The sequence below is a fragment of the Mustela lutreola genome, chromosome 15, assembly GCF_030435805.1.
Source record: "Mustela lutreola isolate mMusLut2 chromosome 15, mMusLut2.pri, whole genome shotgun sequence".
Classification (NCBI taxonomy): domain Eukaryota; kingdom Metazoa; phylum Chordata; class Mammalia; order Carnivora; family Mustelidae; genus Mustela; species Mustela lutreola.
This window is the reverse complement of record NC_081304.1, coordinates 68,136,729-68,425,086: the sequence shown is the minus strand read 5'-3', so window position 1 is coordinate 68,425,086 and position 288,358 is coordinate 68,136,729. Positions and strand designations below refer to the sequence as shown.

The 288,358-nt window shown below is 45.2% G+C and overlaps 1 pseudogene; it reads left to right on the top strand.

Moving 5' to 3' along the window:
• The first annotated feature begins 125,640 nt into the window (after window positions 1-125,640).
• LOC131817175 (U6 spliceosomal RNA) lies at window positions 125,641-125,757 on the top strand (annotated as a pseudogene).
• The last annotated feature ends 162,601 nt before the right edge of the window (window positions 125,758-288,358 follow it).

Genomic DNA, 288,358 nt, shown 5'->3' with positions numbered 1-288,358 from the left:
CTGTATGGGGGTCACAGGATGGGCACTGCATTGAGTGGAGTGTGAGCCTTGAGCAGCGTGGGGACCGGCGGCTCAGGGAGCTCTGGTGGAGCAGGAAGTTCGGTAAGGAACTCCCAGGCAGTGGTGACCTCACTTCCTTGACGAAGGGCCCAACGGAATTGGAACCCACTTATCCAGGCATCCCATTACAGAGAAACGCTCTCCCCAGCTCTATCTAGGCACATCCTAAAGGAAGCGACATGTTCTTCTGCCGTACTGAAGCCTAGAGGATGCGGGAGAAGAGAGCTCGCCCGCCAGACATGTCCCCTCCCTGGCAGGTCATATCAGGTTTCCCCAATGCCTCAGGCCCTTTGGCTAAAAAAGCAAAAGGTAACACCAGGGGGCTCAGATCAGAGAGTCCCACACCTTCTGATCCACTCTTATAGGCTTAGGTCTCCTCCCCGTCTGTGTGGGGGGTGGGGGTGTGTGTGCCTCTGTGTGTCTGTGTGTCTGTGTGTCTGTGTGTAAAGAGGTCCTGGCCATGCCATCGAGGGTGGAGATGACCCAAGCAGGATCAGGCTGATGAGGGTTTAGATATCTGGTGGGCAAGGCATGTTCACACTCCAGTTTAAGGCTGGTTAAGTGGGATCGGGTGTAGGGTCTACACCCTTCTGCCCAGGGTTTATCCTGAGACCCTGAACGGATGGGTCCATGACCCAGGAGCGGGGCTAACCCTAACAGTAACCACTAACCCTGACCCTGACCCTGACTGACTGTGAGCCTGCCCCAAAACCTAACCCAAGCCCTGACCCTGACCCTGAACCTGACCCTGACTGTGAAACTGACCTGAACCCTAAATCTATACCTAAGCCTGACACTCACCCTGATGTGGACCCTGAACTTAAACTTAAATCTGACATTACCGTAACCATGACTCAAACCTAATCATGACCCTAATCCTAACCCTGACACTGACCTAACCCTGACCCTAACTCTAACCCTGACTGTGACTGGGATCCTGTCCCTAACACTAAACCTAAAGGTAACTCTAACCATGACCCTAACACGGACCCTGAACCTAAACCTAACGCTGACCCTAACACTAACACTATCCCCTACCCTAAACCAAACCCTAACCTTGACCTGACGCTGTCTAACCCTAACCATAACCCTACTTCTAACTCTAACCCAAACCCCAATCCCAAACCCTACCGCCAAATCCTAACTGACACTGAACCTAACATTGACCCTAAACCAAAGCCTGACCCTAAACCTGACCCAGGCCCTGACCTTCACCTGACCGTGACCCTGACCCTAATCCTAACCATGACACTAACACTGACCACTACATAATCCTGTCCCTGACCCAAATGTGGACTTTAAACCAATACCTGAACCTGACAATAAACCTGACACTGGCGCTAAACTTCACCCTGACCCTGACCCAGACCATGACCATAAACCTAACCCTGACCCTAACAGTGACCCTGACCCTGACCTGTACAATAAACCTGACCCTGACTATGAGCCTGACCCTAACTCTAACCCTAAATGTAGACCTGACCCTGACACTAACACGGGCCCTCCCCCAAATACTATCGCTGAACCTAACCCTAACCCCTAAACCTACCACGGACACTGATCTTATCAAGTTCTAACCCTAACCGTCAACCAAATGCTAACCCTAACACAAACCCTAAACTTTAAAAATAACCCTGACCCTATACCTGACTATGATCATAAGCCTAACCCTGAAATTTGCCTATACCAGACCCTGACCCTAAACCTGACCCTGGCCCTGAGCCTAAACCTAACCATGACCCTAAAACTGACCACGATATAACCCTGTCGCTGACCCGAATGTGGAATTTAAACCAATATCTGCTCCTGACCAGAAACTGACACTGGCCCAAGACTTCACCCTGACCCTGATCCTGGCAAAGACCATAAACCTAACACTGACCCTAACAGTGAACCTGACCCTGACCCTAAGTCTAACCTTGATACTGAATGTGAGCCTGACCCTAACTCTAACCCTAAACGTAACCCTGACCCTGACACTAACATGGGCCCTGACCCGAAACCTAACGCTGAACCTAACCCTAAAACTAACAACCTAACATTGTCCCTGACACTAATCCTAACCCGGTCTAACCCTAACCCTCAACTTACCTCTAACACTAACATAACCAGACTTTAACAATAATCCTGACCCTCTCCCCTGACCCTGATCATAACCCTAACTCTGACCCAATCCGTGATCCTGAACAGAATCGTAACCCTAAAACTAAGCCTGATCCAGAACCTACTCATAAAACAAAACCTAAACATAAAGCTGACCATGAACCTGACCCTGACCCTGACCCTAACCCTGACACTAAAACTGTCCGAAACCTATCCCTGACCCTGACATGAACCTTGCCCCCAAACCAAAACTTAAACCTGACCCTAAATCTGACCATGACCCTGCCTGACCCTAAAACTAACCATTACGCAAACACTGACCCTGACCCTGACTCTGACTGTAACGCTAACCGTGACCCTACTGTGAGCCTGACCCTAAACCTAACCAAGAAACTAACCCTAATCCTGACCCCTAACCTAAGCCTTATGCTAACCCTGACCCCAACAAAATCTAACCCTAACCCTGACCCTAAGGCTTTCTAAGCCTAATCTTAACACTAACCTGGTCTAAACCCAGCTCTGTTCCCTCCAGTGGGGACAACAGCTGCACCCAGGCCTCCCCGGGTTGGGGGGAGGCTGTATGGGGGTCACAGGATGGGCACTGCATTGAGTGGAGTGTGAGCCTTGAGCAGCTCGGGGACCGGGGACTCAGGGAGCTCTGGTGGAGCAGGAAGTTCGGTAAGGAGCCCCCAGGCAGTGGTGACCTCACTTCCTTGACGACAGAGCCCAACTGAATGGGAACCCACGTATCCATGCACCCCATTACAGAGAAAACCGCCGTGCCCAGCTCATTTCTAGGCACATCCTAAAGGAAGCGACATGTTCTCTGCTGTACTAAAGCCGAGAGGATGCAGGGAAAAGAGAGCTCGCCCGCCAGACACGTCCCCTCCCTGGCAGGTCATGTCAGGTTTCCCCAATGCCTCAGGCCCTTTAGCTAATAAAATCAAAAGGTGACACCAGGGAGCTCAGAGTCAGAGAGTCCCACACCTTCTGATCCACGGGTGTAGCCCTAGGTCTCCTCCCCATCTGTGTGTGTGTGTGTGTGTGTGTGTGTGTGTGTGTGTGCCTCTGGGTATTTGTGAGTCTGTGTGTAAAGAAGAGCTGGCCATGCCATCGTGGGTGGAGATGCCCCAGGCATGATCAGGCTGATGAGGGGTTAGATGTCTGGTGGGCAAGTCATGTTCATACCCCAGTTTAAGGCTGGTTAAGTGGGATGGGTGGAGGGTTTATCCTGAGACGCTGAAAAGGATGGGTCCATACACAGGAGCGGTTCTAACCCCAAAAGTAACCACGAACCCTCACCCTGACACTGACTGTGATTCTGACCTGAACGCTAAACCTAAACATAAGCCTGACACTGACCCTGATGTGGACCCTGAACTTAAACCTAACGCTCATATTCCTGTAACCAAGACTCATATATTACCATGACCCTGACCCTGACACTAATACTAACCCTGATGCTGACCTAACCCTGACCCTAACCCTAACCCTGACCGTGACTGTGAGCCTGACCTAACCCTAAACCTAAAGGTAACTCTAACCATGACCCTAATACGGAACCTAAACCTAAACCTAACGCTGACCCTGACCCTAACACTAAACCCTACCCTAAACCAAATCCTTACCCTGACATTACGCTGACTACCCTAACCCTAACCTTACTTCTAACTCTAACCCTAACCCCAATCCCAAACCCTACAGCCAAAACCTTACTGTGACACTGAACTGAATATTGACCCTAAATCAAAGCCTGAACCTAAACCTGACCCTGGCACTGACCTTCACCTGAGCCTGACCCTGACCCTATTCCAAACCATGACAGTAACACTGACCACTACATAACCATGTCCCTGACCCGAATGTGGACTTTAAACCAAGACTTGAACCTGACCCTAAACCTGACACTGGCGCTAAACTTCACCCTGACCCTGACCCAGACCATGATGATAAACCTAACCCTGACCCTTACAGTGACTCCGACCCTCACCTGAACACTAAACCTGACTCTGACTGTGAGCCTGATCTTAACTCTAACCCTAAATGTAACCCTGACCCTGACACTAATTCGGGCCCTCCCCTGAATCCTATCGCTGAAACTAACCCTAACACTAACCACTAACCCTACCACGTACCCTGTCCCTAACAAGTTCTAAACATAATCGTCAAACTAATGTTAACCCTAACACTAACCCTAAACTTTAACAATAACCATGACCCTATACCTGACTATGATCATAACCCTAACCCTTAAATGTGCCTATACCAGACCCTGACCCTAAACCTGACCCTGGCCATGACCCTAAACCTAACCATGACCCTAACACTGACCACTACATAACCCTGCCCCACCCGAATGTGGACTTTAAACCAATACCTGATCCTGCCCGTAACTGACACTGGCCCTAGACTTCACCCTGACCCTGACCCAGGCAAAGACCAGAAACCTAACCCTGACCCTAACAGTGACCCTGACCCTGACCCTAAAAATAACCCTGACACTGAATGTGATCCCGACCCTAACTCTAACCCTAAACGTAACCCTGACCCTGACACTAACATGGGCCCGGACCCGAAACCTAACGCTGAACCTAACCCTAAAACTAACCCCTAACATTATCCCTGACACTGACCCTAACCGGGGCTAACCCTAAACCGCAACCTACCTCTAACCCTAACCCTAACCCCACTTTAACAATAATCCTGACCCTCTCCCGGACCCTGATCGTAACCCTAACTCTGAACTTTGCCTATGTCAGAACTTAAGCTTAAACCTAACCCTGTCTTTGACCTTAACACTGACCCTAACCCTGACTGTAAACCTAACTCTGACCAAATCTGTGATTCTGGACAGAATCTTAACCCTAAAGCTAACCCTATTCCTGAACCTACACATAAAACAGAACCTAAACTTAAAGCTGACCTTACCATAACCATGAAACTAACCCTGGCCCTGACCCTAACCCTGACACTAAACCTGTGCCAAACCTATCCCTGACCCTGACATGAACCTTGTCCCCAAAACAAAACTTGAACCTGAACCTAAATCTGACCATGACCCTGCCTGACCCTAAACCTAACCGTTACCCTAACACTGAACCTGAGCCTGACTCTGACCGTAACGCTAACAGTGACCCTACTGTGAGCCTGACCCTAAGCCTAACCATGAACCTAACCCTAACCCTGACCCCTACCCTAAGCCTAACGCTAACACTGACCCCAAAGACGACTAACCCTAACGAACACCCTAAGACTTTCCTAACCCTAACCCTAACACTAACCTGGTCTAAACCCAGCTCTGTTCCCCTGGCGGAGACAACAGCTGCACGCAGGCCTCCCAGGGGTTTGGGGGAGGCTATATGGGGGTCACTGGATGGGCAATGCATTGAGTGGAGTGTGAGCCTTGACCAGCTTGGGGACCGGTGGCTCAGGGAGCTCTGCTGGAGCAGGAAGTTTGGTAAGGAGCCCCCAGGCAGTGGTGACCTCACTTCCCTGACAACAGTGCCCAAAGGAATTGGAACCCACGTATCCAGGCACCCCTTCACAGAGAAAACCCGACTGCCAAGCTCATTTCTAGGCACATCCTAAAGAAAGAGTCATGTTCTTCTGCTGGACTGAAGCCCAGAGGATGCATGGAGAAGAGAGCTCGCCTGCCAGACAGGTCCCTTCCCTGGCAGGTCATATCAGGTTTCCCAACGCCTCAGGCCTTTTGGCTAATAAAATCAAAAGTGACAACACGGGGCTCACAGTCAGAAACTCCCACACCTTCGTTCCATGGGTTTAGCCCTAGGTCTCCCCATCTATGTGTGTGTGTGTGCGTGTGTGCGTGTGTGTGCGTGTGTGTGCCTCTGGGTGTTTGTGAGTCTGAGTTTAAAGAGGAGCTGGCCATGCGATCATGGGTGGAGATGCCCCAAGCAGGATCAGGCTGATGAGGGGTTAGAGGTCTGGTGGGCAAGTCATGTTCACACCCCAGTTTAAGGCTGGTTAAGTGGGACGGGTGGAGGTCTACACCCTTCTGCCCAGGGTTTATCCTGAGACCTTGAAGGGATGGGTCCATACCCAGGAGCAGGGCTAACCCCAACAGTAACCACTAACACTGACCATGACACTGACTGTGAGCCTGCGCCTAGCCCTAACCCAAGCCCTGAACCTGACCCTGACCCTGACTGTGATCCTGACCTGAACCCTAAACCTATACCTAAGCCTGACACTCACCCTGATGTGGACCCTGAACCTAAACCTAATGTTGATATTACTGTAACCAAGACTCATACCTAACCATGACCCTGACCCTGACCCTAATCCTAACCCTGATGCTGACCTAACCCTGACCCTAACTCTAAACCTGTCCGCAACTGTGAGCCTGATGCTAACCCTAAACCTAAAGGTAACTCTAACCATGACCCTAATACGGACCCTGAACCTAAACCTAACGCTGACCATGATCCTAACAATAACCCCTACCCTAAACCAAACCCTAACCCTGACCTTACGCTGTCTAACCCTAACCATAACCATAACCCTACTTCTAACTCTAACCCTAACCCCAATCCCAAACCCTACAACCAAAATCTAACTGTGACACTGAGCCGAACATTGACCTTAAACAAAAGCCTGACCCTAAACCTGACCCTGGCCCTGACTTTCACCTGACCCTGACCCTGACCTTAATCCTAACCATGACACTAACACTGACCACTACATAATCTTGTCCCTAACCCGAATGTGGACTTTAAACCAATACCTGAAGCTGGCCCTAAACCTGACACTGGCGCTAAACTTCACCCTGACCCTGACCCAGACCATGATGATAAACCTAACCTTGACCCTTACAGTGAACCCGATCCTCAGCTGAACACTAAACCTGACCCTGACAGTGAGCCTGATCTTAACTCTAACCCTAAATGTAACCCTGACCCTGACACTATCACGGGCCCTCCCCCAAATCCTATCGCTGAACCTAACCCTAACACTAACCCCTAACCCTACCAAGGACCCTGTCCCTAACAAGTTCTAAACCTAATCGTCAAACTAACGATAACCCTAACACTAACCCTAAACTTTAACAAAAACCATGACCTTATACCTGACTATGATCATAACTCTAACCCTGAAATTTGCCTATACCAGACCCTGACCCTAAACCGGACACTGGCGTGAGCCTAAACCTAACCATGACCCTAACACTGACCACTACATAACCCTGTCGCTCACCCGAATGTGGACTTTAAACCAACCTGATACTGACTGTAAACCTGACACTGGCCCTAGACTTCACCCTGACCCTGACCGAGGCAAAGAACAGAAACCTAACCCTGACCCTAACAGTGACCCTGACCCTAGCCTAACAATTACCCTGACATTGAATGTGATCCCGACCCTAACTCTAACCCTAAACGTAACCCTGACACTGACACTAACACGGGCCCTGACCCGAAACCTAATGCTGAACATAACCCTAAAACTAACCCCTAACATTATCGCTGACACTGACCCTAACCGGGTCTAACCCAAACCAGAAACCTACCTCTAACCCTAACCCTAACCCTAACCCCACTTTAACAATAATCCTGACCCTCTCCCGGACCCTGATCATAACACTAACTCTGAACTTTGCCTATGTCAGACCTTAACCTTACCTGACCCTGGCCTTGACCTTAACACTGACCCTAACCCTGACTGTAAACCTAACTCTGACCCAATATGTGATTCTGGACAGAATCTTAGACCTAAAGCTAACCCTGATCCTGAACCTACGCATAAAACAGAACCTAAACATAAAGCTGACCTTACCATAACCATGAACCTAACCCTGACCCTGACCCTAACCAGGGGGCTCAGACTCAGAGAGTCCCACACCTTCTGATCCACGGGTGTGGCCCTAGGTCTCCTCCCCGTCTGTGTGTGTGTGTGTGTGTGTGTGTGTGCGCGCGTGTGTGTGTGCGTGTGTGCCTCTGGGTGTTTGTGAGTCTGAGTGTAAAGAGGAGCTGGCCATGCCATCGTGGGTGGAGATGCCCCAAGCAGGATCAGGCTGATGAGGTGTTAGAGGTCTGGTGGGCAAGTCATGTTCACACCCAGTTTAAGGCTGGTTAAGTGAGATTGGCTGTAGGGTCTACACCCTTCTGCCCAGGGTTTATCCTGAGACCTTGAAGGGATGGGTCCATACCCAGGAGCAGGGCTAACCCCAACAGTAACCACGAACCCTGAATCTGACACTGACTGAGAGCCTGCACCTAACCCTAAACCAAGCCCTGAACCTGACCCTGACCCTGACAGTGATCCTGACCTGAACCCTAAACCTATACCTAAGCCTGACACTCACCCTGATGTGGACCCTGAACCTAAACCAAATGCTGATATTATTGTAACCAAGACTCATACCTAACCATGACCCTGACCCTGACCCTAATCCTAACCCTGACGCTGACCTAACCCTAACCCTAAACCTGACCGCGACTCTGAGCCTGACGCTAACACTAAACCTAAAGGTAACTCTAACCATGACCCTAATACGGACTCTGAACCTAAACCTAACACTGACCCTGACCCTAACACTAACCCCTACCCTAAACCAAACCCTAACCCTGACCTTACACTGTCTAACCCTAACCCTAACCATAACCCTACTTCTAACTCTAACCCTAACCCCAATCCCAAACCCTACCGCCAAAACCTAACTGTGACACTGAACCGAACATTGACCCTAAACCAAAGCCTGACCCTAAACCTGACCCTGGCCATGACTTTCACCTGACCCTGAGCCTGATCCTAATCCTAACCATGACACTAAAACTGACCACTACATAATCTTGTCCCTGACCCGAATGTGGACTTTAAACCACACCTGAAACTGACCCTAAACCTGACACTGGCGCTAAACTTCACCCTGACCCAGACCATGACCATAAACCTAACCCTGACCCTAACAGTGACCCCGATTCTCACCTGAACACTAAACCTGACCCTGACTGTGAGCCTGACCCTAACTCTAACCCTAAATGTAGACCTGAACCTGACACTAACACGGGTCCTCCCCCAAATCCTATTGCTGAACCCAACCCTACCACTAATCCCTAACCCTACCACGGACCCTAATCCTAATAAGTTCTAACCCAAAACGTCAACCAAACGCTAACCCTAACACTAACCCTAAACTTTAACAATAACCCTGACCTTATACCTGACTATGATCATAACGCTAACCCTGAACTTTGCCTATACCAGACCCTGACCCTATACCTGAACCTGGCCCTGAACCTAAACCTAACCATGACCCTAACACTGACCACGACATGACCCTGTCGCCCACCCGAATGTGGACTTTAAACCAATACCTGATCCTGACAGTAAACCTGACACTGGCCCTAGACTTCACCCTGACCCTGACCCATGCAAAGACCAGAAACGTAACCCTGACCCTAACAGTGACCCTGACCTTGACCCTAACAATAAACCTGACACTCAATGTGAGCCTGACCCTAACTCTAACCCTAAACGTAATGCTGACCCTGACACTAACACGGGCCCTGACCCGAAACCTAATGCTAAACCTAACGCTAAAACTAACCCCTAACATTATCACTGACACTGACCCTAACCTGGTCTAACCCTAACCCTCAACCTACCTAGTCCTAACCCTAACCCCACTTTAGCAATAATCCTGACCCTCTACTTGACCCTGATCATAACCCTATCTCTGAACTTTGCCTATGTCAGAACTTAAACTTAAACCTGACCCTGGCATTGACCTTAACACTGACCCTAAACCTGAATGTACACCTAACTCTGACCCAATCCATGATCCTGAACGAATCGTAACCCTAAAGCTAACCCTGATTCTGAACCTACTCATAAAACAGATCCTAAACATAAAGCTGACCTTACCATAAGCATGAACCTAACCCTGACCCTGACCCTAACCCTGACACTAAACCTGTCCCAAACCTAACCCTGACCCTGACATGAACCTTGCCCCCAAACCAAAACTTGAACCTGACTCTAAATCTGACCATGACGTGAACCTGACCGTCAACCTAACACTGACCCTGACACTGACTCGGACCGTTACGCTAACCGTGACCCTACTGTGAGCCTGACACTAAACCTAACCATGAACCTAACCCTAACCCTGACCCCACCCTAAACCTTACGCTAACCCTGACCCCAAAGACGTCTAACCCTAACCCTGACCCTAAGTCATTCTTAACCCTAACCCTAACACTAACCTGGTCTAAACCCAGCTCTGTTCCCTCCAGCGGGGACAACAGCTGCACCCAGGCCTCCCAGGGCCTGGGGGGAGGCTGTATGGGGGTCACTGGATGGGCTCTGCATTGAGTGGAGCGTGAGCCTGAGCAGCTTGCACACCAGCGGCTCAGGGAGCTCTGGTACAGCAGGAAGTTCGGTAAGGAGCCCCCAGGCAGTGATGACTTCTCTTCCCTGACGACAGAGCCCAACGGATTTGGAACCCACGTATCCAGGCACCCCATTACAGAGAAAACGCGCCTGCCCAGCTCATTTCTAGGCACATCCTAAAGGAAGCGACATGTTCTTCTGCTGTACTGAAGCTGAGAGGATGCAGGGAGAAGAGAGCTCGCCCGCCAGACAGTCGCTCCCTTTAGGTCATATCAGTATTCCCCAATGCCTCAGACCCTTTGGCTAATAAAATCAAAAGGTGACACCAGGGGACTCATAGTCGGAGAGTCCCACACCTTCTGATCGACCGGTGTAGCCCTAGGTCTCTTCCCCGTTCTGTGTGTGTGTGTGTGTGTGTGTGCATCTGGGTGTCTGTGTGTCTGTGTGTAAAGAGGACCTAGCCATGCCATCGTGGGAGGAGATGCCCCAAGAAGGATCAGGCTGATGAGGGTTTAGATGTCTGGTGGGCAAGTTATGTTCACACACCTGTTAAAGGCAGGTTAAGTGGGATCGGGTGGAGGGTCTACACCCTTCTGCACAGGGTTTATCCTGAGACCCTGAACTGATGGGTCCATAACCCAGGAGCGGAGCTAACCCTAACAGTAACAACTAACCCTGACCCGGACACTGATTGTGAGCCTGCCCCAAACCCTAACCCAAAACCTGACACTGACCCTGATACCATTATGCCCCACCAATGCTTAAGGACGAAGAGGGAACAAACATGCATTGTGACCCTCAGCGTGAGTCCTGTCCTCTAGTAAGTCCTCTCAGTGGCTGGACCATTAGACGTCATAATGGGCTTGCCATGCCCCTAGGCCCCAAGTTTTAACCAGCTTTCTGGTTGTCCAGTCGCCCCTCCCCAGGGCTCTGCTCTGGAAACTCTCTTTTGGTGGGACACCTGAGGTAAAAACAAAACAAAACGGACTCCTCCCATCTCAAAGAATAACCCCAAACTCTTGGGATCGGGCCAAATGCCCAGAGATGAAGACTCGTCCATGGCCCATGAGGCCACCCGGACATTCCTCGGCCATCAGTGACACAATATCCAGGGACAAAATCTTGAGCAAGCGTCTCACACTCGCCCCCTTGTGCATATCCTGAAGAGTTCTCCTCACGGTCTGTTGATCAGTCCTGCAATACCTACGACCCGAAACCTAAGCCGAGTTTGTGTTTTCAGACAACTGTCCCCAAGCCCTGGCCCACAAAACCTACAGGCACAGGTTCTTGGAGCCAAACCTGAGGACTGTACCTGGGAATTCTGCCCATTCCATTGGCCACAAACCTAGAAATAGGATGATAAACCTCCAAAGTGCCCGGGGCCATCCCAATAGTGTTGACTGCCCAGGAAAAACAAGGGCGGTCTGACACCAGCTGAGCATCTACCTGCACTTAGACCCGTGGACAGATGTCCCCAGAGGTAAATTGGAATGAGCAGGCCCCTAGATCCTAATCGGATCCATTGCTTTGTTGTCCAGGCATCTCTCCTCAGAGGCCTGGATTCCAATAGCAGCATATGGCTGTTTCTTGAGGCACCCATCAGAACAAATCTCGTCTCCACGTGGGAATCTTGCACGTTGGAGCTGTGTCAAAGCCTCTGGTTAGGAGAACCCTTCAGGGACCCTGTGCCACTGCCTCATTCCAAGTTCTCCATGGACACAAACCCACATTACGACCCATCCACAAGAGAGTCCATTTCAACTCAACCCTCTCAGTTTCTCCCCCAGATCCAGCAGATCTAACCTGTCTTGTCACTAGGACACAAGAGGAATGAGAGTCGGGCTTCCCAGCCAGCCATCCTTAGAACCCTACTCGGAATCGATCCGTATGGGAAGTCCTGGAGCCAAGCAACAGGTCTCAATCGTCCTGCAGAATAATCTTTACGGTTTGGAGCATCTCACAACTCCCATCGTGGGAAAAATTCCATGGCCTCGTGATACACCACCTCTTCATGAAGAGGGCCATAAGGGACAGAAACTCCAACCTGAGCGTTCGTCAGATCCTCACCTGATTTCAGATGCACGAGATCTCGTTTCAGTTCTGCAGAGCGTACCTGCCATGCCCTCGCCCAGAAACCTAAGGTTGCTTGTGTTCTCAGACTTCTGTCCTCATCTCCTGGTCCACAAGCCCTCCAGTTTGGCAATTCCAGAACTACAATGCAGCCCTCTGCCTGCCCTCCAGAAGAAAAAACATTACCCTCTGGGGCTAACCAGAAGCCCCAAAGGGGGATCAACCTTTTTGCCACTTGACTGTACCCCAATTCTACAGGATGGCCTGGGCACTCATGCCCTTTCTGTCACAGCCTGAGCCTGGACCTCCCGACCCACACCCAGCCAGCTGGACTCACACTGAACACATCGGACCTGCCAAAGCCTTAGGTCGTCATCTGTTCTCAACTTCGGTTTTCAGGCTTTCGAACCTAGACGTTTTCTCCAATCACTTCCCAGGGTTGAACATGAGGCAGAAATCAGAAATCCTTCCCCATGGCAAGAAATCTTGTGGTTGGCCCGTTGCCCAACATTCAGTGTAGTTGATAGCAGTGTGGCCCTTTGACGCCGCCATGCTTGAGGGCCGCGTTGGTCACAAATACGCATTGTGACCCTCAGCGTGAGCCCAGTCCCCAAGTAAGGTCTCTCAGTGGCTGGACCAAGAGACGGCATATTGGGCTTGCCATGCCCCTAGGCCCCAATTTTTAACCATAGTTCGTGTTGTCCATTCGCCCCTCCCCAGTGCTCTGCTTTAGAATGAGGTAACCAAACTGAAAGGACTCCTCCCATCCCACAGATTGACCCCCAAATTGGGATCGGGCCAAATCCACAGAGAGGAAGACTCATCCATGGCCCATGAGGCCTCCCCGACATTCCACGCCCATCGTTGACACAAAATCCAGAGACAAAAGCCTGGATAAGCGCCTCACACTCGCTCTTTCTTCAGATCCCAAAGAGTTCCCCTCACGGTCTGTAGATCGGGACTGCCATACCTACGTCCCCAAAACAAGCCGAGTGTGTGTTTTCAGACTTCTATCCCCACATTCCTGGCTTCCACACCCTCCAGCCTGGGGACCCTGGAGCCACACATCAGGTCTGTGCCTCTCAACTCCACGGGAATTCTGCCCCTTCCATTGACCACAATCACACAAACTAGGAGAAACCTCCAAAGTCCCCAAGGCCATCCCCATAGTATAGAACGCCCAGGAAAAACAAGGGCTGCCTGGAACCAGCTGAGCATCCATCTCCACTCATACTGTAGATGGATGTCCCCAGAGAAGGAGATTGAACGGGACAGGGCCCTAGGCCCTAATGGGGTCCATTGTTTTGGTTTCCTGCTATCTCTCATCAGAGGCCTGGTTTCCAATATCAGCATGTGGGGCTTTCCTGAGGCACCAATCAGATCAAATCTAGTCTCCACATGGGAAACTTGTCTTTTGGAGATGACGCAAAACCTCTGGTTAGGAGAAGCATTAGGGTCTGTGTGCCAGCGCCCCGTGCCAAGGTCTCCATGCACACAAACCCACAATAGGACCCATCCGCAGGAGAGTCCATTTCAACTCAGCCCCTTCCGCTGCTCCCCTAGAGCTAGCATATCGAAACTGTCTATTAACTAGGAGACAGTTAGAATCGAGGCAGTCTGCCCAGGGTTCCATCCTTCGATCCCTGCTTTGCTGTCGTTCCGTAGGAAACATCCTGGAGCGATCCAACAGATCTCAATTGTTGATCAGAAAAAATCCTTGTGGCTTGGAGCATATGCCAACTCCCCTGCTGGGTAAACCTCCATGGCCTCGAGATGCTGCCCCCTTCAAGAAAGGGCCATAATGGACAAAAACTCCAACCTGAGCCTAGGTCTGAACCTCTCCCTGACTTCAGATGCACCAAGTCCCAATTCAGATGCGCAGAGAGTGCCTGCCGTGCCCTCGTCCCGAAACCTACGCCTAACTTGTGTTCTTATTCTTCCGTCCTCACACTCCTTGCCCAAAGGGCATCCAGTTTGGGGATTCCAGGGCCACAAAGCAGCACTCTGCCTGCCCTCCTGAACAACAACGTTGCCCTTGGGGCTACCCAGAAACACTAAATGAGGATCAAGCTGCATGGCACTCGACTCTCCCCCAATTATGCAATATACCCTGAAAACTAATGCCTGGTCTGACGCAGCCTAGGCCTGAACCTCCCGACCAACACTCAGCGAGCTGGCTCCACACTGAGCACGTCGGACCTGACATGGACTTAAGTCGTCATCTCTTCCCAAGCTCGGTTTTCAGACTACACAACCTAGACCTTAACTCCAATCACGGCCCAGCGGTGAAAGAGATGAAAAAATCAGAACTACTACTATCCCATGGCAAGAAAACATGTGGTTGGCATGGAGCCCAACGTTCAGTGTAGGAGCAACAGTGTGGACCATGATTGCCGCCCATGCTTGAGCGCCTAGAAGGCATAAACACACATTGTGACCCTCAGCGTGAGTTCTGTCCTCAAGGAAGTCCTCTCAGTGGCTGGAACTAACTGTAGTTTGGTTTGACCATTCGCCCCTCCCCAGGGCTCTGCTTTGAAATCCCTCTTTTGGTGGGACACCTGAGGTAACCAAACTGAAAGGGCTCCTCCCATCCCCAAGATGGACCGAAAACAATTGGGTTTGTGTCTAATCCTCTTGTGTCCTAGTGACAAGACAGGTTAGATCTGCTGGATCTGGGGGAGAAACTGAGAGGGTTGAGTTGAAATGGACTCTCTTGTGGATGGGTCGTAATGTGGGTTTGTGTCCATGGAGAACTTGGAATGAGGCAGTGGCACAGGGTCCCTGAAGGGTTCTCCTAACCAGAGGCTTTGACACAGCTCCAACGTGCAAGATTCCCACGTGGAGACGAGATTTGTTCTGATGGGTGCCTCAAGAAACAGCCATATGCTGCTATTGGAATCCAGGCCTCTGAGGAGAGATGCCTGGACAACATAGCAATAGATCCGATTAGGATCTAGGGGCCTGCTCATTCCAATTTACCTCTGGGGACATCTGTCCACGGGTCTAAGTGCAGGTAGATGCTCAGCTGGTGTCAGACCACCCTTGTTTTTCCTGGGCAGTCAACACTATTGGGATGGCCCCGGGCACTTTGGAGGTTTATCATCCTATTTCTAGGTTTGTGGCCAATGGAATGGGCAGAATTCCCAGGTACAGTCCTCAGGTTTGGCTCCAAGAACCTGTGCCTGTAGGTTTTGTGGGCCAGGGCTGTGGGGACAGTTGTCTGAAAACACAAACTCGGCTTAGGTTTCGGGTCGTAGGTATTGCAGGACTGATCTACAGACCGTGAGGAGAACTCTTCAGGATATGCACAAGGGGGGGGGGGATTGTGAGACGCTTGCTCAAGATTTTGTCTCTGGATATTGTGTCACTGATGGCCGTGGAATGTCCGGGTGGCCTCATGGGCCATGGACGAGTCTTCGTCTCTGGGCATTTGGCCCGATCTCAAGAGTTTTGGGTTATTCTTTGAGATGGGAGGAGTCCGTTTTGTTTTGTTTTTACCTCAGGTGTCCCACCAAAAGAGAGTTTCCAGAGCAGAGCCCTGGGGTTGGGCGACTGGACAAACAGAAAGGTGGTTAAAACTTGGGGCCTAAGGGCATGGCAAGCCCATTATGACGTCTAATGGTCCAGCCACTGAGAGGACTTACTAGAGGACAGGACTCACGCTGAGGGTCACAATGCGTGTTTGTGCCCTCTTCGTACACAAGCATGGGCGGGGCCTCATGGTGAACGCTGGTTTCTCCTACCCTGAACGTGGGACAACATGTCAACCACAAGGTTCATTGCCATAGGGAAGGAGGAGTTCTGATTTCTGCATCACATTCACCCCTTGGCGGGGTGTGGAGTTAAGGTCTATGTTCTGAAGCCTGACAAGCTAGGTTGGGAATAGATGACGAGCTAAGGCCATGGCGGGTCTGTTGTGCTCAGTGTGCGGTCAGCTCTCTGGGTGTTGATCAGGAAGTCCGGGCTCAGGCTACGTCAGACAGTGTATTAGTGCCCAGATTTGTCAATATAATTTGTGTACAGAAGGGTGCCGTGTAGGTCTATCCTCATTTCGGGTGTCTGGGAAGCTCCATAGGGCAACATTTTGTTTTTTATCTGGAGGGCAGGCAGAGTGCTGCCTTGTGCGTCCAGAATTGCCAAACGTGAGGTCTTGGGGGCCAGGAGTGTGAGGACGGACATTGGAGAACAGAAGTTTCACATAGGTTTAAGGGCGAGGGCAAGGCCGGCACACTCTGCAGAGCTGAATCGAGATGTCGTGCATCTGAATTCAGGGCGAGGATCAGACATTGGCTCAGGTTGGAGTTCCTTTCCATGATTTCCCCTTCAGAAAGGGGGTGGGGGCTTCAGAAAGCCATCACGGTTTTCCCACGTTGGGAGTTGTGAGATGCTCCAAAACACAAGGATTCCTTCTGCAGGACATTTGAGACCTTTCCGGATGGGTCCAGGACGTTCCATATGGAGCGACGCCAGAGCAGGGTTCTAAGGGCGGAGCCCTGGGCAACCCGCCTCGCATCTCAATTGTCTCCTAGCGACAAGACAGGTTCTATCTGCTGGCTCTGGCGGAGCAACCGAGAAGCCAGAGTTGAAATGGACTCTCCTGCGGATGGATCCTAATGTGGGTTTGTGTCCATGGAGACCTTGGAAAGGGGTGGTGGCACCGGGTCCTGAAGGATTCTCCTAACCGGAAGTTTTGACACAGTTCCAGCCTGCTATTTTCCCATGTCGAGACAAGATTTGCCTCCGGAAACTCCCGCATGCTGGTATTTGAAAACATGCCTCTGAGGAGAGATGCCTGGAAACCAAAGCAATGGATCCGATTACGGCCTAGGGACCTGTGAGGTTCAATCTACTACCCTGGTGACATCCAGCTACGGTATGAGTGGAGGTAGATGCTCAGCTGTTGTCAGACACCCTTGTTTGTCCCGGGCGGCCTACACAATTGGGATGGCTTCAGGGACTGTGGAGGTTTCTCCTAATTTGGAGGCGTGTGGTCAAGTGAATGGGCAGAATTCCAGTGGAGTGGGCAGGCACAGACCTGATGTGTGTGGCTCCAGGGGCCCCAGCCTGGAGGGTGTGTGGGCCAGGAGTGTGGGGATAGAAGTCTGAACACACTAACTCGGCTTACGTTTGGAGACATAACTATGGCAGGCCCGATCTACAGACCGTGAGGAGAACTCTTCGGGATATGAAGAAAGAGTGAGTGTGAGGCATTTATTCAGGCTTTTGTCTCTGGATTTCATGTCAACAATGGCCGTGGAATGTCAAGGAGGCCTCATGGGCCATGGACAAGTCTTCCTCTCTGTGGATTTGGCACGAACCCAATTGTTTTCGGTCCATCTTGGGGATAGGAGGAGCCCTTTCAGTTTGGTTACCTCAGGTGTCCCACCAAAAGAGGGATTTCAAAGCAGAGCCCTGGGGAGGGGCGAATGGACAAACCGAACTATGGTTAGTTCCAGCCACTGAGAAGCCTTCCTTGAGGACAGAACTTCAAGCTCAGGGTCACAATGTGTGTTTATGCCTTCTAGGCGCTCAAGCATGGGCGGCAATCATGGTCCACACTGTTGCTCCTACACTGAATGTTGGGCTCCATGCCAACCACATGTATTCTTGCCATGGGGAAGTAGTAGTTCTGATTTTTTCATCTCTTTCACCGCTGGGCCGTGATTGGAGTTAAGGTCTAGGTTGTGTAGTCTGAAAACCGAGCTTGGGAAGAGATGACGACTTAAGTCCATGTCAGGTCCGACGTGCTCAGTGTGGAGCCAGCTCGCTGAGTGTTGGTCGGGAGGTTCAGGCCTAGGCTGCGTCAGACCAGGCATTAGTTTTCAGGGTATATTGTATAATGGGGGAGAGTCGAGTGCCGTGCAGCTTGATCCTCATTTAGCGTTTCTGGGTAGCCCCAAGGGCAACGTTTTTGTTCTGGAGGGCAGGCAGAGTGCTGCTTTGTTGCTCCGGAATTCCCAAACTGGATGCCCTTTGGGCAAGGAGTGTGAGGACGGAAGAATAAGAACACAAGTTAGGCGTAGGTTTCGGGACGAGGGCACGGCAGGTATTCTCTGTGCATCTGAATCGGGGCTTCGTGCATCTGAAGTCAGGGAGAGGTTCAGACCTAGGCTCAGGTTAGAGTTTCTGTCCATTATGGCCCTTTCTTGATGGGGGCAGCATCTCGAGGCCATGGAGGTTTACCCAGCAGGGGAGTTGGCATATACTCCAAGCCACAAGGATTTTTTCTGATCAACAATTGAGATCTGTTGGATCGCTCCAGGATGTTTCCTACGGAACGACAGCAAAGCAGGGATCGAAGGATGGAACCCTGGGCAGACTGCCTCGATTCTAACTGTCTCCTAGTTAATAGACATTTTTGAGATGCTAGCTCTAGGGGAGCAACGGAGGGGGCTGAGTTGAAATGGACTCTCCTGCGGATGGGTCCTATTGTGGGTTTGTGTGCATGGAGACCTTGGCAGGGGGCGGTGGCACACGGACCCTGAATGCTTCTCCTAACCAGAGGTTTTGCGTCATCTCCAAAAGACAAGTTTCCCATGTGGAGACTAGATTTGATCTGATTGGTGCCTCAGGAAAGCCCCACATGCTGATATTGGAAACCAGGCCTCTGATGTGAGATAGCAGGAAACCAAAACAATGGACCCCATTTGTGCCTAGGGCCCTGTCCCGTTCAATCTCCTGCTCTGGGGACATCCATCTACAGTATGAGTGGAGATGGATTCTCAGCTGGTTCCAGGCAGCCGTTGTTTTCAAGGGAGGTGATAGACAAGGACAATGCGAAGAATGAGGATGAGTGTGTCAAATTTGAAAATGCCAGGAGGCAGCACAGTGCATTCGGGAAACTACAGCAAGTTCATGACAACCGACAGCTGATCTGGCAGCATCACCTGGGGATGGAGGCTGAGCCCCGGGGTTAACACTGAGGTATGATGGTTTGTATACTATGCCAAGGAGGTGAGGTACTACACTGTGGGGGCACAGGGAGCTACCGGAGGATTTCAAATATCAGAATCGTAACCATAATAGAGTATTTAATTGCATCCTAGCTTTCATCAACGGTAAGATGCACTATAGTTTATGTTCGACTAAGAAAGAGAAATGCTGTCAGTTAAAGTAGGATATGTCATCAAGTGCAAGGTGAGTGCCACCTTAAGAGATATTAAAATGGGGGAGTGGAAAAATCTTAGAACTATAAATTGTGGTACTAGAGTAATTAAGAAAAATATTATAAGAACACTTGGATCAACAAAAAAATTGATTATTGCTTACCATGTGCCCCAAACTATATTAAGTCTCCAAAAATTTTATATCATTAGATAGGTCAGATATATATAAAATTACATTTAAAGTTTTAAAAATATCAGCAAATAATTTCATTTAAATGCAAATTTCAAAGAAAATCTACTTTTCCAAACACAAAATTTTATCCTACTGTTTTTTAATTTTGTCGACAACTGATATAATGTTTAGTGAGACTATAAATGTTTGATTGAAAAAAATGATTAATAGATGTAGGTTCAAATTATTATGTTCCATTAAAAATGATTTAGTGTTTGATGAACATCTGTTTGGTAATATGTTGTATCCAGATATAGTAAATTAATGACATATATAAAATTATAGGAAATGACACCTTCCGTTCCATTATGAGTAGAGCTTTTAAAATGCTATTTGTCACAACCTGTCATCTTGTCATTATGTAGCATTATGTAACATTTAAAAAATGTATACGCTTCACTATGAAGTCTTTTAGAAATCTAAAATATGACTTTCTATGGTTTGTGTTTCCATATTCCTTTAATGCCAGTTTGAACAAATCCACATGCTTTGATTTGAAGGTAATAAATTCTTCTTATTTTGAAAAATGATGTTTATTTTTGTTCTCGCACCCTTAGCAGGTGGTTTCATTTTAGCACACTTCAGAGTTATAATTTCATGCTTATTAAAAACATTTATTATTATCTACATAGATGAATGAAACTTTTATTTTATTAAATTATTTGCCAAAAAATCTGTTATTTTTAAAAATGTATTTCATTTAAGGGTTATTTTAGAGCATTCAGAGAGGATCTAGGAGTGTGGTATTATGCAATTTTTAAGTAGGTATGAAATGGTTATTTATATGATTGTTTCTTTAAGGCTTATGTATATTGTCCATTATATGCTATAAAATATTTTGAAAGTAAATTTAAGGTATGTTTTACATAGTTTATTTTTTGGAAAAAATTATTGAAATGACTTATGAAATTCAGTATACTCTCAACATTAATTTTTTCTGAAATTTACAAATTGTCTACTGAACCTATTATATGGCAGATATTTTCCAAAGTGGTGGTATCATGATATATGCCAACAACAGTTTAGATTTTTTGTTTCTTCTCAATCTAGCTCAGACGAAGTACAATTAGCCTTTATAATTTTAGCCATTCTAATAGATATGTAAGCATCTCTCATTTTGATATTAATTTGTATTTCTTTAATGTCTAAATGTTGAGAAATTTGTCATGTGCTTATAAGCCATCCATATCCTTTTGGTGACATGTCTCTTCAATAATTTTCTTCACATGTAAAATTGGATACTCTGTTTGGTTATTAGTAAGGTTTTTTATTTTTATTCATTTTTTAATAATCAGAGTAGATGTCCATTATCAGATATATAATTTGTAAATCCCTTCTCCATCTTTACGGTTTCTCAATGGAGCTTTGATAGCTGTGTCTTTCAAGAAATATGCTACTTCTTTCCTGGTACACGGAGGTATGACTAGAACATTATCAATGTTGACCTTTGCAAAGAAAATCATGGCTTAAGATATATGTAGTCTGCGGTTGTTGGAAGTGTTGTGTAATATCAAGCATATCTAGTTAGTTGATAATTTTGTTCAAGTCTTACATATGTTACCAATTTTATGACCATTTGTCTATATAATCTTAAAATAAAGGTGTTGAAATTTTTTTCCATTTCTCTTCTAAGGTAGAAGTTATGATTTTTGTTCTTAGTTTTTCCCTATATATCCCCAAATCTGTTATTAAGTATTAAAAGTCAATAATTATTATACTCCCTGAGGAATGCATCCTTTTACTCTTCTGTAATTTTGACTTGATCTTTATGTCTGATAATGAAATTTGCTTTGAAATCACTTTTGATTATCTTGATATAACCACCAAAGTTAAGGTGATTAGTGTTAATATAGCATATATTTTCTTTTACTTTTTAAAGCACTTCTATATAATCCTGACAAAACAAAACAAAACAAAACAAAACAAAACAGCTTTTTAGCTCTGGAAGCATCTTTCTAAATTATCTTTTTTTTAAAATGAAGCAGTAGCAATTTTTGTTAAGGGACCTAAACAGAAAGTAGGTTTAGAAATTTATTTATTTATTTATTTATTTAGGAAAAGATTTTATTTTATTTATTGACAGCAAGAGAGAGAAAGAGAAAGAGAGAGAGAGGAAGCGCACAAGCTGGGGGAGACACGTGCAAAGGTAGAGGAAGAAGCAAGCTCCTTGGGGTGCAAGTAGTCCCATGCAGGGCTGGATCCCTGTACACTGGAATCATGACCTCAGCCAAAGGCAAACATCTGCTTAAACAACTGAGTCATCCACGCACCCCTAGAAAATTAAAAAAAATAAAAGACCTTTCAAAAACATTTTGTTTCTTTCTTTTTTTTAATATTTTATTCATTTGACAGACAGAGAGATAGGAAGAGGAACTATAAGCAGGGCAGAGGGAAAAGGAGAAGCAGGTTTCCCACTGAGCAGAGAGCCTGATGTGGGGCTCCATCCCAAGACCCTGGGATCATGACCTGAAAAGAAGGGACACTTATGGAGGAAGCCACCCAGACACCTCTTTTCTTTGTTTTTAATATATGGCAACTGATGCTTCCCAGCCACGAGGAGCATATTACCCATTGATTAAATCTTTGATAACAACCTATTTAAAAAGGTGTGTAAATATATACTTACTCAGATTTATACACTTTGTGTTTTCTTCATAGTTTGGGGCTGGACCCCATGGTCACAACACTGCTTTCAGCCTTTGCCTTCCCATCTTTGATACCAGGTATTTGGTTAGCAAAGCAAATTAGTATCAGAATTAATAAGCCCTTGGCATCATATCTCTAGAGCAGGGGTTGCTCTTAGCCAAGGCCCAGAGCAGTTGACCTCCCCTCGCTAGTGCTATAGCCCCAAGGACTAGGTCCCTGCCACCAGAACTCAGTCTTACATGTTATGCTAAGCAGACAAAACCAAAACAGGAAGGCTCCCACACCTTTCACTGGTATGCCTCATCTCCCACTCCCTCGACGTCCAGGCAGTACCAGATGACAGGGAGGGGTCTTGGTCCAACATATGGGAGGGAAGGAAGTAGCCACGAGCAAGTACCTGCCTCTCTGTGCCTTTCTTTCATGAGCAGGTTGTAAGGAGGAGGAAGAGGAAGGGGAAGAGAAGTGAACTTCAAGGGGTGAAGGCCTCAGGTAGGCAGCTGGCACCTGTCAGTAGGAAAGGGACAAAGGAGAAGGCAGTGAGTCTTGCAGGGAGGGTGGGGGGCAAGGGTTACAGCTTATGATGGAATCTGGATGGAGTAATAGGGATACTAGTCATTTGAGTCCACCATTGGAAAGCTGGGCTGGGTGTCAGGGCAGATAGGCCTCCCTGGGCAACGGCACATCAGAGAAGGTGGAATTCTTCTCTGAGGAGCAGGTGGAGCTTTGGGTGTTGGGAAAGCATAGACAGTATTGTTCCTGGGCCAAGGACAGGTCCGGGTACTCCTGGTTGGAGGTCAAGGCCACAGTATGATCCAGGTCTTCTACCAGCAGCTTGAAGGAACCACATGCCAGCCACCCCTCATTATTGTGTATAACTCTCTGGTACAATTATTGGCTTATTGATCAAATGACTGCTTCAGCAGCTTGAAAACCACCTCCACAGGCACTCCAGGATATGGGAGGCTTCCAGAGTGAAGATTTTGCACAGGATCACCCCAAAGGACCAGAAGTCACTCTGGTGGATGTAGATCTGGTCAAACATGGCCTTAGGGACCATCCACTTCACAGGCAGTCCACTGTTGGTTGTCTTTTTATAGTAACTGATGTGGTGATATCTCTGGCAAGGCTGAAGTCTGAGATCTTCATCATGTTGTCCTTTGTCACCAGCACTTCCCTGGTGGCCAGGTCTTGGTGTATCCACTTCTTGGAGGCAAGGTACTCCATGCCTCAGGCTACCTGATAGGCACAGGATACCAGTTCCTTGGAGGAGAGTTGCTCTGCTGCATTGTGGCTGATATTGTAACAGTACTCCAGGTCAGGAGGCCTCTGGGCCTGCAGGTACTCCTGTATGTTGTCTTTGGAGGCATATTCCATGAGAGTGTACGAAGAACCGTCCTGTGTGCAGGACCCAGCAGGTTGATGGTATCCTTGTGCTGTCCAATCATCTTCATCATCTCCATTTCTGAGATTAGGTTTGACAGGTCTTTCTCTGTTGCATCTGACTTCAACATCTTCACAGACACTTTAGTCAAATGGTTGGATTTGTTTTTGTCCATCCCAATGGCCTCCTCCAACACCACCTTCCCAAAGTAGGCCTGTCTTAGGGGTCTGCCTAAACTGCCTACAACCAGCCTGTCTCAAGGCAGTTATGAACTCTAGATTATCCTCAAAAACATTAAACCACAAGCTAAAAATTCTATTCATTAGGTCTCTGTCACAGGTCTAATTTTCTTATCTTTCATCATTTATCTTTTTCCTAATTCTTATTTTCAGTATAGTTTATTTTGTTTCCAGGTGGTTCCCCTGGTTTCTGTATGCTGTTTCATAGGGAAGAATTATCCTGTCATAAAATTATTTCTTGAGCATTCATTACATCTCTCAGTTAAAATGGGTTCTTTTATGGTATTGATTCATTTGAATTTTCTCAAAATGGGAAGAATGTTCAAAATGGTGTTTTCCTCAATGTTCAGAGTGTCTTAGCCTCATCTTTAAGCTTTTTGAAATTCACTTTACAAATTCTTGTCCCTCTTTTTATCTTTTTAAAATAAAATGTTTTATTTTTACTATTTTTTTATTTGAGTATAGTGATATTCAGTGTTACATTGGTTTCAGGTTTTCAATATCTCCATACATTATTCTATGATCACTACAAATATAGCCACCATCTGTCACCATATAACACTATTATAATATCATTGATTATATTCTCTACAGTGTCCCAGATCTCTTTTTAAAATCTCTATTTTTTATGTTTTCTGTTATTCCAATTTTCAATCATCATTTTACATGGTTAATTTAATAAAATATGCCTGATTACACACTCTTTGCTGAAAACCATAGCATTTGATTTATAGTAGTCTTCTTCTTTTTTAAATTAACATCTAATGTATTATTAGCCCCAGGGGTACAGGGTGTGAATCGCCAGGTTTACACACTTCACAGCACTCACCGCAGCACATACCCTCCCCAATGTTTATAACCCCACCACCTTCTCCCTACCGTCACCACCCCACGGCAACTCTAGGTTTGTTTTGTGAGATTAAGAGTCTCTTATGGTTTGTCTCCCCCCTGATCCCATCTTGTTTCATTTACTCTTTTCCTGTCCCCCAAACCCCCACATTGCACCTCCATTTCCTCATATCAGGGAGATCATATGATAGTGTCTTTCTCTGGTTGACTTATTTTGCTAAGCATAATACCCTCTAGTTCCACCCATGTCATCGCAAATGGCAAGATTTCATTTCTTTTGATGGCTGCATAGTATTCCATCATATATATATATATATATATATATATATATATATATATATATTTCATTTGTTGATGGATATCTAGGTTCTTTCCATAGTTTGGCTATTGTGGATATTGCTGCTATAAACATTTGGTGCACGTGCCCCTTTGGATCATATACTAGTCTTCTTTACCTCTATCAGAACCCCAGGAAGCTTTATTTATTTATTTACTCACATAAACACATGATCCAACACAACGTTTTTTGTTGTTCAAATGTATTATAATGTCTTACCGCTTAACACTATGCTTACTGCTCTCTTTCACTGTCTGACTAAATCCTCATCATCACTATGCCATTTAATCAGAAAGAACATTTGAACTCAGAGTTCTCTCCATATCAGGGAATGAAGACTCCTCCCTTCTGTTTGTGCAGGTAAAATAAATGTTGATATTGTCTGTCCTGCACATACCCCATCCAGTTCACCGGAATATTCACCATAAAATATATACAAAATAAAAACCATACCTCACCACTTCTATTACCACCCAGCATGCTAAAAACACCATCATATGTTCCTGAATTATTGACTTGATTGATAGCCCCACTTCCACACATACTGCACTCCTTTCTCCTTGCAAATTTATTTTGGTACGGCAACTTAACCTAAAAATCAAGTCAGATGATTTTATTCTCCTGTTGAAAGTCTTTTGGTATCTTCCCCTTTCATATTAAATAAAAACTGAAGTTGTTTCAATGTACTGGAAGGTCATACATCAATACGTTCTTCCTCTCTCCACCACCATGAACTCCTCATTGGCCTCCTTGCTTTTCCACAAAAGTAACAGACCAGCTGTTCACACAAAGTCTATATACTTACTTGCTCTGCCTAGAGCAATCTTTTCCTTTAATATGTGTATAACACCCTCCTTCACTTCCTGGGTCTTTGTGCAAATGACTTCTCATAAATGAGATATAACCACCCAACACAAAATAAAATTAACTTTCATCCCAGCATTCTCCAATGGCTTTTACCTTTCTTGTATTTCTTTGTAACACTTATCACCATCAACCATCAATCATTTTTCTATTTCTTGTTTTATTTCCTTATTTGAGACAGAGAGAGAGAGAATTGGGAGGGGGCACAGAGGAAGAAGAAAACACCCCACTGCCTAGAAAGCCTGCTGGGGAGTTACATCCCAGGACCCTGAGATCATGACCCAAGTCAGAGGCAGTCACTCAATGGACTGAGCCACCGATGTGCCCCTCTATTATTGCTTTATTTCACTATTATATTTCAAAAGAATGTAAGCTCTTTGTGGTCAGGTATTTTATATGTTTTATTAATTGAAGTATTCTCAGAAAGGTAGCTGGCAGATTATAAGGGCTCACTAAACTGTATTTTGTTGTTATTATTGGGCTCCTTTATGGGCTTTACCTCTTACGCTAGAAGTCTATCCTTCAGATGTAAGCAATAAGAATAGAGCCCTGCTGCCAGGTTCAAATGAGTAAAAAGCCTGTATTAAGTGGATATTTTAAAAGCTAAATGAATGGCTTAATAGGTGTATATAGGGGGAAAGGGAACATATTTTCCACTGTTTAGAAGTGGAGTTCTTTTATAGAGTTCTTGTACAAGCCTACACTATTGAACGATAATGGGCAGTTGTACATTGCAATTATACAAACACTTTAGTAATTTATATTCTTTTTTAGTAATTCATGACTGGATCATTTGATTCCTTAGGAGCATTACAGCATTTCAACTTTTCATGTTCAATAAACTTATTTGGGGTTGCTACCTTTTTTATTCAAATGGAGAAATAGTCATGATTTAATCTAAATAAAGTGTTATTGATTGTGTTGTTTTCTAGGAATGAGTCGCACACGCTAGTTTAAAAGTTTTGTTAAATTCCCAAATCTGTCACCGATAAAAGCCTTTTGTAGATTAGTAACTTGATCAAAACAGAAAAGTTATGTAACACTCAATTGTTATACTATGTTTCCATCTTGCATTGTAATAACGCCCATATTAACTCTATTTAAGAAAAGTCATCGCCAGATGGCTTTCTGGCATTGATTGCATGATATGAAATCTAGTAGAACTAAAAGTTTTTGGTTTTAGTAGCATATAAATCAATTTAGAAAAATATATGTATTTGAATATAAGATAAAGTTTTAAATTATTTGGCAATAGCAAACTAAACTTTTTTGTATATTTTTATTTTCTTAAATTTCATTGAGCTCTTTTGCAATAAGAAACAAGTTACAAAAAATTAAGGTTTATTTACCCCAATTCAAAATTATTAGGAATATAATCATAGAGGTTGAAGTATTTAAAATATTGAACCCAAAATATTTTATTAGGTAAATTCATGAATGCTGAGCATTCACTGTTAAAATATACTAATACTATTTATAGACTGGTAGAAGCCTAAAATCAAATATTTATTAAATATTTATATCCATATCTTTTCATGGCTTGGTAATTCATTTCTCTAGCATTAAATAATATTCCATTTTTTGCTTGTACTACACTTTATTTGACCTTTCACCTATGGAAGGATATCTTGGTTGCTTCCAAGCTTTTGTCAGTTATGAATAAAACTACTATAGACATCTTTGTGGGTATAGATTTCATCTTCTTTGGATAAATACCAAGAACTGCTACTGCTGAATCATCTGGCAAGAATATGTTTAGTTTTGTAAGAAACTGCCAAGTTGTTTTCCATTCTTTATTCTCAATAGACATGGAAGAACATTCCTGTTGCTCCACATCCTCACCAACATTTCGTGTTCTGTTGTCAGTGTTCTGGATTCTGGGTATGTACTGGTGTCTCTTTTTTGTTTTAATTTGCATTTTCCTGATGACATATGATGTGAAGCATCTTTTTATATGCTTATTTGCCATCTGTAATATTTTCTTTTGTGAGGTATCGGCTAAGGTCTTTGGCTCATTTTTAATCAGGTTTTTCCCCCATTGTTGAGTTTTAAGGGGTCTTTGTGTATTTTTGATGAACAGTCCTTTGCCAGATGTGTATTTTGCAAATTTTTTCTCATAGTCTGTGCTTTGCCTTTTCATTCTCTTGGCATTGTGTTTCACAGAGTAGACATTTTTAAATTCAGTGCTTGTGCTTTTGTAGCTAAAGTTATTGCCAAAACCAAGGTCATTTATATTTTATTCTATATTACCTTCTACATGTTTCATGTTTAGGTTTATAATCCAATCTGAGTTAATTTTTGTGAAGAGTGTATGATGATATCTGCCTGGATTTATTTTATTTTATTATTTTATTGTATTTTTATTTTATATTTTTACATTTAGTTTCACCATTACTCCAGAACCATTTGTTTAAAAGATTGTATTTTGCTTTCTTGTATTGCTTTTGCTTTTATATTAAATATAAAATATATTTGATAATATATATTCTGTTCCTTTAATCTAGTCTTTCTGTGGTATTATAATATCTTGCTTGCAATTATCATTATGGTAAATTTTTTTTTAAAGATTTTATTTATTTATTTGACAGAGAGGGATTACAAATAGGCAGAGAGACAGACAGAGAGAGAGATGAGGAGAAGCAGGCTCCCTGCTGAGCAGAGAGCCCAATGCGGGACTCGATCCCAGGCCTCTGGGATCATGACCTGAGCCAAAGGTAGAGGCTTAACCTACTGAGCCACCCAGGCACCCCATCGTTATGGTAAACTTTGAAGTCAGTCCTCAGTCTTTGTTCTCCTTCAACACTATGTTGGCTATTGTGAGTCTTTGCCTCTCCATATAAACTTTAAAGTAAGTTTGTTAATATTAAAAAAAAAAGAACTTTCTGGAATGCATTAATTGTATAGATAAACTTGGAAACCAGTGACCTCTTGAGCTTAGCAGGCGATAGACCATGGACATCAGTTGTCACAGTGGTGCCTCTGGCAGAACCTATTGCAAATCCGTAGGCAAAATGAGACCTCAAGGATCTGAGAGATGTCTAAGAAGTACTTAATACATCCCTTGGTATGGTTTATTGAAATGTCCACCTGTCTGAATGCTGGGGAATCTAGATAAGGGAGGGAAAATTAGTTATGATAAAACATATCAACAAACATGAATAAATTTTGTAAAACTAATTTTCATGGCTCATATACAGTATGACCAACAGAGGGACAATCAAAAGGAAAGCATCAGTTATGTTTATTGTGAAATTTTTTTATTCAAAATAAAGCAATGTGAGGGGAGCACACTATGAGGAAATTACCATTTTTTAAATGGTAAACATCTTACCAAATGGAATAGGTTTTATATTCTAAGTAGTATATTGAAAAGTAAAACATTGGGGCACCTGGGTGGCTCAGTTGGTTGGGCTGCTGCCTTTGGCTCGGGTCATGATCTCAGGGTCCTGGAATCAAGCCCCGATTTGGGCTCCCTGCTCCGCAGGAAGCCTGCTTCCCTCTATCTCTCTCTCTGCCTGCCTATCTGCATACTTGTGATCTCTGTCTTTCAAATAAATAAATAAAATCTTTTTAAAAAAAGAAAAGAAAAGAAAACATTAAAAAATAAAATTTTAATTTAAAAAATTATGTAATTTTTAAAAAAGCTTAAAAATAGCAGAACCATTTTTCTTATAACTGGAAAATACATTGCATATATATCTATCAAAAATAACTTGTCATGGGGGTGCCTGGGTGGCTCAGTGCGTTAAAGCCTCTGCCTTCGGCTCAGGTCATGATCCCAGGATCCTTGGATCGAGTCCCACATTGGGCTCGCAGCTCAGCAGGGAGCCTGCTTCATCCTCTCTCTCTGCCTGACTCTGCCTACTTGTGATCTCTGTCAAATAAATAAATAAAATCTTTTATAAAAAAATTTAAAAAAATAACTTGTCATGTCTGGAATCAGGAGCATATGGAAAAAAATAATATCTGAGGACAATACTTCTGCCATGTTTTGTGCCTTGTTAATATTTTTAAACAGTCAGGCAAATTTTAGCTTTATTGAAATACCTGCTAAGATACCAGCAGTGCATATGACTATAAAAATTAATTGCAAATATTCAAAATGTTTACTATGGTGTCACTATTTAGGGCCACCACCAAGTATGTTTCAGAAGTAAGCATAACTGTTACTCTTCCGTAAGGCAAAAGGGCATATTTTCAGGAGTTCCATCTGCTGTACCAGGAGGTGAATCAAGTAATGATTTTTGTCTATAAAATAATTCACTTTTCAATCTAACATTCCTCATTCCACATTATAATAATAAAAACTAGGAGGAGACTAAAACAAACAAACAACTACAACTACAACCACCAGCTTTTCCTTCAGTGGAAAAGTAAATAGAACCTTATGAGTAGCCTGAAATTTATTTTTAAATATTTTTAAGATAAGCGATTTTGTTAGAAAACCATATATTTTATATTACTATGAAATAACAGGCAAATTTTAGTAACTTCTAAAAAGTCTAGTTACTTTTATTTATCTATTAACTCATCTCTTTATGAAGTAGAACATGATCACACCTATTGTATCTACCCAAGTTTGTATGCTTTGGTTATTTTATGTTTGCTATTTCCTTGCTTAATTTTTACAATATTTGATACATAATAGTATCCTTAAGTCCATCTACGGTTTCACAGAATTTGTTTGAACTTCATAAAAATGTACCATACTTTCGCACTGTCCTTGTTTTACTTCTCTATTAACTTTCCAAGATTTATTCACTTTAGAGTGTGTAGCTATCATTTATTTTTATTCCTCCATAATGCTATGCTTACAAATTTGTATTTATCTGTACTTTTAAAAATATCTTAATTATATACCATTTCTCATCTCATGTAACACTCATGTTACTTCTACACTTATCAGATATTATGTAACTGAAAACCACAACTCAGCAACAATATAGCACCATTTTTCAAAATTAAATGGCTTACCATAATTCTTTAATTATATCCTTTATTTGTATTAGATAACCCTTTATTCTGGTATTTGGCATTGTTCATATGGAGGAAAGCTTATAAGTTGATATTCCATAAACAGAAGGATTTATTATGATTGATTAATTATTTTCATTTAGAATGCATAGAATATGGTTGATTTAATATTTCTTTCTTACTCTCTGCCTGGAACATAGTGCTATCTATGTAATAGCCACTAAAATATTAAGTTAATCACCTAGATTTTAAACTGCATATTAATAGGAATAACATACAGGAATCTTCTCAGATTGGGACACCTGGATGGCTCAGTCAGTTAAACGCCTGAGCCTTTAGCTCAGGTCATGATCTTAGGGTCCTGGGACTCAGTTCTGCAACAGATTCCCTGCTTAGCCGGGAGTTTGCTTCTCCCTCACCCTGCTGCTCCCCCTGCTTGTGCTCTCTCTCACTCTCTCTCTTACAAATAAATAAAATTAAAAAAATAAATTCTTCTCAGATAGCTAATATAGAATATCATCTTTGTATTCATCAAAGGGAAAATGCCATATAATAATGAATTCAGACTACTTCAAATTCATTTTTTAACCAGTAAGAAGGTACTGGAAACAAGCCAAAAATGTCTTCAATGAATCAAAGAAATAGATTGATTTTCCATATCTTAATGTTTCTAAAATAAATTGCAAGATTTTTATACTAGATATCAGTATAAATATTCATTATACAAGGATATTCCAAAAATAAACGTGAGAAAACTACTTGACATATATGATGACAAAAACGAGTTTGACAAAAGGGAGTTGGGGTAAAACTTACAACACCTACCACCTGAGACTCTTGTTCTATAATTTAATTATTTTAATTCACAAAAATACAAAAATAATATATCAGAGTAAGTCTATTGATAGCTTTGAAGGTATGCTCTGGTTGTGCACTGTTTACTATTGAAAGGGGGAATCAAATATGTGATGCTTATGGTGTGACTATATTAAAATTCAACAAGTTCAGAAGCATGCGAGGAATAGAATAAAGACAAAAGATGACCCTTACTTATCATAAAGATAGACAATGGTATATATGTGCTAGTTGGGGAGAGAATCCAGTCAGTAGATGGAGGATGTGGTAGTGGGAAAAAATAAGACACAACGTTTTGGTTGAACGTTTAGCACTATATTTAACAAAGTGAAATTGTGTGTTAATAGCCTTGAGTAAAATCCAAAAAATATTTTCAATTCATTGAAGATTATTTAGGAAAAACTTGAAAAATACAACTTGATAAGGATTCCAGTAAAAGATTCATAAGCAATACAAGTTTCAGAATTTTTAGTATATTTTCCCTAAAAAGCCATTTGATTTAAATTAAAAAGAATTCTATTTACCTGCCACTTAAATAAGAGGAAATTATTTGGTTTTGTAATAAGTCAATAAAATAAATTAACATATCTTTAGAAAACAGATATGCGCACTAATTTAAAAATAATAGTGCTTAAGCTGTTCAGCAAACATTTGTAAAATTCCTTGCCATCAGCTAGCTCTGGAGTTCTGCTAGGTGAGTAAGGCCATGTATGTTACTGCTCAGTGTACTGACGCAAAGCAATTGTCCCCTTCACATCCATTTTTTGCTGTTGATATGTCATGCTATGTTGTTTAGAGATACATAGATGGCCCTACATGAAGGCCTTTTTTTGTGTGTATACGGGTGACTGTGATTTAACTTTCAAATAAGATGGCTCCTGATTTACAATGATTCAACTTACGATATATTTGGCAATGATGTGACAGTGAAAGTGATTCAGTAGAAACTGTACTTTGAATTTTGAATTTGGGTCTTTATAAAAAGGGCCAGTGACATGTGGTATGGTGCTGTCTTGTGATGCTGGGCAGGGGCAGTGAGCCACAGCTCCCAGTCAGCTAGAAGATTACAGGGGTGAACACCTGATATTCTTACAACCATTCTATATATAACCATTCTTCTTTTTTTTAGTGTAATATTTAATAAATTGCATGTGATATTTGATACTTTGTTATAAAATAGGCTTTGCTTAAGATGATTTTGCCCAAATGCATGCAAATGTAAGTGTTCTGAGAATGTTTAAATAAGCTTAAGGTAAGCTATGATATTTGATAGTTTAGGGGTATTAAATGCATTTTCAATTTTGTATGTGTTTCTCTGTACATAGACCCCTTGTAAGCTGAGGAACATCTCTATATGTATATGTAGCCTTGGTATGGCTTACATATTATTGGCATGAAACATCTAGAACAGTACGTGTGCCATATAATTGTCTACAACATCAAACAAGTTTCTTGAAAACTTGTGCCAAAGGGGTTATGTCTTTAAGGATTCTTATTTCAGAAGGGTTCTCTCAAACGTAAGATTTTTCAGAAGTTAAGTGAAAATCTGACCAAAATAACATTTTTCCATTTTCCCTAGTGAGCAAAGATAGCTAAAATCTATCTGCCAATTTCAACACTGTACTCAACGACTATAATTCTAATTTAAGAACAGATTATTTATATCAAAACCACATGTTGGCCTAATCTTACACAATATTCATAAATCTCACTCAGAGCCTTGGACACTTTTATTTGTTGAGTCTATATGGTACTACGGACATTCATCATTTTTGACCTCATAGCTTCATGTATGTCTATACTTTTGAAAATACATGCATCATAGTTCCATTGTAAAATGTCTGGGTTATAAAATGAGCGATGCTATCAAAATGGTAATAAGAACATACAAATGACCTGATGTAATGAACTGGACCAGATCGCCAGATATCATATTTCATACCAGAAAGATTCAGTGGTAAGTTTTAAAATGGCCAGCTATACTTCGACTGAATTATAACTCATTTAACTTCTTTCTTTGTGTCCAGTATTATACATTAGTCAGTATTATAGTAAATAAGTACTTTGGACAGATGTAAATATGCTGTAATAAAAAATTTTTTTCTTCTTTCTTTTAGTTCTTTTTACTTGTAAGACTAGCCACAAATACCATGCCCCAAAATAATTTGCAATCCAAATTTATCTGTAAATGAATATATTGCACAGAAAAAAAAAATATATATATATACACTTACAGTAGACATGTTCAAAAATAATTACACAACAGCAGGGCCCTAAATGTAAGCAGTATAGTTGTTTTGTTTTGTTTTGTTTTTTTCTTTAAAAAAAAAAAAGGTTATGTGAAATATTGGAATTTTATTTCAAGGCCTAGTATTTCAAGACAGTTAACCACACTTACGGTGTCAACAGCCTCTTTTTGGCAGTATGATTTTATTGGCTCCATGGAATAACAGCAAGGATTTACTATTGCTTCTTTCTTTTTTGACACACACAGAAAAAAAATGGACACATTTGCTCAAGACCATCCAGAATGATTTTAACTTATCAAAATTGATGGGAGGCCTTCACTTTCAAAGTCACTGCTGGGTTTTCACAATTCATTGCAGACAATCTGCTACTCCCATTATGATAAAGGAGAGAAGAGTCATAATCAGTGAAGAAAGCTAGATTAATACTTGTAATTATCATTGAATTATTTAGCCTGCTATAGGATTATTATTATTAGTGTCATTTGATAATTTTCTCTCATTTTATTAAACACAACTGTGAGTAATTACCCTACCTAATATTTCTCTGTATTGGCTGACTAGCTAGCAAACATTCATGAAAATATCCGGTAGCCACACATATAAAATGTAGCATTATGATGCTGTTGAATCAGAACATACCACTACATGATCCTGTAGCTCTTTGAGGATTTGCAAATCAATTAATTACATGTTTATTGGATTCTTCCCATACAATTAGAAAATTTATAATAGAGTCCATGAACATTATTAGTTTTACCATTTTAAACCAGCAATCACACTTTGATTTTTACAACAAAAGCAGAAATATAAACACACACATTTGGATCAGTTTTCTGTTAGTAAGTCTGGACTTCAAAATCCTATTCCTCAAGATAATGCACACCAAAGTTCTGAATTAAACAAGAAATTAGATGGCACCTGAACACTTGGTTTAATATTCTCCAAAGGACTATGCAACCTATTTCTTACATTATGACATTGTTTTACAAAGATCCACACTTTTATAATGTTAGTATTTTTAATAATCAATAAAGTCAATTAATCATGATTAAAAATCAAACATAAAAATTTCTACTTTTTGTTTTGCCCCCTCCATTTAGAACTTATTTATAACCTGATAATTCAAGGGTCCCTATGTTTATGAAAATCTGGACAGAAATAGCTCTAAGATCCCATTCAGAACTTGATATTAATCTAAGTCTTTTGGCTCCATTTATCCTGAGAGCAAAGAGTAGGACAAAGGATTTGAGTACTGTTAGTTTATCTGGGAGATTATCCAGGTAGAAAAGAATGGGAAAGTGAGACAGTGAAGAAGCAACTTTGTCAAAGAGGTACATTCTTGATATAATTGTTGTGGATAGAAAATGAAGGCTTGCTTTTCCTGAAAGGTCCTGAGAAACTTTTTTAAGTTGTCCTCATGAAGACCTGAAAACTGACAATTTTATCTATGGTTCTTATTTCCACTTCACTGAGAGCTGTCCTCAGAGGACATTAACTCTCCTACACTTTTGGGTTGTGTAGGAGACATTCTAAAATGAGAGAGAGAACATGAGATGCTATCAGTGTTAAGTAACTGCAATTTCCCATGGAACTATCCACCACAGGTTTGGCTATAATCAGGTGTTGGGCCTTGGTATCAGAGGGATTTGAGGCAGTATCATTTTAGGTTAATCATTATATCTGAAATTTCCAAAAACTTCAACTGATGAAACTTTGATTATAAATCTATAAATATAACAATAAATCTACAGTATTCAAATTATTTTCATAGAAATACACAGACAAAGCATCAATTGATTAATATTTAAATGTTACAAAATACTGAACTGAAAGAATTTGGTCATATAACAACGTGTAAGAATTAGAACTTAGGTTTAGGTTAGAACTCAGGATGCATTTGAGACTCAGTTAAGAAATTGAATGGAGGGACGCCTGGGTGGCTCAGCGGGTTAAGCCACTGTCTTTGGCTCAGGTCATGATCCCGGGGTCCTGGGACCGAGCCCCAAATCGGGCACTCTGCTCAGCAAGGAGTCTGCTTCCTCCTCTCTCTCTGTTAGCCTCTCTGCCTGCTTGTCATCTCTCTTTGTCAAATAAATAAATAAAATCTTAAAAAAAGAAATTGAATGGATGTCTGACTATCTTATAGGTTTGCTAAAAATCAGTGACTTTGTGTTCACGTGTGGCTATGTAGGAATTTTTAACTTTCTCTAAGAATTTATTAGATTTGATTATATAATGGCAGTAAAGGATGGGGAAAAGCAAAGTACAAACCCCATAAAGACAAAGACACTGAGTAAGAGAAAATAGTAATAGATAAGAAGAATAAATGCATTTGTGGAAAATGGGAATTGAAATACACAATGATTGTTGATTTTTTTAGATGGAGAAAACAAAACTAGCTTGCAAGAAGGAAATAACAGAAGACATGTTGTGATGTGAGACAGAATCCTGGAAAAGGCAGTAAATAAAGGAGTAGGGAGAGCATATCAGGTAATTTGGATAGGTAGGAGTTAGGAGATAATTGCTTGATAAATTTTATATGGCCCACTTAAATGCACAGATTTCTCTTCTTTAGTTTATATGGAGAACAGGGTGTCCTTTCTCTTCCCTTTCAGAGCACCATTGGTGTTCTCTTTCAGACTGAAAACCTGAAAAGCTCAGGACTCAGTTGCTTAAGCACAGCTGAGAGGACATATTTCAATTAAGATTTACATTTTGCTGTATGTAGTAGACTGTCAAATTGGTTTAACCATATTTTTTCATTTAACAAGAAGACTACAGAGAGTGTTTTCTGGTGTTGGTTCAGAGTGTCCATCCCTCTGAACAGGTTTTTCTTTCAAAGTCCGGGGCAAGAAATCAATTGTTACATATGTATTCACTAAAAAAGCAGCTGGAAGATGCTGAGCACTGTGGCCCATGAGATCAAGGCACCAGCACACACTTGTGAGTGGTGAGCTCCCAAGGCTGGAGGAAAATTCTAGAATAAAGTGCTCATTAGAGAGCCATACCTTTTCTCCTGTTTCCTTACCTCTCTGCACTACCCTCTTGTATCCACAGCATTGGAAATGCTTTTAGCAACACACCACACTGAATCACCACAAATTATGTGATTCTCTTGGTGGAAAACCAAACACTGTGTAAAAACTGTGGTTTTCAGGTTCATGCTTCTGGATGGAAAATAATTCAGAATAAGCTGGTAGGAGTAGCCAAGAGATATTTAATCTTCTGTTTGGAAAAGGGCTTCTATATAAGTGAGTAGAGGAACCTTTAAGAATTATTCATGTTTAGGGGCACCTGGTGGCTCAGCGGGTTAAGCCTCTGCCTTTAGCTCAGGTCATGATCTCAGGGTCCTGGGATCGAGTCCCGCATCGGGCTCTCTGCTTGTCAGGGAGCCTGCTTCCTCCTCTCTCTGCCTTCCTCTCTGCCTACTTCTGATCTGTCTCTGTCAAAGGAATAAATAAAATCTTAAAAAAAAAAGAATTATTCATGTTTAGGGGCACCTGGGTGGCTCAGCAAGTTAAGCCTCTGCCTTTAGCTCAGGTCATGATCTCAGGGTCCTGGGATCGAGCCTCGCATCAGTCTCTCTGCTCAGCCGGGAGCCTGCATCTCTCTCTCTCTTTCTGCCTGCCTCTCTGCCTGCTTGTGATCTCTCTCTGTGTCATATAAATAAATACAATCTTTAAAAAAAAAAAAAGGCAACCAAAAAAACATTTACAGTTTTGGACAGGAGTTTCCCTTAGGTTTGGATAAGGATGCAAATTCAACTTCATAATAAATTACACTGTATCATAAAGATTAAATGCACTCAGGGATTGCAATCTCTCCTCCCTACACCCTATCGTACACACAGCTGCCCGACTAATCTTCCAAAAACACAAATTTTCATGTGCTGCTTTTCAAAACTAGCTTCCTGTCTTCCTGTTGCCTGAAAAAATAGTCTCAAATGCTTTTGTCTGGCTTTCAGGGCTCTCTAGGATGGGCACTCTGGCCAACACATCACTGCTCATTTGTTCCATCACACACAAGTGGATCTCGGGCTAGTTATTCAGAGACCCACCTCCTCACCGACCCAGCAAAGGTCTCGTGCATCTACTAAACTCACGGCTCACTCAGTGATGTTCTCAAAGGCCTTTAGTGGGTGACATGCCACTGCTAGAGTCAGGAGCCAGTGTGAAGTTGCCGCTGCCTAAGTGTATGGACTGAAAGCGGGAGCGTTGATTCTCCAGGAGAAAACTGGGGCATTGTTATGAGAAGGCAGATGGCAAAACCACCCAGGTCCCCTATGACTGCTTTAACACACTCTGGTCTGGACAAAATTTAAGGAGACAAGTGAACGTATTAACTCCCACTTAGGCTGTAGAAGGCAAATGCAATGGAGGGAAGGCATTATCTTCTTCTGGAACAAACCACTTAGCTCCAGCTACTTTTATAAATAGATCAGACCCTGTCCAGGAGCCCACTTAGCTGGGTTCATGTGTATACAATGTCCATACCCTCAGGAATATTAACATTTTATCTCAGATTGCATTAATTTAAATAAAACTTAACAAAAATGGTGTGAAATGAGCAAAAACACCATATTCTGTGATGAATCAAATGAAATACATTTTCAGTTGCTGTTTTCCCCATTTAAAGATAAAATTTCTGATAACTGTCATTACTTGTGAAAAGACACAAGACCAACAGTTTGTGTGTATGTGTGTTTTGGTTTTTGGTTTTTGTTTTTTTGTTTTTTTCCCCTTAAGGCTATAGCCATATTGTCACTAATAAAGATCTCAAATTTGCCTGGAAGCTTTCATGGCAAATTGTCAGTCTGAGGGTAGTCACCATCTAGCCAAATGGCTTTATACATCATCAGTGCCTTTCTTCCACACACATTCTCTTCCTGGTTTAAACATTAGTTACCCTGGTTCTACACTGACACAGTATTTGCATCTCTCTCCTGTCCATAACTCCTAAAAGTTGGGGACCTCTCACTTTTGTTTCCCTAGAGCATGACATTTTATTTGGTGCTTGGGGGGCAATGGGCAGTTCAAGAAGTATGTTAATACTATCACTCAATGTATTGATCCATGCTATGCACCAACAGTGTAGTAAATATCATTCATTTCTTGTAACAAAGGCAGTAGGAATTTCTCCAAGGGACAGAATTCCAAGGACAGAATGAAGGCAGGAAGGGAGCTGGTCTATTTGGACCTACTTTGTGAGAGACACTGGTTTAGGTATTTTTATGTATACATTATACCACTGAACTGTCACAATCCTGAAAATTCTTACATGCTTGGGTTTCTATGTAGCAAGTTTAGCAAGCCACCCAAATTCACAATTACAGGCCCGTGAGTCAAATCCAGCATGCTTGACTCCATGATTGTCAAGTCCACTAGCCCCATATATCATGAATCTGAGATTCATGAGTGTGTAGGTGCTATCAGGAAATGTCAAAAATGCCCATTTCAGGGACACATGGATGGCTCAGTTGGTTAATTGTCTACCTCCAGCTCAGGTCATAATCCCAGCATCCTGGGTTCGAGTCCCCCATCAGGCTTCTTGCTTACCAGGAGCCTGCTTCCCACTCTGCCTGCCTCTCCCTCTACTTGTGCTATCTCTCTGACAAATGAATAAAGAAAATCTTTTGTAAAAATCTTGTTTAAAAGGCCCATTTTAAAGAATGTTTTAAAACATTGTTTGGACAGCAATAGAAGTGAAAGCAGAATGACATAATGTAACGACAGTTTATGTGGGAGCCCTTTGGGTACTCTGGTGGATGAATGATTTTAAATTAGTTCTTCGTGGACATGGGGAGTTAGAGAGGAGAATGGAGGTGGGAGAAATTGGAAGGGGAGCTGAACCATGAGAGACTATGGACGTTGAAAAACAATCTGAGGGTTTTGAAGGGGGGGGTTGGGAGGTTGGGGTACAAGGTGGTGGGTATTATAGAGGGCACTGCTTGCATGGAGCACTGGGTGCGGTGCAAAAAGAATGAATACGGTTATGCTGAAAATCAATAAAAAATAAATTTAAAAAATTAGTTTTTTGTAACTGCCAAAAAAGAAAAGCACTCCCATTTATAGCATACACTTTATGGTTCACAAAGCACGTGCCAACAATAAAAATAATGATGGGTTACTGTTACAATTCATAGAAAAGGAGGTACAGGAAAATTGAATGAAAGGGAATAACAAAGTAGGTTCATTAGTCCATCTTCCTTGTAAAAAAATTAACCTGAAAGTGCGTTTCTGCCACCTCTCTCCTGTTTGATCTGATAAAGAATGACCACGATACATGAATTATAGTTCGGGGTTTTGAAAAGCATAATAGCTTTATACCAAAACTTGAGCTTTTATTTATTTATTTTTTGCTAAAAAGATAGCTCGATTTGATATGCGGTTCCTGACAAACAACCTTAGAAGTAATTCCATCTTCATGAGAAGTCAGAAAGAACCACAAACCAAACCTCTAAATAGATTCAAAGAGAAAATACTCTTAAAAACATTTCCCATCCGGGGCGCCTGGGTGGCTCAGTGGGTTAAAGCCTCTGCTTTCGGCTCAGGTCATGATCCCAGGGTCCTGGGATCGAGCCCCACATTGGGCTCTCTGCTCAGCGGGGAGCCTGCTTCCACTTCTCTCTCTGCCTGCCTCTCTGCCTACTTGTGATCTCTGTCTGTCAAATAAATAAATAAAATATTTTTTAAAAAATTTCCCTTCCTGGGGCACCCGAGTGGCTCAGTGAGTTAAAGCCTCTGCACTTGGCTCAGGTCATGAACCTAGGGTCCTGGGATTGAGCCCCATGTCTGGCTCTCTGCTCAGCGGGGAGCCTGCTTCCACTTCTCTCTCTGCCTGCTCTCTGCCTACTGGTGATCTATGTCTGTCAAATAAATAATTAAAATCTTTAAAAAAAAATTTCCCTTCATATCAGAAGCAGACTAAACCACTAACAAATTCCCCAGAAAGCTTCATCTAAAAGGTTGTACTTTCTTCAGACACCCAGCAGGACCTTCTTCTCTGGGCCTGGTATTTCTTCAATGGCCTATTCCAGAGAATAAGACACTAAACTACTGAGCGCCAAGGGCCTCAGAACAACGAAAGAGATGATGAGGGGCACAAAGCACACCTCTGGTTACCAAGAGGGTATGTAAACGCTTGCTGCTTTTCTGCATTTTTCAAAGCTGAGTTTTTAGCTGGAGGCCACTCCTTTAGGATAAATTGCTGATACCGTATAGTAAAAGCCATTATATGATCTTTTACAAACCATTTCCTATCTTTGCATTCTCATGTACCAAGACAGACACGGATTATTTAAAACCCTGAAGAGAGTGCTATTGCATTTAAATTGCCTGTAACCTTCGTGCAATAGATTTATGATTGATGATAGATTTAGTAAATATAACTATTTTAAATATTTATTCTCAGTAAACGATTTCAACCTATGCTCATTTAAGTAAGTTGGTGCATAATCCCTTTTCTATTAAACCATAGTGCAAGTATCAATGCCGCGCTTCCGAGAGAACCCCAAGCTCTTTTTCTAGAATGGCCATATGCGTATGTCTCAGGCGTCCTCTTTTCACTCCCTTTGTGGAGCACCTACCATGGAGGTCATGTAATAACCAATGATCAAAAAACAGACAAAAACCCTAACATCCCGGTCGAAGTTATTCGCGCCTGCCATCATGCAAAGGCAGACCCTGCCTGGCGACCAGGAGACTGTTCAAATAGCAGGCAGGCATCTCAGCCCAGGCCTGTGCTGGGGAAACTGGTTCCCCGCTTCGGCTGCAATCAGGAAGACAGGGAAGTGTCCGGAGAGAGCAGCCGGGGTTTAGGGCTGATGAAGTTTTCGCAGCCAGGCTGCCCACAGATACCCGCTGGGGGAGCCAGGCTAGGATGCCGCTGAGCGCCGGCGCTGGCCACACTCGCAGGCCCCCATGGCTTCACCCGGTGCCCAGGCCCGGGCCTCCGCCTCAGGAAGGAGGGGGCCGGGGGCGGGGGCTGCCCGGAGAAGGGGCTTTGCTAATTCCTGAAGCAGGAAGTGAGCTCGCGGAGGACCCGGCGGAGAGTCTGAGAGGAGGTGGAGGGGCTGGCGGAGGAGGGGCGTGCAGGCTGGGGCCCAGTCGGGACTGCAGGACCCACAGGACTCGCTGCCCATGCGCTCCTGCGCTCCAGCCCAGCCCCAGAGGCCGCACTGCCCCTCCCAGCCCCATGGCTTCTCCAGACGACCCTCTGCGCACAGGTAAATTGAAACCACGCTGCGCCCTCACCTGGAGCAGAAAGCGCGGGCCGCGAGCACACGGGGGTGTGCGGACCCAGCCTCCCGCGACCCCTGGGTAACCGGGACCACCCCGGACGCCACGCCGCACCGGGGTCCGCCTGGGGTCGGGCTGGGGATGGCTCCGCCCGAGGTGCCCCCCGCCAGCAGGCGCGTTAGCCCCCATCGTTCTGCACCCCCATGCGCGCCTGCTAAAGTCCCCCTTCCCTCGTCTCCCGCCATGGCCCCGCCGCTTTTGTTCTGGACTTGGGATCCCAGGTGGAAACTAGTCCCTCAGACCTCCCTGGCAGCAAGGAGCACAGGGAGGGATTCTCGGTTTTTCCACCCTGGCTCTTCCTCTCTCCACATTCACATGCCTTCTGGCGTCCCTTTCCTCTCCTCATTGTCACTTTTATTAAATGGTTTTGTTCTGCGTGTTGACCCGCAGAGCGATTTCATGAATGAATATACAGGAAACTGAGTCGGAGCCCACCTGTGAGAGCCCACCTGTGGAGGCCTTTCATTAGAATGGTCTCTGGTTCTAGCCTCAGTTCAGAATACTGCGTGTACCTGAGGACCAAGTCCAGATGTTTCTTTCCTCTCTGACTTGAATTTGAAATCCTCCTCAGACTTCAGCTTCCAGGATTGCTCCCATCCTTGCTCTCCCACTGTCTCGGTGGGGATCCGCCATGAGTGTTGAACACAGGAATGAATGAATGATATATACCCCCAGGTCGCTGGGGCTTTTTCTTGTTTTGCTGAGGTTGGAAAGGCTTGGGAGAGACCCCCTGTATGCAGATACAGAGCTGCATGCAATTGCTTAGATAAACGTGTTCCCCACTTAATTGCTTGGGCATTGAACATTTTTCCCTTAACCTGTGGCTTGAGCAGTTAGGAGGAGACAATCTGGAGGTGAATCAGAAGATGGCTGAATCCACATGGTGGTGGGCTGGTTTTGGGAGATTTTCCTGGAGATTCTAAAGAAAGATCTAAATTCTTCCAATGGGGAGTGGTAAACATTTTATCAATGGGAGATGGAAAATAAATTGTCTGGTTAACCTTTCCCTCCCCCTCAAAACCCATTATTTGAAAAAACAAAAAAGGAAGTGAAGGGAGAAATCCTCCCACTCCCATCCCCACTCACCTCCATAGCCACCTCCTCTTCCAAGAACTAACAGACAAGGTGCCAAGAAGTGTTAGGGACCAGCAGTGGTCTCAGAGCTCATTCAAGGATCATGGTGAAAGTCATTCAAAGAGATTGTGGGGGCACAGGGATCCAATTAAGGGGGACAAGTTTAAGGTTTGCCTGGTCCCCTAAAAATTAATGACACTAGAGAAGATGAGCTTTGGGAAGTATAGCTTAATGGATACAACGTGTAAAAAGCTTCAGTGAGTCATGGTGGGAAGAGGCCATGAGGGCAGCAAAGACAGTCTTAGATGATGTTATTAATAGCACTACAGGCTCTAGATTTCCTGTGGTGCTGTTCTTGGCAAGACCAGCCCGGCCAAAGTGGATCCTCACAACCTGCAACAGAGGGTCTTGGAGATCCCAGCATGTGAGGTATGATGAGAAGGTAAAATGATAGGAGGTGTCCTTTGGAAGGTCTGTCTTCTTGACTTTAAAAGGGAGAACCCAAATCTGTAGGTGAAATCTTTTTGGCTACAAAGAAGGCCGAGGCCTCCTAAGGTCAAGGTCTCCTCGTCACTTGCAAAGATGTCGAAGAACATATTCAGACATTTCAAAGATGTCCTCATGTCCATCCGTTCCCACTCTGGAATTCTATCAATAAGGTGAGAGTTCCTCTAGCTGGAAAAAAGATCTAAAAAGACTTCCCTTTCTCATGTAATCTCTGTAACCTCCAGGACACACCCACCTACCCCTTCCAGCGCTGTAATGAAGCTACAGCTGGTGCCAATTTGTGGAACTCATTAAAGGCTATTTTCCCTTATATACCCCCGGACCAAGTTCCCATGCTCCCTCACCTGATTTCCTGCACTCACCTCCCACCTGGTGTGTTCACACCTGCACGTGCCTTTTACCAAACCCTTTGCCAAAAGGCAGCCAGAGTGACCTTTCAAAGACCTATCACTTCCTGGCCTTTGTCTCCATAGAAATCTGCACTGATCTTCTAACAAATTCTCAGTCCTCCAAAGGCATCCATAATCCTCCCATCCTCCTCTTCCTACCCTTCCAACTGACTGATGCCTGTTCTGCCCTGTCTTTCTGCCCTTCAACCACGCTGCCTCCCTCTTCCTGTGGAGACCCCTCATGGTGCCTGCCTCCAAGCACAGGTGATTCCCATTGATGGGAAGACCCTCTTCCTCTCCCCCGTCTCCCCACTCCAGTTACTCCCACTTATTCGTGAGCTCACAAGCCCCATGGTACACACTCTCCATGCAGCCTGCTCTCTCTTTTCTAGCACTGGCCTTCATTTCTAGCTGTGGTTGTGTCACGGATGTCCCTCCCCAGCCTGCCTCCAAGCTCTCCGTCCATTTAGCTCCAACACCTGACACGGTGCCTGGCACATAGTAAGCCCTGGCTAGCTTCTAAGAGCCTCACTGAGGGACTGAAAGTGTTTTAAAAATGTCACCACGTAGGCTCCAAACTGTAGGCAGAAAAAGCTTTGCCTGGATTGACATTTTAGAGATGTATTCGTCAAGTTAGATGTGTTCACTGACTTTACCTTGTAAAATTAAAAAAAAAAAAAAAAAACGACCTCTGTATCGCTTCGCATCTAACGAAGGCACATGTATACTATTAGACCACGTTATGAGCTTAATGGAAGGAGACAAGATTTTTTCGCTAATCAAATGTATAAGACTGTTGAGGTCACGTGGGAGGAAATAGTCCGTTTGTTGGAGCATTGCTATCTTACTCTATCACAGCCACTAATAAAAATCTGACACGGGGTGAGTCAGAATTGTCTGTCGGATATGAGTTAGATCTGGCTCATGTTCGTACAGACATGAAAGCCAGGAACGAAGAAGCAGGCTTTGAAAGCCTGGGTTGAGGAGGCGGTGTGGTTCACTGTGATGAGCTAAGTGCCCAGGGCCACCGGCAGACATGCGGGCCTGTGTCCTTCCTTTGTTCTGGGGTCCGTCTTGCACCATGTGGTGAGGCTAGCAGCTAAGAGCAGCTCAGGACAGGACCCCGTGGCATCTTACCTCTCCCACCCTCCTGTGGGCTCCAGTGGGCTCCAGTGGATCCCAGGGGACAGCATGCCTTCCTTGCAAAGCCCAGTAGCACTGGGAGCAGAAACTGGGACCAAAGAGTGAGCACCCTGTTTGACAAGCTGGACCAGCCACCTCTTGTTCAGATGCAGGGGGAGCCCTGGCGTGCTGACTCCTCCCTTCTTCCTTTCCCCTTTCCTCCCTCCCTCCCTCTTCCCTTCCCCTCTCTCCTTCCCTGGTGGTGCCCTTTCCCGATGCCCACTTCATCCCTTTTCCTTTCTTACATGCCTGTCTTCTAGAGTTTCTTCTCTCCTGCCAATTACTTCCCTTCGTCTGAATCTCCTCTTTGGTCCCTTTGTCCCCGCTCTCTGCTCCTCCTCCCCTTCCCTGGCCCCTGTTCAGCTCCATCCAGACTGCAGGCAGAGCTGGACTAACACGCTCACTCACTAGCTCAGCCACCCTCCAGAGAAGTCACTCTTCGGTGGCCACCTTCCTGACCCCCTGGTCCTTTCTCCACTTATTCAGCTATTGCTCTGAAGTCTGAGGAGGACAGAGCGGGGCTGCCGCAGAATCAGGCCAGAGGAGAAACCAAACCATGTGTCCACACTGTCCCCCAGTACTGCTGCTCTGAGAGCTTTCGGAGTCCTCAACAGGGTTAGGATTTAGGGGCTTCTTCAGAACCGGGAGTGAAAACAGCCATAGGTCAAAAGAAAAGCTATGGCCCCCACACAAAAATAATAATCACAAATGAAAACTAAGATAATTTTGAAGTCCCAAAGTCGAAGAATTGCCTTGAATCTGTCACTAGAAAGCACCCAAGGCCTCACTCTCTGGGTTCTGGGTGCCCTGGGAATGGCAGGAGGCTCTGACCCCCTTACCTCTTCATTCACTCCCAAAGAACGTCCTCTGAGGTGGTCTTCAAACTTCCCCTGAGAAACTGTCTCTGGGAACTGTAGGCCCTTGGCTGCTGGGACGAATGAGGGTGATGTCAGGACCTGATGGGCAGATTTACCAGGAGACTGTGGCTTCTGGATGCAGTCCTCAGGTCCCATGGTCTGGGTGAGATCTGGGTCTTTGAGTGGAGGCGGACAGATGAGATTTCAGATTTTGAGTTGATTCTGGGATGATTAGTGCTTTGGAGGGCATTGGGTGAAGGTATTTTGCACACAGGAAGGACACGAATTTGGGGAGCCAGAGAGTGGACTGTTAAGACCTGACCTGCATTTCCCCCAGAAGCCTTGCTGCTGTCCTTATCTCTGGTACCACAGAACGTGACCTTATTTGGAACTAGAGTCCTTACAGATGCAATCACATTACAGTGAGGTCCTTAGAGTGGGCCCTAATCTCCTGTAACTGACCTCCTTATGTAAAGGGAAAATCTGGACAGAGAGATTCCCCTACTGTCAGTGGTGGGCAGGGCATGAACTTCTAGAACCCTGACAGTAGTGGAAAACAGACTCAGGCTGGGCACTAGGTAAATGGGAGATCTAGTGGAATTTCAGATGAAGATGCTGTGGAACTCGGCTTCCCAGGTCATAGTGACGTTAGGATTTCAAATTCAAGTCAGAGATGAAAGAAACATCTGGATTCGGTCCTCAGGTACATGCAGTATTCTGAACTGAGGCTTGAACCAGAGACCATTCTAATGAAAGTCCTCCACAGGTGGGCTCTCACAGGTGGGCTCCGACTCAGTTTCCTGTATATTCATTCATGAAACCGCTCTGCGGGTAAACATGCAGAACAAAACCATTTAATAAAAGTGACAATGAGGTGAGGAAAGGGACGCCAGAAGGCATGTGAATGTGGAGAGAGGAAGAGCCAGGGTGGAAAAACCGAGAATCCCTCCCTGTGCTCCTTGCTGCCAGGGAGGTCTGAGGGACTAGTTTCCACCTGGGATCCCAAGTCCAGAACAAAAGTGGCGGGGCCACGCCACGGGATGAAGGAAGGGGGTCCTCGGCACCGGCGTGTGGGGGTGCCAAACGATGGGGGCTATTGCGCTTGCTGGCGGGGGGCACCTCGCGTGGCTCCGTCCCCTGCCCCACCCCATGGGTGCCCCGGTGCGGCGCGGCGTCCGGGGTTGTCCCGCTGCCCCGGGGGTCGCGGGAGGCTGAGTCCCGACACCCCCGCGTGCTCGGGGCCCGCTTTTTCTGCACCAGGTGAGGGCGCGGCGCGGTTTCAATTTACCTGTGAGCGGACGGTCGTCTGGAGAAGCCATGGGGCTGGGAGGGGCAGGCGGCCTCTGGGGCTGGGCTGGAACACAGGAGCGCATGGGCAGCGAGTCCTCTGGGTCCTGCAGTCCCGATTGGGCCGCAGCCTGCACGCCCCTCCTCCGCCAGCCCCTCCACCTCCTCTCAGACTCTCCGCCGGGTCCTCCGCGAGCTCACTTCCCGCTTCCGGAATTAGCAAAGCCCCTTATCCGGGTCGCCCCCCCTCCGCCCCCCTCCTTCCTGAGGCAGAGGCCCAGGCCTGGGCACGGGGTGAAGCCCTGGGGGCCTTGGAGTGTGGCCAGCACCTGCGCTCAGCAGCCTCCTAGCCTGGTTCCCCGAGCAGTTGTCTGCACGATGCCTGGCTGCAAAAAGATCATCAGCCCTAAACCCTGGCTGCACTCTCCGATCACTTCGCTGGCTTCCTGATTGTGCCCAAAGCCGGGAACCAACTTCTCCAGCACAGGCCTGGGCTGAGATGCCTGCCCGCGATCTGTTTGAGCAGTCTCCTAGTCTCCAGGCAGGGTCCGCCATTGCATGATGGCATGCGCGAATCACTTCGACCTGGATGTTTGGGTTTTTTGTTTGTTTAATGGTTATTGGTTATTACATGACCTCCATGGTAGGTCCTCCACAAAGGGAGTGAAAAGAGGACGCCTGAGACATACGCATATGGCCATTCTAGAAAAAGAGCTTGGGGTTCTCGCGGAAGTGCGGCATTGGTCCTTGCACTATGGTTTAATAGAAAAGGGATTATGCACCAACTTACTTAAATGAGCATAGGTTGAAATCGTTTACTGAGAATAAATATTTGAAACAGTTATATTTTAACTAAATCTATCATCAATCATAAATCTATTACACGAAGGTTGCAGTCAATTTAAATGCAATAGCACTCTCTTCAGGGTTTTAAATAATCCGTGTGTCTTGGTACATGAGAATGCAAAGATAGGAAATGGTTTGTAAAAGATCATATAATGGCTTTTACTATACAGTATCAGCAATTTATCCTAAAGGAGTGGCCTCCAGCTAAAAACTCAGCTTTGAAAAATGCAGAAAAGCAGCAAACGTTTACATACCTTCTTGGTGACCAGAGGCGTGCTTTGTGCCCCTCATGATCTCTTTCGTGGTTCTGAGGCCCTTGGCGCTCAGTAGTTTAGTGTCTTATTCTCTGGAATAGGCCATTGAAGAAATACCAGGCCCAGAGAAGAAGGTCCTGCTGGGTGTCTGAAAAAAGTACATCCTTTTAGATGAAGCTTTCTGGGGAATTTGTTAGTGGTTTGGTCTGCTTCTGATAGGAAGGGAAATTTTATTTTTAAAGATTTTATTTATTTATTTTATAGAGATCACAAGTAGGAAGAGAGGCAGGCAGAGAGAGAGGAAGAAACAGGCTCCCTGCTGAGGAGTGAGCCTGATGTGGGGCTCGATCCCAGGACCCTGGAATCATGACCTGAGCCGAAGGCAGAGGCTTTAACTCACTCTGCCACCCAGGTGCCCAAGGGAAATATTTTTAAAGGTTTTATTTATTTATTTGACAGACAGAGATCACAAGTAGGCATAGAGCAGGCAGAGAGAGAAGTGGAAGCAGGCTCCCTGCTGAGCAGAGAGCCAGACATGGGGCTCAATCCGAGGACCCTATGATCATGACCTGAGCCAAACGCAAAGGCCCAGTGAGCCAAACTCACTGAGCCACTCGGGTGCCCCAGGAAGGGAAATTTTTTAAAGAGTATTTTCTCTTTGAATCTATTTTGAGGTTTGGTTTGTGGTTCTTTCTGACTTCTCATGAAGATGGAATTACTTCTGAGGTTGGTTGTCAGGAACCGCATATCAAATCGAGCTATCTTGTTAGCAATAAATAAATAAATAAATAAATAAATAAATAAAAGCTCAAGTGTTGGTATAAAGCTATTATGCTTTTCAAAACCCCCAACTATAATTCATGTATCGTGGTCATTTTTTATCAGATCAAACAGGAGAGAGGTGGCAGAAACGCACTTTCAGGTTAATTTTTTTACAAGGAAGATTGACTAATGAACCTACTTTGTTATTCCCTTTCATTCAATTTCCCTGTACCTCCTTTTCTATGCATTGTAACGGTAAACCATCATTATTTTTATTGTTGGCACGTGAGAATTAGAGATCAATGCCCAAAGTGAAAGCAGAAGGCAGGTTTATTAAAGCAACAGCACACTATCTAAGGGAGAGCAGGTGGTATTCCATGAGGTGGAGCTGGCCCTTACTTTGTTTTGGGATTGGATATTTCTTGGTCTTTTTGAAGTGGGAGGACCCTCAACATGCAGTGGATTGATCTCTAATGGAGGCTGCTTCCAATCATTTGGGGGACTCCTACCACATGTTGGGAAAAGGAGTTGTTGTCATTTTTATTTTATTTTTTTTCAGGGTTCCAAAATTCACTGTTTATGCACCACACCCAGTACTCCATGCAATATGTGCCCTCCATAACTCCCATTAACAGGCTTACGCAACCCTCTGCCCCTTACCCTCAAAACTCTCAGTTTGTTTCTCAGAGTCTCTCATTGTTTGTCTCCCCCTCCAATTTACCCTCACTCACTTCTCTTGATCACCCAGTGTCTTCTGTGTTATTCTTTATGCTCCACAATTAAGTGAAACCATATGAAAATTGACAATCTCTGCTTGAATTATTTCACTCAGGATTATCTCCTCCAGTCCCATCCATGTTGATACAAAAGTTGGGTATCCTTCCTTTCAGAAGGAAGCATAATACTCCATTGTAAAAATGGATCATATCTTCTTTATCCATTCATCCATTGAAGGTCATCTTGGTTCTTTCCAAAGTTTAATGACTGTGGCCATTGCTGCTATAAACATTAGGGTACAGATGTCCCTTCTTTTCACTGCATCTGTATCTTAGGGGTAAATACTCAGTAGTGCAATTGCAGGGTCATAGGGTAGCTCTAATTTTAATTTCTTAAGGAGTCTCCACACTGTATCCCAAAGTAGCTGTACCAACTGGCATTCTCACCAATAGTGTAAGAGGGTTCCCCATTCTCCACATCCTCTCCAACACTTGTTGTTTATTGCCTTCTTAACTTTGGCCCTTCTAACTGTGTAAGGTGGTATCCCAATGTGCTTTTGATTTGAATCTCCCTGATGGCTAATGATGATGAACATTTTCTCATGCATCTGTTTGCCATTTGTATGTCTTCTTTGGAGAAGTGTCTGTTCATGTCTTCTGCCCATTTTTTGACATGATTATCTGTTTTGTGTGTGTTGAGTTTGAGGAGTTCTTTATAGATCTTGGATATTAGCCCTTTATCTGTAATGTCCTTTGTGAAAATCTCCCATTCCATGGGTTGTCTCTTCATTTTGTTGACTGTTTCCTTTGCTGTGCAGAAACTTTTGATCTTGATGAAGTCCCAAAAGTTCATTTTTGCTTTTGTTTCCTTTGTCCTTGGGGACATGTCTTGAAAGAATTTGCTGTGGCCAGTGTCCAAGAGGTTACTGCCTATGTTCTCCTCTAGGATTTTGATAGATTCCTGCCTCACGTTAAGGTCTTTTGTCCATTTTGAATTTATCTTTATGTATGGTATAAGAGAATGGTTGAGTGTCATTCTTCCATACATAGCTGTCCAATTTTTCCAGCACCATTGATTGAAGAGGCTGTCTTTTTTCCACTGTATAATTTTCTCTGCTTTGTCAAAGATTTTTTGACCATAGAGTTGATGGTCCATATCTGGACACTCTACTCTGTTCCGCTGGTCTGCATGTCTGTTTTTATGCCAGTGTCATGCTGTCTTGGTGAACACAGCTTTGTAGTAAAGCTTGAAATTGGGCAACATGAAGCCCCCAGTTTTGCTTTTTCTTTTTCAACATTCCCTTAGCATTTCAGGGTCTCTTCTGATTCCATACAAATTGTTTGCAATTGTTTGTTGTTGTTTGTTCCAGCTCTTTGAAAAGTTCCAGTGGAATTTTGATCAGGATAGCACTGAAAGTGTAGATGGCTCTAGGCAGTATAGACATTTTCACAATGTTTATTCTTCCAATCCATGCATGTGGAATGATCTTCATTCTTTTTGTGTCTTCTTCAGTTTCTTTCATGAGTATTCTGTAGTTCCTCAAGTACATTTACCTCTTTGGTTACGTTTATTCCAAGGTATTTTATGGTTCTTGGTGCTATAGGAAATGGAATCAATTCTCTAATTTCCCTTTCTATGGAAATCAACTGATTTCTGTACATTAATTATGTATCCTGCCACATTACTGAATTGCTGTTATGACTTCTAGTAGCTGGGGGGTGGAGTCTTTTGGGTTTTCTATATAAAGTATCATGTCATCTGCAAAGAGAGAGAGTTTGACTTATTTTTTGCCAATTTGAATACCTTTTATTTCTTTGTGTTGTCTGATTGTAGTTTCTAGAACTTTTAGTACTGTGTTGAATAACAGGGTTTAGAGTGGACATCCTTGTCGTGTTCCTGATTTCAGTTGGTAGGCTGTCAGTTTTTCCCGTTTGAGGATGATATTCACTGTGGGTTTTTCATAGATAGATTTTATGAAGTTGAGGAATGTTCCCTGTATCCCTGTACTTTGAAGTGTTTTAATCAGGAGTGGATGCTGTATCTTGCCAAATGCTTTTTCTGCATCAATTGAGAGGACCATGTGGTTATTCTCTCTTCTTTTATTGATTTGTTCTATCAAATTTACTGATTTGTGAATGTTGAACTACCCTTGTATCCCATGGATAAATCCCACCTGGTCATGGTGGATAATCTTTTTAGTGTACTGTTGGATCCTATTAGCTAGGATCTTGTTGAGAATCTTGGCATCCATATTCATCAGGGGTATTGGTCTGAAATTCTCCTTTGGGAGGGTGTCTTTGCCTGGTTTGGCCTTCTGTTTCTATTTTTGGAAGCATCTTCAGAAGAATAGGTGTTATTTCTTCTTTGAAAATTTAGTATAATTCTCCAGGGAATTCACCAGGTCCTGGGCTCTTGTTTTTTGGGAGGTCTTTGATGACTGCTTCGAACTCCTAACTAGATATTGGTCTATTCAGGTTGTCAATTTCTTCCTGATTCAGTTTTGGAAGTTTATAGGTTCCTAGGAATGCATCTATTTTGTCTAGGTTGCCTAACTTATTGTCATATAACTGTTACAACTGTTGATAATAATTTCTGATGATTGTTTCTATTTCCTTGCTGTTAGTCATGATCTTTCCCTTTTCATTCATAATTTTATTAATTTGGGTATTCTCTCTTTTCCTTTGGATTAGTTTGGCCAGTAGTTTATCAATCTTATTGATTCTTTCAAAATTCAGCTTCTAGTTTCATTGATGTGTTCTACTGTATCTCTAGGTTCTATCTCATTGATCTCTGCTTTAATCTTGATTATTTCCCTTCTTGCATGTGTGTTTGGCTTAATTTGTTGTTGATTCTCCTGGTCTTTAAGGTGTAAAGAAAGCTGGTTTATTCTGGAGTTTTCGATTTTTTTGAGGGAGCCTGGTGGGAAGAGTTGTTTTTTACCTTAAAAAGTTTGTTCTGGAACCATCATGCAACTCTTTTCCATGGGGATGGCAATGCAAATGCATTATTATAGATCTAGGGGTTACTCTGGGGTAGAGGTAGAAGAGGAGAGAACATTTTCAGTACCAGTGTCTCCTGGTTTGTTAGGCCCAGGGTCTCAGAAGTCACAAAGTCGGGAGGTTGTGCCCTCAGTCTTCTAATGTGTAACCCATTTTTCACCATCCTTGCCTCCAACTCATCTCTCACTGCCCACACATTCAGATATAGGGGAATATTGATTGACAAAATATTAATTGCCAAATAACAGTAGTTGGAGAATAAGAAAAATGCAGGCACCTGATTATATAATATTACTTAAATAAAATGTGTCTTTATAAGTGCTATTGGAAGTAAATTCCTCAATACTTTAATCACACAGAATGATGGAATCCTAGATTTTTTTTCTTGTATTTACTAAGAAAATGATCATGCCTCAAGTATATTAAAATGGAATAGGGAAAATTAAAAAATTGTTTTAAGTTGATTTGCGTGTGCTGTGAGTATGTGATAGAGAAAGAGAAAGAGAAAAAGAGAAAGGGAAAGACAGAGAGGTGGCTGCAGTGAATTGATGAGTTGCAGGATAGATTTTAAAGTTTTGTCTTTTGCTTTCTACATTTTCTTTTCCTTAGGTTCAAGAGAACAATCAGTAATATCTCAGATGCCTGCTGGTAACATCAGCAGAAAGAGTGAGAGGTTCCCAGACAATTAAAGATGAGATATAGTTTTCCTGACATAAGAAAAGTCATTTTTTGTCCCCAGCTATTTTCAATGATCTATACCCCACCTGTGTACTTGCCCAAGCACACTTCTTCCAAACCTTCCTGGGAGGTTCTTACAAAGAAATGCAAAAACCTCACTAGTTAAGGATTTTGAGGGAACAAGGCAATGGGAAAACTAACAGTCACCACCAGGCCAGGAAATAGCCTAAGCTATTGAGACAATAAATCAGTGGTAAAACTCCTAGTGCTATTTCAAAAGTAATCAAGGCCTTGCATTCCTTGTCCCAGAAAATGAGCCCAAGACCCCATCTAGTTTATATCTGCTCTTGAAGCCTGCAGAGTCCCTTTCCCTTGTCCAACATTTACCTCTGCTTTATTCTAACGTTGAAGTCTCTGCCCTCGGTGGAATACAAGCTTCATTCAGGTGAACATGCAATACATATTGCACAAATACATATGTGGATGTGCATGCATCCACAACCTTATGACCAACCATACACGGGATAATAAAACTCTCCCTTCTGAGTATTCATCTTAAATATTAAATAAAAATCTCTCTCCTGTTCAAACAGTCAAGGCTTTGGAACTTATTCCCTGTGATCTCCTTGTATGTTGTAAACAAAGATTCCTTTGTTTGACAACTCCACCTGTTTCTGTGATTCACCAAAGACTGACCTCAGTTAGTTCAGTTACTCTAATGGCTTTCACTACTCTGATTCTACCTCTGCAAGTCTCCAAATTTAACTATTTTTTTCTCCCAATTCCACATGTTCTTGTCTTTAAACTGCAACTCTGAACAGATGATTTGCTTGTTTAAAAAAAAAAAATCAAGAAAAGGGAGTAGTAGTCAACATTGTTACTTTGAACTTCCTGCCCTAAGGGGCTCTCCTGTTGTTTCTCTTTGACTTCCTGGAGTAAAACGACCGAAATTTGCCAATACATCACTTCCCAATCCAGATTACTGACAGAACAGTTTATACTCTTAGAAAAATATTAGTTTAAAAGATCATATAATTAAATACTTAAGCATGTAGTGTAATATAGTGGTTTACAAGTAATATATTTTGGTCATCTGAATATTTGGTTTTCAACCATGGCTACTGACTCACAGCTCCTAAAACTCTTGGACTTTCCTGTGATAATGGTGAGAGAGGTGTGTTTTGTTATGTTAATGAAGTGACCTTCAGACCTCACTCAAGGCAAAGGCTGTTTGCCTGAAGGACCAACCACTTGGTGAAAGCCTTCATAACTTTTTGCCCAACATGCCTCCCCTTCCCCCCAATTCATCATTATCTGGGGAGGGAAGAGGAGCTGGAGATTAGATCAGCAAATGACAATGATTTAGTCAGTCATGACTATGTCATGAAGCCTCCACAGAAAACCTGAAAGGACTGGGTTCAGAAAGCTTTTAGTTTGTTAAATGTATGAAAAGGCAGGAAGAGTGGCAGTCTTACAGAAGGTAATAGAAGCTCTGTGCCCATTCTCCATACCTTGCCCTGTGCACTTCTTTATCTATCTATTGATTTAAATCTTCCATTATATCTTTTAATAAGCTGGCAAACATAAATTAAGTATTTTTCTGAGTTTTGTGAGTCCCTGTAGCAAATTAAAAGAACGTAAGAAGTAGGCCACTGGGACCTCCAACCTGTAGTTGCTCAGTCACAAGCACAGGTAATAACCTGGGGCCTACAGTGAGACTGGCATCTGAGGTGGGGTTGGAGATAATCTTGGAGGACTGATCCCGTAACTGATGAAATCTTATGCTATGTTCAGGTAGATAGTGTCAGAATTTAGTTGAATTCTTGGAGATCCTGCTGTTGTCTGAAAATTATTTGGCATTGTTGGTATGATGTCCTAAAACCCAAAAAGATATAGCTACCTCAAAATAAGAATAAGGTTGACAGCTTATATATAATAAGTGAGTATATCAGGGATTTAAAATATACCCAATAAATAATATAAGGAAATAAGGAAAGAGTTTGAAATAAAAACAAGAATAAGAACCTAGTGGTACTAATAGATTAAATATATGTAATCTAGTTGAATTAAGAATACAATGGATAGAATACATAATGGATTCAATAGAGATAAGAAGTCACTTAAGGATTTAGTCATCTGGATACCAGCAAAGCATTAAAATTATCAATATAAAAGAGGTGTAAGATGTAGGTGATGTGTGCGGAACAAAATCTAGAGAAAAAATTAGATTTCCTTACTACTCATAGCCTGTTGACAAGTCCTTGATGTTCCTCTGGGGACTCAGCTGCTTCAATGTGGACACGTCCACTCAGGGCAAAAAGCATTCTTAGTCCACCCCCCAGGATACTGAAAATCTACTTTCACATGTAAAAATTACTTTGGAAACTTATTTATCTCTACTTCCCACCCCTGCCCTCAAGATATGCATTGGCAATCATCTCCCAAGCACTGATACACATCAGAAGAGTCTCTTCCCTAAGTTTTTACTAAATAGTAATAAATGACCTTTCCCTAACAATAGCTAGCCCCCTCAAGGTCCTGGAAACCTTGTTTATAAAATACATTGGAGGCTTGTGCTATCCCTAAACTCCTCCCAAATTGAAAGTATACAATCAGCCACTCTTCATGACCCCCATCTCTCTCTCTCTCTCTCTACTCCAAATAAATAAATAAGTATTTTTTAAATAAAATAAGATAAATGACTTTTTTTAAATGAAAGAAGAAAAAAGGAAAGAAATATTTGAATATTAATGTACATCTATTTCTCAAGCATAAAATAGTCAAGACACTGGATTAAAACTTACATACAATAAAAGAAAGAAAATATTCATAACTATAGTTGACTCTATGAATCCCACACTAGGGCATACATACCAAAGACAAAAAAAAATCATAAGTGTTAGAGAGGAAAAAAGAATTCATTAATAAAGAAACAAGAATCAGACTGACAGAAAATTTTTAAATAGCATCAGATATAAAAAAAATGAAGTAATAGCTTTATTATCTTGAAAAAAATAATCACAAATGTAAACTTTTAGATCCTTATAAAATGTCATTGGAATAGGAAGGCATAATAAAAAAATATTTTCAGGAATACAGACCACAGATAATTTGCCTTAATTTGTGTAGGCAGCACTTAAATACTAATATTATTTTAACAATTAAAATGTACTCTATGACCTATGGGGTGGGGGAAAAGAGGATGACCAAGTCATCTTGAAATAATTCAGTTTTATGAAAAAAGTAAAAAGATCGAAAAAAGACTTGAAGAAAAGAGAGATAAAACATATGCATAATAAAAATAAATACATAAATAAACAATGGTGTGCCTGGGTGACTTAGTCGGTTCAAGTGTCTGCCTTCAGCTCAGGTCATAATCCCAGGGTCCTGGTATTGAGCCCTGCATCAGGCTCCCTGCTCAGTGGAAAGTCTGCTTCTCCCTCCCATTGAGAAAAGAAATTTGACTTATTTATTTGAGAGAGATAATCTTTAAATTTTACTTATTTATTTGAGAGAGATTGAGAAAAGAAAAACATGCACACAGCAGGGGGAATAACAGAGGGAGAGGGAGAAGCACCCCACTGAGCAAGGAACCCCCTGTGGGGCTCTATCCCCGGACCCGGGTATTATCACCTGAGTTATAGTTAGACACTTAACTGACTGAGCCACTCAAGTACCCCAATGAATACAATCTTTAAAATAATAATAATAATAATAATAATAATAATAAAGAAATAATATTTCAGATAGTATGATTTTTTTAATGTAAGACTTGGTATAAAAACAGGATGACATACTTGTCTAATTATAGCAAAAGACTTTGATAAGTTTAGATGCAGTAGTACATAAAAATTTAACTTCTTTCATTAACTGATAATTTAATTAGATTAAATTAAGGGACATCAAAATTTAGAGAATCTAATAGTCCTTATCTATTAATAAATGTAGCCATCCTGACCCCAAAACAATAGTCTTCAGTAAGTATATAAGCATAAGTTGAACGTTTACACAAACAGGCCATTATTTAGGCCAGAAGTATATGCCAATAAATTCCTAGAGTTAACTATCAGGCTATATTTTCCAAGAATAAGGCAATAAAATTAGAAAGCAATGACCAAAATATTAAATTCATATAATTGGAAGTTAAGTTCATACCTACAAAGAAATAGTACAGCTAATTCAGAAATTTTTAGAATTACAGTACTTTGGTAATATCAACTCTCAAAATGAGTAACGGACAGGTGGGGCTATGGAGGAAGAGATCCATAGGGAACTTTGTGAACAGGCTCTCAGAAATCCCCAAAATGTGGTGTGGGAAAACCAGAGTAAAGAGATAAATTGGACCACCCTACCCCAGGGAAGACCACCCTGATCTAGGCATGTGGGATGGAGGACCACCCTGCCCTAGGTGTATGGGGTGGGTCATGTGGGGTGGGTGTCTCTATGATAATCACCTGTAACCAAAAAAGAATAATCAGACCCGAAAAAGGAGGTAAGCCACTGAAGGAGTTATTGATAGAGATGTTAAAAGGATTAAAGTTGCCTGGTTACCTTTTTATAAAAAATAAACCCTGGAGGCACTCATTGTTAACTGTGTGGGGACCTCTCTTAGTTGTGAGAGCTTTTTCTATATATTCACTTGATAAACTTCTGTCACTTACTCACTCTCCATTGCCCACGAGATTCCTTCTTTGACTCCAAGAGACAAGAACCTAGCTCTCCCACATCATTCCCTAGAGTTAAGTATCAGGCTATATTTTCCAATGATAAGGCAATAAAACTAGAATATAATGACCAAAATATTAAGTCCATGTAACTGGAAGTTAACTTGATACCTAAAAAGAAATAATACAGCTAATTCAGAAATATTTAGAATTACTGTACTATGGTAATATCATTTGTGAAAATAAGTGACAATAATTAAAGGTATGAAGGAAATCTAAAGGTTTAATTGTATTAATTCAAAAGAAAAACAAAACAATACAACAAAAACACCAAAGCATAAAACAACAAAACAAAACAAAAAGACTATAAAGGCAAAACCTAAGAATGACAGCAGTAATAACAAAATGTTATAGAAACAAACAAATTTTTGGAATAGATTAATAAAAAAGATTTGACCAATGAGTACTGGTCAGGAATACTCAGAGATGATGAAGATAAAATAAAATACTAAATGAAATGTATAAAAACTAAATTATAGACCTAAGAGACTGATTAAAAATGCTTCTAGAAAAAGAGTCTAATTTTAAGACAATAAAATTAATAGCACCATAGAGAAAACTGTATTTGTGACATAGGGGATCAATTAGAGATGATAAAGTATTTCCTTAAATATCAAAGGTAACAATTAGACGCAGTGGCTCAGTCAGCTAAGCCTCTGCCTTCACCTCATATCATGATCCCAAGGCCCTGAGACTGAGCTTGACTCCCTGCTTGGTGGGGAACCTGCTTCTTCTTTTCCCTCTCCCTCTGCAGCTTCCCCTGCTTGCGCTTGTTCTCTCTCTCTCTCTCTCTCTAAATAAAATTTTAAAAGTTAAAAAAATTAAGAAATAAGCATCAAAGATTAATCCATAAGGTAAACATATTTATTAAAGTGATTAATTAATTTATATTAAAATTAAATATTTCCTTGCAATTAAGTACAGTGTGGAGAAAAAGTTAATAGACAACTGACATAGGAATGAACAATACTTAAAATATTTAAAACTGACAAGGAATTATTAGATTTAGGCTCCATGATGATCTCTATGTATGTGCATATAAAACACCTTAAAATACTTTGTAGGAATGTGCTACAGGAAATTAAAGAGACAGGGAGATAAAGGGGGAAAAAATAGCTCAACTTGAAATGACTAGTTGGTTGCCACTGTGTTTTATTTACATTTTCCACCACTTTTTTGGTCAATGAAATTATTTTACATGTATCTATTATTATCTTGTAGGACATGTTATACTAATATCATTATTAATGAATATGAGAATAAGAATATGATGCCTCATTTCATCATAATTGTTAAAAATGATCCCTGAAGCTGGTAAATGCAGGAAGCCAGAAACAGAAATAATAATTACCACCAGTTCAAAAGCTTGTCCACCTGGAACCCGTAAGAAAATCCAACTAGATCCTGAAAATAATGAGTGATTTGAGGAAAATGGACAGGGATATAGATTTCCAGGTGCTTTTTACTTATAATGGCAATAGCAACTTAGACAATGTAATGGAAAAAAAATCTATTAATTGGCAGTAGGAAAATTATTAAAAAAATATAAACCATAAGCCAATGAACTTGGGAAAATTATGAAGAATCTACATCAACATAAAAAGAAACAATATGAATTTGCCAAGGCACATTCACATTTTTAAAAATAAGTTAAAGGGGGAACAATATGCCATAATACATATATCAATGTTTTTCATAGAAGTTTAGTATAAAAAATAAACATTTTAAATAATTTATTTGGAAAATGATATCACATATCTGAAAAACTTGGAAGAAGAAATGGATAACCATGACTAAACAAATGTAGCAGGAAAATGATTTACAATAATAGATAAAAGCTATTCAAAAATGCAGTGAATATTGGCCAAAGCTTAGAAAAATCAATAAAATATAAAATATAAAATGAATTCATAAGTGAAAAATAGAATCCTATTAAATCTAATTTGGAAAGAACTAATAATTTTTTTTTGCCTGAATCTGCTCTGCCTTTCACTAGGTGGGACACTGACCAAGCCCACTCAGCTCCTCTCTCATGCCCAGTAATAGTAAAGTCAGGGACATTAATTACTTCTGGGATGAATTTTAACCACTGTGGATAGGATGCAGAAGCCAGTGGGTTAAACAGATTCTTTCTTGTTTCAGGAAAATAATTCTGAGATGTATTCTGTGCATTAGGATTGATGCTCAGTTGTCTACAATCATAATCCGCTCAGTCTGAACTCATATATGTTTCTCCTGGACCACTTAGCTCTTCTCATTCTCTCCTCTTCCACGTGATCAAATACCAAAATAATTATTTAGGTTGTGTATGCAAGTCCTGATTTTGAAGGGAAACTCAGTTACAGAAAGAGATGAAAATAAAGATACAGGGAAAAAAATGATGCACTTGGGTGACTCAATTAGATAAGCACCTGACTCTTGATTTCAGCTCAGGTTGTTATCTCAGGGCGATGAGACGAAGCCCCTATAGGCTCTGTGCTGGGCAAGGAGGTTGCTTAAGATTCTCTCTTCTTATCCCTTTCCTTCCACCCCTCACCTCCCATGCTGTCTTTCTCTTAAATAATAAGCACTGCTGAACTATCTTAGATTCTGTACCTTCTCTCCAGACATGAACCTATCACTGGCTTTAACTCTTGAAAAATTCATTAGACAAATTAATGTGGTGAAGAAAGCAATATGAGAAAGCCTATTAATCTGATGAGCATGGAACTGAACAAACCCTATAGATACTTTCCCTTTGACTTCTAGCCTATCGATACCTACAGTGAGTCACATACACTCAAGATTATTGTTTTTATTGTATACTTCATATATTCATTAATTTTTGACTCGTTAAAATTTGTTGAAGTGTTAAACTATGGTAATAAACAAACTTTTAATTAACTTTTCCTCCTATGATACAAATATAACTTGCACTTGAACTTTAGCTAATTTTATGTTCTAAAATTGTCAAAACAAAATGATCAAGGTTTCTAGATTATTTACTGTATTTTCTACTATGTAATATTGTTCTATCTCTTCTGTATAAAGAAAATGAATGCTTGGGGCTCTTGGGTGTCTCAGTGCGTTAAAGCCTCTACCTTCTGCTCAGGTCATGATCCCAGAGTCCTGGGATAGAGCCCCACATCAGGCTCTCTGCTCAGCAGGGACCCTGCTTCCCTTCCTTTCTCTCTGCCTGCCTCTCTGTCTACTTGTGATCTCTGTCTGTCAAATAAATAAATAAAATCTTAAAAAAAAAGAAAATGAATGCTTGTTAACTAAATGAATGCTTTACTGAACAAATTAAATATGGCAGTAGCATTTTATTTTATCATGCTTTACATAGTAAACTATAATATTATATCACTGGTCTACAAATATTCTACTCACATAGTGAGTTGGAAGCTTTTAGCAAAAGAATTCTTCCTCCTGATTGTAGTATAAAAGCCACAGAAATATACAGAAGACTCCTAGGATAGAAAGTTAAATCCAGTTATCCGTGATGCCTTGAGTAGGACCTGACCTATGTATGTCCTGGGATGCACTAGTAACTGTTACATGTGATAGGATTATATTTAATATATACAGTTTCATTTACTTCACAAAGGAGATATAAACTTGAGAATAAAATATTTGATGAATCTATAAAGTCTATATCTATTTGTAACCAATGTGGTAGAATTAAGATGTTAATTTGAAAAAAAAAATTCATTGAACACATACACATATTCAATTGTTTTTATATATATAAACAGCATTATTTATTTATGTAAATAAATGCATTGTCAGTAAAATCCATTTACTTATCAATCATAAGGGTAATTTTAAGTACTAAGAATAAGAAATATGTGAAAAGATAAGTGTTCAAGAGTGCAGTTTGTGGTAATTAATACAATATGATAGGCTCATAAATAAAGATATATTACTTGAACTTAAAAGCTTCTATAATTAAGCGATGCCCACTTGAAATTTGTAATTAGTCTTGCTGCAGTTTTTCCTTGCACTTACTGCCCTTCCCCAGAAGTTCATTAAGAATTTCTGTGAATGTCCTTATGTTTAATCACATTCATGGATTCCACTGCTGCTCACAAAACAAAGTCAAAAAGAGAAGTAACTCTATGTGGCACTCCATCCACAAGCAATACATTCATAAATAATTAAAAAGCTCTCTACTTCATTTGTTACCCATTTAGCTGATAATTTAAATGAGTAACTGAGGCCATTTTATCATCATTTTTAATAGAATGCGACTCAGAAACTTCACAGTGTTATTTAAGAAGAAATGTTCCTGTGTTAAGGTTTTTATTTTTTTAAAATCAACAAAATAATTTTCAAGTATTAAAAGCAAATGTCTCCTTTTCCTCCAAGTTTCCTTGCTATGTCCAAGTTATAAATAAATACATTACAATCGTATTTTGAGTAGTAGATAAAAACAAATGGTTTGAAACTGTCTGTGGGTTGAGTGTCTGGGTTAACTTGTATAAATATCTGAACTCAATGTATTTAGACTTTATTAGATGGTTTATTTTAGACTATTTAAAAATACATGCTCAGATAATGACTTAACATTATTTTATTCATTTTAATAAATAATTTTATTTAATTATGTTTAGATATTTATTTATTAAATTAATGATTTAATATTTAATACTCTAAATTTGAAATATTTTAAATTATAAAAAATATTTATTTAATTAAATTGATATATTTAATATAAATATTTAGTAAATTATTTAATCATTATTATAATTATGCAATACATTATGTATTGTGTAATGATTGCATTTTAATAAATAAATAAATGTATTATTTACATTATTTTATTTTATTTTATTTAGTTGACAAAGAGAGGGAGAACACAAGCAAAGGGAGCTGCAGGCAGAGGGAGAGGGAGAAGTAGGCTCCCAGCTGAGCAGAAAGATCACCCTGGGGTTCCATCCCACGACCCTGGGATCACCACCTGAGTCGAAGGCAGATGCTTAACTGACTGAGCCATCCAGATGCCCAAGGCTTTGTATTCCTAGCTTCTAAATATTGATGCTGCTTCATCTCTGGAGTTAGTAAATTGATGTTGAGAATTCATATCAAAGAATTGATAGTAGCTGTTAAACAGAAACATGTAATTTAGGGGAAAAAAAAGAACAGAAGGAAGAGAAAGGCCAAAAGTCAAAAGCACATTAATATAAAATTTAATTAGGTAAATAAAGCTGATATTCCTAAAGGGGCCTAATAAAAGAGCTGCAAAGAGCTGATAGGATTAGGAAAATTGTCCACTCCTGGTCATTTCATAATTTTAAACTATTCCTTATTAATAAATATACTTAGTTCCAGAAACACAACCACATAAGGACATTTCCACCAAGTTTCCTCTAACAGCATTTAAAAATTAGATGTTCAAACAATGTAGTTCATTATATGTTGCATCTGTATCTTAAAGTTTAAACACTTTCTGTGACACATTTTCTAACTATTAAAATTAATATATATATATATATATATATATATATATACACCTTATCACTAAATGGAAATATATATATATATATATATATATACACATTATCCCTAAATGAAACCTTTCTTTGTTTATTAGCTTAAATAGGTAAATTAGCAACAACAACAACAACAAACAGCTAATATTATAGAGATAGGAACAATTTACCTTTTCATTCATTGCTATTTTCTAAAAATTCCTATTTTATTTTTTTCTCAAGTCTGTTATAACAATTTTCTAAATCTCCTACCTTATTCAACTTTTTTCTTTTAGTGGAAATCTCTATTTCATATTTATTTTCTCTTCCTCCACTCTTTGCTCTAATAATTCAATGTATTATTAGATTTTCTGTTTTTCTCTTTATCCAGATATATCTTTTCTTTCTTTCTTTCTTTTTTAAATAATTTGATTTGCTGGCATTTTACATCAGTACATGCTTTCTTATGGATGTTAGAAATGTCTGTGGAACTACTAGAAGAATAAACTTTTTACCTTTAAGAAGTTTATAGTCTAGAGTGCCTGGGTGGCTCAGTTGGTTAAGTGTCTTCCTTCAGCTTAGGTCATGATGCCAGGGTACTAGGATCCAGTCCTGCATCAGCTGCCTGCTCAACGAGGAGTCTGGTTCTTCCTCTCCCTCTGCCCCTTCCCGCCCACTCTCTCTCTCTCTCTAATAAATAAATAAAATCTTTAAAAAAAGACTGAAATCTGAGACTGAATTACTAAATTCAGTCTTAATATAAGACAGCTAAACAAAGCAATGATCACAACTGGAAAATTTAGTCAGATCATGGTTTAACATTTTTGGTTGACACAGGACTTCTTTCAGTAACACCTTTCCCTAAATATCAATTTCTATTTAAGGCAAAATTTTTGACAAGAAATTCAGATCCTTCTCATCATTTTCATATCAATTTAATGTGACATCCTCGGAGTATATAATCAAATATGTAATTATTCTATCTGTTGCCTTGTATATTGCCTGTATCTTTTTCAGACTCAAAGTTCCATTGAGGTAGAGCTTTTTTGTTTTGTTTTTTTTTAAAGCAGAGATTTTTAAAATGTTTGATATATACAAGATGCTTAATAAGTGTTTACAAAACCTATGTATTTCAGAAGCCTTAAACAGGCTTTAAAATAATGTAGGTGATATTAGTAGTCATATCAAACAATTTGTAGGTTTCAGTCATGTAAATAACTACATTTCTCAGAGACAGAGAAACATACAAATGATCTGGGTCCAGTAGGATAATGCTAGCATGTGTTGTAAATTCTCTTATATGACCCTATTCTTGCAAGAATTGGTGATGTGGCAGAAAAAAAGGTATCACTATCTTATACTTTATTATTTAAAGAGATTTATGGAAGTTGTTAATTTCTTACATTACCCCTTTGTTTCAGTGGACCCAATTTCCGTGGTAATGGTGAGAGGAAAGTAGGCACTTTAGGCAGCAGCAAAAATCTCCTACAAGGCACTATAAAATAAGGCTTGTTCTAGATCATGGGTCTGTCCAAAGGGGAATGTTAAGGGGGAGGATGGATAATGGATGCATTGTGGACTTATAACTATAAGATTAATATTGTTATGCCCCAATAATGGGTCTATGATTATAGGAGCGAGACTGATGTAAAGCGAAGGTCAAGCAAAGCTTTATTTCATGCCAAGCATCAAGAATCTAACCGAACATTCAGGGCCACACCTCTTACAAGAGAAAGCAACCCTTCTCTGTTTCACAGTCTAGCTGTTAAGGGCAAAGGCCATGCAGTCAGGCCTGGCCACGCACAGGTGACCAATGAGATTTTAACACACACAGGAAACTCCACAGTGAGGCTAGGTGACCAATTGAGGTTCAATTTACCCTTGTATAGACATTTGACCCAGCCTATTACACCTTGATTAGGATTGGTGCCAAAAAGGTTCCCAAAGGGTGGAGGAGTGGGGCATACTCCTTAGTATCTAGGGAGACAAAATGCAAACACCGCCACCCCCCCCTTCCCCCCACAGATTGATGTCTCCACCTGGCCTGACCCACCCTTGTATATGTGCTTTGTTACCTGGAGCTGATTTCCAGGACTTGTTTTTAAGTGAATCCCCTGGGGGAAGGGGAGCAAGGACAGTTTAAGGGTTAACCTCAATGAAAGCCTCTTGCTAAAATATAAAAATATAAAATAGGTCCTTACATTACAACAACTCAGTAGGGAAAGTCCCAGTGTGGTGATAAAAGAAGTGATGTAACTTGCATTGCACATTTTATTTTTAAAACGTGTAAGTTGTATTTTTCCCTGCCATGACATCATACTTTATCTTCATCTCTGTCTACTAGTTTAAAACTAGTTAAACAAACTCAACAATTTTTTTAAAAAATATTGTATTTATTTATTTGAGAGCAAAAGCCAGAGAGAGAGAGAGAGAGAGAGAGAGAGAGAGAGCATGATCAATATGGGGCTCGATCCCAGGACTCTTGAGATCATGATCTGAGCCAAAGGCAGACACTTAACTGACTGAGCAAATGAGACTCCCACAAACTCAACAATTTTATAAAATTTTTATTTGTTGGGGTGCCTGGCTGGATCAGTCAGTAAAACATGTAACTCTTGATCTTGGGGTTGTACATTTGAAATCCACCTTGGGTGTAGAGGTTTTTAAAAATAAAATCTTTAAAAAATATTTTTTCATTTTTTTATCTAAGCCATTGTATGGCAGTGTTGATCACTATATTGTATACCTGAAACTAATATTAACCTTATTTTAACTAACTGGAATTTAAATAAAAACTTTAAAAATAAAATAAAAATAATAATCATAAAAATAAAAAATAGGAAAAATTATTTGGCAGGCAATTTTCTTAATTGCATTATTATTTATTATTATCATAGTCTGTGTGTGTCGGTGGGAAGTGGCTGGTATTACAGTGAGTTCCATATCTGTGTTACACTGAGGTCCATGTCTGTAGTCAGTCTTTTTTTTTCTTTTAATTTATTCTCAGTGATCCAAAATTCATTGTTTATGCACCACACCCAGTGCTTCATGCAATAAATTCCCTCCTTAATACCCACCACTGGGCTCACCCAACCACCTGCCACCCTCCTCTTCAAAACCCTCAGTTTGTTTCTCAGAGTCCACAGTATCGCATGGTTTGTCTCTCTCTCCGATTTCCCCCAGCACACTTCTCTCCATCTCCCAGTGTCCTCCATGTTATTCCTTATGTATTGAGTCTTATAAAAACTTTTATTTCTTTCCCTATTCTGCTTTTCATATGCTTACCTTAGATGTTAAAATGTTATAAACCTCTCCTGCTGGTCCATTTTCTCTCTCTGCTCTCATGATTTCTCATGCTCTCCCTGCCAACCCCACATGCCTTACAATATCTGGATATGATTAATCTCTTCCTGAGCTACTTTATTCTACTCTGCCATATGGTTGCCCTTCCCCCTTCTGTACCATAACTTCTATCCCCTGCATTTGTGCTTTAACAATACCTAATTCTTTTCACTACATCTGTATCATTGAGGTCAATTCTCGGTAGTGCAATCGCTGGGTCATAGGCTAGCTCTATTTTACTGGAAAGAAGGGCCATATGCACCCCAGTGTTCGTAGCAGCAATGTCCACAATAGCCATTCTGTTGAAAGAGCCAAGATCCCCTTCAACAGACAAACTGATAAAGAAGATGGGATCTATGGATACAATGGAATATCACTCAGCCATCAGAAAGGATGAATACCCAACTTTTGCATCAACATGGATGGGACTGGAGGAGATTATGCAAAGTGAAATAAGTCAAGCAGAGAAAGTCAATCATCATATTGTTTCACTTATTTGTGGAACCTAAGGAATAGCATGGAGGACATTAGGAGAAGGAAAGGAAAAATGAAGTGGGGGAACTGGAGGGGGAAATGAAACATGAAAAACTATGGACTCCAAGAAACAAACTGAGGGTTTTAAAGATGAGAAGGATGTGGGGATGGGTGAGCCTGGTGATGGGTATTAAGGAGGGCACATATTGCATAGGGCACTGGGTGTTTTACACAAACAATGAATCATGGAACACTACTTCAAAAACTAATGATGTATTGTATGGTAACCAACATAACGTAATTTAAAAAAAAAAAAAAGGAGGGGGACAATACCTAACACTCAATCTTTGCTAGTTTCTTGTTTACCTCCTTTTAAGAGTAAGCTCATTAGTGGTTTTTTGTTTGTTTGTTTGTTTTGTCTCAACTAAAAGAAGAAAAATAATACACATTATTTTGAAAACTTTTTGAACAGTGTACAAACCTTAGTCAAGTCCACAATGTCTCATCTCTTATTCCTCCTAACATGGCTAAGTTGAAAAACCCTTTATCTGGGAAAAGATCATTCTCCTGCCACCTTGTGTAAGATTTTGGCTTTAGCTTAGATTATCCTTTCTTTCCTTTTCTGAAAATAAGTTGAAAATATTAATAGCCTCAGTTTCTTCTTCCAAAATATGACTGCTTCTTTACCAAGTGCAAAAGCAACCCATTTTGACCATAGTAAACAGCTTGGACCTACTTTTTTGGCTCACTGTTTTAGTGAGACAAGTGGAGTGAAGATGACACACCATTTCCAAATGTATTAATAATTGGTAGACCATACTTCTAAATTGAAGTTTTGTTGCCATACAACTATGACCAGACTCGCTATAATTACAGAGGTAAATTCTTTATATTTACTATATTTGAAATTATCATATAATACCATAATAAAATTATGATTATGTGAAGAGTCTGTAATATTAAGAAGATGACTTTGAAGTTATTGCTTATCTAAATGAAATTTCCCATTTTATAATCTTGCATAAGCTTCCGTTGTCATTTCCTATTTAAAATCTATTAGAAGGAAATCTTATTCTCCCTTAAGTGGGAAGTCAAATGTGGAACAAATTCATCCCAAAGGAACTGATTCTATATTCCACTGAAGACCAGGTGGCTTCCATGTGGCATTTAGCCTCTTGCATATTGTTCATCGCCTACAACATCGCTCTTTAGTAAACTAATTCAACTCAATTAGAGACATTGTCTTCAAGGAATAACATCATAAAGACTAGAATCAGAATCATACTTTTGGGAAAATTGGGCCCAGGTTTTTTTGTTTTGTTTTGTTTTAAGATTTTATTTATTTATTTATTTGACAGACAGAGACCACAAGTAGGCAGAGAGGCAGAGAGAGAGGGGGAAGCAGGCTCCCTGCTGAACAGAGAGCCTGATGCGGAGCTCGATCCCAGGACCCTGAGATCATGGCCTGAGCCGAAGGCAGAGGCTTATCCCACTGAGCCACCCAGGCGCCCCTGGGCCCAGGTTTTGATGGCTTCTTTCCTCAATCTTATAAAACCTATTTGAACTCTACTGGATGCCAGAACTGCTTAAAAATATTTGGTCCCTTGTAATTTTAACCTTCCAGTATTCAATGCACCCGATCTATGTAATATCCTATAGTATTTTTGTCAAATGAAGATTCTCAAAGTGTGTTTCTTGGGAGACACTTTTCAATTGGTTGCTTACATTTCTGCATTTATTATTTGTTCTAGACTATCCTTTGAAGATGGCTGTATTGAATAGACTTGGAAGACAGAAATAGTATCTTTTTTTAACTTAACCTGTTGTGTTTGCAAATATTACCTGCCTCTGTTTTGATTCTTCTTGTGGGAACTGAGGCTCAGAACTGATATATAACTCCCACCCCTACACACACACACACACACACACACACACACACATAAAACTGTTAATATTCTGACTACCTCTATTGCTGTGAATAATAAACTATATTATTTCTGAACCATGAGTCTGCGTCTTCTATCAACACCCAAGAAACCACGGCAGACTCATACACCAGCTTTCAAATAAGGGAAAATAATCTCAGATGCTTTATATTTTTTGATAGTGTTACCTACTTCTGAACATATGACTGAACACATATAAAGCAGGAGCCAAGATCATTTAGAGCTTCTTCTGTGGAAGAACTATGCATTCACTAGTAAACAAAAGTAGTTTCATCTTTTTTTTTTTTTTTCCTTCCTGGAAACCATTTCCTCTCTCACACTGTTGCTCAAATTGGATGGAGTCTAAGGTCCTTTGAGGAAATTTTTGTTTAATGACTCAAAATAAAATAGGAAGAGTCCAAAGTGCTAAAAATAATTCTAGATAAAAGGTATAAGATCATGCCAGAAAGGATAGTAATTTTATCTAACAACTGCCTGTTCACCCCTTTATTTGTTCATTAACTAATCTCCAAATTCCTGACTAAATACATTTTGTAAGCCAGAATGTGAGCTAAAAATTGGGATTTTATAAAAGATTTCATTTGAAATCCAGTTAGTTAACCTATATGGTTGTATTAGTTTCATGTGTACAATATAACATATAACACTCAGTGCTCATCATGACAAGTGCCCTAATTAATCCCCATCACTTATTTAATCCATCTCTCCTTTCAGATCCTCTCAAGTAACCATCAGTTTGTTCTCCGTAATGAAATGTCTGTTTCTTGCTTTGTTTCTCTTTCTATGTCTCATTATTTTCCCCTTTGCTTGTTTGTTTTGTTTCTTTTATTCCATATATGAGTAAAGGTATTTGTCTTTCTCTGACTGACTTATTTCACTTTTAGCATTATACTGTCTAGTTCCATCCATGTTATTGCAAATGGCAAGATTTCAGTCTTTTTTTATGGCTGAATAATATTCCATTGTATATACATACCACTTATTCTTTATTCATTCATCAATTGATGGATACTTGGGCTCTTTCCATATCTTAGCTTTATAAATAATGCTGCTATAAACATAGGGGTGCTAGCATCCCTTTGAATAAGTTTTCTTATATTCATTGGGTAAATACACACCAACAGGATTGTTGGATCACAAAGGACTTCTATTTTTAAATTTTATGGAAATTCCATACTGTTTTCCAATATGGCTGTATCAGTTTGCATCACCACCAACAGTTCACAATTGTTACTTTTTCTTTCTTTTTCTTTTTTTTTTTTTTTTAAGAATTTATTCATTTGACTGAGAGAGAGATCACAAGTAGAGAGAGAGAGGAGGGAGCAGGCTCCATGCCTGGCAGAGAGCCCGATGTGGGACTTGATCCCAGGACCCTGAGATCATGACCTGAGCTGAAGGCAGAGGCTTAACCCACTGAGCCACCCAGGCACCCCCCACAAGTGTTACTTTTTCACATCCTCTCCAACACCTTTTGTTTCTTGTAGTGTTGATTTTAGCCATTCTGACAGGTGTGAGGTGGTATCTCTTTCTAGTTTTGCTTTGCAATTTCCTGATGATACATGATGATGGACATCTTTTCATGTATCTACTGAACATTTGAATGTGTTCTTTGGGGAAACACTTGTTCATGTCTTCTATCCATGTTTTTATTGGATTATTTGTTTTTGGATGTTGACTAAAAACTGGAAATTAAGTAACACACAAGACAGGTTTCCTTGAGCTTAAATTTTATTTGCATGAGTATCATTAACAGGAAAAAATATGCATATGTGTATGTACAAGTGTGTTTATGTATATATCTATCTATCTATCCTCTATCCCCTGTCTTCTAATTGTGGTAAATCCTGTAAGGTGGGGAATGAGATATTCCGAAGGAATATGCTGCTGGATATGTTGGGTAAGCAAATTTAATTGCACTCAGATTCATTGGATATAAGTGAATCACTCAAATGAGTTATTTAATATTATATAGAAACAAATTAAAATTTTATGTAGTTGAAAATAATAGGTAGTTAAAATAATTTTTGTTGTTTGTTGTTTCTGTGTCTTTTTTTGTTTATATATACTATGGTGTGAATGTTTATGTCTCCCAAAATCATATTATGAAATCTAACTCTGGAAGTGATAGTATTAAAACATAGGGGCCTTTGGGAGGTGATTAGGTCATAAGTGGAATTACAGTCCTTTTAAAGGAGACCCCAGAGAGTTCTCTTGCTTCATTCATCATGTACATTTACAGTGAGAAGATAGCCATCTATGAGGAAGTGGGTTCCCCCTGGATCTGCCCATTCCTTAATTTTGAACTTCTCAGTTCTAGAACTGTGAGAAATAAATTCCTGTTCTTTATAAGCTATTCAGTCTATATCATGTCCGTTATAGCAGCTGCATGCAGAAGGACAATATGACCTAAAACGAGAGCAATAAATATAAAGTTTCAGTAAAGTCAGTTGGTACAATGTTTTTTTTTTACTTAGAGAAGACATGCTACTTCATGTTAAACCTTGATATTGTATGTGTTTCTTGAAGGGCCACTTCTTACTCCTTTGTATGTTTTCCACAAAGTCCAGGATGATGCCTTACATAAAGGTAATATTTTATAAATACTGTTGGAAATATATACCTCTCTAAAATCCTATTTTGCCTACAGATTACTTGGATCCACTTTGCCTTGTGTAGAATACTTGAAATATATTAAGAACAGAATGTCTCTCTATATAACATTTAGAATCATCTTTAGTTTATGACTCCTGACTCATTTGTTTATGAAGTGATACTTACTGCAAGAACACTGAAGTTTGTAATATAATTTTTGAATTAATCACCAAGCTAGTTTATTATAAATTATGAAAAAATAACTTCTCATGTTGGTTTAATTCTGCACTTATATTATGGACATGGCATTTTCATTAAAATAAAGTAGAAAATAGAAATAAATAATAAGTGAAAAATATAAAATAATAAATAAAAATATAAAAGTAAAACTCTTGTGAAATGTTAAACTTTTCTTACTTATTTTGTTTTGTTTTTCCTCTACCATGCTGGCAAAGCTGTATTTTGCAGATAGATACAATTTTCTAGTTGCTAGGTTTGTTACTGTTGCAAAAATTTTCAAAATATAAGAAGTTGAATAGTCATGGATTGTTTACTAAACTCCTTATCTACACATATAAAAATAAAACAATGATTGTGACCTGGGTATTTCTAAAATTGTATTCTGTTTTTCCAAATTATGTTTTACAATGTAATTAATAAAGATTCTGCATATATTAACACCCATCCCCTTCTATCTCATCTGTATGTCCATTACAGAGCATGTATGATTTCTATTCATTGCTATGATGTGGTGAAGAGATTGTCTGAAGTAGTCCTATATTTATGCAGGTAGATCTTAAGCTACAGGGCTCTTGTTTATTTCCTTGTTCGTGATCAGTATGTCTGAAAGATGGTAACTATTGCATCAGGTATGAAGATTAAAAAATATTATTGGTGCCTGATACACTGTGATGAAATATGTAAGTCGATTTATAATTTGTTAATTAAATTAGAAAAGAAATTCCTTTGTATTTGTTCTTTATTAAGAGTTTTTTTTTTTAAACGAATTCCTTGGGATGGTTTTTGTGTAATATATATCACATGCCTCAACCTTTAAATTTGAATGTAGAAAAGAGTTATCAGAATGAGCCTAGAAAATATTGTTATGAAATATTTTTGTTCTGTTATATTATGTTAACTTGGGAAATAATTGTAGTTATTTTTATTAGCATTTCCTACTTTCCACATGCCCTTACAGATGAGATATCATGTTTTTCCTACTCTTTTTATCGTGGTTGTTATATTCTTCACGATCAATAACAATCAGTGAAAATTCATAACATTAATTTTCTTTGGGAAAGTGATATTTTAGCAAGAATCCATGACCAAAAATTTTAGCTGTTTTTCATCCAGTAGGTGAGACTATCAATGTTCCCGAAATTTCAAGAAATAGAACTTATTAATTGTGTTGGTTAATGTTTATTGTCTCTGAACTTAGAGGTGCATAATTCAATTTAAAATTTATTTTGAATTGAAAGCAAGATCTTACTGAAGTTTAGTCATCCCACTTTATATCAGGCCTCTAGTACATTCTAATTTATTTATAGAAAATATCATAAACATGAATGTCACTTTTCCTATTGCATTTATACTGAAACTGCAATGACTCAAAGATGTCAGATCTGAAAAACGCTACCTTTCTATAATTTCTGTTTCCTAGGAGGAATGGATATACCATTTTAGCACAATTATCCAACAGTATTCAAAACCACCATGAATTTTAAAACATAGTTATTACACCCTAAAAATCAAGTATGAAAATGTATAAACAACGAAGTCTCTATCTGTAAGTGAAATACTCCCACACAGACTGGTTTTAAAACTTTCTAACTTATGGAATTTGATAGCACAGACTCAGGGTAGTAGTTTCAGTGCCTACAGTATACTTTCAGGGAGAGAGTAATGTAGGCTCTGAGTCACTTTCTGCCTAGAGATGACCTAATAGTGGTTCTGGCATTGTTTGTTTGTTTGTTTTTGAAAATACTTTTCTGGGCGTCATTCAGAAAATGCAGAGTTTGGCAATCTATATAAATTAAGGATGATCTTTTTGAATGTTTGTCTTTCACTACATCAAATTAACATAATTGGACAGAAATTCCACTAAATTAAGCATTGTTAGGAAACGTGTAAATTGGAGCTGCTCAAATTAGTTGCTCTTTGAACTGTGTGCTGTTGGTTCAGGATTAGATAAGGAGTTTGAAGGAAAACCTAAATCATTGCTTCCTTTTTTGAGAGAGTCTTAGCATATTTTCTTAAAATTAGCTGAAATAAACAATGTGTTTAGTCGCAAAGTGATTTGCATTTTTGCACAAACTCCCTATCTCCTTGAGAATTATAACAAATATTTCATGAAACATCATTGATCTTTACTTTGTTACACTGCTGTAAAGTACATTCAGAGTTGCCAGTTAAAAGTGTTAGTGTTGAGATGAAATGTCATGCATTTTTCTTCACTTCCATGCAAATGAACACAGTTATTTATTAAGACACAATGAAGAAAAAAAAATTGACAATGAGTTCCAGATTTTAAAAATCACTTGCCATTCAATCCAAATTGTGAGTTTGATTGGTTACCGAACACTTTATAATGCACCCCTGGTAATTTTACAGAGATTATTTTTTTCTTACCAATTCTTGATTATTCTGTCTTGCAATGCAGAGAAAGCTAACTAATTTAAAATAAACTTCCATTAATTTTGATTGTTATAAACTTAAAATTGATTAATTTCCATATACAGAGTTTAAAATGTTCACAATTTACATTAAATATATATTCTGTGTATACCTTGGAAAAATTATACTGAAAATTGAAATTAAAATGATGTTGTATATAGCTGCAAGAAGCTGCCTGTCCCATTTGATCTTACTATATAAGTTGTGTCAGGTAATTTATAATATCCCTACTGCATAACAAATCTATTTTTTGTTGGAATGGGTAGTAATGTTTGTTCTTATTTCTAAATAAGAGTTGGTCTATGAGTGCATCTGCAACTGTATTTTTCCTAAGTGGCTTCATGGTCTTGAACTGAGAAAGCTCAGAACATTAAACATCAAAATAATATAATTTGACATAATTAGACATCAAGGAAATGCAATCAAAATGACACTGAAATATCACTACACACTTATCAGAATGGCTAAAATAAAATATAATGACAAGACCAAAAGAAAAAAATATACCATTTGATGATACACAATGGCAAGTTGTACCATAACGTAACCATCTCAGGCTAGTGTAGTGTTAAATTTGTTTTTCTAAGCAATGTTTTGGGTCACTTACCACTTTTCAAGGATTTAAAGTGCTATCATTTTACTTAAAACTGTGAAATTTGGTCAGATTTAAATTTCAATTTATGTTAAAACATTCTGTAAACTGTGTTAAACGTTGACATTTGTTCCCTCTGTTCAGTGAATAACACTATATCATATTTTGAAAAATACACTAATTTTCATTTTGAAAAATATCCCTTTTTCCTCTTATGGTAATTATTAATATGAATTAATAGTAGAATTTGATATGGTTCCATATGACCATGAATACTTTATTGTATATTATCAAATTTAATAATGAATATAATGTAATTCTTTGGACAATTTTTTTTTAATTTTTTATTTTTTATAAACATATATTTTTATCCCCAGGGGTACAGGTCTGTGAATCACCAGGTTTACACACTTCACAGCACTCACCAAATCACATACCCTCCCCAATGTCCATAATCCCACCCCCTTCTCCCAAACCCCCTCTCCCCGGCAACCCTCAGTTTGTTTTGTGAGATTAAGAGTCACTTATGGTTTGTCTCCCTCCCAATCCCATCTTGTTTCATTTATTCTTCTTCTACCCACTTAAGCCTCCATGTTGCATCACCACTTCCTCATATCAGGGAGATCATATGATAGTTGTCTTTCTCTGCTTGACTTATTTCGCTAAGCATGATACGCTCTCTTTGGACAATTTTTAAAGACCAGTCTACTCTTAAAAAAAAAAAAAATGGAGACGCACTTCTTCAGTTCACACAAATTTCATTTTATTATATATAACCTCAGATAAATTTCAACAAATCATAATTTATTAAAATTATGTTTACTTAAAAATCTCATAGAAGAGTAAAACCATCAAAAATAAAAATAAACACAAACAACACACACACATCACCCATGTATTGGCAAATCACAATTGCTGTAACAATACATTAGGCATTCCAAAGTTAAGGGCTATCAAAATTTCCATCAGTGACAAAAAGATTTGTATCCAAATGGACTGAATTTCCAGAATCCAAGAAAAAGTCTCCTAGGGTTTATTTAAAGATAAATATTTGAACAAATACTTCTTAAATTTAGGAAATTCAGAACATACGAATAAAGAATATTTGCAGTGCAGACTATATTCAATCCTTCCTTCAAAATGTGCCTTTGAGTACATAATTCTGTTTTCTCTATCTAAATTGAGCTGTCCTCCAAGGAAGTTTTCTAAAATGTGTGTCTCTGTGTGATAAATGTTCTAAGACCTAACATGCTTCATTGTATTTTTACTGTGCTCTCAAATTTAATCAATAATTTGCCTTGATGTATAATATCTAGTTTCAAATATCTTTTCCTTCTATACAAACACCCAGCTGTCTCCTTTATATGCTATTACTATTGAGAATTCTGCTGTCAGTATTATTCTTGTACATTTTAGGTGATCTGTTCTTCTCTTGGGCATCATTTATGCTCTTCTCTGTTTTTGATATTCTTAAAGCTCACCATAATATATATGAGTGGTTTTTTAAAAAAGATTTTATTTATTTATTTGACAGAGAGAAATCACAAGTAGTTGGAAAGACAGCCAGAGAGAGAGAGAGAGGAGGAAGCAGGCTCCCCGCCAAGCAGAGAGCCCCATGCGGGACACGATCCCAGGACCCTGAGATCATGACCTGAGCCGAATGCAGCGGCTTAACCCACGGAGTCACCCAGGTGCCCTATATGAGTGGTTTTTTGTGAGTGTGGTTTTTGTTTTGTTTTGTTTCTGATTTCTGATGTTTGGCATCATTTTAAGTCTGGTATCTTTTATCTTTCTTTAATTCTCCAAAATTTATCTCAGTACTTATTTAAATATTTTCTTTATTTTTTTTCTCTTCTGCTGCATTTGGGCAGAAGTCATTAATTTGTTTGTTTGTTTGTTTGTTTTTCCCAACTCACTTATTCATTTTACAGCTATATTCATCTTAGTCTCCATTTATTGTATTCTTTATTTCAACAATTTTCACTTAATTTATATTCACAGTATAGTATCTTTCTTTTCTTTGTATATGTATATCATTATTTTATCATATACTTTTAAGCTATTTTAAAAAATATTTTATTTATATATTTAACATTGAGAAATCACAAGTAGGCAGAGAGGCGGGCAGAGAGAGAGGAAGGGAAGCAGGCTACCTGCTGAGCAGAAAGCCTGATGTGGGGCTTGATCCCAGGACCCTGAGATCATGACTTGAACCGAAGGCAGCGGCTTAACCCACTGAGCCACCCAGGTGCCCCTTTTAAGCTATTTTTAAAAAGTACAGTCATTCTTTTTTTTTTTAAGATTTTATTTATTTATTTATTTAACAGAGAGAGATCACAAGTAGACGGAGGGCAGGAGAGAGAGAGAGAGAAGCAGACTCCCTGCTGAGCAGAGAGCCTGATGCAGGATTTGATCCCAGGACCCTGAGATCATGACCTGAGCTGAAGGCAGTGGCTTAACCCACTGAGCCACCTAGGCGCCCCTAAGCTATTTTTTAAATTCCTGTTCCAATAACACTTGGATTGCCATATAAAGTTAACCACATCATCTTTTTTAGGTAAGTAATTGTACTTTTTATGTGCAGAGCTATTTTGGTCCATGAGTTCAGCTCCTCTTAGGATCATCAAATCTCTGTAAAGTCTGGGTATGCTAGGATTTTCTAAGCAACAATAAAATACATTGAAATCTGGTAGCTTAATTATAATAATGTTTTCTTTCTCAATCATTCACAATAGCATTACATTCTGAGTAGCTTCCTTCTATTTTGCAGCTATAGTGTTTGGAAAAACTTGAATTGTGATATCACTGTGATAATGTGAATTAGTCAGGGTTTTTCAGAGAATCAGAAAGAAAAAAAAAAAGGAAGATATTCTCCAGGGCCAACTCTAGAAGTGACTATTAAAACATCTGTCCAAATTCAATTGAACAAAACTCAGAAATGCCATCTCCAGTGAAATACAAAGAAGATTATATATAGTTCTGGGCACACACATCTTATTTGACCCAATGATGTACATGAATGAAAGACTGAAGGCCAATCACCACTCCATGGGAGAATTTAAAAACAAATTTACTAATGAGGCCAAGAATTCAGAATCACAAATACTTCAGAACTAATAATAACTGCCTTCACTTGATGTTATTCTGTAACATAAATCCTACGATCAAGTTTCAATTTTAAATTCTTACAATTTTAAATTCTTAAATCCTTATGAAGAAGCATCATTTGGAGGGAGCAGTTTTCATAATTTATCATCCATCAGCCTTTTTTAAGATTTTATTTATTTATTGGACACAGAGAGAGAGAGAGAGAGAGAGAGAGATTACAAGTAAGCAGAGAGGCAGGCAAGCGGGGAGGGAAGCAGGCTTCCTTTTGAGCAGAGCCCGATGTGGGGCTGGATCCCAGGACCCAGACACCATGACATGAGATGAAGGCAGAGGCTTAACCCACCACCCACGTGATGAGAGAGCCCCTCAGGTGCCCCTCATCCATCAGTCTTAATTGTTTGGAGGAAAATGTATGGATGAATAATTCCTTAGGGAGCTAATCTCTCTAAAGAATTTTCAAGTCTTTACCCCTTCAAGGTTTTTGCACAGTTCTGATAGCCTCTAAACATCCAGCTGATTTCTACAGTGACAGGCATGTTAAAACCTGTCCTCAAACCAGTAATAGAGCATGAAACATACCAGTCAAGAGCAACTTTGAGTCTTTTAAGGAATTTATCATCATTTCTTTGTTTTTGGTTCATATCCGAAATAGTTCTATATTACACTTGCATAATTTCTCCAGAGCTGACTTTGAAGGAGGCATTCAGTTCCAGCTAGTTCCATATTTTGGCAAGAACTATAATTCTATATTAAAAAAAAAAACATATTTTAGGGTGCCTGGGTGGCTCAGTGGGTTAAAATCTCTGCCTTCGGCTCAGGTTATGATTCCAGGTTCCTGGGATTGAATCCCACAGTGGGCTCTCTTCTCAGCAGGGAGCCTGCTTCCATTCCTCTCTCTCTCTGCCTGCCTCTCTGCCTTCCTGTGATCTCTGTCAAGTAAATAAGTAAAATTTTTAAAAAACATATTTTATACCAGTTATTTATGTTTATTAACTAAGATATCACAATACAAATAATACAAACAGTTGCTCTTTATTAATACCTTCAACCAAGATCAAAAAAATAAGTCATATTTTCTCCAAAAATTTTATATCATCTGATAGGTCAGATATATATAAAATTACATTTAAAGTTTTTAAAATATCAGCAAATATTTTCATTTAAATGCAAATTTCAAAGAAAATCTACTTTTCCACACACAACGTTTTATCCTATTTTTTTATAATTTTGTCTACAACTGATAAATTGTTTAGCAAGACTATAAATGTTAGATCGAAAAAATGAATAATAGATGTACGTTCAAATTATTATGTTCCATTAAAAATGATTTAGTCTTTGATGAACATCTGTTTGGTAATATGTTGTATCCAGATATAGTAATTTAATGACATATATAAAATTATAGGGAAATGACACCTTCCGTTCCATTCTGAGTAGAGCTTTTAAAATGCTATTTGTCACAACCTGTCATCTTGTCATTATGTAGCATTATGTAGCATTTAAAAAATATATACTCTTCACTTTGAAGTCCTTTAGAAATCTAAAATATGACATTCTATGGTTTGTGTTTCCTTATTCCTTTATTGCCAGTTTGAATAAATCCACATGCTTTGATTCAAAGGTAATAAATTCCTCTTATTTGGAAAAATGATGTTTATTTTTGTTCTCTCACCCTTAGCAGGTGGTTTCATTTTAGCACACTTCAGAGTTATAATTTCATGCTTATAAAAACATTTATTATGATCTACATAGATGAATGAAACTTTTATTTTATTAAATTATTCGCCAAAAAATCTGTTATTTTTAAAAATGTATTTCCTTGGAAGGGTTATTTTAGAGCATTGAGAGAGGATTTAGGAGTGTGGTATTATGCAATTTTTAAGTAGGTATGAAATGGTTATTTATATGATTGTTTCTTTAAGGCTTATGTATATTGTGCATTATATGCTATAAAATATTTTGAAAGTAAATTTAAGGTATGTTTTACATAGTTTATTTTTTGGAAAAAAATATTGAAATGACTTATGAAATTCAGTATACTCTCAACATTAATTTTTTCTGAAATTTACCAATTGTCTATTGAACCTATTATATGGCATATATTACTTCAGACTACACTGGTAAATGAAATACTTGGCTTTGTAGAACTTTTATTTTAACGGGTTAAGCAATTAAAAGCTATAAACCTTAATAAAAATTGCATAGTGTATTCAAAAATGATGAGTACAATGGGGAAAAAGAAAATTTAGATCAGGGTGAGAAAAATCAAGGTTGATAGGCGGGGATGGGGAGTTAAAAATTTTAATAGGAAGATCAGGGTAGTTACAATGAAGCTGACAATTGAACAAAGGTATGGAAAGCTGATGAATTTGCCCAGAACTATCAGCAATAAGGTCACTCCAGACAAAGGAATTGGCTATCTTGAAGGCCATAAGGTTAGATCGTATCTGGCATATCTGAGGAATAGCAAGGAGGCCACTGTGAGGGACTGAAGAGTAGCAGGGAAAGAGGTCACAGAGGTTAAATGAGTGGCTAGATGATGTAAAAGTTTAGAAGTCATTGTAAAACTCTGGCTTTTATATTTGGAAACTTACTGTGTGATAGAATTTCTGCTAATAACTGAGAGTTCAAATGTCCATAAAATTTCAAGGATTCTTATTCTAGTAAGACAGAATAAAGAAAAAGAGTTCATATTTTCACATGGTGTAACAAATGCTCGGAGATCCAAGTGTAGGAATCTATGGGCAACAGAAGAAGGCACTGAAATCACACCAATATATTTGATGACTGTGACTGTATATAAATTTGAATTTTCTAGATTTTTAATAGTCATGGAATCACACAGTATATACTATTCGTTGCCTGGCTTTTCTTTTCTCAGCATCATTACTTTGAGAATCTCCAATTGTAAATAGTTCATTTTGATGTTGAATAGTAATCTCTTTAATGAATAGATCATAATTTGTCTTTACTCTATTGATGGACATTGATGAACTTTTCCACTGTTTACAATTCTTAGAAATAAAGCTGCTATGAAATTCATATACAAGTCCTTGTATGAACATAGGGTTTGTTTCTCTTGGTTAAATGCCTAGAAGTAAAATGGCTATTTGTGTAATTGCAACATATTTTGCATTTAAAAAAATTTTCAAACTATTTTCCAAAGTGGTGGTATCATAATATATGCCAACAACAGTTTAGATTTTTTGTTGCTTCTCAATCTAGCTCAGACGAAGTACAATTAGCCTTTATAATTTTAGCCATTCTAATAGATATGTAAGCATGTCTCATTATGATTTTAATTTGTATTTCTTTAATGTCTAAATGTTGAGAAATTTGTCATGTGCTTATAAGCCATCCATATCCTTTTGGTGACATGTCTCTTCAATAATTTTCTTCACATGTAAAATTGGATACTCTGTTTGGTTATTAGTAAGGTTTTTTATTTTTATTCATTTTTTAATAATCAGAGTAGATGTCCATTATCAGATATATAATTTGCAAATCCCTTCTCCATCTTTACGGTTTCTCAATGGAGCTTTGATAGCTGTGTCTTTCAAGAAATATGCTACTTCTTTCCTGGTACACGGAGGTATGACTAGAACATTATCAATGTTGACCTTTGCAAAGAAAATCATGGCTTAAGATATATGTAGTCTGCGGTTGTTGGGAGTGTTGTGTAATATCAAGCATATCTAGTTAGTTGATAATTTTGTTCAAGTCTTACATATGTTACCAATTTTATGACCATTTGTCTATATAATCTTAAAGGTGTTGAAATTTTTTTCCATTTCTCATCTAAGGTAGAAGTTATGATTTTTGTTCTTAGTTTTTCCCTATATATCCCCAAATCTGTTATTAAGTATTAAAAGTCAATAATTATTATACTCCCTAAGGAATTCATCCTTTTACTCTTCTGTAATTTTGACTTGATCTTTATGTCTGATAATGAAATTTGCTTTGAAATCACTTTTCATTATCTTGATATAACCACCAAAGTTATAGTGTGATTAGTGTTAATATAGCATATTTTTTCTTTTACTTTTTAAAGCACTTCTATATTTAATCATGACAAGAAACAAAACAGCTTTTTAGTTATGGAAGCATCTTTCTAAATTATCTTTTTTTTTTTTAAATAAAGGAGTAGCAATTTTTGTTAAGGGACCTAAACTGAAAGTAGGTTTTGAAATTTATTTATTTATTAATTTATTTATTTAGGAAAAGATTTTATATTGTTTATGAAAGCAAGAGAGAGAGAGAGAGAGGGAGAGAGGAAGCGCACAAGCGGGGAGAATCATGTGCAAAGGAAGAGGAAGAAGCAAGCTCCTTGGGGTGCAAGTAGTCCCATGCAGGGCTGGATCCCTGTACACTGGAATCATGACCTCAGCCAAAGGCAAACATCTGCTTAAACAACTGCTCATCCACGCACCCCTAGAAAATTAAAAAAAAAAAATAAGACCTTTCAAAAACATTTTGTTTCTTTTTTTCTTTTTTAATATTTTATTTATTTGACAGACAGAGAGACAGGAAGAGGAAATATAAGCAGGGCAGAGGGAAAAGGAGAAGCAGGTTTGCCACTGAGCAGAGAGCCTGATGTGGGGCTCCATCCCAGGACCCTGGGATCATGACCTGAAAAGAAGGGACACTTATGGAGGAAGCCACCCAGACACCTCTTTTCTTTGTTTTTAATATATGGCAAATGATGCTTCCCAGCCATGAGGAGCATATTACCCATTGATTAAATCTTTGATAACAACCTATTTAAAAAGGTGTGTAAATATATACTTACTCAGATTTATACACTTTGTGTTTACTTCATAGATTGGGGCTGGACCCCATGGTCACAACACTGCTTCCAGTCTTTGCCTTCCCATCTTTTGATACCAGGTATTTGGTCAGCAAAGCAAATTAGTATCAAAATTAATAAGCCCTTGGCACCATATCTCTGGAGCAGGGGTTGCTCTTAGCCAAGGCTCAGAGCAGTTGAGTTCCCCTCGCTAGTGCTATAGCCCCAAGGACTAGGTCCCTGCCACCAGAACTCAGTCTTACATGTTATGCTAAGCAGACAAAACCAAAACACCTTTCACTGGCAGGCCTCATCTCCCACTCCCTCGACGTCCAGGCAGTACCAGATGCCAGGGAGGGGTCTTGGTCCAACATATGGGAGGGAAGGAAGTAGCCACGAGCAAGTACCTGCCTCTCTGTGCCTTTCTTTCATGAGCAGGTTGTAAGGAGGAGGAAGAGGAAGGGGAAGAGAGGTGAACTTCAAGGTGTGAAGGCCTCAGGTAGGCAGCTGGCACCTGTCAGTAGGAAAGGGACAAAGGAGAAGGCAGTGAGTCTTGCAGGGAGGGTGGGGGGCAAGGGTTACAGCTTATGATGGAATCTGGATGGAGTAATAGGGATACTAGTCACTTGAGTCCACCATTGGAAAGCTAGGCTGGGTGTCAGGGCAGATAGGCCTCCCTGGGCAACGGCACATGAGAGAAGTTGGAATTCTTCTCTGAGGAGCAGGTGGAGTTTTGGGTGTTGGGAAAGTATAGACAGTATTGTTCCAGGGCCAAGGACAGGTCCGGGTACTCCTGGTTGGAGGTCAAGGCCACAGTATGATCCAGGTCTTCTACCAGCAGCTTGAAGGAACCACATGCCAGCCACCCCTCATTATTGTGTATAACTCCCTGGTGCACCTATTGGCTTATCCATCAAATGACTCCTTCAGCAGCTTGAAAACCACCTCCACAGGCACTCCAGTATATGGGAGGCTTCGAGAGTGAAGATTTTGCACAGGATCAACCCAAAAGAACAGAAGTCACTCTGGTGGATGTAGATCTGGTCAAACATGGCCTTAGGGACCATCCACTTCACAGGCAGTCCACTGTTGGTTGTCTTTTTATAGTAACTGATGTGGTGATATCTCTGGCAAGGCTGAAGTCTGAGATCTTCATCATGTTGTCCTTTGTCACCAGCACTTCCCTGGTGGCCAGGTCTTGGTGTATCCACTTCTTGGAGGCAAGGTACTCCATGCCTCAGGCTACCTGATAGGCACAGGATACCAGGTCCTTGGAGGAGAGTTGCTCTGCTGCACTGTGGCTGATATTGTAACAGTACTCCAGTTCAGGAGGCCTCTGGGCCTGCAGGTACTCCTGTATGTTGTCTTTGGAGGCATATTCCATGAGAGTGTACGAAGAACCGTCCTGTGTGCAGGACCCAGCAGGTTGATGGTGTCCTTGTGCTATCCAATCATCTTCATCATCTCCATTTCTGAGATTAGGTTTGACAGGTCTTTCTCTGTTGCATCTGACTTCAACATCTTCACAGACACTTTAGTCAAATGGTTGGATTTGTTTTTGTCCATCCCAATGGCCTCCTCCAACACCACCTTCCCAAAGTAGGCCTGTCTTAGGGGTCTGCCTAAACTGCCTACAACCAGCCTGTCTCAAGGCAGTTATGAACTCTAGATTATCCTCAAAAACATTAAACCACAAGCTAAAAATTCTCTTCACTAGGTCTCTGTCACAGGTCTAATTTTCTTATCTTTCATCATTTATCTTTTTCCTAATTCTTATTTTCAGTATAGTTTATTTTGTTTCCAGGTGGTTCCCCTGGTTTCTGTATGCTGTTTCATAGGGAAGAATTATCCTGTCATAAAATTATTTCTTGAGCATTCATTACATCTCTCAGTTAAAATGGGTTCTTTTATGGTATTGATTCATTTGAATTTTCTCAAAATGGGAAGAATGTTCAAAATTGTGTTTTCCTCAATGTTCAGAGTATGTCTTAGCCTCATCTTTAAGCTTTTTGAAATTCACTTTACAAATTCTTGTCCCTCTTTTTATCTTTTTAAAATAAAATGTTTTATTTTTACTATTTTTTTATTTGAGTATAGTGATATTCAGTGTTACATTGGTTTCAGGTTTTCAATATCTCCATACATTATTCTATGATCACTACAAATATAGCCACCATCTGTCACCATATAACACTATTATAATATCATTGATTATATTCTCTACAGTGTCCCAGATCTCTTTTTAAAATCTCTATTTTTTATGTTTTCTGTTATTCCAATTTTCAACCATCATTTTACATGGTTAATTTAATAAAATATGCCTGATTACACACTCTTTGCTGAAAACCATAGCATTTGATTTATAGTAGTCTTCTTCTTTTTTAAATTAACATCTAATGTATTATTAGCCCCAGGGGTACAGGGTGTGAATCGCCAGGTTTACACACTTCACAGCACTCACCGCAGCACATACCCTCCCCAATGTTTATAACCCCACCACCTTCTCCCTACCGTCACCACCCCACGGCAACTCTAGGTTTGTTTTGTGAGATTAAGAGTCTCTTATGGTTTGTCTCCCCCCTGATCCCATCTTGTTTCATTTACTCTTTTCCTGTCCCCCAAACCCCCACATTGCACCTCCATTTCCTCATATCAGGGAGATCATATGATAGTGTCTTTCTCTGGTTGACTTATTTTGCTAAGCATAATACCCTCTAGTTCCATCCATGTCATCTCAAATGGCAAGATTTCATTTCTTTTGATGGCTGCATAGTATTCCATCTTATATATATATACCATTCATTTGTTGATGGACATCTAGGTTCTTTCCATAGTTTGGCTATTGTGGATATTGCTGATATAAACATTTGGTGCACGTGCCCCTTTGGATCATATACTAGTCTTCTTTACTTCTATCAGAACCCCAGGAAGCTTTGTTTATTTATTTACTCACATAAACAGATGATCCAACACAACGTTTTTTGATGTTCAAATGTATTCTGTCTTACCGCTTAACACTATGCTGACTGCTCTCTTTCACTGTCTGACTAAATCCTCATCATCACTATGCCATTTAATAATAAAGAACATTTGAATTCAGAGTTCTCTCCAAATCAGGGAATGAAGACTCCACCCTTCTGTTTGTGCAGGTAAAATAAATGTTGATATTGTCTGTCCTGCACATACCCCATCCTGTTCACCAGAATATTCACCATCAAAATATATACAAAATAAAAACAATACCTCACCACTTCTATTACCACCCAGCATGCTAAAAACACCATCATATGTTCCTGGATTATTGACTTGATTGGTAGCCCCACTTCCACAACTACTGCACTCCTTTCTCCCTGCAAATTTATATTGGTACAGCAACTTAACCTAAAAATCAAGTCAGACGATTTTATTCTCCTGTTGAAAGTCTTTTGGTATCTTCCCCTTTCACATTAAATAAAAACTGAAGTTGTTTCAATGTACTGAAGGTCATACATCAATAAGTTCTTCCTCTCTCCACCACTATGAACTCCTCATTGGCCTCCTTGCTTTTCCTCAAAAGTAACAGACCAGCTGTTCACACAAAGTTTATATACTTACTTGCTCTGCCTAGAGCAATCTTTTCCTTTAATATTTGTATAACACCCTCCTTCACTTCCTGGGTCTTTGTGCAAATAACATCTCATAAATGAGATATAACCACGCAACACAAAATAAAATTAACTTTCCATCTTAGCATTCTCCAATGGCTTTTACCTTTCTTGTATTTCTTTGTAACACTTATCACCATCAACAATCAATCATTTTTCTATTACTGGTTTATTTCCTTATTTGAGACAGAGAGAGAGAGAATTGGGAGGGGGCACAGAGGAAGAAGAAAACACCCCACTGCCTAGAAAGCCTGCTGGGGAGTTACATCCCAGGACCTTGAGATAATGACCCAAGCCAGAGGCAGTCACTCAATGGACTGAGCCACTGAGGTGCCCCTCTATTATTGCTTTATTTCACTATTATATTTCAAAAGAATGTAAGCTCTTTGTGGTCAGGTATTTTATATGTTTTATTAATTGAAGTATTCTCAGAAAGGTAGCTGGCAGATTGTAAGGGATCACTAAACTGTATTTTGTTGTTATTATTGGGCTCCTTTATGGGCTTTACCTCTTACTCTAGAAGTCTATCCTTCAGATGTAAGCAAATGAGTAAAAAGCCTGTATTAAGTGGATATTTTAAAAGCTAAATGAATGGCTTAATAGTTGTATATAGGAGGAAAGGGAACATATTTTCCACAGTTTAGAAGTGGAGTTCTTTTATAGAGTTCTTGTACAAGCCTACACTATTGAACGATAATGGGCAGTTGTACATTCCAATTATACAAACACTTTGGTAATTTATATCCTTTTTTTGTAATACATGACTGGATCATTTGATTCCTTAGGAGCATTATAGCATTTCAACTTTTCATGTTCAATAAACTTATTGGGGTTGCTACCTTCTTTATTCAAATGGAGAAATAGTCATGATTTAATCTAAATAAATTGTTATTGATTGTGTTGTTTTCTAGGAATGAGTCGCACACGCTAGTTTAAAAGTTTTGTTAAATTCCCAAATCTGTCACCGATAAAAGCCTTTTGTAGATTAGTAACTTGATCAAAACAGAAAAGTTATGTAACACTCAATTGTTATACTATCTTTGTTTCCATCTTGCATTGTAATAACGCGCATCTTAACTCTATTTAAGGCAAGTCATTGCCAGATGGCTTTCTGGCATTGATTGCATGATATGAAATCTAGTATAACTAAAGGTTTTTGATTTTAGTAGCATATAAATCAATTTAGAAAAATATATGTATTTGAATATAAGGTAAAGTTTAAATTATTTGGCAATAGTAAAGTAAACTGTTCTTGTAAATTTTTATTTTCTAAAATTTCATTGAGCTCTTTTGCAATAAGAAACAAGTTACAAAAATTAAGGTTTATTTACCCCAATTCAAAATTATTAGGAATATAATCATAGAGGTTGAAGTATTTAAAATATTGAACCCAAAATATTTTATTAGGCAAATTCATGAACGCTGAGCATTCACTGTTAAAATATACTAATACTATTGATAGACTGGTAGAAGCCTAAAATCAAATATTTATTAAGTATTTATATCCATATCTTTTCATGGCTTGGTAATTCATTTCTCTAGCATTAAATAATATTCCATTGTTTGCATGTACTACACTTTATTTGACCTTTCACCTATGGAAGGATATCTTGGTTGCTTCTAAGCTTTTGTCAGTTATGAATAAAACTACTATAGACATCTTTGTAGGCATAGATTTCATCTTCTTTGGATAAATACAAAGAACTGCTACTGCTGAATCATCTGGCAAGAATATGTTTAGTTTTGTAAGAAACTGCCAAGTTGTTTTCCATTCTTTATTCTCAATAGACATGGAAGAACATTCCTGTTGCTCCACATCCTCACCAACATTTCGTGTTCTGTTGTCAGTGTTCTGGATTCTGGGTATGTACTGGTGTCTCTTTTTTGTTTTAATTTGCATTTTCCTGATGACATATGTTGTGAAGCATCTTTTTATATGCTTATTTGCCATCTGTAATATTTTCTTTTGTGAGGTATCGGCTAAGGTCTTTGGCTCATTTTTAATCAGGTTTTTCCCCCATTGTTGAGTTTTTTTTTTTTTTAAAGATTTTATTTATTTATTTGACAGAGAGAGATCACAAGCAGGCAGAGAGGCAGGCGGGGGGAGAGAGAGAGAGAGAGAGAGAGAGGAGAAAGCAGGCTCCCCGCCGAGCAGAGAGCCCGATGTGGGGCTCGATCCCAGGACCCTGAGATCATGACCTGAGCCGAAGGCAGCGGCTTAACCCACTGAGCCACCCAGGCGCCCTCCCCCCCATTGTTGAGTTTTAAGGGGTCTTTGTGTATTTTTGATTAACAGTACTTTGCCAGATGTGTATTTTGAAAATTTTTTCTCATAGTCTGTGCTTTGCCTTTTCATTCTCTTGGCATTGTGTTTCACAGAGTAGACATTTTTAAATTCAGTGCTTGTGCTTTTGTAGCTAAAGTTATTGCCAAAACCAAGGTCATTTAAATTTTCTTCTATATTACCTTCTACATGTTTCATGTTTAGGTTTATAATCCAATCTGAGTTAATTTTTGTGAAGAGTGTATGATATCTGCCTGGTTTTATTTTATTTTATTATTTTATTGTATTTTTATTTTATATTTTTACATTTAGCTTCACCATTACTCCAGAACCATTTGTTTAAAAGATTGTATTTTGCTCTCTTGTATTGATTTTGCTTTTATATTACATATAAAATATAATTGATAATATATATTCCGTTCCTTTAATCTAGTCTTTTTGTGGTATTACACTATCTTGCTTACAATTATCGTTATGGTAAACTTTTTTTAAAAGATTTTATTTATTTATTTGACAGAGAGAGAGATCACAAATAGGCAGAGAGACAGACAGAGAGAGAGATGAGGAGAAGCAGGCTCCCTGCTGAGCAGAGAGCCCGATGCGGGACTCGATCCCAGGCCCCTGGGATCATGACCTGAGCTGAAGTTAGAGGCTTAACCCACTGAGCCACCCAGGCGCCCCATCATTTTGGTAAACTTTGAAGTCAGTCCTCAGTCTTTGTTCTCCTTCAACACTATGTTGACTATTGTGAGTCTTTGCCTCTCCATATAAACTTTAAAATAAATTTGTTAATATTAAAAAAAAGAACTTGCTGGAATGCATTAATTGTATAGATAAACTTGGAAACCAGTGACCCCTTGAGCTTAGCAGGAGATAGACCATGGCCATCAGTTGTCACAGTGGTGCCTCTGGCAGAGACTATTGCAAATCCGTAAGCAAAATGAGACCTCAAGGATCTGAGAGAATGTCTAAGAAATACTTGATACATCCCTTGGTATGGTTTATTGAAGTGTCCACCTGTCTGAAAGCTGGGGAATCTAGATAAGGGAGGGAAAATTAGTTATGATAAAACATATCAACAAACATGAATAAATTTTGTAAAACTAATTGTCATGGCTCATATACAGTATGACCAACAGAGGGACCATCAAAAGGAAAGCATCCGTTATGTTTATTGTGAAATTTTTATTCAAAATAAAGCGATGAGAGGGGAAGACACAATGCGAAAATTACCATTTTTTAAATGGTAAACTTCTTACAAAATGGAACAGGTTTTATATTCTAAGTAGTATATTGAAAAGTAAAACATTGGGGCGCCTGGGTGGCTAAGTGGTTTCGGCTGCTGCCTTCGGCTCGGGTCATGATCTCAGGGTCCTGGAATCGAGCCCCACATCGGGCTCTCTGCTCCGCAGGAAGCCTACTTCCCTCTTTCTATCTCTCTCTCTCTCTGCCTGCCTCTCTGCCTACTTGTGATCTCTGTCTGTCAAATAAATAAATAAAATCTTTAAAAAAAATAAAAGAAAAGTATAACATTAAAAAATAAAATTTTAATTTAAAAAAATTATGTAATTTTTTAAAAAGGTTAAAAATAGCAGAACCATTTTTCTTATTACTGGAAAATACATTGTATATATATCTATCAAAAATAACTTGTCAGGCGCCTGGGTGGCTCAGTGGGTTAAGCCACTGCCTTTGGCTCAGGTCATGATCTCTGGGTCCAGGGATCGAGCCCCAAATCGATCTCTCTGCTCAGCGGGGAGACTGCTACCTCCTCTCTATCTCTGCCTGCCACTCTGCCTACTTGTAATCTCTCTCAGTGAAATAAATAAATAAAATCTTAAAAAAAAATAACTTGTCATGGGGGCGCCTGGGTGTCTCAGTGGGTTAAAGCCTCTGCCTTGGTCTCAGGTCATGATCCCAGGATCCTTGGATAGAGTCCCACATTGGGCTCTCAGCTCAGCAGGGAGCCTGCTTCTTACTCTCTCTCTGCCTGACTCTGCCTACTTGTGATCTCTGTCAAATAAATAAATAAAATCTTTTATAAAAAAATTTAAAAAAATAACTTGTCATGTCTGGAATGAGGAGGATATGGAAAAAATAATATCTAAGGACAATACTTCTGCCATGTTTTGTGCCTTGTTAATATTTTTAAACAGTCAGCCACTTTTAGCTTTATTGAAATACCTGCTAAGATACCAGCAGTGCCTTTTGGAGCTCTATGACTATAAAAATTAATTGCAAATATTCAAAATGTTTACTATGGTGTGACTATTTAGGGCCACCACCAAGTATGTTTCAGAAGTAAGCATAACTGTTACTCTTCTGTAAGGCAAAAGGGCATATTTTCAGGAGTTCCATCTGCTGTACCAGGAGGTGAATCAAGTAATGATTTTTGTCTATAAAATAATTCACTTTTCAATCTAACATTCCTCATTCCACATTATAATAATAAAAATTAGGAGGAGACTAAAACAAACAAACAACTACAACTACAACCACCAGCTTTTCCTTCAGTAGAAAAGTAAATAGAACCTTATGAGTAGCCTGAAATTTCTTTTTAAATATTTTTAAGATAAACGTTTTTGTTAGAAAACCATATATTTTATATTACTAAGAAATAACAGGCAAAGTTTTAGTAACTTCTAAAAAGTCTAGTTACTACTATTTATCTATTAACTCATCTCTTTATGAAGTAGAACATGATCACACCTATTGTATCTACCCAAGTTTGTATGCTTTGGTTATTTTATGTTTGCTATTTCCTTGCATAATTTTTACAATATTTGATACATAATAGTATCTTTAAGTCCATCTACGGTTTCACAGAATTTGTTTGAACTTCATAAAAATGTACCATACTTTTTGCACTGTCCTTGTTTTACTTCTTTATTAACTTTCCAAGATTTATTCACTTTAGAGTGTGTAGCTATCATTTATTTTTATTCCTCCATAATGCTATATTTACAAATTTGTATTTATCTGTACTTTTAAAAATATCTTAATTATATACCATTTCTCATCTCACGTAACACTCATGTTACTTCTACACTTATCAGATATTATGTAACTGAAAACCACAACTCAGCAACAATATAGCACCATTTTTCAAAATTAAATGGCTTACCAGAATTCTTTAATTCTATCCTTTATTTGTATTAGATGACCCTTTATTCTGGTATTTGGCATTGTTCATATGGAGGAAAGCTTATAAGTTGATATTCCATAAATAGAAGGATTTATTATGATTGATTAATTATTTTCATTTAGAATGCATAGAGTATGGTTGATTTAATATTTCTTTCTTACTCTCTGCCTGGAACATAGTGCTATCTATGTAATAGCCACTAAAATATTAAGTTAATCACCTAGACTTTAAACAGCATATTAATAGAATAAAATACAGAACTCTTCTCAGATTGGGACACGTGGGTGGCTCAGTCAGTTAAACGCCTGAGCCTTTAGCTCAGGTCATGATCTTAGGGTCCTGGGACTCAGTTCTGCAACAGATTCCCTGTTTCTCCGGGAGTTTGCTTCTCCCTCACCCTGCTGCTCCCCCTGCTTGTGCTCTCTCTCACTCACAAATAAATAAAATTTAAAAAATGAATTCTTCTCAGATAGCTAATATAGAATATCGTCTTTGTATTCATCAAAGGGAAAGTGCCATATAATAATGAAATTCAGACTACTTCAAATTCATTTTTTAACCAGTAAGAAAGTACTGGAAACAAGCCAAAAATGTCTTTAATGAATCAAAGAAATAGATTGAATTTCAATATCTTAATGTTTCTAAAATAAATTGCAAGATTTTTATACTAGATATCAGTGTAAATATTCATTATACAAGGATATTCTAAAAATAAACCTGAGAAAACTACTTGACATATATGATGACAAAAACGAGTTTGACAAAAGTCAGTTTGGGTAAAACTTACAACACCTACCACCTGAAACTCTTTTTCTATAATTTAATTATTTTAATTTACAAAAATACAAAAATAATATATCAGAGTAAGTCTATTGATAGCTTTGAAGGTATGCTCTGGTTCTGCACTGTTTACTATTGAAAGGGGAATCAAATATGTGATGCTTATGGTGTGACTATATAAAAATTCAACAAGTTCAGAAGCATGCGAGGAATAGAATAAAGACAAAAGATGACCCTTACTTATCCTAAAGATAGACAATGGTATATATGTGCTAGTTGGGGAGAGAATCCAGTCAGTAGATGGAGGATGTGGTAGTGGAAAAAAAAGACACAACGTTTTGGTTGAATGTTTAGCATGATATTTAACAAAGTGAAATTGTTTGTTAATAGCCTTGAATAAAATCCAAAAAATATTTTCAATTCATTGAAGATTATTTAGGAAAAACTTGAAAAGTACCACTTGATAAGGATTTCAATAAAAGATTCATAAGCAATACAAGTTTCAGAATTTTTAGTATATTTTCCCTAAAAAGCCATTTGATTTAAATTAAAAATAATTCTATTTACCTGCCACTTAAATAAGAGGAAATTATTTGGTTTTGTAATAAGTCAATAAAATAAATTAACATATCTTTAGAAAACAGATATGCGCACTAATTTAAAAATAATAGTGCTTAAGCTGTTCAGCAAACATTTGTAAAATTCCTTGCCATCAGCTAGCTCTGGAGTTCTGCTAGGTGAGTAAGGCCATGTACGTTACTGCTCAGAGTACTGACGCAAAGCAATTGTCCCCTTCACACCATTTTTTGCTGTTGATATGTCATGCTATGTTGTTTAGAGATACATAGATGGCCCTACATGAAGGCCTTTTTTTGTGTGTATATGGGTGACTGTGATTTAACTTTCAAATCAGATGGCTCCTGATTTACAATGATTCAACTTACGATATATTTGGCAATGATGTGACAGTGAAAGTGATTCAGTAGAAACTGTACTTTGAATTTTGAATTTGGGTCTTTATAAAAAGGGCCAGTGACATGTGGTATGGTGCTGTCTTGTGATGCTGGGCAGGGGCAGTGAGCCACAGCTCCCAGTCAGCTAGAAGATTACAGGGGTGAACACCTGATATTCTTACAACCATTCTATATATAACCATTCTTCTTTTTTTTAGTGTAATATTTAATAAATTGCATGTGATATTTGATACTTTGTTATAAAATAGGCTTTGCTTAAATGATTTTGCCCAAATGCAGGCAAATGTAAGTGTTCTGAGTATGTTTAAATAAGCTTAAGGTAAGCTATGATATTTGATAGTTTAGGGGTATTAAATGCATTTTCAATTTTGTATGTGTTTCTCTGTACATAGCCCCGTTGTAAGCTGAGGAACATCTCTATATGTATATGTAGCCTTGGTATGGCTTACATATTATTGGCATGAAACATCTAGAACAGTACGTGTGCCATATAATTGTCTACAACATCAAACAAGTTTCTTGAAAACTTGTGCCAAAGGGGTTATGTCTTTAAGGATTCTTATTTCAGAAGGGTTCTCTCAAACGTAAGATTTTTCAGAAGTTAAGTGAAAATCTGACCAAACTAAACATTTTTCCATTTTCCCTAGTGAGCAAAGATAGCTAAAATCTATCTGCCATTTTCAACACTGTACTCAACGACTGTAATTCTAATTTAAGAACAGATTATTTATATCAAAACCACATGTTGGTCTAAACTTACACAATATTCATAAATCTCACTCAGAGCCTTGGACACTTTTATTTGATGAGTCTATATGGTACTACGGACATTCATCATTTTTGACCTCATAGCTTCATGTATGTCTATACTTTTGAAAATACATGCATCAAAGTTCCATTGTAAAATGTCTAGGTTATAAAATGAGCTATGCTATCAAAATGGTAATAAGAACATACAAATGGCCTGATGTAATGAACTGGACCAGATTGCCAGATATCACATTTCATACCAGAAAGATTCAGTGGTAAGTTTTAAAATGGCCAGCTATACTTCGACTGAATTATAACTCATTTAACTTCTTTCTTTGTGTCCAGTATTATACAATAATCAGTATTAAAGTAAATAAGTACTTTGGACAGATGTAAATATGCTGTAATAAAAAATGTTTTTCTTCTTTCTTTTAGTCCTTTTTACTTGTAGGACTAGCCACAAATACCATGTCTCCCCCAAAATAATTTGCAATCCAAATTTATCTCTAAATGAATTTATTGCACAAAATATATATATATATATATATATATATATATATATATACACTTACAGTAGACATTTTCAAAAATAGTTACACAACAGCAGGGCCCTAAATATAAGCAGTATAGTTGTTTTGTTTTGTTTTGTTTTTTTCTTTAAAAAAAAAGAGGTTATGTGAAATATTGGAATTTTATTTTGAGGCCTAGTATTTCAAGACAGTTAACCACACTTACGGTGTCCACAGCCTCTTGTTGGCAGTATGATTTTATTGGCTCCATGGAATAAAAGCAAGAATTTACTATTGCTTCTTTCTTTTATGACACACACAGAAAAAAAAATTGACACATTTGCTCAAGACCATCCAGAATCATTTTAACCTATCAAAATTGATGGGAGGCCTTCACTGCCAAAGTCACTGCTGGGTTTTCACAATTCATTGCAGACAATCTGCTACTCCCATCATGATAAAACAGAAGAGTCATAATCAGGGAAGAAAGCTAGATTAATACTTGTAATTATCATTGAATTATTTAGCCTGCTATAGGATTATTATTATTAGTGTCATTTGATAATTTTCTCTCATTTTATTAAACACAACTGTGAGTAATTTCCCTACCTAATATTTCTCTGTATTGGCTGACTAGCTAGCAAACATTCATGAAAATATCCATTAGCCACACATATAAATTGCTGCATTCTGATGCTGTTGAATCAGAACATACCACTACCTGATCCTGTAGCTCTTTGAGGATTTGCAAATCAATTAATTCTATGTTTATTGGATTCTTCCCATACAATTAGAAAATTTATAATAGAGTCCATGAACATTATTAGTTTTACCATTTTAAACCAGCAATCACACTTTGATTTTTACAACAAAAGCAGAAATATAAACACACACATTTGGATCAGTTTTCTGTTAGTCTGTCTGGACTTCAAAATCCTATTCCTCAAGATAATGCACACCAAAGTTCTGGATTAAACAACAAATTAGATGGCACCTGAACACTTGGTTTAATATTCTCCAAAGGACTATGCAACCTATTTCTTACATTATGACATTGTTTTACAAAGATCCACACTTTTATAATGTTAGTATTTTTAATAATCAATAAAGTCAATTAATCATGATTAAATATCAAACATAAAAATTTCTACTTTTTGTTTTGCCCCCTCCATTTAGAACTTATTTATAGCCTGATAATTCAAAGGTCCCTATGTTTATGAAAATCTGGACAGAAATAGCTCTAAGATCCCATTCAGAACTTGATATTAATCTAAGTCTTTTGGCTCCATTTATCCTGAGAGCAAAGAGTAGGACAAAGGATTTGAGTACTGTTAGTTTATCTGGGAGATTATCCAGGTAGAAAAGAATGGGAAAGTGAGACAGTGAAGAAGCAACTTTGTCAAAGAGGTACATTCTTGATATAATTGTTGTGGATAGAAAATGAAGGCTTGCTTTTCCTGAAAGGTCCTGAGAAACTTCTTTAAGTTGTCCTCATGAAGACCTGAAAACTGACAATTTTATCTATGGTTCTTATTTCCACTTCACTGAGAGCTGTCCTCAGAGGACATTAACTCTACTACACTTTTGGGTTGTGTAGGAGACATTCTAAAATGAGAGAGAGAACATGAGATGCTATCAGTGTTGAGTAACTGCAATTTCCCATGGAACTATCCACCACAGGTTTGGCTATAATCAGGTGTTGGGCCTTGATATCAGAGGGATTTGAGGCAGTATCATTTTAGGTTAATCATTTTATCAGAAATTTCCAAAAACTTCAACTGATGAAACTTTGATTATAAATCTATAAATATAACAATAAATCTACAGTATTCAAATTATTTTCATAGAAATACACAGACAAAGCATCAATTGATTTATATTTAAATGTTACAAAATACTGAACTGAAAGAATTTGGTCATATAACAACGTGTAAGAATTAGAACTTAGGTTTAGGTTAGAACTCAGGATGCATTTGAGACTCAGTTAAGAAATTGAATGGAGGGATTCCTGGGTGGCTCAGTGGGATAAGCCACTGTCTTCGGCTCAGTTAATGATCCCAGGGTCCTGCGACCGAGCCCCAAATCAGGCTCTCTGCTCAGCAGGGAGCCTGCTTCCTCCTCTCTCTCTGCCTGCCTCTCTGCCTGCTTGTCATCTCTCTCTGTCAAATAAATAAATAAAATCTTTAAAAAAAGAAATTGAATGGATGTCTGACTATCTTATAGGTTTGCTAAAAATCAGTGACTTTGTTTCACACAAATTCCTCCCTATTCAGGAATTTTTTACTTTCTGTAAGAAGTTATTAGATTTGATTATATAATGGCAGTAAAGGATGGGGAAAAGCAAAGTACAACCCCATAAAGACAAAGACAGTGAGTATAAGAAAAGAGTAATAGAAAAGAAGAATCAATGCATTTGAGGAAAATGGGAATTGAAATACACAATGATTGTTGATTTTTTTAGATGGAGAAAACAAAACTAGCTTGCAAGAAGGAAATAACAGAAGACATGTTGTGATGTGATACAGAATTCTGGAATAGGCAGTAACGTGGAATAAAAGAGTAGGGAGAGCATATCAAGTATTTTGGATAGGAAGGAGTTAGGAGGTAATTGCTTGATAGATTTTATATGGCCCACTTAAATGCACAGATTTCTCTTCTTTAATTTATATGGAGAACAGGGTGTCCTTTCTCTTCCCTTTCAGAGCATCAGCCGTGTACTCTTTCAGACTGAAAACCTGAAAAGCTCAGGACTCAGTTGCTTAAGCACAGCTGAGAGAACATATTTCAATTAAGATTTACATTTTGCTGTATGTAGTAGACTTTCAAAAGTGGTTTAAGCATATTTTTTCATTTAACAAGAAGACTACAGAGAGTGTTTTCTGGTGTTGGTTCAGCGTCTTAAGAAAGTCAAGTGAACTATCTTAGAGGTTCTCATGGCTTTTTATTCACAATTGCAAAAATTGCTGTTGGAGTTCTCACTATTTTTTTTTTTTTTTTTTTTTTTTTTTTTTTAAAGATTTTATTTATTTATCAGAGAGAGAGAGGAGGAGAGAGCGAGCACAGGCAGACAGAATGGCAGGCAGAGGCAGAGGGAGAAGCAGGTTCCCTGCTGAGCAAGGAGTCCGATGTGGGACCCGATCCCAGGACGCTGGGATCATGACCTGAGCCGAAGGCAGCTGCCCAACCAACTGAGCCACCCAGGCGTCCCTGGAGTTCTCACTATTAAGCCCACATTTCTGGCAGAAAGATAGAGGTAAAGAGAATGATATCTTGTACGACTGATACTTTGTCATATGGTTACAATATAACTAGAAAAGAGACAATAAAATATTTGATGTTGTTTTAAGTTTCCTTGTTGTCAATCCCTCAGTGCTTTCTGATATTAAAGGAAAAAGTAAATGGATATTGACCTGGCAACTATCAACACCTGTCAGTCTCTCTTGGATAACCGATATCTCTATAATCTCTTCTTCCCAGTAAATAAATAAAATAAAATATATTCATAACCCACACTGTGCCATCTCAAGTTACTGCTCCGAGATAAAATTACAATGATTTTCAGTTGTTCCAAATGGATACAATACCCTTCCTTATGATATCATGTCTTATAAGATAAGATAGATAATTGGCTTGCTACCAATATACCCAGATGTGACTGTGGAAGAGACAGGTAAAAAATAATAATATTTATTTATTCCTTGGGTTGACTCTGTTTACACAGATGTATTAGTATTAGAAAAGGTTGGTTTGGGACATTGGAATGAATTTACTTAATGTGTCTGTATGTAATTGGGTTGGAGGAAATTTTTAATTTCTACAAAAATTATTAGAATTCTATCTTATTCTCTTTTGTTAATTTTCACATGTTAACAAAGCCAATGTTTTTGTCTAGCAGACAAGATCTTAAATCCTAACAAAACTCAATTTTTTCCTTTTTTTTTTTTTAAGTTCGAGAGCCTCACGTTCTCTCATGCTGCTTTAAATACAACTCAAAAAAAAAAAAAGGAGCTAAATGGGGCAGTAAGACCAGACTTTTTATTTTATTTTATTTATCTTATTTTTAATTAAAAAATTAAATATTGTATTTATTTATTTGAGAGAGAGAGCATGAGTGGGGCAGGGGGAGGTAGCTGCAGAGAGAGACTACATTTGAAGTCCAATATGGAGCTCGATCCCAGGATCCTGACTGATATCATGACCAGAGACGAAGGCAGATACATGTGCAAAATCCCTTTTTTTCTGGGAAACAATACTTTACAAGAGATGTTTGAAAAAGTACTGGGGAATCAACTTTAATCGGAAATACAAAAATTTAATTGACTTTTGTAAAGCTACAGGGATCCAAATGATGGGAATCCCAGCCCGTTTAGGTTGTAGACCACAGAGTATTCTTCTCTGTAATATTTTATTTTCTTCCATGTCTACTAACTCCAGTCCAAGTTCACTGATCTCTTTTTAGATAGTGCAAAACATGTCAAAGAATACCAAACGAGTGCCCAATATTCTACATGTATTACATCATTTCTAACATATAGAAGTGTGTTATCAAGCCTGGTTCTGTGAACGAACATAGTTACACTAAAGTGTGTTTTGTTCTCCAAGAAATTAAATGCATGATTATCACACAATTATAAAATACTTGTGTCAAGAATTTTTATTCAAAAATTAATAAGAAGCAGATATTAAAACTAGTTCACATGGTTATTTGGGATATAAGCAGAGTTGTGCAGCAGAAGTGCTCTGGGCCCATAATTTGGGTTATAGAATTTATGTTTTCTAATGAAATATCACTAACTTGCATTATTGTTAACAAGAATCTTGTGCATTACCATCAGTTTTCTACATTATAACCTCTTGCTCTACAGTTTGTAAATAACTTTGTCAATAGCAAGCTAATAAACGGGGTGACTCCAATGGATTGAGATAATCTCCAGAGTTTCTGCTACATAATGCCCAGGACTCCATTGAAAGGACACCTAAGAATTTATTTTGCCCAAAAATTTGATCATTTTTTTCACTGTCCTTACCTATTTTCCAAACCTAGTCCTTTTGCTTCACCTTTCAGTCTACGGACAACCCTGTATCTGACTGACTTGTTAATTCTGGGAATGTCTTGCAGATTAATTTGCTTGCCAGAGGTGGTTCCTCTAATTGATGTCTAAGAACCTTAATTAGTTAAGAAACCTTTTTTTAACATTTTCATTGCTATTTATTATTATTATTATTGCTAATATCTCTATTATAAATAATTCACAAGGGCATCTTTCTGACAAAAGACAAAGAGCTGGCTACTAATAGAAAAAGTACATTTGACTCTGTCAGTGAAAGTGGTAAAGGGATTTGAGAAAATAAGGCAAAGCACTGGAATTATGTGTTAAAACTTTAAATATTATAGACACATTTACTTAATTTCTAATACTGTTGTTGCTTATAATTAAATAAGATGTTTACCATGAACCACGCATTACAGCAAATATATTGTTTATACAGATTAAATTTTTATCAAAAGGGACGCCTGGGTGGCTCAGTTGGTTAAGCAGCTGCCTTTGGCTCAGGTCATGATCCCAGCGTCCTGGGATCGAGTCCCACATCGGGCTCTTTGCTCGGCCAAGAGCCTGCTTCTCCCTCTGCCTCTGCCTGCCATTCTGTCTGCCTGTGCTTGCTCTCTCGCCCACTCTCTCTGATAAATAAATAAATCTTAAAATAAATAAATAAATTTTCATCAAAAAATTGTAAGTGTATTTTATTTTAGGATCATGATCAGCATTTTGCAGATGAGAAAAGTGAAATTTAGAAAAGTATGTCTCTTCAAATCCCTCATACAATATCTGGCCTAGATAGAAGGATATACTATCACAATTGAGGAAGATAATTGAGATTACTTAAAATGATAAACTTTACTGTATAGGGTTTTTTTAAAAGTTTGCCACAGATTCAGATTCTTTTAAAATATATATCTATTTTGTGTAAAGAGAATGCACTGAGAAGTAATAAGAAAGTGATATATCAGTGCTACCAACTAATGGCTATAATATCATCACCTTATTTATGAACAATGAAACAGTGTGCAATATTTAAATAAATTTAAATAAATTCCTATTTATTTATTTATTTATTTTTAATTTTTTTATTTTTTATAAACATATATTTTTATCCCCAGGGGTACAGGTCTGTGAATCACCAGGTTTACACACTTCACAGCACTCACCAAATCACATGCCCTCCCCAATGTCCATAATCCCACCCCCTTCTCCCAAACCCCCTCCCCCCGGCAACCCTCCGTTTGTTTTGTGAGATTAAGAGTCACTTATGGTTTGTCTCCCTCCCAATCCCATCTTGTTTCATTTATTCTTATTCTACCCATTAAGCCTCCATGTTGCATCACCACTTCCTCATATCAGGGAGATCATATGATAGTTGTCTTTCTCTGCTTGACTTATTTCGCTAAGCATGATACGCTCTAGTTCCATCCATGTTGTTGCAAATGGCAAGATTTCATTTCTTTTGATGGCTGCATAGTATTCCATTGTGTGTATATACCACATCTTCTTGATCCATTCATCTGTTGATGGACATCTAGGTTCTTTCCATAGTTTGGCTATTGTGGACATTGCTGCTATAAACATTCGGGTGCATGTGCCCCTTTGGATCACTACATTTGTATCTTTAGGGTAAATACCCAATAGTGCAATTGCTGGGTCATAGGGCAGTTCTATTTTCAACATTTTGAGGAACCTCCATGCTGTTTTCCAGAGTGGCTGCACCAGCTTGCATTCCCACCAACAGTGTAGGAGGGTTCCCCTTTCTCCGCATCCTCGCCAGCATCTGTCATTTCCTGACTTGTTGATTTTAGCCATTCTGACTGGTGTGAGGTGATATCTCATTGTGGTTTTGATTTGTATTTCCCTGATGCCAAGTGATATGGAGCACTTTTTCATGTGTCTGTTGGCCATCTGGATGTCTTCTTTGCAGAAATGTCTGTTCATGTCCTCTGCCCATTTCTTGATTGGATTATTTGTTCTTTGGGTGTTGAGTTTTCTAAGTTCTTTATAGATTCTGGACACTAGTCCTTTATCTGATATGTCGTTTGCAAATATCTTCTCCCATTCTGTCAGTTGTCTTTTGATTTTGTTAACTGTTTCCTTTGCTGTGCAAAAGCTTTTGATCTTGATGAAATCCCAGTAGTTCATTTTTTCCCTTGCTTCCCTTGCCTTTTGCGTTGTTCCTAGGAAGATGTTGCTGTGGCAGAGGTCGAAGAGGTTGCTGCCCGTGTTCTCCTCAAGGATTTTGATGGATTCCTTTCGTACATTGAGGTCCTTCATCCATTTTGAGTCTATTTTTGTGTGTGGTGTAAGGAAATGGTCCAATTTCATTTTTCTGCATGTGTCTGTCCAATTTTCCCAGCACCATTTATTGAAGAGGCTGTCTTTTTTCCATTGGACATTCTTTCCTGCTTTGTCGAAGATTAGTTGACCATAGAGTTGAGGGTCTATTTCTGGGCTCTCTATTCTGTTCCATTGATCTATGTGTCTGTTTTTGTGCCAGTACCACGCTGTCTTGAGGATGACAGCTTTGTAATAGAGCTTGAAGTCCAAAGTACAACATCCCTTCCTGATCAAAACTCTTCAAAGTGTAGGGATAGAGGGCACATACCTCAATATCATCAAAGCCATCTATGAAAAACCCACCGCAAATATCATTCTCAATGGAGAAAAACTGAAAGCTTTTCCGCTAAGGTCAGGAACACGGCAGGGATGTCCATTATCACCACTGCTATTCAACATCGTACTAGAGGTCCTAGCCTCAGCAATCAGACAACAAAAGGAAATTAAAGGCATCCAAATCGGCAAAGAAGAAGTCAAATTATCACTCTTCACAGATGATATGATACTATATGTGCAAAACCCAAAAGACTCCACTCCCAAACTGCTAGAACTTATACAGGAATTCAGTCAAGTGTCAGGATATAAAATCAATGCACAGAAATCAGTTGCATTTCTCTACACCAACAGCAAGACAGAAGAAAGAGATATTAAGGAGTCAATCCCATTCACAATTGCATCCAAAACCATAAGATACCTAGGAATAAACCTAACCAAAGAGACACAGAATCTATACTCAGAAAACTATAAAGTACTCATGAAAGAAATTGAGGAAGACACAAAGAAATGGAAAAATGTTCCATGCTCCTGGATTGGAAGAATAAATATTGTGAAAATGTCTATGCTACCTAAAGCAATCTACACATTTAATGCAATTCCTATCAAAGTACCATCCATCTTTTTCAAAGAAATGGAACAAATAATGCTAAAATTTATATGGAACCAGAAAAGACCTCGAATAGCCAAAGGGATATTGAAAAAGAAAGCCAACGTTGGTGGCATCACAATTCCGGACTTCAAGCTCAATTCCTATTTATTTGTTATTAAAGAAATTCCTCTAACAAACAGTATGTTTTGAAGGTTGCTAGCAGGAAAGTGTTGTACTTCATGGAAGTAATCAGAAAATATGATCTAAATTTCTGCTTTCAAGGGCGCCTTGGTGGCTCAGTGGGTTAAAATTCTTTCAAGAAGCTATAACAGTAAGTACTGAGCATTAGTTATTATATGCTATGGATGAATAACTGAAATCTACTTTTGAAACTAAAGGTACACTATATGTTAACTAATTGAATTTTTAAAAGTTCATTAAAAAAAACCACTATTTTATAAAACAATATTCCCAACAGGCTCTTTTGCTTTAAAATACTCACTCTGTAATGAGAGTCATTACTTTTGTCTAGCCAATTCTTACATCACTGTTTATCCCTTCCCTGCTTTATCCCTTCCCTTTATCAATAAAGGCTCACTTGGGTTACCTAGAAGCCATGAGAAAGCTTGTAATAGATTTGGCTGGTTTTCACCAACAATTTGACCACCATGTGCACAGGGAAGTCTATTGATAAAGGCTTTATTGCAATAAATTGCAAATACATGGATGATTTTGAATTCTCTTTCTTGAGGTCTTGTTTCATGAGAATAAATTTAGGGTGGCTTATTGGAATGGATGTTATTAACATATTTTCATAGTTCTAAGTACATGGAATTGTAAAATAGATTAATGAGTGTGGCATGACTGACAACCGTCCTCATTTTGAAATCAAATTACAGTGTACTGAGCTGAGGAGGCAAAGCAGATTTGGGATTATGAGTGAAATAATTTTAAAAAGTCTTAGAGGTATGATCAGACTATTGGGTAATTCAGCAGAAAAATATCAACTGATTGAGATTCTGTGTACCCTGATTTCAGAGAGAAGTTAAGATAAATAAGTAACACGAGGAGACTAGGAAGCCAAACATAAGTGATAATTTTGTGCCAGGGTGTGTATACATCTGTTTATCTTCTTGCTTTACCACGAAGGTTGCTCCTAGAGGAGAGTTTAAATATGTGTTGGAGCTAATCTCAGCTGACTCCACATTTTAACACAGTGACAGTCACAGAGGAATGGAGAAATGAGTAGAGTTATCAATATATGTGCTTTTATGAAGTATGACAGGGTAGCAGCTATTTCCAGGAACCAAAACATGGGTCAGCAGCTGTTCAGGAAAAGTGATGGAATAAATGACTCATTTCAGAGGAGTTCTATAACATATTAGTTCTATAATGTATCTTCAGCACCCAATTACCCACTTTGATCTAAAGATAAGGATTTACAGTTAAGATCCCATTTATGATTTGACTGGTAGGGTCTGAATCATGTTTACTATTGTTTTGACTATTACTTGAAACCTATAGTAGTACTTGGGATATGTGTTGTGTATTCTGTGAACATGTGCTATTTTTAGATTAGATAATTCCTGTCTCGAACCCCTGTTAATTTGTTTGTTTTTGTTTATTTGATAGTGGTTTCAGTAAATGGATATATCTGAAAAATTGCAAAGCCACTATTAAAATAAGTTATTATTATATATAGCATGGAATTGCACATTCCTCCTTTGAATCTGACAGAGCTTCACCATATCCTTAACAATTTGGGAAAAACACGCTATTATTTTTCTTCATAAAATTTCTCCTGTTAGGCTGTGATGGTTGTCATCAGCAGTAACTCCTCTGAAGGCTTTGTCAAAAGAGTTGAAAAAATTGGAAAGGTGTGAATGAAGCTGTTTGCTGAATATAAAGAAAAGAGCATTGAAGTACAATTCACACTCTTACTTCTCCTTCTATGCTTTCAGATGTTTGACATTTGAAAATTTTGCTTCTAGAAGAGATGCCCTATATAATTCTTACTTTAAGGAGCAAGTTGCTTTTATAATTTTTTTTTATTATTCTACCATTCAAGTATTTCCATTTAAATTAAATTCAATACCATTTAAAAAAAATAAAAAGTGCAGCCAGTATTCAATTCCTGGGCTAAATAATTTTAGAAAGCTTTGTGCTATTGAACCTACGGGGTTTTTCTGTAGTTTTAACTCTTTCTTTCTGTGATTTTTCCCATTAGTCACGTAAGTGACTGCAATATAACAGACATTGAGGATAAAGGACTGAATAGAACAATCCTTGGCCTCATGAAGTTGAGAATCTAGCAAGGGAGTCAAACAATTCAATCATTCAGAGACAAATTATTGAGTGCCTGGCCTAAGATGAGCACAACAAAACCCCAGCCCAGAGGAATCATTTTAATGGGAGAGATAGATAATAGGTAAGCCAACTTTAAAAAGAAAAAAATTGTACTGGGTTTTCCTTTAATAGTGATGCATATTTGAACTAAATAAGCACATTTTAAAAAGAGCAGTGATTGAGAAGAGGTTTTGTAACTGAGTGGTCTGAAAGGGCCTCCCTGAAAAAGTCTGTTTTGAACAGATTTCTGAATAATATCAGCTAGGAAGCTGCGTAAAAATCTCAGAGATGGGTGATTTTTCCAGTCAAAAAACTGTAAAGGCTCCAAAGTCACAATACAGCTGTAAGTTTCTCTAATAAAGTAACTTCTGACAAAGAATGAGAAGAAATAACCAACCCAGGTTTGAAAGAAAAGGGACAGACTTTCTATGGAATTAATATTTAATTAAAGCTCTAAAGGACAAAAATACAATAGAGCAAAATTCTGGTGACGCTGATATACCTAATGAAAGTTCATAAACAAGGTGTGGGTAGCAAAGAGTGTGTGGGAATGTTGGTAAGAACAGTGGGTAAGAGTCATCCCTGAACATGTCCTTAAATGAAGCAATTCTTGTGTTGTTTTAAAGGGTAAATTGGAGTTTGCCTAAGTGATTAGAGAAGGATGCCTCGGCTTATGGAAGTTCAAAGCCATAAAGATGTGATAAACTACTGCAGATATTTTCATGTATATTTGTTGTTGCTTCTAGTAATGGTGATCTAAAAACTCCTACTTAAGACAACTTAAAAATCCAGACAAAATAGCTTTTAAAGTTAAAAATATCAGAATGATTATAAAAATAAGTGAGGGATTACTGGGCCAAAATACGAAACACAATGAGAGTCTAGAGATACATGCCCTGAAGCCATTTTAGCTATGAGAGCATTAGAAACTGCTAAAACACACTGAGCTGTGTTTTTAATAGACACTTGATACTAGAGAAACAAAATTCAAAATCCAGCAGCAATCAAATTTGAGGACTTTGGTACAACCGAAATTTAAGTTGAGATCCCCAAAGCACAAGGAGAAGCAGAAATAAGACTAGAGCCTACCTTGCCTTCTGTGTAAACTGAGAAAGTCAACCACTGAATTTGGAGTATGATTGTCTTGTAGAGTCTCAGATATAAGAGAAAATCCTGCCAAGGAGGACCATACCATTATTATAGCTCTTAATTATCCCTAATCAATAAGAGTTTCAAATATAATGTCTTGAACATAGCAAAATGGAACAAAGCACACAAAGAAAAACCATTAACAAGATTTGATAGACAAAATGGGATTAAGTATGATATTAAAATGATCAATAAATATTATAAAATGGCTTGATTACTCTGCTCAAAGAAATGAGAGGGGAAGCAAATTGAACAAAAAACTGAAACTAAAAAATGATATTGAGAAAGATTTTATAAATGAACCAAATGGATACTCTAGAACTTTAAAGATATGACAGCCAATTTAAGAAACCACAGGGGTACCTGGGTGGCTCACTTAATTAAACCTCTAATTCGTTTTCCTTTTTTTTAACACCTTAATTTTATTTTATTTCTTTCATTTTGGCTCAGGTCATGGTGTCAGGGTTGTGAAATAGAGCCCAGAGTTGGGCTCTGTGCTGAGCCTGGAGCCTGCTTAAGATTCTTTTCCCTTCTTTTTCTATCCCTCCCTGCGCTCTCACTCGCTCGCTCTCTCTTGCTTGCAAATAAATAGATAGATATATAGATAATAGACAAAGCAAAATAAAAGCAGATTATGAAAATAAATATAAAGTTTTTGAAATGAAAGCAAGTTCAAAATAAAATAGAGAAGACCTACACAGCTAAAAGTTCATTCAGAAAATCTACTATTAAAGAAGTCAGTATGACACAATGTTAAGATATCAAAAGATTTGAGCATGTACTGTACAGAAAGGGTAATCCAAATGGCCACTCATATGTAAAAACTGTTTATCTTTATTATGAATCTGTAATTAAATTAAATTAAATTAAAAATAAATTAAAACCTAGAATGGCATACTATTACACACTTACCATATTGGGAAACAGAAAAATGTCTTGCAAGAATGTGAAAGAATGACAGTGCCCATAATAAAACATTTCAGGTAAGTTGGACAATATTTAGAAAACTTAAAAATTAAAAAAAAAATTTGGTCCATTCCTAGAAATACAACATTGAACTAAATGAATATTTTCACCAGGATATGAAAACAGATGATTATAGTTATTTCACTCGTAACGGCAGATCAGCAGTGGTATATTTGCACAATGTTACATTAAATAAGAGAGAATATTAACAAACTGGGAGAAGGGGCTTGGTTGTTATCATAAACAGATCTTCTATGGTGCCAATTATGTTCTATTTCTCAAAATCTTTAAGTTAAAAAATTTTCAAATTTATATCTAAATATATAGATAGATAGATGATAGATAGACAGATATCCCAGAAGCTGCAATGCTAGGCTAAGACCAGGCTTTAAAGGGCTTTTCTATATTCTACTAAATACTTGAAACCATTCATTATATCATAGCTCAGTGTTCAAATCTCCATTTGTTTCCTCAGTTTTCTAATATTTATCTTAAGGTGACCTGATCCAGACTTTTGATCACCTTTGTCTAAATATTTCTATTTTAACAAAGTCCTTTTTAATACTCAGAGACTAAAACTTAGAAAAATACTCTGATTTTTATCTCACTAGAGTGGAAAATATATGGTTACCCATTAACTAATGATATCCATGTCTACATTAGCTCCATGACATTTTTAATTCTTGGGAGCTTTTGGTTAAATGAATTTTTTTAAGCTTCCTTTAAATGAAGCTTTAAGCCATCACCACATGAATAAAATTAAAGAACTAAATGAAAACAAGCCAAGTATTTACAGAGTAATAGAATGTGCAGTGGAAAGAGTACAATTCTGAAATCATAAAGCCTAAATTAGTGTGATGCATCTTTATCAGCCATGTAATCATAAACCAGTTATCTAAATGTGTTAGCCTCAGTTTTGTCACCCATGAAATGGTGATGATAATACTTATTATGCAGAGTTGTTGTGTGGATGTAATGAAGCATGGAGCATGAGAGTCTCATATTCCATGCTAAAATGATAGCTATTTTTATACTTATAATAATTCTAATAATAGTAATTAAATTGTTCAAAATGATAATATTCATTTATATTGAGGCATTGTATTGACTATTCATAGACACATTTACCAAAATAAATTTCATTTTACTTTACCCCCTCTGAGGCTATATATTCCTTAATTCAATATGAATCTTATTATGAATAATAATTACCATGATAAATATGCTGATTTTTCTTCTATTTATTTATTTTTTTTAATATAATTTTTTATTTTTTATAAACATATATTTTTATTCCCAGGGCTACAGGTCTGTGAATCACCAGGTTTACAACCTTCACAGCACTCACCAAAGCACATACCCTCCCCAATGTCCATAATACCACCCCCTTCTCCCAAACACCCTCCCCCCAGCAACCCTCAGTTTGTTTTGTGAGATTAAGAGTCACTTATGGTTTGTCTCCCTCCCAATCCCATCTTCTTTCATTTATTCTCGTACGCATTTAAGCCCCCATGTTGCAACACCACTTCCTCATATCAGGGAGATCATATGATAGTTCTCTTTCTCCGCTTGACTTATTTCGCTAAGCATGATACGCTCTAGTTCCATCCATGCTGTCGCAAATGGCAAGATTTCATTTCTTTTGATGGCTGCATAGTATCCCATTGTGTATATATACCACATCTTCTTGATCCATTCATCTGTTGTTGGACATCTAGGTTCTTTCCATAGTTTGGCTATTGTGGACATTGCTGCTATAAACATTCGGGTGCATGTGCCCCTTTGGATCACTACGTTTGTATCTTTAGGGTAAATACCCAATAGTGCAATTGCTGGGTCATAGGGCAGTTCTATTTTCAACATTTTGAGGAACCTCCATGCTGTTTTCCAGAGAGGTTGCACCAGCTTGCATTCCCACCAACAGTGTAGGAGGGTTCCCCTTTCTCCGCATCCTCGCCAGCATCTGTCATTTCCTGACTTGTTGATTTTAGCCATTCTGACTGGTGTGAGGTGATATCTCATTGTGGTTTTGATTTGTATTTCCCTGATGCCTAGTGATATGGAGCACTTTTTCATGTGTCTGTTGGCCATCTGGATGTCTTCTTTGCAGAAATGTCTGTTCATGTCCTCTGCCCATTTCTTGATTGGATTATTTGTTCTTTGGGTGTTGAGTTTTCTAAGTTCTTTATAGATTCTGGACACTAGTCCTTTATCTGATATGTCGTTTGCAAATATCTTCTCCCATTCTGTCAGTTGTCTTTTGATTTTGTTAACTGTTTCCTTTGCTGTGCAAAAGCTTTTGATCTTGATGAAATACCAATAGTTCATTTTTGCCCTTGCTTCCCTTGCCTTTGGCGTTGTTCCTAGGAAGATGTTGCTGCGGCTGAGGTCGAAGAGGTTGCTGCCTGTGTTCTCCTCAAGGATTTTGATGGATTCCTTTCGCACATTGAGGTCCTTCATCCATTTTGAGTCTATTTTCGTGTGTGGTGTAAGGAAATGGTCCAATTTCATTTTTCTGCATGTGGCTGTCCAATTTTCCCAGCACCATTTATTGAAGAGGCTGTCTTTTTTCCATTGGACATTCTTTCCTGCTTTGTCAAAGATTAGTTGACCATAGAGTTGAGAGTCTATTTCTGGGCTCTCTATTCTGTTCCATTGATCTATGGGTCTGTTTTTGTGCCAGTACCATGCTGTCTTGATGATGACAGCTTTTTTTTTTTTTTTTTTTTTTTTTATAAACATATATTTTTATCCCCAGGGGTACAGGTCTGTGAATCACCAGGTTTACACACTTCACAGCACTCACCAAATCACATACCCTCCCCAATGTCCATAATCCCACCCCCTTCTCCCAAACCCCCTCCCCCCGGCAACCCTCAGTTTGTTTCGTGAGATTAAGAGTCACTTATGGTTTGTCTCCCTCCCAATCCCATCTTGTTTCATTTATTCTTCTTCTACCCACTTAAGCCTCCATGTTGCATCACCACTTCCTCATATCAGGGAGATCATATGATAGTTGTCTTTCTCTGCTTGACTTATTTCGCTAAGCATGATACGCTCTAGTTCCATCCATGTTGTTGCAAATGGCAAGATTTCATTTCTTTTGATGGCTGCATAGTATTCCATTGTGTGTATATACCACATCTTCTTGATCCATTCATCTGTTGTTGGACATCTAGGTTCTTTCCATAGTTTGGCTATTGTGGACATTGCTGCTATAAACATTCGGGTGCATGTGCCCCTTTGGATCACTACATTTGTATCTTTAGGGTAAATACCCAATAGTGCAATTGCTGGGTCATAGGGCAGTTCTATTTTCAACATTTTGAGGAACCTCCATGCTGTTTTCCAGAGTGGCTGCACCAGCTTGCATTCCCACCAACAGTGTAGGAGGGTTCCCCTTTCTCCGCATCCTCGCCAGCATCTGTCATTTCCTGATTTGTTGATTTTAGCCATTCTGACTGGTGTGAGGTGATATCTCATTGTGGTTTTGATTTGTATTTCCCTGATGCCGAGTGATATGGAGCACTTTTTCATGTGTCTGTTCGCCATCTGGATGTCTTCTTTGCAGAAATGTCTGTTCATGTCTTCTGCCCATTTCTTGATTGGATTATTTGTTCTTTGGGTGTTGAGTTTGCTAAGTTCTTTATAGATTCTGGACACTAGTCCTTTATCTGATATGTCGTTTGCAAATATCTTCTCCCATTCTGTCAGTTGTCTTTTGATTTTGTTAACTGTTTCCTTTGTTGTGCAAAAGCTTTTGATCTTGATGAAATCCCAGTAGTTCATTTTTTCCCTTGCTTCCCTTGCCTTTTGCGTAGTTCCTAGGAAGATGTTGCTGCGGCAGAGGTCGAAGAGGTTGCTGCCTGTGTTCTCCTCAAGGATTTTGATGGATTCCTTTCGTACATTGAGATCCTTCATCCATTTTGAGTCTATTTTTGTGTGTGGTGTAAGGAAATGGTCCAATTTCATTTTTCTGCATGTGGCTGTCCAATTTTCCCAACACCATTTATTGAAAAGGCTGTCTTTTTTCCATTGGACATTCTTTCCTGCTTTGTCGAAGATTAGTTGACCATAGATTTGAGGGTCTATTTCTGGGCTCTCTATTCTGTTCCATTGATCTATGTGTCTGTTTTTGTGCCAGTACCATGCTGTCTTGATGATGACAGCTTTGTAATAGAGCTTGAAGTCCGGAATTGTGATGCCACCAACGTTGGCTTTCTTTTTCAATATCCCTTTGGCTATTCGAGGTCTTTTCTGGTTCCATATAAATTTTAGCATTATTTGTTCCATTTCTTTGAAAAAGATGGATGGTACTTTGATAGGAATTGCATTAAATGTGTAGATTGCTTTAGGTAGCATAGACATTTTCACAATATTTATTCTTCCAATCCAGGAGCATGGAACATTTTTCCATTTCTTTGTGTCTTCCTCAATTTCTTTCATGAGAACTTTATAGTTTTCTGAGTATAGATTCTGTGTCTCTTTGGTTAGGTTTATTCCTAGGTATCTTATGGTTTTGGATGCAATTGTGAATGGGATTGACTCCTTAATATCTCTTTCTTCTGTCTTGCTTTTGGTGTAGAGAAATGCAACTGATTTCTGTGCATTGATTTTATATCCTGACACTTTACTGAATTCCTGTATAAGTTCTAGCAGTTTTGGAGTGGAGTCTTTTGGGTTTTCCACATATAGTATCATATCATCTGCGAAGAGTGATAATTTGACTTCTTCTTTGCCGATTTGGATGCCTTTAATTTCCTTTTGTTGTCTGATTGCTGAGGCTAGGACCTCTAGTACGATGTTGAATAGCAGTGGTGATAATGGACATCCCTGCCGTGTTCCTGACCTTAGCGGAAAAGCTTTCAGTTTTTCTCCATTGAGAATGATATTTGCGGTGGGTTTTTCATAGATGGCTTTGATGATATTGAGGTATGTGCCCTCTATCCCTACACTTTGAAGAGTTTTGATCAGGAAGGGATGTTGTACTTTGTCAAATGCTTTTTCAGCATCTATTGAGAGTATCATATGGTTCTTGTTCTTTCTTTTATTGATGTGTTGTATCACATTGACTGATTTGCGGATGTTGAACCAACCTTGCAGCCCTGGAATAAATCCCACTTGGTCGTGGTGAATAATCTTTTTAATGTACTGTTGAATCCTATTGGCTAGTATTTTGTTGAGTATTTTCGCATCTGTGTTCATCAAGGATATCGGTCTATAGCTCTCTTTTTTGGTGGGATCCTTGTCTGGTTTTGGGATCAAGGTGATGCTGGCCTCATAAAATGAGTTTGGAAGTTTTCCTTCCATTTCTATTTTTTGGAACAGTTTCAGGAGAATAGGAATTAGTTCTTCTTTAAATGTTTGGTAGAATTCCCCCGGGAAGCCGTCTGGCCCTGGGCTTTTGTTTGTTTGGAGATTTTTAATGACTGTTTCAATCTCCTTACTGGTTATGGGTCTGTTCAGGCTTTCTATTTCTTCCTGGTTCAGTTGTGGTAGTTTATATGTTTCTAGGAATGCATCCATTTCTTCCAGATTGTCAAATTTATTGCCGTAGAGTTGCTCATAGTATGTTCTTATAATAGTTTGTATTTCTTTGGTGTTAGTTGTGATCTCTCCTCTTTCATTCATGATTTTATTTATTTGGGTCCTTTCTCTTTTCTTTTTGATAAGTCGGGCCAGGGGTTTATCAATTTTATTAATTCTTTCAAAGAACCAGCTCCTAGTTTCGTTGATTTGTTCTATTGTTTTTTTTGGTTTCTATTTCATTGATTTCTGCTCTGATCTTTATGATTTCTCTTCTCCTGCTGGGCTTAGGGTTTCTTTCTTGTTCTTTCTCCAGCTCCTTTAGGTGTAGGGTTAGGTTGTGTACCTGAGACCTTTCTTGTTTCTTGAGAAAGGCTTGTACCGCTATATATTTTCCTCTCAGGACTGCCTTTGTTGTGTCCCACAGATTTTGAACCGTTGTATTTTCATTATCATTTGTTTCCATGATTTTTTTCAATTCTTCTTTAATTTCCCGGTTGACCCATTCATTCTTTAGAAGGATACTGTTTAGTCTCCATGTATTTGGGTTCTTTCCAAACTTCCTTTTGTGGTTGAGTTCTAGCTTTAGAGCATTGTGGTCTGAAAATATGCAGGGAATGATCCCAATCTTTTGATACCGGTTGAGTCCTGATTTAGGACCGAGGATGTGATCTATTCTGGAGAATGTTCCATGTGCACTAGAGAAGAATGTGTATTCTGTTGCTTTGGGATGAAATATTCTGAATATATCTGTGATGTCCATCTGGTCCAGTGTGTCGTTTAAGGCCTTTATTTCCTTGCTGATCTTTTGCTTGGATGACCTGTCCATTTCAGTGAGGGGAGTGTTAAAGTCCCCTACTATTACTGTATTATTGTTGATGTGTTTCTTTGATTTTGTTATTAATTGGTTTATATAGTTGGCTGCTCCCACATTGGGGGCATAGATATTTAAAATTGTTAAATCTTCTTGTTGGACAGACCCTTTGAGTATGATATAGTGTCCTTCCTCATCTCTTATTATAGTCTTTGGCTTAAAATCTAATTGATCTGATATAAGGATTGCCACTCCTGCTTTCTTCTGATGTCCATTAGCATGGTAAATTCTTTTCCACCCCCTCACTTTAAATCTGGAGGTGTCTTCGGGCTTAAAATGTGTTTCTTGGAGGCAACATATAGATGGGTTTTGTTTTTTTATCCATTCTGATACCCTGTGTCTTTTGACAGGGGCATTTAGCCCATTCACATTCAGGGTAACTATTGAGAGATATGAATTTAGTGCCATTGTATTGCCTGTAAGGTGACTGTTACTGTATAGGTCTCTGTTCCTTTCTGATCTACCACTTGTAGGCTCTCTCTTTGCTTAGAGGACCCCTTTCAATATTTCCTGTAGAGCTGGTTTGGTATTTGCAAATTCTTTCAGTTGTTGTTTGTCCTGGAAGCTTTTAATCTCTCCTTCTATTTTCAATGATAGCCTAGCTGGATATAGTATTCTTGGCTGCATGTTTTTCTCGTTTAGTGCTCTGAAAATATCATGCCAGCTCTTTCTGGCCTGCCAGGTCTCTGTGGATAAGTCAGCTGCCAATCTAATATTTTTACCATTGTATGTTACAGACTTCTTTTCCCGGGCTGCTTTCAGGATTTTCTCTTTGTCATTGAGACTTGTAAATTTTACTATTAGGTGACGGGGTGTGGGCCTATTCTTATTGATTTTGAGGGGCATTCTCTGAACCTCCTGAATTTTGATGCTCGTTCCCTTTGCCATATTGGGGAAATTCTCCCCAATAATTCTCTCCAGTATACCTTCTGCTCCCCTCTCACTTTCTTCCTCTTCTGGAATCCCAATTATTCTAATGTTGTTTCGTCTTATGGTGTCACTTATCTCTCGAATTCTCCCCTCGTGGTCCAGTAGCTGTTTGTCCCTCTTTTGCTCAGCTTCTTTATTCTCTGTCATTTGGTCTTCTATATCACTAATTCTTTCTTCTGCCTCATTTATCCTAGCAGTTAGAGCCTCCATTTTTGATTGCACCTCATTAATAGCTTTTTTGATTTCAACTTGGTTAGATTTAGTTCTTTTATTTCTCCAGAAAGGGCTTTTATATCTCTCGAGAGGGTTTCTCTCATATCTTCCATGCCTTTTTCGAGCCCGGCTAGAACCTTGAGAATTGTCATTCTGAACTCTAGATCTGACATATTACCGATGTCTGTATTGATTAGGTCCCTAGCCTTCGGTACTGCCTCTTGTTCTTTTTTTTGTGTTGAATTTTTCCGTCTTGTCATTTTGTCCAGATAAGAGTAAATGAAGGGGCAAGTAAAATACTAAAAGGGTGGCAACAACCCCAGGAAAATATGCTTTAACCAAATTAGAAGAGATCCAAAATCGTGAGTGGGGAGAAAGGGGAAAGAAAAAAAAAAAAAAAGAAAAGAAAAGAATATTTTTAAAGAAAGAAAACACCTAAGAAAAATGTAAAAAAAAATATATATATATATATTAGATAAACTAGTAAAAAATCGTTAAAAAAGAAAAAGGTAACAGTTAAAAAAAAAATTTTACCCGAAGGCGAGAGAAAAAAAAAAAAAATGAAAAAGAAAAAATTAAATTAACTGCAAGACTAAAAAAAATCACAGGAAAAAAGCCATGAGTTCCGTGCTTGGCTTTCTCCTCCTCTGGAATTCTGCTGCTCTCCTTGGTATTGAAACCGCACTCCTTGGTAGGTGAACTTGGTCTCGGCTGGATTTCTTGTTGATCTTCTGGGGGAGGGGCCTGGTGTAGTGATTCTCAAGTGTCTTTGCCCCAGGCGGAATTACACCGCCCTTACCCGGGGCCGGGGTGAGTAATCCGCTCGGGTTTGCTTTCAGGAGCTTTTGTTCCCTGAGCGCTTTCCGTAGAGTTCCAGAGGACGGGAATACAAATGGCGGCCTCCTGGTCTCCGGCCCGGAGGAGCCGAGAGCCCAGGGCCCCACTCCTCAGTGCGCCCTCAGAGAACAGCGCCCAGTTACTCCCGTCTGCCTGACCTCCGGCCGCGCTCCGAGCTCACCGAGCCTGCGACCGGTTCAAGGTAACACGGAGCTGCGAGCTTACTGTCGGCTCTGTCTCTGTAGCTGGCTTTCCCGTTCCAATACCCGCAAGCTCTGCGACACTCAGACACCCCCGATCCTTCTGTGACCCTGCGGGACCTGAGGCCACGCTGACCCCGCGTGGGCTTCGCCCCGGTTTAGCCTCTGGAGCGATGTCCCTCAGCGGAACAGACTTTTAAAAGTCCTGATTTTGTGCGCGGTTGCTCCGCCGCTTGCCGGGAGCCGGCCCCTCCCCCCGGGGTCTATCTTCCCGTCGCTTTGGATTCACTTCTCCGCCGGTCCTACCTTTCAGAAAGTGGTTGTTTTTCTGTTTCCAGAATTGCTGTTCTTCTTCTCTTCGATCTGCCGATGGATTTTCAGGTGTTTGCAATCTTTAGATAAGCTATCTAGCTGATCTCCGGCTAGCTGAAGCAGTCTCAGCTTGCTACTTCTCCGCCATCTTGACTCCTCCCTGATGACAGCTTTTTAATAGAGCTTAAAGTCCGGGATTGTGATGCCACCAACTTTGGCTTTCTTTTTCAATATCCCTTTAGCTATTCGAGGTCTTTTCTGGTTCCATATACATTTTAGAATTATTTGTTCCATTTCTTTGAAAAAGATGGATGGTACTTTGATAGGAATTGCATTAAATGTGTAGATTGCTTTAGGTAGCATAGACATTTTCACAATATTTATTCTTCCAATCCAGGAGCATGGAACATTTTTCCATTTCTTTGTGTCTTCCTCAATTTCTTTCATGAGTACTTTATAATTTTTTGAGTAAAGATTCTGTGTCTCTTTGGTTAGGTTTATTCCTAGGTATCTTATGGTTTTGGATGCAATTGTGAATGGGATTGACTCCTTAATATCTCTTTCTTCTGTCTTGCTTTTGGTGTAGAGAAATGCAACTGATTTCTGTGCATTGATTTTATATCCTGACACTTTACTGAATTCCTGTATAAGTTCTAGCAGTTTTGGAGTGGAGTCTTTTGGGTTTTGCACATATAGTATCATATCATCTGCGAAGAGTGATAATTTGACTTCTTCTTTGCCGATTTGGATGCCTTTAATTTCCTTTTGTTGTCTGATTGCTGAGGCTAGGACCTCTAGTACGATGTTGAATAGCAGTGGTGATAATGGACATCCCTGCCGTGTTCCTGACCTTAGCGGAAAAGCTTTCAGTTTTTCTCCATTGAGAATGATATTTGCGGTGGGTTTTTCATAGATGGCTTTGATGATATTGAGGTATGTGCCCTCTATCCCTACACTTTGAAGAGTTTTGATCAGGAAGGGATGTTGTACTTTGTCAAATGCTTTTTCAGCATCTATTGAGAGTATCATATGGTTCTTGTTCTTTCTTTTATTGATGTGTTGTATCACATTGACTGATTTGCGGATGTTGAACCAACCTTGCAGCCCTGGAATAAATCCCACTTGGTCGTGGTGAATAATCCTTTTAATGTACTGTTGAATCCTATTGGCTAGTATTTTGTTGAGTATTTTCGCATCTGTGTTCATCAAGGATATCGGTCTATAGCTCTCTTTTTTGGTGGGATCCTTGTCTGGTTTTGGGATCAAGGTGATGCTGGCCTCATAAAATGAGTTTGGAAGTTTTCCTTCCATTTCTATTTTTTGGAACAGTTTCAGGAGAATAGGAATTAGTTCTTCTTTAAATGTTTGGTAGAATTCCCCCAGGAAGCCGTCTGGCCCTGGGCTTTTGTTTGTTTGGAGATTTTTAATGACTGTTTCAATCTCTTTACTGGTTATGGGTCTGTTCAGGCTTTCTATTTCTTCCTGGCTCAGTTGTGGTAGTTTATATGTTTCTAGGAATGCATCCATTTCTTCCAGATTGTCAAATTTATTGCCGTAGAGTTGCTCATAGTATGTTCTTATAATAGTTTGTATTTCTTTGGTGTTAGTTGTGATCTCTCCTCTTTCATTCATGATTTTATTTATTTGGGTCCTTTCTCTTTTCTTTTTGATAAGTCGGGCCAGGGGTTTATCAATATTATTAATTCTTTCAAAGAACCAGCTCCTACTTTCGTTGATTTGTTCTATTGTTTTTTTGGTTTCTATTTCATTGATTTCTGCTCTGATCTTTATGATTTCTCTTCTCCTGCTGGGCTTAGGGTTTCTTTCTTGTTTTTTCTCCAGCTCTTTTAGGTGTAGGGTTAGGTTGTGTACCTGAGACCTTTCTTGTTTCTTGAGAAAGGCTTGTACCGCTATATATTTTCCTCTCAGGACTGCCTTTGTTGTGTCCCACAGATTTTGAACCATTGTATTTTCATTATCATTTGTTTCCATGATTTTTTTCAATTCTTCTTTAATCTCCAGGTTGACCCATTCATTCTTTAGCAGGATGCTCTTTAGTCTCCATGTATTTGGGTTCTTTCCAAACTTCCTTTTGTGGTTGAGTTCTAGCTTTAGAGCATTGTGGTCTGAAAATATGCAGGGAATGATCCCAATCCTTTGATACCGGTTGAGTCCTGATTTAGGACCGAGGATGTGATCTATTCTGGAGAATGTTCCATGTGCACTAGAGAAGAATGTGTATTCTGTTGCTTTGGGATGAAATGTTCTGAATATATTTGTGATGTCCATCTGGTCCAGTGTGTCGTTTAAGGCCTTTATTTCCTTGCTGATCTTTTGCTTGGATGATCTGTCCATTTCAGTGAGGGGAGTGTTAAAGTCCCCTACTATTATTGTATTATTGTTGATGTGTTTCTTTGATTTTGTTATTAATTGGTTTATATAGTTGGCTGCTCCCACATTAGGGGCATAGATATTTAAAATTGTTAAATCTTCTTGTTGGACAGACCCTTTGAGTATGATATAGTGTCCTTCCTCATCTCTTATTATAGTTTTTGGCTTAAAATCTAATTGATCTGATATAAGGATTGCCACTCCTGCTTTCTTCTGATGTCCATTAGCATGGTAAATTCTTTTCCACCCCCTCACTTTAAATCTGGAGGTGTCTTCGGGCTTAAAATGAGTTTCTTGGAGGCAACATATAGATGGGTTTTGTTTTTTTTATCCATTCTGATAGCCTGTGTCTTTTGACAGGGGCATTTAGCCCATTAACATTCAGGGTAACTATTGAGAGATATGAATTTAGGGCCATTGTATTGCCTGTAAGGTGACTGTTACTGTATATGGTCTCTGTTCCTTTCTGATCTACCACTTGTAGGCTCTCTCTTTGCTTAGAGGACCCCTTTCAAGATTTCCTGTAGAGCTGGTTTGGTGTTTGCAAATTCTTTCAGTTTTTGTTTTTCCTGGAAGCTTTTAATCTCTCCTTCTATTTTCAATGATAGCCTAGCTGGATATAGTATTCTTGGCTGCATGTTTTTCTCATTTAGTGCTCTGAAAATATCATGCCAGCTCTTTATGGCCTGCCAGGTCTCTGTGGATAAGTTAGCTGCCAATCTAATATTTTTACCATTGTATGTTACAGACTTCTTTTCCCGGGCTGCTTTCAGGATTTTCTCTTTTTCACTGAGACTTGTAAATTTTACTATTAGGTGACGGGGTGTGGGCCTATTCTTATTGATTTTGAGGGGCGTTCTCTGAACCTCCTGAATTTTGATGCTCGTTCCCTTTGCCATATTGGGGAAATTCTCCCTAACAATTCTCTCCAGTATACCTTCTGCTCCCCTCTCTCTTTCTTCTTCTTCTGGAATCCCAATTATTCTAATGTTGTTTCGTCTTATGGTGTCACTTATCTCCCGAATTCTCCCCTCCTGGTGCAGTAGCTGTTTGTCCCTCTTTTGCTCAGCTTCTTTATTCTCTGTCATTTGGTCTTCTATATCACTAATTCTTTCTTCTGCCTCATTTATCCTAGCAGTGAGAGCCTCCATTTTTGATTGCACCTCATTAATAGCTTTTTTGATTTCAACTTGGTTAGATTTTAGTTCTTTTATTTCTCCAGAAAGGGCTTTTGTATCTCTTGAGATGGTTACTCTAATATCTTCCATGCCTTTTTCAAGCCCGGCTAGAACCTTGAGAATTGTCATTCTGAACTCTAGATCTGACATATTAGCAATGTCTGTATTGGTTAGGTCCCTAGCCTTCGGTACTGCCTCTTGTTCTTTTTTTTGTGTTGAATTTTTCCGTCTTGTCATTTTGTCCAGAGAAGAGTATATGAAGGGGCAAGTAAAATACTAAAAGGGTGGCAACAACCCCAGGAAAATATGCTTTAACCAAATTAGAAGAGATCCCAAATTGTGAGGGGGGGAGAAAGGGGATAAAAAAAGGTTCAAAAAGAAAGAAAGAAAAAAAAAGAAAAAAGAAAAAAAAGAAAAGAATTTTTAGAAAAAGAAAACACCTAAGAAAAATATAAAAAAGAAAAAATATATATATTAGATAAACTAGTAAAAAATCGTTAAAAAAGAAAAAGGTAACAGTTAAAAAAAAATTTTACCCCAAGGCGAGAAAAAAAAAAACAAAAAATGAAAAAGAAAAAAATTAAATTAACCGCAAGACTAAAAAAAAATCACAGGGAAAAAGCCATGAGTTCCGTGCTTTGCTTTCTCCTCCTCTAGAATTCTGCTGCTCTCCTTGGTATTGAAACCGCACTCTTTGTTAGGTGAACTTGGTCTCGGCTGGATTTCTTGTTGATCTTCTGGGGGAGGGGCCTGTTGTAGTGATTCTCAAGTGTCTTTGCCCCAGGAGGAATTGCACCGCCCTTACCCGGGGCCGGGGTGAGTAATCCGCTTGGGTTTGCTTTCAGGAGCTTTTGTTCCCTGAGCGCTTTCCGTAGAGTTCCGAAGGACGAGAATACAAATGGCGGCCTCCTGGTCTCTGGCCTGGAGGAGCCGAGAGCCCTGGGCCGCACTCCTCAGTGCGAGCTCAGAGAACAGCGCCAGTTACTCCCATCTGCCTGACCTCTGGCCGCGCTCCGAGCTCACCGAGCCTGCGACCGGTTCAAGGTCACCCCGAGCTGCGAGCTTACTGTCGGCTCTGTCTCTGTAGCCAGCTTTCCCGTTCCAATACCCGCAAGCTCTGCGACACTCAGACACCCCCGATCCTTCTGTGACCCTGCGGGACCTGAGGCCACGCTGACCCCGCGTGGGCTTTGCCCCGGGTAGCCTCTGGAGCGATGTCCCTCAGCGGTTGCTCCGCCGCTTGCCGGAAGCCGGCCCCTCCCCCCGGGGTCTATCTTCCCGTCGCTTTGGATTCACTTCTCCGCCGGTCCTACCTTTCAGAAAGTGGTTGTTTTTTTGTTTCCAGAATTGCTGTTCTTCTTCTCTTCGATCTGCCGATGGATTTTCAGGTGTTTGCAATCTTTAGATAAGCTATCTAGCTGATCTCCGGCTAGCTGAAGTAGTCTCAGCCTGCTACTTCTCTGCCATCTTGACTCCTCCCCCCTCTTCTATTTATTTTTAGGGAAGTATCCTTTACTGTTGAACATAAAGAAACTTAAGCAAATCTGTCTTATTCAAAATTTGCATGCTGCTTTCTTATGAAACTAGATTATAGAGTTGTATGAAATAAATTCATGCAGTTAAGACATTTATGTTTGGAAAACTGGGTGGTCAGTTTAGTATTTCAAAAGAAGATTTTAAATTTAAACCTTAAAACTGAGCTCTTTCAGCCTTATTTATAGACCATCCTTCATGCTTCATAAGTATTCCTTCATTGTAAACTAACTAATAGTGTTTGTCACAGTGTATATAACTAAAATGGATTTTGTATTCTATTATTTGAGTTAGTTGCAGTTTCTATTTCCTTACTTCCTTTTTTGAAAAATAGATTAATTCTACAAAAAGTTATTTCCAGCTTTATTGAAAAATAATTGACATATTATAATTTGTAAATTTAAGAAATGATTTCTTATAGCACTGCAAACTTTTAACATTGTGTAAATTTTGTACCATTTGATAAATTGGTATACATCTGTATTGCAATATAATCTACATAAAAATGTTAATACATCTATTATCTCATATAGTTGCCTCTGTTTTTTATGCATGTATTGTAAGGAATTTTAAGATCTACTCTCTTAGCAACTTTAATGTATATAGTACAGTAGAGATAAACTTCAGAGGTCTTGTGGGTTTTGTTCCAGACCGCCTCAATAAAGTGATTATCTCAATAAACTAAGTCAAATCATTATTATTTTTTTTGGTTTCCCAGTGCAAAGAAAAAATCATGTTTCCCAGTGCATATAAAAAATAAACACTATACTGTACTGTTCAAATCATTATGTCTTTAAAGAAAAACAATTCATATACTTTAAGTAAACTAGTTCTGAGTTTTCAGTGGGTCATAATTACTGATCACAGATCACCATAACAAATACAATAATAATGAAAAAACTTGAAATATTGCAAGAATTACCAACATGTGATAGAGAGACACAAAATGAACAAATGTTGTTAGAAAAATGGTGGCAGCAGACCTATTTTATACAAGATTTCTATAAACTTTCAACTTGTAAGAATGTGATATATGCAAAATTTAATAAAGGGAAGCACAATAAAAAAATGTATGTATATATTATTAACTATGATCATCATGCTGTACATTAGATCCCCAGAACTTTTTCCTATTATAGTTGCAAGTTTGTACCCTTTGACCACCTTATTCCACCCCAGGTTCACCCCTTGTCAACTCAACTCTAAGTTTCCATTAGTTTGCTTTTTCTTCAGATTCTGTATGTAAGGGTTATCGTAATACATAAATTAAAAAATATATAAAATCTTTGAAATATTTCACTTAGTATAATACCTTCAAGATCCATCCATGGTATTCTAAATGGCAGTATTTCTTAATTTTTCATGGTTATGTAGTATTCCATAGTATATATTTACCATACTTATTTTATTCATTCATCCATTAATGGATACTGAAGTTATTTCCATCTTTTGCTTAGAGTTAATCATTTTATAATGAACATAAGAGTGCAAATATGTCTTCGAATAGTGACTTCGTTTCCTTTAGATATATACCTAGAAGTGGGATTACTGAATCATATGGTAATTTTACTTTTAATAATATGAATAGTCTCCATACTGTTTTCCATACAAATTTATATCCCTATCACAGTGCATAAGTTCCCCATTTTCCCCAATATTTACCAAAATTTGTTAGTTTTAATTTTTTGGTAGTATATATTCTAATAGGTAGTAATATCTTGCTGTGTTTTTCAGAGGTAAACAAAAACAACAACATAATGACTTTGCCCTGAGTTTTTTACGTTGAGCACTTTTTAATGCTCCTGTTGGTCATTTATATAACTTTTTTGAATAAAAAGTCTATTGAGATCCTTTTGCTATTTTTTTAATTATATATTTTTTTCTTTTTGTATCTGTTGGTTATTAACCTCTTTTCAGATATAAGATTTGTAAGAATTTTCTTCCATTCTGTGGATTGTGTTTTCATTCCCTTTTTTTTTGCAATGCAGAAACTTTAGTTTGATGTAATACCATTTATTTATTTTTGCTTTTTTTGCTTGTGTTTTTGGTCTGGTATCCAAAAAACTATTGGCAAGAACAATGTCAAGGAAAATTTTTCCTATGTTTTCCTTTAGGAAATTTAGTTTCATGCATCACATTTAAGTCTTTAATCTATTTCAAGTTATGATTTATGAGTGATATAAGGTTCCAGTTTCATGCTGATTTATGTGACTATTCAGTTTTAAATATTATTTACTGAAACAGACTATCTTTACCCATTACATATGTTGGCCCCTGTCAAATATTAGGTGACTGTATGAAAGGATTTATTTCTGGACTCTCAATTCTGTTCTACTTGTTTATTGGTCTGTTTTTATGCCAGTATACTTTATTGTTTTGAGCACGGGGGCTTTGTAGTATAGTTTCAAATCAAGAAGTGTAATTTCTCTTCTTCATTCTTTCTCAGAACTGCTTTGATTATTTGTTTGTCTCATATAAATTTTAGGATTCTTTACTTACTTCTGTAAAAACACAATATTGGATTTTTTAAAAGATTATTTATTTATTTATTTGAGAGAGAGAGATGACAAGCAGGCAGAGAGGCAGGCAGAGAGAGAAGAGGTAGCAGCTTCCTGCTGAGCAGAGAGGCTGCTGCGGGGCTCGATCCCAGGACCGTGGGGTCATGTCCTGAGCCGAAGGCAGCAGCTTAACCCACTGAGCCACCCAGGTGCCCCTAACATTGGATTTTTGACAGGAATTGAATTTACAGATGGTTTTCGGTAGTATGGACATTTTAACAATGTTAATTCTTACCATTCATAAATATGAGCTATCTTTCCATTTGTGTCTCCTTCAATTTCTTTATCAATGTCATAGATTATGGGGTACAGATCTCTCATCGTCTTAGTTAAATCTTATCCTAAGTATTTTATTAGTTTTGATGCTAGTGTGAATTAGATTGTTTTCTTTATTTTTTCAGATAGTTCATCATTAGAGTGTTAAAATGCTCCTGTCTTGTGCTTACTTTGGCAGCACATATACTAAAATTGGAATGATGCAGAGAAGATTAGCGTGATCACTGAGTAAGGATGACATGAAAAACAATTAAAAAAACGAAACAAAACAAAATTCTTGTCTTTTATATATTTATCTTGTATTTGGCAGCTTTACTAAATTTGTTTATTCAAAATTTTTATGAATTTTTTTAGGATTCTTTTACATGTAAGTTCATGTTATCCAAAAAAAGAAAATTTTATTTCTTCCTTTTTTTTGGAGTCTTTTATTTCTTTGTGTTCCTTGTTTCTCTGGCTAGGATATCCAGTACTATGTCAAATGAAAGTAGTGAAAGTGGACACACTTGTCTTTTTTCTGATCTTTAAGGGGAAAACTTTCAAACTTTTTTGATTGAATATGAGATTAGCTCTGGGCTTGCAATATGTGTTTTTTCTTTAATGGATTTTTTAAATTATTTTTTTTAATTTTTATAAACATATAATGTGTTTTTATCCCTAGGGGTACAGGTCTGTGAATCACCAGGTTTACACATTTCACAGCACTCACCATCACTCACCATAGCACCTGCCCTCCCCAATGTCCATACCCCCACCATCCTCTCCCAACACACCTCCCCCCAGCAACCCTCAGTCTGTTTTGTGAGATTCAGTCTTTTATGGTTTGTCTCCCTCCCAATCCCATCTTCTTTTATTTTTCTTTTCGTACACCTGAAACCGCCTATGTTGCATCTCCACTTCATCATATCAGGGAGATCATATGATAGTTGTCTTTCTCAGATTGATTTATTTCGCCAAGCATAATACCCTCTAGTTCCATCCACATCATCACAAATAGCAGGATTTCATTTCTTTTGATGGCTGCATAGTATCCCATTGTACATATATACTACATCTTATTTATTGATTCATCTGTTGAAGGACATTTAGGTTCTTTCCATAGTTTAACTATTGTGGACATTGCTGCTATAAACATTTGGGTGCATGTGCCCCTTCAGAATGCCACGTTTGTATCTTTAGGGTATATACCCAGTACTACAATCACTGGGTCATAGGCTAGTTCTATTTTCAGCTTTTTGAGGCACCTCCACGCTGTTTTCCAGAGTGGTTGCACCAGCTTGCATTCCCACGTACAGTGTAGGAGGGTTGCCCTTTCTCCACATCCTCGCCAGCATGTCATTGACTGACTTGTTCATTATAGCCATTCTGAAAGGTGTGAGGTGGTATCTCATTCTGGTTTTGATTTATATTTCCCTGATGCCGAGTGATGTGGAGCATTTTTTCATGTGTCTGTTGGCCATTTGGATGTATTCTTTGCAGAAATGTCTGTTCATGTCCTCTGCCCATTTTTTTCCTTTGATTATTTGTTCTTAGGGTGTTGAGTTTGATAAGCTCTTTATAGATTTTGGATAGATACTGGCCCTTTATCTGGTATGTCATTTGCAAATATCTTCTCCCAGATAACTTCTGACAGTCATCTTTTGGCTTTGTTAACTGTTTCTTTTGCTGTGCAAAAGCTTTTTGATCTGATGAAATCCCAATAGTTCATTCTTGCCCTTGCTTCCCTTGCCTTTGGCGATGTTCCTAGGCAGAAGTTGCTGCTGCTGAGGTCAAAGAGGTTGCTACCTGTTCTCTCCTCAAGGATTTTGATGGATTCCTTTCTCACATTATGCTTCTTCATCCTTTTCCAGTCTATTTTCATGTATGGTGTAAGGAAAAGGTCCAACTTCATTTTTATGCATGTGGCTGTTCAATTTAACCAACACCATTTGTTGAAGAGGCTGTCTCTTTTCCATAGGACATTCCTTCCTGCTTTGTTGAAGACTAGTTGACCGTAGAGTTGAGGGTGTGTTTCTGGGCTCTCTATTCTGTTTCATTGATCTATGTCTGTTTTGGGGACAGTTCCCTACTATCTTGATGATGACAACTTTGTAATAGAGCTTGAAGTCTGGAATTGTGATGCCAACAACTTTGGCTTTCTTTTTCAATATTCCTCTGGCTATTTGAGGTATTTTCTGGTTCCATATATATTTTAGGATGATTTGTCCCATTTCTTTGAAAAAAATGGATGGGATTTTGATAGGGATATCATAAAATGTGTAGATTGCTTTAGGTAGCATAGACATTTTCACAATATTTGTTCTTCCAATACAGGAGCATGGAACATTTTTCCATTTCTTTGTGTCTTCTTCAATTTCTTTCATGAGTACTTTAGAGTTTTCTGAGTATAGATTCTTTGTCTCTTTGGTTAGGTTTATTCCTAGGTATCTTAGGGTTTTGGGTGCAATTGCAAATGGGATTCATTCCTTAATTTCTATTTCTTCAGTCTTGTTGGTATAAAAAAATGCAACCAATTTCTGTTCATTGATTTATATCCTGACACTTTACAGAATTCCTATACAAGTTATAGCAGATTTGGAGTGGAGTCCTTTAAGCTTTCCACATACAATGTCATATCGTCTGCAAACAGGGATAGTTTGACTTCTCTTTTGCCAATTTCGCAAAATTTGGATGCCCTTAATTTCTTTTTGTTGTCTGATTGCTGAGGCTAGGATTTCTAGTACGATGTTGAATAGCAGTGGTGATAACGGACATCCCTGCCGTGTTCCTGACCTCAGCAGAAAAGTATTCAGTTTTTCTCCATTGAGAATGATATTTGCAGTGGGGTTTTCATAGATGGCTTTGATAATATTGATAATATGTGCCCTCTATCCCTACACTTTGAAGAGTTTTAATCAGGAAGGGACACTGCACTTTGCCAAATGCTTTTTCAGCATCTATGGAGAGTATCATATGGTTCTTGTTCTTTCTTTTATTAATGTGTTGTATCACATTGATTGATTTGCAGATGTTGAACCAACCTTGTAGCCCTGGAATAAATCCCACTTGGTCCTGGTGAATAATCCTTTTAATGTACTGTTGAATCTTATTGGCTAGTATTTTGGTGAGAATTTTCGCATCTGTGTTCATCAAGGACATTGGTTTGTAGTTCTCTTTTTTGATTGGATCCTTGTCTGGTTTGGGGATCAAGATGATGCTGGCCTCAGGAAAAAAAAAAGAGTTTGGAAGTTTTCCTTCCATTTCTATTTTTTTGGAACAGTATCGTGAGAATAGGAATTAATTCTTCTGTAAATGTTTGGTAGAATTCCCCTGGGAAGCATCTGGCCCAGGGCTTTTGTTTGTTTGGAGATTTTTGATGACTGTTTCAATCTCTGTACTGGTTATGGGTCTGTTCAGGTTTCCTATTTCTTCCTGGTTCAGTTGTGGTAGTTTATCTGTCTCTAGGAATGTATCCATTTCTTCCAGATTGTTGAATTTGTTGGCGTAGAGTTGCTCATAGTATGTTCCTATAATTGTTTGTATTTCTTTGGTGTTTGTTGGTTGTGATCTCTCCTCTTTCATTCATGAATTTATTTATTTGGGTCTTTCTCTTTTCTTTTTGATAAGTCTGGAAAGGGGTTTATCAATCTTATTAATTCTTTCAAAGAACCAGCTCCTAGTTTCGTTGATTTGTTCTATTGTTATTTGTTGTTGCTGTTGGGTTTTTGTTTGTTTATTTGTTTCTATTTCATTGATTTCTGCTCTGATCTTTATTATTCCTCTTCTCCTGCTGGGTTTAGGCTTTCTTTGTTGTTCTTTCTCCATCTCCTTTAGGTGTAGGGTTATGTTGTGTATTTGATATCTGAGAGAGAAGCATAGGTGCACACGTCTGTCACTGCGCTCCCCAGGAGCATGTCTGGGGAAGGCGCAGCACGCCACCCCAGGAGAAGAGAAGGAGCCATTGGCCTTGTGGTCGGGAAAGGTCGGGAAGCAGAATAGCCTGCCGTGGCAGGAACAGCAGGCCATTGGCAAGACAAGTGTCACCTGCTCCCTGTGCGGAGAGACAAAGCCTGGTTCCTAAGGAGACATGAGGGGATGACTAGGGCAGGGATGCATGCTCCACTCTGAGGAAGGAGTCTGGGCAGAAGGCAGGCCTGTCCTGTGCCTCTGGTCCCAAGGGGACAGCATCTCCTTGACCACCTGTCCGTAGGGCCGACTTGGGCTAGATACCAGGCGCCATATCCGGAACTTGCAGAAATAGCTCCCTCGAGAAACGGGCAGTCAGATGCCATCTTTCTCCAAGATGTGACAGCGTTTTCGGTGGCAGGGAAGGAGTGGGGACAATCCCCCAAAGCTCCCCATTCCAGTGAACGGGCGGTTTTCAGGGATCCTGTCGCCTCTCCTCTCCTGTGGGGAAGGCACTGGCCTTGTCAGCGAGTCCGCCTGAGGGCCAGTGCAAAAGGCCAAGCGTTGCCTACACCGGGAGAATGTAGTGTGCATTGAGTGCCATCCTACGCCATGCACGTTGCTGCAGGGTTGTGACTGTGTCTGCTTAGTTCGGCCTGGCAGGGTGAACCCAGAGCGCCAACATGGAGCCTGGGAAAGCAAGGCCCAAGAGGGACCAGCTCTCCCGCAGCTCTTCTTCCCTGATGCGACAGAGCGAACACCCAAATCCTTGCTGAGGAAGCAGCAGCGAAGTGCCGTTCGTGCCAAGCTGAAAACCTCTGCGGAAGCATAGCAGTCGCTGGGAAATCAGAGTCGGTTCTGTGGGCTGCTGTTGCTGCTTGCCTTAGCCTAGTATTTGCAGCACGGCGGGAGAAACCCTCATACAGCGAACGGCTCTTTGCCTGGGCATCTCCTCTGGGAAAGCACAGCATTCTTTGGGAAATCAGAGTCGGGTCTGTGGGATGATGCTGCTGCTTGCCTGAGCAAGACTCCACAGCACGGTGTAATAAACCTGCATGGAGCGAAATCCTCTTTGCCTGGGCATCCCCACTGCCTGAGAGAGAACCGTGGTTGCGCCTGTGGAAAGAGCCTTAAGGAAAGGGACATGTCTGTCACTGGACTCCTCAGGAGCCTCTCTGGGGAAAGTGCAGCAAGCTGCCCCAGGAGAAGAGAAGGAGCCATTGGCCTTGTGGTCGGGAAATGGTCGCGAAGCTGGAGAGCCGAACCTGGCAGGAACAGCGGGCCGGTGGCAAGACAAGTGTCACCCACTCCCTGTGCAGAGAGACGAAGCCTGGCTGCTAAGGAGACATGAGGGGATGATTGGGCCGGGGAACATGCTCCAATCTAAGGAAGGATTCTGGGCAGAAGGAAGGTCTTTCCTGTGCCTCTGGTCCCAAGTGGAAAGCATCTCCTTGGCCACCTGTCCAGAGGGCAGACGTGGGCTTGCCACCAAGCTCCCGGGCCTGAACTCGCAGAAACACCTCCTGGAGGAACGGGCAATCAGATGCCGTCTTCCTCCAGGATGTGGCAGCATTGGCGGAGGCAGGCGGTGTCCCGGGGAAACAGGGACACTTACCCATTACTACCCATCCCAGGGCACGGGCGGTGTGCAGTGATCCTCTCGCGTCTCCTCAAGGACTGGGAAGGCACTGGCCTAGTCCCCTGTCCACCTGAATGCCAGAGCAAAAGGGCCGGCCGTGCCTACGCTGAGAGATGGCATTGTGAGCAGAGTGCCATCCTAGACCACGCACGCTGCTGCAGGGTCGAGACTGTGTCTGCTTATTTCAGCTTGGCAGGATGAACCCAGGATGTGAACTTGGAGCCCGGGATAGCAAGGCCCCAAGAGGTACCAGCTCTCCCGCAGAACTTCTTCCCTGACGCGACTGAAGCCTTGCTGAAGAAGCAGCGGCGAAGTGCTGTTCGCTTCAAGCCAAAGCGTCTGCGAAAGCACAGCATTTGCTGAGAAATCAGAGTCGGTCCTGCGGGCTCTTCTGCTGCCTGCCTGTGCCCAGTCTCGCAGTGGAAGAAACCCGCATACAGCGAAAGCCTCTTTGCCCGGGCATCTCCTCTGCGAAAGCACCGCATTCGTTGGGAAATCAGAATCGGATGTGTGGGATGCTGCAGCTGAATGCCTGAGCTAGTCTCCGCAGAATGGTTGAAGATACCCGCATGGAGCGAAATCCTCTTTGCCCTAGCACCCCTCTGCCTGAGAGAGAAGCACGGTTGCGCCTGTGGAAAGAGCCTTAAGGAAAGGGACACGTCTTTCACTGCGCTCCCCAGGAGCATGTCTGTGGAAGGTGCAGCACGCTGCCCAGGGAGAAGAGCAGGAGCCATTGGCCTTCTGGTCTGAAAACGGTTGCGAAGCAGGAGAGCCGGCCCTGGCAGGCACAGCGGCCGGTGGCAATACAAGTGTCACCCGCTCCCTGTGCAGAGAGACGGAAGCCTGGCTGCTAAGGAGACAGGAGGGGATTGGTAGGGCAGGGCGCGTGCTCCACTCTTAAGATGGAGTCTGGGCAGAAAGCATGCCTGTCCTGAGCCTCTGGGCCCAAAGAGATAGCAGCTCCTTGGCCATCTGTCCCTGGGGCAGAGATGCGCTAGCCACCAGGCGCCTACCCTGAAGTCGCAAAAACAGCTACCTGAAATAACGGGGAGTCAGATGCCATCTTCGTGCAGTATGTGGAAGCTTGGAGGAGGCACAGGGTTTAAGGGAAAGGAGTGTGGACAGTCCCCCAATGCTCCCTATTCTGTGCATGGGAGGTGTGCAGGGATCCTGTTACCTCTCCTTTCCGGTGGGGAAAGCACTGGCCTAGTCCGCGAGTTCGCCTGAGAGCCAGAGTAAAAGGCCAAGTGATGCCTACACAGGGAGATGTTAGTGTGCATTGAGTGCCATCCTAGGCTATGCATGCTACTGGAGGGTTGTAGCTCTGTCTGCTTAGTTCGGCCTGGCAGGATGAACCCAGGAGGTGAACATAGAGCCCGGAAAAGCAAGGCCCAAGAGGCACCAGCTCTCCCGAAGCTCTTCTTCCCTGACACGACTAAAGCCTTCTGAGGAAGCAGCAGCGAAGTGCTGTTCGCTCCAAGCCAAAGCCTCTGCGAAAGCACAGCATTCACTGAGAAATGTTCTGCGGGCTGCTGCTGCTTGCCTGAGCCCAGTCGCGCAGTGGGAGAAACCCGCATACAGCGAAAGCCTCTTTGCCTGGGCATCTCCCCTGGGAAAGCACAGCGTTCCTTGGGAAATCAGAGTTGGGTATGGGGATGCTGCTGCTGCTTGCCTAGGCTAGTCTCCGCAGCTCGGTGGAAGATACCCGCATGGAGCGAAATACCCTTTGCCCTAGCATCCCCTCTGCCTGAGAGGGAATCAAGTGTGGGGAAGGCGCAGCAAGCCGCCCCCGGAGAAGAGAAGGAGCCGTTGGCCTTGGGGTTGGGAAACACTCGGGAAGCAGGATAGCCTGCCGTGGCACGAACAGCAGGCCGGTGGCAAGAGAAGTGTCACCCGCTCCCTGTGTGGACAGATGGAAGCCTGGCTGCTAAGGAGACATGAGGGGACGACTAGGGCAGTGTCGCGTGCTCCCCTCTGAAGAAGGAGTCTGGGCAGAAGGCAGGCCTGTCCTGTGCCTCTGTTTCCAAGGGGACAGCATCTCCTTGGCCACCTGTCCCAAGGGCAGACTTGGGCTTGCCACCAGGTGCCATACCCGGAACTCGCAGAAACAGCCCCATGGAGTAGAGATATTGGTTATCCAAGAGAGACTGACAGGTGTTGATAGTAGCCAGGTCAATATCCATCTACCTTTTCCTTTAATATCAGAAAGCACTGAGGGATTGACAACAAGGAAACTTAATATACATCAAATATTTTATTGTCTCTTTTCTAGTTATATTGTAACCATATGACAAAGTATCAGTCGTACAAGCTATCATTCTCTTTTACCTCTATCTTTCTGCCAGAAATGTGGGCTTAATAGTGAGAACTCCAACAGCAATTTTTGCAACTGTGAATAAAAAGCCATGAAAACCTCTAAGATAGTTTACTTTACTTTCTTATTTTTATTTTTTTAAAGATTTTCATTTATTTATTTGACAGAGAGAGGTTACAAGTAGGCAGAGAGGCAGGCAGAGAGAGAGAGGAGGAAGCAGTCTCCCTGCTGAGCAGAGAGCCCGATGTGGGACTCGATCCCAGGACCCTGAGACCATGACCCGAGCCGAAGGCAGCGGATTAACCCACTGAGCCACCCAGGCGCCCGCACTTGACTTTCTTAAGACTCTGAACCGACACCAGAGAACACTATCTGTAGTCTTCTTGTTAAATGCAAAAATATGGTTAAACCACTTTTGACAGTCTACTACATACAGCAAAATGTAAATCTTAATTGAAATATGTCCTCTCAGCTGTGCTTAAGCAACTGAGTCCTGAGCTTTTCAGGTTTTCAGTCTGAAAGAGTACACCTCTGGTGCTCCGAAAGGGAAGAGAAAGGACACCCTGTTCTCCATATAAATTAAAGAAGAGAAATCTGTACATTTAAGTGGGCCATATAATATTCATCAAGCAATTACCTCCTAACTCCTTCCTATCCAAATTACCTGATATGCTCTCCCTACTCCTTTATTCCACGTTACTGCCTTTTCCAGGATTTTGTCTCACATCACAACATGTCTTCTGTTATTTCCTTCTTGCAAGCTAGTTTTGTTTTCTCCATCTAAAAAAAATCAACAATCATTGTATATTTCAATTCCCATTTTCCTCAAATGCATTGATTCTTCTTATCTATTACTCTTTTCTCATACTCAGTGTCTTTGTCTTTATGGGGTTTGTACTTTGCTTTTCCCCATCCTTTACTGCCATTATATAATCAAATCTAATAACTTCTTAGAGAAAGTTAAAAATTCCTGCATAGCCACACGTGAACACAAAGTCACTGATTTTTAGCAAACCTATAAGATAGTCAGACATCCATTCAATTTTTTTTTGTTAAGATTTTTTTATTTATTTGACAGAGAGAGTTGACAAGCAGGCAGAGAGGCGGGCAGAGGGAGAGGAGGAAGCAGGCTCCCTGCTGAGCAGAGAGCCCAATTTGGGGCTCGGTCCCAGGACCCTGGGATCATAACCTGAGCCGAAGACAGTGGCTTAACCCACTGAGCCACCCAGGCGTCCCTCCATTCAATTTCTTAACTGAGTCTCAAATGCATCCTGAGTTCTAACCTAAACCTAAGTTCTACTTCTTACACATTGCTATATGACCAAATTCTTTCAGTTCAGTATTTTGTAACATTTAAATATTAATCAATTGATGCTTTGTGTATTTCTATGGAAATAATTTGAATACTGTAGATTTATTGTTATATTTATAGATTTATAATCAAAGTTTCATCACTTGAAGTTTTTGGAAATTTCAAATATAATGATTAACCTAAAATGATTCTGCCTCAAATCCCTCTGATATCAAGGCCAAACACCTGATTATAGCCAAACCTGTGGTGGATAGTTCCATGGGAAATTGCAGTTACTTAACACTGATAGCATCTCATGTTCTCTCTCTCATTTTAGAATGTCTCCAACACAACCCAAAAGTGTAGGAAGAGAGTTAATGTCCTCTGAGGACAGCTCTCAGTGAAGTGGAAATAAGAACCATAGATAAAATTGTCAGTTTTCAGGTCTTCATGAGGAAAACTTAAAGAAGTTTCTCAGGACCTTTCAGTAAAAGCAAGCCTTCATTTTCTATCCACAACAATTATATCAACAATGTACCTCTTTGACCAAGGTGCTTCTTCACCGCAGGATCTGGATCAATAAAGAGCAGCCAGTTATTATTGCTGTTTTTCTAGGGATTTTTTCCCATATATTTCCCAGGTCTTTACTCTTTTTATGGCACTTTAATTCAGGCTTCAACCACTTCCTAGTCTGATCAGGTGAAATCATTTTCCTTCCCATATTCTCAAAATATTTCACACCTAGTAATTCTTTTTTTAAAGATCTTATTTACCCATTTGACAGATCACAAGTAGGTAGAAAGAAAGACAGGGGGGTGGGAGATGCACGCTCCCCGCTGAGCAGAGAGCCCGATGTGGCGCTCCATCCCAGGACCCTGAAATCATGACCTGAGCCGAAGGCAGAGGCCTAAAGCACTGAGCCACCCAGGAGCCCCATATCTGGTAATTTATAATCAACGTGGATTTGCTGCATCAAATAGTTCCTTCTCCTTCAAATATAAATATGTAAATATATTGATCAAGCACGCGCATGTCTTAGGAGAATGTCATACCTTTACTAGCAAACTTGAAATCTTGGCCATTGGTTTTGATTTTTGTTTTGGTTTGATTTGGTTCGGTTTTTGTAATTTTAAAAATCCCTCCAGCCCTTGGCTCTGTCTGACCTGATTGCTTTCAGCTGTTTCTGCAACAAAATTGTCCCAGCAGCGAAAACTCTCATTGTTTACATTGGCGCCCCCTTCTGAACACTTTGTTTATAAAAAGCCTTATTTTTTTTTTTTTTTTGGCTATGGTAAATGTGGAACAACAATGAGGTATTTCAAAGAGGTGAACCACAGATAAATTTCTCTAAGGGTGGGGTGAGGGTTACTCAAAAAGGAACTTGACAAGGCTTTTAAAGATATCGACAGTCATTATAACATAACGTGACTGATTGTTACCATGCCTTTAACTGGGCAAACACTTGTTGGCTTCCAAGATAGACTAACATAGTTGAGATGGTTCTAGCGGCCTTCTAGCACAGGGTCTCATGAGGCAGGGATTCTAGCCACTGGCTGTGCAAGGCATGAGGCCTGTTAGTGATTCTCTTTTTTCCTCTGCAGAATGGGTCTTTCTACATTCCAGGTCCTTTCTACCCCAATAAATAATGCAGCGATTCTCTCAGTGAGTTGTAACTTTCGTTTAAACAGCCAACTGTCTCTTAAAAAGGACTTTTGTTTAAAGTCCTTTTAAAAAAAAAAAAAGTCCTTTCAAAAAAATCTTTTTTTTTAATTTTTTACTTTTTAATCCCATATGTTTACTCTGATCCTGGAACTTTGTCATTTTGACCTTCTCTGCTGATTAAAATATTCTTCATCATCAGCACCTACTGCTCTCCTCTCCTGGTGGTCTCTGGGGAAGGGGTCTTCTCTAGCTCTTCTAGCAGGAGATGGGCACTTCCCGTCTACCCCTGTTGCGGGACCAACGTTACCTATCCTGCAGGGTCAGGTAGGCCTGGCCTTTTATCTGTTGTTCTCTTCTGAGTGGTTAGTTTTTCATAGATACTGTGCTTTGCTTTTGTCAGGATTGACCCTGGACTATCAAAACCCTTTTCTTGTGCCAGTGAAGCCTAAGAAACAGTCCTGATAAGAGAACCAGAAACTCGAACAGATCATATTTATCCTGAATGTTCCGTCCAAAATGAAAAATACATTTCTGAGGAGCCTCAAGATCTCTGAGAAGGGAAGTTTCACCAACTCTGTCATGTAGGAGCATCAATTCCGATTCTGTGTCAATTTTCCTCCCTTCCCAGCTAATAATTCTCTTCCTCAGAAAGCCCACTCTCAACCGTTTCCTCTCTCAAAGGCAGTTGCTCTTAGAGTCTGCACATGGCACTTGGTGCATGCTGCCCTCTGTACCTTGGGTCTAACAGCTGCGGAGCATTAAGATGAGAATGTGTCTTGTTCTAAGACTTAATATAGTTTGGGGCACATGGGAAGCAATAATCACTTATTTTGTTGATCCAAGTGTTCGACCTTTCTTAATTATTCTAGTTCCACAGTTTATTGTTCTACGATTTGTCCCCCCCTCTTTTAATATCTCTTAATGTGGCACTCACCTTGCACTTGATGACATATCTTAGTTTAACAGCATTTCTTTTTCTTAGTCGAACATAAACTATAGTGCATCTTACCCTTGATGAAAGCTAGGATGCAATTAAATACACTATTATGGTTACGATTCTGATATATGAAATCCTCCGGTAGCTCCCTGTGCCCCTACAGTGTAGTACCTCACCTCCTCGGCATAGTATACAAACCATCTCAGCCCCAGTGTTAACCCCGGGGCTCAGACTCCATCACCAGGTGATGCTGTGAGATCAGCTGTTGGTTGTCTTGAACTTGCTGTAGATTCCCGAATGCACTGTGCTGCCTCCTGGCACTTTGAAACTTGACACACTCATCCTCACTCTTTGCTTTGCCCTTGTCTATCACCTCCCCTGAAAAATCTGTTCCTAAGTGGCTTTTCCCAGCTCCAACCTACCCTTGGCAGTCTTTTATCTCCCTGTAGTAAAGCCTGTCTCACTGCACCATGGACATGCCCGTTGTCCCACTGAGAAGAGAAAAGGGACAGTGAGGGCCCCCCAGCATTTGCAGCTCTAGTGCAGAGCCCCATGCCTGGCTTGCAGGAAATGCCAGATCATGAAGACAAACGGAGATCATCCTCTGGCTAAAACCAGCTCTTCTTTGTCTACCGCAGGATCTGGATCAATAAAGAGCAGCCAGTTATTATTGCTGTTTTTCTAGGGATTTTTCCCCATATATTTCCCAGTTCTTTACTCTTTTTATAGCACTTTAATTCAGGCTTCAACCACTTCCTAGTCTGATCAGGTGAAATCATTTTCCTTCCCATACCATCGATGTATTTCACACCTAGTAATTCTTTTTTTAAAGATCTTATTTACCCTTTTGACAGGTCACAAGTAGGTAGAGAGAAAGACAGGGGGAGGGGATGCAGGCTCCCCGCTGAGCAGAGAGCCCGATGTGGCGCTCCATCCCAGGACCCTGAAATCATGACCTGAGCCGAAGGCAGAGGCCTAAAGCACTGAGCCACCCAGGAGCCCCATATCTGGTAATTTTTAATCAACGTGGATTTGCTGCATCAAATAGTTCCTTCTCCTTCAAATATAAATATGTAAATATATTGATCAAGTCACGCGCATGTCTTAGGAGAATGTCATACCTTTAGTAGCAAACTTGAAATCTTGGCCATTGGTTTTGATTTTTGTTTTGGTTTGATTTGGTTCGGTTTTTGTAATTTTAAAAATCCCTCCACCCCTTGGCTCTGTCTGACCTGATTGCTTTCAGCTGTTTCTGCAAAAAAGGTGTCCTGGCAGTGAAAACTCTCATTGTTTACATTGGCGCCCCCTTCTGAACACTTTGTTTATAAAAAGCCTTATTTTTTTTTTTTTTTTGGCTATGGTAAATGTGGAACAACAATGAGGTATTTCAAAGAGGTGAATCACAGATAAATTTCTCTAAGGGTGGGGTGAGGGTTACTCAAAAAGGAACTTGACAAGGCTTTTAAAGATATCGACAGTCATTATAACATAACGTGACTGATTGTTACCGTGCCTTTAACTGGGCAAACACTTGTTGGCTTCCAAGATAGACTAACATAGTTGAGATGGTTCTAGCGGCCTTCTAGCACAGGGTCTCATAAGGCAGGGATTCTAGCCACTGGCTGTGCAAGGCATGAGGCCTGTTAGTGATTCTCTTTTTTCCTCTACAGAATCGGTCTTTCTACATTCCAGGTCCTTTCTACCCCAATAAATAATGCAGCGATTCTCTCAGTGAGTTGTCCTTTTGGTTTAAACAGCCAACTGTCTCTTAAAAAGTACTTTTGTTTAAAGTCCTTTATAAAAGAAAGTCCTTTCATAAAATCTTTTTATTTTTTATTTTTTAATCCCATATGTTTACTCTGATCCTGGAACTTTGTCATTTTGACCTTCACTGCTGATTAAAATATTCTTCATCCAATCCCAAAAGAAAGTAAGGGCCAGCTCCACCTCATGGAATACCACCTGCTCTCACTTAGATAGTGTGCTGTTGCTTTAATAAACCTGCCTTCTGCTTTCACTTTGGACATTGATCTCTAATTCTCACGTGCCAACAATAAAAATATGATGGTTTACCGTTACAATTCATAGAAAAGGACGTACAGGTAATTGAATGAAAGGTAATAACAAAGTAGGTTTTTAAGTCAATCTTCTTTGTAAAAATATTAACCTGAAAGTGCGTTTCTGCCACCTCTCTCCTGTTTGATCTGATAAAGAATGACCACGATACATGAATTATAGTTCAGGATTTTGAAAAGCATAATAGCTTTATACCAACACTTGAGCTTTTATTTATTTATTTATTTATTGCTAAAAAGATAAGTCGATTTGATATGCGGTTCCTGACAACCAACCTCAGAAGTAATTCCATCTTCAATGGAAGTCAGAAAGAACCACAAACCAAAACTCAAAATAGATTAAAAGAGAAAATACTCTTAAAAAAATTTCCTTCCTGGGGCACCCGAGTGGCTCAGTGAGTTTGGCTCACTGGGCCTTTGCGTTCGGCTCAGGTCATGATCCTAGGGTCCTGGGATTGAGCTCCATGTCTAGCTCTCGGCTCAGCAGGGAGCCTGCTTCCACTTCTCTCTCTGCCTGCTCTCTGCCTACTTGTGATCTCTGTCTGTCAAATAAATAAATAAAATCTTTTAAAAAAATTTCCCTTGGGCACCTGGGTGGGAGAGTGAGTTAAAGCCTCTGCCTTCGGCTCAGGTCATGATTCCAGGGTCCTGGGATCGAGCCCCACATCAGGCTCACTCCTCAGCAGGGAGCCTGTTTCTTCCTCTCTCCCTGCCTGCCTCTCTTCCTACTTGTGATCTCTATCAAATGAATAAATAAAATCTTTAAAAATAAAATTTCCCTTCCTATCAGAAGCAGACCAAACCACTAACAAATTCCCCAGAATCTTGATCTAAAAGGTTGTACTTTCTTAAGACACCCAGCAGGACCTTCTTCTCTGGGCCTGGTATTTCTTCAATGGCCTATTCCAGAGAATAAGACACTAAACTACTGAGCGCCAAGGTCCTCAGAACCACGAAAGAGATGATGAGGGGCACAAAGCACGCCTCTGGTCACCAAGAGGGTACGTAAACGTTTGCTGCTTTTCTGCATTTTTTAAAGCTGAGTTTTTAGCTGGAGGCCGCTCCTTTAGGATAAATTGCTGATACCGTATAGTTAAAGCCATTATATGATCTTTTACAAACCATTTCCTATCTTTGCATTCTCATGTGCCAAGACAGACACGGATTATTTAAAACCCTGAAGAGAGTGCTATTGCATTTAAATTGCCTGTAACCTTCATGCAATAGATTTATGATTGATGATAGATTTAGTTAAAATATTACTGTTTTAAATATTTATTCTCAGTAAACGATTTCAAACTATGCTCATTTAAGTAAGTTGGTGCATAATCCCTTTTCTATTAAACCATAGTGCAAGGACCAATGCCTCGCTTCCGAGAGAACCCCAAGCTCTTTTTCTAGAATGGCCATATGCGTATGTATCAGGTGTCCTCTTTTCACTCCCTTTGTGGAGCACCTACCATGGAGGTCATGTAATAACCAATGACCAAAAAACAAACAAAAAACCCAAACATCCAGGTCGAAGTGATTCGCGGGTGCCATCATGCAATGGCGAACCCTGCCTGGAGACTAGGAGACTGCTCAAACAGATCGCTGGGCAGGCATCTCAGCCCAGGCCTGTGCTGGGGAAGCTGGTTCCCGGCTTTGGGCACAATCAGGAAGGCAGCGATGTGACCCAAGAGTGCAGCCATGGTTTAGGGCTGATGATCTTTTTGCAGCCAGGCAGCGCGGACACCCGCTCGGGGAGCCAGGCTAGGAGGCCGCTCAGCGCCGGCGCTGGCCACGCTCGCAGGCCCCGGGGGCTTCCCGGCGACCGTGCCCTGGGCCCGCGCCTCAGGACGGAGTGGGAGGGGCGGGGGCTGGGGCGGCCCGGAGAAGGGGCTTTGCTAATGCGGAATCTGGAAGTGAGCTCCCAGAGGACGTGGCGGAGAGTCTGAGAGGAGGTGGAGGGGCTGGCGGAGGAGGGGCATGCAGCGACGCGGTGCTCTGCTGTGGCCCAGTCAGCACTGCAGGACCCCAGCACTCCCGCGCTCCCGCCCAGCCCCTGCGGCCCGCTGCCCCCACCCCCGCCCCATGGCTTCTCCGGAGGACCCTCTGCAAGCAGGTAAAGTGGCCGCGCCGCGCCCTCACCTGGAGTAGAAAGCCCGGGCCACGAGCTCGCGAGGGTGTCGGGACCCAGCCTCCCGCGACCCCCGGGGCAGCGGGACCACCCGGACGACACGCCGCACCCGGGACCCCATGGGGTCGGGCCAGGGACGGAGCCTGGCGAGGTGCCCCCCCCCGCAGCGAGCGCAATAGCACCCATCGTTTGGCACCCCCACGCGCGGGTGCCGAGGACCCCCTTTCCTCATCCCGAGCCTTGGACCCGCCACTTTTGTTCTGGACTTGGGATCCCAGGTGGAAACTAGTCCCTCAGACCTCCCTGGCAGCAAGGAGCGCAGGGAGGGATTCTCGGCTTTTCTGCTCCGCCCTGGCTCTTCCTCTCTCCACATTCACATGCCTTCTGGCCTCCCTTTCCTCACCTCATTGTCACTTTTATTAAATGGTTTTGTTCTGCATGTTGACCCGCAGAGCGATTTCATGAATGAATATACAGGAAACTAAGTCGGAGCCCACCTGTGAGAGCCCACCTGTGGAGGCCTTTCATTAGAATGGTCTCTGGTTCTAGCCTCAGTTCAGAATACTGCGTGTACCTGAGGACCGAGTCCAGATGGTTCTTTCATCTCTGACTTGAATTTGAAATCCTAACGTCACTATGACCTGGGAAGCCGAGGTCCACAGCATCTATATCTGAAATTCCACTAGAGCTCCCATTTACCTAGTGCCCAGCCTGAGTCTGTTTTCCACTACTGTCAGGGTTCTACAAGTTCATGCACTGCCCACCACTGACAGTAGGGGCATCTCTCTGTCCAGATTTTCCCTTTACATAAGTAGGTCAGTTACAGGAGATTAGGGCCCACTCTAACGACCTCACTGTAATGTGATTGCATGTGTAAGGACTCTAGTTCCAAATAAGGTCACGTTCTGTGGTACCAGAGGTAAGGACAGCAGCAAGGTTTCTGTGGGAAATGCAGGTCAGCTCTTAACAGTCCACTCTCTGGCTCCCCAAATTCGTGTCCTTCCCGTGTGCAAAATACCTTCACCCAATGCCCTCCAAAGCACTAATCATCCCAGAATCAACTCAAAATCTGAAATCTCATCTGTCCGCCTCCACTGAAAGACCCTGATCTCACCCAGACCATGGGACCTGAGGACTGCATCCAGAAGCCACAGTCTCCTGGTAAAGCTTCCCATCAGGTCCTGACATCACCCTCATTCGTCCCAGCAGCCAAGGGCCTACAGTTCCCAGAGACAGTTTCTCAGAGGAAGTTTGAAGACCACCTCAGAGGACGTTCTTTGGGAGTGGATGAAGAGGGAAGGGGGTCAAAGCCTCCTGCCATTCCCAGGGCACGCAGAACCCAGAGAGTGAGGCCTTGGGTGCTTTCTGGTGACAGATTCAAGGCAATTTTTTGACTTAGGGACTTCAGAGCTAACTTAGTTTTCATTTGTGATTATTATTTTTGTGTGGGGGCCATATCTTTTCTTTTGACATATGGCTGTTTTCACTCCCGGTTCTGAAGAAGCCCCTAAATCCTAAACCTGTAGAGGACTCCGAAAGCTCTCAGAGCAGCAGTACTGGGGGACAGTGTGGACACATGGTTTGGTTTCTCCTCTGGCCTGATTCTGCGGCAGCCCCGCTCTGTCCTCCTCAGACTTCAGAGCAATAGCTGAATAAGTGGAGAAAGGACCAGGGGGTCAGGAAGGTGGGCACCGAAGAGTGACTTCTCTGGAGGGTGGCTGAGCGAGCGAGTGAGCGTGTTAGTCCAGCTCTGCCTGCAATCGGGATGGAGCTGAACAGGGGCCAGGGAAGGGGAGGAGGAGCAGAGAGCGGGGACAAAGGGACCAAAGAGGAGATTCAGACGAAGGGAAGTAATTGGGAGGAAAGAGAAGTAACTCTAGAAGACAGGCATGTAAGAAAGGAAAAGGGATGAAGTGGGCATCGGGAAAGGGCACCACCAGGGAAGGAGAGAGGGGAAGGGAAGAGGGAGGGAGGGAGGAAAGGGGAAAGGAAGAAGGGAGGAGTCAGCACGCCAGGGCTCCCCCTGCATCTGAACAAGAGGTGGCTGGTCCAGCTTGTCAAACAGGGTGCTCACTCTTTGGTCCCAGTTTCTGCTCCCAGTGCTACTGGGCTTTGCAAGGAAGGCATGCTGTCCCCTGGAACCCACTGGAGCCCACTGGAGCCCACTGGAGCCCACAGGAGGGTGGGAGAGGTAAGATGCCGCCTGGTCCTGTCCTGAGCTGCTCCCAGCTGCTAGCCTCACCACATGGTGCAAGAGGGACACCAGAACAAAGGAAGGACACAGGCCTGCATGTCTGCCGGTGGCCCTGGGCACTTAGCTCATCGCAGTGAACCACACCGCCTCCTCAACCCAGGCTTTCAAAGCCTGCTTCTTCGTCCCTGGCTTTCATGTCTATACGAACATGAGCCAGATCTAACTCATATCTGACAGACAATTCTGACTCACCCCATGTCAGATTTTTATTAGTGGCTGTGATAGAGTAAGATAGCAATGCTCCAACAAACGGACTATTTCCTCCCACGTGACCTCAACAGTCTTATACATTTGATTAGCGAAAAAATCTTGTCTCCTTCCATTAAGCTCATAACGTGGTCTAATAGTATACATGTGCCTTCGTTAGATGCGAAGCGATACAGAGGTCGTTTTTTTTTTTTTTTTTAATTTTACAAGGTAAAGTCAGTGAACACATCTAACTTGACGAATATGTCTCTAAAATGTCAATCCAGGCAAAGCTTTTTCTGCCTACAGTTCGGAGGCTACGTGGTGACATTTTTAAAACGCTTTCAGTCCCTCAGTGAGGCTCTTAGAAGCTAGCCAGGGCTTACTACGTGCCAGGCACTGTGTCAGGTGTTGGAGCTAAACGGACGGAGAGCTTGGGGGCAGGCTGGGGAGGGACATCCGTGACACAACCACAGCTAAAAACGGAGGCCAGTGCTAGAAAAGAGAGAGCAGGCTGCATGGAGAGTGTGTACCATGGGGTTTGTGAGCTCACGAATAAGTGGGAGTAACTGGAGTGGGGAGACGGGGGAGAGGAAGAGGGTCTTCCCATCAATGGGAATCACCTGTGCTTGGAGGCAGGCACCATGAGGGGTCTCCACAGGAAGAGGAAGGCAGCGTGGTTGAAGGGCAGAAAGACAGGGCAGAACAGGCATCAGTCAGTTGGAAGGGTAGGAAGAGATGGATGGGAGGATTATGGATGCCTTTGGAGGACTGAGAATTTGTTAGAAGATCAGTGCAGATTTCTATGGAGACAAAGGCCAGGAACTGATAGGTCTTTGAAAGGTCACTCTGGCTGCCTTTTGGCAAAGGGTTTGGTAAAAGGCACGTGCAGGTGTGAACACACCAGGTGGGAGGTGAGTGCAGGAAATCAGGTGAGGGAGCATGGGAACTTGGTCCGGGGGTATATAAGGGAAAATAGCCTTTAATGAGTTCCACAAATTGGCACCAGCTGTAGCTTCATTACAGCGCTGGATGGGTTAGGTGGGTGTGTCCTGGAGGTTACAGAGATTACATGAGAAAGGGAAGTCTTTTTAGATCTTTTTTCCAACTAGAGGAACTCTCACCTTATTGATAGAATTCCAGAGTGGGAACGGATGGACATGAGGACATCTTTGAAATGTCTGAATATGTTCTTTGACATCTTTTAAAATGACGAGGAGACCTTGACCTTAGAAGGCCTCGGCCTTCTTTGTAGCCAAGAAGATTTCCCCTACAGATTTGGGTTCTCCCTTTTAAAGTCAAGAAGACAGTCCTTCCAAAGGACACCTCCTATCATTTTACGCTCTCATCATACCACACTTGCTGGGATCTCCAAGACCCTCTGTTCCAAGTTGTGAGGATCCACTTTGGCCGGGCTGGTCTTGCCAAGAACACCACCACAGGAAATCTAGAGCCTGTAGTGCTATTAATAACATCATCTAAGACTGTCTTTGCTGCCCTAATGGCCTCTTCCCACCATGACTCACTGAAGCTTTTTACACGTTGTATCCATTAAGCTATAGTTCCCAAAGCTCATCGTCTCTAGTGCCATTAATTTTTAGGGGACCAGGCAAACCTTAAACTTGTCCCCCTTAATTGGATCCCTGTGCCCCCACAATCTCTTTGAATGACTTTCACCATGATCCTTGAATGAGCTCTGAGACCACTGCTGGTCCCTAACACTTCTTGGCACCTTGTCTGTTAGTTCTTGGAAGAGGAGGTGGCTATGGAGGTGAGTGGGGATGGGAGTGGGAGGATTTCTCCCTTCACTTCCTTTTTTGTTTTTTCAAATAATGGGTTTTGAGGGGGAGGGAAAGGTTAACCAGACAATTTATTTTCCATCTCCCATTGATAAAATGTTTACCACTCCCCATTGGAAGAATTTAGATCTTTCTTTAGAATCTCCAGGAAAATCTCCCAAAACCAGCCCACCACCATGTGGATTCAGCCATCTTCTGATTCACCTCCAGATTGTCTCCTCCTAACTGCTCAAGCCACAGGTTAAGGGCGAAATGTTCAATGCCCAAGCAATTAAGTGGGGAACACGTTTATCTAAGCAATTGCATGCAGCTCTGTATCTGCATACAAGGGGTCTCTCCCAAGCCTTTCCAACCTCAGCAAAGCAAGAAAAAGCACCAGCGACCTGGGGGTATATATCATTCATTCATTCCTGTGTTCAACACTCATGGCGGATCCCCACCGAGACAGTGGGAGAGCAAGGACGGGAGCAATCCTGGAAGCTGAAGTCTGAGGAGGATTTCAAATTCAAGTCAGAGATGAAAGAAACATCTGGACTCTGTCCTCAGGTACACGCAGTATTCTGAACTGAGGCTAGAACCAGAGACCATTCTAATGAAAGGCCTCCACAGGTGGGCTCTCACAGGTGGGCTCCGACTCAGTTTCCTGTATATTCATTCATGAAATCGCTCTGTGGGTCAACATGCAGAACAAAACCATTTAATAAAAGTGACTATGAGGAGAGGAAAGGATACAAGAAGGCATGTGAATGTGGAGAGAGGAAGTGCCAGGGTGGAAAAACCGAGAATCCCTCCCTGCGCTCCTTGCTGCCAGGGAGGTCTGAGGGACTAGTTTCCACCTAGGATCCCAAGTCCAGAACAAAAGCGGTGGGGCCATGGCGGGAGACGAGGGAAGGGGGACTTTGGCACGCAGGCATGGGGGTGCTGAACAATGGGGGCTAGCGCACCCACTGGCGGGGGGAACCGCGGGCGGCGCCATCCCTGGCCCGACCCCGTGCGGACCTGGGTGCGGCGTGGCATTGGGGTGGTCCCGCTGCCCCGGGGGTCGTGGGAGGCTGGGTCCCCACACCCCCGCGAGCTCGCGGCCTGCGCTTTCTGCTCCAGGTGAGGGCGCGGCATGGCTTCAATTTACCTGTCCGCAAAGGGTAGTCTGGAGAAGCCTTGGGGCTGGGAGGGGCAGCGCGGACTCCAGGGCTGGGCAGGAGCGGAGGAGCGCATGGGCTGCGAGTCCTGTGGGTCCTCCAGTGCCGAATGGGCCGCAGCACAGCACAGGGGCGCTGCACACCCCTCCTCCGCCAGCCCCTCCACCTCCTCCCAGACTCTCCGCCATGTCCTCCGCGAGCTCACTTCCCGCTTCGGCAATTAGCAAAGCCCCTTCTCCGGGCTGACCCCGCCCCCACCCCCCTCCTTCCTGAGGCGGAGGCCGGGGCCTGGGCACCGGGTGAAGCCCCGGGGGCCTGCGAGCGTGGCCAGCGCCGGCGCTCAGCGGCCTCCTAGCCTGGCTCCCCGAGCGGGTGTCCGGGTGCAGCCTGGCTGGAAAAAGATCATCAGCCCTAAACCCGGCTGCACTCTCGGGTCACTTCGCTGACTTCTGATTGCGCCAGAAGCCCGAAACCAACTTCCCCAGCACAGGCCTGGGCTGAGATGCCTGCCTTCTATTTGAGCAGTCGCCTGGTCTCCAGGCAGGGTCTGCCTTTGCATGATGGCAGGCACGAATAACTTTGACCTGGATGTTTGGGTTTTTTGTTTGTTTTTTGGTCATTGGTTATTACATGACCTCCATGGTAGGTGCTCCACAAAGGGAGTGAAAAGAGGACACCTGATACATATGCATATGGCCATTCTAGAAAAAGAGCTTGGGGTTCTCGCGGAAGCGCAGCATTGGTCCTTGCACTATGGTTTAATAGAAAAGGGATTATGCACCAACTTACTTAAATGAGCATAGTTTGAAATCGTTTACTGAGAATAAATATTTAAAACAGTAATATTTTAACTAAATCTATCATCAATCATAAATCTATTACACGAAGGTTGCAGTCAATTTAAATGCAATAGCACTCTCTTCAGGGTTTCAAATAATCTGTGTCTGTCTTGGCACATGAGAATGCAAAGATAGGAAATGGTTTGTAAACGATCATATAATGGCCTTTACTATATGGTATCAGCAATTTATCCTAAAGGAGTGGCCTCCAGCTAAAAACTCAGCTTTGAAAAATGCAGAAAAGCAGCGAACGTTTACGTATCCTCTTTGTGACCAGAGGCGTGCTTTGTGCCCCTCATCATCTCTTTCGTGGTTCTGAGGCCCATGGCGCTCAGTAGTTTAGTGTCTTATTCTCTGGAATAGGCCATTGAAGAAATACCAGGCCCAGAGAAAAAGGTCCTGCTGGGTGAATGAGGAAAGTACAACCTTTTAGATGAAGCTTTCTGGGGAATTTGTTAGTGGTTTGGTCTGTTTCTGATAGGAAGGGAAATTTTTTTTTAAAGATTTTATTTATTTATTTGACAGACATAGATCACCAATAGGCAGAGAGCAGGCAGAGAGAAGTGGACGCAGGCTCCCCGCTGAGCAGAGAGCCAGACATTGGGCTCAATCCCAGAACCCTAGATTCATGACCTGAGCTGAATGCAGTGGCCTTAACTCACTGAGCCACTCGGGTGCCCCAGGAAGGGAAATTTTTTTAAGAGTATTTTCTCTTTGAATCTATTTTGAGGTTTGGTTTGTGGTTCTTTCTGACTTCTCATGAAGATGGAATTACTTCTGAGGTTGGTTGTCAGGAACCGCATATCAAATCGAGCTCTCTTCTTAGCAATAAATAAATAAATAAATAAATAAATAAATAAAAGCTAAAGTGTTGGTATAAAGCTATTATGCTTTTCAAAACCCCGAACTATAATTCATGTATCGTGGTCATTCTTTATCAGATCAAACAGGAGAGAGGTGGCAGAAACGCACTTTCAGGTTAATTTTTTTTACAAGGAAGATGGACTTATGAACCTACTTTGTTATTCCCTTTCATTCAATTTCCCTGTGCCTCCTTTTCTATGAATTGTAACGGTAACCCATCATTATTTTTATTGTTTGCACGTGCTTTGTGAACCATAAAGTGTACGCTACAAATGGGAGTGCTTTTCTTTTTTGGCAGTTTACAAAAAACTAATTTTTTAAATTTATATTTTATTTATTTTCAGCATAACCGTATTCATTCTTTTTGCACCACACCCAGTGCTCCATGCAAGCAGTGCCCTCTATAATACCCACCACCTGGTACCCCAACCTCCCAACCTCCCGCCCCTTCAAAACCCTCAGATTGTTTTTCAGAGTCCAAAGTCTCTCATGGTTCAGCTCCCCTTCCAATTTCTTCCACCTCCCTTCTCCTCTCTAATTCCCCATGTCCATGAAAAACTAATTTAAAAACATTCATCCACCAGAGTACCCAAAGGGCTCCCACATAAACTATCTGTCGTTACATTATGTCATTCTGCTTTCGCTTCTATTGCTGTCCAAACAATGTTTTAAAACATTCTTTAAAATGGGCCTTTTTAACAAGATTTTTACAAAAGATTTAATTTATTCATTTGTCAGAGAGATAGCACAAGTAGAGGGAGAGGCAGGCAGAGTGGGAAGCAGGCTCCTGTTAAGCAAGAAGCCTGATGGTGGACTTGATCCCAGGATGCTGGGATTATGACCTGAGCTGGAGGTAGACAATTAACCAAATGATCCATCCATGTGTCCCTGAAATGGGCATTTTTGACATTTCCTGATAGCACCTACACACTCATGAATCTCAGATTCATGATATATGGTGCTAGTGGAATTGACAATCATGGAGTCAAGCATGCTGGATTTGACTCACGGGCCTGTCACTGTGAATTTGGGTGGCTTGCTAAACTTGCTACATAGAAACCCAAGCATGTAAGAATTTGCAGGATTGTGACAGTTCAGTGGTATAATGTATACATAAAAATACCTAAACCAGTGTCTCTCACAAAGTAGGTCCAAATAGACCAGCTCCCTTCCTGCCTTCATTCTGTCCTTGGAATTCCGTCCCTTGGGAGAAGTTCCTACTGCCTTTGTTACAAGAAATGAATGATATTTACTACACTGTTGGTGCATAGCATGGATCAATACATTGAGTGATAGTATTAACATACTTCTTGAACTGCCCATTGCCCCCCAAGCACCAAATAAAATGTCATGCTCTGGGGAAACCAAAGTGAGAGGTCCCCAACTTTTAGGAGTTATGGACAGGAGAGAGATGCAAATGCTGTGTCAGTGTAGAACCAGGATAACTAATGTTTAAACCAGGAAGAGAATGTGTGTGGAACAAAGGCACTGATGATGTTTAAACCCATTTGGCTGCATGGTGACTACTCTCAGACTGAAAATTTGCCATGAAAGCTTCCAGGCAAATTTGAGATCTTTATTAGTGACAATATGGCTATAGCCTTAAGGGGAAGAAAAAAACCAAAAACCAAAAACCAAAACAAACATACACACAAACTGTTGGTCTTGTGTCTTTTCACAAGTAATGACAGTTATCAGAAATTTTATCTTTAAATGGGGAAAACAGCAACTGAAAATGTATTTCATTTGATTCATCACAGAATATGGTGTTTTTGTTCATTTCACACCATTTTTGTTAAGTTTTATTTAAATTAATGCAATCTGAGATAAAATGTTAATATTCCTGAGGGTATGGACATTGTATACACATGAACCCAGCTAAGTGGGCTCCTGGACAGGGTCTGATCTATTTATAAAAGTAGCTGGAGCTAAGTGGTTTGTTCCAGAAGAAGATAACACCTTCCCTCCGTTGCATTTGCCTTCTACAGCCTAAGTGGGAGTTAATATGTTCACTTGTCTCCTTAAATTTTGTCCAGAGTGTGTTAAAGCAGTCATAGGGGACCTGGGTGGTTTTGCCGTCTGCCTTCTCATAACAATGCACCAGTTTTCTCCTGGAGAATCAACGTTCTCGCTTTCAGTCCATGCACTTAGGCAGCGGCAACTTCACACTGGCTCCTGACTCTAGCAGTGGCATGTCACCCACTAAAGGCCTTTGAGAACATCACTGAGTGAGCCGCGAGTTTAGTAGATGCACGAGACCTTTGCTGGGTCGGTGAGGAGGTGGGTCTCTGAATAACTAGCCCGAGATCCACTTGTGTGTGGTGGAACAAACGAGCAGTGATGTGTTGGCCAGAGTGCCCATCCTAGAGAGCCCTGAATGCCAGACAAAAGCATTTGAGACTATTTTTTCAGGCAACAGGAAGCTAGTTTTGAAAAGCAGCACATGAAAATGTGTGTTTTTTGGAAGATTAGTCGGGCAGCTGTGTGTACGATAGGATGGAGGGAGGAGAGAACGCAATCCCAAGTGCATTTAATCTTTATGATGCAGTGTAATTTATTATGAAGTTGAATTTGCATCCTTATCCAAATGTAAGGGAAACTCCTGTCCAAAGCTGTAATGTTTTTTGGTTGCCTTTTTTTTTAAAGATTGTATTTATTTATATGACACAGAGAGAGATCACAAGCAGGCAGAGAGGCAGGCAGAAAGAGAGAGAGAGATGCAGGCTCCCGGCTGAGCCTAGAGAATGATGCAAGGCTCGATCCCAGGACCCTGAAATTATGACCTGAGCCAAAGGCAGAGGCTTAACCCACTGAGCCACCCCGGTGCCCCTGGTTGCCTTTTTAAGCATTCCTTGTCTCACATGAAGTGATTACAAATTTGCAGATGTGCATTAAAATGATGTATTCCAAAATTTTAACAGAGGAATTAAAAAACTTATTAAGTAAAATAGTATCATTTCTGTTGATTTGAAGCCTATTTGACAAGGGACATAGCATTCTGGTGCATATATGTAAACATGAATAATTATTTTTTAAAAAAATCTTTAATTATTTATTTGACAGAGATCACAAGTAGGCAGAGACAGGCAGAAAGTGGGAGGGGGGGAAAAGGTTCCCCGCTGAGCAGAGAACCTGATGTGGGGCTTGATCCCAGGACCCTGAGATCATGACCTGAGCTAAAGGCAGAGGCGTAACCCGCTGAGCCACCCAGGTGCCCCTAAACATGAAAAATTCTTTTTTTTTAAAGATTTTATTTATTCCTCTGACAGAGACAGATCAGAAGTAGGCAGAGAGGAAGGCAGAGAGAGGAGGAAGCAGGGTCCCTGCCAAGCAGAGAGCCAAATGCAGGACTCGATCCCAGGACCCTTGAGATCATGTCCTGAGCTAAAGGCAGAGGCTTAACCCGCAGAGCCACCAGGTGCCCCTAAACATGAATAATTCTTAAAGGTTCCTCTACTCACTTATATAGAAGCCCTTTTCCAAACAGAAGATTAAATCTCTCTTGGCTACTCCTATCAGCTTATTCTGAATTATTTTCAATCCAGAAGCATGAACTAGAAAACCACAGTTTTTACACAGTGTTTGGTTTTCCACCAAGAGAATCCCATAATTTGTGGTGATTCAGTGTGGTGTGTTGCTAAAAGCATTTCCAATGCTGTGGATACAAGAGGGTAGTGCAGAGAGGTAAGGAAACAGGAGAAAAGGAATTGCTCTCTAATAAGCACTTTATTCTAGAATTTTCCTCCAGCCTTGGGAGCTCACCACTCACAAGTGTGTGCTGGTGCCTTGATCTCATGGGCCACAGTGCTCAGCATCTTCCAGCTGCTTTTTTAGTGAATACATATGTAACAATTGATTTCTTGCCCCGGACTTTGAGATAAAAATCTGTTCAGAGGGATGGACACTCTGAACCAACACCAGAAAACACTCTCTGTAGTCTTCTTGTTAAATGAAAAAATATGGTTAAACAACTTTTGACAGTCTACTACATACAGCAAAATGTAAATCTTAATTGAAATATGTCCTCTCAGCTGTGCTTAAGCAACTGAGTCCTGAGCTTTTCAGGTTTTCAGTCTGAAAGAGTACACCTCTGGTGCTCTGAAAGGGAAGAAAAAGGACACCCTGTTCTCCATATAAATTAAAGAAGAGAAATCTGTGCATTTAAGTGGGCCATATAAAATCTATCAAGCAATTACCTCCTAACTCCTTCCTATCCAAATTACCTGATATGCTCTCCCTACTCCTTTATTCCACGTTACTGCCTTTTCCAGGATTCTGTCTCACATCACAACATGTCTTCTGTTATTTCCTTCTTGCAAGCTAGTTTTGTGTTCTCCATCTAAAAAAATCAACAATCATTGTGTATTTCAATTCCCATTTTCCTCAAATGCATTGATTCTTCTTATCTATTACTCTTTTCTCATACTCAGTGTCTTTGTCTTTATGGGGATTGTACTTTGCTTTTCCCCATCCTTTACTGCCATTATATAAACAAATCTAATAACTTCTTTGAGAAAGTTAAAAATTCCTGCATAGCCACACGTGAACACAAAGTCACTGATTTTTAGCAAACCTATAAGACAGTCAGACATTCATTCAATTACTTTTTTTAAGATTTTATTTATTTATTTGACAGAGAGAGTTGACAAGCAGGCAGAGAGGCAGGAAGAAGGCTCCCTGCTGAGCAGAGAGCCCGATTTGGGGCTCCGTCCCAGGATCCTGGGATCATAACCTGAGCCAAAGACAGTGGCTTGACCCATTGAGCCACCCAGGCATCCCTCCATTCAATTTCTTAACTGAGTATCAAATGCATCCTGAGTTCTAAACTAAACCTAAGTTCTACTTCTTACACGTTGCTATATGACCAAATTCTTTCAGTTCAGTATTTTGTAACATTTAAATATAAATCAATTGATGCTTTGTCTGTGTATTTCTATGAAAATAATTTGAATACTGTAGATTTATTGTTATATGTATAGATTTATAATCAAAGTTTCATCAGTTGAAGTTTTTGGAAATTTCAGATATAATGATTAACCTAAAATGATACTGCCTCAAATCCCTCTGATATCAAGGCCCAACACCAGATTTTAGCCAAACCTGTGGTGGATAGTTCCATGGGAAATTGCAGTTACTTAACACTGATAGCATCTCATGTTCTCTCTCTCATTTTAGAATATCTCCAACACAACCCAAAAGTGTAGTAGAGTTAATGTCCTCTGAGGACAGCTCTCAGTGAAGTGGAAATAAGAACCATAGATAAAATTGTCAGTTTTCAGGTCGTCATGAGGACAACTTAAAGAAGTTTCTCAGGACCTTTCAGTAAAAGCAAGCCTTCATTTTCTATCCACAACAATTATATCAACAATGTACCTCTTTGACAAAGTTGCTTCTTCACTGTCTCACTTTCCCATTCTTTTCTACCTTGGATAATCTCCCAGATAAACTAACAGTACTCAAATCCTTTGTCCTACTCTTTGCTCTCAGGATTAATGGAGCCAAAAGACTTAGATTAATATCAAGTTCTGAATGGGATCTTAGAGCTATTTCTGTCCAGATTTTCATAAACATAGGGACCTTTGAATTATCAGGCTATAAATAAGTTCTAAATGGAGGGGGCAAAAGCAAAAAGTAGAAATTTTTATGTTTGATTTTTAATCATGATTAATTGACTTTATTGATTATTAAAAATATTAACATTATAAAAGTATGGATCTTTGTAAAACAATGTCATAATGTAAGAAATAAGTTGCATAGTCCCTTGGAGAATATTAAACCAAGTGTTCAGGTGCCATCTAATTTCTTGTTTAATCCAGAACTTTGCTGTGCATTATCTTGAGGAATAGGATTCTGAAGTCCAGACAGACTAACAGAAAACTGATCCAAATGTGTGTGTTTATATTTCTGCTTTTGTTGTAAAAATCAAAGTGTGATTGCTGGCTTAAAATGGTAAAACTAATAGTGTTCATGGACTCTATTATAAATTTTCTAATTGTATGGGAAGAATCCAATAAACATGTAATTAATTGATTTGCAAATCCTCAAAGAGCTACAGGATCATGTAGTGGTATGTTCTGATTCAACAGCATCATAATGCTACATTTTATATGTGTGGCTACCGGATATTTTCATGAATGTTTGCTAGCTAGTCAGCCAATACAGAGAAATATTAGGTAGGGTAATTATTCACAGTTGTGTTTAATAAAATGAGAGAAAATTATCAAATAACACTAATAATAATAATCCTATAGAAGGCTAAATAATTCAATGATAATTACAAGTATTAATCTAGCTTTCTTCCCTGATTATGACTCTTCTCTCCTTTATCATAATGGGAGTAGCAGATTGTCTGCAATGAATTGTGAAAACCCAGCAGTGACTTTGGCAGTGAAGGCCTACCATTAATTTTGATAGGTTAAAATGATTCTGGTTGGTCTTGAGCAAATGTGTCAATTTATTTTTTCTGTGTGTGTCATAAAAGAAAGAATCAATAGTAAATTGTTGCTGTTATTCCATGGAGCCAATAAAATCATACTGCCAACAAGAGGCTGTTGACAATGTAAGTGTAGTTAACTGTCTTGAAATACTAGGCCTCGAAATAAAATTCCAGTATTTCACATAACCTCTTTTTTTTTAAAGAAACAAAATAAAACAAAACAAAACAACTATACTGCTTACATTTAGGGCCCTGCTGTTGTGTAACTATTTTTGAACATGTCTCCTGTAAGTGTATATATATATATTTTTTCTGTGCAATAAATTCATTTAGAGATAAATTTGGATTGCAAATTATTTTGGAGAAGGCAAGGTATTTGTGGCTAGTCTTACAAGTAAAAAGGACTAAAAGAAAGAAGAAAAACATTTTTTACTACAGCATATTTACATCTGTCCAAAGTACTTATTTACTATAATACTGACTAATGTATAATACTGGACACAAAGAAAGAAGTTAAATGAGTTATAATTCAGTCAAAGTGTAGCTGGCCATTTTAAAACTTACCACAGAATCTTTCTGGTATGAAATGTGATATCTGGCAATCTGGTCCAGTTCATTACATCAGGTCATTTGTATGTTCTTATTACCATTTTGATAGCATAGCACATTTTATAACCCAGACATTTTACAATGGAACTATGATGCATGTATTTTCAAAAGTATAGACATACATGAAGCTATGAGGTCAAAAATATGAATGTCCGTAGTACCATATAGACTCAACAAATAAGTGTCCAAGGCTCTGAGTGAGATTTATGAATATTGTGTAAGATTAGGCCAACATGTGGTTTTGATATAAATAATCTGTTCTTAAATTAGAATTACAGTCATTGAGTACAGTGTTGAAAATGGCAGATAGATTTTAGCTATCTTTGCTCACTAGGGAAAATGGAAAAATGTTTAGTTTGGTCAGATTTTCACTTAACTTCTGAAAAATCTTACGTTTGAGAGAACCCATCTGAAATAAGAATCCTTAAAGACATAACCCCTTTGGCACAAGTTTTCAAGAAACTTGTTTGATGTTGTAGACAATTATATGGCACACGTACTGTTCTAGATGTTTCATGCCAATAATATGTAAGCCATACCAAGGCTACATATACATATAGAGATGTTCCACAGCTTACAAGGGGGATATGTACAGAGAAACACATAAAAAATTGAAAATGCATTTAATACCCCTAAACTATCAAATATCATAGCTTACCTTAAGCTTATTTAAACATACTCAGAACACTTACATTTGCCTGCATTTGGGCAAAATCATCTTAAGCAAAGCCTATTTTATAACAAAGTATCAAATATCACATGCAATTTATTAAATATTACACTAAAAAAAAGAAGTATGGTTATATATAGAATGGTTGTAAGAATATCAGGTGTTCACCCCTGTAATCTTCTAGCTGACTGGGAGCTGTGGCTCACTGCCCCTGCCCAGCATCACAAGACGGCACCATACCACATGTCACTGGCCCTTTTTATAAAGACCCAAATTCAAAATCCAAAGTACAGTTTCTACTGAATCACTTTCACTTTCACATCATTGCCAAATATATCGTAAGTTGAATCATTGTAAATCAGGAGCCATCTGATTTGAAAGTTAAATCACAGTCACCCATATACACACAAAAAAAGGCCTTCATGTAGGGCCATCTATGTATCTCTAAACAACATAGCATGACATATCAATGGCAAAAAATGGATGTGAAGGGGACAATTGCTTTGCGTCAGTACACTGAGCAGTAACATGCATGGTCTTACTCACCTAGCAGAACTCCAAAGCTAGCTGATGGCAAGGAATTTTACAAATGTTTGCTGAACAGCTTAAGCACTATTATTTTTAACTTAGTGTGCATATCTGTTTTCTAAAGATATGTTAATTTATTTTATTGACTTATTACAAAACCAAATAATTTCCTCTTATTTAAGTGGCAGGTAAATAGAATTCTTTTTAATTTAAATCAAATGGCTTTTTAGGGAAAATATACTAAAAATTCTGAAACTTGTATTGCTTATGAATCTTTTATTGGAATCCTTATCGAGTTGTATTTTTCAAGTTTTTCCTAAATAATCTTCAATGAATTGAAAATATTTTTTGGATTTTATTCAAGGCTGTTAATACACAATTTCACTTTGTTAAATATAGTGCTAAACGTTCAACCAAAACGTTGTGTCTTTTTTTTCCCACTACCACATCCTCCATCTACTGACTGGATTCTCTCCCCAACTAGCACATATATACCATTGTCTATCTTTAGGATAAGTAAGGGTCATCTTTTGTCTTTATTCTATTCCTCGCATGCTTCTGAACTTGTTGAATTTTAATATAGTCACACCATAAGCATCACATATTTGATTTCTCTTTCAATAGTAAACAGTGCACAACCAGAGCATACCTTCAAAGCTATCAATAGACTTACTCTGATATATTATTTTTGTATTTTTGTAAATTAAAATAATTAAATTATAGAACAAGAGTTTCAGGTGGTAGGTGTTGTAAGTTTTACCCCAACTCCCTTTTGTCAAACTCGTTTTTGTCATCATATATGTCAAGTAGTTTTCTCACGTTTATTTTTAGAATATCCTTGTATAATGAATATTTACACTGATATCTAGTATAAAAAGCTTGCAATTTATTCTAGAAACATTAAGATATTGAAAATCAATCTATTTCTTTAATTCATTAAAGACAGTTTTGGCTTGTTTCCAGTACTTTCTTACTGGTTAAAAAATGAATTTGAAGTAGTCTGAATTTCATTATTATATGGCACTTTCCCTTTTATGAATACAAAGACGATATTCTATATTAGCTATCTGAGAAGAATTTATTTTTTTTTAATTTTATTTATTTGTAAGAGAGAGAGTGAGAGAGAGCACAAGCAGGGGGAGCAGCAGGGTGAGGGAGAAGCAAACTCCCGGCTAAGCAGGGAATCTGTTGCAGAACTGAGTCCCAGGACCCTAAGATCATGACCTGAGCTAAAGGCTCAGGCGTTTAACTGACTGAGCCATCCAGGTGTCCCAATCTGAAAAGAGTTCTGTATGTTATTCCTATTCATATGCAGTTTAAAGTCTAGTAATTAACTTAATATTTTAGTGGCTATTACATAGATAGCACTATGTTCCAGGCAGAGAGTAAGAAAGAAATATTAAATCAACCATATTCTATGCATTCTAAATGAAAATAATTAATCAATCATAATAAATCCTTCTATTTATGGAATATCAACTTATAAGCTTTCCTCCATATGAACAATGCCAAATACCAGAATAAAGGGTCATCTAATACAAATAAAGGATAGAATTAAAGAATTCTGGTAAGCCATTTAATTTTGAAAAATGGTGCTATATTGTTGCTGAGTTGTGGTTTTCAGTTCCATAATATCTGATAAGTGTAGAAGTAACATGAGTGTTACGTGAGATGAGAAATGGTTTATAATTAAGATATTTTTAAAAGTACAGATAAGTACAAATTTGTAAACATAGCATTATGGAGGAATAAAAATAAATGATAGCTACACACTCTAAAGTGAATAAATCTTGGAAAGTTAATAGAGAAGTAAAACAAGGACAGTGCGAAAGTATGGTACATTTTTATGAAGTTCAAACAAATTCTGTGAAACCATAGATGGACTTAAAGATACTATTATGTATCAAATATTGTAAAAATTAAGCAAGGAAATAGCAAACATAAAATAACCAAAGCATACAAACTTGGGTAGATACAATAGTTGTGATCATGTTCTACTTCATAAAGAGATGAGTTAATAGATAAATAGAAGTAACTAGACATTTTAGAAGTTACTAAAACTTTGCCTTTTATTTCTTAGTAATATAAAATATATGGTTTTCTAACAAAAACGCTTATCTTAAAAATATTTAAAAATAAATTTCAGGCTACTCATAAGGTTCTATTTACTTTTCCACTGAAGGAAAAGCTGGTTGTTGTAGTTGTAGTTGTTTGTTTGTTTTAGTCTCCACCTAGTTTTTATTATTATAATGTGGAATGAGGAATGTTAGATTGAAAAGTGAATCATTTTATAGACAAAAATCATTACTTGATTCACCTCCTGGTACAGCAGATGGAACTCCTGAAAACATGCCCTTTTGCCTTACAGAAGAGTAACAGTTATGCTTACTTCTGAAACATGCTTGGTGGTGGCCCAAAATAGTGACACCATAGTAAACATTTTGAATATTTGCAATTAATTTTTATAGTCATAGGGCTCCAAAAGGCACTGCTGGTATCATAGCAGGTATTTCAAAAAAGCTAAAAGTTGCCTGACTGTTTAAAAATATTAACAAGGCACAAAACATGGCAGAAGTATTGTCCTCAGATATTATTTTTTTCCATATGCTCCTCATTCCAGACATGACAAGTTATTTTTTTATTATTTTATAAGAGATTTTATTTATTTATTTGACAGAGATCACAAGTAGGCAGGGTCAGGCAGAGAGAGAGGAGGAAACACACTCCCTGCTGAGCTGAGAGCCCGATATGGGACTGGATCCAAGGATCCTGGGATCATGACATGAGCCGAAGGCAGAGGCTTTAACCCACTGAGCCACCCAGGCGCCCCCATGACAAGTTATTTTTTTTAAGATTTTATTTATTTATTTGAAAGAGAGAGATTACAAGTAGGCAGAGAGGCAGGCAGAGATAGAGAGGAGGTAGCAGGCTCCCCGATGAGCAGAGAGCCCAATGTGGGGCTCCATCCCAGGACCCTGAGATCATGACCTGAGCTGAAGGCAGCGGCTTAACCCACTGAGCCACCCAGGAGCCCGACAAGTTATTTTTGATAGATATATATACAATGTATTTTCCAGTTATCAGAAAAGTGGTTCTGCTATTTTTAAGGTTTTTAAAAAATTACATAATTTTTTTAAATTAAAATTTTATTTTTTAATGTTTTACTTTTCTTTTCTTTTTTTAAAGATTTTATTTATTTGACAGACAGAGATCACAAGTAGGCAGAGAGGCAGGCAGAGAGAGAGAGAGAGAGAGAGAGAAGCAGGCTTCCTGCGGAGCAGAGAGCCCGATGCAGGGCTTGATCCCAGGACCCTGAGATCATGACCTGAGCCAAAGGCAGCAGCCCAAACCACTGAGCCACCCAGGCGCCCCTATGTTTTACTTTTCAATATACTACTTAGAATATAAAACCTATTCCATTTTGTAAGAAGTTTACCATTTAAAAAATGGTAATTTTCTCATTGTGTCTTCCCCTCTCATTGCTTTATTTTGAATAAAAAATTTCACAATAAACATAACTGCTGCTTTCCTTTTGATGGTCCCTCTGTTGGTCATATTGTATATGAGCCATGACAATTAGTTTTACAAAATTTATTCATGTTTGTTGATATGTTTTATCATAACTAATTTTCCCTCCCTAATCTAGATTCCCCAGCTTTCAGACAGGTGGACACTTTAATAAACCATACCCAAGGGATGTATCAAGTACTTCTTAGACATTCTCTCAGATCCTTGAGGTCTCATTTTGCCTAGGGATTTGCAATAGGTTCTGCCAGAGGCATCACTGTGAACAACTGATGTCCATGGTCTATCTCCTGCTAAGCTCAAGAGGCCACTGGTTTCCAAGTTTATCTATACAATTAATGCATTCCAGCAAGTTCTTTTTTTTTAATATTAACAAACTTATTTTAAAGTTTATATGGAGAGGCAGAGACTCACAATATTCAACATAGTGTTGAAGGAGAACAAAGACTGAGGACTGACTTCAAAGTTTACCATAACGACAGGGCGCCTGAGTGGTTCAGTGGGTTAAGCCTCTGCCTTCCGCTCACGTAATGATCCCAGGGGCCTGGGATGGAGTCCCGCATTGGGCTCTCTGCTCAGCAGGGAGCCTGCTTCTCCTCATCTCTCTCTCTGTCTGTCTCTCTGCCTATTTTTGATCTCTCTCTCTGTCAAATAAATAAATAAAATCTTTAAAAAATATACCATAACGATAAATGTAAGCAAGATATTGTAATACCACAGAAAGACTAGATTAAAGGAACGGAATATATATTATCAATTATATTTTATATGTAATATAAAAGCAAAATCAATACAAGAGAGCAAAATACAATCTTTTAAACAAATGGTTCTGGAGTAATGGTGAAGCTAAATGTAAAAATATAAAATAAAATAAAATAATAAAATAAAATATATCCAGGCAGATATACACTCTTCACAAAAATTAACTCAGATTGCATTATAAACCTAAACATGAAAAATGTAGAAGGTAATATAGAAGAAAATTTAAATGACCTTGCTTTTGGAAATAACTTTAGCTACAAAAGCGCAAGCACTGAATTTAAAAATGTCTACTCTGTGAAACACAATGCCAAGAGAATGAAAAGGCAAAGCACAGACTACGAGAAAAAATTTGCAAAATACACATCTGGCAAAGGACTGTTAATCAAAAATACACAAAGACCCCTTAAAACTCAACAATGGGGGAAAAACCTGATTAAAAATGAGCCAAAGACCTTAGCAGATACCTCACAAAAGAAAATATTACAGATGGCAAATAAGCATATAAAAAGATGCTTCACATCATATGTCATCAGGAAAATGCAAATTAAAACAAAAAAGAGACACCAGTACATACCCAGAATCCAGAACACTGACAATAGAACACGAAATGTTGGTGAGGATGTGGAGCAACAGGAATGTTCTCCATGTCTATTGAGAATAAAGAATGGAAAACAACTTGGCAGTTTCTTACAAAACTAAACATATTCTTGCCAGATGATTCAGCAGTAGCAGTTCTTGGTATTTATCCAAAGAAGATGAAATCTATACCCACAAAGATGTCTATAGTAGTTTTATTCATAACTGACAAAAGCTTGGAAGCAACCAAGATATCCTTCCATAGGTGAAAGGTCAAATAAAGTGTAGTACATGCAAACAATGGAATATTATTTAATGCTAGAGAAATGAATTACCACGCCATGAAAAGATATGGATATAAATACTTAATAAATATTTGATTTTAGGCTTCTACCAGTCTATCAATAGTATTTGTATATTTTAACAGTGAATTTACCTAATAAAATGTTTTTGGTTCAAAATTTTAAATACTTCAACCTCTATGATTATATTCCTAATAATTTTGAATTGGGGGAAATAAACCTTAATTTTTTGTAACTTGTTTCTTATTGCAAAAGAGATCAATGAAATTTTAGAAAATAAAAATTTACAAAAAAAGTTTAGTTTACTATTGCCAAATAATTTAAAACTTTACCTTATATTCAAATACATATATTTTTCTAAATTGATTTATATGCTACTAAAACCAAAAACTTTTAGTTATATTTGATTTCATATCATGCAATCATGCCAGAAAGCCATCTGGCTATGACTTGCCTTAAATAGAGTTAAGATGAGTGTTATTACAATGCAAGATGGAAACAAAGATAGTATAACAATTGAGTGTTACATAACTTTTCTGTTTTGATCAAGTTACTAATCTACAAAAGGCTTTATCGGTGACAGACTTGGGAATTTAACAAAACCTTTAAACTAGCATGTGCGACTCATTCCTAGAAAACAACACAATCAATAACACTTTATTTAGATTAAATCATGACTATTTCTCCATTTGAATAAAAAAGGTAGCAACCCCAATAAGTTTATTGAACATGAAAAGTTGAAATGCTATAATGCTCCTAAGGAATTAAATGATCCAGTCATGAATTACAAAAAAAGGATATAAATTACCAAAGTGTTTGTATAATTGGAATGTACAACTGCCCATTATCATTCAATAGTGTAGGCTTGTACAAGAACTCTATAAAAGAACTCCACTTCTAAACCGTGGAAAATATGTTCCCTTTCCCCCTATATACAACTATTAAGCCATTCATTTAGCTTTTAAAATATCCACTTAATACAGGCTTTTTACTCATTTGAACTGGCAGCAGGGCTCTATTCTTATTGCTTACATCTGAAGGATAGAAGTCTAGCGTAAGAGGTAAAGCCCATAAAGGACCACAATAATAACAACAAAATACAGTTTAGTGATCCCTTACAATCTGCCAGCTACCTTTCTGAGAATACTTCAATTAATAAAACATATAAAATACCTGACCACAAAGAGCTTACATTCTTTAGAAATACAATAGTGAAATAAGCCAATAATAGAGGGGGCACTAGATGGCTCAGTCCATTGAGCCTCTGGCTTGGCTCATGATCTCAGGGTCCTGGAATGTAACTCCCCAGCAGGCTTTCTAGGCAGTGGGCTGTTTTCTTCTTCCTCTGCGCCCCGTCCCAATTCTTTCTCTCTCTGTCTCCAATAACAAAATAAACCAGTAATAGAATAATGATTGATGGTTGATGGTGATAAGTGTTACAAAGAAATACAAGAAAGGTAAAAGCCATTGGAGAATGCTGGGAGAAGAGTTAATTTTATTTTGTGTTGGGTGGTTATATCTCATTTATGAGATGTTATTTGCACAAAGACCCAGGAAGTGAAGGAGGGTGTTATACACATATTAAAGGAAAAGATTGCTCTAGGCAGAGCAAGTAAGTATATAGACTTTGTGTGAACAGCTGGTCTGTTACTTTTGAGGAAAAGCAAGGAGGCCAATGAGGAGTTCATAGTGGTGGAGAGAGGAAGAACATATTGACGCATGACTTTCTAGTACATTGAAACGCCTTCAGTTTTTATTTAATATGAAAGGGGAAGATACCAAAAGACTTTTGACAGCAGAATAAAATCATCTGACTTGATTTTTAGGTTAAGTTGCTGTACCAAAATAAATTTGCAGGGAGAAAGGAGTGCAGTATGTGTGGAAGTGGGGTTATCAATCAAGTCAATAATTCAGGAACATATGATGGTGTTTTTTGCATGCTGGGTGGTAATAGAAGTGGTGAGGTATGGTTTTTATTTTGTATATATTTTGATGGTGAATATTCTGGTAAACAGGATGGAGTATGTGCAGGACAGACATTATCAACATTTATTTTACCTGCACAAACAGAAGGGTGGAGTCTTCATTCCCTGATATCAAGAGAACTCTGAGTTCAAATGTTCTTTCTGATTAAATGGCATAGTGATGATGAGGATTTAGTCAGACAGTGAAAGAGAGCAGTAAGCATAGTGTTAAGCGGTAAAACATTATAATTCATTTGAACATCAAAAAACGTTGTGTTGGATCATCTGTTTATGTGAGTAAATAAATAAATAAAGCTTCCTGGGGTTCTGATAGAGGTAAAGAAGACTACTATATGATCCAAAGGGGCACGTGCACCAAATGTTTATAGCAGGAATATCCACAATAGCCAAACTATGGAAAAAACCTAGATGTCCTTCAACAAATGAATATACACGATGGAATACTATGCACCCATCAAAAGAAATGAAATCTTGCCATTTGCAATGACATGGATGGAAATAGAGGGTATTATGCTTAGCAAAATAAATCAACCAGAGAAAGACACTATCATATGATCTCCCTGATATGAGGAAATGGAGGTGCAATATGGGGGACAGGAAAAGAGTAAATGAAACAAGATGGGATCGGGAGGGAGACAAACCATAAGAGACTCTTAATCTCACAAAACAAACTGAGAGTTGCGGGGGGGTGGGGAGGGTAGGTAGAGGGTGGTGAGGTTATGAACATTGGGGAGGGTATGTGCTGTGGTGAGTGCTGTGAAGTGTGTAAACCTGGCGATTCACAGACCTGTACCCCTGGTGCTAATAATACATTATATGTTAATTTTAAAAGAAGAAGAAGAAGAAGACTACTATAAATCAAATGCTATGGTTTTCAGCAAAGTGTGTGTAATCAGGCATATTTTATTAAAGTAACCAAGTAAAATGAATGTCGAAAATTGGAATAACAGAAAACATAAAAATCAGAGATTTTAAAAAGAGATATGGGACAGTGTAGAAAATATAGTCAATGATATTATAATAGTGTTATATGGTGACAGATGGTGGCTATATTTGTAGTGATCATAGAATAATGTATGGAGATATTGAAAACCTGAAACCAATGTAATACTGAATATCACTATACTCAAATAAAAAAATAGTAAAAATAAAACATTTTATTTTAAAAAGATAAAAAGAGGGACAAGAATTTGTAAAGTGAATTTCTAAAAGCTTAAAGATGAGGCTAAGACATACTCTGAACCTTGAGGAAAACACCATTTTGAACATTCTTCCCATTTTGAGAAAACTCAAATGAATCAATACCATAAAAGAACCCATTTTAACTGAGAGATGTAATGAATGCTCAAAAAATAATTTTATGACAGTATAATTCTTCCCTATGAAACAGCATACAGAAACCAGGGGAACCACCTGGAAGCAAAATAAACTATACTGAAAATAAGAATTAGGAAAAAGATAAAGGATGAAAGATAAGAAAATTAGATCTGCGACAGAGACCTAGTGAAGAGAACTTTTAGCTTGTGGTTTAATGTTTTTAAGGATAATCTAGAGTTCATAACTGCCTTGAGGCAGGCTGGTTGTAGGCAGTATAGGCAGACCCCCAAGACAGGCCTACTTTGGGCAGGTGGTGTTGGAGGAGGCCATTGGGCTGGACAAAGACAAATCCAACCATTTGACTAAAGTGTCTGTGAAGATGTTGAAGTCAGATGCAACAGAGAAAGACCTGTCAAACCTAATCTCAGAAATGGAGATGACGAAGATGATTGGACAGCACAAGGACACCATCAACCTGCTGGGTCCTGCACACAGGACGGTCCTTTGTACACTCTCATGGAATATGCCTCCAAAGACAACATACAGGAGTACCTGCAGGCCCAGATGCTTCCTGACCTAGAGTACTGTTACAATATCAGCCACAATGCAGCAGAGCAATTGTCCTCCAAGGACCTGGTATCCTGTGCCTATCAGATAGCCTGAGGCATGGAGTACCTTGCTCCCAAGAAGTGCATACACCAAGACCTGGCCACCAGGGAAGTGCTGGTGACAAAGGACAACATGATGAATATCTCAGACTTCAGCCTTGCCAGAGATATCACCACATCCGTTACTATAAGAAGACAACCAACAGTGGACTGCCTGTGAAGTGGATGGTCCCTAAGGCCATGTTTGACCAGATCTACATCGACCAGAGTGACTTCTGGTCTTTTGGGGTGATCCTGTGCGAAATCTTCACTCTGGAAGCCTCCCATATCCTGGAGTGCCTGTGGAGGTGGTTTTCAAGCTGCTGAAGGAGTCATTTGATGGATAAGACAATAAGTGCACCAGAGAGTTCTACACAATAATGAGGGGTGGCTGGCATGTGGTACCTTCATGCTGGTGGTAGGAGACCTGGATCATACTGTCGCCTTAACCTCCATCCAGGATACCCGGACCTGTCCTTGGCCCTGGAACAATACTGTCTATGCTTTCCCAACACCCAAAGCTCCACCTGCTCCTCAGAGAAGAATTCCAACTTCTCTCATGTGCCATTGCCCAGGGAGGCCTATCTGCCCTGACTCCCAACCCAGCTTGCCAATGGTGGACTCAAATGACTAGTATCCCTATTATTCCTGTCCAGATTCCGTCATAAGCTGTAACCCTTACCCCCCAACCTCCCTGCAAGACTCCCTGCCTTCTCCGTTGTCCCTTTCCTACTGGCAGGAGCCAGATGCCTACCTGATGCCTTCACCCCTTGAAGTTCACCTCTCTTCCCCTTCCTCTTCCTCCTCCTTACACCCTGCTCTTGAAAGAAAGGCACATAGAGGCAGGTATTTGCTCGTGGCTACTTCCTTCCCTCCCATATGTTGGACCAAGACCCCTCCCTGGCATCTGGTACTGCCTGGACGTCGAGGGAGTGGGAGATGAGGCATGCCAGTGAAAGCTGTCAGAGCTTTCCTGTTTTGGTTTTGTCTGCTTAGCATAACATGTAAGACTGAGTTCTGGTGGCAGGGACCTAGTCCTTGGGGCTATAGCACTAGCGAGGGGAGGTCAACTGCTCTGGGCCTTGGCTAAGAGCAACCCCTGCTCCAGAGATATGGTGCCACGGGCTTATTAATTTTGATACTAATTTGCTTTGCTGACCAAATGCCTGGTATCAAAAGATGGGAAGGCAAAGACTGGAAGCAGTGTTGTGACCATGGGGTCCAGCCCCAAACTATGAAGAAAACACAAAGTGTACAAATCTGAGTAAGTATATATTTACACACCTTTGTAAATAGGTTGTTATCAAAGATTTAATCAATGGGTAATATGCTCCTCGTGGCTGGGAAGCATCAGTTGCCATATATGAAAAACAAAGAAAAGAGGTGTCTGGGTGGCTTCCTCCATAAGTGTCCCTTCTTTTCAGGTCATGATCTCAGGGTCCTGGGATGGAGCCCCACATCAGGCACTCTGCTCAGTGGTAAACCTGCTTCTCCTTTTCCCTCTGCCCTGCTTATAGTTCCTATTCCTGTCTCTCTGTCTGTCAAATAAATAAAATATTTTAAAAAAGAAAGAAACAAAATGTTTTTAAAAGGTCTTTTTTTTTAAAATTTTCTAGGGGTGCCTGGATGACTCAGTTGTTTAAGCAGATGTTTGCCTTTGGCTGAGGTCATGATTCCAGTGTACAGGGATCCAGCCCTGCATGGGACTACTTGCACCCCAAGGAGCTTGCTTCTTCCTCTCCCTTTGCATGTGATTACCCCCGCTTGCGCGTTACCTCTCTCTCTCTCTCTCTTTCTCTCTCTCTCTCTTGCTGTCAATAAACAAAATAAAATCTTTTACTAAATACATAAATAAATAAATAAAGTTCTAAACCTACTTTCAGTTTAGGTCCCTTAACAAAAATTGCTACTGATTCATTAAAAAAAAAAAGAAAAGATAATTTAGAAAGATGCTTCCAGAGCTAAAACGCTGTTTGTTTTTTTCAGGATTAAATATAGAAGTGCTTTATAAAGTAAAAGAAAAAATATGCTATTTAACACTAATCACACTATAACTTTGGTGGTTATATCAAGATAATGAAAAGTGATTTTAAAGCAAATTTCATTATCAGACATAAAGATCAAGTCAAAATTACAGAAGAGTAAACGGATGAATTCATCAGGGAGTATAATAATTCTTGACTTTTAATACTTAATAACAGATTTGTGGATATATAGGGAAAAACTAAGAACAAAAATCATAACTTCTACCTTAGAAGAGAAATGGAAAAAAATTGCAACACCTTTATTTTAAGATTATATAGACAAATGGTCATCAAATTGGTAAGATATGTAAGACTTGAACAAAATTATCAACGAACTAGATATGCTTGATATTACAGAACACTCCCAACAGCTGCAGACGACATATATCTTAAGCCATGATTTTCTTTGCAAAGGTCAACATTGATAATGTTCTAGTCATACCTCCGTGTACCAGGAAAGAAGTAGCATATTTCTTGAAAGACACAGTTATCAAAGCTCCATTGAGAAACCGTAAAGATGGAGAAGGGATTTGCAAATTATATATCTGATAATGGACATCTACTCTGATTATTAAAAAATGAATAAAAATAAAAAACCTTACTAATAACCAAGCAGAGTATCCAATTTTACATGGGAAGAATAGTATTGAAGAGACATGTCACCAAAAGGATATAAGCACATGACAAATTTCTTAACATTTAGACATTAAAGAAATACAAATTAAAATCATGAGACATGCTTACATATCTATTAGAATGGCTAAAATTATAAAGGCTAATTGTACTTCGTCTGAGCTAGATTGAGAAGCAACAAAAAATCTAAACTGTTGTTGACATATATCATGATACCACCACTTTAGAAAATAGTTTGAAATTTTTTTTTAATGCAAAATATGTTGCAGTTACACAAATAGCCATTTTAATTCTAGGCATTTAACCAAGAGAAACAAACCCTATGTTCATACAAGGACTTGTTTATGAATTACATAGCAGCTTTATTTTTAAGAATTGAAAACAGTGGAAATGTTCATCAATGTCCATCAATAGAGCAAAGACAAATTATGATCTATTCATTAAAGAGATTACTATTCAACATCAAAATGAACTATTTACAATTGGAGATTCTCAAAGTAATGGTGCTGAGAAAAGAAAAGTGAGGCAATGAATAGTATATACTGTGTGATTCCATGACTGTAAAAAAATCTAGAAAATACAAATTTATATATAGTCACAGTCATCAAATATATTGGTGTGATTTTAGTGCCTTCTTCTGTTGCCCATAGATTCCTACACTTGGATCTCTGAGCATTTGTTACACCATGTGAAAATATGAACTCTTTTTCTTTATTCTGTCTTACAAGAAAAAGAATCCTTGAAATTTTATGGACATTTGAACTCTCAGTTATTAGCAGAAATTCTATCATGCAGTAAATTTCCAAATATAAAGCCAGAGTTTTACAATGACTTCTAAGCTTTTACATGATCTAGCCACTCATTTAACCTCTGTGACCTCTTTCCCTGCTACTCTTCAGTCACTCACAGTGGCCTCCTTGCTATTCCTCAGATATGCCAGGCACGATCCAACCTTATGGCCTTCAAGATAGCCAATTCCTTTGTCTGGAGTGACCTTATTGCTGATGGTTCTGGGCAAATTCATCACCTTTCCATACCTTTGTTCAATTGTCAGCTTCATTGTAACTACCCTGATCTTCCTATTAAAATTCTTAACTCCCCATCCCCTGCCTAGCAACCTTGATTTTTCTCACCCTGATCTAATTTTTCTTTTTCCCCATTGTACTCATCATTTTTGAATGCACTATGCAATTTCTGTTAAGGTTTATAGCTTTTAATTGTCTCACCCTTTAAATAAAAGTTCTACAGGGGCGCCTGGGTGGCTCAGTGGGTTGAGCCACTGCCTTCGGCTCGGGTCATGATCTCAGGGTCCTGGGATCGAGTCCCGCATCGGGCTCTCTGCTCAGCAGGGAGCCTGCTTCCCTCTCTCTCTCTGCCTGCCTCTCCGACTGCTTGTGATTTCTCTCTGTCAAATAAATAAATAAAATCTTTAAAAAAAAAAAATAAAAGTTCTACAAAGCCAAGTATTTCATTTACCAGTGTAGTCTGAAGTAATATCTGCCATATAATAGGTTCAGTAAACAATTGGTAAATTTCAGAATAAATTAATGTTGAGAGTATACTGAATTTCGTAAGTCATTTCAATATTTTTTTCCAAAAAATAAACTATGTAAAACATACCTTAAATTTAATTTCAAAATATTTTATAGCATATAATGGACAATATACATAAGCCTTAAAGGAACAATCATATAAATAACCATTTCATACCTACTTAAAAATTGCATAATACCACACTCCTAGATCCTCTCTGAATGCTCTAAAATAACCCTTCAAAGGAAATACTTTTTTAAAATAACAGATTTTTGGCAAATAATTTAATAAAATAAAAGTTTCATTCATCTATGTAGATCATAATAAATGTTTTTATGAGCATGAAATTATAACTCTGAAGTGTGCTAAAATGAAACCACCTGCTAAGGGTGAGAGACCAAAAATAAACATCATTTTTCCAAATAAGAGGAATTTATTACCTTTGCATCAAAGCATGTGGATTTGTTCAAACTGGCAATAAAGGAATATGGAAACACAAACCATAGAAAGTCATATTTTAGATTTCTAAAAGACTTCAAAGTGAAGAGTATACATTTTTTAAATGCTACATAATGCTACATTATGACAAGATGACAGGTTGTGACAAATAGCATTTTAAAAGCTCTACTCATAATGGAACAGAAGGTGTCATTTCCCTATAATTTTATAAATGTCATTAATTTACTATATCTGGATACAACATATTACAAACAGATGTTCATCAAAGACTAAATCATTTTTAATGGAACATAATAATTTGAACGTACATCTATTATTCATTTTTTCGACCTAACATTTATAGTCTCGCTAAACAATTTAGCAGTTGTCGACAAAATTAAAAAAAAAATAGGATAAAGAGTCGTGTTTGGAAAAGTAGATTTTCTTTGAAATTTGCGTTTAAATGAAAATATTTGCTGATAGTTTTAAAACTTTAAATATAATTTTATATATATCTGACCTATAAGATGATATAAAATTTTTGGAGAAAATATGACTTATTTTTTTGATCTGGGTTGAAAGTATTAATAAAGAGCAACTGTTTGTATTATTTGTATTGTGATATCTTAGTTAATAAACATGAATAACTGGTATAAAATATGTTTTTTTAAAAATTTTATTTATTTAATTGACAGAGATCACAGGAAGGCAGAGAGGCAGGCAGAGAGAGATGAATGGAAGAAGGCTCCCTGCTGAGAAGAGAGCCCACTGTGGGACTCAATCCCAGGAACCTGGAATCATAACCTGAGCCGAAGGCAGAGATTTTAACCCACTGAGCCACCCAGGCACCCTAAAATATGTTCTTTTTTATATAGAATTATAGTTCTTGCCAAAATATGGAATTAGCTGGAACTGAATGCCTCCTTCAAAGTCAGCTCTGGAGAAATTATGCAAGTGTAATATAGAACTATTTAGGATATGTACCAAAAACAAAGAAATGATGATAAATTCCTTAAAAGACTCAAAGTTGCTCTTGACTGGTATGATTCAAGCTCTATTCCTGGTTTGAGGACAGTTTTTAACAGGCCTGTCACTGTAGAAATCAGCTGGATGTTTAGAGGCTATCAGAACTGTGCAAAAACCTTGAAGGGGTAAAGACTTGCAAATTCTATAGAGAGATTAGCTCCCTAAGGCATTATTCATCCACACATTTTCCTCCAAACAATTAAGACTGATGGATGAGGGGCACCTGAGGGGCTCTCTCATCACGTGGGTGGTGGGTTAAGCCTCTGCCTTCATCTCAAGTCAGGGTCTCTGGGTCCTGGGATCCAGCCCCACATCGGGCTCTGCTCAAAAGGAAGCCTGCTTCCCTCCCTGCTTGCTTGCCTCTCTGCTTACTTGAGATCTCTCTCTCTCTCTCTCTCTCTGTGTCCAATAAATAAATAAAATCTTTTAAAAAAAGGCTGATGGATGATAAATTATGAAAACTGCTCCCTCCAAATGATGCTTCTTCATAAGGATTTAAGAATTTAAAATTGTAAGAATTTAAAATTGAAACTTGATCGTAGGATTTATGTTACAGAATAACATCAAGTGCAGGCAATTATTATTAGATATTAAGTATTTGTGATTCTGAATTCTTGGCCTCATTAGTAAATTTATTTTTAAATTCTCCCATGGAGTGGTGATTGGCCTTCAGTCTTTCTTTGATGTACATCATTGGGTCAAATGAGATGTGTGTGCCCAGAACTATATATACTCTTCTTTGTATTTCACTGGAGATGGCATTTCTGAGTTTTGTTCAATTGAATTTGGACAGATGTTTTAATAGTCACTACTAGAGTTGGCCCTGAAGAATATCTTCCTTTTTTTTTCTCTTCCCTATTCTCTGAAAAACCCTGACTAATTCACATTATCACAGTGATATCACAATTCAAGTTTTTCCAAACACTATAGCTGCAAAATAGAAGGAAGCTACTCAGAATGTAATGCTATTGTGAATGATTGAGAAAGAAAACATTATTATAATTAAGCTACCAGGTTTCAATGTATTTTATTGTTGCTTAGAAAATCCTAGCATACCCAGATTTTACAGAGATTTGATGATCCTAAGAGGAGCTGAACTCATGGAACAAAATAACTATGCACATAAAAAGTACAATTACTTACCTAAAAAAGATGATGTGGTTAACTTTATATGGCAATCCAAGTGTTATTGGAACAAGAATTTTAAAAATAGCTTAGGGGCACCTAGGTGGCTCAGTGGATTAAGCCACTGCCTTCAGCTCAGGTCATGATCTCAGGGTCCTGGGATCAAATCCTGCATCAGGCTCCTTGCTCAGCAGAGAGTCTGCTTCTCTCTCTCTCTCTCTCTCTCTCTCTCTCTGCCTGCCCTCCGTCTACTTGTGATCTCTCTCTGTCAAATAAATAAATAAATAAAATATTAAAAAAATAGAATGACTGTACTTTTAAAAAATAGCTTAAAAGGGGCACCTGGGTGGCTCAGTGGGTTAAGCCACTGCCTTCGGTTCAAGTCATGATCTCAGGGTCCTGGGATCAAGCCCCACATCAGGCTTTCTGCTCAGCAGGTAGCCTGCTTCCCTTCCTCTCTCTCTGCCCGCCTCTCTGCCTATTCGTGATTTCTCACTGTCAAATATATAAATAAAGTATTTTAAAAAATAGCTTAAAAGTATATGATAAAATAATGATATACATATACAAAGAAAAGAAAGATACTATACTGTGAATATAAATTAAGTGAAAATTGTTGAAATAAAGAATACAATAAATGGAGACTAAGATGAATATAGCTGTAAAATGAATAAGTGAGTTGGGAAAAACAAACAAACAAACAAACAAATTAATGACTTCTGCCCAAATGCTGCAGAAGAGAAAAAAAATAAAGAAAATATTTAAATAAGTACTGAGATAAATTTTGGAGAATTAAAGAAAGATAAAAGATACCAGACTTAAAATGATGCCAAACATGAGAAATCAGAAACAAAACAAAACAAAAACCACACACAAAAAAAATCACTCATATAGGGCGCCTGGGTGGCTCAGTGGGTTAAGCCACTGCCTTCGGCTCAGGTCATGATCTCAGGATCCTGGGATCGAGTCCCGCATGGGGCTCTCTGCTCGGCGGGGAGCCTGCTTCCTCCTCTCTCTCTCTCTGCCTGCCTCTCCAACTACTTGTGATTTCTCTCTCTCAAATAAATAAATAAAATCTTAAAAAAAAACACTCATAAATATTATGGTGAGCTTTCAGAATATCAAAAACAGAGAAGAGCATAAATGATGCCCAAGAGAAGAACAGATAACCTAAAATGTACAAGAATAATACTGACAGCAGAATTCTCAATAGTAATAGCATATAAAGGAGAGAGCTGGGTGTTTGTATAGATGGAAAAGATATTTGAAACTAGATATTATACATCAAGCCAAATTATTGATTAAATTTGAGAGCACAGTAAAAATACAATGAAGCATGTTAGGTCTTAGAACATTTATCACACAGAGACACACATTTTAGAAAACTTCCTTGGACGACAGCTCAATTTAGATAGAGAAAACAGAATTATGTACTCAAAGGCACATTTTGAAGGAAGGATTGAATATAGTCTGCACTGCAAATATTCTTTAATCGTATGTTCTGAATTTCCTAAATTTAAGAAGTATTTGTTCAAATATTTATCTTTAAATAAACCCTAGGAGACTTTTTCTTGGATTCTGGAAAATCAGTCCATTTGGATACAAATCTTTTTGTCACTGATGGAAAGTTTGATAGCCCTTAACTGTGGAATGTCTAATGTATGGTTACAGCAATTGTGATTTGCCAATACATGGGTGATCTGTGTGTGTTGTGTGTGTTTATTTTTATTTTTGATGGTTTTACCCTTCTATGAGATTTTTAAGTAGACATAATTTTAATAAATTATGATTTGTTGAAATTTATCTGAGGTTATATATAATAAAATGAAATTTTTGTGAACTGAAGAAGTGCGTCTCCATTTTTTTTTTTTAAGAGTAGATTGGTCTTTAAAAATTTTCCAAAGAAGTACATTATATTCATTATTAAATTTGATAATATACAATAAAGGATTTATGGTCATATGGAACCATATCAAATTCTACTATTAATTCATATTAATAATTACCATAAGAGGAAAAAGGGATATTTTTCAAAATGAAAATTAGTGTATTTTTCAAAATATGATATAGTGTTATTCACTGAACAGAGGGAACAAATGTCAAAGTTTAACACAGTTTACAGAATGTTTTAACATAAATTGAAATTTAAATCTGACCAAATTTCACAGTTTTAAGTAAAATGATAGCACTTTAAATCCTTGAAAAGTGGTAAGTGACCCAAAACATTGCTTAGAAAAACAAATTTAACACTACACTAGTCTGAGATGGTTAAGTTATGGTACAACTCGCCATTGTGTATCATCAAATGGTATATTTTTTTCTTTTGGTCTTGTCATTATATTTTATTTTAGCCATTCTGATAAGTTTGTAGTGATATCTCAGTGTCATTTTAATTGCAATTCCTTGATGTCTAATTATGTCAAATTATATTATTTTGATGTTTAATGATCTGAGCTTTCTCAGTTCAAGACCATGAAGCCACGTAGGAAAAATACAATTGCAGATGCACTCATAGACCAAATCTTATTTAGAAATAAGAACAAACATTACTACCCATTCCAACAAAAAATAGATTTGTTATGCAGTAGAGATTTTATAAATTACCTGACACAACTTATATAGTAAGATGAAATGGGACAGGTGGCTTCTTTCAGCTATATACAACATTTTAATTTCAATTTGCAGTATAATTTTTCCAAGGTATACACAGAATATATATTTAATGTAAATTGTGAACATTTTAAACACTGTATATGGAAATTAATCAATTTTAAGTTTATAACAATCAAAATTAACGGAAGTTTATTTTAAATTAGTTAGCTTTCTCTGCATTGCAAGACAGAATAATCAAGAATTGGTAAGAAAAAAATAATCTCTGTAAAATTACTGGGGGTGCATTATAGAGTGTTCGGTAACCGATCACACTCACAATTTAGATTGAATGGCAAGTGACTTTTAAAATCTGGAACTCATTGTCAATTTTATTTCTTCATTGTGTCTTAAATGTGGAACAACAATGAGGTATTTCAAAGAGGTGAACCACAGATAGATTTCTCTAAGGTTGGGGTGAGGTTTACTCAAAAAGGAACTTGACAATGCTTTTAAAGATATCGACAATCATTATAACATAATGTGACTGATTGTTACCGTGCTCTTAACTGGGCAAACACTTGTTGGCTTCCAATATAGACTAACATAGTTGAGATGGTTCTACCGGCCTTCTAGCACAGGGTCTCATGAGGCAGGGATTCTAGCCACTGGCTGTGCAAGGCATGAGGCCTGTTAGTGATTCTCTTTTTTCCTCTGCAGAATGGGTCTTTCTACATTCCAGGTTCTTTCTACCCCAATAAATAATGCGGCAATTCTCTCAGTGAGTTGTACTTTTGGTTTAAACAGCCAACTGTCTCTTAAAAAGGACTTTTGTTTAAATTCCTTTAAAAAAAAGTTGTTTCAAAAAATATTTATTTTTATTTTTTATTTTTTAATCCCATATGTTTACTCTGATCCTGGAACTTTGTCATTTTGACCTTCTCTGCTGATTAAAATATTCTTCATCATCAGCACCTACTGCTCTCCTCTCCTGGTGGTCTCTCTGGAAGGGGTCTTCTCTAGCTCTTCTAGCAGGAGATGGGCAATTCCCCTCTACCCCTGTTGCCAGACCAACCTAACCTATCCTGCAGGGTCAGGTCGTCCTGGCCTTTTATCTGTTGTTCTCTTCTGAGTGGTTAGTTTTTCATAGATACTGTGCTTTGCTTTTGGCAGGATTTACCCTGGACTATCAAAACCCTTTTCTTGTGCCAGTGAAGCCTAAGAAACAGTCCTGATGAGAGAAGAGGAACTCGTACAGATCATATTTATCCTGAATGTTCCGTCCAAAATGAAAAATACATTTCTGAGGAACCTCAATATCTCTGAGAAGGGAAGTTTCACCAACTCTCTCATGTAGGGGCATCAATTCCGATTCTGTGTCAATTTTCCTACTTTCCCAGCTAGTAATTCTCTTCCTCAGAAGGCCCACTCTCAACCGTTTCCTCTCTCAAAGGCAGTTGCTCTTAGAGTCTGCACATGGCACTTGGGGCCTGCTGGTCGTTGGCTACTGCCCTCTGTACCTTGGGTCTAACAGCTGCGGGGCATCACGATGGGAACGTCTCTTTTTCTAAGACTTAATATAGTTTGGGGCACATGGTAAGCAATAATCACTTTTTTTGTTGATCCAAGTGTTCGAACTTTCTTAATTATTCTAGTACCACAGTTTACTTGTTCTAAGATTTGTCTCCCCCCCCCATTTTAATATCTCTTAAGGTGGCACTTGCCTTGCACTTGAGGACATATCCTAGTTTAACTGACAGCATTTCTCTTTCTTAGTGGAACATAAACTATAGTGCATCTTACAATTGATGAAAGCTAGGATGCAATGAAATACTCTATTATGGTTACGATTCTGATATTTGAAATCCTCCGGTAGCTCCCTGTGCCCCCACAGTGTAGTACCTCACCTCCTCGGCATAGTATACAAACCATCTCAGCCCCAGTGTTAACCCCGGGGCTCAGCCTCCATCCCCAGGTGATGCTGCCAGATCAGCTGTCGGTTGACATGAACTTGCTGTAGTTTCCCGAATGCACTGTGTTGCCTCCTGGCACTTTGAAACTTGACACACTCATCCTCATTCTTCGCTTTGCCCTTGTCTATCACCTCCCCTGAAAATCTGTTCCTAAGTGCCTTTTTCCAGCTCCAACCTACCCTTGGCAGTCTTTTATCTCCCTGTGGTAAAGCCTGTCTCACTGCACCATGGACATGCCCGTTGTCCCCCTGAGAAGAGAAAAGGGACAGTGAGGGCCCCCCCAGCATTTGCAACTCTAGTGCAGTGCCCCATGCCTGGCTTACAGGAATGCCAGATCATGAAGACAAACGGAGATCATCCTCTGGCTAAAACCAGCTCTTCTTTGCCTACCGCAAGATCTGGATCAATAAAGAGCAGCCAGTTGTTATTGCTGTTTTTCTAGGGATTTTTTCCCCATATATTTCCCAGGTCTTTACTCTTTTTATAGCACTTTAATTCAGGCTTCAACCACTTCCTAGTCAGATCAGTTGAAATCATTTTCCTTTCCATACGCCCGATGTATTTCACACCTAGTAATTGTTTTTTTTTTAAGGATTTTATTTATTTATTTGACAGAGAGAGATCACAAGTAGGGAGAGGCAGGCAGAGAGAGAGAGAAGAGGAAGCAGGCTCCCTGCTGAGCAGAGAGCCCAATGCGGGACTCGATCCCAGGACACTGAGATCATGACCTGAGCCGAAGGCAGAGGCCTAATCCACTGAACCCCCCAGGAGCCCCCATATCTGTTAATTTTTAATCAACGTGGATTTGCTGCATCAAATAGTTCCTCCTTCTTCAAATATAAATATATTCATCAAGTCACGTGCATGTCTTAGGAGAATGTCATACCTTTAGTAGCAAACTTGAAATCTTGGCCATTGGTTTTGATTTTTGTTTTGGTTTGATTTGGTTCGTTTTTTGTAATTTTAAAAATCCCTCCAGACCTTGGCTCTGTTTGACCTGATTGCTTTCAGCTGTTTCTGCAACAAAGGTGTCCGGGCAGGGAAAACTCATTGTTTACAGTGGCGCCCCCTTCTGAACACTTTGTTTATAAAAAGCTTTTTTTTTTTTTTTTTTTTTTTTTTGGCTATGGTAAATGTGGAACAACAATGAGGTATTTCAAAGAGGTGAACCACAGATAGATTTCTCTAAGTTTGGGGTGAGGTTTACTCAAAAAGGAACTTGACAAGGCTTTTAAAGATATCGACAATCATTAAAACATAACGTGACTGATTGTTACCGTGCTCTTAACTGGGCAAACACTTGTTGGCTTCCAATATAGACTAACATAGTTGAGATGGTTCTACCGGCCTTCTAGCACAGGGTCTCATGAGGCAGGGATTCTAGCCACTGGCTGTGCAAGGCATGAGGCCTGTTAGTGATTCTCTTTTTTCCTCTGCAGAATGGGTCTTTATACATTCCAGGTCCTTTCTACCCCAATAAATAATGCAGCGATTCTCTCAGTGAGTTGTCCTTTTGGTTTAAACAGCCAACTGTCTCTTAAAAAGGACTTTTGTTTAAAGTCCTTTAAAAAGAAGTCCTTTCAAAAAAATCTTTTTTAAAATTTTTTATTTTTTAATCCCATATGTTTACTCTGATCCTGGAACTTGTCATTTTGACCTTCTCTGCTGATTAAAATATTCTCTCCAAAATGTCAGTTATTCGCAGGTACTTGCACTGTAGACATTCTTTACATATTTTTTAAAAAATCCATTCACGATTCTTAGTGATAATCCCGGGAATCTGAAAGACTACCATTTGCTATTCATCAAACAGTTACTGTCTCCATCAAGTGACAGGGTTTCAGAGAACGTGAGCTCACAAGAGATGTAACCTTTTTTTCCATTTTCTGCTACCATGTTCATTTCTATGTTACTCAGAGGAGCCTTCTTTGTAGAAACATATTATCCTATCTTTTATAAAGCTGAATTTAAATTCTTTCCCTTCATTCCCCACAAAGCTTAAAAAGCCAAGCAAATTTTTTTCCATTTTTTAAAAGCCCATAGATGGCATTGTTTTAATGTTGCATTTTTGAGTTTTCTTCACTTTTTATGTTACTTCTACTTCACAGATAAACAATTGCTAATGACAATGTGAACTTCCTACAAATGTGCTATCAAAATCCCTAGGTATACATTACTGAAGTTCTTCGTTCCCTTTAAACATTATTTCTCTCTTGATATGCATTCTTGTTTTGTATTATATTGCATTATAAAGTTTTTTTTTAACAGACTGCATTTTTTAGAGTAGTTTGGGGATCAAAGTAAAATTCCCTTTCCCCACATACACACAGCCTTCCCCATTATCCACATCCTGTACCACGGTGATAATTTTTCACGCTCACTGACCCTACACTGACACATCATTATCACCCCAAAGTCCACAGTTTACATTAGAGTTCACTCTTGGTGGGGCACCAGGGTGGCTCAGTGGGTTAAGGCTTCTGCCTTCGGCTCAGGTCATAATCTCACGGTCCTGGCATCGAGCCCCAGACCACACTCTCTGCTTGGCAGGGAGCCTGCTTTCCCCCAACCCCTGCTTTCCCCGCCTGCCTCTCTGCCTGCTTTGATGCCTGTCAAATAAATAAATAAAATCTTAAAAAAACCTTTTCTCATAGAGTTCACTCTTGGTATAGTATCTTATGCATTTTGACAACTGTGTAGTGATATATATCTAAAATATCATGCATGTCATACAGAACATTTTCACGGGCCTAAAAATCCTCTGTGCTCTGCCTGTTCATCCTGCTCCTCTCCTAACTGCTACAAACCGCTGACCTTTATACCATTTGCATAGTTCTGCCTTTTCTAGAAGGTCATATAGTTGGAACCTTGCAACATGAAGCTTTTTCAAATTGACTTCTTTCACTTATTATGACGGATTTTAAGTTTGTTCCATGTCTTTTCATTGCTTGATAGCCATTTCTCTTTATCGCTGAAGCATATCCCATTGTTTCAATGGACCACAGTTTATCTATCCATTCTCCTCCTGAAGGACATCTTGGTTACTTCCAACTCTTGGCACGTATGGGTAAAGCATTTACAAACACAGGTTTATATGCAGGATTCTGTGTACACAAAGTTTTCCCTCTTTTGGGTGAGTACCAAGGAGCACGATTTCTGGATCATATGGTAAGAATATGTTTAGTTTTGTAAGAAACTGCCCAACTGTCTTCCAAAGTGGTAGCACCATTTTGGTGTTCTCATCAGAATGAATGAGAGTTTCTCTTGTTCCTCATCGTCAAAAGCATTTTATGTGGTTAGTATTTTGGATTTTAGCCATTCTAAAAGATGTGTAGTGATATATCATTGTTTTATTTATTTATTTATTTTTAAAAAAGATTTTATTTATTTATTTGACAGAGAGAGATCACAAGAAGACGGAGAGGCAGTCAGAGAGAGAGAGAAAGGGAAGCAGGCTCCTGCTGAGCAGAGAGCCCAACGTGGAACTCGATCCCAGGACCCTGAGATCATGACCTGAGCCAAAGGCAGCGGCTTAACCCACTGAGCCATCCAGGCGCCCCTCTTTTTTCTTTTAATTTACAATTCCTTAATTACACATGCTGTGGATCATCACAGCATCTTTTCATATCATTATTGCCATCTCAATATCTTCTTCAGTGAGGTGTCTGTTCTAGTCCTTGACAATTTTTCAATCAGGTCATTCATTTTCTTGTGTTTGAGTTAATAAATAAATACATAATAATAATAAATAAATAAATAATAAATTAATGAATGAATTTATTATATATGTTATATATGTTACATATAGTATATTATATATATATATATTATTATATATTAAATAATAATTTATTAAAAATAAATTTACTAATGAGGCCAAGAATTCAGAATCACAAATACTTCAGAACTAATAATAACTGCCTTCACTTGATGTTATTCTATAAGATAAATCCTACGATCAAGTTTCAATTTTAAATTCTAAAATCCTTATGAAGAAGCATCATTTGGAGGGAGCAGTTTTCATAATTTAGCATCCATCAGCCTTTTTTAAAAGATTTTATTTATGTATTGGACACAGAGAGAGAGAGAGAGAGATCACAAGTAAGCAGAGAGGCAAGCAAGCAGGGAGGGAAGCTGGCTTCCTTTTGAGCAGAGCCCGATGTGGGGCTGGATCCCAGGACCCAGAGACCATGACTTGAGATGAAGGCAGAGGCTTAACCCACCACCCACGTGATGAGAGAGCCCCTCAGGTGCCCCTCATCCATCAGTCTTAATTGTTTGGAGGAAAATGTGTGGATGAATAATGCCTTAGGGAGCTAATCTCTCTAAAGAATTTTCAAGTCTTTACCCCTTCAAGGTTTTTGTACAGTTCTAATCGCCTCTAAACATCCAGCTGATTTCTACAGTGACAGGCCTGTTAAAACCTGTCCTCAAACCAGGAATAGAGCTTGAAACATACCAGTCAAGAGCAACTTTGAGTCTTTTAAGGAATTTATCATCATTTCTTTGTTTTTGGTTCATATCTAAAATAGTTCCCTATTACACTTGCATAATTTCTCCAGAGCTGACTTTGAAGGAGGCATTCAGTTCCAGCTAGTTCCATATTTTGGCAAGAACTATAATTCTATATTAAAAAAAAACCTATTTTAGGGCACCTGGGTGGCTCAATGGGTTAAAATCTCTGCCTTCGGCTCAGGTTATGATTCCAGGTTCCTGGGATTGAGTCCCACAGTGGGCTCTCTTCTCAGCAGGGAGCCTGCTTCCATTCCTCTCTCTCTGCCTGCCACTCTGCCTTCCTGTGATCTCTGTCAAGTAAATAAATAAAATTTAAAAAAAAACATATTTTATACCAGTTATTCGTGTTTATTAACTAAGATATCACAATACAAATAATATAAACAGTTGCTCTTTATTAATACCTTCAACCAAGATCAAAAAAATAAGTCATATTTTCTCCAAAAATTTTGTATCATCTGATAGGTCAGATATATATAAAATTACATTTAAAGTTTTAAAACTATCAGCAAATATTTTCATTTAAACGCAAATTTCAAAGAAAATCTACTTTTCCAAACACGACTTTTTATCCTATTTTTTTTGAATTTTGTCGACAACTGATAAAATGTTTAGTGACACTATAAATGTTAGATCGAATAAAATGATTAATAAATGTAGGTTCAAATTATTATGTTCCATTAAAAATGATTTAGTCTTTGATGAACATCTGTTTGGTAATGTGTTGTATCCAGATATAGTAAATTAATGACATTTATAAAATTATAGGGAAATGACACCTTCCGTTTCATTATGAGTAGAGCTTTTAAAATGCTATTTGTCACAACCTTTCATCTTGTCATAATGTAGCATTATGTAGCATTTAAAAAATGTATACTCTTCACTTTGAAGTCTTTTAGAAATCTAAAATATGACTTTCTATGGTTTGTGTTTCCATATTCCTTTATTGCCAGTTTGAACAAATCCACATGCTTTGATGCAAAGGTAATAAATTCCTCTTATTTGGAAAAATGATGTTTATTTTTGGTCTCTCACCCTTAGCAGGTGGTTTCATTTTAGCACACTTCAGAGTTATAATTTCATGCTCATAAAAACATTTATTATGATCTACATAGATGAATGAAACTTTTATTTTATTAAATTATTTGCCAAAAAATCTGTTATTTTAAAAATGTATTTCCTTTGAAGGGTTATTTTAGAGCATTCAGAGAGGATCTAGGAGTGTGGTATTATGCAATTTTTAAGTAGGTTTGAAATGGTTATTCATATAATTGTTTCTTTAAGGCTTTTGTCTTATTTTGTTTTTTTTTTGTCTTATTTTGTCCATTATATGGTATAAAATATTTTGAAAATAAATTTAAGGTATGTTTTACATAGTTTATTTTTTGGAAAAAAAATATTGAAATGACTTATGAAATTCAGTATACTCTCAACATTAATTTATTCTGAAATTTACCAATTGTGTATTGAACCTATTATATGGCAGATATAACTTCAGACTACACTGGTAAATGAAATACTTGGCTTTGTAGAACGTTTATTTTAATAGGTGAGACAATTAAAAGCTATAAACCTTAACAGAAATTGCATAGTGCATTCAAAAATGAGTACAATGGGGAAAAGGAAAAATTAGATCAGGGTGAGAAAAATCAAGGTTGCTAGGCAGGGGATGGGGAGTTAAGAATTTTAATAGGAAGATCAGGGTAGTTACAATGAAGCTGACAATTGAACAAAGGTATGGAAAGGTGATGAATTTGCCCAGAACCATCAGCAATAAGGTCACTCCAGACAAAGGAATTGGCTATCTTGAAGGCCATAAGGTTGGATCGTGCCTGGCATATCTGAGGAATAGCAAGGAGGCCACTGTGAGTGACTGAAGAGTAGCAGGGAAAGAGGTCACAGAGGTTAAATGAGTGGCTAGATCATGTAAAAGCTTAGAAGTCATTGTAAAACTCTGGCTTTATATTTGGAAATTTACTGCATGATAGAATTTCTGCTAATAACTGAGAGTTCAAATGTCCATAAAATTTCAAGGATTCTTTTTCTTGTAAGACAGAATAAAGAAAAAGAGTTCATATTTTCACATGGTGTAACAAATGCTCAGAGATCCAAGTGTAGGAATCTATGGGCAACAGAAGAAGGCACTAAAATCACACCAATATATTTGATGACTGTGACTATATATAAATTTGTATTTTCTAGATTTTTTTACAGTCATGGAATCACACAGTATATACTATTCATTGCCTCGCTTTTCTTTTCTCAGCACCATTACTTTGAGAATCTCCAATTGTAAATAGTTCATTTTGATGTTGAATAGTAATCTCTTTAATGAATAGATCATAATTTGTCTTTGCTCTATTGATGGACATTGATGAACATTTCCACTGTTTTCAATTCTTAAAAATAAAGCTGCTATGTAATTCATAAACAAGTCCTTGTATGAACATAGGGTTTGTTTCTCTTGGTTAAATGCCTAGAATTAAAATGGCTATTTGTGTAACTGCAACATATTTTGCATTAAAAAAAAATTTCAAACTATTTTCTAAAGTGGTGGTATCATGATATATGTCAACAACAGTTTAGATTTTTTGTTGCTTCTCAATCTAGCTCAGACGAAGTACAATTAGCCTTTATAATTTTAGCCATTCTAATAGATATGTAAGCATGTCTCATGATTTTAATTTGTATTTCTTTAATGTCTAAATGTTAAGAAATTTGTCATGTGCTTATATCCTTTTGGTGACATGTCTCTTCAATACTATTCTTCCCATGTAAAATTGGATACTCTGCTTGGTTATTAGTAAGGTTTTTTATTTTTATTCATTTTTTAATAATCAGAGTAGATGTCCATTATCAGATATATAATTTGCAAATCCCTTCTCCATCTTTACGGTTTCTCAATGGAGCTTTGATAACTGTGTCTTTCAAGAAATATGCTACTTCTTTCCTGGTACACGGAGGTATGACTAGAACATTATCAATGTTGACCTTTGCAAAGAAAATCATGGCTTAAGATATATGTCGTCTGCAGCTGTTGGGAGTGTTCTGTAATATCAAGCATATCTAGTTCGTTGATAATTTTGTTCAAGTCTTACATATCTTACCAATTTGATGACCATTTGTCTATATAATCTTAAAATAAAGGTGTTGCAATTTTTTTCCATTTCTCTTCTAAGGTAGAAGTTATGATTTTTGTTCTTAGTTTTTCCCTATATATCCACAAATCTGTTATTAAGTATTAAAAGTCAAGAATTATTATACTCCCTGATGAATTCATCCGTTTACTCTTCTGTAATTTTGACTTGATCTTTATGTCTGATAATGAAATTTGCTTTAAAATCACTTTTCATTATCTTGATATAACCACCAAAGTTATAGTGTGATTAGTGTTAAATAGCATATTTTTTCTTTTACTTTATAAAGCACTTCTATATTTAATCCTGAAAAAAACAAACAGCTTTTTAGCTCTGGAAGCATCTTTCTAAATTATCTTTTCTTTTTTTTTTTAATGAATCAGTAGCAATTTTTGTTAAGGGACCTAAACTGAAAGTAGGTTTAGAACTTTATTTATTTATTTATGTATTTAGTAAAAGATTTTATTTTGTTTATTGACAGCAAGAGAGAGAGAGAGAAAGAGAGAGAGAGAGAGAGGTAACGCGCAAGCGGGGGTAATCACATGCAAAGGGAGAGGAAGAAGCAAGCTCCTTGGGGTGCAAGTAGTCCCATGCAGGGCTGGATCCCTGTACACTGGAATCATGACCTCAGCCAAAGGCAAACATCTGCTTAAACAACTGAGTCATCCAGGCACCCCTAGAAAATTTAAAAAAAAAGACCTTTTAAAAACATTTTGTTTCTTTCTTTTTTTAAAATATTTTATTTATTTGACAGACAGAGAGACAGGAATAGGAACTATAAGCAAAGCAGAGGGAAAAGGAGAAGCAGGTTTACCACTGAGCAGAGAGCCTGATGTGGGGCTCCATCCCAGGACCCTGAGATCATGACCTGAAAAGAAGGGACACTTATGGAGGAAGCCACCCAGACACCTCTTTTCTTTGTTTTTCATATATGGCAACTGATTCTTCCAAGCCACGAGGAGCATATTACCCATTGATTAAATCTTTGATAACAACCTATTTACAAAGGTGTGTAAATATATACTTACTCAGATTTATACACTTTGTGTTTTCTTCATAGTTTGGGGCTGGACCCCATGGTCACAACACTGCTTCCAGTCTTTGCCTTCCCATCTTTTGATACCAGGTATTTGGTCAGCAAAGCAAATTAGTATAAAAATTAATAAACCTTTTTCCTTGTGCATCTGTTGCTTGGATTATCTGTCCCTTTCAATGAGGGGAGTGTTAAATTCCCCTACTATTATTTTATTATTGTCGATGTGTTTCTTTGATTTTGTTATTAATTGGTTTATATAGTTGGCTGCTCCCATGTTCAGGACATAGATATTTAAAAGTGTTAGGTCTTCTTGTTGGACAGACCCTTTGAGTATGATATAGTGTCCTTCCTCATCTCTTATTATAGTCTCTGGCTTAAAATCTAATTGATCTGATATAAGGATTGCCACCCCAGCTTTCATCTGATGTCCATTAGCATGGTAAATTGTTTTCCACCCCCTCTCTTTAAATCTGGGGGTGTCTTTGGATCTATGATGAGTTTCTTGGGCAGCATATTGATGGGTTTTGCTTTTTATCCATTCTGATACCCTGTGTCTTTTGATTGGTGCATTTAGGCCATTTACATTCAGGGTAACTATTGAGAGATATGAATTTAGTGGCATTGTATTGCCTATAATGTGACTGTTACTGTATATTGTTTCTGTTCCTTTCTGATCTACTACTTTTAGGCTCTCTCTTTGCTTAGAGGACCCCTTTCAATATTTCCTGGAGAGTTGGTTTGGTGTTTGCAAATTCTTTCAGCTTTTGTTTGTCCTGGTAGCTTTTTAATCTCTCCTTCTATTTTCAATGATAGCCTAGCTAGATATAGTATTCCTGGCTGCATGTTTTCCTCATTTAACACTGAATATATCATGCCAGTTCTTTCTGGTCTGCCAGGTCTCTGTGGATAAGTCTGCTGCCAATCAAATGTTTTTACTGTTGTACAATACAGACTTCTTTTCCCAGGCTGCTTTCAGGATTTTCTCTTTGTTGTTAACAGTTGTAAATTTTACTATCAGGTTATGGGGTGTGGACCTACTTTTATTGATTTTGAGGGTCATTATTTGCATCTCCTGGGTTTTGATGTTTGTTCCCTTTGCCATATTAAGGAAATTCTCTACAAAATTCTCTCCAATATACCCTCTGCTCCCCTCTCTCTTTCTTCTTCTTCTGGGATCCCAATTATTCTAATGTTGTGTCATCTTATGGGTTCACTTATCTCTCAAATTCTCTCCTCGTGGTCCAGTATTTGATAGTCTCTCTTTTGCTCAGCTCCTTTATTCTCCATCATTTGGTCTTCCATATCACTAATTCTTTTGCCTCATTTATCCTAGCAGTAAGAACTTCCATTTTTTATTGCACCTCATTAACAGCTCTTTTGATTTCAACTTGGTTAGGCTTTAGTTCTTTTATTTCTCCAGAAAGGGCTTTTATCTCTCTGGAGAGGGTTTCTCTAATAACTTCCATGCCTTTTTCGAGCCCAGCTAGAACCTTGAGAGTTGTCATTCTAAACTCTAGTTCTGTCATATTACCAATGTCTGTTTTGATTAGGTCCCTAGCCTTTGGTACTGCCTCTTGTTATTTTTCTTGTGGTGAGTTTTTCCACATTGTCATTTTGAGCAGATAAGAATACATAAAGGAGCAAATAAAATGCTAAAAAGGTGGTAAAGACCCCAGGAAAATGTGCTTTAACCAAATCAGAAGAGACCCAAGTTGTGGGAGAAAGAAAGGGGATAAAAAAGAAGTTCAAGGGGGAAAAAAAGGTTTAAAAAAAAAAGGAAAAAATATTAAAAAAGAAAAAAAATATATATATATATATACTAGACTTGTGACTAGAAAAGGGTCACTCACTTAATTTTGGGAGTATTTTGGTCTCTTAGAAGAAACTACCTCCCAAGATTTTAAAGGATGAAGAACATATAAGGGTAGGCACAATGAAGGGATGGAATAAACCTATAAAAATGAGGAAAAAAGGCACGCCTGGGTGGCTCAGTTGGTTAAGCAGCTACCTTCAGCTCAGGTCATGATCTCAGCGTCCTGGGATCGAGTCCCACATCGGGCTCCTTGCTCGGCAGGGCGCCTGCTTCTCCCTCTGCCTCTGCCTGCCATTCTGTCTGCCTGTGCTCACTCTCTCCCACCCGTCTCTGATAAATAAATAAAATCTTTAAAAAAATGAGAAATAAATTTAATTTCTAAAAAATAAGTTGATAAGGCAAGTTGGTTGAGACAATAAAGAAAAATAAACTGGAGAGAATTTGCTCAGGCTGGACACTAGAACAATCTTGGAGATAGATTTAAGGTATATTTTGTTCTATTAGGAGAAGTTATACCCCAATTTTTTTTAAAGAAAAAACCCTATGTGTAAAAAAATATATAGTTAAGTACAATGGAGGATAAAATATGATTATAATAATGAAGGTTCAAAATAGATGATTATTTTTGTAAGGTATTTTAAAAATAAACTAGTTAAAATCATTAAAAGAGGAAAGGGTAAAAGTTAAAAAAATTAGCAGAAGAAAAAAGAAAAAAAAATATAACTGCAAGACTAATGAATCATTGGGAGAAAGCCATGAATTCCTTGTTTTGCTTTCTCCTCCTCTGGAATTCCACTGTTCTCCTTACTAAGTGAAGTTGATCTTGGCTGGGTTTCTTGTTGGTCTTCTGGGGAAGGGGCCTGTTGTATTGATTCTCAAGTGTCTTTGCCCGAGATGGATTTGTCCTGCCCTTACCTGGGGTAAGGCTAAGTAATCCAGGAGCTTTTGTTCCCTGAAGGCTTTCTGTAGAGTTCTGGGTGATGGAATGATAATGGCGGTCTCACAATCCTGCCCAGAGGAGTGGAGAGCTCAAGGCCCCGCTCCTCAGTGCACCCTTAGAGAAAAGTGCTTAATCACTCCCATCTTCCCAGCCTCTGGCCATGCTTGGAGAAAAGCGCTCTGTCACTCGTACTTGGAGAAAAGTCCTTGGTCATTCTCATCTCCCTGGCCTCTGGCCATGCTTGGAGAAAAGAGCTCAATTACACCCGTCTCCCTGGCCCTTGGCCATGCTCCAAGCTCATCCTGCCTATGCCTGGTTCAAAGTAACCCTGGGTTGAGAGCTCACTCCTCAGCTTTGTCTCTGTAGCCGGCTTCCCCACTCTAATACCTGTGAGTTCTGTGACACTCAGATACCCCTGGTCCTTCTGTGACCCTGATGGACCTGGGACTATGCTGAGCCCACTTGGGCTTCACTCTGGTTGAGCCTCTGGGGTGATATCCCTCAGTGGATCAAACTTTTTAAAAGTCCTGATTTTGTGCTCCGTTGCTCCACCGCTTGCCGGGAGCTGCACCCCCACCCCCGCAGTCTACCTTCCTGTTCTTCGGGTTCACTTTTCTGCCGGCTATACCTTTCAGAAAGTGATCAATTTTCTGTTTCTAGAATTGTTGCTCTCCTTCTCTTTGATCTCCCATTGGATTTGTAGGTGTTTGCAATGGTTAGATAAGCTATCTAGCTGATCTCCTGCTACCTGATGTCGTCTCAGGCTGCTACTTCTCCGCCATCTTGAATCCTTCCACGGAATATGTGGTTTTTATTATGTTGATGTGTATTCTTTCTGTACCCAGTTTGGTGAGTATTTTTATTATGAAAGGGTGTTGAATTTTCTCAAATGCCTTTTCAGCATATATTGAGTTGAACATATGAGCTTTTATTGATCATTCTATTAATATAATGCATCACATTTACTGATATGTGCTGGTAAATTCAGTTTTGTATCATTTTGTAGAGAATTTTTACATTTTTTATTATCAGGGATATTATCCAGTAGTTCTTTTTGTTGCTGCTTTGTTTTTTTTTTTTGTTGTTGTTTGTTTGTTTGTTTGTTTTTGTTTTGTTTTGTTTTGCTTTTGTAGTGCTCCTGTCTGGTTTTGATATCAAGATAATGCTGGCTTGTAAAATGTGCCTCGGAGTATTTCAAACTCTTCAACTCTTTGGGAAGGGTTTAGAAAGTATTTGTATTATTTTGCCTTAAAATATTTGGTAGAATTCACTGTGGAAATCATCTGATTCTGGACTTTTATTTGTTAGAAGGTTTTTATTACAGATTCAATCTCCTTACCCCTTATTGGTCTGTTCACATTTTTTATGTCCTTATGATTCAGTCTTGATTGGTTGTATGTGCCTAGGAATTTGTCCATTTCCTCTAGGCTTTTGATTCGCTGGCATTTACCAGTCTTTTATCCTTTATATTTCTGTGGAATCTGTTATAATGTCTCCTTTTTCATTTCTGATTTTAATGAGTCTTCTCTCTTTTTTCTGAGTTAGTCTAGCTGTCTTTTTTTTTAATTTTTTATTTTTTATAAACATATATTTTTATCCCCAGGGGTACAGGTCTGTGAATCACCAGGTTTACACACTTCACAGCACTCACCAAAGCACATACCCTCTCCAATGTCCATAATCCCATCCCCTTCTCTCAAACCCCCTCCCCCCAGAAACCCTCAGTTTGTTTTGTGAGATTAAGAGTCACTTATGGTTTGTCTCCCTCCCAATCCCATCCTGTTTCATTTACTCTTCTCCTACCCACGTAAGCCCCCCTGTTGCATCACCACTTCCTCATATCAGGGAGATCATATGATAGTTGTCTTTCTCTGCTTGACTTATTTCATTAAGCATGATACGCTCTAGTTCCATCCATGTTGTCGCGAATGGCAAGATTTCATTTCTTTTGATGGCTGCATAGTATTCCATTGTGTATATATACCACACCTTCTTGATCCATTCATCTATTGATGGACATCTAGGTTCTTTCCATAGTTTGGCTCTTGTGGACATTGCTGCTATAAACATTCGGGTGCACGTGCCCCTTTGGATCACTACATTAGTATCTTTAGGGTAAATACCCAGTAGTGCAATTGCTGGGTCATAGGGCAGTTCTATTTTCAACATTTTGAGGAACCTCCATGCTGTTTTCCAGAGTGGTTGCACCAGCTTGCATTCCCACCAACAGTGGAGGAGGGTTCCCCTTTCTCTGCATCCTCGCCAACATCTGTCATTTCCTGACTTGTTGATTTTAGCCATTCTGACTGGTGTGAGGTGATATCGCATTGTGGTTTTGATTTGTATTTCCCAGATGCCGAGTGATATGGAGCACTTTTTCATGTGTCTGTTGGCCATCTGGATGTCTTCTTTGCAGAAATGTCTGTTCATGTCCTCTGCCCATTTCTTGATTGGATTATTTGTTCTTTGGGTGTTGAGTTTGCTAAGTTCTTTATAGATTTTGGACACTAGTCCTTTATCTAATTTGTCGTTTGCAAATATCTTCTCCCATTCTGTCAGTTGTCTTTTGATTTTGTTAACTGTTTCCTTTGCTGTGCAAAAGCTTTTGATCTTGATGAAATCCCAATAGTTCATTTTTGCCCTTGCTACCCTTGCCTTTGGCATTGTTCCTAGGAAGATGTTGCTGCGGCTGAGGTCCAAGAGGCTGCTGCCTGTGTTCTCCTCAAGGATTTTGATGGATTCCTTTTACACACTGAGGTCCTTCACCCATTTTGAGTCTATTTTTGTGTGTGGTGTAAAGAAATGATCCAATTTCATTTTTCTGCATGTGGCTGTCCAATTTTCCCAGCACCATTTATTGAAGGGGCTGTCTTTTTTCCATTGGACATTCTTTCCTGCTTTGTCGAAAAGTAGAGTTGAGGGTCTATCTCTGGGCTCTCTATTCTGTTCCATTGATCTATGTGTCTGTTTATGTGCCAGTACCATGCTGTCTTGATGATGACAGCTTTGTAATAGAGCTTGAAGTCCGGAATTGTGATGCCACCAACGTTGGCGTTCTTTTTCAATATCCCTTTGGCTATTCGAGGTCTTTTCTGGTTCCATATAAATTTTAGAATTATTTGTTCCATTTCTTTGAAAAAGATGGATGGTACTTTTATAGGAATTGCATTAAATGTGTAGATTGCTTTAGGTAGCATAGACATTTTCACAATATTTATTCTTCCAATCCAGGAGCATGGAACATTTTTCCATTTCTTTGTGTCTTCCTCAATTTCTTTCATGAGTACTTCATAGTTTTCTGAGTATAGATTCTGTGCGTCTTTGGTTAGGTTTATTCCTAGGTATCTTATGGTTTTGGGTGCAATTGTAGATGGGATTGACTCCTTAATTTCTCTTTCTTCTGTCTTGGTGTTGGCGTAGAGAAATGCAACTGATTTCCTTGCATTGATTTTATATCCTGACTCTTTACTGAATTCCTGTATAAGTTCAAGCAGTTTTGGAGTGGAGTCTTTTGGGTTTTCCACATATAGTATCATATCATCTGCGAAGAGTGATAATTTGACTTCTTCTTTGCCGATTTTGATGCCTTTAATTTCCTTTTGTTGTCTGATTGCTGAGGCTAGGACCTCTAGTACTATGTTGAATAGCAATGGTGATAATGGACATCCCTGCCGTGTTTCTGACCTTAGCGGAAAAGCTTTCAGTTTTTCTCCATTGAGAATGATATTTGCGGTGGGTTTTTCATAGATGGCTTTGATGATATTGAGGTATGTGCCCTCTATCCTTACACTTTGAAGAGTTTTGATCAGGAAGGGATGCTGTACTTTGTCAAATGCTTTTTCAGCATCTATTGAGAGTATCATATGGTTCTTGTTCTTTCTTTTATTGATGTGTTGTATCACATTGACTGATTTGCGGATGTTGAACCAACCTTGCAGCCCTGGAATAAATCCAACTTGGTCGTGGTGAATAATCCTTTTAATGTACTGTTGAATCCTATTGGCTAGTATTTTGTTGAGTATTTTTGCATCTGTGTTCAGCAAGGATATTGGTCTATAGCTCTCGTTTTTGGTGGGATCCTTGTCTGGTTTTGGGATCAAGGTAATGCTGGCCTCATAAAATGAGTTTGGAAGTTTTCCTTCCATTTCTATTTTTTGGAACAGTTTCAGGAGAATAGGAATTAGTTCTTCTTTAAATGTTCGGTAGAATTCCCCCCGGAAGCCGTCTGTCCCTGGGCTTTTGTTTGTTGGGAGATTTTTAATGACTGTTTCAATCTCCTTACTGGTTATGGGTCTGTTCAGGCTTTCTATTTCTTCCTGGTTCAGTTGTGGTAGTTTATATGTTTCTAGGAATGCATCCATTTCTTCCAGATTGTCAAATTTATTGGCATAGAGTTGCTCATAGTATGTTCTTATAATAGTTTGTATTTCTTTGGTGTTAGTTGTGATCTCTCCTCTTTCATTCATGATTTTATTTATTTGGGTCCTTTCTCTTTTCTTTTTGATAAGTCGGGCCTGGGGTTTATCAATTTTATTAATTCTTTCAAAGAACCAGCTCCTACTTTCGTTGATTTGTTCTATTGTTTTTATGGTTTCTATTTCATTGATTTCTGCTCTTATCTTTATGATTTCTCTTCTCCTGCTGGGCTTAGGGTTTCTTTCTTGTTTTTTCTCCAGCTCTTTTAGGTGTAGGGTTAGGTCGTGTACCCGAGACCTTTCTTGTTTCTTGTGAAAGGCTTGTACCGCTATATATTTTCCTCTCAGGACTGCCTTTGTTGTGTCCTACAGATTTTGAACCGTTGTATTTTCATTATCATTTGTTTCCATGATTTTTTTCAATTCTTCTTTAATCTCCTGGTTGACCCATTCATTCTTTAGAAGGATGCTCTTTAGTCTCCATGTATTTGGGATCTTTTCAAACTTCCTTTTGTGGTTGAGTTCTAGCTTTAGAGCAACGTGGTCTGAAAATATGCAGGGAATGATCCCAATCTTTTGATACTGGTTGAGTCCTGATTTAGGCCCAAGGATGTGATCTATTCTGGATAGCTGTCTTTTTTTTTTTTATTTACCATTACCAAGTTTAATTTTATTTACCATTTAAAAAAAAACTTTCTAGTTTTTTAACTCTATATTTCATTTATTTCTGCCCTAATTTTTATTTTTTTCCTTCCTTTTGCTTCTTTTAAGTTTACTTTGTTCTTTTTGTATTTTTTTGAACTTTTATATTAAGTTCTTTATTTGAAATCTTTTTTTATATACATTTATAGCTATAAAATTTCCTTTTATTTTTTATTTTTTTTAAAGATTTATTTATTTATTTATTTATTTGACGGAGAGAGATCACAAGTAGGTAGAGAGGCAAGCAGAGAGAGAGAGGAGGAGGAAACAGGCTCCCCGCCGAGCAGAGAGCCCGATGCGGGACTCGATCCCAGGACCCTGAGATCATGACCTGAGCCGAAGACAGGGGCTTAACCCACTGAGCCACCAAGGCGCCCCTAAAATTTCCTTTTATAACTGCTTTGCTGCTTCTCATAATTTTTTGGTATATATTTTTTATTTTCCTCAAGATGTATTTTTATTCCCACTTTGTCTTCTTTTTTTGATTTTTTGTTTGTTTAAAAATGTGTATGTCTGTGTATTTGTAAATTTTCCAAATTTCCTTCTGTATTGATTTCTAGTTTCATATTATTTTGGCTGGAAATATACTTGATATGCTTTCTATATTATTGATTTTGGAGGGACTCTTGTATTGTGGTTTAAAATGTGATCTATCCTAGTAAATTTTCCACATGTGTTTGAGAAGAATATTTATTATGATACTATTGGATGGAATATCCTGTAAATATGTTAGGTTCATTTGACATAGTTCTTGTTTGTTTGTTTGTTTTGTTTGTTTGTTTGAGAGAGAGAGAGCAGGGCAGAGAGAATGAGCAAGGGGCAAGCGCAGAGACAGAGAAGACCCCCTCCTGAGCAGGGAGCACAATGTGGGACTCTATCTCAGGACCCTGGGATCACGACCTGAGCCAAAGGCAAAGGCTTAACTGACTGAGCCACCCAGTTGTCCAGGCATAGTGTCTAAATTCACAATTTTCTTATTGATTTTCTGTCTGGATGATCTATCCATAGGTAAGAGTGGGGTATTATTGTCCCCAGATATTATTGTATTGCTATTTATTTCTCCTTTTTGTTTTGTTAGTATTTGTTTTATATATTTATGTGGCTCAATATTAGGTACATGATATTTACAATTACTGTATTGATGAATTGATGACACTTTTCTTATTGTATAATGACCTTCTTTGACTCCTGTGGTGATTTTTAGCTTATATAAACCCTATTTTGTCTGTTATAGTTATTGCCACCCTTGTTTTCTTTTGTTATCATTAGCTTGGAATATCGTTTTCCATCCCTTTACTCTCTGCCCATGTGTGTCCTTAATGCTAAAGTGATTCTTTTATATGCAACATATTGTTGGATCTTGTGTTTTTTTGTTTGTTTTTTTAATCTATTCTAGCCTTTCTATGTCTTCCAACTGATGATTCCATTCACTTACAGTTAAAGTAATTATGGATAGATAAGGACTTAACTATTGCCTTTCATTGTTTTTATATTTCATGATTTATTTAAATTTTTGTTAATATATAGTGTAATATTAGTTTCAGGAGTAGAATTTAGTAATTCACCATTTACATATGCTCATCAATGCTCATCACAAGTGACCTCCTAATAATTATTACTGGCTTAGCCCATTCCCCTGCCCATCTCCCCTCCAGAAACAGTTTGTTACTTATAGTTAAGTGTATTATGGTTTGCCTTCCCCTCCCTTTTTAAAATTTTTTTTTCTTTCCCCAGTGTTTATCTGTTTTGTTTCTTTTGTAGATGCTCTGCTCTTTATTTCCTGTCTTGTTCTCTTTGTTTGTAATCTGATGATTTTTTGTGGCAGTATGTTTTAACTTCTTTATCAAAATCTTTTGTGAATCTACTACATATTTTTTTATATTTACCATTAAGCTTATATAAAATACGTTAGTTATAACATTCCATTTTATTTTGAAAACAACTGAACTTCAATAGTTTACAGAAAATTTATACTTCTCCTATAACAATAGGTTATTGATGTTTTTACATTTAGATCATTTTTATATTGTACTTTCAATAACAAATGATTGCAGTTATAGTTATTTTTAATAGGCTTGTTTTTTTAACTTTTAAACCAGACTACTAAATGATTTATATATCACCATTACAATATTAGAGAATCTGGTTTTGACTATATATCTACCTTTCACAATAAATAAGGAGCCATCCATGCATCCATGTTGCCATCTTGATGACATCACCATCCCCAAATCTCCAGTAAGTGTTACTTTATATTTATCTTTTTTTTAAAAGATTTTATTTGTTTATTTGACAGAGAGAGAGAGAGAGAGCTCAAGTTGGCAGAGTGGCAGGCAGAGGAAGATCGAGAGGCAGGCTTATTACCCAGCAGTGAGCCCGATGCAGGTCTTAATCCCAGGACCCTGGGATCATGACCTGAGCCAAATGCAGCTGCTTAACTGATTGAGTCACCCAGGGAGCCCTAAATTTTACTTTAGTTAATATATGACTATTTTTTATTTCTACTAATAGACATATCAATTTTATTGCTTTTAATATTAAGGTCTTCTCCTTCACATTATCAATTTTATAAGTGTTGTTTACATTTGTGGTGGTAAGTATGTAATTCATGTATGTGGTGGTATGTACGTAATTCAAATATGAATTTTAAACTCTAGATCATATGCTCCATTGTGGCAGATATTTGTCTTATTCATCCCACCCACCAAATATTAGTACTAAATAGGTCTTTGTTGATTGACTGAATGAATTAAGTGTTCTGACACTAGCATAGCTGACCAAACCAGAGATAAAGGAGAAAATATAATGGTTGTCAAATGGGTGAACCTGAGATAAAAAGACACTTTTAGCTTCGTCAGTTTGATATACACTCCGGATAACATGCCAACTTTGCATGGATTTTTGGAAAGCAAACAACTCCTCTCCTAAATAATAAATTTATTAATTGCCTTCCTTATGAGTCCTGACAGCAGTCAGCTTTGTGGGTTTCTGATTCCATTCCAAGAGGTTGAATGTCTGTTTGATTTATGTAATAGGCAACAGTGTCATGAGGAAAGATTTGTAGGATAAATTTCTTAAATATGGGAACACAGATAGCTGCCTATGGACTGTGAGGTGGGTGTTAATGAAAATGCATTGAGCAGTAAGGGAAGGGCAGCTCACAACCATAGGAAAGGTGCCCTGTGTTTTTGTTTTGTTTTGTTTTGTTTTACAAACAGATACCATTTCCCCTCCCCATGGAAATTTTCAAATTTACTTTGATCTAACAGCCACAAATACTTAGGACATTATGAACACAAGATGGGCATTAAAGGATAAAAATAAACAAAAATTTAAGTAAATGTTAAGTGTTTATCATTATTTCCGCCATGTTTTTCTATGCTTAACTGCTCAAAGAAATTACACATATTTCTAAATATTATACCAGGCTGTTAAACTAATGCAAAGTGTTTTATGGAATTTTCTATAACACCATCTCGACTTTCTACATTGGCTGTCACTCCTGAAAATTCTCAGTTTATAAATGTGCATATATTTACTATAATAATATTCACTGGTTATTTACCTGGTTTATTACTGTATTTTGATCCTTTCTAATTGTTCACTTTCTTCCATGTTTCCTCCTTATTTCTACAAATGTCAATCCATCACATGTTATGTAAAGTGAAACAAAGAGGAACAGCTGTTAGTAGAAAGGATTAATAGGTGCTTTGATGTTACTCTGTGAGATATTAAGTACTAGGCAAGGTATTTCCATATCATCATTTTAATATATTTTAGGAATACAGCATAGTTGTTATGCTTTAGTTAAACCTTCATTAAGTCTTTATATATATATTTTTTCCTAACTCACAAGTCCGCCCTTCATGTCCCATTCAAAACCCACTCATTTTATGGAATAATTGTTTCATCTTCCCAGTACAACCTTCACTTAACTTATAGCTCTGGTGTGCTCCTTTGGCAGCACATATATTAACTTATTGTTCTGGGTATACAAAAGGATAGGAATGGAATATTTTGTAATATGATATTTTGTCCTTTCTACACTACAGCGTCTGTGTAAGCATTCTTTGATCAGAGACCTAAGGAGGAGGTCCAAATTGAAGAAAAACAAATCGAAAAAAAGAAAATGTTCTCAGTCCTTTCTTGTAGTTTCATTTGCAGGAATCACAAAGGCAAAGACATTAAAATGTTTTTTTCTTATTTTTTAAAATTAATTTTAAATTTTTATTGGATTATGCTCCCTTAAACTCATCTGATACCATGAATAGAAAATCAAAGCAATCCACCAAACCTTCTTTCATGATGTTGCCTTTAAACATGTTGCCTTTAAAAATTTTACAGTCTCATCTGTAGAGTAGATGAACCTTGACTCAAAAGTGTCATCATAGACTGTGGTGACACTTGTCTTGCCACCCGCCTGCTGTTCCTGCCATGGCAGGCTCTCCAGGTTCACGACCGTTTCCCAACAAGGACAATGGCTCATTCTCTTCTCCCAGGGCGGCGTTGCTGCGCCTTTCCCAGACATGCTCCTGGGGAGCACAGTGACAGACGTGTCCCTTTCCTTAAGGCCCTTTCAGAATTGCAAACACGTTTCTCTCTCAGGCAGAGGGGATGCTAGGGCAAAGAGAATTTCACTCCATGCGGGTATCTTCCACCGTGCTGCGGGGACTAGCTCAGGCAATCAGCAGCAGCATCCCCAAACCCAACTCTGATATCCCAATGAATGCTGCGCTTTCCCAGAGGAGATGCCCGGGCAAAGAGCCTTAAGCTGTATGCGGGTTTCTCCCACCGTGAGACTGGGCTAAGGCAACCAGCAGTAGCAGCCCACAGTACCGACTCTGATTTATCAGCGAATGTTGTGCTTTCACAGAGGCTTTGGGCTTGGAGCGAACCGCACTTCACCACTGCTTCCTCAGCAAGGCTTCGTTCGCATCAGGGAAGAAGAGCTGCCTGAGAGCTGGTGCTTCTTGGGCCTTGCTTTCACGGGCTCCAAGTTCGCGCCCGGGGTTCACTTTGCTAAGCCGAACTAAGCAGACAGTCACAACTCTGCAGCAGCATGCATGGCCTAGCATGGTACTCTATGACTATTACCATGTCCTGGGGTAGGTAAGGCTTTGCCTTTTGTTCCGGCGCTCGGGCAGACATGGGGTCTAGGCCAGTGCCTTCACCACAGGAGGAGGCGACAGGATCCTTGCCCAAGGCCCCCGTAAACTTGGATGGGGAACTGTGGAGGACAGTCTCCACTCCTTCCCCGGCAAATCCCCTGCCACGCACATCGGTGCCACATCTTGGTAGAAGAGGCATCTGACTGCCCGTTTCTCCATGGGGTTGTTTCTGCGAGTTGCGGATATGCACCTGGTGGCAAGCCCAAGTCTGACCTTGGGACAGGTGTCCAAGGAGATGCTGTCCCTTGAAACCAGAGGCACAGGACAGGCCTGCCTTCTGCCCAGACTCCTTCCTCACAGGGGAGCACGCGCCCCTGCCCTCGTAGTCCCCTCTTGTCTCCTTCGCAGAGAGGCTTCGATCTCTCTGGAGAGGGAGCGGGGGACACTTGTCTTGCCACAGGCCTGCTGTTTGTGCCACGGCAGGCTATCCTGCTTCCCGAGCGTTTCCTGAACCCAAGGCTAACGGCTCCTTCTCTTCTCCAGGGGCGGCGTGCTGCGCCTTCCCCACACTTGCTGCTGCAGAGCGCGGTGACAGACGTGTGCAAGCAGAATTCTCTCTCAGGCAGAAGGGATGCCAGGGCAAAGAGTATTTCACTCCATGTGGGTATCTTCCACCGTGCTGGGAGACTAGCTCCGGCAATCAGCACCAGCATCCCCAAACCAAACTCAGATTTCCCAACGAATGTTGTGCTTTCCAAGGGCAGATGACAAGGCAAAGAGGCTTTGCTGTATGCGGGTTTCTCCCACCGCGAGACTGGGCTCAGGCAAGCAGCAGCAGCCTGCAGAACATTTCTCAGCGAATGCTGTGCTTTTGCAGAGGCTTTGGCTTGGAGCGAACAGCAATTCGCCGCTGCTTCCTCAGCAAGGCTTCAGTCGCGTCAGGGAAGAAGAGCTGCGGGAGAGCTGGTGCCTCTTGGGCCTTTTTTCCCACGCTCCATGTTCGCGTCCTTGGTTCACCCTGCCAGGCCGAACTAAGCAGACACAGCCACAAACCTGCAGTAGCATGCGGTGCCTAGGATGGCACCCTATACACACTACCATCTCCCGGTGTAGGCATCGTTTGGCCTTTTACACTGGCGCTCAGGCGGAATCGCGGACTAAGCCAGTGCTTTCCCCACAGGAAAGGAGAGGTGACAGGATCCCTGCACACGGCCCGTGAACGGAATAGGGAGCTTTGGGGGACTGTCCCCACTCTTTCCCCTTAAACCCCGTGCCTCCTCCAAGCTTTCACATCCTGTTGGAAGACGGAGTCTGACTCCCCGTTATTTCAGGGAGCTGTTTCTGCGAGTTCAGCGTAGGCGCCTGGTGGCTAGCGCATGTCTGCCCCAGGGACAGGTGGCCAAAGAGCTGCTGTGTCCTTGGGCCCAGAGGCTCAGGACAGGCATGCTTTCTGACCAGACTCCTTCCTAAGAGTGGAGCACGCACCCTGCCCTACTCATCCCCTCCTCTCTCCGTAGCAGCCAGGCTTCCGTCTCTCTGCACAGGGAGCGGGTGACACTTGTATTGCCACCAGCCACTGTGCCTGCCAGGGCCGGCTCTCCTGCTTCGCAACCGTTTCCAGACCAGAAGGCCAACGGCTCCTGCTCTTCTCCCTGGGCAGCGTGCTGCACCTTCCACAGACATGCTCCTGGGGAGCGTAGGGAAAGACGTGTCCCTTTCCTTAAGGCTCTTTCCACAGGCGCAACCGCGCTTCTCTCTCAGGCAGAGGGATGCTAGGGCAAAGATGATTTCGCTCCATGCGGGTATCTTCCACCATGCCGTGGAGACTAGCTCAGGCATTCAGCGGCAGCATCACACACATCCGATTCTTATATCCCAATGAATGCTGTGCCTTCCCAGAGGAGATGCCTGAGAAAAGAGGATTTTGCTGTATGCGGGTTTCTCCCACCGTGAGACTGGGATCAGGCAACCAGCAGCAGCAGCCCACAGCACCGACTCTGATATCCCAGCGACTGCTATGCTTTCCCAGAGGTTTTCAGCGTGGCGCGAACCGCACTTCGCTACTGCTTCCTCAGCAAGGCTTTGGTCGTTTGCTCTGTCTCGGCAGGGAAGAAAAGCCGCGGGAGAGCTGGTACCTCTTGGGCCATGCTTTCCCGGGCTCCAAGTTCGCTCCCGGGGTTCACCTTGCTAAGCCGAACTAAGTAGCAGACACAGTCACAACCCTGCAGCAGCGTGCGTGGCCTAGCATGGCACTCTATGCCTATTACCATCTCCTGGGTGGTAGTTAAGGCTTTGCCTTTTGTTCCGGCGCTCAGGCAGACTCGGGGTCTACGCCAGTGCCTTCACCACAGGAGAGAGGAGGCGACAGGATCCCTGCACACGGCCCGTGCACTGGGATGGGGAACTGTGGAGGCAGTCTCCACTCCATCCCCGGCACACCCCTTGTCACCCACATCGCTGCCATATCTTGGTGGAAGTCGGCATCTGACTGCTCGTTTCTCCATGGGGTTGTTTCTGCGAGTTGCGGGAAAGGCACCTGTTGGCTAGCCCAAGTCTGCCCTAGGGACAGGTGGCCAAGGAGATGCTTTCCCCTTGGGACCAGAGGCACAGGACAGGCCTGCCTTCTGCCCAGACTCCTTCCTCAGAGTGAAGCACACGCCCCTGCCCTAGTCGTCCCCTCATGTCTCCTTTGCAGCCAGGCTTCCATCTCTCTGGACAGGGAGCGGGGGACACTTGTCTTGCCACCGGACTGCTGTTCTTGCCACGGCAGGCTATCCTGCTTCCTGAGCGTTTCCCGACCCAGAGTCCAACGGCTCCTTCTCTTCTCTGGGGGCGCGTGCTGCGCCTTCCCCACATTGCTCCTGGGGAGCGTGGTGACAGACGTGTGCAACCACGATTCTCTCTCCGGCAGAGGGGATGGTAGGGCAAAGAGTATTTCGCCCCATGCGGGTATCATTCACCGTGCTGCGGAGACTAGCCCAGCAAGGAGCAGCAGCATCCCCAAACCAAACTCAGATTTCCCAACGAATGCTGTGCTTTCCAAGGGCAGATGACAAGGCAAAGAGGCTTTCGCTGTATGCGGGTTTCTCCCACCGCGAGACTGGGCTCAGGCATGCAGCAACAGCACGCAGAACATTTCTCAGCGAATGCTGTACTTTCGCAGAGGCTTTGGCTTGGAGTGAACAGCACTTCGCCGCTGCTTCCTCAGCAAGGCTTCAGTCGCGTCAGGGAAGAAGAGCTGCGGGAGAGCTGGTGCCTCTTGGGCCTTTTTTCCCACGCTCCATGTTCGCGTCCTTGGTTCACCCTGCCAGGCCGAACTAAGCAGACACAAACACAAACCTGCAGTAGCATGCGGTGCCTAGGATGGCACCCTATACACACTACCATCTCCCGGTGTAGGCATCGTTTGGCCTTTTACACTGGCGCTCAGGCGGAATCGCGGACTAAGCCAGTGCTTTCCCCACAGGAAAGGAGAGGTGACAGGATCCCTGCACACGGCCCGTGAACGGAATAGGGAGCTTTGGGGGACTGTCCCCACTCTTTCCCCTTAAACCCCGTGCCTCCTCCAAGCTTTCACATCCTGTTGGAAGACGGAGTCTGACTCCCCGTTATTTCAGGGAGCTGTTTCTGCGAGTTCAGCGTAGGCGCCTGGTGGCTAGCGCATGTCTGCCCCAGGGACAGGTGGCCAAAGAGCTGCTGTGTCCTTGGGCCCAGAGGCTCAGGACAGGCATGCTTTCTGACCAGACTCCTTCCTAAGAGTGGAGCACGCACCCTGCCCTACTCATCCCCTCCTCTCTCCGTAGCAGCCAGGCTTCCGTCTCTCTGCACAGGGAGCGGGTGACACTTGTATTGCCACCAGCCACTGTGCCTGCCAGGGCCGGCTCTCCTGCTTCGCAACCGTTTCCAGACCAGAAGGCCAACGGCTCCTGCTCTTCTCCCTGGGCAGCGTGCTGCACCTTCCACAGACATGCTCCTGGGGAGCGTAGGGAAAGACGTGTCCCTTTCCTTAAGGCTCTTTCCACAGGCGCAACCGCGCTTCTCTCTCAGGCAGAGGGATGCTAGGGCAAAGATGATTTCGCTCCATGCGGGTATCTTCCACCATGCCGTGGAGACTAGCTCAGGCATTCAGCGGCAGCATCACACACATCCGATTCTTATATCCCAACGAATGCTGTGCCTTCCCAGAGGAGATGCCTGAGAAAAGAGGATTTTGCTGTATGCGGGTTTCTCCCACCGTGAGACTGGGATCAGGCAACCAGCAGCAGCAGCCCACAGTACCGACTCTGATTTCCCAGCGACTGCTATGCTTTCCCAGAGGTTTTCAGCTTGGCGCGAACCGCACTTCGCTACTGCTTCCTCAGCAAGGCTTTGGTCGTTTGCTCTGTCTCGGCAGGGAAGAAAAGCCGCGGGAGAGCTGGTACCTCGTGGGCCATGCTTTCCCGGGCTCCAAGTTCGCTCCCGGGGTTCACCTTGCTAAGCCGAACTAAGTAGCAGACACAGTCACAACCCTGCAGCAGCGTGCGTGGCCTAGCATGGCACTCTATGCCTATTACCATCTCCTGGGTGGTAGTTAAGGCTTTGCCTTTTGTTCCGGCGCTCAGGCAGACTCGGGGTCTAGGCCAGTGCCTTCACCACAGGAGAGAGGAGGCGACAGGATCCCTGCACACGGCCCGTGCACTGGGATGGGGAACTGTGGAGGCAGTCTCCACTCCATCCCCGGCACACCCCTTGTCACCCACATCGCTGCCATATCTTGGTGGAAGACGGCATCTGACTGCTCGTTTCTCCATGGGGTTGTTTCTGCGAGTTGCGGGAAAGGCACCTGTTGGCAAGCCCAAGTCTGCCCTAGGGACAGGTGGCCAAGGAGATGCTTTCCCCTGGGGACAAGAGGCACAGGACAGGCCTGCCTTCTGCCCAGACTCCTTCCTCAGAGTGAAGCACACGCCCCTGCCCTAGTCGTCCCCTCATGTCTCCTTTGCAGCCAGGCTTCCATCTCTCTGGACAGGGAGCGGGGGACACTTGTCTTGCCACCGGACTGCTGTTCTTGCCACGGCAGGCTATCCTGCTTCCTGAGCGTTTCCCGACCCAGAGTCCAACGGCTCCTTCTCTTCTCTGGGGGCGGCGTGCTGCGCCTTCCCCACATTGCTCCTGGGGAGCGTGGTGACAGACGTGTGCAACCACGATTCTCTCTCCGGCAGAGGGGATGGTAGGGCAAAGAGTATTTCGCCCCATGCGGGTATCATTCACCGTGCTGCGGAGACTAGCCCAGGCAAGGAGCAGCAGCATCCCCAAACCAAACTCAGATTTCCCAACGAATGCTGTGCTTTCCAAGGGCAGATGACAAGGCAAAGAGGATTTCGCTGTATGCGGGTTTCTCCCACCGCGAGACTGGGCTCAGGCAAGCAGCAACAGCACGCAGAACATTTCTCAGCGAATGCTGTACTTTCGCAGAGGCTTTGGCTTGGAGTGAACAGCACTTCGCCGCTGCTTCCTCAGCAAGGCTTCAGTCGCGTCAGGGAAGAAGAGCTGCGGGAGAGCTGGTGCCTCTTGGGCCTTTTTTCCCACGCTCCATGTTCGCGTCCTTGGTTCACCCTGCCAGGCCGAACTAAGCAGACACAGCCACAAACCTGCAGTAGCATGCGGTGCCTAGGATGGCACCCTATACACACTACCATCTCCCGGTGTAGGCATCGTTTGGCCTTTTACACTGGCGCTCAGGCGGAATCGCGGACTAAGCCAGTGCTTTCCCCACAGGAAAGGAGAGGTGACAGGATCCCTGCACACGGCCCGTGAACGGAATAGGGAGCTTTGGGGGACTGTCCCCACTCTTTCCCCTTAAACCCCGTGCCTCCTCCAAGCTTTCACATCCTGTTGGAAGACGGAGTCTGACTCCCCGTTATTTCAGGGAGCTGTTTCTGCGAGTTCAGCGTAGGCGTCTGGTGGCTAGCGCATGTCTGCCCCAGGGACAGGTGGCCAAAGAGCTGCTGTGTCCTTGGGCCCAGAGGCTCAGGACAGGCATGCTTTCTGACCAGACTCCTTCCTAAGAGTGGAGCACGCACCCTGCCCTACTCATCCCCTCCTCTCTCCGTAGCAGCCAGGCTTCCGTCTCTCTGCACAGGGAGCGGGTGACACTTGTATTGCCACCAGCCACTGTGCCTGCCAGGGCCGGCTCTCCTGCTTCGCAACCGTTTCCAGACCAGAAGGCCAACGGCTCCTGCTCTTCTCCCTGGGCAGCGTGCTGCACCTTCCACAGACATGCTCCTGGGGAGCGTAGGGAAAGACGTGTCCCTTTTCTTAAGGCTCTTTCCACAGGCGCAACCGTGCTTCTCTCTCAGGCAGAGGGATGCTAGGGCAAAGATGATTTCGCTCCATGCGGGTATCTTCCACCATGCCGTGGAGACTAGCTCAGGCATTCAGCGGCAGCATCACACACATCCGATTCTTATATCCCAACGAATGCTGTGCCTTCCCAGAGGAGATGCCTGAGAAAAGAGGATTTTGCTGTATGCGGGTTTCTCCCACCGTGAGACTGGGATCAGGCAACCAGCAGCAGCAGCCCACAGTACCGACTCTGATTTCCCAGCGACTGCTATGCTTTCCCAGAGGTTTTCAGCTTGGCGCGAACCGCACTTCGCTACTGCTTCCTCAGCAAGGCTTTGGTCGTTTGCTCTGTCTCGGCAGGGAAGAAAAGCCGCGGGAGAGCTGGTACCTCTTGGGCCATGCTTTCCCGGGCTCCAAGTTCGCTCCCGGGGTTCACCTTGCTAAGCCAAACTAAGTAGCAGACACAGTCACAACCCTGCAGCAGCGTGCGTGGCCTAGCATGGCACTCTATGCCTATTACCATCTCCTGGGTGGTAGTTAAGGCTTTGCCTTTTGTTCCGGCGCTCAGGCAGACTCAGGGTCTAGGCCAGTGCCTTCACCACAGGAGAGAGGAGGCGACAGGATCCCTGCACACGGCCCGTGCACTGGGATGGGGAACTGTGGAGGCAGTCTCCCCTCCATCCCCGGCACACCCCTTGTCACCCACATCGCTGCCATATCTTGGTGGAAGACGGCATCTGACTGCTCGTTTCTCCATGGGGTTGTTTCTGCGAGTTGCGGGAAAGGCACCTGTTGGCAAGCCCAAGTCTGCCCTAGGGACAGGTGGCCAAGGAGATGCTTTCCCCTTGGGACCAGAGGCACAGGACAGGCCTGCCTTCTGCCCAGACTCCTTCCTCAGAGTGAAGCACACGCCCCTGCCCTAGTCGTCCCCTCATGTCTCCTTTGCAGCCAGGCTTCCATCTCTCTGGACAGGGAGCGGGGGACACTTGTCTTGCCACCGGACTGCTGTTCTTGCCACGGCAGGCTATCCTGCTTCCTGAGCGTTTCCCGACCCAGAGTCCAACGGCTCCTTCTCTTCTCTGGGGGCGGCGTGCTGCGCCTTCCCCACATTGCTCCTGGGGAGCGTGGTGACAGACGTGTGCAACCACGATTCTCTCTCCGGCAGAGGGGATGGTAGGGCAAAGAGTATTTCGCCCCATGCGGGTATCATTCACCGTGCTGCGGAGACTAGCCCAGGCAAGGAGCAGCAGCATCCCCAAACCAAACTCAGATTTCCCAACGAATGCTGTGCTTTCCAAGGGCAGATGACAAGGCAAAGAGGCTTTCGCTGTATGCGGGTTTCTCCCACCGCGAGACTGGGCTCAGGCAAGCAGCAACAGCACGCAGAACATTTCTCAGCGAATGCTGTACTTTCGCAGAGGCTTTGGCTTGGAGTGAACAGCACTTCGCCGCTGCTTCCTCAGCAAGGCTTCAGTCGCATCAGGGAAGAAGAGCTGCGGGAGAGCTGGTGCCTCTTGGGCCTTTTTTCCCACGCTCCATGTTCGCGTCCTTGGTTCACCCTGCCAGGCCGAACTAAGCAGACACAGCCACAAACCTGCAGTAGCGTGCGGTGCCTAGGATGGCACCCTATACACACTACCATCTCCCGGTGTAGGCATCGTTTGGCCTTTTACACTGGCGCTCAGGCGGAATCGCGGACTAAGCCAGTGCTTTCCCCACAGGAAAGGAGAGGTGACAGGATCCCTGCACACGGCCCGTGAACGGAATAGGGAGCTTTGGGGGACTGTCCCCACTCTTTCCCCTTAAACCCCGTGCCTCCTCCAAGCTTTCACATCCTGTTGGAAGACGGAGTCTGACTCCCCGTTATTTCAGGGAGCTGTTTCTGCGAGTTCAGCGTAGGCGCCTGGTGGCTAGCGCATGTCTGCCCCAGGGACAGGTGGCCAAAGAGCTGCTGTGTCCTTGGGCCCAGAGGCTCAGGACAGGCATGCTTTCTGACCAGACTCCTTCCTAAGAGTGGAGCACGCACCCTGCCCTACTCATCCCCTCCTCTCTCCGTAGCAGCCAGGCTTCCGTCTCTCTGCACAGGGAGCAGGTGACACTTGTATTGCCACCAGCCACTGTGCCTGCCAGGGCCGGCTCTCCTGCTTCGCAACCGTTTCCAGACCAGAAGGCCAAAGGCTCCTGCTCTTCTCCCTGGGCAGCGTGCTGCACTTTCCACAGACATGCTCCTGGGGAGCGTAGGGAAAGACGTGTCCCTTTCCTTAAGGCTCTTTCCACAGGCGCAACCGCGCTTCTCTCTCAGGCAGAGGGATGCTAGGGCAAAGATGATTTCGCTCCATGCGGGTATCTTCCACCATGCCGTGGAGACTAGCTCAGGCATTCAGCGGCAGCATCACACACATCCGATTCTTATATCCCAACGAATGCTGTGCCTTCCCAGAGGAGATGCCTGAGAAAAGAGGATTTTGCTGTATGCGGGTTTCTCCCACCGTGAGACTGGGATCAGGCAACCAGCAGCAGCAGCCCACAGCACCGACTCTGATTTCCCAGCGACTGCTATGCTTTCCCAGAGGTTTTCAGCTTGGCGCGAACCGCACTTCGTTACTGCTTCCTCAGCAAGGCTTTGGTCGTTTGCTCTGTCTCGGCAGGGAAGAAAAGCCGCGGGAGAGCTGGTACCTCTTGGGCCATGCTTTCCCGGGCTCCAAGTTCGCTCCCGGGGTTCACCTTGCTAAGCCGAACTAAGTAGCAGACACAGTCACAACCCTGCAGCAGCGTGCGTGGCCTAGCATGGCACTCTATGCCTATTACCATCTCCTGGGTGGTAGTTAAGGCTTTGCCTTTTGTTCCGGCGCTCAGGCAGACTCGGGGTCTAGGCCAGTGCCTTCACCACAGGAGAGAGGAGGCGACAGGATCCCTGCACACGGCCCGTGCACTGGGATGGGGAACTGTGGAGGCAGTCTCCACTCCATCCCCGGCACACCCCTTGTCACCCACATCGCTGCCATATCTTGGTGGAAGTCGGCATCTGACTGCTCGTTTCTCCATGGGGTTGTTTCTGCGAGTTGCGGGAAAGGCACCTGTTGGCAAGCCCAAGTCTGCCCTAGGGACAGGTGGCCAAGGAGATGCTTTCCCCTTGGGACCAGAGGCACAGGACAGGCCTGCCTTCTGCCCAGACTCCTTCCTCAGAGTGAAGCACACGCCCCTGCCCTAGTCGTCCCCTCATGTCTCCTTTGCAGCCAGGCTTCCATCTCTCTGGACAGGGAGCGGGGGACACTTGTCTTGCCACCGGACTGCTGTTCTTGCCACGGCAGGCTATCCTGCTTCCTGAGCGTTTCCCGACCCAGAGTCCAACGGCTCCTTCTCTTCTCTGGGGGCGGCGTGCTGCGCCTTCCCCACATTGCTCCTGGGGAGCGTGGTGACAGACGTGTGCAACCACGATTCTCTCTCCGGCAGAGGGGATGGTAGGGCAAAGAGTATTTCGCCCCATGCGGGTATCATTCACCGTGCTGCGGAGACTAGCCCAGGCAAGGAGCAGCAGCATCCCCAAACCAAACTCAGATTTCCCAACGAATGCTGTGCTTTCCAAGGGCAGATGACAAGGCAAAGAGGCTTTCGCTGTATGCGGGTTTCTCCCACCGCGAGACTGGGCTCAGGCAAGCAGCAACAGCACGCAGAACATTTCTCAGCGAATGCTGTACTTTCGCAGAGGCTTTGGCTTGGAGTGAACAGCACTTCGCCGCTGCTTCCTCAGCAAGGCTTCAGTCGCGTCAGGGAAGAAGAGCTGCGGGAGAGCTGGTGCCTCTTGGGCCTTTTTTCCCACGCTCCATGTTCGCGTCCTTGGTTCACCCTGCCAGGCCGAACTAAGCAGACACAGCCACAAACCTGCAGTAGCGTGCGGTGCCTAGGATGGCACCCTATACACACTACCATCTCCCGGTGTAGGCATCGTTTGGCCTTTTACACTGGCGCTCAGGCGGAATCGCGGACTAAGCCAGTGCTTTCCCCACAGGAAAGGAGAGGTGACAGGATCCCTGCACACGGCCCGTGAACGGAATAGGGAGCTTTGGGGGACTGTCCCCACTCTTTCCCCTTAAACCCCGTGCCTCCTCCAAGCTTTCACATCCTGTTGGAAGACGGAGTCTGACTCCCCGTTATTTCAGGGAGCTGTTTCTGCGAGTTCAGCGTAGGCGCCTGGTGGCTAGCGCATGTCTGCCCCAGGGACAGGTGGCCAAAGAGCTGCTGTGTCCTTGGGCCCAGAGGCTCAGGACAGGCATGCTTTCTGACCAGACTCCTTCCTAAGAGTGGAGCACGCACCCTGCCCTACTCATCCCCTCCTCTCTCCGTAGCAGCCAGGCTTCCGTCTCTCTGCACAGGGAGCGGGTGACACTTGTATTGCCACCAGCCACTGTGCCTGCCAGGGCCGGCTCTCCTGCTTCGCAACCGTTTCCAGACCAGAAGGCCAACGGCTCCTGCTCTTCTCCCTGGGCAGCGTGCTGCACCTTCCACAGACATGCTCCTGGGGAGCGTAGGGAAAGACGTGTCCCTTTCCTTAAGGCTCTTTCCACAGGCGCAACCGCGCTTCTCTCTCAGGCAGAGGGATGCTAGGGCAAAGATGATTTCGCTCCATGCGGGTATCTTCCACCATGCCGTGGAGACTAGCTCAGGCATTCAGCGGCAGCATCACACACATCCGATTCTTATATCCCAACGAATGCTGTGCCTTCCCAGAGGAGATGCCTGAGAAAAGAGGATTTTGCTGTATGCGGGTTTCTCCCACCGTGAGCCTGGGATCAGGCAACCAGCCGCAGCAGCCCACAGCACCGACTCTGATTTCCCAGCGACTGCTATGCTTTCCCAGAGGTTTTCAGCTTGGCGCGAACCGCACTTCGCTACTGCTTCCTCAGCAAGGCTTTGGTCGTTTGCTCTGTCTCGGCAGGGAAGAAAAGCCGCGGGAGAGCTGGTACCTCTTGGGCCATGCTTTCCCGGGCTCCAAGTTCGCTCCCGGGGTTCACCTTGCTAAGCCAAACTAAGTAGCAGACACAGTCACAACCCTGCAGCAGCGTGCGTGGCCTAGCATGGCACTCTATGCCTATTACCATCTCCTGGGTGGTAGTTAAGGCTTTGCCTTTTGTTCCGGCGCTCAGGCAGACTCAGGGTCTAGGCCAGTGCCTTCACCACAGGAGAGAGGAGGCGACAGGATCCCTGCACACGGCCCGTGCACTGGGATGGGGAACTGTGGAAGCAGTCTCCACTCCATCCCCGGCACACCCCTTGTCACCCACATCGCTGCCATATCTTGGTGGAAGACGGCATCTGACTGCACGTTTCTCCATGGGGTTGTTTCTGCGAGTTGCGGGAAAGGCACCTGTTGGCAAGCCCAAGTCTGCCCTAGGGACAGGTGGCCAAGGAGATGCTTTCCCCTTGGGACCAGAGGCACAGGACAGGCCTGCCTTCTGCCCAGACTCCTTCCTCAGAGTGAAGCACACGCCCCTGCCCTAGTCGTCCCCTCATGTCTCCTTTGCAGCCAGGCTTCCATCTCTCTGGACAGGGAGCGGGGGACACTTGTCTTGCCACCGGACTGCTGTTCTTGCCACGGCAGGCTATCCTGCTTCCTGAGCGTTTCCCGACCCAGAGTCCAACGGCTCCTTCTCTTCTCTGGGGGCGGCGTGCTGCGCCTTCCCCACATTGCTCCTGGGGAGCGTGGTGACAGACGTGTGCAACCACGATTCTCTCTCCGGCAGAGGGGATGGTAGGGCAAAGAGTATTTCGCCCCATGCGGGTATCATTCACCGTGCTGCGGAGACTAGCCCAGGCAAGGAGCAGCAGCATCCCCAAACCAAACTCAGATTTCCCAACGAATGCTGTGCTTTCCAAGGGCAGATGACAAGGCAAAGAGGCTTTCGCTGTATGCGGGTTTCTCCCACCGCGAGACTGGGCTCAGGCAAGCAGCAACAGCACGCAGAACATTTCTCAGCGAATGCTGTACTTTCGCAGAGGCTTTGGCTTGGAGTGAACAGCACTTCGCCGCTGCTTCCTCAGCAAGGCTTCAGTCGCGTCAGGGAAGAAGAGCTGCGGGAGAGCTGGTGCCTCTTGGGCCTTTTTTCCCACGCTCCATGTTCGCGTCCTTGGTTCACCCTGCCAGGCCGAACTAAGCAGACACAGCCACAAACCTGCAGTAGCGTGCGGTGCCTAGGATGGCACCCTATACACACTACCATCTCCCGGTGTAGGCATCGTTTGGCCTTTTACACTGGCGCTCAGGCGGAATCGCGGACTAAGCCAGTGCTTTCCCCACAGGAAAGGAGAGGTGACAGGATCCCTGCACACGGCCCGTGAACGGAATAGGGAGCTTTGGGGGACTGTCCCCACTCTTTCCCCTTAAACCCCGTGCCTCCTCCAAGCTTTCACATCCTGTTGGAAGACGGAGTCTGACTCCCCGTTATTTCAGGGAGCTGTTTCTGCGAGTTCAGCGTAGGCGCCTGGTGGCTAGCGCATGTCTGCCCCAGGGACAGGTGGCCAAAGAGCTGCTGTGTCCTTGGGCCCAGAGGCTCAGGACAGGCATGCTTTCTGACCAGACTCCTTCCTAAGAGTGGAGCACGCACCCTGCCCTACTCATCCCCTCCTCTCTCCGTAGCAGCCAGGCTTCCGTCTCTCTGCACAGGGAGCGGGTGACACTTGTATTGCCACCAGCCACTGTGCCTGCCAGGGCCGGCTCTCCTGCTTCGCAACTGTTTCCAGACCAGAAGGCCAACGGCTCCTGCTCTTCTCCCTGGGCAGCGTGCTGCACCTTCCACAGACATGCTCCTGGGGAGCGTGGGGAAAGACGTGTCCCTTTCCTTAAGGCTCTTTCCACAGGCGCAACCGCGCTTCTCTCTCAGGCAGAGGGATGCTAGGGCAAAGATGATTTCGCTCCATGCGGGTATCTTCCACCATGCCGTGGAGACTAGCTCAGGCATTCAGCGGCAGCATCACACACATCCGATTCTTATATCCCAACGAATGCTGTGCCTTCCCAGAGGAGATGCCTGAGAAAAGAGGATTTTGCTGTATGCGGGTTTCTCCCACCGTGAGACTGGGATCAGGCAACCAGCAGCAGCAGCCCACAGCACCGACTCTGATTTCCCAGCGACTGCTATGCTTTCCCAGAGGTTTTCAGCTTGGCGCGAACCGCACTTCGCTACTGCTTCCTCAGCAAGGCTTTGGTCGTTTGCTCTGTCTCGGCAGGGAAGAAAAGCCGCGGGAGAGCTGGTACCTCTTGGGCCATGCTTTCCCGGGCTCCAAGTTCGCTCCCGGGGTTCACCTTGCTAAGCCGAACTAAGTAGCAGACACAGTCACAACCCTGCAGCAGCGTGCGTGGCCTAGCATGGCACTCTATGCCTATTACCATCTCCTGGGTGGTAGTTAAGGCTTTGCCTTTTGTTCCGGCGCTCAGGCAGACTCGGGGTCTAGGCCAGTGCCTTCACCACAGGAGAGAGGAGGCGACAGGATCCCTGCACACGGCCCGTGCACTGGGATGGGGAACTGTGGAGGCAGTCTCCACTCCATCCCCGGCACACCCCTTGTCACCCACATCGCTGCCATATCTTGGTGGAAGACGGCATCTGACTGCTCGTTTCTCCATGGGGTTGTTTCTGCGAGTTGCGGGAAAGGCACCTGTTGGCAAGCCCAAGTCTGCCCTAGGGACAGGTGGCCAAGGAGATGCTTTCCCCTTGGGACCAGAGGCACAGGACAGGCCTGCCTTCTGCCCAGACTCCTTCCTCAGAGTGAAGCACACGCCCCTGCCCTAGTCGTCCCCTCATGTCTCCTTTGCAGCCAGGCTTCCATCTCTCTGGACAGGGAGCGGGGGACACTTGTCTTGCCACCGGACTGCTGTTCTTGCCACGGCAGGCTATCCTGCTTCCTGAGCGTTTCCCGACCCAGAGTCCAACGGCTCCTTCTCTTCTCTGGGGGCGGCGTGCTGCGCCTTCCCCACATTGCTCCTGGGGAGCGTGGTGACAGACGTGTGCAACCACGATTCTCTCTCCGGCAGAGGGGATGGTAGGGCAAAGAGTATTTCGCCCCATGCGGGTATCATTCACCGTGCTGCGGAGACTAGCCCAGGCAAGGAGCAGCAGCATCCCCAAACCAAACTCAGATTTCCCAACGAATGCTGTGCTTTCCAAGGGCAGATGACAAGGCAAAGAGGCTTTCGCTGTATGCGGGTTTCTCCCACCGCGAGACTGGGCTCAGGCAAGCAGCAACAGCACGCAGAACATTTCTCAGCGAATGCTGTACTTTCGCAGAGGCTTTGGCTTGGAGTGAACAGCACTTCGCCGCTGCTTCCTCAGCAAGGCTTCAGTCGCGTCAGGGAAGAAGAGCTGCGGGAGAGCTGGTGCCTCTTGGGCCTTTTTTCCCACGCTCCATGTTCGCGTCCTTGGTTCACCCTGCCAGGCCGAACTAAGCAGACACAGCCACAAACCTGCAGTAGCGTGCGGTGCCTAGGATGGCACCCTATACACACTACCATCTCCCGGTGTAGGCATCGTTTGGCCTTTTACACTGGCGCTCAGGCGGAATCGCGGACTAAGCCAGTGCTTTCCCCACAGGAAAGGAAAGGTGACAGGATCCCTGCACACGGCCCGTGAACGGAATAGGGAGCTTTGGGGGACTGTCCCCACTCTTTCCCCTTAAACCCCGTGCCTCCTCCAAGCTTTCACATCCTGTTGGAAGACGGAGTCTGACTCCCCGTTATTTCAGGGAGCTGTTTCTGCGAGTTCAGCGTAGGCGCCTGGTGGCTAGCGCATGTCTGCCCCAGGGACAGGTGGCCAAAGAGCTGCTGTGTCCTTGGGCCCAGAGGCTCAGGACAGGCATGCTTTCTGACCAGACTCCTTCCTAAGAGTGGAGCACGCACCCTGCCCTACTCATCCCCTCCTCTCTCCGTAGCAGCCAGGCTTCCGTCTCTCTGCACAGGGAGCGGGTGACACTTGTATTGCCACCAGCCACTGTGCCTGCCAGGGCCGGCTCTCCTGCTTCGCAACCGTTTCCAGACCAGAAGGCCAACGGCTCCTGCTCTTCTCCCTGGGCAGCGTGCTGCACCTTCCACAGACATGCTCCTGGGGAGCGTAGGGAAAGACGTGTCCCTTTCCTTAAGGCTCTTTCCACAGGCGCAACCGCGCTTCTCTCTCAGGCAGACGGATGCTAGGGCAAAGATGATTTCGCTCCATGCGGGTATCTTCCACCATGCCGTGGAGACTAGCTCAGGCATTCAGCGGCAGCATCACACACATCCGATTCTTATATCCCAACGAATGCTGTGCCTTCCCAGAGGAGATGCCTGAGAAAAGAGGATTTTGCTGTATGCGGGTTTCTCCCACCGTGAGACTGGGATCAGGCAACCAGCAGCAGCCGCCCACAGTACCGACTCTGATTTCCCAGCGACTGCTATGCTTTCCCAGAGGTTTTCAGCTTGGCGCGAACCGCACTTCGCTACTGCTTCCTCAGCAAGGCTTTGGTCGTTTGCTCTGTCTCGGCAGGGAAGAAAAGCCGCGGGAGAGCTGGTACCTCTTGGGCCATGCTTTCCCGGGCTCCAAGTTCGCTCCCGGGGTTCACCTTGCTAAGCCGAACTAAGTAGCAGACACAGTCACAACCCTGCAGCAGCGTGCGTGGCCTAGCATGGCACTCTATGCCTATTACCATCTCCTGGGTGGTAGTTAATGCTTTGCCTTTTGTTCCGGCGCTCAGGCAGACTCGGGGTCTAGGCCAGTGCCTTCACCACAGGAGAGAGGAGGCGACAGGATCCCTGCACACGGCCTGTGCACTGGGATGGGGAACAGTGGAGGCAGTCTCCACTCCATCCCCGGCACACCCCTTGTCACCCACATCGCTGCCATATCTTGGTGGAAGACGGCATCTGACTGCTCGTTTCTCCATGGGGTTGTTTCTGCGAGTTGCGGGAAAGGCACCTGTTGGCAAGCCCAAGTCTGCCCTAGGGACAGGTGGCCAAGGAGATGCTTTCCCCTTGGGACCAGAGGCACAGGACAGGCCTGCCTTCTGCCCAGACTCCTTCCTCAGAGTGAAGCACACGCCCCTGCCCTAGTCGTCCCCTCATGTCTCCTTTGCAGCCAGGCTTCCATCTCTCTGGACAGGGAGCGGGGGACACTTGTCTTGCCACCGGACTGCTGTTCTTGCCACGGCAGGCTATCCTGCTTCCTGAGTGTTTCCCGACCCAGAGTCCAACGGCTCCTTCTCTTCACTGGGGGCGGCGTGCTGCGCCTTCCCCACATTGCTCCTGGGGAGCGTGGTGACAGACGTGTGCAACCACGATTCTCTCTCCGGCAGAGGGGATGGTAGGGCAAAGAGTATTTCGCCCCATGCGGGTATCATTCACCGTGCTGCGGAGACTAGCCCAGGCAAGGAGCAGCAGCATCCCCAAACCAAACTCAGATTTCCCAAGGAATGCTGTGCTTTCCAAGGGCAGATGACAAGGCAAAGAGGCTTTCGCTGTATGCGGGTTTCTCCCACCGCGAGACTGGGCTCAGGCAAGCAGCAACAGCACGCAGAACATTTCTCAGCGAATGCTGTACTTTCGCAGAGGCTTTGGCTTGGAGTGAACAGCACTTCGCCGCTGCTTCCTCAGCAAGGCTTCAGTCGCGTCAGGGAAGAAGAGCTGCGGGAGAGCTGGTGCCTCTTGGGCCTTTTTTCCCACGCTCCATGTTCGCGTCCTTGGTTCACCCTGCCAGGCCGAACTAAGCAGACACAGCCACAAACCTGCAGTAGCATGCGGTGCCTAGGATGGCACCCTATACACACTACCATCTCCCGGTGTAGGCATCGTTTGGCCTTTTACACTGGCGCTCAGGCGGAATCGCGGACTAAGCCAGTGCTTTCCCCACAGGAAAGGAGAGGTGACAGGATCCCTGCACACGGCCCGTGAACGGAATAGGGAGCTTTGGGGGACTGTCCCCACTCTTTCCCCTTAAACCCCGTGCCTCCTCCAAGCTTTCACATCCTGTTGGAAGACGGAGTCTGACTCCCCGTTATTTCAGGGAGCTGTTTCTGCGAGTTCAGCGTAGGCGCCTGGTGGCTAGCGCATGTCTGCCCCAGGGACAGGTGGCCAAAGAGCTGCTGTGTCCTTGGGCCCAGAGGCTCAGGACAGGCATGCTTTCTGACCAGACTCCTTCCTAAGAGTGGAGCACGCACCCTGCCCTACTCATCCCCTCCTCTCTCCGTAGCAGCCAGGCTTCCGTCTCTCTGCACAGGGAGCGGGTGACACTTGTATTGCCACCAGCCACTGTGCCTGCCAGGGCCGGCTCTCCTGCTTCGCAACCGTTTCCAGACCAGAAGGCCAACGGCTCCTGCTCTTCTCCCTGGGCAGCGTGCTGCACCTTCCACAGACATGCTCCTGGGGAGCGTAGGGAAAGACGTGTCCCTTTCCTTAAGGCTCTTTCCACAGGCGCAACCGCGCTTCTCTCTCAGGCAGAGGGATGCTAGGGCAAAGATGATTTCGCTCCATGCGGGTATCTTCCACCATGCCGTGGAGACTAGCTCAGGCATTCAGCGGCAGCATCACACACATCCGATTCTTATATCCCAACGAATGCTGTGCCTTCCCAGAGGAGATGCCTGAGAAAAGAGGATTTTGCTGTATGCGGGTTTCTCCCACCGTGAGACTGGGATCAGGCAACCAGCAGCAGCAGCCCACAGTACCGACTCTGATTTCCCAGCGACTGCTATGCTTTCCCAGAGGTTTTCAGCTTGGCGCGAACCGCACTTCGCTACTGCTTCCTCAGCAAGGCTTTGGTCATTTGCTCTGTCTCGGCAGGGAAGAAAAGCCGCTGGAGAGCTGGTACCTCTTGGGCCATGCTTTCCCGGGCTCCAAGTTCGCTCCCGGGGTTCACCTTGCTAAGCCGAACTAAGTAGCAGACACAGTCACAACCCTGCAGCAGCGTGCGTGGCCCAGCATGGCACTCTATGCCCATTACCATCTCCTGGGTGGTAGTTAAGGCTTTGCCTTTTGTTCCGGCGCTCAGGCAGACTCGGGGTCTAGGCCAGTGCCTTCACCACAGGAGAGAGGAGGCGACAGGATCCCTGCACACGGCCCGTGCACTGGGATGGGGAACTGTGGAGGCAGTCTCCACTCCATCCCCGGCACACCCCTTGTCACCCACATCGCTGCCATATCTTGGTTGAAGACGGCATCTGACTGCTCGTTTCTCCATGGGGTTGTTTCTGCGAGTTGCGGGAAAGGCACCTGTTGGCAAGCCCAAGTCTGCCCTAGGGACAGGTGGCCAAGGAGATGCTTTCCCCTTGGGACCAGAGGCACAGGACAGGCCTGCCTTCTGCCCAGACTCCTTCCTCAGAGTGAAGCACACGCCCCTGCCCTCGTCGTCCCCTCATGTCTCCTTTGCAGCCAGGCTTCCATCTCTCTGGACAGGGAGCGGGGGACACTTGTCTTGCCACCGGACTGCTGTTCTTGCCACGGCAGGCTATCCTGCTTCCTGAGCGTTTCCCGACCCAGAGTCCAACGGCTCCTTCTCTTCTCTGGGGGCGGCGTGCTGCGCCTTCCCCACATTGCTCCTGGGGAGCGTGGTGACAGACGTGTGCAACCACGATTCTCTCTCCGGCAGAGGGGATGGTAGGGCAAAGAGTATTTCGCCCCATGCGGGTATCATTCACCGTGCTGCGGAGACTAGCCCAGGCAAGGAGCAGCAGCATCCCCAAACCAAACTCAGATTTCCCAACGAATGCTGTGCTTTCCAAGGGCAGATGACAAGGCAAAGAGGCTTTCGCTGTATGCGGGTTTCTCCCACCGCGAGACTGGGCTCAGGCAAGCAGCAACAGCACGCAGAACATTTCTCAGCGAATGCTGTAATTTCGCAGAGGCTTTGGCTTGGAGTGAACAGTACTTCGCCGCTGCTTCCTCAGCAAGGCTTCAGTCGCGTCAGGGAAGAAGAGCTGCGGGAGAGCTGGTGCCTCTTGGGCCTTTTTTCCCACGCTCCATGTTCGCGTCCTTGGTTCACCCTGCCAGGCCGAACTAAGCAGACACAGACACAAACCTGCAGTAGCATGCGGTGCCTAGGATGGCACCCTATACACACTACCATCTCCCGGTGTAGGCATCGTTTGGCCTTTTACACTGGCGCTCAGGCGGAATCGCGGACTAAGCCAGTGCTTTCCCCACAGGAAAGGAGAGGTGACAGGATCCCTGCACACGGCCCGTGAACGGAATAGGGAGCTTTGGGGGACTGTCCCCACTCTTTCCCCTTAAACCCCGTGCCTCCTCCAAGCTTTCACATCCTGTTGGAAGACGGAGTCTGACTCCCCGTTATTTCAGGGAGCTGTTTCTGCGAGTTCAGCGTAGGCGCCTGCTGGCTAGCGCATGTCTGCCCCAGGGACAGGTGGCCAAAGAGCTGCTGTGTCCTTGGGCCCAGAGGCTCAGGACAGGCATGCTTTCTGACCAGACTCCTTCCTAAGAGTGGAGCACGCACCCTGCCCTACTCATCCCCTCCTCTCTCCGTAGCAGCCAGGCTTCCGTCTCTCTGCACAGGGAGCGGGTGACACTTGTATTGCCACCAGCCACTGTGCCTGCCAGGGCCGGCTCTCCTGCTTCGCAACCGTTTCCAGACCAGAAGGCCAACGGCTCCTGCTCTTCTCCCTGGGCAGCGTGCTGCACCTTCCACAGACATGCTCCTGGGGAGCGTAGGGAAAGACGTGTCCCTTTCCTTAAGGCTCTTTCCACAGGCGCAACCGCGCTTCTCTCTCAGGCAGAGGGATGCTAGGGCAAAGATGATTTCGCTCCATGCGGGTATCTTCCACCATGCCGTGGAGACTAGCTCAGGCATTCAGCGGCAGCATCACACACATCCGATTCTTATATCCCAACGAATGCTGTGCCTTCCCAGAGGAGATGCCTGAGAAAAGAGGATTTTGCTGTATGCGGGTTTCTCCCACCGTGAGACTGGGATCAGGCAACCAGCAGCAGCAGCCCACAGCACCGACTCTGATTTCCCAGCGACTGCTATGCTTTCCCAGAGGTTTTCAGCTTGGCGCGAACCGCACTTCGCTACTGCTTCCTCAGCAAGGCTTTGGTCGTTTGCTCTGTCTCGGCAGGGAAGAAAAGCCGCGGGAGAGCTGGTACCTCTTGGGCCATGCTTTCCCGGGCTCCAAGTTCGCTCCCGGGGTTCACCTTGCTAAGCCGAACTAAGTAGCAGACACAGTCACAACCCTGCAGCAGCGTGCGTGGCCTAGCATGGCACTCTATGCCTATTACCATCTCCTGGGTGGTAGTTAAGGCTTTGCCTTTTGTTCCGGCGCTCAGGCAGACTCGGGGTCTAGGCCAGTGCCTTCACCACAGGAGAGAGGAAGCGACAGGATCCCTGCGCACGGCCCGTGCACTGGGATGGGGAACTGTGGAGGCAGTCTCCACTCCATCCCCGGCACACCCCTTGTCACCCACATCGCTGCCATATCTTGGTGGAAGACGGCATCTGACTGCTCGTTTCTCCATGGGGTTGTTTCTGCGAGTTGCGGGAAAGGCACCTGTTGGCAAGCCCAAGTCTGCCCTAGGGACAGGTGGCCAAGGAGATGCTTTCCCCTTGGGACCAGAGGCACAGGACAGGCCTGCCTTCTGCCCAGACTCCTTCCTCAGAGTGAAGCACACGCCCCTGCCCTAGTCGTCCCCTCATGTCTCCTTTGCAGCCAGGCTTCCATCTCTCTGGACAGGGAGCGGGGGACACTTGTCTTGCCACCGGACTGCTGTTCTTGCCACGGCAGGCTATCCTGCTTCCTGAGCGTTTCCCGACCCAGAGTCCAACGGCTCCTTCTCTTCTCTGGGGGCGGCGTGCTGCGCCTTCCCCACATTGCTCCTGGGGAGCGTGGTGACAGACGTGTGCAACCACGATTCTCTCTCCGGCAGAGGGGATGGTAGGGCAAAGAGTATTTCGCCCCATGCGGGTATCATTCACCGTGCTGCGGAGACTAGCCCAGGCAAGGAGCAGCAGCATCCCCAAACCAAACTCAGATTTCCCAACGAATGCTGTGCATTCCAAGGGCAGATGACAAGGCAAAGAGGCTTTCGCTGTATGCGGGTTTCTCCCACCGCGAGACTGGGCTCAGGCAAGCAGCAACAGCACGCAGAACATTTCTCAGCGAATGCTGTACTTTCGCAGAGGCTTTGGCTTGGAGTGAACAGCACTTCGCCGCTGCTTCCTCAGCAAGGCTTCAGTCGCGTCAGGGAAGAAGAGCTGCGGGAGAGCTGGTGCCTCTTGGGCCTTTTTTCCCACGCTCCATGTTCGCGTCCTTGGTTCACCCTGCCAGGCCGAACTAAGCAGACACAGCCACAAACCTGCAGTAGCATGGGGTGCCTAGGATGGCACCCTATACACACTACCATCTCCCGGTGTAGGCATCGTTTGGCCTTTTATACTGGCGCTCAGGCGGAATCGCGGACTAAGCCAGTGCTTTCCCCACAGGAAAGGAGAGGTGACAGTTTCCCTGCACACGGCCCGTGAACGGAATAGGGAGCTTTGGGGGACTGTCCCCACTCTTTCCCCTTAAACCCCGTGCCTCCTCCAAGCTTTCACATCCTGTTGGAAGACGGAGTCTGACTCCCCGTTATTTCAGGGAGCTGTTTCTGCGAGTTCAGCGTAGGCGCCTGCTGGCTAGCGCATGTCTGCCCCAGGGACAGGTGGCCAAAGAGCTGCTGTGTCCTTGGGCCCAGAGGCTCAGGACAGGCATGCTTTCTGACCAGACTCCTTCCTAAGAGTGGAGCACGCACCCTGCCCTACTCATCCCCTCCTCTATCCGTAGCAGCCAGGCTTCCGTCTCTCTGCACAGGGAGCGGGTGACACTTGTATTGCCACCAGCCACTGTGCCTGCCAGGGCCGGCTCTCCTGCTTCGCAACCGTTTCCAGACCAGAAGGCCAACGGCTCCTGCTCTTCTCCCTGGGCAGCGTGCTGCACCTTCCACAGACATGCTCCTGGGGAGCGTAGGGAAAGACGTGTCCCTTTCCTTAAGGCTCTTTCCACAGGCGCAACCGCGCTTCTCTCTCAGGCAGAGGGATGCTAGGGCAAAGATGATTTCGCTCCATGCGGGTATCTTCCACCATGCCGTGGAGACTAGCTCAGGCATTCAGCGGCAGCATCACACACATCCGATTCTTATATCCCAACGAATGCTGTGCCTTCCCAGAGGAGATGCCTGAGAAAAGAGGATTTTGCTGTATGCGGGTTTCTCCCACCGTGAGACTGGGATCAGGCAACCAGCAGCAGCAGCCCACAGCACCGACTCTGATTTCCCAGCGACTGCTATGCTTTCCCAGAGGTTTTCAGCGTGGCGCGAACCGCACTTCGCTACTGCTTCCTCAGCAAGGCTTTGGTCGTTTGCTCTGTCTCGGCAGGGAAGAAAAGCCGCGGGAGAGCTGGTACCTCTTGGGCCATGCTTTCCCGGGCTCCAAGTTCGCTCCCGGGGTTCACCTTGCTAAGCCGAACTAAGTAGCAGACACAGTCACAACCCTGCAGCAGCGTGCGTGGCCTAGCATGGCACTCTATGCCTATTACCATCTCCTGGGTGGTAGTTAAGGCTTTGCCTTTTGTTCCGGCGCTCAGGCAGACTCGGGGTCTAGGCCAGTGCCTTCACCACAGGAGAGAGGAGGCGACAGGATCCCTGCACACGGCCCGTGCACTGGGATGGGGAACTGTGGAGGCAGTGTCCACTCCATCCCCGGCACACCCCTTGTCACCCACATCGCTGCCATATCTTGGTGGAAGACGGCATCTGACTGCTCGTTTCTCCATGGGGTTGTTTCTGCGAGTTGCGGGAAAGGCACCTGTTGGCAAGCCCAAGTCTGCCCTAGGGACAGGTGGCCAAGGAGATGCTTTCCCCTTGGGACCAGAGGCACAGGACAGGCCTGCCTTCTGCCCAGACTCCTTCCTCAGAGTGAAGCACACGCCCCTGCCCTAGTCGTCCCCTCATGTCTCCTTTGCAGCCAGGCTTCCATCTCTCTGGACAGGGAGCGGGGGACACTTGTCTTGCCACCGGACTGCTGTTCTTGCCACGGCAGGCTATCCTGCTTCCTGAGCGTTTCCCGACCCAGAGTCCAACGGCTCCTTCTCTTCTCTGGGGGCGGCGTGCTGCGCCTTCCCCACATTGCTCCTGGGGAGCGTGGTGACAGACGTGTGCAACCACGATTCTCTCTCCGGCAGAGGGGATGGTAGGGCAAAGAGTATTTCGCCCCATGCGGGTATCATTCACCGTGCTGCGGAGACTAGCCCAGGCAAGGAGCAGCAGCATCCCCAAACCAAACTCAGATTTCCCAACGAATGCTGTGCTTTCCAAGGGCAGATGACAAGGCAAAGAGGCTTTCGCTGTATGCGGGTTTCTCCCACCGCGAGACTGGGCTCAGGCAAGCAGCAACAGCACGCAGAACATTTCTCAGCGAATGCTGTACTTTCGCAGAGGCTTTGGCTTGGAGTGAACAGCACTTCGCCGCTGCTTCCTCAGCAAGGCTTCAGTCGCGTCAGGGAAGAAGAGCTGCGGGAGAGCTGGTGCCTCTTGGGCCTTTTTTCCCACGCTCCATGTTCGCGTCCTTGGTTCACCCTGCCAGGCCGAACTAAGCAGACACAACCACAAACCTGCAGTAGCGTGCGGTGCCTAGGATGGCACCCTATACACACTACCAAATCCCGGTGTAGGCATCGTTTGGCCTTTTACACTGGCGCTCAGGCGGAATTGCGGACTAAGCCAGTGCTTTCCCCACAGGAAAGGAGAGGTGACAGGATCCCTGCACACGGCCCGTGAACGGAATAGGGAGCTTTGGGGGACTGTCCCCACTCTTTCCCCTTAAACCCCGTGCCTCCTCCAAGCTTTCACATCCTGTTGGAAGACGGAGCCTGACTCCCCGTTATTTCAGGGAGCTGTTTCTGCGAGTTCAGCGTAGGCGCCTGGTGGCTAGCGCATGTCTGCCCCAGGGACAGGTGGCCAAAGAGCTACTGTGTCCTTGGGCCCAGAGGCTCAGGACAGGCATGCTTTCTGACCAGACTCCTTCCTAAGAGTGGAGCACGCACCCTGCTCTACTCATCCCCTCCTCTCTCCGTAGCAGCCAGGCTTCCGTCTCTCTGCACAGGGAGTGGGTGACACTTGTATTGCCACCAGCCATTGTGCCTGCCACGGCCGGCTCTCCTGCTTCGCAACCGTTTCCAGACCAGAAGGCCAACGGCTCCTGCTCTTCTCCCTGGGCAGCGTGCTGCACCTTCCACAGACATGCTCCTGGGGAGCGTAGGGAAAGACGTGTCCCTTTCCTTAAGGCTCTTTCCACAGGCGCAACCGCGCTTCTCTCTCAGGCAGAGGGATGCTAGGGCAAAGATGATTTCGCTCCATGCGGGTATCTTCCACCATGCCGTGGAGACTAGCTCAGGCATTCAGCGGCAGCATCACACACATCCGATTCTTATATCCCAACGAATGCTGTGCCTTCCCAGAGGAGATGCCTGAGAAAAGAGGATTTTGCTGTATGCGGGTTTCTCCCACCGTGAGACTGGGATCAGGCAACCAGCAGCAGCAGCCCACAGCACCGACTCTGATTTCCCAGCGACTGCTATGCTTTCCCAGAGGTTTTCAGCTTGGCGCGAACCGCACTTCGCTACTGCTTCCTCAGCAAGGCTTTGGTCGTTTGCTCTGTCTCGGCAGGGAAGAAAAGCCGCGGGAGAGCTGGTACCTCTTGGGCCATGCTTTCCCGGGCTCCAAGTTCGCTCCCGGGGTTCACCTTGCTAAGCTGAACTAAGTAGCAGACACAGTCACAACCCTGCAGCAGCGTGCGTGGCCTAGCATGGCACTCTATGCCTATTACCATCTCCTGGGTGGTAGTTAAGGCTTTGCCTTTTGTTCCGGCGCTCAGGCAGACTCGGGGTCTAGGCCAGTGCCTTCACCACAGGAGAGAGGAGGCGACAGGATCCCTGCACACGGCCCGTGCACTGGGATGGGGAACTGTGGAGGCAGTCTCCACTCCATCCCCGGCACACCCCTTGTCACCCACATCGCTGCCATATCTTGGTGGAAGACGGCATCTGACTGCTCGTTTCTCCATGGGGTTGTTTCTGCGAGTTGCGGGAAAGGCACCTGTTGGCAAGCCCAAGACTGCCCTAGGGACAGGTGGCCAAGGAGATGCTTTCCCCTTGGGACCAGAGGCACAGGACAGGCCTGCCTTCTGCCCAGACTCCTTCCTCAGAGTGAAGCACACGCCCCTGCCCTAGTCGTCCCCTCATGTCTCCTTTGCAGCCAGGCTTCCATCTCTCTGGACAGGGAGCGGGGGACACTTGTCTTGCCACCGGACTGCTGTTCTTGCCACGGCAGGCTATCCTGCTTCCTGAGCGTTTCCCGACCCAGAGTCCAACGGCTCCTTCTCTTCTCTGGGGGCGGCGTGCTGCGCCTTCCCCACATTGCTCCTGGGGAGCGTGGTGACAGACGTGTGCAACCACGATTCTCTCTCCGGCAGAGGGGATGGTAGGGCAAAGAGTATTTCGCCCCATGCGGGTATCATTCACCGTGCTGCGGAGACTAGCCCAGGCAAGGAGCAGCAGCATCCCCAAACCAAACTCAGATTTCCCAACGAATGCTGTGCTTTCCAAGGGCAGATGACAAGGCAAAGAGGCTTTCGCTGTATGCGGGTTTCTCCCACCGCGAGACTGGGCTCAGGCAAGCAGCAACAGCACGCAGAACATTTCTCAGCGAATGCTGTACTTTCGCAGAGGCTTTGGCTTGGAGTGAACAGCACTTCGCCGCTGCTTCCTCAGCAAGGCTTCAGTCGCGTCAGGGAAGAAGAGCTGCGGGAGAGCTGGTGCCTCTTGGGCCTTTTTTCCCACGCTCCATGTTCGCGTCCTTGGTTCACCCTGCCAGGCCGAACTAAGCAGACACAGCCACAAACCTGCAGTAGCATGCGGTGCCTAGGATGGCACCCTATACACACTACCATCTCCCGGTGTAGGCATCGTTTGGCCTTTTACACTGGCGCTCAGGCGGAATCGCGGACTAAGCCAGTGCTTTCCCCACAGGAAAGGAGAGGTGACAGGATCCCTGCACACGGCCCGTGAACGGAATAGGGAGCTTTGGGGGACTGTCCCCACTCTTTCCCCTTAAACCCCGTGCCTCCTCCAAGCTTTCACATCCTGTTGGAAGACGGAGTCTGACTCCCCGTTATTTCAGGGAGCTGTTTCTGCGAGTTCAGCGTAGGCGCCTGCTGGCTAGCGCATGTCTGCCCCAGGGACAGGTGGCCAAAGAGCTGCTGTGTCCTTGGGCCCAGAGGCTCAGGACAGGCATGCTTTCTGACCAGACTCCTTCCTAAGAGTGGAGCACGCACCCTGCCCTACTCATCCCCTCCTCTCTCCGTAGCAGCCAGGCTTCCGTCTCTCTGCACAGGGAGCGGGTGACACTTGTATTGCCACCAGCCACTGTGCCTGCCAGGGCCGGCTCTCCTGCTTCGCAACCGTTTCCAGACCAGAAGGCCAACGGCTCCTGCTCTTCTCCCTGGGCAGCGTGCTGCACCTTCCACAGACATGCTCCTGGGGAGCGTAGGGAAAGACGTGTCCCTTTCCTTAAGGCTCTTTCCACAGGCGCAACCGCGCTTCTCTCTCAGGCAGAGGGATGCTAGGGCAAAGATGATTTCGCTCCATGCGGGTATCTTCCACCATGCCGTGGAGACTAGCTCAGGCATTCAGCGGCAGCATCACACACATCCGATTCTTATATCCCAACGAATGCTGTGCCTTCCCAGAGGAGATGCCTGAGAAAAGAGGATTTTGCTGTATGCGGGTTTCTCCCACCGTGAGACTGGGATCAGGCAACCAGCAGCAGCAGCCCACAGCACCGACTCTGATTTCCCAGCGACTGCTATGCTTTCCCAGAGGTTTTCAGCTTGGCGCGAACCGCACTTCGCTACTGCTTCCTCAGCAAGGCTTTGGTCGTTTGCTCTGTCTCGGCAGGGAAGAAAAGCCGCGGGAGAGCTGGTACCTCTTGGGCCATGCTTTCCCGGGCTCCAAGTTCGCTCCCGGGGTTCACCTTGCTAAGCCGAACTAAGTAGCAGACACAGTCACAACCCTGCAGCAGCGTGCGTGGCCTAGCATGGCACTCTATGCCTATTACCATCTCCTGGGTGGTAGTTAAGGCTTTGCCTTTTGTTCCGGCGCTCAGGCAGACTCGGGGTCTAGGCCAGTGCCTTCACCACAGGAGAGAGGAGGCGACAGGATCCCTGCGCACGGCCCGTGCACTGGGATGGGGAACTGTGGAGGCAGTCTCCACTCCATCCCCGGCACACCCCTTGTCACCCACATCGCTGCCATATCTTGGTGGAAGACGGCATCTGACTGCTCGTTTCTCCATGGGGTTGTTTCTGCGAGTTGCGGGAAAGGCACCTGTTGGCAAGCCCAAGTCTGCCCTAGGGACAGGTGGCCAAGGAGATGCTTTCCCCTTGGGACCAGAGGCACAGGACAGGCCTGCCTACTACCCAGACTCCTTCCTCAGAGTGAAGCACACGCCCCTGCCCTAGTCGTCCCCTCATGTCTCCTTTGCAGCCAGGCTTCCATCTCTCTGGACAGGGAGCGGGGGACACTTGTCTTGCCACCGGACTGCTGTTCTTGCCACGGCAGGCTATCCTGCTTCCTGAGCGTTTCCCGACCCAGAGTCCAACGGCTCCTTCTCTTCTCTGGGGGCGGCGTGCTGCGCCTTCCCCACATTGCTCCTGGGGAGCGTGGTGACAGACGTGTGCAACCACGATTCTCTCTCCGGCAGAGGGGATGGTAGGGCAAAGAGTATTTCGCCCCATGCGGGTATCATTCACCGTGCTGCGGAGACTAGCCCAGGCAAGGAGCAGCAGCATCCCCAAACCAAACTCAGATTTCCCAACGAATGCTGTGCTTTCCAAGGGCAGATGACAAGGCAAAGAGGCTTTCGCTGTATGCGGGTTTCTCCCACCGCGAGACTGGGCTCAGGCAAGCAGCAACAGCACGCAGAACATTTCTCAGCGAATGCTGTACTTTCGCAGAGGCTTTGGCTTGGAGTGAACAGCACTTCGCCGTTGCTTCCTCAGCAAGGCTTCAGTCGCGTCAGGGAAGAAGAGCTGCGGGAGAGCTGGTGCCTCATGGGCCTTTTTTCCCACGCTCCATGTTCGCGTCCTTGGTTCACCCTGCCAGGCCGAACTAAGCAGACACAGCCACAAACCTGCAGTAGCGTGCGGTGCCTAGGATGGCACCCTATACACACTACCATCTCCCGGTGTAGGCATCGTTTGGCCTTTTACACTGGCGCTCAGGCGGAATCGCGGACTAAGCCAGTGCTTTCCCCACAGGAAAGGAGAGGTGACAGGATCCTTGCACACGGCCCGTGAACGGAATAGGGAGCTTTGGGGGACTGTCCCCACTCTTTCCCCTTAAACCCCGTGCCTCCTCCAAGCTTTCACATCCTTTTGGAAGACGGAGTCTGACTCCCCGTTATTTCAGGGAGCTGTTTCTGCGAGTTCAGCGTAGGCGCCTGGTGGCTAGCGCATGTCTGCCCCAGGGACAGGTGGCCAAAGAGCTGCTGTGTCCTTGGGCCCAGAGGCTCAGGACAGGCATGCTTTCTGACCAGACTCCTTCCTAAGAGTGGAGCACGCACCCTGCCCTACTCATCCCCTCCTCTCTCCGTAGCAGCCAGGCTTCCGTCTCTCTGCACAGGGAGCGGGTGACACTTGTATTGCCACCAGCCACTGTGCCTGCCAGGGCCGGCTTTCCTGCTTCGCAACCGTTTCCAGACCAGAAGGCCAACGGCTCCTGCTCTTCTCCCTGGGCAGCGTGCTGCACCTTCCACAGACATGCTCCTGGGGAGCGTAGGGAAAGACGTGTCCCTTTCCTTAAGGCTCTTTCCACAGGCGCAACCGCGCTTCTCTCTCAGGCAGAGGGATGCTAGGGCAAAGATGATTTCGCTCCATGCGGGTATCTTCCACCATGCCGTGGAGACTAGCTCAGGCATTCAGCGGCAGCATCACACACATCCGATTCTTATATCCCAACGAATGCTGTGCCTTCCCAGAGGAGATGCCTGAGAAAAGAGGATTTTGCTGTATGCGGGTTTCTCCCACCGTGAGACTGGGATCAGGCAACCAGCCGCAGCAGCCCACAGTACCGACTCTGATTTCCCAGCGACTGCTATGCTTTCCCAGAGGTTTTCAGCTTGGCGCGAACCGCACTTCGCTACTGCTTCCTCAGCAAGGCTTTGGTCGTTTGCTCTGTCTCGGCAGGGAAGAAAAGCCGCGGGAGAGCTGGTACCTCTTGGGCCATGCTTTCCCGGGCTCCAAGTTCGCTCCCGGGGTTCACCTTGCTAAGCCGAACTTAGTAGCAGACACAGTCACAACCCTGCAGCAGCGTGCGTGGCCTTGCATGGCACTCTATGCCTATTACCATCTCCTGGGTGGTAGTTAAGGCTTTGCCTTTTGTTCCGGGGCTCAGGCAGACTCGGGGTCTAGGCCAGTGCCTTCACCACAGGAGAGAGGAGGCGACAGGATCCCTGCACACGGCCCGTGCACTGGGATGGGGAACTGTGGAGGCAGTCTCCACTCCATCCCCGGCACACCCCTTGTCACCCACATCGCTGCCATATCTTGGTGGAAGACGGCATCTGACTGCTCGTTTCTCCATGGGGTTGTTTCTGCGAGTTGCGGGAAAGGCACCTGTTGGCAAGCCCAAGTCTGCCCTAGGGACAGGTGGCCAAGGAGATGCTTTCCCCTTGGGACCAGAGGCACAGGACAGGCCTGCCTTCTGCCCAGACTCCTTCCTCAGAGTGAAGCACACGCCCCTGCCCTAGTCGTCCCCTCATGTCTCCTTTGCAGCCAGGCTTCCATCTCTCTGGACAGGGAGCGGGGGACACTTGTCTTGCCACCGGACTGCTGTTCTTGCCACGGCAGGCTATCCTGCTTCCTGAGCGTTTCCCGACCCAGAGTCCAACGGCTCCTTCTCTTCTCTGGGGGCGGCGTGCTGCGCCTTCCCCACATTGCTCCTGGGGAGCGTGGTGACAGACGTGTGCAACCACGATTCTCTCTCCGGCAGAGGGGATGGTAGGGCAAAGAGTATTTCGCCCCATGCGGGTATCATTCACCGTGCTGCGGAGACTAGCCCAGGCAAGGAGCAGCAGCATCCCCAAACCAAACTCAGATTTCCCAACGAATGCTGTGCTTTCCAAGGGCAGATGACAAGGCAAAGAGGCTTTCGCTGTATGCGGGTTTCTCCCACCGCGAGACTGGGCTCAGGCAAGCAGCAACAGCACGCAGAACATTTCTCAGCGAATGCTGTACTTTCGCAGAGGCTTTGGCTTGGAGTGAACAGCACTTCGCCGCTGCTTCCTCAGCAAGGCTTCAGTCGCGTCAGGGAAGAAGAGCTGCGGGAGAGCTGGTGCCTCTTGGGCCTTTTTTCCCACGCTCCATGTTCGCGTCCTTGGTTCACCCTGCCAGGCCGAACTAAGCAGACACAGCCACAAACCTGCAGTAGCATGCGGTGCCTAGGATGGCACCCTATACACACTACCATCTCCCGGTGTAGGCATCGTTTGGCCTTTTACACTGGCGCTCAGGCGGAATCGCGGACTAAGCCAGTGCTTTCCCCACAGGAAAGGAGAGGTGACAGGATCCCTGCACACGGCCCGTGAACGGAATAGGGAGCTTTGGGGGACTGTCCCCACTCTTTCCCCTTAAACCCCGTGCCTCCTCCAAGCTTTCACATCCTGTTGGAAGACGGAGTCTGACTCCCCGTTATTTCAGGGAGCTGTTTCTGCGAGTTCAGCGTAGGCGCCTGGTGGCTAGCGCATGTCTGCCCCAGGGACAGGTGGCCAAAGAGCTGCTGTGTCCTTGGGCCCAGAGGCTCAGGACAGGCATGCTTTCTGACCAGACTCCTTCCTAAGAGTGGAGCACGCACCCTGCCCTACTCATCCCCTCCTCTCTCCGTAGCAGCCAGGCTTCCGTCTCTCTACACAGGGAGCGGGAGACACTTGTATTGCCACCAGCCACTGTGCCTGCCTGGGCCGGCTCTCCTGCATCGCAACCGTTTCCAGACCAGAAGGCCAACGGCTCCTGCTCTTCTCCCTGGGCAGCGTGCTGCACCTTCCACAGACATGCTCCTGGGGAGCATAGGGAAAGACGTGTCCCTTTCCTTAAGGCTCTTTCCACAGGCACAACCGTGCTTCTCTCTCAGGCAGAGGGATGCTAGGGCAAAGATGATTTCGCTCCATGCGGGTATCTTCCACCATGCCGTGGAGACTAGCTCAGGCAGCATCACACACATCCGATTCTTATATCCCAACGAATGCTGTGCCTTCCCAGAGGAGATGCCTGAGAAAAGAGGATTTTGCTGTATGCGGGTTTCTCCCACCGTGAGACTGGGATCAGGCAACCAGCAGCAGCAGCCCACAGTACCGACTCTGATTTCCCAGCGACTGCTATGCTTTCCCAGAGGTTTTCAGCTTGGCGCGAACCGCACTTCGCTACTGCTTCCTCAGCAAGGCTTTGGTCGTTTGCTCTGTCTCGGCAGGGAAGAAAAGCCGCGGGAGAGCTGGTACCTCTTGGGCCATGCTTTCCCGGGCTCCAAGTTCGCTCCCGGGGTTCACCTTGCTAAGCCGAACTAAGTAGCAGACACAGTCACAACCCTGCAGCAGCGTGCGTGGCCTAGCATGGCACTCTATGCCTATTACCATCTCCTGGGTGGTAGTTAAGGCTTTGCCTTTTGTTCCGGCGCTCAGGCAGACTCGGGGTCTAGGCCAGTGCCTTCACCACAGGAGAGAGGAGGCGACAGGATCCCTGCACACGGCCCGTGCACTGGGATGGGGAACTGTGGAGGCAGTCTCCACTCCATCCCCGGCACACCCCTTGTCACCCACATCGCTGCCATATCTTGGTGGAAGACGGCATCTGACTGCTCGTTTCTCCATGGGGTTGTTTCTGCGAGTTGCGGGAAAGGCACCTGTTGGCAAGCCCAAGTCTGCCCTAGGGACAGGTGGCCAAGGAGATGCTTTCCCCTTGGGACCAGAGGCACAGGACAGGCCTGCCTTCTGCCCAGACTCCTTCCTCAGAGTGAAGCACACGCCCCTGCCCTAGTCGTCCCCTCATGTCTCCTTTGCAGCCAGGCTTCCATCTCTCTGGACAGGGAGCGGGGGACACTTGTCTTGCCACCGGACTGCTGTTCTTGCCACGGCAGGCTATCCTGCTTCCTGAGCGTTTCCCGACCCAGAGTCCAACGGCTCCTTCTCTTCTCTGGGGGCGGCGTGCTGCGCCTTCCCCACATTGCTCCTGGGGAGCGTGGTGACAGACGTGTGCAACCACGATTCTCTCTCCGGCAGAGGGGATGGTAGGGCAAAGAGTATTTCGCCCCATGCGGGTATCATTCACCGTGCTGCGGAGACTAGCCCAGGCAAGGAGCAGCAGCATCCCCAAACCAAACTCAGATTTCCCAACGAATGCTGTGCTTTCCAAGGGCAGATGACAAGGCAAAGAGGCTTTCGCTGTATGCGGGTTTCTCCCACCGCGAGACTGGGCTCAGGCAAGCAGCAACAGCACGCAGAACATTTCTCAGCGAATGCTGTACTTTCGCAGAGGCTTTGGCTTGGAGTGAACAGCACTTCGCCGCTGCTTCCTCAGCAAGGCTTCAGTCGCGTCAGGGAAGAAGAGCTGCGGGAGAGCTGGTGCCTCTTGGGCCTTTTTTCCCACGCTCCATGTTCGCGTCCTTGGTTCACCCTGCCAGGCCGAACTAAGCAGACACAGCCACAAACCTGCAGTAGCGTGCGGTGCCTAGGATGGCACCCTATACACACTACCATCTCCCGGTGTAGGCATCGTTTGGCCTTTTACACTGGCGCTCAGGCGGAATCGCGGACTAAGCCAGTGCTTTCCCCACAGGAAAGGAAAGGTGACAGGATCCCTGCACACGGCCCGTGAACGGAATAGGGAGCTTTGGGGGACTGTCCCCACTCTTTCCCCTTAAACCCCGTGCCTCCTCCAAGCTTTCACATCCTGTTGGAAGACGGAGTCTGACTCCCCGTTATTTCAGGGAGCTGTTTCTGCGAGTTCAGCGTAGGCGCCTGGTGGCTAGCGCATGTCTGCCCCAGGGACAGGTGGCCAAAGAGCTGCTGTGTCCTTGGGCCCAGAGGCTCAGGACAGGCATGCTTTCTGACCAGACTCCTTCCTAAGAGTGGAGCACGCACCCTGCCCTACTCATCCCCTCCTCTCTCCGTAGCAGCCAGGCTTCCGTCTCTCTGCACAGGGAGCGGGTGACACTTGTATTGCCACCAGCCACTGTGCCTGCCAGGGCCGGCTCTCCTGCTTCGCAACCGTTTCCAGACCAGAAGGCCAACGGCTCCTGCTCTTCTCCCTGGGCAGCGTGCTGCACCTTCCACAGACATGCTCCTGGGGAGCGTAGGGAAAGACGTGTCCCTTTCCTTAAGGCTCTTTCCACAGGCGCAACCGCGCTTCTCTCTCAGGCAGAGGGATGCTAGGGCAAAGATGATTTCGCTCCATGCGGGTATCTTCCACCATGCCGTGGAGACTAGCTCAGGCATTCAGCGGCAGCATCACACACATCCGATTCTTATATCCCAACGAATGCTGTGCCTTCCCAGAGGAGATGCCTGAGAAAAGAGGATTTTGCTGTATGCGGGTTTCTCCCACCGTGAGACTGGGATCAGGCAACCAGCAGCAGCAGCCCACAGTACCGACTCTGATTTCCCAGCGACTGCTATGCTTTCCCAGAGGTTTTCAGCTTGGCGCGAACCGCACTTCGCTACTGCTTCCTCAGCAAGGCTTTGGTCATTTGCTCTGTCTCGGCAGGGAAGAAAAGCCGCGGGAGAGCTGGTACCTCTTGGGCCATGCTTTCCCGGGCTCCAAGTTCGCTCCCGGGGTTCACCTTGCTAAGCCGAACTAAGTAGCAGACACAGTCACAACCCTGCAGCAGCGTGCGTGGCCCAGCATGGCACTCTATGCCCATTACCATCTCCTGGGTGGTAGTTAAGGCTTTGCCTTTTGTTCCGGCGCTCAGGCAGACTCGGGGTCTAGGCCAGTGCCTTCACCACAGGAGAGAGGAGGCGACAGGATCCCTGCACACGGCCCGTGCACTGGGATGGGGAACTGTGGAGGCAGTCTCCACTCCATCCCCGGCACACCCCTTGTCACCCACATCGCTGCCATATCTTGGTTGAAGACGGCATCTGACTGCTCGTTTCTCCATGGGGTTGTTTCTGCGAGTTGCGGGAAAGGCACCTGTTGGCAAGCCCAAGTCTGCCCTAGGGACAGGTGGCCAAGGAGATGCTTTCCCCTTGGGACCAGAGGCACAGGACAGGCCTGCCTTCTGCCCAGACTCCTTCCTCAGAGTGAAGCACACGCCCCTGCCCTCGTCGTCCCCTCATGTCTCCTTTGCAGCCAGGCTTCCATCTCTCTGGACAGGGAGCGGGGGACACTTGTCTTGCCACCGGACTGCTGTTCTTGCCACGGCAGGCTATCCTGCTTCCTGAGCGTTTCCCGACCCAGAGTCCAACGGCTCCTTCTCTTCTCTGGGGGCGGCGTGCTGCGCCTTCCCCACATTGCTCCTGGGGAGCGTGGTGACAGACGTGTGCAACCACGATTCTCTCTCCGGCAGAGGGGATGGTAGGGCAAAGAGTATTTCGCCCCATGCGGGTATCATTCACCGTGCTGCGGAGACTAGCCCAGGCAAGGAGCAGCAGCATCCCCAAACCAAACTCAGATTTCCCAACGAATGCTGTGCTTTCCAAGGGCAGATGACAAGGCAAAGAGGCTTTCGCTGTATGCGGGTTTCTCCCACCGCGAGACTGGGCTCAGGCAAGCAGCAACAGCACGCAGAACATTTCTCAGCGAATGCTGTACTTTCGCAGAGGCTTTGGCTTGGAGTGAACAGCACTTCGCCGCTGCTTCCTCAGCAAGGCTTCAGTCGCGTCAGGGAAGAAGAGCTGCGGGAGAGCTGGTGCCTCTTGGGCCTTTTTTCCCACGCTCCATGTTCGCGTCCTTGGTTCACCCTGCCAGGCCGAACTAAGCAGACACAGACACAAACCTGCAGTAGCATGCGGTGCCTAGGATGGCACCCTATACACACTACCATCTCCCGGTGTAGGCATCGTTTGGCCTTTTACACTGGCGCTCAGGCGGAATCGCGGACTAAGCCAGTGCTTTCCCCACAGGAAAGGAGAGGTGACAGGATCCCTGCACACGGCCCGTGAACGGAATAGGGAGCTTTGGGGGACTGTCCCCACTCTTTCCCCTTAAACCCCGTGCCTCCTCCAAGCTTTCACATCCTGTTGGAAGACGGAGTCTGACTCCCCGTTATTTCAGGGAGCTGTTTCTGCGAGTTCAGCGTAGGCGCCTGCTGGCTAGCGCATGTCTGCCCCAGGGACAGGTGGCCAAAGAGCTGCTGTGTCCTTGGGCCCAGAGGCTCAGGACAGGCATGCTTTCTGACCAGACTCCTTCCTAAGAGTGGAGCACGCACCCTGCCCTACTCATCCCCTCCTCTCTCCGTAGCAGCCAGGCTTCCGTCTCTCTGCACAGGGAGCGGGTGACACTTGTATTGCCACCAGCCACTGTGCCTGCCAGGGCCGGCTCTCCTGCTTCGCAACCGTTTCCAGACCAGAAGGCCAACGGCTCCTGCTCTTCTCCCTGGGCAGCGTGCTGCACCTTCCACAGACATGCTCCTGGGGAGCGTAGGGAAAGACGTGTCCCTTTCCTTAAGGCTCTTTCCACAGGCGCAACCGCGCTTCTCTCTCAGGCAGAGGGATGCTAGGGCAAAGATGATTTCGCTCCATGCGGGTATCTTCCACCATGCCGTGGAGACTAGCTCAGGCATTCAGCGGCAGCATCACACACATCCGATTCTTATATCCCAACGAATGCTGTGCCTTCCCAGAGGAGATGCCTGAGAAAAGAGGATTTTGCTGTATGCGGGTTTCTCCCACCGTGAGACTGGGATCAGGCAACCAGCAGCAGCAGCCCACAGCACCGACTCTGATTTCCCAGCGACTGCTATGCTTTCCCAGAGGTTTTCAGCGTGGCGCGAACCGCACTTCGCTACTGCTTCCTCAGCAAGGCTTTGGTCGTTTGCTCTGTCTCGGCAGGGAAGAAAAGCCGCGGGAGAGCTGGTACCTCTTGGGCCATGCTTTCCCGGGCTCCAAGTTCGCTCCCGGGGTTCACCTTGCTAAGCCGAACTAAGTAGCAGACACAGTCACAACCCTGCAGCAGCGTGCGTGGCCTAGCATGGCACTCTATGCCTATTACCATCTCCTGGGTGGTAGTTAAGGCTTTGCCTTTTGTTCCGGCGCTCAGGCAGACTCGGGGTCTAGGCCAGTGCCTTCACCACAGGAGAGAGGAGGCGACAGGATCCCTGCACACGGCCCGTGCACTGGGATGGGGAACTGTGGAGGCAGTGTCCACTCCATCCCCGGCACACCCCTTGTCACCCACATCGCTGCCATATCTTGGTGGAAGACGGCATCTGACTGCTCGTTTCTCCATGGGGTTGTTTCTGCGAGTTGCGGGAAAGGCACCTGTTGGCAAGCCCAAGTCTGCCCTAGGGACAGGTGGCCAAGGAGATGCTTTCCCCTTGGGACCAGAGGCACAGGACAGGCCTGCCTTCTGCCCAGACTCCTTCCTCAGAGTGAAGCACACGCCCCTGCCCTAGTCGTCCCCTCATGTCTCCTTTGCAGCCAGGCTTCCATCTCTCTGGACAGGGAGCGGGGGACACTTGTCTTGCCACCGGACTGCTGTTCTTGCCACGGCAGGCTATCCTGCTTCCTGAGCGTTTCCCGACCCAGAGTCCAACGGCTCCTTCTCTTCTCTGGGGGCGGCGTGCTGCGCCTTCCCCACATTGCTCCTGGGGAGCGTGGTGACAGACGTGTGCAACCACGATTCTCTCTCCGGCAGAGGGGATGGTAGGGCAAAGAGTATTTCGCCCCATGCGGGTATCATTCACCGTGCTGCGGAGACTAGCCCAGGCAAGGAGCAGCAGCATCCCCAAACCAAACTCAGATTTCCCAACGAATGCTGTGCTTTCCAAGGGCAGATGACAAGGCAAAGAGGCTTTCGCTGTATGCGGGTTTCTCCCACCGCGAGACTGGGCTCAGGCAAGCAGCAACAGCACGCAGAACATTTCTCAGCGAATGCTGTACTTTCGCAGAGGCTTTGGCTTGGAGTGAACAGCACTTCGCCGCTGCTTCCTCAGCAAGGCTTCAGTCGCGTCAGGGAAGAAGAGCTGCGGGAGAGCTGGTGCCTCTTGGGCCTTTTTACCCACGCTCCATGTTCGCGTCCTTGGTTCACCCTGCCAGGCCGAACTAAGCAGACACAACCACAAACCTGCAGTAGCGTGCGGTGCCTAGGATGGCACCCTATACACACTACCAAATCCCGGTGTAGGCATCGTTTGGCCTTTTACACTGGCGCTCAGGCGGAATTGCGGACTAAGCCAGTGCTTTCCCCACAGGAAAGGAGAGGTGACAGGATCCCTGCACACGGCCCGTGAACGGAATAGGGAGCTTTGGGGGACTGTCCCCACTCTTTCCCCTTAAACCCCGTGCCTCCTCCAAGCTTTCACATCCTGTTGGAAGACGGAGCCTGACTCCCCGTTATTTCAGGGAGCTGTTTCTGCGAGTTCAGCGTAGGCGCCTGGTGGCTAGCGCATGTCTGCCCCAGGGACAGGTGGCCAAAGAGCTGCTGTGTCCTTGGGCCCAGAGGCTCAGGACAGGCATGCTTTCTGACCAGACTCCTTCCTAAGAGTGGAGCACGCACCCTGCTCTACTCATCCCCTCCTCTCTCCGTAGCAGCCAGGCTTCCGTCTCTCTGCACAGGGAGTGGGTGACACTTGTATTGCCACCAGCCATTGTGCCTGCCAGGGCCGGCTCTCCTGCTTCGCAACCGTTTCCAGACCAGAAGGCCAACGGCTCCTGCTCTTCTCCCTGGGCAGCGTGCTGCACCTTCCACAGACATGCTCCTGGGGAGCGTAGGGAAAGACGTGTCCCTTTCCTTAAGGCTCTTTCCAAAGGCGCAACCGCGCTTCTCTCTCAGGCAGAGGGATGCTAGGGCAAAGATGATTTCGCTCCATGCGGGTATCTTCCACCATGCCGTGGAGACTAGCTCAGGCATTCAGCGGCAGCATCACACACATCCGATTCTTATATCCCAACGAATGCTGTGCCTTCCCAGAGGAGATGCCTGAGAAAAGAGGATTTTGCTGTATGCGGGTTTCTCCCACCGTGAGACTGGGATCAGGCAACCAGCAGCAGCAGCCCACAGCACCGACTCTGATTTCCCAGCGACTGCTATGCTTTCCCAGAGGTTTTCAGCTTGGCGCGAACCGCACTTCGCTACTGCTTCCTCAGCAAGGCTTTGGTCGTTTGCTCTGTCTCGGCAGGGAAGAAAAGCCGCGGGAGAGCTGGTACCTCTTGGGCCATGCTTTCCCGGGCTCCAAGTTCGCTCCCGGGGTTCACCTTGCTAAGCCGAACTAAGTAGCAGACACAGTCACAACCCTGCAGCAGCGTGCGTGGCCTAGCATGGCACTCTATGCCTATTACCATCTCCTGGGTGGTAGTTAAGGCTTTGCCTTTTGTTCCGGCGCTCAGGCAGACTCGGGGTCTAGGCCAGTGCCTTCACCACAGGAGAGAGGAGGCGACAGGATCCCTGCACACGGCCCGTGCACTGGGATGGGGAACTGTGGAGGCAGTCTCCACTCCATCCCCGGCACACCCCTTGTCACCCACATCGCTGCCATATCTTGGTGGAAGACGGCATCTGACTGCTCGTTTCTCCATGGGGTTGTTTCTGCGAGTTGCGGGAAAGGCACCTGTTGGCAAGCCCAAGACTGCCCTAGGGACAGGTGGCCAAGGAGATGCTTTCCCCTTGGGACCAGAGGCACAGGACAGGCCTGCCTTCTGCCCAGACTCCTTCCTCAGAGTGAAGCACACGCCCCTGCCCTAGTCGTCCCCTCATGTCTCCTTTGCAGCCAGGCTTCCATCTCTCTGGACAGGGAGCGGGGGACACTTGTCTTGCCACCGGACTGCTGTTCTTGCCACGGCAGGCTATCCTGCTTCCTGAGCGTTTCCCGACCCAGAGTCCAACGGCTCCTTCTCTTCTCTGGGGGCGGCGTGCTGCGCCTTCCCCACATTGCTCCTGGGGAGCGTGGTGACAGACGTGTGCAACCACGATTCTCTCTCCGGCAGAGGGGATGGTAGGGCAAAGAGTATTTCGCCCCATGCGGGTATCATTCACCGTGCTGCGGAGACTAGCCCAGGCAAGGAGCAGCAGCATCCCCAAACCAAACTCAGATTTCCCAACGAATGCTGTGCTTTCCAAGGGCAGATGACAAGGCAAAGAGGCTTTCGCTGTATGCGGGTTTCTCCCACCGCGAGACTGGGCTCAGGCAAGCAGCAACAGCACGCAGAACATTTCTCAGCGAATGCTGTACTTTCGCAGAGGCTTTGGCTTGGAGTGAACAGCACTTCGCCGCTGCTTCCTCAGCAAGGCTTCAGTCGCGTCAGGGAAGAAGAGCTGCGGGAGAGCTGGTGCCTCTTGGGCCTTTTTTCCCACGCTCCATGTTCGCGTCCTTGGTTCACCCTGCCAGGCCGAACTAAGCAGACACAGACACAAACCTGCAGTAGCATGCGGTGCCTAGGATGGCACCCTATACACACTACCATCTCCCGGTGTAGGCATCGTTTGGCCTTTTACACTGGCGCTCAGGCGGAATCGCGGACTAAGCCAGTGCTTTCCCCACAGGAAAGGAGAGGTGACAGGATCCCTGCACACGGCCCGTGAACGGAATAGGGAGCTTTGGGGGACTGTCCCCACTCTTTCCCCTTAAACCCCGTGCCTCCTCCAAGCTTTCACATCCTGTTGGAAGACGGAGTCTGACTCCCCGTTATTTCAGGGAGCTGTTTCTGCGAGTTCAGCGTAGGCGCCTGGTGGCTAGCGCATGTCTGCCCCAGGGACAGGTGGCCAAAGAGCTGCTGTGTCCTTGGGCCCAGAGGCTCAGGACAGGCATGCTTTCTGACCAGACTCCTTCCTAAGAGTGGAGCACGCACCCTGCCCTACTCATCCCCTCCTCTCTCCGTAGCAGCCAGGCTTCCGTCTCTCTGCACAGGGAGCGGGTGACACTTGTATTGCCACCAGCCACTGTGCCTGCCAGGGCCGGCTCTCCTGCTTCGCAACCGTTTCCAGACCAGAAGGCCAACGGCTCCTGCTCTTCTCCCTGGGCAGCGTGCTGCACCTTCCACAGACATGCTCCTGGGGAGCGTAGGGAAAGACGTGTCCCTTTCCTTAAGGCTCTTTCCACAGGCGCAACCGCGCTTCTCTCTCAGGCAGAGGGATGCTAGGGCAAAGATGATTTCGCTCCATGCGGGTATCTTCCACCATGCCGTGGAGACTAGCTCAGGCATTCAGCGGCAGCATCACACACATCCGATTCTTATATCCCAACGAATGCTGTGCCTTCCCAGAGGAGATGCCTGAGAAAAGAGGATTTTGCTGTATGCGGGTTTCTCCCACCGTGAGACTGGGATCAGGCAACCAGCAGCAGCAGCCCACAGCACCGACTCTGATTTCCCAGCGACTGCTATGCTTTCCCAGAGGTTTTCAGCTTGGCGCGAACCGCACTTCGCTACTGCTTCCTCAGCAAGGCTTTGGTCGTTTGCTCTGTCTCGGCAGGGAAGAAAAGCCGCGGGAGAGCTGGTACCTCTTGGGCCATGCTTTCCCGGGCTCCAAGTTCGCTCCCGGGGTTCACCTTGCTAAGCCGAACTAAGTAGCAGACACAGTCACAACCCTGCAGCAGCGTGCGTGGCCTAGCATGGCACTCTATGCCTATTACCATCTCCTGGGTGGTAGTTAAGGCTTTGCCTTTTGTTCCGGCGCTCAGGCAGACTCGGGGTCTAGGCCAGTGCCTTCACCACAGGAGAGAGGAGGCGACAGGATCCCTGCGCACGGCCCGTGCACTGGGATGGGGAACTGTGGAGGCAGTCTCCACTCCATCCCCGGCACACCCCTTGTCACCCACATCGCTGCCATATCTTGGTGGAAGACGGCATCTGACTGCTCGTTTCTCCATGGGGTTGTTTCTGCGAGTTGCGGGAAAGGCACCTGTTGGCAAGCCCAAGTCTGCCCTAGGGACAGGTGGCCAAGGAGATGCTTTCCCCTTGGGACCAGAGGCACAGGACAGGCCTGCCTACTACCCAGACTCCTTCCTCAGAGTGAAGCACACGCCCCTGCCCTAGTCGTCCCCTCATGTCTCCTTTGCAGCCAGGCTTCCATCTCTCTGGACAGGGAGCGGGGGACACTTGTCTTGCCACCGGACTGCTGTTCTTGCCACGGCAGGCTATCCTGCTTCCTGAGCGTTTCCCGACCCAGAGTCCAACGGCTCCTTCTCTTCTCTGGGGGCGGCGTGCTGCGCCTTCCCCACATTGCTCCTGGGGAGCGTGGTGACAGACGTGTGCAACCACGATTCTCTCTCCGGCAGAGGGGATGGTAGGGCAAAGAGTATTTCGCCCCATGCGGGTATCATTCACCGTGCTGCGGAGACTAGCCCAGGCAAGGAGCAGCAGCATCCCCAAACCAAACTCAGATTTCCCAACGAATGCTGTGCTTTCCAAGGGCAGATGACAAGGCAAAGAGGCTTTCGCTGTATGCGGGTTTCTCCCACCGCGAGACTGGGCTCAGGCAAGCAGCAACAGCACGCAGAACATTTCTCAGCGAATGCTGTACTTTCGCAGAGGCTTTGGCTTGGAGTGAACAGCACTTCGCCGCTGCTTCCTCAGCAAGGCTTCAGTCGCGTCAGGGAAGAAGAGCTGCGGGAGAGCTGGTGCCTCTTGGGCCTTTTTTCCCACGCTCCATGTTCGCGTCCTTGGTTCACCCTGCCAGGCCGAACTAAGCAGACACAGCCACAAACCTGCAGTAGCATGCGGTGCCTAGGATGGCACCCTATACACACTACCATCTCCCGGTGTAGGCATCGTTTGGCCTTTTACACTGGCGCTCAGGCGGAATCGCGGACTAAGCCAGTGCTTTCCCCACAGGAAAGGAGAGGTGACAGGATCCTTGCACACGGCCCGTGAACGGAATAGGGAGCTTTGGGGGACTGTCCCCACTCTTTCCCCTTAAACCCCGTGCCTCCTCCAAGCTTTCACATCCTGTTGGAAGACGGAGTCTGACTCCCCGTTATTTCAGGGAGCTGTTTCTGCGAGTTCAGCGTAGGCGCCTGGTGGCAAGCGCATGTCTGCCCCAGGGACAGGTGGCCAAAGAGCTGCTGTGTCCTTGGGCCCAGAGGCTCAGGACAGGCATGCTTTCTGACTAGACACCTTCCTAAGAGTGGAGCACGCACCCTGCCCTACTCATCCCCTCCTCTCTCCGTAGCAGCCAGGCTTCCGTCTCTCTGCACAGGGAGCGGGTGACACTTGTATTGCCACCAGCCACTGTGCCTGCCAGGGCCGGCTCTCCTGCTTCGCAACCGTTTCCAGACCAGAAGGCCAACGGCTCCTGCTCTTCTCCCTGGGCAGCGTGCTGCACCTTCCACAGACATGCTCCTGGGGAGCGTAGTGAAAGACGTGTCCCTTTCCTTAAGGCTCTTTCCACAGGCGCAACCGCGCTTCTCTCTCAGGCAGAGGGATGCTAGGGCAAAGATGATTTCGCTCCATGCGGGTATCTTCCACCATGCCGTGGAGACTAGCTCAGGCATTCAGCGGCAGCATCACACACATCCGATTCTTATATCCCAACGAATGCTGTGCCTTCCCAGAGGAGATGCCTGAGAAAAGAGGATTTTGCTGTATGCGGGTTTCTCCCACCGTGAGACTGGGATCAGGCAACCAGCAGCAGCAGCCCACAGCACCGACTCTGATTTCCCAGCGACTGCTATGCTTTCCCAGAGGTTTTCAGCTTGGCGCGAACCGCACTTCGCTACTGCTTCCTCAGCAAGGCTTTGGTCGTTTGCTCTGTCTCGGCAGGGAAGAAAAGCCGCGGGAGAGCTGGTACCTCTTGGGCCATGCTTTCCCGGGCTCCAAGTTCGCTCCCGGGGTTCACCTTGCTAAGCCGAACTAAGTAGCAGACACAGTCACAACCCTGCAGCAGCGTGCGTGGCCTAGCATGGCACTCTATGCCTATTACCATCTCCTGGGTGGTAGTTAAGGCTTTGCCTTTTGTTCCGGCGCTCAGGCAGACTCGGGGTCTAGGCCAGTGCCTTCACCACAGGAGAGAGGAGGCGACAGGATCCCTGCACACGGCCCGTGCACTGGGATGGGGAACTGTGGAGGCAGTGTCCACTCCATCCCCGGCACACCCCTTGTCACCCACATCGCTGCCATATCTTGGTGGAAGACGGCATCTGACTGCTCGTTTCTCCATGGGGTTGTTTCTGCGAGTTGCGGGAAAGGCACCTGTTGGCAAGCCCAAGTCTGCCCTAGGGACAGGTGGCCAAGGAGATGCTTTCCCCTTGGGACCAGAGGCACAGGACAGGCCTGCCTTCTGCCCAGACTCCTTCCTCAGAGTGAAGCACACGCCCCTGCCCTAGTCGTCCCCTCATGTCTCCTTTGCAGCCAGGCTTCCATCTCTCTGGACAGGGAGCGGGGGACACTTGTCTTGCCACCGGACTGCTGTTCTGCCACGGCCGGCTATCCTGCTTCCTGAGCGTTTCCCGACCCAGAGTCCAACGGCTCCTTCTCTTCTCTGGGGGCGGCGTGCTGCGCCTTCCCCACATTGCTCCTGGGGAGCGTGGTGACAGACGTGTGCAACCACGATTCTCTCTCCGGCAGAGGGGATGGTAGGGCAAAGAGTATTTCGCCCCATGCGGGTATCATTCACCGTGCTGCGGAGACTAGCCCAGGCAAGGAGCAGCAGCATCCCCAAACCAAACTCAGATTTCCCAACGAATGCTGTGCATTCCAAGGGCAGATGACAAGGCAAAGAGGCTTTCGCTGTATGCGGGTTTCTCCCACCGCGAGACTGGGCTCAGGCAAGCAGCAACAGCACGCAGAACATTTCTCAGCGAATGCTGTACTTTCGCAGAGGCTTTGGCTTGGAGTGAACAGCACTTCGCCGCTGCTTCCTCAGCAAGGCTTCAGTCGCGTCAGGGAAGAAGAGCTGCGGGAGAGCTGGTGCCTCTTGGGCCTTTTTTCCCACGCTCCATGTTCGCGTCCTTGGTTCACCCTGCCAGGCCGAACTAAGCAGACACAGCCACAAACCTGCAGTAGCATGGGGTGCCTAGGATGGCACCCTATACACACTACCATCTCCCGGTGTAGGCATCGTTTGGCCTTTTATACTGGCGCTCAGGCGGAATCGCGGACTAAGCCAGTGCTTTCCCCACAGGAAAGGAGAGGTGACAGGATCCCTGCACACGGCCCGTGAACGGAATAGGGAGCTTTGGGGGACTGTCCCCACTCTTTCCCCTTAAACCCCGTGCCTCCTCCAAGCTTTCACATCCTGTTGGAAGACGGAGTCTGACTCCCCGTTATTTCAGGGAGCTGTTTCTGCGAGTTCAGCGTAGGGGCCTGGTGGCTAGCGCATGTCTGCCCCAGGGACAGGTGGCCAAAGAGCTGCTGTGTCCTTGGGCCCAGAGGCTCAGGACAGGCATGCTTTCTGACCAGACTCCTTCCTAAGAGTGGAGCACGCACCCTGCCCTACTCATCCCCTCCTCTCTCCGTAGCAGCCAGGCTTCCGTCTCTCTGCACAGGGAGCGGGTGACACTTGTATTGCCACCAGCCACTGTGCCTGCCAGGGCCGGCTCTCCTGCTTCGCAACCGTTTCCAGACCAGAAGGCCAACGGCTCCTGCTCTTCTCCCTGGGCAGCGTGCTGCACCTTCCACAGACATGCTCCTGGGGAGCGTAGGGAAAGACGTGTCCCTTTCCTTAAGGCTCTTTCCACAGGCGCAACCGCGCTTCTCTCTCAGGCAGAGGGATGCTAGGGCAAAGATGATTTCGCTCCATGCGGGTATCTTCCACCATGCCGTGGAGACTAGCTCAGGCATTCAGCGGCAGCATCACACACATCCGATTCTTATATCCCAACGAATGCTGTGCCTTCCCAGAGGAGATGCCTGAGAAAAGAGGATTTTGCTGTATGCGGGTTTCTCCCACCGTGAGACTGGGATCAGGCAACCAGCAGCAGCAGCCCACAGCACCGACTCTGATTTCCCAGCGACTGCTATGCTTTCCCAGAGGTTTTCAGCGTGGCGCGAACCGCACTTCGCTACTGCTTCCTCAGCAAGGCTTTGGTCGTTTGCTCTGTCTCGGCAGGGAAGAAAAGCCGCGGGAGAGCTGGTACCTCTTGGGCCATGCTTTCCCGGGCTCCAAGTTCGCTCCCGGGGTTCACCTTGCTAAGCCGAACTAAGTAGCAGACACAGTCACAACCCTGCAGCAGCGTGCGTGGCCTAGCATGGCACTCTATGCCTATTACCATCTCCTGGGTGGTAGTTAAGGCTTTGCCTTTTGTTCCGGCGCTCAGGCAGACTCGGGGTCTAGGCCAGTGCCTTCACCACAGGAGAGAGGAGGCGACAGGATCCCTGCACACGGCCCGTGCACTGGGATGGGGAACTGTGGAGGCAGTGTCCACTCCATCCCCGGCACACCCCTTGTCACCCACATCGCTGCCATATCTTGGTGGAAGACGGCATCTGACTGCTCGTTTCTCCATGGGGTTGTTTCTGCGAGTTGCGGGAAAGGCACCTGTTGGCAAGCCCAAGTCTGCCCTAGGGACAGGTGGCCAAGGAGATGCTTTCCCCTTGGGACCAGAGGCACAGGACAGGCCTGCCTTCTGCCCAGACTCCTTCCTCAGAGTGAAGCACACGCCCCTGCCCTAGTCGTCCCCTCATGTCTCCTTTGCAGCCAGGCTTCCATCTCTCTGGACAGGGAGCGGGGGACACTTGTCTTGCCACCGGACTGCTGTTCTTGCCACGGCAGGCTATCCTGCTTCCTGAGCGTTTCCCGACCCAGAGTCCAACGGCTCCTTCTCTTCTCTGGGGGCGGCGTGCTGCGCCTTCCCCACATTGCTCCTGGGGAGCGTGGTGACAGACGTGTGCAACCACGATTCTCTCTCCGGCAGAGGGGATGGTAGGGCAAAGAGTATTTCGCCCCATGCGGGTATCATTCACCGTGCTGCGGAGACTAGCCCAGGCAAGGAGCAGCAGCATCCCCAAACCAAACTCAGATTTCCCAACGAATGCTGTGCTTTCCAAGGGCAGATGACAAGGCAAAGAGGCTTTCGCTGTATGCGGGTTTCTCCCACCGCGAGACTGGGCTCAGGCAAGCAGCAACAGCACGCAGAACATTTCTCAGCGAATGCTGTACTTTCGCAGAGGCTTTGGCTTGGAGTGAACAGCACTTCGCCGCTGCTTCCTCAGCAAGGCTTCAGTCGCGTCAGGGAAGAAGAGCTGCGGGAGAGCTGGTGCCTCTTGGGCCTTTTTTCCCACGCTCCATGTTCGCGTCCTTGGTTCACCCTGCCAGGCCGAACTAAGCAGACACAGACACAAACCTGCAGTAGCATGCGGTGCCTAGGATGGCACCCTATACACACTACCATCTCCCGGTGTAGGCATCGTTTGGCCTTTTACACTGGCGCTCAGGCGGAATCGCGGACTAAGCCAGTGCTTTCCCCACAGGAAAGGAGAGGTGACAGGATCCCTGCACACGGCCCGTGAACGGAATAGGGAGCTTTGGGGGACTGTCCCCACTCTTTCCCCTTAAACCCCGTGCCTCCTCCAAGCTTTCACATCCTGTTGGAAGACGGAGTCTGACTCCCCGTTATTTCAGGGAGCTGTTTCTGCGAGTTCAGCGTAGGCGCCTGGTGGCTAGCGCATGTCTGCCCCAGGGACAGGTGGCCAAAGAGCTGCTGTGTCCTTGGGCCCAGAGGCTCAGGACAGGCATGCTTTCTGACCAGACTCCTTCCTAAGAGTGGAGCACGCACCCTGCCCTACTCATCCCCTCCTCTCTCCGTAGCAGCCAGGCTTCCGTCTCTCTGCACAGGGAGCGGGTGACACTTGTATTGCCACCAGCCACTGTGCCTGCCAGGGCCGGCTCTCCTGCTTCGCAACCGTTTCCAGACCAGAAGGCCAACGGCTCCTGCTCTTCTCCCTGGGCAGCGTGCTGCACCTTCCACAGACATGCTCCTGGGGAGCGTAGGGAAAGACGTGTCCCTTTCCTTAAGGCTCTTTCCACAGGCGCAACCGCGCTTCTCTCTCAGGCAGAGGGATGCTAGGGCAAAGATGATTTCGCTCCATGCGGGTATCTTCCACCATGCCGTGGAGACTAGCTCAGGCATTCAGCGGCAGCATCACACACATCCGATTCTTATATCCCAACGAATGCTGTGCCTTCCCAGAGGAGATGCCTGAGAAAAGAGGATTTTGCTGTATGCGGGTTTCTCCCACCGTGAGACTGGGATCAGGCAATCAGCAGCAGCAGCCCACAGCACCGACTCTGATTTCCCAGCGACTGCTATGCTTTCCCAGAGGTTTTCAGCTTGGCGCGAACCGCACTTCGCTACTGCTTCCTCAGCAAGGCTTTGGTCGTTTGCTCTGTCTCGGCAGGGAAGAAAAGCCGCGGGAGAGCTGGTACCTCTTGGGCCATGCTTTCCCGGGCTCCAAGTTCGCTCCCGGGGTTCACCTTGCTAAGCCGAACTAAGTAGCAGACACAGTCACAACCCTGCAGCAGCGTGCGTGGCCTAGCATGGCACTCTATGCCTATTACCATCTCCTGGGTGGTAGTTAAGGCTTTGCCTTTTGTTCCGGCGCTCAGGCAGACTCGGGGTCTAGGCCAGTGCCTTCACCACAGGAGAGAGGAGGCGACAGGATCCCTGCGCACGGCCCGTGCACTGGGATGGGGAACTGTGGAGGCAGTCTCCACTCCATCCCCGGCACACCCCTTGTCACCCACATCGCTGCCATATCTTGGTGGAAGACGGCATCTGACTGCTCGTTTCTCCATGGGGTTGTTTCTGCGAGTTGCGGGAAAGGCACCTGTTGGCAAGCCCAAGTCTGCCCTAGGGACAGGTGGCCAAGGAGATGCTTTCCCCTTGGGACCAGAGGCACAGGACAGGCCTGCCTACTACCCAGACTCCTTCCTCAGAGTGAAGCACACGCCCCTGCCCTAGTCGTCCCCTCATGTCTCCTTTGCAGCCAGGCTTCCATCTCTCTGGACAGGGAGCGGGGGACACTTGTCTTGCCACCGGACTGCTGTTCTTGCCACGGCAGGCTATCCTGCTTCCTGAGCGTTTCCCGACCCAGAGTCCAACGGCTCCTTCTCTTCTCTGGGGGCGGCGTGCTGCGCCTTCCCCACATTGCTCCTGGGGAGCGTGGTGACAGACGTGTGCAACCACGATTCTCTCTCCGGCAGAGGGGATAGTAGGGCAAAGAGTATTTCGCCCCATGCGGGTATCATTCACCGTGCTGCGGAGACTAGCCCAGGCAAGGAGCAGCAGCATCCCCAAACCAAACTCAGATTTCCCAACGAATGCTGTGCTTTCCAAGGGCAGATGACAAGGCAAAGAGGCTTTCGCTGTATGCGGGTTTCTCCCACCGCGAGACTGGGCTCAGGCAAGCAGCAACAGCACGCAGAACATTTCTCAGCGAATGCTGTACTTTCGCAGAGGCTTTGGCTTGGAGTGAACAGCACTTCGCCGCTGCTTCCTCAGCAAGGCTTCAGTCGCGTCAGGGAAGAAGAGCTGCGGGAGAGCTGGTGCCTCTTGGGCCTTTTTTCCCACGCTCCATGTTCGCGTCCTTGGTTCACCCTGCCAGGCCGAACTAAGCAGACACAGCCACAAACCTGCAGTAGCATGCGGTGCCTAGGATGGCACCCTATACACACTACCATCTCCCGGTGTAGGCATCGTTTGGCCTTTTACACTGGCGCTCAGGCGGAATCGCGGACTAAGCCAGTGCTTTCCCCACAGGAAAGGAGAGGTGACAGGATCCTTGCACACGGCCCGTGAACGGAATAGGGAGCTTTGGGGGACTGTCCCCACTCTTTCCCCTTAAACCCCGTGCCTCCTCCAAGCTTTCACATCCTGTTGGAAGACGGAGTCTGACTCCCCGTTATTTCAGGGAGCTGTTTCTGCGAGTTCAGCGTAGGCGCCTGGTGGCAAGCGCATGTCTGCCCCAGGGACAGGTGGCCAAAGAGCTGCTGTGTCCTTGGGCCCAGAGGCTCAGGACAGGCATGCTTTCTGACCAGACACCTTCCTAAGAGTGGAGCACGCACCCTGCCCTACTCATCCCCTCCTCTCTCCGTAGCAGCCAGGCTTCCGTCTCTCTGCACAGGGAGCGGGTGACACTTGTATTGCCACCAGCCACTGTGCCTGCCAGGGCCGGCTCTCCTGCTTCGCAACCGTTTCCAGACCAGAAGGCCAACGGCTCCTGCTCTTCTCCCTGGGCAGCGTGCTGCACCTTCCACAGACATGCTCCTGGGGAGCGTAGTGAAAGACGTGTCCCTTTCCTTAAGGCTCTTTCCACAGGCGCAACCGCGCTTCTCTCTCAGGCAGAGGGATGCTAGGGCAAAGATGATTTCGCTCCATGCGGGTATCTTCCACCATGCCGTGGAGACTAGCTCAGGCATTCAGCGGCAGCATCACACACATCCGATTCTTATATCCCAACGAATGCTGTGCCTTCCCAGAGGAGATGCCTGAGAAAAGAGGATTTTGCTGTATGCGGGTTTCTCCCACCGTGAGACTGGGATCAGGCAACCAGCAGCAGCAGCCCACAGCACCGACTCTGATTTCCCAGCGACTGCTATGCTTTCCCAGAGGTTTTCAGCTTGGCGCGAACCGCACTTCGCTACTGCTTCCTCAGCAAGGCTTTGGTCGTTTGCTCTGTCTCGGCAGGGAAGAAAAGCCGCGGGAGAGCTGGTACCTCTTGGGCCATGCTTTCCCGGGCTCCAAGTTCGCTCCCGGGGTTCACCTTGCTAAGCCGAACTAAGTAGCAGACACAGTCACAACCCTGCAGCAGCGTGCGTGGCCTAGCATGGCACTCTATGCCTATTACCATCTCCTGGGTGGTAGTTAAGGCTTTGCCTTTTGTTCCGGCGCTCAGGCAGACTCGGGGTCTAGGCCAGTGCCTTCACCACAGGAGAGAGGAGGCGACAGGATCCCTGCACACGGCCCGTGCACTGGGATGGGGAACTGTGGAGGCAGTGTCCACTCCATCCCCGGCACACCCCTTGTCACCCACATCGCTGCCATATCTTGGTGGAAGACGGCATCTGACTGCTCGTTTCTCCATGGGGTTGTTTCTGCGAGTTGCGGGAAAGGCACCTGTTGGCAAGCCCAAGTCTGCCCTAGGGACAGGTGGCCAAGGAGATGCTTTCCCCTTGGGACCAGAGGCACAGGACAGGCCTGCCTTCTGCCCAGACTCCTTCCTCAGAGTGAAGCACACGCCCCTGCCCTAGTCGTCCCCTCATGTCTCCTTTGCAGCCAGGCTTCCATCTCTCTGGACAGGGAGCGGGGGACACTTGTCTTGCCACCGGACTGCTGTTCTGCCACGGCAGGCTATCCTGCTTCCTGAGCGTTTCCCGACCCAGAGTCCAACGGCTCCTTCTCTTCTCTGGGGGCGGCGTGCTGCGCCTTCCCCACATTGCTCCTGGGGAGCGTGGTGACAGACGTGTGCAACCACGATTCTCTCTCCGGCAGAGGGGATGGTAGGGCAAAGAGTATTTCGCCCCATGCGGGTATCATTCACCGTGCTGCGGAGACTAGCCCAGGCAAGGAGCAGCAGCATCCCCAAACCAAACTCAGATTTCCCAACGAATGCTGTGCATTCCAAGGGCAGATGACAAGGCAAAGAGGCTTTCGCTGTATGCGGGTTTCTCCCACCGCGAGACTGGGCTCAGGCAAGCAGCAACAGCACGCAGAACATTTCTCAGCGAATGCTGTACTTTCGCAGAGGCTTTGGCTTGGAGTGAACAGCACTTCGCCGCTGCTTCCTCAGCAAGGCTTCAGTCGCGTCAGGGAAGAAGAGCTGCGGGAGAGCTGGTGCCTCTTGGGCCTTTTTTCCCACGCTCCATGTTCGCGTCCTTGGTTCACCCTGCCAGGCCGAACTAAGCAGACACAGCCACAAACCTGCAGTAGCGTGCGGTGCCTAGGATGGCACCCTATACACACTACCATCTCCCGGTGTAGGCATCGTTTGGCCTTTTACACTGGCGCTCAGGCGGAATCGCGGACTAAGCCAGTGCTTTCCCCACAGGAAAGGAGAGGTGACAGGATCCCTGCACACGGCCCGTGAACGGAATAGGGAGCTTTGGGGGACTGTCCCCACTCTTTCCCCTTAAACCCCGTGCCTCCTCCAAGCTTTCACATCCTGTTGGAAGACGGAGTCTGACTCCCCGTTATTTCAGGGAGCTGTTTCTGCGAGTTCAGCGTAGGCGCCTGGTGGCTAGCGCATGTCTGCCCCAGGGACAGGTGGCCAAAGAGCTGCTGTGTCCTTGGGCCCAGAGGCTCAGGACAGGCATGCTTTCTGACCAGACTCCTTCCTAAGAGTGGAGCACGCACCCTGCCCTACTCATCCCCTCCTCTCTCCGTAGCAGCCAGGCTTCCGTCTCTCTGCACAGGGAGCGGGTGACACTTGTATTGCCACCAGCCACTGTGCCTGCCAGGGCCGGCTCTCCTGCTTCGCAACCGTTTCCAGACCAGAAGGCCAACGGCTCCTGCTCTTCTCCCTTGGCAGCGTGCTGCACCTTCCACAGACATGCTCCTGGGGAGCGTAGGGAAAGACGTGTCCCTTTCCTTAAGGCTCTTTCCACAGGCGCAACCGCGCTTCTCTCTCAGGCAGAGGGATGCTAGGGCAAAGATGATTTCGCTCCATGCGGGTATCTTCCACCATGCCGTGGAGACTAGCTCAGGCATTCAGCGGCAGCATCACACACATCCGATTCTTATATCCCAACGAATGCTGTGCCTTCCCAGAGGAGATGCCTGAGAAAAGAGGATTTTGCTGTATGCGGGTTTCTCCCACCGTGAGACTGGGATCAGGCAACCAGCAGCAGCAGCCCACAGCACCGACTCTGATTTCCCAGCGACTGCTATGCTTTCCCAGAGGTTTTCAGCGTGGCGCGAACCGCACTTCGCTACTGCTTCCTCAGCAAGGCTTTGGTCGTTTGCTCTGTCTCGGCAGGGAAGAAAAGCCGCGGGAGAGCTGGTACCTCTTGGGCCATGCTTTCCCGGGCTCCAAGTTCGCTCCCGGGGTTCACCTTGCTAAGCCGAACTAAGTAGCAGACACAGTCACAACCCTGCAGCAGCGTGCGTGGCCTAGCATGGCACTCTATGCCTATTACCATCTCCTGGGTGGTAGTTAAGGCTTTGCCTTTTGTTCCGGCGCTCAGGCAGACTCGGGGTCTAGGCCAGTGCCTTCACCACAGGAGAGAGGAGGCGACAGGATCCCTGCACACGGCCCGTGCACTGGGATGGGGAACTGTGGAGGCAGTGTCCACTCCATCCCCGGCACACCCCTTGTCACCCACATCGCTGCCATATCTTGGTGGAAGACGGCATCTGACTGCTCGTTTCTCCATGGGGTTGTTTCTGCGAGTTGCGGGAAAGGCACCTGTTGGCAAGCCCAAGTCTGCCCTAGGGACAGGTGGCCAAGGAGATGCTTTCCCCTTGGGACCAGAGGCACAGGACAGGCCTGCCTTCTGCCCAGACTCCTTCCTCAGAGTGAAGCACACGCCCCTGCCCTAGTCGTCCCCTCATGTCTCCTTTGCAGCCAGGCTTCCATCTCTCTGGACAGGGAGCGGGGGACACTTGTCTTGCCACCGGACTGCTGTTCTGCCACGGCAGGCTATCCTGCTTCCTGAGCGTTTCCCGACCCAGAGTCCAACGGCTCCTTCTCTTCTCTGGGGGCGGCGTGCTGCGCCTTCCCCACATTGCTCCTGGGGAGCGTGGTGACAGACGTGTGCAACCACGATTCTCTCTCCGGCAGAGGGGATGGTAGGGCAAAGAGTATTTCGCCCCATGCGGGTATCATTCACCGTGCTGCGGAGACTAGCCCAGGCAAGGAGCAGCAGCATCCCCAAACCAAACTCAGATTTCCCAACGAATGCTGTGCATTCCAAGGGCAGATGACAAGGCAAAGAGGCTTTCGCTGTATGCGGGTTTCTCCCACCGCGAGACTGGGCTCAGGCAAGCAGCAACAGCACGCAGAACATTTCTCAGCGAATGCTGTACTTTCGCAGAGGCTTTGGCTTGGAGTGAACAGCACTTCGCCGCTGCTTCCTCAGCAAGGCTTCAGTCGCGTCAGGGAAGAAGAGCTGCGGGAGAGCTGGTGCCTCTTGGGCCTTTTTTCCCACGCTCCATGTTCGCGTCCTTGGTTCACCCTGCCAGGCCGAACTAAGCAGACACAGCCACAAACCTGCAGTAGCATGGGGTGCCTAGGATGGCACCCTATACACACTACCATCTCCCGGTGTAGGCATCGTTTGGCCTTTTATACTGGCGCTCAGGCGGAATCGCGGACTAAGCCAGTGCTTTCCCCACAGGAAAGGAGAGGTGACAGGATCCCTGCACACGGCCCGTGAACGGAATAGGGAGCTTTGGGGGACTGTCCCCACTCTTTCCCCTTAAACCCCGTGCCTCCTCCAAGCTTTCACATCCTGTTGGAAGACGGAGTCTGACTCCCCGTTATTTCAGGGAGCTGTTTCTGCGAGTTCAGCGTAGGCGCCTGGTGGCTAGCGCATGTCTGCCCCAGGGACAGGTGGCCAAAGAGCTGCTGTGTCCTTGGGCCCAGAGGCTCAGGACAGGCATGCTTTCTGACCAGACTCCTTCCTAAGAGTGGAGCACGCACCCTGCCCTACTCATCCCCTCCTCTCTCCGTAGCAGCCAGGCTTCCGTCTCTCTGCACAGGGAGCGGGTGACACTTGTATTGCCACCAGCCACTGTGCCTGCCAGGGCCGGCTCTCCTGCTTCGCAACCGTTTCCAGACCAGAAGGCCAACGGCTCCTGCTCTTCTCCCTTGGCAGCGTGCTGCACCTTCCACAGACATGCTCCTGGGGAGCGTAGGGAAAGACGTGTCCCTTTCCTTAAGGCTCTTTCCACAGGCGCAACCGCGCTTCTCTCTCAGGCAGAGGGATGCTAGGGCAAAGATGATTTCGCTCCATGCGGGTATCTTCCACCATGCCGTGGAGACTAGCTCAGGCATTCAGCGGCAGCATCACACACATCCGATTCTTATATCCCAACGAATGCTGTGCCTTCCCAGAGGAGATGCCTGAGAAAAGAGGATTTTGCTGTATGCGGGTTTCTCCCACCGTGAGACTGGGATCAGGCAACCAGCAGCAGCAGCCCACAGCACCGACTCTGATTTCCCAGCGACTGCTATGCTTTCCCAGAGGTTTTCAGCGTGGCGCGAACCGCACTTCGCTACTGCTTCCTCAGCAAGGCTTTGGTCGTTTGCTCTGTCTCGGCAGGGAAGAAAAGCCGCGGGAGAGCTGGTACCTCTTGGGCCATGCTTTCCCGGGCTCCAAGTTCGCTCCCGGGGTTCACCTTGCTAAGCCGAACTAAGTAGCAGACACAGTCACAACCCTGCAGCAGCGTGCGTGGCCTAGCATGGCACTCTATGCCTATTACCATCTCCTGGGTGGTAGTTAAGGCTTTGCCTTTTGTTCCGGCGCTCAGGCAGACTCGGGGTCTAGGCCAGTGCCTTCACCACAGGAGAGAGGAGGCGACAGGATCCCTGCACACGGCCCGTGCACTGGGATGGGGAACTGTGGAGGCAGTGTCCACTCCATCCCCGGCACACCCCTTGTCACCCACATCGCTGCCATATCTTGGTGGAAGACGGCATCTGACTGCTCGTTTCTCCATGGGGTTGTTTCTGCGAGTTGCGGGAAAGGCACCTGTTGGCAAGCCCAAGTCTGCCCTAGGGACAGGTGGCCAAGGAGATGCTTTCCCCTTGGGACCAGAGGCACAGGACAGGCCTGCCTTATGCCCAGACTCCTTCCTCAGAGTGAAGCACACGCCCCTGCCCTAGTCGTCCCCTCATGTCTCCTTTGCAGCCAGGCTTCCATCTCTCTGGACAGGGAGCGGGGGACACTTGTCTTGCCACCGGACTGCTGTTCTTGCCACGGCAGGCTATCCTGCTTCCTGAGCGTTTCCCGACCCAGAGTCCAACGGCTCCTTCTCTTCTCTGGGGGCGGCGTGCTGCGCCTTCCCCACATTGCTCCTGGGGAGCGTGGTGACAGACGTGTGCAACCACGATTCTCTCTCCGGCAGAGGGGATGGTAGGGCAAAGAGTATTTCGCCCCATGCGGGTATCATTCACCGTGCTGCGGAGACTAGCCCAGGCAAGGAGCAGCAGCATCCCCAAACCAAACTCAGATTTCCCAACGAATGCTGTGCTTTCCAAGGGCAGATGACAAGGCAAAGAGGCTTTCGCTGTATGCGGGTTTCTCCCACCGCGAGACTGGGCTCAGGCAAGCAGCAACAGCACGCAGAACATTTCTCAGCGAATGCTGTACTTTCGCAGAGGCTTTGGCTTGGAGTGAACAGCACTTCGCCGCTGCTTCCTCAGCAAGGCTTCAGTCGCGTCAGGGAAGAAGAGCTGCGGGAGAGCTGGTGCCTCTTGGGCCTTTTTTCCCACGCTCCATGTTCGCGTCCTTGGTTCACCCTGCCAGGCCGAACTAAGCAGACACAACCACAAACCTGCAGTAGCATGCGGTGCCTAGGATGGCACCCTATACACACTACCAAATCCCGGTGTAGGCATCGTTTGGCCTTTTACACTGGCGCTCAGGCGGAATTGCGGACTAAGCCAGTGCTTTCCCCACAGGAAAGGAGAGGTGACAGGATCCCTGCACACGGCCCGTGAACGGAATAGGGAGCTTTGGGGGACTGTCCCCACTCTTTCCCCTTAAACCCCGTGCCTCCTCCAAGCTTTCACATCCTGTTGGAAGACGGAGCCTGACTCCCCGTTATTTCAGGGAGCTGTTTCTGCGAGTTCAGCGTAGGCGCCTGGTGGCTAGCGCATGTCTGCCCCAGGGACAGGTGGCCAAAGAGCTGCTGTGTCCTTGGGCCCAGAGGCTCAGGACAGGCATGCTTTCTGACCAGACTCCTTCCTAAGAGTGGAGCACGCACCCTGCTCTACTCATCCCCTCCTCTCTCCGTAGCAGCCAGGCTTCCGTCTCTCTGCACAGGGAGTGGGTGACACTTGTATTGCCACCAGCCATTGTGCCTGCCAGGGCCGGCTCTCCTGCTTCGCAACCGTTTCCAGACCAGAAGGCCAACGGCTCCTGCTCTTCTCCCTGGGCAGCGTGCTGCACCTTCCACAGACATGCTCCTGGGGAGCGTAGGGAAAGACGTGTCCCTTTCCTTAAGGCTCTTTCCACAGGCGCAACCGCGCTTCTCTCTCAGGCAGAGGGATGCTAGGGCAAAGATGATTTCGCTCCATGCGGGTATCTTCCACCATGCCGTGGAGACTAGCTCAGGCATTCAGCGGCAGCATCACACACATCCGATTCTTATATCCCAACGAATGCTGTGCCTTCCCAGAGGAGATGCCTGAGAAAAGAGGATTTTGCTGTATGCGGGTTTCTCCCACCGTGAGACTGGGATCAGGCAACCAGCAGCAGCAGCCCACAGCACCGACTCTGATTTCCCAGCGACTGCTATGCTTTCCCAGAGGTTTTCAGCTTGGCGCGAACCGCACTTCGCTACTGCTTCCTCAGCAAGGCTTTGGTCGTTTGCTCTGTCTCGGCAGGGAAGAAAAGCCGCGGGAGAGCTGGTACCTCTTGGGCCATGCTTTCCCGGGCTCCAAGTTCGCTCCCGGGGTTCACCTTGCTAAGCCGAACTAAGTAGCAGACACAGTCACAACCCTGCAGCAGCGTGCGTGGCCTAGCATGGCACTCTATGCCTATTACCATCTCCTGGGTGGTAGTTAAGGCTTTGCCTTTTGTTCCGGCGCTCAGGCAGACTCGGGGTCTAGGCCAGTGCCTTCACCACAGGAGAGAGGAGGCGACAGGATCCCTGCACACGGCCCGTGCACTGGGATGGGGAACTGTGGAGGCAGTGTCCACTCCATCCCCGGCACACCCCTTGTCACCCACATCGCTGCCATATCTTGGTGGAAGACGGCATCTGACTGCTCGTTTCTCCATGGGGTTGTTTCTGCGAGTTGCGGGAAAGGCACCTGTTGGCAAGCCCAAGACTGCCCTAGGGACAGGTGGCCAAGGAGATGCTTTCCCCTTGGGACCAGAGGCACAGGACAGGCCTGCCTTCTGCCCAGACTCCTTCCTCAGAGTGAAGCACACGCCCCTGCCCTAGTCGTCCCCTCATGTCTCCTTTGCAGCCAGGCTTCCATCTCTCTGGACAGGGAGCGGGGGACACTTGTCTTGCCACCGGACTGCTGTTCTTGCCACGGCAGGCTATCCTGCTTCCTGAGCGTTTCCCGACCCAGAGTCCAACGGCTCCTTCTCTTCTCTGGGGGCGGCGTGCTGCGCCTTCCCCACATTGCTCCTGGGGAGCGTGGTGACAGACGTGTGCAACCACGATTCTCTCTCCGGCAGAGGGGATGGTAGGGCAAAGAGTATTTCGCCCCATGCGGGTATCATTCACCGTGCTGCGGAGACTAGCCCAGGCAAGGAGCAGCAGCATCCCCAAACCAAACTCAGATTTCCCAACGAATGCTGTGCTTTCCAAGGGCAGATGACAAGGCAAAGAGGCTTTCGCTGTATGCGGGTTTCTCCCACCGCGAGACTGGGCTCAGGCAAGCAGCAACAGCACGCAGAACATTTCTCAGCGAATGCTGTACTTTCGCAGAGGCTTTGGCTTGGAGTGAACAGCACTTCGCCGCTGCTTCCTCAGCAAGGCGTCAGTCGCGTCAGGGAAGAAGAGCTGCGGGAGAGCTGGTGCCTCTTGGGCCTTTTTTCCCACGCACCATGTTCGCGTCCTTGGTTCACCCTGCCAGGCCGAACTAAGCAGACACAGCCACAAACCTGCAGTAGCGTGCGGTGCCTAGGATGGCACCCTATACACACTACCATCTCCCGGTGTAGGCATCGTTTGGCCTTTTACACTGGCGCTCAGGCGGAATCGCGGACTAAGCCAGTGCTTTCCCACAGGAAAGGAGAGGTGACAGGATCCCTGCACACGGCCCGTGAACGGAATAGGGAGCTTTGGGGGACTGTCCCCACTCTTTCCCCTTAAACCCCGTGCCTCCTCCAAGCTTTCACATCCTGTTGGAAGACGGAGTCTGACTCCCCGTTATTTCAGGGAGCTGTTTCTGCGAGTTCAGCGTAGGCGCCTGGTGGCTAGCGCATGTCTGCCCCAGGGACAGGTGGCCAAAGAGCTGCTGTGTCCTTGGGCCCAGAGGCTCAGGACAGGCATGCTTTCTGACCAGACTCCTTCCTAAGAGTGGAGCACGCACCCTGCCCTACTCATCCCCTCCTCTCTCCGTAGCAGCCAGGCTTCCGTCTCTCTACACAGGGAGCGGGAGACACTTGTATTGCCACCAGCCACTGTGCCTGCCTGGGCCGGCTCTCCTGCTTCGCAACCGTTTCCAGACCAGAAGGCCAACGGCTCCTGCTCTTCTCCCTGGGCAGCGTGCTGCACCTTCCACAGACATGCTCCTGGGGAGCGTAGGGAAAGACGTGTCCCTTTCCTTAAGGCTCTTTCCACAGGCGCAACCGCGCTTCTCTCTCAGGCAGAGGGATGCTAGGGCAAAGATGATTTCGCTCCATGCGGGTATCTTCCACCATGCCGTGGAGACTAGCTCAGGCATTCAGCGGCAGCATCACACACATCCGATTCTTATATCCCAACGAATGCTGTGCCTTCCCAGAGGAGATGCCTGAGAAAAGAGGATTTTGCTGTATGCGGGTTTCTCCCACCGTGAGACTGGGATCAGGCAACCAGCAGCAGCAGCCCACAGCACCGACTCTGATTTCCCAGCGACTGCTATGCTTTCCCAGAGGTTTTCAGCTTGGCGCGAACCGCACTTCGCTACTGCTTCCTCAGCAAGGCTTTGGTCGTTTGCTCTGTCTCGGCAGGGAAGAAAAGCCGCGGGAGAGCTGGTACCTCTTGGGCCATGCTTTCCCGGGCTCCAAGTTCGCTCCCGGGGTTCACCTTGCTAAGCCGAACTAAGTAGCAGACACAGTCACAACCCTGCAGCAGCGTGCGTGGCCTAGCATGGCACTCTATGCCTATTACCATCTCCTGGGTGGTAGTTAAGGCTTTGCCTTTTGTTCCGGCGCTCAGGCAGACTCGGGGTCTAGGCCAGTGCCTTCACCACAGGAGAGAGGAGGCGACAGGATCCCTGCACACGGCCCGTGCACTGGGATGGGGAACTGTGGAGGCAGTCTCCACTCCATCCCCGGCACACCCCTTGTCACCCACATCGCTGCCATATCTTGGTGGAAGTCGGCATCTGACTGCTCGTTTCTCCATGGGGTTGTTTCTGCGAGTTGCGGGAAAGGCACCTGTTGGCAAGCCCAAGTCTGCCCTAGGGACAGGTGGCCAAGGAGATGCTTTCCCCTTGGGACCAGAGGCACAGGACAGGCCTGCCTTCTGCCCAGACTCCTTCCTCAGAGTGAAGCACACGCCCCTGCCCTAGTCGTCCCCTCATGTCTCCTTTGCAGCCAGGCTTCCATCTCTCTGGACAGGGAGCGGGGGACACTTGTCTTGCCACCGGACTGCTGTTCTTGCCACGGCAGGCTATCCTGCTTCCTGAGCGTTTCCCGACCTAGAGTCCAACGGCTCCTTCTCTTCTCTGGGGGCGGCGTGCTGCGCCTTCCCCACATTGCTCCTGGGGAGCGTGGTGACAGACGTGTGCAACCACGATTCTCTCTCCGGCAGAGGGGATGGTAGGGCAAAGAGTATTTCACCCCATGCGGTTATCATTCACCGTGCTGCGGAGACTAGCCCAGGCAAGGAGCAGCAGCATCCCCAAACCAAACTCAGATTTCCCAACGAATGCTGTGCTTTCCAAGGGCAGATGACAAGGCAAAGAGGCTTTCGCTGTATGCGGGTTTCTCCCACCGCGAGACTGGGCTCAGGCAAGCAGCAACAGCACGCAGAACATTTCTCAGCGAATGCTGTACTTTCGCAGAGGCTTTGGCTTGGAGTGAACAGCACTTCGCCGCTGCTTCCTCAGCAAGGCTTCAGTCGCGTCAGGGAAGAAGAGCTGCGGGAGAGCTGGTGCCTCTTGGGCCTTTTTTCCCACGCTCCATGTTCGCGTCCTTGGTTCACCCTGCCAGGCCGAACTAAGCAGACACAGACACAAACCTGCAGTAGCATGCGGTGCCTAGGATGGCACCCTATACACACTACCATCTCCCGGTGTAGGCATCGTTTGGCCTTTTACACTGGCGCTCAGGCGGAATCGCGGACTAAGCCAGTGCTTTCCCACAGGAAAGGAGAGGTGACAGGATCCCTGCACACGGCCCGTGAACGGAATAGGGAGCTTTGGGGGACTGTCCCCACTCTTTCCCCTTAAACCCCGTGCCTCCTCCAAGCTTTCACATCCTGTTGGAAGACGGAGTCTGACTCCCCGTTATTTCAGGGAGCTGTTTCTGCGAGTTCAGCGTAGGCGCCTGGTGGCTAGCGCATGTCTGCCCCAGGGACAGGTGGCCAAAGAGCTGCTGTGTCCTTGGGCCCAGAGGCTCAGGACAGGCATGCTTTCTGACCAGACTCCTTCCTAAGAGTGGAGCACGCACCCTGCCCTACTCATCCCCTCCTCTCTCCGTAGCAGCCAGGCTTCCGTCTCTCTACACAGGGAGCGGGAGACACTTGTATTGCCACCAGCCACTGTGCCTGCCTGGGCCGGCTCTCCTGCTTCGCAACCGTTTCCAGACCAGAAGGCCAACGGCTCCTGCTCTTCTCCCTGGGCAGCGTGCTGCACCTTCCACAGACATGCTCCTGGGGAGCGTAGGGAAAGACGTGTCCCTTTCCTTAAGGCTCTTTCCACAGGCGCAACCGCGCTTCTCTCTCAGGCAGAGGGATGCTAGGGCAAAGATGATTTCGCTCCATGCGGGTATCTTCCACCATGCCGTGGAGACTAGCTCAGGCATTCAGCGGCAGCATCACACACATCCGATTCTTATATCCCAACGAATGCTGTGCCTTCCCAGAGGAGATGCCTGAGAAAAGAGGATTTTGCTGTATGCGGGTTTCTCCCACCGTGAGACTGGGATCAGGCAACCAGCAGCAGCAGCCCACAGTACCGACTCTGATTTCCCAGCGACTGCTATGCTTTCCCAGAGGTTTTCAGCTTGGCGCGAACCGCACTTCGCTACTGCTTCCTCAGCAAGGCTTTGGTCGTTTGCTCTGTCTCGGCAGGGAAGAAAAGCCGCGGGAGAGCTGGTACCTCTTGGGCCATGCTTTCCCGGGCTCCAAGTTCGCTCCCGGGGTTCACCTTGCTAAGCCGAACTAAGTAGCATACACAGTCACAACCCTGCAGCAGCGTGCGTGGCCTAGCATGGCACTCTATGCCTATTACCATCTCCTGGGTGGTAGTTAAGGCTTTGCCTTTTGTTCCGGCGCTCAGGCAGACTCGGGGTCTAGGCCAGTGCCTTCACCACAGGAGAGAGGAGGCGACAGGATCCCTGCACACGGCCCGTGCACTGGGATGGGGAACTGTGGAGGCAGTGTCCACTCCATCCCCGGCACACCCCTTGTCACCCACATCGCTGCCATATCTTGGTGGAAGACGGCATCTGACTGCTCGTTTCTCCATGGGGTTGTTTCTGCGAGTTGCGGGAAAGGCACCTGTTGGCAAGCCCAAGTCTGCCCTAGGGACAGGTGGCCAAGGAGATGCTTTCCCCTTGGGACCAGAGGCACAGGACAGGCCTGCCTTCTGCCCAGACTCCTTCCTCAGAGTGAAGCACACGCCCCTGCCCTAGTCGTCCCCTCATGTCTCCTTTGCAGCCAGGCTTCCATCTCTCTGGACAGGGAGCGGGGGACACTTGTCTTGCCACCGGACTGCTGTTCTTGCCACGGCAGGCTATCCTGCTTCCTGAGCGTTTCCCGACCCAGAGTCCAACGGCTCCTTCTCTTCTCTGGGGGCGGCGTGCTGCGCCTTCCCCACATTGCTCCTGGGGAGCGTGGTGACAGACGTGTGCAACCACGATTCTCTCTCCGGCAGAGGGGATGGTAGGGCAAAGAGTATTTCGCCCCATGCGGGTATCATTCACCGTGCTGCGGAGACTAGCCCAGGCAAGGAGCAGCAGCATCCCCAAACCAAACTCAGATTTCCCAACGAATGCTGTGCTTTCCAAGGGCAGATGACAAGGCAAAGAGGCTTTCGCTGTATGCGGGTTTCTCCCACCGCGAGACTGGGCTCAGGCAAGCAGCAACAGCACGCAGAACATTTCTCAGCGAATGCTGTACTTTCGCAGAGGCTTTGGCTTGGAGTGAACAGCACTTCGCCGCTGCTTCCTCAGCAAGGCTTCAGTCGCGTCAGGGAAGAAGAGCTGCGGGAGAGCTGGTGCCTCTTGGGCCTTTTTTCCCACGCTCCATGTTCGCGTCCTTGGTTCACCCTGCCAGGCCGAACTAAGCAGACACAGCCACAAACCTGCAGTAGCGTGCGGTGCCTAGGATGGCACCCTATACACACTACCATCTCCCGGTGTAGGCATCGTTTGGCCTTTTACACTGGCGCTCAGGCGGAATTGCGGACTAAGCCAGTGCTTTCCCCACAGGAAAGGAGAGGTGACAGGATCCCTGCACACGGCCCGTGAACGGAATAGGGAGCTTTGGGGGACTGTCCCCACTCTTTCCCCTTAAACCCCGTGCCTCCTCCAAGCTTTCACATCCTGTTGGAAGACGGAGTCTGACTCCCCGTTATTTCAGGGAGCTGTTTCTGCGAGTTCAGCGTAGGCGCCTGGTGGCTAGCGCATGTCTGCCCCAGGGACAGGTGGCCAAAGAGCTGCTGTGTCCTTGGGCCCAGAGGCTCAGGACAGGCATGCTTTCTGACCAGACTCCTTCCTAAGAGTGGAGCACGCACCCTGCCCTACTCATCCCCTCCTCTCTCCGTAGCAGCCAGGCTTCCGTCTCTCTGCACAGGGAGCGGGTGACACTTGTATTGCCACCAGCCACTGTGCCTGCCAGGGCCGGCTCTCCTGCTTCGCAACCGTTTCCAGACCAGAAGGCCAACGGCTCCTGCTCTTCTCCCTGGGCAGCGTGCTGCACCTTCCACAGACATGCTCCTGGGGAGCGTAGGGAAAGACGTGTCCCTTTCCTTAAGGCTCTTTCCACAGGCGCAACCGCGCTTCTCTCTCAGGCAGAGGGATGCTAGGGCAAAGATGATTTCGCTCCATGCGGGTATCTTCCACCATGCCGTGGAGACTAGCTCAGGCATTCAGCGGCAGCATCACACACATCCGATTCTTATATCCCAACGAATGCTGTGCCTTCCCAGAGGAGATGCCTGAGAAAAGAGGATTTTGCTGTATGCGGGTTTCTCCCACCGTGAGACTGGGATCAGGCAACCAGCAGCAGCAGCCCACAGTACCGACTCTGATTTCCCAGCGACTGCTATGCTTTCCCAGAGGTTTTCAGCTTGGCGCGAACCGCACTTCGCTACTGCTTCCTCAGCAAGGCTTTGGTCGTTTGCTCTGTCTCGGCAGGGAAGAAAAGCCGCGGGAGAGCTGGTACCTCTTGGGCCATGCTTTCCCGGGCTCCAAGTTCGCTCCCGGGGTTCACCTTGCTAAGCCGAACTAAGTAGCAGACACAGTCACAACCCTGCAGCAGCGTGCGTGGCCTAGCATGGCACTCTATGCCTATTACCATCTCCTGGGTGGTAGTTAAGGCTTTGCCTTTTGTTCCGGCGCTCAGGCAGACTCGGGGTCTAGGCCAGTGCCTTCACCACAGGAGAGAGGAGGCGACAGGATCCCTGCACACGGCCCGTGCACTGGGATGGGGAACTGTGGAGGCAGTGTCCACTCCATCCCCGGCACACCCCTTGTCACCCACATCGCTGCCATATCTTGGTGGAAGACGGCATCTGACTGCTCGTTTCTCCATGGGGTTGTTTCTGCGAGTTGCGGGAAAGGCACCTGTTGGCAAGCCCAAGTCTGCCCTAGGGACAGGTGGCCAAGGAGATGCTTTCCCCTTGGGACCAGAGGCACAGGACAGGCCTGCCTTCTGCCCAGACTCCTTCCTCAGAGTGAAGCACACGCCCCTGCCCTAGTCGTCCCCTCATGTCTCCTTTGCAGCCAGGCTTCCATCTCTCTGGACAGGGAGCGGGGGACACTTGTCTTGCCACCGGACTGCTGTTCTGCCACGGCAGGCTATCCTGCTTCCTGAGCGTTTCCCGACCCAGAGTCCAACGGCTCCTTCTCTTCTCTGGGGGCGGCGTGCTGCGCCTTCCCCACATTGCTCCTGGGGAGCGTGGTGACAGACGTGTGCAACCACGATTCTCTCTCCGGCAGAGGGGATGGTAGGGCAAAGAGTATTTCGCCCCATGCGGGTATCATTCACCGTGCTGCGGAGACTAGCCCAGGCAAGGAGCAGCAGCATCCCCAAACCAAACTCAGATTTCCCAACGAATGCTGTGCATTCCAAGGGCAGATGACAAGGCAAAGAGGCTTTCGCTGTATGCGGGTTTCTCCCACCGCGAGACTGGGCTCAGGCAAGCAGCAACAGCACGCAGAACATTTCTCAGCGAATGCTGTACTTTCGCAGAGGCTTTGGCTTGGAGTGAACAGCACTTCGCCGCTGCTTCCTCAGCAAGGCTTCAGTCGCGTCAGGGAAGAAGAGCTGCGGGAGAGCTGGTGCCTCTTGGGCCTTTTTTCCCACGCTCCATGTTCGCGTCCTTGGTTCACCCTGCCAGGCCGAACTAAGCAGACACAGCCACAAACCTGCAGTAGCATGGGGTGCCTAGGATGGCACCCTATACACACTACCATCTCCCGGTGTAGGCATCGTTTGGCCTTTTATACTGGCGCTCAGGCGGAATCGCGGACTAAGCCAGTGCTTTCCCCACAGGAAAGGAGAGGTGACAGGATCCCTGCACACGGCCCGTGAACGGAATAGGGAGCTTTGGGGGACTGTCCCCACTCTTTCCCCTTAAACCCCGTGCCTCCTCCAAGCTTTCACATCCTGTTGGAAGACGGAGTCTGACTCCCCGTTATTTCAGGGAGCTGTTTCTGCGAGTTCAGCGTAGGCGCCTGGTGGCTAGCGCATGTCTGCCCCAGGGACAGGTGGCCAAAGAGCTGCTGTGTCCTTGGGCCCAGAGGCTCAGGACAGGCATGCTTTCTGACCAGACTCCTTCCTAAGAGTGGAGCACGCACCCTGCCCTACTCATCCCCTCCTCTCTCCGTAGCAGCCAGGCTTCCGTCTCTCTGCACAGGGAGCGGGTGACACTTGTATTGCCACCAGCCACTGTGCCTGCCAGGGCCGGCTCTCCTGCTTCGCAACCGTTTCCAGACCAGAAGGCCAACGGCTCCTGCTCTTCTCCCTGGGCAGCGTGCTGCACCTTCCACAGACATGCTCCTGGGGAGCGTAGGGAAAGACGTGTCCCTTTCCTTAAGGCTCTTTCCACAGGCGCAACCGCGCTTCTCTCTCAGGCAGAGGGATGCTAGGGCAAAGATGATTTCGCTCCATGCGGGTATCTTCCACCATGCCGTGGAGACTAGCTCAGGCATTCAGCGGCAGCATCACACACATCCGATTCTTATATCCCAACGAATGCTGTGCCTTCCCAGAGGAGATGCCTGAGAAAAGAGGATTTTGCTGTATGCGGGTTTCTCCCACCGTGAGACTGGGATCAGGCAACCAGCAGCAGCAGCCCACAGCACCGACTCTGATTTCCCAGCGACTGCTATGCTTTCCCAGAGGTTTTCAGCGTGGCGCGAACCGCACTTCGCTACTGCTTCCTCAGCAAGGCTTTGGTCGTTTGCTCTGTCTCGGCAGGGAAGAAAAGCCGCGGGAGAGCTGGTACCTCTTGGGCCATGCTTTCCCGGGCTCCAAGTTCGCTCCCGGGGTTCACCTTGCTAAGCCGAACTAAGTAGCAGACACAGTCACAACCCTGCAGCAGCGTGCGTGGCCTAGCATGGCACTCTATGCCTATTACCATCTCCTGGGTGGTAGTTAAGGCTTTGCCTTTTGTTCCGGCGCTCAGGCAGACTCGGGGTCTAGGCCAGTGCCTTCACCACAGGAGAGAGGAGGCGACAGGATCCCTGCACACGGCCCGTGCACTGGGATGGGGAACTGTGGAGGCAGTGTCCACTCCATCCCCGGCACACCCCTTGTCACCCACATCGCTGCCATATCTTGGTGGAAGACGGCATCTGACTGCTCGTTTCTCCATGGGGTTGTTTCTGCGAGTTGCGGGAAAGGCACCTGTTGGCAAGCCCAAGTCTGCCCTAGGGACAGGTGGCCAAGGAGATGCTTTCCCCTTGGGACCAGAGGCACAGGACAGGCCTGCCTTCTGCCCAGACTCCTTCCTCAGAGTGAAGCACACGCCCCTGCCCTAGTCGTCCCCTCATGTCTCCTTTGCAGCCAGGCTTCCATCTCTCTGGACAGGGAGCGGGGGACACTTGTCTTGCCACCGGACTGCTGTTCTTGCCACGGCAGGCTATCCTGCTTCCTGAGCGTTTCCCGACCCAGAGTCCAACGGCTCCTTCTCTTCTCTGGGGGCGGCGTGCTGCGCCTTCCCCACATTGCTCCTGGGGAGCGTGGTGACAGACGTGTGCAACCACGATTCTCTCTCCGGCAGAGGGGATGGTAGGGCAAAGAGTATTTCGCCCCATGCGGGTATCATTCACCGTGCTGCGGAGACTAGCCCAGGCAAGGAGCAGCAGCATCCCCAAACCAAACTCAGATTTCCCAACGAATGCTGTGCTTTCCAAGGGCAGATGACAAGGCAAAGAGGCTTTCGCTGTATGCGGGTTTCTCCCACCGCGAGACTGGGCTCAGGCAAGCAGCAACAGCACGCAGAACATTTCTCAGCGAATGCTGTACTTTCGCAGAGGCTTTGGCTTGGAGTGAACAGCACTTCGCCGCTGCTTCCTCAGCAAGGCTTCAGTCGCGTCAGGGAAGAAGAGCTGCGGGAGAGCTGGTGCCTCTTGGGCCTTTTTTCCCACGCTCCATGTTCGCGTCCTTGGTTCACCCTGCCAGGCCGAACTAAGCAGACACAACCACAAACCTGCAGTAGCATGCGGTGCCTAGGATGGCACCCTATACACACTACCAAATCCCGGTGTAGGCATCGTTTGGCCTTTTACACTGGCGCTCAGGCGGAATTGCGGACTAAGCCAGTGCTTTCCCCACAGGAAAGGAGAGGTGACAGGATCCCTGCACACGGCCCGTGAACGGAATAGGGAGCTTTGGGGGACTGTCCCCACTCTTTCCCCTTAAACCCCGTGCCTCCTCCAAGCTTTCACATCCTGTTGGAAGACGGAGCCTGACTCCCCGTTATTTCAGGGAGCTGTTTCTGCGAGTTCAGCGTAGGCGCCTGGTGGCTAGCGCATGTCTGCCCCAGGGACAGGTGGCCAAAGAGCTGCTGTGTCCTTGGGCCCAGAGGCTCAGGACAGGCATGCTTTCTGACCAGACTCCTTCCTAAGAGTGGAGCACGCACCCTGCTCTACTCATCCCCTCCTCTCTCCGTAGCAGCCAGGCTTCCGTCTCTCTGCACAGGGAGTGGGTGACACTTGTATTGCCACCAGCCATTGTGCCTGCCAGGGCCGGCTCTCCTGCTTCGCAACCGTTTCCAGACCAGAAGGCCAACGGCTCCTGCTCTTCTCCCTGGGCAGCGTGCTGCACCTTCCACAGACATGCTCCTGGGGAGCGTAGGGAAAGACGTGTCCCTTTCCTTAAGGCTCTTTCCACAGGCGCAACCGCGCTTCTCTCTCAGGCAGAGGGATGCTAGGGCAAAGATGATTTCGCTCCATGCGGGTATCTTCCACCATGCCGTGGAGACTAGCTCAGGCATTCAGCGGCAGCATCACACACATCCGATTCTTATATCCCAACGAATGCTGTGCCTTCCCAGAGGAGATGCCTGAGAAAAGAGGATTTTGCTGTATGCGGGTTTCTCCCACCGTGAGACTGGGATCAGGCAACCAGCAGCAGCAGCCCACAGCACCGACTCTGATTTCCCAGCGACTGCTATGCTTTCCCAGAGGTTTTCAGCTTGGCGCGAACCGCACTTCGCTACTGCTTCCTCAGCAAGGCTTTGGTCGTTTGCTCTGTCTCGGCAGGGAAGAAAAGCCGCGGGAGAGCTGGTACCTCTTGGGCCATGCTTTCCCGGGCTCCAAGTTCGCTCCCGGGGTTCACCTTGCTAAGCCGAACTAAGTAGCAGACACAGTCACAACCCTGCAGCAGCGTGCGTGGCCTAGCATGGCACTCTATGCCTATTACCATCTCCTGGGTGGTAGTTAAGGCTTTGCCTTTTGTTCCGGCGCTCAGGCAGACTCGGGGTCTAGGCCAGTGCCTTCACCACAGGAGAGAGGAGGCGACAGGATCCCTGCACACGGCCCGTGCACTGGGATGGGGAACTGTGGAGGCAGTCTCCACTCCATCCCCGGCACACCCCTTGTCACCCACATCGCTGCCATATCTTGGTGGAAGACGGCATCTGACTGCTCGTTTCTCCATGGGGTTGTTTCTGCGAGTTGCGGGAAAGGCACCTGTTGGCAAGCCCAAGACTGCCCTAGGGACAGGTGGCCAAGGAGATGCTTTCCCCTTGGGACCAGAGGCACAGGACAGGCCTGCCTTCTGCCCAGACTCCTTCCTCAGAGTGAAGCACACGCCCCTGCCCTAGTCGTCCCCTCATGTCTCCTTTGCAGCCAGGCTTCCATCTCTCTGGACAGGGAGCGGGGGACACTTGTCTTGCCACCGGACTGCTGTTCTTGCCACGGCAGGCTATCCTGCTTCCTGAGCGTTTCCCGACCCAGAGTCCAACGGCTCCTTCTCTTCTCTGGGGGCGGCGTGCTGCGCCTTCCCCACATTGCTCCTGGGGAGCGTGGTGACAGACGTGTGCAACCACGATTCTCTCTCCGGCAGAGGGGATGGTAGGGCAAAGAGTATTTCGCCCCATGCGGGTATCATTCACCGTGCTGCGGAGACTAGCCCAGGCAAGGAGCAGCAGCATCCCCAAACCAAACTCAGATTTCCCAACGAATGCTGTGCTTTCCAAGGGCAGATGACAAGGCAAAGAGGCTTTCGCTGTATGCGGGTTTCTCCCACCGCGAGACTGGGCTCAGGCAAGCAGCAACAGCACGCAGAACATTTCTCAGCGAATGCTGTACTTTCGCAGAGGCTTTGGCTTGGAGTGAACAGCACTTCGCCGCTGCTTCCTCAGCAAGGCGTCAGTCGCGTCAGGGAAGAAGAGCTGCGGGAGAGCTGGTGCCTCTTGGGCCTTTTTTCCCACGCACCATGTTCGCGTCCTTGGTTCACCCTGCCAGGCCGAACTAAGCAGACACAGCCACAAACCTGCAGTAGCGTGCGGTGCCTAGGATGGCACCCTATACACACTACCATCTCCCGGTGTAGGCATCGTTTGGCCTTTTACACTGGCGCTCAGGCGGAATCGCGGACTAAGCCAGTGCTTTCCCACAGGAAAGGAGAGGTGACAGGATCCCTGCACACGGCCCGTGAACGGAATAGGGAGCTTTGGGGGACTGTCCCCACTCTTTCCCCTTAAACCCCGTGCCTCCTCCAAGCTTTCACATCCTGTTGGAAGACGGAGTCTGACTCCCCGTTATTTCAGGGAGCTGTTTCTGCGAGTTCAGCGTAGGCGCCTGGTGGCTAGCGCATGTCTGCCCCAGGGACAGGTGGCCAAAGAGCTGCTGTGTCCTTGGGCCCAGAGGCTCAGGACAGGCATGCTTTCTGACCAGACTCCTTCCTAAGAGTGGAGCACGCACCCTGCCCTACTCATCCCCTCCTCTCTCCGTAGCAGCCAGGCTTCCGTCTCTCTACACAGGGAGCGGGAGACACTTGTATTGCCACCAGCCACTGTGCCTGCCTGGGCCGGCTCTCCTGCTTCGCAACCGTTTCCAGACCAGAAGGCCAACGGCTCCTGCTCTTCTCCCTGGGCAGCGTGCTGCACCTTCCACAGACATGCTCCTGGGGAGCGTAGGGAAAGACGTGTCCCTTTCCTTAAGGCTCTTTCCACAGGCGCAACCGCGCTTCTCTCTCAGGCAGACGGATGCTAGGGCAAAGATGATTTCGCTCCATGCGGGTATCTTCCACCATGCCGTGGAGACTAGCTCAGGCAGCATCACACACATCCGATTCTTATATCCCAACGAATGCTGTGCCTTCCCAGAGGAGATGCCTGAGAAAAGAGGATTTTGCTGTATGCGGGTTTCTCCCACCGTGAGACTGGGATCAGGCAACCAGCAGCAGCAGCCCACAGTACCGACTCTGATTTCCCAGCGACTGCTATGCTTTCCCAGAGGTTTTCAGCTTGGCGCGAACCGCACTTCGCTACTGCTTCCTCAGCAAGGCTTTGGTCGTTTGCTCTGTCTCGGCAGGGAAGAAAAGCCGCGGGAGAGCTGGTACCTCTTGGGCCATGCTTTCCCGGGCTCCAAGTTCGCTCCCGGGGTTCACCTTGCTAAGCCGAACTAAGTAGCAGACACAGTCACAACACTGCAGCAGCGTGCGTGGCCTAGCATGGCACTCTATGCCTATTACCATCTCCTGGGTGGTAGTTAAGGCTTTGCCTTTTGTTCCGGCGCTCAGGCAGACTCGGGGTCTAGGCCAGTGCCTTCACCACAGGAGAGAGGAGGCGACAGGATCCCTGCACACGGCCCGTGCACTGGGATGGGGAACTGTGGAGGCAGTCTCCACTCCATCCCCGGCACACCCCTTGTCACCCACATCGCTGCCATATCTTGGTGGAAGACGGCATCTGACTGCTCGTTTCTCCATGGGGTTGTTTCTGCGAGTTGCGGGAAAGGCACCTGTTGGCAAGCCCAAGTCTGCCCTAGGGACAGGTGGCCAAGGAGATGCTTTCCCCTTGGGACCAGAGGCACAGGACAGGCCTGCCTTCTGCCCAGACTCCTTCCTCAGAGTGAAGCACACGCCCCTGCCCTAGTCGTCCCCTCATGTCTCCTTTGCAGCCAGGCTTCCATCTCTCTGGACAGGGAGCGGGGGACACTTGTCTTGCCACCGGACTGCTGTTCTTGCCACGGCAGGCTATCCTGCTTCCTGAGCGTTTCCCGACCCAGAGTCCAACGGCTCCTTCTCTTCTCTGGGGGCGGCGTGCTGCGCCTTCCCCACATTGCTCCTGGGGAGCGTGGTGACAGACGTGTGCAACCACGATTCTCTCTCCGGCAGAGGGGATGGTAGGGCAAAGAGTATTTCGCCCCATGCGGGTATCATTCACCGTGCTGCGGAGACTAGCCCAGGCAAGGAGCAGCAGCATCCCCAAACCAAACTCAGATTTCCCAACGAATGCTGTGCTTTCCAAGGGCAGATGACAAGGCAAAGAGGCTTTCGCTGTATGCGGGTTTCTCCCACCGCGAGACTGGGCTCAGGCAAGCAGCAACAGCACGCAGAACATTTCTCAGCGAATGCTGTACTTTCGCAGAGGCTTTGGCTTGGAGTGAACAGCACTTCGCCGCTGCTTCCTCAGCAAGGCTTCAGTCGCGTCAGGGAAGAAGAGCTGCGGGAGAGCTGGTGCCTCTTGGGCCTTTTTTCCCACGCTCCATGTTCGCGTCCTTGGTTCACCCTGCCAGGCCGAACTAAGCAGACACAGCCACAAACCTGCAGTAGCGTGCGGTGCCTAGGATGGCACCCTATACACACTACCATCTCCCGGTGTAGGCATCGTTTGGCCTTTTACACTGGCGCTCAGGCGGAATCGCGGACTAAGCCAGTGCTTTCCCCACAGGAAAGGAAAGGTGACAGGATCCCTGCACACGGCCCGTGAACGGAATAGGGAGCTTTGGGGGACTGTCCCCACTCTTTCCCCTTAAACCCCGTGCCTCCTCCAAGCTTTCACATCCTGTTGGAAGACGGAGTCTGACTCCCCGTTATTTCAGGGAGCTGTTTCTGCGAGTTCAGCGTAGGCGCCTGGTGACTAGCGCATGTCTGCCCCAGGGACAGGTGGCCAAAGAGCTGCTGTGTCCTTGGGCCCAGAGGCTCAGGACAGGCATGCTTTCTGACCAGACTCCTTCCTAAGAGTGGAGCACGCACCCTGCCCTACTCATCCCCTCCTCTCTCCGTAGCAGCCAGGCTTCCGTCTCTCTGCACAGGGAGCGGGTGACACTTGTATTGCCACCAGCCACTGTGCCTGCCAGGGCCGGCTCTCCTGCTTCGCAACCGTTTCCAGACCAGAAGGCCAACGGCTCCTGCTCTTCTCCCTGGGCAGCGTGCTGCACCTTCCACAGACATGCTCCTGGGGAGCGTAGGGAAAGACGTGTCCCTTTCCTTAAGGCTCTTTCCACAGGCGCAACCGCGCTTCTCTCTCAGGCAGACGGATGCTAGGGCAAAGATGATTTCGCTCCATGCGGGTATCTTCCACCATGCCGTGGAGACTAGCTCAGGCATTCAGCGGCAGCATCACACACATCCGATTCTTATATCCCAACGAATGCTGTGCCTTCCTAGAGGAGATGCCTGAGAAAAGAGGATTTTGCTGTATGCGGGTTTCTCCCACCGTGAGACTGGGATCAGGCAACCAGCAGCAGCCGCCCACAGTACCGACTCTGATTTCCCAGCGACTGCTATGCTTTCCCAGAGGTTTTCAGCTTGGCGCGAACCGCACTTCGCTACTGCTTCCTCAGCAAGGCTTTGGTCGTTTGCTCTGTCTCGGCAGGGAAGAAAAGCCGCGGGAGAGCTGGTACCTCTTGGGCCATGCTTTCCCGGGCTCCAAGTTCGCTCCCGGGGTTCACCTTGCTAAGCCGAACTAAGTAGCAGACACAGTCACAACCCTGCAGCAGCGTGCGTGGCCTAGCATGGCACTCTATGCCTATTACCATCTCCTGGGTGGTAGTTAAGGCTTTGCCTTTTGTTCCGGCGCTCAGGCAGACTCGGGGTCTAGGCCAGTGCCTTCACCACAGGAGAGAGGAGGCGACAGGATCCCTGCACACGGCCTGTGCACTGGGATGGGGAACAGTGGAGGCAGTCTCCACTCCATCCCCGGCACACCCCTTGTCACCCACATCGCTGCCATATCTTGGTGGAAGACGGCATCTGACTGCTCGTTTCTCCATGGGGTTGTTTCTGCGAGTTGCGGGAAAGGCACCTGTTGGCAAGCCCAAGTCTGCTCTAGGGACAGGTGGCCAAGGAGATGCTTTCCCCTTGGGACCAGAGGCACAGGACAGGCCTGCCTTCTGCCCAGACTCCTTCCTCAGAGTGAAGCACACGCCCCTGCCCTAGTCGTCCCCTCATGTCTCCTTTGCAGCCAGGCTTCCATCTCTCTGGACAGGGAGCGGGGGACACTTGTCTTGCCACCGGACTGCTGTTCTTGCCACGGCAGGCTATCCTGCTTCCTGAGTGTTTCCCGACCCAGAGTCCAACGGCTCCTTCTGTTCACTGGGGGCGGCGTGCTGCGCCTTCCCCACATTGCTCCTGGGGAGCGTGGTGACAGACGTGTGCAACCACGATTCTCTCTCTCCGGCAGAGGGGATGGTAGGGCAAAGAGTATTTCGCCCCATGCGGGTATCATTCACCGTGCTGCGGAGACTAGCCCAGGCAAGGAGCAGCAGCATCCCCAAACCAAACTCAGATTTCCCAACGAATGCTGTGCTTTCCAAGGGCAGATGACAAGGCAAAGAGGCTTTCGCTGTATGCGGGTTTCTCCCACCGCGAGACTGGGCTCAGGCAAGCAGCAACAGCACGCAGAACATTTCTCAGCGAATGCTGTACTTTCGTAGAGGCTTTGGCTTGGAGTGAACAGCACTTCGCCGCTGCTTCCTCAGCAAGGCTTCAGTCGCGTCAGGGAAGAAGAGCTGCGGGAGAGCTGGTGCCTCTTGGGCCTTTTTTCCCACGCTCCATGTTCGCGTCCTTGGTTCACCCTGCCAGGCCGAACTAAGCAGACACAGCCACAAACCTGCAGTAGCATGCGGTGCCTAGGATGGCACCCTATACACACTACCAAATCCCGGTGTAGGCATCGTTTGGCCTTTTACACTGGCGCTCAGGCGGAATCGCGGACTAAGCCAGTGCTTTCCCCACAGGAAAGGAGAGGTGACAGGATCCCTGCACACGGCCCGTGAACGGAATAGGGAGCTTTGGGGGACTGTCCCCACTCTTTCCCCTTAAACCCCGTGCCTCATCCAAGCTTTCACATCCTGTTGGAAGACGGAGTCTGACTCCCCGTTATTTCAGGGAGCTGTTTCTGCGAGTTCAGCGTAGGCGCCTGGTGGCTAGCGCATGTCTGCCCCAGGGACAGGTGGCCAAAGAGCTGCTGTGTCCTTGGGCCCAGAGGCTCAGGACAGGCATGCTTTCTGACCAGACTCCTTCCTAAGAGTGGAGCACGCACCCTGCCCTACTCATCCCCTCCTCTCTCCGTAGCAGCCAGGCTTCCGTCTCTCTGCACAGGGAGCGGGTGACACTTGTATTGCCACCAGCCACTGTGCCTGCCAGGGCCGGCTCTCCTGCTTCGCAACCGTTTCCAGACCAGAAGGCCAACGGCTCCTGTTCTTCTCCCTGGGCAGCGTGCTGCACCTTCCACAGACATGCTCCTGGGGAGCGTAGGGAAAGACGTGTCCCTTTCCTTAAGGCTCTTTCCACAGGCGCAACCGCGCTTCTCTCTCAGGCAGAGGGATGCTAGGGCAAAGATGATTTCGCTCCATGCGGGTATCTTCCACCATGCCGTGGAGACTAGCTCAGGCATTCAGCGGCAGCATCACACACATCCGATTCTTATATCCCAACGAATGCTGTGCCTTCCCAGAGGAGATGCCTGAGAAAAGAGGATTTTGCTGTATGCGGGTTTCTCCCACCGTGAGACTGGGATCAGGCAACCAGCAGCAGCAGCCCACAGTACCGACTCTGATTTCCCAGCGACTGCTATGCTTTCCCAGAGGTTTTCAGCTTGGCGCGAACCGCACTTCGCTACTGCTTCCTCAGCAAGGCTTTGGTCATTTGCTCTGTCTCGGCAGGGAAGAAAAGCCGCGGGAGAGCTGGTACCTCTTGGGCCATGCTTTCCCGGGCTCCAAGTTCGCTCCCGGGGTTCACCTTGCTAAGCCGAACTAAGTAGCAGACACAGTCACAACCCTGCAGCAGCGTGCGTGGCCCAGCATGGCACTCTATGCCCATTACCATCTCCTGGGTGGTAGTTAAGGCTTTGCCTTTTGTTCCGGCGCTCAGGCAGACTCGGGGTCTAGGCCAGTGCCTTCACCACAGGAGAGAGGAGGCGACAGGATCCCTGCACACGGCCCGTGCACTGGGATGGGGAACTGTGGAGGCAGTCTCCACTCCATCCCCGGCACACCCCTTGTCACCCACATCGCTGCCATATCTTGGTGGAAGACGGCATCTGACTGCTCGTTTCTCCATGGGGTTGTTTCTGCGAGTTGCGGGAAAGGCACCTGTTGGCAAGCCCAAGTCTGCCCTAGGGACAGGTGGCCAAGGAGATGCTTTCCCCTTGGGACCAGAGGCACAGGACAGGCCTGCCTTCTGCCCAGACTCCTTCCTCAGAGTGAAGCACACGCCCCTGCCCTAGTCGTCCCCTCATGTCTCCTTTGCAGCCAGGCTTCCATCTCTCTGGACAGGGAGCGGGGGACACTTGTCTTGCCACCGGACTGCTGTTCTTGCCACGGCAGGCTATCCTGCTTCCTGAGCGTTTCCCGACCCAGAGTCCAACGGCTCCTTCTCTTCTCTGGGGGCGGCGCGCTGCGCCTTCCCCACATTGCTCCTGGGGAGCGTGGTGACAGACGTGTGCAACCACGATTCTCTCTCCGGCAGAGGGGATGGTAGGGCAAAGAGTATTTCGCCCCATGCGGGTATCATTCACCGTGCTGCGGAGACTAGCCCAGGCAAGGAGCAGCAGCATCCCCAAACCAAACTCAGATTTCCCAACGAATGCTGTGCTTTCCAAGGGCAGATGACAAGGCAAAGAGGCTTTCGCTGTATGCGGGTTTCTCCCACCGCGAGACTGGGCTCAGGCAAGCAGCAACAGCACGCAGAACATTTCTCAGCGAATGCTGTACTTTCGCAGAGGCTTTGGCTTGGAGTGAACAGCACTTCGCCGCTGCTTCCTCAGCAAGGCTTCAGTCGCGTCAGGGAAGAAGAGCTGCGGGAGAGCTGGTGCCTCTTGGGCCTTTTTTCCCACGCTCCATGTTCGCGTCCTTGGTTCACCCTGCCAGGCCGAACTAAGCAGACACAGCCACAAACCTGCAGTAGCATGCGGTGCCTAGGATGGCACCCTATACACACTACCATCTCCCGGTGTAGGCATCGTTTGGCCTTTTACACTGGCGCTCAGGCGGAATCGCGGACTAAGCCAGTGCTTTCCCCACAGGAAAGGAGAGGTGACAGGATCCCTGCACACGGCCCGTGAACGGAATAGGGAGCTTTGGGGGACTGTCCCCACTCTTTCCCCTTAAACCCCGTGCCTCCTCCAAGCTTTCACATCCTGTTGGAAGACGGAGTCTGACTCCCCGTTATTTCAGGGAGCTGTTTCTGCGAGTTCAGCGTAGGCGCCTGGTGGCTAGCGCATGTCTGCCCCAGGGACAGGTGGCCAAAGAGCTGCTGTGTCCTTGGGCCCAGAGGCTCAGGACAGGCATGCTTTCTGACCAGACTCCTTCCTAAGAGTGGAGCACGCACCCTGCCCTACTCATCCCCTCCTCTCTCCGTAGCAGCCAGGCTTCCGTCTCTCTGCACAGGGAGCGGGTGACACTTGTATTGCCACCAGCCACTGTGCCTGCCAGGGCCGGCTCTCCTGCTTCGCAACCGTTTCCAGACCAGAAGGCCAACGGCTCCTGTTCTTCTCCCTGGGCAGCGTGCTGCACCTTCCACAGACATGCTCCTGGGGAGCGTAGGGAAAGACGTGTCCCTTTCCTTAAGGCTCTTTCCACAGGCGCAACCGCGCTTCTCTCTCAGGCAGAGGGATGCTAGGGCAAAGATGATTTCGCTCCATGCGGGTATCTTCCACCATGCCGTGGAGACTAGCTCAGGCATTCAGCGGCAGCATCACACACATCCGATTCTTATATCCCAACGAATGCTGTGCCTTCCCAGAGGAGATGCCTGAGAAAAGAGGATTTTGCTGTATGCGGGTTTCTCCCACCGTGAGACTGGGATCAGGCAACCAGCAGCAGCAGCCCACAGTACCGACTCTGATTTCCCAGCGACTGCTATGCTTTCCCAGAGGTTTTCAGCTTGGCGCGAACCGCACTTCGCTACTGCTTCCTCAGCAAGGCTTTGGTCATTTGCTCTGTCTCGGCAGGGAAGAAAAGCCGCGGGAGAGCTGGTACCTCTTGGGCCATGCTTTCCCGGGCTCCAAGTTCGCTCCCGGGGTTCACCTTGCTAAGCCGAACTAAGTAGCAGACACAGTCACAACCCTGCAGCAGCGTGCGTGGCCCAGCATGGCACTCTATGCCCATTACCATCTCCTGGGTGGTAGTTAAGGCTTTGCCTTTTGTTCCGGCGCTCAGGCAGACTCGGGGTCTAGGCCAGTGCCTTCACCACAGGAGAGAGGAGGCGACAGGATCCCTGCACACGGCCCGTGCACTGGGATGGGGAACTGTGGAGGCAGTCTCCACTCCATCCCCGGCACACCCCTTGTCACCCACATCGCTGCCATATCTTGGTGGAAGACGGCATCTGACTGCTCGTTTCTCCATGGGGTTGTTTCTGCGAGTTGCGGGAAAGGCACCTGTTGGCAAGCCCAAGTCTGCCCTAGGGACAGGTGGCCAAGGAGATGCTTTCCCCTTGGGACCAGAGGCACAGGACAGGCCTGCCTTCTGCCCAGACTCCTTCCTCAGAGTGAAGCACACGCCCCTGCCCTAGTCGTCCCCTCATGTCTCCTTTGCAGCCAGGCTTCCATCTCTCTGGACAGGGAGCGGGGGACACTTGTCTTGCCACCGGACTGCTGTTCTTGCCACGGCAGGCTATCCTGCTTCCTGAGCGTTTCCCGACCCAGAGTCCAACGGCTCCTTCTCTTCTCTGGGGGCGGCGCGCTGCGCCTTCCCCACATTGCTCCTGGGGAGCGTGGTGACAGACGTGTGCAACCACGATTCTCTCTCCGGCAGAGGGGATGGTAGGGCAAAGAGTATTTCGCCCCATGCGGGTATCATTCACCGTGCTGCGGAGACTAGCCCAGGCAAGGAGCAGCAGCATCCCCAAACCAAACTCAGATTTCCCAACGAATGCTGTGCTTTCCAAGGGCAGATGACAAGGCAAAGAGGCTTTCGCTGTATGCGGGTTTCTCCCACCGCGAGACTGGGCTCAGGCAAGCAGCAACAGCACGCAGAACATTTCTCAGCGAATGCTGTACTTTCGCAGAGGCTTTGGCTTGGAGTGAACAGCACTTCGCCGCTGCTTCCTCAGCAAGGCTTCAGTCGCGTCAGGGAAGAAGAGCTGCGGGAGAGCTGGTGCCTCTTGGGCCTTTTTTCCCACGCTCCATGTTCGCGTCCTTGGTTCACCCTGCCAGGCCGAACTAAGCAGACACAGCCACAAACCTGCAGTAGCATGCGGTGCCTAGGATGGCACCCTATACACACTACCATCTCCCGGTGTAGGCATCGTTTGGCCTTTTACACTGGCGCTCAGGCGGAATCGCGGACTAAGCCAGTGCTTTCCCCACAGGAAAGGAGAGGTGACAGGATCCCTGCACACGGCCCGTGAACGGAATAGGGAGCTTTGGGGGACTGTCCCCACTCTTTCCCCTTAAACCCCGTGCCTCCTCCAAGCTTTCACATCCTGTTGGAAGACGGAGTCTGACTCCCCGTTATTTCAGGGAGCTGTTTCTGCGAGTTCAGCGTAGGCGCCTGGTGGCTAGCGCATGTCTGCCCCAGGGACAGGTGGCCAAAGAGCTGCTGTGTCCTTGGGCCCAGAGGCTCAGGACAGGCATGCTTTCTGACCAGACTCCTTCCTAAGAGTGGAGCACGCACCCTGCCCTACTCATCCCCTCCTCTCTCCGTAGCAGCCAGGCTTCCGTCTCTCTGCACAGGGAGCGGGTGACACTTGTATTGCCACCAGCCACTGTGCCTGCCAGGGCCGGCTCTCCTGCTTCGCAACCGTTTCCAGACCAGAAGGCCAACGGCTCCTGCTCTTCTCCCTGGGCAGCGTGCTGCACCTTCCACAGACATGCTCCTGGGGAGCGTAGGGAAAGACGTGTCCCTTTCCTTAAGGCTCTTTCCACAGGCGCAACCGCGCTTCTCTCTCAGGCAGAGGGATGCTAGGGCAAAGATGATTTCGCTCCATGCGGGTATCTTCCACCATGCCGTGGAGACTAGCTCAGGCATTCAGCGGCAGCATCACACACATCCGATTCTTATATCCCAACGAATGCTGTGCCTTCCCAGAGGAGATGCCTGAGAAAAGAGGATTTTGCTGTATGCGGGTTTCTCCCACCGTGAGACTGGGATCAGGCAACCAGCAGCAGCAGCCCACAGCACCGACTCTGATTTCCCAGCGACTGCTATGCTTTCCCAGAGGTTTTCAGCTTGGCGCGAACTGCACTTCGCTACTGCTTCCTCAGCAAGGCTTTGGTCGTTTGCTCTGTCTCGGCAGGGAAGAAAAGCCGCGGGAGAGCTGGTACCTCTTGGGCCATGCTTTCCCGGGCTCCAAGTTCGCTCCCGGGGTTCACCTTGCTAAGCCGAACTAAGTAGCAGACACAGTCACAACCCTGCAGCAGCGTGCGTGGCCTAGCATGGCACTCTATGCCTATTACCATCTCCTGGGTGGTAGTTAAGGCTTTGCCTTTTGTTCCGGCGCTCAGGCAGACTCGGGGTCTAGGCCAGTGCCTTCACCACAGGAGAGAGGAGGCGACAGGATCCCTGCGCATGGCCCGTGCACTGGGATGGGGAACTGTGGAGGCAGTCTCCACTCCATCCCCGGCACACCCCTTGTCACCCACATCGCTGCCATATCTTGGTGGAAGACGGCATCTGACTGCTCGTTTCTCCATGGGGTTGTTTCTGCGAGTTGCGGGAAAGGCACCTGTTGGCAAGCCCAAGTCTGCCCTAGGGACAGGTGGCCAAGGAGATGCTTTCCCCTTGGGACCAGAGGCACAGGACAGGCCTGCCTTCTGCCCAGACTCCTTCCTCAGAGTGAAGCACACGCCCCTGCCCTAGTCGTCCCCTCATGTCTCCTTTGCAGCCAGGCTTCCATCTCTCTGGACAGGGAGCGGGGGACACTTGTCTTGCCACCGGACTGCTGTTCTTGCCACGGCAGGCTATCCTGCTTCCTGAGCGTTTCCCGACCCAGAGTCCAACGGCTCCTTCTCTTCTCTGGGGGCGGCGTGCTGCGCCTTCCCCACATTGCTCCTGGGGAGCGTGGTGACAGACGTGTGCAACCACGATTCTCTCTCGGGCAGAGGGGATGGTAGGGCAAAGAGTATTTCGCCCCATGCGGGTATCATTCACCGTGCTGCGGAGACTAGCCCAGGCAAGGAGCAGCAGCATCCCCAAACCAAACTCAGATTTCCCAACGAATGCTGTGCTTTCCAAGGGCAGATGACAAGGCAAAGAGGCTTTCGCTGTATGCGGGTTTCTCCCACCGCGAGACTGGGCTCAGGCAAGCAGCAACAGCACGCAGAACATTTCTCAGCGAATGCTGTACTTTCGCAGAGGCTTTGGCTTGGAGTGAACAGCACTTCGCCGCTGCTTCCTCAGCAAGGCTTCAGTCGCGTCAGGGAAGAAGAGCTGCGGGAGAGCTGGTGCCTCTTGGGCCTTTTTTCCCACGCTCCATGTGCGCGTCCTTGGTTCACCCTGCCAGGCCGAACTAAGCAGACACAGCCACAAACCTGCAGTAGCGTGCGGTGCCTAGGATGGCACCCTATACACACTACCATCTCCCGGTGTAGGCATCGTTTGGCCTTTTACACTGGCGCTCAGGCGGAATCGCGGACTAAGCCAGTGCTTTCCCCACAGGAAAGGAGAGGTGACAGGATCCTTGCACACGGCCCGTGAACGGAATAGGGAGCTTTGGGGGACTGTCCCCACTCTTTCCCCTTAAACCCCGTGCCTCCTCCAAGCTTTCACATCCTGTTGGAAGACGGAGTCTGACTCCCCGTTATTTCAGGGAGCTGTTTCTGCGAGTTCAGCGTAGGCGCCTGGTGGCTAGCGCATGTCTGCCCCAGGGACAGGTGGCCAAAGAGCTGCTGTGTCCTTGGGCCCAGAGGCTCAGGACAGGCATGCTTTCTGACCAGACTCCTTCCTAAGAGTGGAGCACGCACCCTGCCCTACTCATCCCCTCCTCTCTCCGTAGCAGCCAGGCTTCCGTCTCTCTGCACAGGGAGCGGGTGACACTTGTATTGCCACCAGCCACTGTGCCTGCCAGGGCCGGCTCTCCTGCTTCGCAACCGTTTCCAGACCAGAAGGCCAACGGCTCCTGCTCTTCTCCCTGGGCAGCGTGCTGCACCTTCCACAGACATGCTCCTGGGGAGCGTAGGGAAAGACGTGTCCCTTTCCTTAAGGCTCTTTCCACAGGCGCAACCGCGCTTCTCTCTCAGGCAGAGGGATGCTAGGGCAAAGATGATTTCGCTCCATGCGGGTATCTTCCACCATGCCGTGGAGACTAGCTCAGGCATTCAGCGGCAGCATCACACACATCCGATTCTTATATCCCAACGAATGCTGTGCCTTCCCAGAGGAGATGCCTGAGAAAAGAGGATTTTGCTGTATGCGGGTTTCTCCCACCGTGAGACTGGGATCAGGCAACCAGCCGCAGCAGCCCACAGTACCGACTCTGATTTCCCAGCGACTGCTATGCTTTCCCAGAGGTTTTCAGCTTGGCGCGAACCGCACTTCGCTACTGCTTCCTCAGCAAGGCTTTGGTCGTTTGCTCTGTCTCGGCAGGGAAGAAAAGCCGCGGGAGAGCTGGTACCTCTTGGGCCATGCTTTCCCGGGCTCCAAGTTCGCTCCCGGGGTTCACCTTGCTAAGCCGAACTTAGTAGCAGACACAGTCACAACCCTGCAGCAGCGTGCATGGCCTTGCATGGCACTCTATGCCTATTACCATCTCCTGGGTGGTAGTTAAGGCTTTGCCTTTTGTTCCGGCGCTCAGGCAGACTCGGGGTCTAGGCCAGTGCCTTCACCACAGGAGAGAGGAGGCGACAGGATCCCTGCACACGGCCCGTGCACTGGGATGGGGAACTGTGGAGGCAGTCTCCACTCCATCCCCGGCACACCCCTTGTCACCCACATCGCTGCCATATCTTGGTTGAAGACGGCATCTGACTGCTCGTTTCTCCATGGGGTTGTTTCTGCGAGTTGCGGGAAAGGCACCTGTTGGCAAGCCCAAGTCTGCCCTAGGGACAGGTGGCCAAGGAGATGCTTTCCCCTTGGGACCAGAGGCACAGGACAGGCCTGCCTTCTGCCCATACTCCTTCCTCATAGTGAAGCACACGCCCCTGCCCTAGTCGTCCCCTCATGTCTCCTTTGCAGCCAGGCTTCCATCTCTCTGGACAGGGAGCGGGGGACACTTGTCTTGCCACCGGACTGCTGTTCTTGCCACGGCAGGCTATCCTGCTTCCTGAGCGTTTCCCGACCCAGAGTCCAACGGCTCCTTCTCTTCTCTGGGGGCGGCGTGCTGCGCCTTCCCCACATTGCTCCTGGGGAGCGTGGTGACAGACGTGTGCAACCACGATTCTCTCTCCGGCAGAGGGGATGGTAGGGCAAAGAGTATTTCGCCCCATGCGGGTATCATTCACCGTGCTGCGGAGACTAGCCCAGGCAAGGAGCAGCAGCATCCCCAAACCAAACTCAGATTTCCCAACGAATGCTGTGCTTTCCAAGGGCAGATGACAAGGCAAAGAGGCTTTCGCTGTATGCGGGTTTCTCCCACCGCGAGACTGGGCTCAGGCAAGCAGCAACAGCACGCAGAACATTTCTCAGCGAATGCTGTACTTTCGCAGAGGCTTTGGCTTGGAGTGAACAGCACTTCGCCGCTGCTTCCTCAGCAAGGCTTCAGTCGCGTCAGGGAAGAAGAGCTGCGGGAGAGCTGGTGCCTCTTGGGCCTTTTTTCCCACGCTCCATGTTCGCGTCCTTGGTTCACCCTGCCAGGCCGAACTAAGCAGACACAGCCACAAACCTGCAGTAGCATGCGGTGCCTAGGATGGCACCCTATACACACTACCATCTCCCGGTGTAGGCATCGTTTGGCCTTTTACACTGGCGCTCAGGCGGAATCGCGGACTAAGCCAGTGCTTTCCCCACAGGAAAGGAGAGGTGACAGGATCCCTGCACACGGCCCGTGAACGGAATAGGGAGCTTTGGGGGACTGTCCCCACTCTTTCCCCTTAAACCCCGTGCCTCCTCCAAGCTTTCACATCCTGTTGGAAGACGGAGTCTGACTCCCCGTTATTTCAGGGAGCTGTTTCTGCGAGTTCAGCGTAGGCGCCTGGTGGCTAGCGCATGTCTGCCCCAGGGACAGGTGGCCAAAGAGCTGCTGTGTCCTTGGGCCCAGAGGCTCAGGACAGGCATGCTTTCTGACCAGACTCCTTCCTAAGAGTGGAGCACGCACCCTGCCCTACTCATCCCCTCCTCTCTCCGTAGCAGCCAGGCTTCCGTCTCTCTGCACAGGGAGCGGGTGACACTTGTATTGCCACCAGCCACTGTGCCTGCCAGGGCCGGCTCTCCTGCTTCGCAACCGTTTCCAGACCAGAAGGCCAACGGCTCCTGCTCTTCTCCCTGGGCAGCGTGCTGCACCTTCCACAGACATGCTCCTGGGGAGCGTAGGGAAAGACGTGTCCCTTTCCTTAAGGCTCTTTCCACAGGCGCAACCGCGCTTCTCTCTCAGGCAGAGGGATGCTAGGGCAAAGATGATTTCGCTCCATGCGGGTATCTTCCACCATGCCGTGGAGACTAGCTCAGGCATTCAGCGGCAGCATCACACACATCCGATTCTTATATCCCAACGAATGCTGTGCCTTCCCAGAGGAGATGCCTGAGAAAAGAGGATTTTGCTGTATGCGGGTTTCTCCCACCGTGAGACTGGGATCAGGCAACCAGCAGCAGCAGCCCACAGCACCGACTCTGATTTCCCAGCGACTGCTATGCTTTCCCAGAGGTTTTCAGCTTGGCGCGAACCGCACTTCGCTACTGCTTCCTCAGCAAGGCTTTGGTCGTTTGCTCTGTCTCGGCAGGGAAGAAAAGCCGCGGGAGAGCTGGTACCTCTTGGGCCATGCTTTCCCGGGCTCCAAGTTCGCTCCCGGGGTTCACCTTGCTAAGCCGAACTAAGTAGCAGACACAGTCACAACCCTGCAGCAGCGTGCGTGGCCTAGCATGGCACTCTATGCCTATTACCATCTCCTGGGTGGTAGTTAAGGCTTTGCCTTTTGTTCCGGCGCTCAGGCAGACTCGGGGTCTAGGCCAGTGCCTTCACCACAGGAGAGAGGAGGCGACAGGATCCCTGCGCACGGCCCGTGCACTGGGATGGGGAACTGTGGAGGCAGTCTCCACTCCATCCCCGGCACACCCCTTGTCACCCACATCGCTGCCATATCTTGGTGGAAGACGGCATCTGACTGCTCGTTTCTCCATGGGGTTGTTTCTGCGAGTTGCGGGAAAGGCACCTGTTGGCAAGCCCAAGTCTGCCCTAGGGACAGGTGGCCAAGGAGATGCTTTCCCCTTGGGACCAGAGGCACAGGACAGGCCTGCCTTCTGCCCAGACTCCTTCCTCAGAGTGAAGCACACGCCCCTGCCCTAGTCGTCCCCTCATGTCTCCTTTGCAGCCAGGCTTCCATCTCTCTGGACAGGGAGCGGGGGACACTTGTCTTGCCACCGGACTGCTGTTCTTGCCACGGCAGGCTATCCTGCTTCCTGAGCGTTTCCCGACCCAGAGTCCAACGGCTCCTTCTCTTCTCTGGGGGCGGCGTGCTGCGCCTTCCCCACATTGCTCCTGGGGAGCGTGGTGACAGACGTGTGCAACCACGATTCTCTCTCCGGCAGAGGGGATGGTAGGGCAAAGAGTATTTCGCCCCATGCGGGTATCATTCACCGTGCTGCGGAGACTAGCCCAGGCAAGGAGCAGCAGCATCCCCAAACCAAACTCAGATTTCCCAACGAATGCTGTGCTTTCCAAGGGCAGATGACAAGGCAAAGAGGCTTTCGCTGTATGCGGGTTTCTCCCACCGCGAGACTGGGCTCAGGCAAGCAGCAACAGCACGCAGAACATTTCTCAGCGAATGCTGTACTTTCGCAGAGGCTTTGGCTTGGAGTGAACAGCACTTCGCCGCTGCTTCCTCAGCAAGGCTTCAGTCGCGTCAGGGAAGAAGAGCTGCGGGAGAGCTGGTGCCTCTTGGGCCTTTTTTCCCACGCTCCATGTTCGCGTCCTTGGTTCACCCTGCCAGGCCGAACTAAGCAGACACAGCCACAAACCTGCAGTAGCATGCGGTGCCTAGGATGGCACCCTATACACACTACCATCTCCCGGTGTAGGCATCGTTTGGCCTTTTACACTGGCGCTCAGGCGGAATGGCGGACTAAGCCAGTGCTTTCCCCACAGGAAAGGAGAGGTGACAGGATCCCTGCACACGGCCCGTGAACGGAATAGGGAGCTTTGGGGGACTGTCCCCACTCTTTCCCCTTAAACCCCGTGCCTCCTCCAAGCTTTCACATCCTGTTGGAAGACGGAGTCTGACTCCCCGTTATTTCAGGGAGCTGTTTCTGCGAGTTCAGCGTAGGCGCCTGGTGGCTAGCGCATGTCTGCCCCAGGGACAGGTGGCCAAAGAGCTGCTGTGTCCTTGGGCCCAGAGGCTCAGGACAGGCATGCTTTCTGACCAGACTCCTTCCTAAGAGTGGAGCACGCACCCTGCCCTACTCATCCCCTCCTCTCTCCGTAGCAGCCAGGCTTCCGTCTCTCTGCACAGGGAGCGGGTGACACTTGTATTGCCACCAGCCACTGTGCCTGCCAGGGCCGGCTCTCCTGCTTCGCAACCGTTTCCAGACCAGAAGGCCAACGGCTCCTGCTCTTCTCCCTGGGCAGCGTGCTGCACCTTCCACAGACATGCTCCTGGGGAGCGTAGGGAAAGACGTGTCCCTTTCCTTAAGGCTCTTTCCACAGGCGCAACCGCGCTTCTCTCTCAGGCAGAGGGATGCTAGGGCAAAGATGATTTCGCTCCATGCGGGTATCTTCCACCATGCCGTGGAGACTAGCTCAGGCATTCAGCGGCAGCATCACACACATCCGATTCTTATATCCCAACGAATGCTGTGCCTTCCCAGAGGAGATGCCTGAGAAAAGAGGATTTTGCTGTATGCGGGTTTCTCCCACCGTGAGACTGGGATGAGGCAACCAGCAGCAGCAGCCCACAGTACCGACTCTGATTTCCCAGCGACTGCTATGCTTTCCCAGAGGTTTTCAGCTTGGCGCGAACCGCACTTCGCTACTGCTTCCTCAGCAAGGCTTTGGTCGTTTGCTCTGTCTCGGCAGGGAAGAAAAGCCGCGGGAGAGCTGGTACCTCTTGGGCCATGCTTTCCCGGGCTCCAAGTTCGCTCCCGGGGTTCACCATGCTAAGCCGAACTAAGTAGCAGACACAGTCACAACCCTGCAGCAGCGTGCGTGGCCTAGCATGGCACTCTATGCCCATTACCATCTCCTGGGTGGTAGTTAAGGCTTTGCCTTTTGTTCCGGCGCTCAGGCAGACTCGGGGTCTAGGCCAGTGCCTTCACCACAGGAGAGAGGAGGAGACAGGATCCCTGCACACGGCCCGTGCACTGGGATGGGGAACTGTGGAGGCAGTCTCCACTCCATCCCCGGCACACCCCTTGTCACCCACATCGCTGCCATATCTTGGTGAAAGACGGCATCTGACTGCTCGTTTCTCCATGGGGTTGTTTCTGCGAGTTGCGGGAAAGGCACCTGTTGGCAAGCCCAAGTCTGCCCTAGGGACAGGTGGCCAAGGAGATGCTTTCCCCTTGGGACCAGAGGCACAGGACAGGCCTGCCTTCTGCCCAGACTCCTTCCTCAGAGTGAAGCACACGCCCCTGCCCTAGTCGTCCCCTCATGTCTCCTTTGCAGCCAGGCTTCCATCTCTCTGGACAGGGAGCGGGGGACACTTGTCTTGCCACCGGACTGCTGTTCTTGCCACGGCAGGCTATCCTGCTTCCTGAGCGTTTCCCGACCCAGAGTCCAACGGCTCCTTCTCTTCTCTGGGGGCGGCGTGCTGCGCCTTCCCCACATTGCTCCTGGGGAGCGTGGTGACAGACGTGTGCAACCACGATTCTCTCTCCGGCAGAGGGGATGGTAGGGCAAAGAGTATTTCGCCCCATGCGGGTATCATTCACCGTGCTGCGGAGACTAGCCCAGGCAAGGAGCAGCAGCATCCCCAAACCAAACTCAGATTTCCCAACGAATGCTGTGCTTTCCAAGGGCAGATGACAAGGCAAAGAGGCTTTCGCTGTATGCGGGTTTCTCCCACCGCGAGACTGGGCTCAGGCAAGCAGCAACAGCACGCAGAACATTTCTCAGCGAATGCTGTACTTTCGCAGAGGCTTTGGCTTGGAGTGAACAGCACTTCGCCGCTGCTTCCTCAGCAAGGCTTCAGTCGCGTCAGGGAAGAAGAGCTGCGGGAGAGCTGGTGCCTCTTGGGCCTTTTTTCCCACGCTCCATGTTCGCGTCCTTGGTTCACCCTGCCAGGCCGAACTAAGCAGACACAGCCACAAACCTGCAGTAGCATGCGGTGCCTAGGATGGCACCCTATACACACTACCATCTCCCGGTGTAGGCATCGTTTGGCCTTTTACACTGGCGCTCAGGCGGAATCGCGGACTAAGCCAGTGCTTTCCCCACAGGAAAGGAGAGGTGACAGGATCCCTGCACACGGCCCGTGAACGGAATAGGGAGCTTTGGGGGACTGTCCCCACTCTTTCCCCTTAAACCCCGTGCCTCCTCCAAGCTTTCACATCCTGTTGGAAGACGGAGTCTGACTCCCCGTTATTTCAGGGAGCTGTTTCTGCGAGTTCAGCGTAGGCGCCTGGTGGCTAGCGCATGTCTGCCCCAGGGACAGGTGGCCAAAGAGCTGCTGTGTCCTTGGGCCCAGAGGCTCAGGACAGGCATGCTTTCTGACCAGACTCCTTCCTAAGAGTGGAGCACGCACCCTGCCCTACTCATCCCCTCCTCTCTCCGTAGCAGCCAGGCTTCCGTCTCTCTGCACAGGGAGCGGGTGACACTTGTATTGCCACCAGCCACTGTGCCTGCCAGGGCCGGCTCTCCTGCTTCGCAACCGTTTCCAGACCAGAAGGCCAACGGCTCCTGCTCTTCTCCCTGGGCAGCGTGCTGCACCTTCCACAGACATGCTCCTGGGGAGCGTAGGGAAAGACGTGTCCCTTTCCTTAAGGCTCTTTCCACAGGCGCAACCGCGCTTCTCTCTCAGGCAGAGGGATGCTAGGGCAAAGATGATTTCGCTCCATGCGGGTATCTTCCACCATGCCGTGGAGACTAGCTCAGGCATTCAGCGGCAGCATCACACACATCCGATTCTTATATCCCAACGAATGCTGTGCCTTCCCAGAGGAGATGCCTGAGAAAAGAGGATTTTGCTGTATGCGGGTTTCTCCCACCGTGAGACTGGGATGAGGCAACCAGCAGCAGCAGCCCACAGTACCGACTCTGATTTCCCAGCGACTGCTATGCTTTCCCAGAGGTTTTCAGCTTGGCGCGAACCGCACTTCGCTACTGCTTCCTCAGCAAGGCTTTGGTCGTTTGCTCTGTCTCGGCAGGGAAGAAAAGCCGCGGGAGAGCTGGTACCTCTTGGGCCATGCTTTCCCGGGCTCCAAGTTCGCTCCCGGGGTTCACCTTGCTAAGCCGAACTAAGTAGCAGACACAGTCACAACCCTGCAGCAGCGTGCGTGGCCTAGCATGGCACTCTATGCCTATTACCATCTCCTGGGTGGTAGTTAAGGCTTTGCCTTTTGTTCCGGCGCTCAGGCAGACTCGGGGTCTAGGCCAGTGCCTTCACCACAGGAGAGAGGAGGCGACAGGATCCCTGCACACGGCCCGTGCACTGGGATGGGGAACTGTGGAGGCAGTCTCCACTCCATCCCCGGCACACCCCTTGTCACCCACATCGCTGCCATATCTTGGTGGAAGACGGCATCTGACTGCTCGTTTCTCCATGGGGTTGTTTCTGCGAGTTGCGGGAAAGGCACCTGTTGGCAAGCCCAAGTCTGCCCTAGGGACAGGTGGCCAAGGAGATGCTTTCCCCTTGGGAC